We start from the raw sequence: 288,358 nt of genomic DNA on the forward strand, positions 1-288,358 counted from the left end.
GTTACACTATGCCTGATCTGTGGAATTATAATTCTGACAGCTTGACAAAGAACTCTAGGAATCTTTGGATATCTTCCGATTCTACAAGGTAAGGAGGAAGTGAGATTGCAAGACTTCACTGGTTAGGTTGAACCACCATGAACCCCTGAGGACAGAGTTTTTGTCTTGTTCTCTGCATGTCTGGGATCTAACCTGGCCCACAGTAGGTATGCAGTGTTTGCCATGTATATCTTCATCTAAGACCCATCTGGTTTAGTTGGACAAATGAAGGCTCAGAAACCCAAATTACATATGACTGTGTACTTACTGTACTTCCAATTGCTATGGGGCTTTTGAAAATCTTCAAGAACGGAGTTCTTGCCCTCAAGAGACTTAAAATCTAGTTAAGAGGGAAAAGAATAAGTGCATGATGCTATAGTCAACAATAAAGGTTTAGATAAAATTTTGCATCACAGTCCAGGCACGGTGGCTCACACTTGTGATCCCAGCAATTTGAGAAGCCAAGATGGTAGGATTGCTTGAGCCCAGGAGTTGGAGACCAGCTTGGGCCACGAAGTGATATTCCATCTCTACAAAAAATAAAAAAGAACTGGGTGTGGTGGCATGCACCTCTAGTCCCAGCTACTTGGGAGGCTGAGGCAGGAGGATCCCTTAAGCCCAGGAGTTTGAGGCTGCAGTGAGCTCTGATCATGTCACTGCACTCCAACCTGGGTGACAGAATGAGACTCCTATCTCTTAAAAAAAAAAATGTTGTGCATCACAAAATAGTGTGTGACTAATTGTGCAATAAATGAAGCAGTTAAATGCAATCACCAAAGATCTCATCACCTTGTCTCTATTCTACTGGTTTGAAGCAGGTCACAATTTGTGTCCTCAAAGAGAAGAGATTATACAAGAATATGACTCAGGGGTGTGAGAAGTCACTTTAAGGTGTGTCCACCACAGGCGTCAACAAACAGTATGAAGGCCTACCTGCTTAGAATACACACGAACCATAAGCAACCACCCACCTGGACCCAAGGCGTTCAGGTGGAATATGAGAGTGAATACAGATAATAAATTCATATGAGGAACAGTTATGTCAGATCAGGAGAAGCACCCTTTTAACCATTTTGGAGAGAATGGCCTGGTTTCTTTTCATTGCTGTTTTACCATTAAATCATTGTTTTGTGTTTGTGGAGAAGTACAGAAAAGAACTAAATTTTTTCAAACCTGCAAGTCAGAAACTAATTAAAGCAGAGACTAATCCTAATATCCCAGTGCATTTCATCTTGGAACTAAAGTGCTCTCTATAAATTGCCGAGAGCCAACCATGTACCCATTAGCAAGGCAAGTACGCTTATTTTCTCTGTGTCTCAGAGAGTAAATTGAGGGCTGAGAAGAATTGGAGGCATAGTAATGTGTCACTTTCATTGATCTCCTGTCCTTGCAATTGGCTTCTGTACCCGCCTCCCACACAGGACAACACTTTCCAAACCGGGGTCTAATTGGCACAAATGATTTTTTTTTTCCTGACAAATTGGTAGCAAAGCTGAGAGGGAAGGCCTTGGACAAACCTTACCCTCTTGGCCTCTGTTCCGGGCAGCCTCTTGCGAAATGTGAGTTTCTCCGACTCCTGCCTTTAGCCAGACAGCAAACCAAAGCAACACAGGGAAAAGAGGCTGGCAGTCATGGAAAGGCTACCCCAGAATCTCCAGCACCTGCTGGAATATCTCTGTGGGCCCCAAAGAGCATGCTCCTGCACACACCTCTGAGTGTCTACCCTGGAAATCCACACAAAGAGAGAAAATCCAGCTAAGTTTTCTTCCTCTTCCAAGAAACAATTGTTACCGAAGGAGAAACAAGTCTAGATCTGTGTGCCTTACCTCACACCATCCATCACCCACAGAAATGATGCAGGGCCCTGATGAGTACCTCCAGTTTTGGAGCTAAGAGATTTGAGGTGGTGCTGCCAGCCCATCAGTTCTTCCATCTCCCTGTTTGCTTTCAAGGGTGGTGTGGGCTGCAGAGCCTATGGAAGTAGGGTTGGGACCTCAGAGGAAGTGACACTCTTGATGCTTGTCCCAGGCCCCGGCTTAACTCTCTGCTCACCCTAGTGTAACTCTCTCCTCATCTCCTGCTTTTGTTTCTCTTAAACTGTCAAAGAATTCTGGACACATTGTCACTTACAAATATTTTTATTTCTGGTTTACATCATTTTCCTGCCTCTTTGGATTATAGCATCTTGGCTTATAAATCATATGGAAATCCAAATACACTTTTTGCTTGAGTCTTTCCCATTAATTTTGACTACCTACTATGTGAACAGTGCTGTATACAAAGGTCTTAAGAAAGATACAAAAGCATTCAAGAATCTTTTAAAATAGCGCTTTCTTGCCAGTTTGCATAGGGTGGGAATTCACAGGGCGTGTGAATGAATGTAACCTGAATAAATAATATGACCCATGTGATCCAGTCTCTCCACAGTGTAACACTTAATGAAACGGCCTCCAAACCAAATAGTCATACCATTAATTCTGATCTTTACGGTGCCCCTGAAAGAAGAGGAAAGGCTGTTCATAACCATCCAAACGCTGCCTCTGAAATCAAGTCTCCCACAAGCCTCTCGCTCTTTCACTGCCCACTTCAGTGCCGATCTCTTTCTCCACTCTTCCACAAAGCTCACCTTTACATCACCATTTCATCCACTGGCCTGTTCTCTTCCACATTTATCCACATCAGTTTTCCTGGGCAGACAATAGAGAGAAAGGAGTTCCAAATGTTCCAACATTCATGTATTTTATTCTTGCTATTATGAATTCAATAGGTTTTAATATTCTTCTGCTCTGCTTCTCTCTTTCTGCGCCATGTGACCTGCAGTGGTTTTGAAATATACTTGCAAATTATTTGGTGCCCCTCCCTTCAAGAGGTGGAGCCTGGTTTCCCTCCCCTGGAGTGTGAGCTTTGCTTAGGGACTTGCTTCTAAGGAGTAGAATGTGGCAAAAGTGTTGGCGTATGACGTCCCAGAATAGGTCTTGGACTGCTCACTCGGAGGGAAGCCAGCCACTATGCTGTGAACATACTCAAGCAGCCTGTTGAGAGGCCCACGTGGGAGGCATTGAGTTCTTCTGCCAACAGTCTGCACCATGGGAGTGAACCGACTTGGAGGTGGATCTGTCGGCCCCAGTCAAGCCTTCATATGATTGCAGACCTGGTCAATGTCTTGACTCCAACTTCCTGAGAAACCTGGATTCCTGATCCATAGAAACTATGTGAGATGCTAAGCGCTTATTTTAAGATGCTGTGTTTTGGAGTAATTTGTTTTGCAGTAATGAGTAACTAACACACCACCATTATTAGCTTATAGGAATGAGGTTGCTGCCAAATGGGTCTATTAATTTGAGAAGGAACCAACACATCCACATACCACACTATATGTCACCACACACACACACACACACACACACACACACACACACACACAGTTTAAGAGAGAGATGTCATTTCCACAACACACATACTGTTTAAGGGAGAGAAGTCATTTTCACAAATAATTTGTGGACCCAGGTGAGTAAACAGTTGTATTGAAATTAAAAAGAGGAAATGATCCATTTAGCTAAAAAGTCAAGGGAGATTTCTTGAAGGCATTTCAGCAGAGTCTTGACTGGGAATTGAATGTTGAAGAGGAATGCAGTCACTTAACTTCCTTAACCATGGCCAAGAAGACTTCTTAGTGACAATAAAGTCTCCTAGGCTGCGTTTGGTGGGTTGTGGCTGACCCCGAGGAAGATGACGATGCTCTGAAGACTATCCATGATATCTCAGAGACATCTCTGTCACCTCCTGGGGTTTGGGATGGCCCTGTCACAAGCCCCAATTCTCTGTCACAAGCCCCAATACTGCAGCCCTTAGGAAGTAGGGAACATGCCAGAATAGTGCCCTTTATGACTGATAAGGGTTACATTGGAGGCCACAGCTTGTTATCTGCATGTAGATGGGTTTCCTTACACTGACCTCTGAAACACACATTTTGACATACCTGGTCACATCTTTGTAGTGTGGAGGAGCGGATGAACATTTGTGCTTGACAGGCAGACCAGAGGGAGAGGGTGAGATTGGTTTTAGCGCGTTCAGTTGCTGGTCCTAATTCACCTCGTTGCACCTATTGCATCTCGTTGGTGCTGGAGAGTGATGCCCGCAGACTTGTGCCAGGAGTACTGTGCTCCTGGGCTCCCTCCATGGGGAAGGAAGCATGAGGAGTAGGAATCAAGCCTTTTCTCTAATGTCAACTACTCAGGACAAGGCAATGCTTCTTATCCTTGAGTGGATCTGGGGAGCTCGGGCTCCCTGGTGCCCAACTCTGTTTGCAAGTTATGCACACAGACCAGGAGAATATATTTTTAACCACTTAGAAAAGATGTTTCTGGTATGAAACAGACCAGAGAAAGGAAATTTGGCAACACAAGGGAGGATCTTTCTGCAGTGCAGGTGATGAGAAAGGACTTGATGTCATTCAGCAAAGCTCTGCTCTCTGTACACTTCCTTTTAGGTTTTTTATTTGCTATTTTATCAGTTTTTCACATTGAATAGCACAAACTATAGTGAAATATAATGTCATTCCAGGGTCCTGAAAAAGGAAGCAGGTCAACTTTACATTTCTTTCATTAACATAGAAAGTCAGGAGAATTTTCTGGTATTTCATATTTTCAGCAAAGTGGAGTATCTGCTCTACTTACTAAAAATGACACTCCACCCCCCATTTCCATCTGCATTTACGTTCTGCACATACTGCTGAAGTAGCTTTTTCTTCCTTATGTTTACTGCCAATGCATTTGCATTTTCTGTCGCAATAAATAACCTAGTAAAACCCTCCAATGGTAGGTTCTAGCCTGGCTCTTTCTAAGCATGGAATCATAGACAATGATTTATAGTCATGCTGGCCCAGAGAATGGAAAAAATGGACATTTGTAAAGGAAAAATAAGTGATTTCAAACAAATGCTAGCTGAGCTATTAGAAAATTAAAGATGTGAAATTAACATGAAATTTTCTATGACCATCAAAGTCATGGATTAGGGTGAGAGGCAAGGCAGGAGGAAGCTCTCATTCCAGAGGCTGTGTCTGTGGGGGTCACCACTCTTTTCCCAGCACACCTAGCCCCAAAGTGTGCCTCAATTAATATTTTCTAAAAGGATGCTGATTAAATGATTGGTTGACATTTGCAGAGTGCCAGGCACCAGGCAGAGTGTTACATACATTAACTGATTTATTCTCACGACTCTTCACAAAACAGCCACTGTCATATCCCCATTTTACAGATGTGGAAACGGAGGCACAAAGAGGTTGAGAGCTTCCCCGGGTCACACAGCTGAAGAGTGGCAAAGCCAGGAAAACAGGGCCCAGAGTGGTTAGGCAACTCCCTCAAGTTTGCACAGCCAATAAGACCTGAAACGGAGAAAACAATGATCATATCTAATTCCGTAGCCCTAGCCCAGTGCCAGGTGCTATTCTAAAGGCTTTATAGCTATAATCTCAGTTGGTCCCCACAAATTCTGTGAGGCAGGTCCAATCATTATCCCCATTTTACAACTGAATCAACAGAGGCACAGAGAAGTTAAGGAACTTGTCTGGAGTCACACAGCCAGCAAGAAGAGGAGCTTGGGTTTAAACCCAGGACACTCTGGCACCAGAGGGTGTACCCTTATCCATTGGGCTACTCTCCATTTTTAATCCATAAATATGCAAAAAGCCTCAGCGTTGTAAGTGCCAAGTGCTGATCTAGATATGTTTGACTCCAGAGCCCATGTTTTGTTCTGTAATCCCATTCTAAGGCAAGCATGTAGATGTGGCAGTAGGGTGAGGGGGTCTATTTGGCTGCGTGGGTCGTATGAGAAGCTGGATAGACCATTCTTCACGAAGACCATTCTTCCCAGCCTTTGCTTTTTCTTTTCATTTCTTTCTTTTTTCTTTCTTTTTTATTTTTTTAATTTTTTCGCGACAGAGTTTCGCTCTTGTTGCCCAGGCTGGAGTGCAATGGCACGATCTTGGTTCACTGCAATCTCTGCCTCCTGAGTTCAAGCGATTCTCCTGCCTCAGCCTCCCTAGTAGCTGGGACTACAGGTGCCCGCCACCACACCCAGCTTTTTTTTTTTTTTTTTTTCCAGTAGAGATAGGGTTTCACTATGTTGGCCAGACTGGTCTCAAACTCCTGACCTCAGGGAATCCACCCGCCTCAGCCCCCCAAAGTGCTGGGTTTATGGGTGTGAGCCACTGCGCCCGGCTCTAAGCCCAGCCTTTTCTGCTGACCACCCAGTCACCCATGAGTAGCCAGTAGTCACTGATGTGGAGCCCTCTTGTGTGCCACCAGCCAGCCACTCTCTCTGGAGCTTAGAACATGGTGGGAGCGGCAGGGGAGAGGGCAGGCCTGAGTCTGGGAATAGTTCAGGGGGCCTGAAATCCTTTGGAGCCTCTCCCTCCAACCCCCTTGTGTTCTAGGTAGGAAGCGGAGGCCCAGAGATGATGTGTCTTGCCTAAGGGAGGGAGAGCTAGCACTTTCCTGTGTGTGCTTTATTTTCCCAGTGGAAGATGATGAACATGGTACCACCTTGGAATCTGCAGCTTGAACCATCTGAGTCTCAAGTGATCAAGATGGTAAAAGCCCATGACCTTGGGATTTACAGAAGCACAGCTAGGAGACCTGTGAGGCTGTGGCTTCTTGAACGGGGATGGGCTAGCCCATTTCAACACCTCCATCTCCCCTTGGAGCTCTTGTTTTCTACACAGTAGAAATGGTAAAGTGAGAGCTGTGCACCTTGTGAAGGTGACACAAAGGTTGAGTTTATGGCAGACTCTGTATTCATTGCTATACCTGCACTTTCCTGCACTTACATCTGTAATCCCAGTACTTTGGGAGGCCAAGGCAGGCGGATCACGAGGTCAAGAGATAGAGACTATCCTGGTCAACGTGGTGAAACCCCATCTCTACTAAAAATACAAAAATTAGCTGGGCGTGGTGGTGCAAAGCTATATGTTATGCACTGAGACAAGCAGTGAGAATTCAGTGTTTAACAAAAAAGACACAGTTCCTGCTCGTGTGAAGCTATTTACCATGATACTCAGACACTAAGTGGTTCCTCAAAGCCTTTGGTCATATCTAAATGTGACTGGCCTACACAGCGATTTGTAAGTTTTTAGAGGGTCAACTTTTGATAAGCCAAACAAAGTCATGAACTTTCTCAGCAGAAAAAAATTAAAATTGTATTTGCATTTAAAAATATATCCAGAGTCTGACCACATCCACTCTGACCCAAGTCACCATGCTTTCCCATCTTGATTATTGTTGTGGCCGCCACATTAGGCCCCCTGTTGCCTCCCTGACTCCTCCTTGTCTGTTTTCCACTTAGTGGCTCTAGGGATCCTGCTAAAGTGTAAGTCAGATCAGGTGGTTCAAGAAAAGTCAGGGCTTCCCATCATTCACAGAGCAAGAGCCAAATTTCTACAATAGCTTACAAGAACCTAAACTCCTCTTTCTGTCTTTGTTTCTCTGACACACACACACACACACACACACATCCTCTCTGACCTCACCTCCTAAACGACTTCCTTTGCTTGCTTGGCTCTAGCCACTCCAGCCTTGTCCTTGCTGTAGCCACTCCAGCCTTGTCCTTGCTATTCCTTGAATGTTCCTTAGGCATAGAAGAGCAAAAGATGGAAAGAACCTGGATCCTGAATGACCACATGGAGCAGAGCTGCCCCACCAATCCGGATGGTCACCTCTAGACTGTCAACAGGGGAGAGAAATAAATTTCTGTCTCTCTTTTTGAGATGGAGTCTCGCTCTGTCGCCCAGGCTGGAGTGCAGTGGTGCGATATCTTGGCTCACTGCAACCTCCGCCTCCTGGGTTCAAGGGATTCTCCTGCCTCAGCTTCCTGAATAGCTGGGACTACAGGCATGTGCCACCACGCCCAGCTAATTTTTTTATTTTTAGTAGAGATGGAGTTTCACCATGTTGACCAGGATGGTCTCCATCTCTTGACCTCATGATCCGTCTGACTTGGCCTCCCAAAGTGCTGGGATTATAGGCGTAAGTCACTGCACCCGACCACTTCTGTCTTATTTAAGGCAATATATTTTGGGATCTCTTTGTCATTGTGTAGTTTATATTCAACCCAAAGGATAGCGAACAAAGTCTCTTGAGCCAAATCTGTCTCTCCATATGCCTTTGTAAATAAAGTTTTATTGGAATTCAGTCTTGAACATCCACTTATCTATCGTCTGTGGCTGCTTTTGTGCTTCAGTGGCAGAGTTGAGCAGGTACAATAGAGATTGTAAGACTCCAAGGCCTAAAATATTTATTCTCTAACTTTTCATAGAAAATATTTGCTGGCTTCTCTTCTAAACAATATAAATCTGTTATTATTATTTTTCATGTGAAGAAAATGAAGCCCTCAAAGTAAGCAAGAGTCAAATAGCAAGTGAGTAGCTCAGCTGGGTTCAAACCCAGAACTGTCGGACTTTCCTATTCAGAGCAAATAGTGTCTTAGATATACCAGACTAGGAAATGAAGTCAAACCATAAATTTACTCAAACTCCACTAGAACATGCAAAAAATTGAACTTCTGTAATTTTTTGTCTAATTGACCTAATTTTTTTCTGGACCCCCAGCACTGGATAGTAGGTAAACCATGCACAGACCAACCCAGTAATGTCAGTCAAATCTAACAATTTCAGTAGTCCTGTTAGACCATTCAGGCTGTTAAGAGTTAAATGGTCAGTTTTTCAGATTTCCACCCTCTTTAGCTTCTCTTGCAAGAGAACTTTTAGGGTTCTGGTGGCAGTGGGGATGAGGTGGGATGGCGAAGGGTTTTCATGTGCATATAGTATCTTCTGGACACACTCCATCTTCTGCCCTGTTCTGGTTTGGTCTTTGACCTCAGGACCACTGAGGTCTGTTTGATCCTATCTAATCTTGCTGAGAAATTTTGGCCAGGAACTTCTCATCTGAAAAGTGGGGATCATAATAGTGCCTACCTCCCAAGGCTAATTCAAAGATTAAATATAAGATAATAAATGGAAAGCACTTAGACAAGCCTGACATTTAATAAGTGTTCAATACGGGTCAATATCATTGTTGTTGGCCAGGACCCATCACTGGATCTTGGCCATTTGCTCTCGTCGTAGGAAATGACTGGCAGTGGACTCTGTCCCCTGGCAGGACCCTCTGCCGGCCCTTTCAGCCCCTCCAGGTCTCCTCAGCGGGGCGTGTAAATGAGATCCTATGTGGCCAAAAGTGCTGTGTCTGCCATAGCCGTTGCCCCTACATTGTGTCATGTTAAAAGGGGCTGCTTGGTGGGCTTCTCCTGGACATTCTGCACATCCATCTGGGACTCACAGGGAAGCATGTCTCTGGCTGTACAGAGTTTCTGGCCCTCCCCTTCCCTCTGGAGCACATCCCCCACATCCAGAGCCTTGGCCATTCTTTCTCTGCTTTCTCGGCCTGGCTCCTCTTCCTCTCACAATCTCTGGGACTGGAAGGAATAGACTCCTCATTTCCTTGTCATCATACCATGGCTTCTTTCTTCTCTGTCTCATAGTAAAACTCTATGATCTAGGTAGCCAGGCTTTAATGAAGTAATGAGAGGAAGGGAGTTTAGAAAATCGTCTATTGACAGTGCCCAGCTATCAAGACCATTGTCTTGTTAAAGAGGTCAAGGAAGGCAGCCTAGAGACTCCAGGTGGTTAATGGCCTCTTTCTTCTGGATAGAACTTTCCCTTTCCTTCCCTGGGGCAACTGGGAATGATTATCCCCACTGGAGAAGCACTCTGGCAGATCCACTAGGTGGGGATGTTGTAGAAGGGAACTGAGTAGCAGATGTCTGGCCTAAATGTCCTCCAAGGTCCTTCCTAGCTGAGGGCACATGAGTCAGTGTCATGACTTATGGAGAGCCAAGGGTGCTTCTGGCTTTCCAGCCTGGGGACAGGACTCTGAACTCTGGTTTTTCTATTACTCCCAGGAATAATATAGGTCCAGTCTAGGGGCTTCTAAGTGCAGGTACAGCCCTGAGAAGTGGCTGAATGCCCCTGTTTCAGGGCCTACTTCACAAGGTGCTGAGATACATACTTCCAGTTGGCTAGTCATGCTTATGCTTTCCCAGGTTGGAATCTGGAACCAGCCAGCAGGTGCAAAGGTGGGGTGAAGAAAAACCTATACCAAATAAATAATTGTTTTTATCTATTAAGGCATCATGTAAAAATGCCCAAATGAACGGTCATCAAACGTGGAGGGAATGTTAGAAAAAGCCTGTTTTATACTCTGTGCTGGTATTGTGCACTTTGGGGGCTCCTCAAAGGGACAGGCAGAGGCAGACATCCTTCAGAGAGGTTCTGAAGCCCATGTGAAGACCAGTTGGAGGAAACATGCCAAGTTGACTAAGCTGATGTAGATGTAGAAAGCCAGCTGCAGTTTCAAATATGAGCTACAAATTAAAATTCAATTATGCAGGTGTCACAGGCTGTATTTTCCAAATTTGGCCCCAGCAACACCTCCCATCCCAGTGCTTAAATCTGAGTGGGCTTGTGGTTCATTTGTAACCAATAAGATGCAACAAAAGTGGCGTTGTGACTTCCTAAGCTGGGTTATTACAGATGAATTAGGTCTTTTTGTGGCATGACAAATGACCACAAACTTAGTGGCTCACCACAACATTAGTATATCACACTCTCTGTGGGTCAGAAGTTTGGGTATAGCTTAGCTGCATTCTCTGCTCAGGATCTCCCAAGGACAGAATCCAGGTGTGGTCTGGGCTGTGTTCTTATCTGAAGGCTCAACTAGGGAAGAAGCCATTTTCATGTTCCCTCAGGTTTTGGCCAGAATTTATTTCCTTATGACTGTAAAATTTGTGGCAGCTGATTTCTTCAAGACAAGTGTATTATTTTTCTAGGGCTGCCATAACAAAATATCACAGTTTTGGGATGGCTTAAACAACAGACATTTATTTTCTCACAGTTCCAGAGGCTGTTTGGCAGATTCGGTTCCTTTGTAAGCCCGTCTCCCTAGCTTACAGATGGGTGTTTTCTTGCTGTGTCCTCACAAGGTCTTTCCTCTGTGTGCACACATCCCTGGTGTCTCTCCCTCCTCTTTGTTATAAGGACACCAGTCAGATTGGATTAAGGTCCACTCTGACAGTCTCCTTTTAACATAATGACAACTTTTAAAGTCTGTCTCCAAATACAGTCATATTCTGAGGTACTGGAGGTTATGGCTTCAACATACGAATTTGGTGGTGTGGGGGGAGCAATCCAGCCCATAATAGCAAGCAATGGAGAGAGAGAGGGGACGAGAGAGAGAGAGAGAGAGAGAGAGAGAGAATTTCTGCTGCTTGGATTCTTTCACTACAGGGAAGATCTAGGTCTTCTTTTTGAAAGCCATACAATTAGCTCAGGCCCATTCAGGATTATCTCCCTTTTGATTAACTCACATTCAACTGATTAGGGGCCTTAATTACCCCTGAGATCCCCTGACACCACTGCCATATCACATAACATAATTACAAGTGTGACATCCCATTCCCTTGCCATATATGATTGGTTAGAATCCAGTCACAGTTCCTGCCAACCTCAAGGTGAGGCAGTTATATAGAGTGCAGATACTAAGGGGGAGAAATCATGGGGGCCTCTCTGGGGTGTGTCTACCACAAAAGATGTTGCAGCCTCAGTTTGGTTTCCTGGAGCACTTGCCTGGAGTTCTGTGCTACCCATGTCAGTGGTCTTACTGTCCTGAGGCCTCCATGATGTGAGGAAGCCCAAGCTAGCCCATACAGAGACCTCAAGGAGGGGCCCTGAGACTAAATGAAGAGAGAGGGAGATTCCTGGGCAGCCTCTACTGCTCCAGCTACGGTCTGACCACAGTGCCTGAGAGACTTGAAGCCAACCTGCCCAAGCTCTTCCCAAATTCCTGGCCAATAGAAACAATGGGAGCTAATGAAATAACTATGGTTTTAAGCCACTGCAATTTGGGGGTCATTCTTTATGCAGCAATAGTAACCAGAACAGCAGGCATTCCAAATGAGACATCACTCCTCATATTGATAACTCTATGGGATGAGCATCATAGGGAATTTATTGAGCAGCCTCTCCTGCTTCTTACCACCCATATTCCCTGACCCCTTACTTGTTTATTTTTCTCCATTGCTCTTACCACTCTCTGGCATACTATATGTTTAGTTGCTTGTTTGCTTACTGTCTGTTCCCCACCCCCACCAGCTCCCAAAATGTAAACTCTACAATGGACAATTCTGCCTCTTTTTTCATTGCCTGGCAGGTATGGATCCTCAATAAAACTTTAGTATTTCAGCTGTTGATGGCTGGGCTAACAGCTGGAGGGAGGCCAGAACAAGATAACAAGTGTCCTGCAAAGGTCAGAAGATCAGAAAATCATATGGAAATCAATCTGGAAAGGTCCTTAGCATACAGTTCAATGCCACACCACCCTTGAGAAAATGGATGCCCAGAAAAAAAGGACTCAAATGATACAGGAGGGTAATGGTAGAGCTGGTTACTCCAACCAGGTCCTCTGACCCTCCTTCCAGGGTTCCTGCCACGAAGTCACTTTCATAGGGATTCCATGCAAGGGGCTCAGTGTCTTTGCTCCCTTGGTTTTCTGGTAGCGTTCTGCTGGGACATTTTAATTATTTTTAAGATTATTTCCTTTTTATTTCTCTATCAAAATTCAGTTATGGCATTACATTGTGTGGAGGTAGGTTATGTTATATTGTAAATGTATTTCATTTCAGAAGATTAGCGGATCATCTTAGCCTGGGATCCCTGGAAAGCAGGGCCTTACGCAAAGGCTTTGTTGCATGGGGTTGACTATTGGAGAGGAGGATCCAGGGGAGCTGGAGTGAGAACCAGGAAGAGGAACAAGTTGGCCTGTGCTACAGGGGCTGCTGCCTGTGCATCCCACTGGGACCTTCTCAGTGGCTGTATTTGATGTATTTCAGAGCTGCATGGCAAGGGGATGAAAAGGGAAGCATTTATCCATCAGTGTTCATCCCCCATTGGCCAGGGGTGGCCTTGCAGGCATTTACTCTCCCCCTCTTCTGGGTTAGGCAGGCTCTAGGGGTGCCCCATATGACAGCATCAGGATGCATGTTCACCCAAGACAGGAGGACAGAGGTGCGTGGTGAATCCCAGTAAATATGTCCAGTTGCACCTGCACAAAGCTGGTCAAAGTCAGCCTGGAACTGGTCACTGCAGTAGTGGCTGGAATAAGAGATGGGGCCCAGAAGATTTTAAGGAGTATTCAGGAAAGGTCTGTCTAATCCCCAAACCTCACAGTGCAGACAAGTGTCAGTGCTTTAGAAGGAAGCGTCTGGGAGTTTCTGCTACGAGCCTGTGGCATTTCTGGCTAATCACATGGATTTCTCATCTTAGAATCCTCTAGGAAATTCCAACTGCAGCATCAAAGTCACAGGGGAAGTTCAAGTGCCTTTATATTTGGAAAGAACTGAAACAAAATCTCACTTCTGGGAATTCCTGGCTCCTTAAGGTCTCCCACTTTTGATGCTGCGGCGGGTGTCCAACTTGTCCTCACATGGGCCCTGAGTACACAGAGGTTAGTAAGAGGGGTGCAGGGAACTTAGCCTGCCAGGGAGGATGCTGTGAGAAAATTAGCTGTGCTGACAGGGAACAGCCATCATTCACCGAGGACATACTAGTTCCAGACACTTGGCAAAGCACATAAAAGACATTTTCTCATTTACTTCTCACTGCAAATATTTGTGGTAAATAGTATTCTCAATTTACAGAGAAGCAAGACTGGCTACATAACTTACATGTCCCAGGACAAAATGAAAATGCAGGGTCCCTTGTTAAAAATTATCACACATTTTAAGATGGCAACAGCAAAGCATGAAACTAAGTAGGGAACCTTTCCAAGTGGAGGAGACCCTAAGTGTCTGCACAGTTCACAGACTCTTGAAACTAACCTTGGAGAGGAGGAAACCAAAGCTCAGAGATGTTAAGTGACCTCCCTAAGATCACACACAGCAGTTATGTTATATTGTAAACGTATGTTATATTGTAAACGTAAGTGTTGGTGCCATGATTTGAATCTGGGTAGTCTCACTTCTACATAAACATTCTCGGGCTGAAGCAGAGGGGTGTGCTGGGAAGTACACTCCATCCATAGGCAGATGACTGGTATTCCAGCAACTCCTCACTCATTACATTTCCCTACCCAGGTGTGGTCTACCCAGATTCCTCGCAAGCAGCTTGAATTCAAAAAGTGATTGTCAATACACTCTGTAAGCCCGGCACTGCAGCAGCCTCCAGAGACAGAGGAGAGTTGGGATAATAAGCGTTGTCTTGCATTTTGACAATGGCACAGATTACAATGCCCTTGCAATGTAAGGAAGTGCCTGATCGCAGAGCAGTGTTTCCTGCTGAGAAGTTAAGGATTCCTGTGTCTTTTCCTGGGGAATAGGATTTTAATAAGAGACTATTGAGGAGCAGAACCTTAACTAACTCCCAGCTGCAGCCATCAGTGCTCTAGGTTGCAGGCGATTGATGCTGGCTTGGGCTGGCTAAGCAGACAAGGAGTTTATTAAAAGGCTATTGGGGCTAAACAGTAGATCCTCTTCTCCAGTTTCTCGGAATCAAACACTGACTGGCAGAGCCTCATGCCATGAGGGACTTGCCCATTGGTGGTTTCTGAGTTCTGCCAAGTGCAGTCCCAACTCTTAATGTCAGAATTTCCCCAAACTTAGCAAAGATGCTCAAATGCTTGAGACAGACTGAAAAGCAAAAACATCCAGTGCATTGACTTCAGAATGAAACAAATGAAACCATAATGATCAGTGAGGCTCATTTTCAACTCTTGTGACAGAAACCCGACTACTGTGGCCTAACCAAACAAGGTGTTTTTTCTGCTCACATAATGAAGAGTCCTGGATGGGCAGTGCTGGGCCTGTGACGCTGCTTACGGAACTAGTCTCCTCCCTCCTTTCACCATTCCTATAATGTGACTGTCAACCTCTTGGTCCCAAAGAGGCTGCTCTACCTTCAGGCATTGTGTCTGCATGCCAGGCAGCAAAAGGAGGGGAGGGCAAAGGGCAAAAGGCACATGTCAGCCAAGTCTTCTTTTTGTCATGTTAACAACAGCTTCCCCAGATGGCCCACCCAGTTGACTTCCATTTATGCTTTTTGACAAAAACTAGGTTACATGGGATCTAAGGAGAAGCGTATTTGAACACAAGGCCATCACAAATACAATCAGGATTTTGCTAGTATAGAAGAAACAGAAATGAATATTGGTGGGCTGTGTCCCCCACAGCCACTCTGACACCATTTTGGCTCAAAAGCCCTCGCCAGCATCCCACTGTCCATTCCAGCACTGCCTAATAAAAATAGAACACAAACCACAAATGCAAGCTCCGGCTGTCCTTTAACATTCTCTAGTAGCCACATCAAAAAAGCAACAAGAGGCAGGGCGCAGTGGTTCACGCCTGTAATCCCTGCACTTTGGAGGCCGAGGCAGGTGGATCACCTGAGGTCAGGAGTTCACGACCAGCCTGGCCAACATGGTGAAACCCCATCCCTACAAAAATACAAAAATTAGCTGGGCATGATGGCGGGTGCCTGTAGTCCCAGCTACTTGGGAGGCTGAGGCAGAAGAATTGCTTGAACCTGGGAGGTGGAGGTTACAGTGAGCCGAGATCACACCATTGCACTTCAGCCTGGGTGGCAGAGTGAGACTCTGTCTCAAAAGGAAAAAAAAAAAAAGCAACAAGAATCAGGTGAAATGAATTTAAATATCTCATTTACTATAATCTATCCAAACTATTAACATCTCATCATGTAATCAATCTTTTAAAATATTAATATGATTTTTTAATACCAAATCTTCAAAATCCAATGTTTGTTTTTTCCACTTCCAGCACACTCCAATTCAGACTAACTTCATTGCAAGCCATTCATAGCCACCTGTGGCCAGTAGCTTCCATATTGGAGAGTACATATCTATACTTAGGCAATTGGTTCTCAGCTGGGTGTTTTTAAAAGCGCAGCGGAGTTGGGCTGTCTTTTGTCAGCAGCGATGATGAGGGTCCTGAGAGATCTTTGGTAATCACACAAGGCTTAGGACAGTCCCATTGACAATGAAGAATTGTCCTGCCCAAATGTTGATAATGCTTCTATTGAAAACTACTGCTTTCATACATGCAAAGAGCTTAGAACAGTGCCTGGCTCATGATAAGCACTGAATGCAAGTTTACTATTATTATAATTACTATGCAGTCAAGTCCAGACTTCATCTTCTAGCATATAAACCCTCCATAATCTCACCCCAATGCTTTTACCAAGAAACTACACACACACACACACACATACACACATACCCCATAATAATACATATCGGTACTTTCTATGTCTTCTATGCATATTGTTTGTACATGTGTGTGTGCAGTGCCTGAGTGTGTGTGTGTGTGTGAGTGTATATATATATATCTATATATATAGATATATATCTCAGGGTCTTCATATATCTCATTTCATTGCTCTGCAAATCTACCTTGAGAATAGGAGAGTGTATTAGTCTGATTTTATGCTGCTGACAACGACATACCCAAGACTGGTCAATTTACAAAAAAAGAGGTTTAATGGACTCACAGTTCCATGTGGCTGAGGAGGCCTCACAATCATGGTGGGAGGTGAAAGTCACGTCTCACATGGCAGCAGACAAGAGAACTTGCACAGGGAAACTTCCCTTTATAAAACCATTAGATCTTGTGAGACCTGTTCACTATCATGAGAACAGCACAGGAAAGACCTGCTCCCATGATTCAATTACCTCCCACCAGGTCCCTCCCACAACACGTGGGAATCGTAGGAGCTACAATTCAAGATGAGATCTGAGTGGGGACACAGCCAAACCGTATCAGAAAGTAACTATAATTAGTTCTGTTGTACAGATAAGAAAACTAAGGCCAGAGAAGTTAAGCTGCTTGCTGAAGTTCACACAGCAACTGAGGAAGAGCCACAACCTCAGCCTTCTTTGCTAGAGATTAGAGGTTACTATCCATACATCTGGAAGCCCTAGCAATACCAAGGTTATAGGTATCAAGACTGAAGCGAGCCCATCTTCCACTGCCAAAGACCTGCCAAGCCCTTCCTTGGGCGACACACCAGAAGAACAATTCTCCCTGTGCCTGGGCCTGAGGCTCACCATACGGTTTCACTCCTGTCCTAGAAACGAGCTTGGAGCTGGTGACAAAGAGAAACATCCCAGTGCAATTTCAGTCTCAACAATGACAACTGATGATGCACAATAGCGGGATCTGTCCTGTAATCAGTTTCAAGCTATACTTAGCCATTTAAGCGTCCATTCTGCTCATTCCAGAGAGTGTGCAGGAGAGTCACACACTCCTCAGCTTCAGCTTCTGGCTCATCACCACAGAGCACCATGCGGAAAAAGGACCCCTTTGTGACAGCACCGTAAATTACAGCCCAGGCAATCTGGAGTCTCAGCTAGAGTGGATTCTTCTGTCTCCTAAAAGAAAAATCTGTTTTAGGCTTAATTACAGTCTGTCATTACCCGCAATCTTATAATGATCCAAAGTCCCTGGAAAATGATAATAATAATAAAAAAAGAGAGAGAGAGAGAATTGATTCAAATATGAATGGAAAAAGCCAGACAAACGCAGGGCAGGGAAGTGCTGGTAGCATTCTTCAGAAACAATTGTGCCACGAGGATGAGAGCTTTACAATGGTAAATACTTATTCTGGCTCAGTTGTCAATTTACCAGGCCCAAGGGCTCAGTGTTAACTTTACTCACTTTCTGAATCTTTAATCTCGTTGCTCCAGAATTCACCTTATAAAATGCAGGAGCAGCTCCCAAGATAAATTGATGCTGAAAATCAGACGACTGAGATTTAATAGGACAATGCTACTCAGATCCCGCGAGGACGCATTGAACAGACAAAACGTGTTCAGTGATTGCTCTTAGTATGTTAGCAAGGAGATGCTGAGGTTTATCAGGAGACGCCTTTTAAATCAAGTTTTCTTTGTCAGTTTTCACGTACAGGACTTTCAGGTACAGCCGACCATTGGGAGCTCCCTCTTGTGGCCACATCAGGAATGGAAATGTATCTCTTCCCACCACCCCGTTTACCTGCAAAAGCAAAACAGACCAACTGACCCAATGGTGAATCCGCGATTGCCTACCAGACAGGGGGGCCGTAGGGAGTCTCAAATGCTACATTGGAATTTTCCTGGGGTCCAGATGTCCTTCTGAATCCACGAAACCTTGTGAAGCGATGTGAACGTCAGGAAAAAAGCCTTTCTTTTCCTGTTTAACTTGCTCGTTATTTATGGACACAATTACTTTATATTATGTACAGATTATATAAAATAACTCCTTGATCATTTTTAATTTATTGCTTGTGAGAATTCCTTGTGCATCAAAGAAGCCTCTTAAGCCCATTTTGCTTCCACAACAAGATTCTCGGATGAATTCAGTTTACCAGAATTAACATCAATGCAATTGATGTGACATTCAGTTGGGAACATGGAGCTGACTGTGTTTAGAGAGAGCTGAGCAAGTTCCCTGGGCAGGTTCCTTTTACGGTAATGGTCCCTGGGTCACAATGAGAACTTGGCTACCATCCATGCAACTCCTCCTTTTCTTTCCCTTGCACTCTGGTTTCAGGAAGGAAATGATGACATGACTTACCCATCAGCCCTGTTTCCTGATTTTGAAACCACAGGGGATCTACTCAATTGTAGGAACCAGGTTAGGAAAAGACTGAGTTAGGAATCATTACATTGAGAATAACAGAAAACTCAAACCAGTTTAAATAGCATATGGAATTTATAGGTGCAGGTAAATGACAAATCTAGACATAGGTTTCCGGTAAGGCTTGGTCCAGTAGATCAAGACTATCGCCAAGGACCCCACTTCTCTCTATGTCTTCTGTCTTTCTTCTAAGGTACAGCAGACACTGTCTGACCATTTCCCCGCAGCCTATCCTGAAGATCACTTGCAGACATTTCCTGTATGCTTCAAAGTTTGCCCGTATCTTTCTGTCTGAGGGCATTCTCTGTTCCTGGTGGTGGACACCCAAGCTGGAAATACCAGAAAGTTAACACCCCAAGACTGACCCTCAATACTAAGGAATAAAAGTTAGTTAATAAATATCCCAGGTTCCTTATCCAGGGACAATAAGGAGATATGCTCCACAGTATTTCTCAAGGTATTTCCCAAGACACTGAATCCATGTCCCCCATGGTGGCCTCATTAATTCACCCTTTATTGGCTTCCATTTGTTCCCTGTCTCACTTCCCTACTCCCTCAAAGTGTTCCCTGCAATTCCTCTCCCCCCAAACCATTTGCACGCAGTCCTTCTCAGGGTCTCCTTTTAGGGGTAATTCAGGCTAAGAACAAAGTGCACCGCCTGCAGAAAGGAGCCATGAGTGTTGGACAACCAGTCACAGAAGTCATCCTATTGAGAAATCCTAAAGACACGCCCAAGTCAGAGAAGCCAGTGGACTTCCCTTCTGGATATGGGGCATTTTACCAAAGGAAACCAGCGAGTCCATGCAGATCTGAATCAGTGGCAAAATTGCCAGCATTTCAGCTGTGAAAAGCGCACAGGATGCTAAAACCATTTCATTGTCTGGTGGGTGGTGGGTGTGAACGGTGGGAGGAATGATGGGGAAAGGGAAGACAGTTCATTTTATTCACAGGGAAAATTAGAGACAACAACCACAGGAGAATGGGTTCCAAATGTCATCCTACCCCCATCCTTGTCTTTTCATCTGAGGTTTTTCTGATTTTTCTGACTACTCCAGAACTCACTGACCTCCCACGCCAACAACGAACCATCCCTCACAATTTAGACTAGTGGTGCCAACAGAAATAGAATGTGAGCCACATATGCAAGCCACTACGTGCAACTTACAATTTCCCAGTGCTACATTAAACGAGGGGAAAGAAACAGGTGAGATTAATTGTAACAATGTACTTTATTTAACTCAGTAGATCACAAATATCCTTTCAACATGGAAAAAAAGATAAAAGGTATTAATATGATATTTAAGTTATTAAAAAGATACCAAGTCTGTGAAAGCTGCTGTGTGTTTTACACTTACAGCACATTTCAGCTCAGACTAGCCACATTTTACATGCTCAGTAACAGCAGGTAGTTAGTGGCTACTGTGTTGAACAGCACAGATTTATGTATGTATGTATGTATGTATTTATTTTTGAGACAGGGTCTTGCCCAGTCACCGAGGCTGGAGTCAATGGTGCAATCATAGGTCAGTGCAGCCCCAAAGTCTTGGGCTCAAGCAATCCTCCTGCCTCGGCTTCCTAAGTAGCTGGGACTACAGGTGTGCACCACCAAACCCAGTTAATTTTTTACTTTGTGTAGAGATGGGATTGTGGTTATGTTGCCCAGGCTGGAATTGAACTCCTGACCTCAAGCAATCCTCCCACCTCAGCCTAATAACCTGCTGGGATTATAGGCAAGAGCCATTGTGCCCAGCCAGGTAACACAGATTTATAGAATATCTTGTTACTATGTTCGCATTGAGCTTTTGAATTTCAAAATGCTTTCACATGCACATTATCATCTGGTCAATATTCCTAAGAGGCAGACCTATGTGGTATTATCATCCCTGTATTGGTAATGCCTTAGGGGAGGTTAAGCTATTTTATCCTCCTTAGGGGTAGCAGGGCTGAGACTAGAGCCGGACTCCAGTGCTGGGTGCCTTCTACCACGCCTTAGGTATTTCATTTGGGTCCACAACATCATCTTTTTTATCTTCTTCAACATCTGGCATTAGCTAGACAGGCTTGTTGATTCACAGATAACATTAGTCAGGATTTGTTTGGCCACAAATGACAGAGACTTGATTCAAACTGGCTTAACCATAATAACAGAGGAGTGGGGGAGTGAAATGTTGGTTTGTAAAATGAGTGCACGTGGTTTCAGGAATGGCTGGATCCAGGGAGAAATGGATGTGTCCTGACTCACGGCTCTGCTTTTGTCTGTGCTTGGTAGATCTTAGGCAGGGTCTCCACGCAAGATGGCTAAGAAGAGCTCCAACCTGCCAGCTTGGCGTCCTCAATGGAAAAAGAATACCTCTTTCCCAAAGCTCCAGCAAATGTCCTGGGAAAGGAGCTCATTGATGGGGCTTGGGTCCATGCCCATCCTTGAACCAGTCACTGCGCATCATCACTAAATCCCGTGTCCACCCCTGCAACCATGAAAGCAACACAGCGTCAAGGGTGGTCCCCCAAAGAAAGGGGAAATAATGGACTCCGGGCAAGCAGAAACCACACATGTCTTCCCTGCCGATCCTGCATGCCTGTCTTTGGATTTTGTAATTAGAAATGAGGTTGGTTTGTTTGTTTCCTGATCAGGTCCATCCTTTAATCAAGCCTGGACAGGTGTCTCGGGAAGCACAGAGCCTGTGTTCTGGTGTGGTCCATGCGCACTCCTCTAGCAGCCAGATGTTCTCCACAATCACACATAACTTCCAAATCCCCGCTTGGCTCCAGAGCCGGTGTCCATTGCACTCACCTGACAACACTTCTGGGAACATCCTTCAGAAACGACACCATACCAGCGCAGGCCAGGTGATGGCACACTTTTTGTTTTTTGTTTTTTTGAGAGGGAGTCAGTCTCGCTCTGTTGCCCAGATGGCTGGAGTGCAGTGGCGCAATCTCGGCTCACTGCAGCCTCTGCCTCCTGGGTTCAAGCGATTCTCCTGCCTCAGCCTCCTGAGTAGCTGGGACTACAGGTATGCACCACCATGCCCAGCTAATTTTTGTATTTTTGGTAGAGACGGGGTGTCATCATGTTGGCCAGGCCAGGCTGGTCTCGATCTCCTGACCTCAGGCGATTCGCCAGCCTTAGCCTCCCAAAGTACTGGGATTACAGACATGAGCCACCGCACCCGGCCTGATGACACACTTTGGATAAATGTCCTGGTGATACCTCTACACCCACCTCTGCCTTCTCTAGCCCTTCACCCTGACACAGGTCTGGTTCCAGGGCCACACAGTGCCCAAGCAAGGAGAATACCTGCAGACAGCCTCAAGTGGGGGACTCTGCCTGTGCTCCATGTTGCTTTCCTTGACAAATGGGCCCTGGAATTACTCTACAGGGCCCAGATAGATTAGTAAAGATCCCTTCGAGCTCCAAGTACTCTTAAAAAATAATTAAACTCATTTAAGGAAAAAGGTAATTATTTGGCTCAAATAACTGAAAAATCTAAAGTAGGCACAGCTAAACACGGGGCTCAAATGATTGCCACCAGATCTTTCCTCTCTTCTCCACTTCCCTCCCTTCCCCCTCCCTCTCCTTCCCTCCCTTCCCCTCTTTTCCCTCTCCCTTCTCCTTCTTTTTCCTGTCCCCTGTCCTCCTCTACCCTCCTTTTCTCTTCTTTTCACTTCCTTGTATGCATGGACCACACTGGAACACAGACTCTGCCCTTCTCAGGACCTAAATGATGGACATGATCAGAAAAAAACTCATTTCTAATTACAAAATTCAAAGACAGGCATGCAGGATCAGCAGGGAAGACATCTGTGGTTTCTGCTTGCCTGGGACCCATTACTTCCCCTTTCTTTGGGGGACCACCCTTGACACTGTGTTGCTTTCATGGTTGCAGGGGTGGACGCGGGACTTAGTGATGGTGCGCGGTGACTGGTTCAGGAATGGGCATGGACCCAAGCCCCATCAATGAGCTCCTTCCCCAGGACATTTTCTTCCTTTCTCCTCCCCTTCCCTCTCCTCCCTTCTCCTCCCCTCCCCTCTCCTCCCTTCTCCTCCCCTCTCCTCTCCTTGTATCTTTTCTCTCCTCCCCTTCCCTGTCCTACTTTTCCTTCCTTTCCCTCTCCTGTCTCCTCCCCACTTCCTTCTCCTCCCCTCCCCTCCCTCTCCTATCCCCTCTCCTCCCCCTTCCTTCTCCTCCCCTCCCCTCTTATATTCTCTCCCCTCCCCTCAAGTTCCCTTCCTCTTTTCTGCCTTTTCCTCCCCTCCCCTCCCTCTCCTTCCCCCTTCTCCTTTTGTCTCGCCTCCCTTCTTTTCCCCTTCTCTCCTATCTTCTGTTTTATCTTCCCCCTTTCCCTTCCTGCTTTAGTCTATTTTGTGCTGCTTTAACAGAATAGTTATCATAGAATACCTGAGAGTGGGTAATTCATAAAGAACAGAAATTTATTTCTCATAGCTATGGAGGCTGGAAAGTCCAAGAGCAAGGTGCTGTCATCTCATGAGGGGCTTCTTGCTGCAACCTCACAGGGCATAAGGCAAGAGAGCAAGGTAGTGCAATGCTGCACAAAGCCTATTTCATAAGAGCCTTAATCCCATGAACAAGGAGGGAGCCCTCACGGCCTCATCACCTTTTTACAGGCCCTACCTCTTCATACTATCACATTGGCAACATCTGAATTTTGGAGGGGACACATTCAAACTATAGCATTTCCCTTCCCTCCCCTTCCTTCCCCCAACCCCTCTTTTAACCCCTCTTTCCCTCCCTCTCCTGGTTCTACTCTTTCCTGCTCACCTCTTTCCCAGTCCAGAAAAAGCACCAGGATGGGGTGGCTGAAATGGAGATCTTCAGAATCAGGGATACCCTGAGCGCCACAGAATTGGATCACCCAAGGCCATGCAGTTGAATGGGAAGATGTGATTAAGCAGACATTTATTGAGCACTTACTGAATGCAGACTGGTGTGGAGGATGTAGAGATGGATAGGACATGGCTTCCCTTTGAGAAGCTCAAAGTCTAGTGAGAAGAAGAAAAGAAAGTCACATTAGTTGAGAAATTCGTACGTGCTAGGGAATTACATTGTGAAATCTTCATGACAGAGTCACCCAGAATGGGTGACTTCTGGGAGCAGAAAGGTCTGGTGGCTTCTGGGAGCTGCAGCAAAGCTGGGAGTTCACATCAGGGCTGCTTGGCTGCAAGGTGGTTACTCTGTCCTCTAGAGCCACACATTTGCCACTTGAAAAACAACATCTCCTGGAATTGCCGAAAAAGCAAAGAAGTGTGAGTTTCCCCTGCAGAATTCAGGGATTTCACCCCTCTAGGGTTCTGGCTCGGGGCGGGGGCAAATTCATGTGGGAGTGCGGGGTGCAGAGCTGATGCCTCCCGAATCTCTCCTAGGCCTGTGAGTCTCAAACCACAGATGGCTGATTGGTGGGAAAAGCAGCCGGCACCTGCGGGTCACCTTCCACCCTGGGGAGCAAACTGTCAAAAGGAGTTGTGCCCGAGGCTGACCTAGTTAGACAGTGGGCCACACACAGGCGCTCTCCTTTGCAGGATTTGTTCCAGGCATTTGTTTATTTGCACACCACTTTATTTGCCACTAAAAATACTCCTCCGAAGCAGAGGCGCAGTTGACCGTGACTCTTGCGAAACAGCCGAGTGCACAAACACTGAAGGGCTCCCTCTCAGGCTTCCCGGGCTCGGGGACTGCAAGGGGGACAGAGCAAGGCCTACTTGCCTTAAGGCAGGCAGCTCTATTCACTTCCATAACTCCAAACCCAATCCCTCCGTGAAGCACTTGCTGATTAAGAAGCACCTTCAGCCTGCCTGGTGGACTGTGGATGATGCTGCACAGAACTCTTCAGTTGTAACAAACAAAACTCAGTTCAAACTGGGTTAATCATATACACACACAGGTGTATTGTCTCAATGAGCAAAAATTCCAGTGACAATTGTAGGCACAGCTGGATCCAGTACCAATGGATGGCTGGAATCAGGTCTTCCTCTGGCCTTTTTCAGTTCTTGTTTTCCTCTGGGTTGGCCTCACTCTCAAGCATGTTTTCTCCGCACAATGTCAAGATAGCTGCCAGTAGCCTCAGACACGCTTACTCACAGCTCCAAGTGCAAACAAAAGGGGACTTCTTTTTCTCAAGACTTTTTTTAACTCACTTTTTTGAGGTACAATTGATATACAGTAAACTCCATATACTTAAAGTGTACAATTTGATAAGTTTTGACATATGTGTGCACCCATGGGACCATCAGCATGTGGAGACAAAGAGTCAGACTCCATAACATTTTAAAAGAGGTTTATTCTGAGCCAAATATGAGTGACCAAGGCCTGAGGCACAGTCCCAAGAGGTGCTGAGAACATGTGCCCAAGGTGGTTGGGTTACAGCCTGGTTTTTACGTGTGTGAGGGAGACATAAGACATCAGTCAATACATGTGAGGTATATGTTGGTTTGGTCTGAAGAGGTAGGACAACTTGAATGGGAGGGTTACAGGTCACAGGTGGATTCCAAGATTTTCTGATTGGCAATTGGTTAAAAGAGTTAAGTTATTATCTAAAGAGCTGGAATCAATAGAAGAGAGGGTCTAGGTCAAGATAAGGGGTTGTGGAAACCAAGGTTCTTGTTACATAGATGAAGCTTCATGGGTGCCCACCCTTACAGGCCAAAGATGGCAAATGTTTCCTATTCAAACCCTTAAAAAGGGTTTGCTAGACCCTCAGTTAATCTCTTCAGGATTGGGAGGGCCTGGAAGGGGAAAGATCTAGTTAACAGATTCCTTACAGATGTAATTCCACCACAAAAATCACGTTGCAGGCTATTTCAAAGTACGGCAAATAAACATACTTTGGGGTAAAATGTTTTGATTTCCTTCTTTATCTACCATGTGATGTTATGCCAGGGTCAGATTGGAAAGTCAGTCACTTAGACAGGATTAAATAAACCTCTCTGATGAGATTTTACGGTTTGTAGTGTGTGATTCCCCAGGCTTCTTAGGAATTTGGGCAAGAGAGGAAAAAAGGCTGGGTGTGGTGGCTCCTGCCTGTAATCTTAGCAATTTGGGAGGCAGAGGGGAGTGGCTTGCTTTAGCTCTGGGGTTTGAGACCAGCCAGGGCAACATGGATAAACCCCATCTCTACAAAAAATACAAAAATTTTCTGGGCGTGGTGGTGCGTGCCTGTAGTCCCAGCTACTTGGGAGGCTGAGGCAGGAGGATGGCTTGAGCAAAGGAGGTTGAGGCTCCAGTGAGTTGAGATGGCATCACTGCATTCTAACCTGGGTGACAGAGAGAACTTGCCTCAGAAAAGAAAAGAAAAGAAAAGAAAAGAAAAGAAAAGAAAAGAAAAGAAAAAGGTCAGAATTTAGTCCTCAACCACAATCAACACAGCAAACAGGTTCATGACAGCCAGGGTTTTCCTGTGTCCCTTTGTCATCCTTCCCTCTGTCTGTGAAAATAGTCAAACTCTGTGAAATGTTTGAAGAGATTTATTCTGAGTGAAAGATGAGTGACCTGTCCTCCACAGATTCTGAGAATATGCCCAAGGTGGTTGGGCCACAACTTGGTTTTATATATTTTAGGGAGACATAAGGGACCAATTGATATGTGTAAGATGTACATTGGTTTGTTCTGGAAAGGTGGGAAAACTGGAAGTGAGAGCTTCCAGGTCATAAGAAGATTTAAAGATTTTTTGATCAGCAACTGGTTGACTTATTTTCAGTAGAAAGGAATGTCTGGATTGTGATAAGGGGTTGTGGAGAGCATGGTTTGATTATGCAGATGAAGCCTCTGGGTAGTAGGTTACAAAGAGAATAGATTGTAAATGTTTCTTATCAGACTTAAAGAGTCTGTTGTATCAGTGATTCTAAAAGAGAGGAGGATATAATGAGGCACATCCGGCTCCCCCTTCCCATCATGGGCTGAACTAGTTTGTTTTTCTGGTTAACTTTAGAACGTCCTTACCAAGAGGAAGGGAGTTGGTGGGCGAGTGGTGGATAGCTGGAAAAACATTCAAGGAATCATGCACAGTTTCTACACGGCTATACTCTCTCTCTGGGCACAAGTGAGCCGTATATACAGCATTAGCAGGGTAATTATACCTTCTATACCTTGGCTCGGAGCCAAGCACAAGCTCACATGGGTGATCACCTAATGCATCTCTTGTGGCATGGTTACATAATGTGCAGGGTTGTGCACCTGCACTCCAAACCTGCTGAATCATGCTGCACTGGAAGGCCACTTTGGCCTACTCCTGACTAAATTACAGCCATCTCCCTTATACTCCACCTCCCAGGGCAGAGGGTGTCCCCCGGGCAGGGACACATGTCCATAGGGTGGAGCCCTGAATTCATAAGCCACAACAACAATACAGAGAGCAACAGCTCACTACTAGGATCCCAGCTATGCTACTTATGACTATTAGGGCCCAGCATAGGCCAGAGTCTAGGGATGCCCATCATCTCTGTAGGGGGTCATCAGTAAGATTCCTGACCACCTTAATCTCCCATGATACCCCTTGCAGGGCTGCTGTTATGTTCTGCCAATTGTCAGGGATAAAGATACAACATTGTATTCCTAAAAGGGCACAGGTGCCTCCTTGGGCAGCAGTTATTATGTCTAAGGCCATTCAGTTTTGCAACACCACCTTTCTCATCCGATCAACCTCCTCTGTAACAGGAGGAGGGCCACTTGGGTGTAATTCAGAGCCCCGGTGGTGTGCTCTTCAAATGCAGTAACTTGTGCTTCTACAGTTATGACACCCGCTCCAGGGATAGTCATTGCCAAGGGGTAGAACCACCAAGGGGCGCATCGCACTCATAAAAACCAAGAGTGTAGTGCCTCCTGGTTATGTGGGAATCTGGACAACATGGAGAGAACAGTGCCAGGTACATGAGGCCACCCCCAGGTACAATGTCCAGTTCAGTCCACTGGTAGGTAAGGCCACTCTGTGTCACCCAGGACCCGTAAACTCCCGGGGGCACAAAATGCACTGGGGCCTGACATTGGTGGGGCTGCTTGTTCCACCACCTTGTCACTATACCTTTGGTGTAGTGACATATGTTATGTTTACACAGGCCGTGATGGGTACCCACCCCACAGTGGTGTCACCCCAGTGTTGCTCAGTGTACCGTAATGCCTGGACTGGGGGTGCTACATGTTCTCCCACCAGCCAGCCCCACTCATAAACACTACAGGCCAGCCAGGGCGTGGGTGCGCCGTGGATCTTGTGGCATCCTTTGTCCAAAGCTTGCCACATTGCGTTCCAGGCATCAGCCATGGGAGTCCAAGTCTCCAGCCATGTGCAGTTCTCTGCAGGTGCTGAATGTATGTGCCAAGGCAAGCCATCCACAGCTGTTGCTGGAAGGGTGGTGCAGATGCAACAGCTGGAAACATTGGTCATCTCAGCGTAGGTGTGGACTCAGTCCACAATGCAGTTGGAGCATGTTAACCTATGGTGGAAATGACTGAGTAGGCACAGGTACTAATGGAGGTAAAGCACGTCCCTCAGGCAAAATACAGGCTACACTTTCATCTCTGGATAACAATGCAGCCACCAAGGACTTTTGCCACGGGCAATGGTACCACACCTTCTCAGCTCCCCATAGTTCCTTTGAGTCCTATATCTGTGCCAAAGTCATGGGGGAGCTCATAATAGGCGGCATAGACAGTACATATATCCCCTAGAGGAGGGTTCTTTCCCTGACCGTTCCCCTATGAACAGTCAACTGCAGGGGCCATGTATTGAACACCCAAGGAGTGAAATGCAAGTCATACTGTAGGCCCTCCCCCCAGGGAGCTACAATGGCCAACCACTGGCTGTGGGGGCTTGGAGGGTACATGGCCACAGCCAGGTTTTCTGTTCCCTGCCTTCAGGGGAGCTGTGGCAGGCAACAGCAGGTTACCATTCGTCCACATACCTGGTCGACGGAGGTCATCCTTGGTCAGATAAATCCAGAATGTATCTGCAATTGAGTGGGGCAGCGGCCTGGTGTAACAAAGCCACCACTGGGGCCTGGCTGCCTTTCTGTGGCCATTCATTCCAGGTTAGGAGCACCAGGTCCAGCTTGGAACTCCAGCCCTGCAAAGACAGGGGTGTGACATGCAAGCGTAACCCATTCTTCACGAATTTGTTACATCGCTCTATCATACTTGTAGGTTGTAGGGCACATGGAATCCTGCTTTATGTCCATTTGTTGAGCCCATTATTGTACCTGTTTTCCAGTGAAATGTGTTCCCCTATCACTGTCAATGGCCAGAGGGCAACCACACAGGGCACATAAATGTTGCAGGGCCCAGATGGTGTTCTGTTGGTTGGCCACCCTGCAAGTGTAGGTGAACAACAGGCCTGTGTCCACAGCTGTTAGTGCATGCATATACCCTTGTGACTTCGGCATTGGCCTGAGGTAGTCTACTTACCACCTGGTCAAGGGCACTCGCCCTATCATTACTTGTAACACTGGGCAGCTGCCTCTGTTTAAGGTATGCCTGAGCACATGCCAGGTATTTCTAACAAGCCTCCCAAATGTCTTGCATGGGCAGGGACAGACTCCAATGCTTATTGATCTGTTGCATCAGTTTGCCCCTTGCATGTCCCAGGTCCCAGTATAGCCACAAGGCCACATCTCATGTAGGTGCTGACTCTATCAGAACTTTGGCGAGGCATCTACCTCATCATTGCCAGAGGTAGCCAAAGGCATATGGCCTGACACATGATAATAGTTATCTCTTTCTGATGACCCATTTCCCAGAGGTTGTACCACATGGGTTGCCCCCAGATGGGTCGGTGGCCAACTAGCCACTTCTGTATTTTCCAGGTAGTTAACCACAAGGTTAAGCCTCAATAGACCACCCAGCTATCAGTACAGATTACCATTATCATAGGTATCACCTCCTTGGTGATCACCATCCATACTGACCAATGGGCTACTTTGTCCACACCCAGTTTCAAGCCATATGGTGTCAGTACTAGGCTGGACTGCAACAGCAGTCCCGGCAGCAGTAACGCCTTGGCTAGACCCATCTTTGTACCATGACCCACTGCGAATGAGGGGACTCCATTCCTTAAATGATGAAGGCTCAGGGTCTAGGGGTGCCTCGGGCCCCATGGCCTTATCTTGCATTAGGACTACAGGTCCCAAGACCTCTTACAAGTCTGTTGCTAAGGGACTTGTACTCAGGGTACTCTGCTGCTCCAAGTAAGCACCCCACTTTGCCAAAATAGATGTCTGCAACATCCCAATCCAGGGGTTTGTTACCCATGAATGCACCCATCCTGCTATTGGGTAAGTCATCCGCGCAATGACTGCAGCCCATCCTGTCACACTTTCACAAGCCTCAAGGGTGGCATATACAGGTGCTAACTGTTTCTCTTTTAAGGAATACTGGAGCTCAGCTCCCTTCCATAGTTGGGACCAAAAGCCTCCTAGCATTCTCAAGCACTCCGTGTGCTGCCACAGACCTCATCCGAAACCATCTGTGGTCACATGCACATCCAGCTCAAATGAGAGCCCCCGGTCAATGACCTGTAGGGCTCATGCCTGCTGAATAGCCTGCTTGGCTGCCAGGAAGGCAGTCTCAGCTGCATCATCGCAATCCCAGATAACTCCCTTCTTTGTTAACCAATGCAATGGTTTTATCATCTGGGCTAAATGGGGCACAAATGCCCATCAATAACCCAGGAGGCCCACAAAAGTTTGCAGCTGCTTCACCATGGTGGGTCGGGGATATGCCTGAATCTTATCAGTGATAGCCTCTGGGATGGCCTTTGTCTTACCCAGCCAGATAACTCCCAATAATTTGGCAGATAATCCATGCCCTTGGACCTTGGATTCATTGGCAGCCCAACCACATGCTGCCAAATGTTGCTGCAAGAGGGGCGCCACTGCTTCTAAATCTGCAAGAGAATCAGAGGTTAACATAATATCATCAATATAATGGAATAGGTAGACCCCTTCTGGACATTGCCAGGTGGCTAAATCTGTGGCAAATAGACCATGACATATGGTGGGGCTATGCACATAGCCCTGTGGCAACACTGTAAAAGTCCATTGTCCCCCATCCCACATGAAGGTGAACTGTTCCTGGATCTCTGGACTGATGTCTGTGGAGAAAAATACATTGGCCAAGTCCACTATATAGTGGTTCTGTCCCAGTTCTGTCATCAAACAGTCCATCAAATCCATGATTGATGGTACAGCTGCACGCAAAGGGGGTGTTACTTTATTCAGTTCCTGACAGTCCACCGTCATCTGCCAAGTTCCATCAGGCTTTCTAACTGCCCACACCAGAGAATTGTAGGGGCTGTGGGTGCCACACATTTTCTGCACCTCCTCCAGCTTTTTAATTATCTCGGTTATCTCTGTATACCCACCCAGCAAATGGTATTGATGGGTGGAAGTAACCCATCAGGGTTGTGGCAGGACCTGAGGCTGGTGATGCATATGTCCGTCACATGCACTCAGTCTGAATTCCCTGGCCATGGCTTGTAATGCCAGGCCATGCAAAATATCCACCTCCAGAATGTATTTCGGTATGGGAGAGACATATATAGTATATAAATGGGGAGCCAAACAGCCAATGTCAAGGTGCTGTGATACAGGTTTCACTTTCACTGACTGACCTCCATAACTGTCAATGAAAGCAGGTTTGCCGGGAAACTTATCTGGGTTCCCATAAATGAGGCTGCAATCTGTGCCAGTATCCACCAGCACCAGCACCCACCGTACATTGGTGGGGGACCAGTAGATTGCTAATTCCACATGTGGCCTCCAGTCATCCAGTGTTTCCCCCAAGTCAGGCACTTTGGTCAGCTCCCTAATCAAACAGAAAAGGCTCTACATTTCCACCTGGCTGCAGCAAGGAGTCTTTGAACGGAAGCGTCTGGGCAGGACCAGGTCACACAGCAATGTCCTTCTCCCCCTTGGGCATTTTCTGAAATTGCTGCTCCAGAGACAACTGTCTCCACAAATTTAAGAGTACTTCATTGGGCTGCTCATCGATTTGCTCTTGGTCAACCCTGACAAAAATCAAATCTATTCACATCTGTGAGTGTGTCACTCGTTGGGGCCTCTTTTCTCCTGTCAGGGGCCACTGTGGGTGGAGCATCTTCCCCTTCTTTACAGCACAGACCCCTCAGTCCCACTGACGGCCTTCTGCTTGCCCAAGAGCCATCATAGCGGTGGTCACTTCATGTATGTGGTGCCCTATATACAGGATAAGGACAACAGCTAGGGAGCCAAAGGCACTCAGGGACACAGAACCCCACATGAGATCCCTCCTGTGGGAGGTGACATGTTCATCATGTGGCCCCCAGGTATTCAGGTCAAACATAGCCTGCCACATACCCATTTCCTGGGTGACTTGCACCAAATTGGCATATGACTGCCATTTACTCACAGTTTTGGGTATTTCACCAGTGTCGTTCCACACAGTCCACATAGCTGCCCATAGCCACTCAACCAGGGTATGGTCACATTGACCTTGTGCTAACCACGTGCTCACCTGCAACCGCTCGGGATCCTGTTTGTGATGCTGATTGTCAGGTTCCAACTGAGGTCTGAGGGGAGTTGGTGGACAAGTGGTGGGTAGCTGGAAAAACACTTGAGGAATCATAGACAGTTTTGACATGGCTTTACTCTCTCTTTGGGCGCCATTGAGTAGTATGTACAGTATTAGCAGGGTAATTATGTATTTATAGACAAGAGTGGCTCCAAGCCAAGCATGAGCTCACGTGGGTGATCACCTAATGCACCCCACATGGCATGGTTACATAATGTGTGGGGTTGTGGGCCTGCGCTCCAAACCTGCTGAGTCATGCTGTGACAGAAGGCCGCCTCAGCCTACTCCTGACTAAAGCGCAACCATTTCCCTACAGGGAGGTAGTCCTGGATTACTTTGAGTTAATTGGCCTTTGTTTTTCAAGGTAGAAGCTGAAGTCACTGATTTGAGATCTTCTTTCTCCTTGTCTAATGTAACTAGTGTTACAAATTTTTCCCTAAGTATTGCTTTGGGAATATCTCAAATTCTGATATGTTCTGTTTTCAGTTACATTCAGTTCAAAATACTTTCTAATTTAATTGTTAATTTTGATCCATGTTATTTAAAAATGTGTTATTTACAAATGTGTTATTTAGTTTCAAACATTGGGGAGTTTTCCAGAGATTTTTCTGTTGTTAATTTCAAATTTAATTCCACTGTGGTCAGAGAACATATTTGGTATGACTTGAATCTTTTTATAGATTTTTAGTAGTTGTTCTAGGTATTACAATATACACATGCAGCTTATGACAGTCTGCTGCTATAGGTGTTTTCCCATTTGAGAGTAGAAAATTTTCTTACATTTAGGTCCCTTTATCCTCTCCACTTAAAAATATATAATTATGCTATGTATTTCTCTACATATGCTAATTAACACATAAAATGTTATAATTTTTGCTTCAACCATCAAATATAATTTAAGAAATTCATAAGAAGTAGTCTATTGCTTCTAATAGAGTAGCATGTTTTATTTACCCCCAATATTACCCATTCCGATGTTTTTTCCCTTCTGAAGTTCCAAACTGTCTTCTATTATCATTTTCTTTCTGCTTAGAGAACTTCCTTTTACCATTTTTTAAGGATAGTCAGGAACAAATTCTTTTATCTGAAAATGTTTTCATTTTTCCTTTATTCCTCAAGGATTTTTTCATCAGACAGTCATTTTTTCCAGACTTGAAGAAAGTACAGTTCTTTCTGACTTCCATGATTTCAGATGAGAAACCTGCTGTTTTTGAATTGGTGTTCTATTAGTATTGTGCCGTTTATCTTTAGCTGTCTTCAAGATTTTAAAATTTGTCTTTGGTTTTCCGAAGAATAATTATGATGTGTTTTGGCATGAATTTCTTTGGGTTTATTGTATTTGGGATTCCCTTAGCTTCATGAATCTGTAAGTTCATGTCTTTTGCTAAATTTGGGGAGTTTTCAGCCATTAGTATTTCAAACACTTTTTCAATTCCACTTTCACTATTCTCTCCTTCTGGGTCTCTTGGTGATACAAATAACAGTTCTTTTGTTATTGTCCCACAGGTCAATATTGCTTTAGAGGTATCTCAAATTCTGATAAGTTGTGTTTTCAGTTTCATTCAGTTCAAAATATTTTCTAACTTAATTGACCCATGTTATTTTGAAGTAGGTTATTTAGTTTCAAATATTGAGAAATTTTCTACAGATTTTTCTGTCATTGGTTTCAAATTTAATTCTACAGTAGCCAGAGAACACACTTGGTTCTGTTCATTTTTGTCAGTTTATTTATTGTCCATTGTTTGGACTGGGTAAATTCTGTTCTCGGGTTCATTGATTCTATCCTGTCATCTCCACATCTCCATTCTACTACTGAGGCCATATGGTGGACTTTTTATTTTGGTTATTGTATTTCTTAATTCTATAATTTCCATTTGGCTCTTTTTGCTTGTTTTTTTTGTTTTTTTTTTTTTTTTTTTTTTTTTTTTTGAGATAGGGTCTCACTCTATTGCCCAGGCTAAAGTACAGTAGTGTGATCACTTCTCAAGCCAGCCTCGACCTCCTGGGCTCAAGTGATCCTCCTATCTCACTTCTAAGTAGCTGGAACTACAGACGTATGCCACCACAACTAGCTGATTTTAAAAATTTTTTGTAGAGATGGAATCTCACTATATTTCGAAGGCTGGCCTTGAACTCCTAGGCTCAAGCCATCCTCCTGCCTTGGCCTCCCAAAGTGCTGAGGATCTTCCTACCTTGGCCTCCCAAAGTGCTAGGATTATAGGCATGAGCCACTGTGCCTGGCTTGGCTCTATTTTATAACTCATTTCTTTGCTGAAATGTTATATTCTTTACTTATTTCAAGATAAACTGTAATTGCTTGTTAAAGCATTTTCATGATGAATGCCTTAAAATCTTTGCCAGATAACTCCAACATCTCATTCATTTCAGTGCTGGTATCTGTCGTCTTTTTCTCATTCATGTCATGATTGTCTTGGTTCTTGGTATAAGCAGTGATTCTTGATTATCTCTTGGACATTTTGGATATTATGAGACTCTCCATCCTATTTTATTGTTTTTTTAAAGCAGGCAGTCCTCTTGTTGAGATATAAATTGATGACTAGGTAGGTATGCATGCAGCTCCCTGCTGGACACCACTAACACCTTCCCAGAAAAAGTGAGACGTTGACTTGTATCACCTTGTTGCCATTGAGTGAGTGGGAATATAAACTCAGTTCCCCAATGGGTCCAGGGGAGAGAGGAAGTAGAATGTCAACTACTTTGCTTTGCATCACCTTGTTTGTGTTGGGTGAGAGTGGAGGCTCACCTCCCTGTGTGGTTCTGCTGACACTGAGTGTGTGTGTGAAGCCTAGCAGCGACTACCCAAACTGCCCTGTTAAGTTTCGTTGCTGCTGGATGGATGTGGAGGCTCTGTTCACCCACAAATGCCACTGCCACTACCCTGGTTTTGGTGATTGAAAAACGACCTACTTTGGTCAGGTGGGGAATGGAAGATCAACTCTCTGTTCAGTCTTGCTGACCCTCCCTTGGCAGGGAAATTGGTGTTCCTACTCCCACTAGGCAGAAGATGGTAAATTAGATCCACACTTCACCTTGTTACCACCACCCAGCAGAAGAATTAAAAAGTGCTTCCTGCTTCTCTGGGGTGGAAGATCAACTCCCTGCTTGATTGTGGGTGTTTTTCTATTGATGTTTGGCTAGAGTAATGAGAGTATTGCCACAAAGTTTTCAGGTGTTAGTGCACCTCTTTCTCAATTTTTTGGCTAAGGAGAGCATGCTTTTCTTAAAGGTTATGTTTTTGTTTTATTTAATTTTTTTTTGTCAGTGTCTGTTTGTGGTTCTGGTTGGAGGCATCTGGAGCACCCTGTTTGGAATATATGGAGGAAACTCACCACCACCATGTCATTCCTCAAGTCCTGTGATCCTACGCTATCCACCTTCTTCTTTCTGTCCTTCAGCATCTTCCAATGAACTGGAATCCTTTTAAATTTATTAAAATTTGTTTTCAAGGCCTCAAGTATGGTCTATTGTGGTCCATGTTCTGCATGCAATTGAGAAGAGTGTGTATTCTGTTGCTGTTCTTATCCATGTAGGGTGACCAACTATTCTACTTTGCCTAGGATTCTTTTGGTTTTAGCACTGAAAAGTCCACCTTCTGGGAAACTCTCTTGTCTCATGCAGACTTGGATAACTGGTAATTCTAGTCTAAAAATTTCAATTTGGTCAAATTGGTTTTAGTGCTGTTCAAACCATTGCATCCCTGCTGATTTTCTATTTATTCTACCAGTTACTGAGTGAGGAATATTGATATTTCCAGCTATAATTTTGTATTTGTCTATTTCTCCTTGTAATCCCATCAGTTTTTGTTTTATGTATTTTTAAGCTCTGTTATTTGAGTCTTAAACATTTAGGATTTTTATATCCTTTTGGTTAATTAACACTTTTTCATAATGAAATAGCCGTTTTATCCCTGCTAATATTCTTTGCTCTAAAATATATTTTAGGTGATATTCGTGTAGTCACTCTAGCTTTAAAAAATTATTGTTAACATGGCATACATTTTTCATCCCCTTACTTTTATTCTGTTTGTGTCTATATTAAATGTATGTCTTTTGTAGGCAGAATATAATTGTATCTTGTTTTTTTTTTTTTTTTTTGAGACGGAGTCTTGCTCTGTCACCCAGGCTGGAGTGCAGTGGCGTGATCTCCGCTCACTGCAAGCTCTGCCACCTCCCGGGTTAACGCCATTCTCCTGCCTCAGCCTCCCTACAAGCTGGGACTACAGGCGCCGCCACCATGCCCGGCTAATTTTTTTGTATTTTCAGTAGAGACGGGGTTTCACCATGTTCACTAAGATGGTCTCGATCTCCTGACCTCGTGATCCGCCCGCCTCGGCCTCCCAAAGTGCTGGAATTACAGGTGTGAGCCACCGCGCCTGGCCTGTATCTTGGTTTTTAATCCAATCCAACAATCTGATTTTATTTGGGATATATAGAACATTTGCATTTAATGTGTTTATTGATATGTTATTTATTTCTGCCTTCTTTGGGACTCAGTATTTTCTATGATTTCAATAGAACTGTATTTTCTATAACCCAATAGAACTTCTAAAACAGCAAAACAAAGAATTATAGCTAATAATTAACAATTGTTAAATAACAATATAAGAAAGAATTACATTACCTTTGTTGTTTTAGGAGTTCTATTAGGGTTATAGTATATATCTTTGATTTACACAATCTATCTTCAACTGGCATTATTTCACCTTATGCATAGTAAGAGAAAATCTTCACAGTAGTATGCTTCCCTTCCTGGCTTACATGCTATTGTATATATCTTACTTCTGCATATGTTATAAACTCCACAATTCATTGTGATTATTTTGTTTGAAATATTACCTATTAAAAGACATAAAGAGGAAAATAATATATTTACCCATGTAGTTAATGTTTCTGATGCTCCTCATTCCTTTGTGTAGACCCATATTTCCATCTGGTATCATTTTCCTTCTGCCTGAAGGACTTCCTTTAATATTTGTTGTAGTGCAGGTCTACTGGTGGTAAATTCTTTTAGTTTCTGTATGTCTGAAAACACCTTTACTTTGCATTTGTTTTTAAATGGTATTTTTGCTTGGGATAGAATTCTAGACTGATAGGCTTCTTCTTCCAGTTCTTTAAAGATGTCCCATTGTCTTCTCACTTGCATTTTTTTCTGATGAAAAAGCTGTTTTCATCTCTATCTTTATTCCTCTGTCCATAAAATGTATAAAAAAGTCTATTTCTCTGGCTGCTTTTAGGATTTTCTCTTTAACTCTGATTTTGATCAATTTGATTATGCTATGCCTTGGTATGGGTTTCTTCATGTTTCTTGTGCTTCTTAATGTTTTTGGGTCTGCAGGTTTATAATTTTTGTCAAATTTGGGCACATTTTTGCCAACATTTATTCAATTTTCTTTTCTGTGCTGCTTCCTCCTCTCCTTTGGAAACTCCAACTAGGTTGGTATCCAATCAAAGGTTACCAAGCATGCCAAGTAACAGGGAAACAGCACAACTCATAACAAGGAAAATAATCAATCAATAGAAACCAACCCAGAACTGGGTTAGATGTTAGGATTAGCAGATAAACACAGTTGTTCCACAGGTCACTGATGTTCTTTACATTAAAAAAAAATTTTTTTTTGAGACAGAGTCTCACTCTGTTGCCCAGGCTGAAGTGCAGTGGCATGATCTTGGCTCACTGCAACCTCTGCATCCTGGGTTCAAGTGATTCTCGTGCCTCAGCCTCATGAGTAGCTGAGATTACAGGTGTACGCCACCACGCCTGGCTATATTTTTAGTAGAGAGAGGTTTTTGCCATGTTGGCCAGGCAGGTCTCAAACTCCCGGCCTCAACGGATCTGCCTGCCTCAGTCTCCCAAAGTGCTGAGACTACAGGCTAGAGCCACCACACCTGGCTTTCTTTTTCTTCTCTATGTTTTTCATTTTGGATAATTCCTATAGCTATGCCTTGATCTTCACTAATTCTGCAATATCTAATCTGCCATGAATTGCATATAGTGCATTTTTTACCTCTAGTATTACAGTTTTAATCTCTGGAAGTTAGAGTTGAGTCTTTTCAGATATCTTACAACATACGAAAATGATTACAATGACTGTTTTAATGTCCTTGTCAACTGTCAGATCTGGACGGTGGAATAGTTGATAGAATTAGTGGATCTCAAGGTCACGTGTCCATCTCTTTTGTTGTAAAGTGGGTCTTTGGTCTGAAGAAATGTAATGTAGGATCCCAATGGTAGTAATCAGACACTTTGTGAACTTTAGATAGTGGTTCTGTCTGAGGCACTGCAGGCAGAAAGCAAACCATCTAGAAGAAATAATCCTGATCAGGATAAAGCACCACTCTTTCCAAAAGGAAGGCATCTGGTATAATCAATTTACTTCAATGTGGCTAGTTGGACTCCTCAAGGAATGCTACCTTATGCAGGGCTAAGTATTGGTCTCTACTGTTGGCAAATCACATATTCAGCAGCATTAGTAGGTCAATGAGCCCTGGTAAGAAAGAACCTATATCTGCCACTGTGACTACTTCATTCATGAACCTATGGCATAAAAACTGGGATGACCAAGGACAGACATTTCCTGATGTCTACTGGCTGAGGGATCAGCCCCTTTGGTTGTTTAATGTCTCTTTTGCACCAGATACTCTCTGGTGAACTTGGGTGTACTACTTGAATATATTATATTTGATGTCTGCTCTCAAGAGTCCACCCACATCCTTCCCAGACCTTTCCATTCCCAATCTTCCAATCTTGCTCCTTCCCATTCCCTTATTAACTATGTAAGTCAGGAGTCAGCAAACTTTTTCTGTAAAGGACCAGATAGTAAATATTTTCGCTTTTGTAAGCAATCCAGTTTCTGTTGCAACTCTGCCATTCTTGCAAATGGAGCCACAAACAATATGAAAATGAATGGACATGGCTATGTTCTCATAAAACTTTATTTATAAAAATAGGCATTGGGCTGGATTTTGCCTGTGGACTAGAGTTTGCTAAACCGTGATGTAAGCATTGCTCGTTGCTTATGAATACATGTATTCCCTTAACTTAAATTTCTTACTGCTCCATGGAAAATAGATGACCCGGTGCACTGGCCCCAGTCTTTTAGGGCTGTCCCTGAATGGGATTGTACTATGGTGGTGGTCCATTTTAGGTCAACACTTTCGTATCAAGTCAATAAATCAGTGGGCTGAGTTTGGGCTTAATCCTCCTCCTTCAGCTAGTTGTAGAGAACCTCTCATAAAGTTATACATGTGAGCTGAAAGAAGAGAGTCAATGAAACACTGGTAGATTACGTGAGGATCTGTGCTACCGGTTTGGGGAGATGACTTATGCCCTCTAACCCCATAGGTACCATTTCTATCTAACAATGGAAGGTCCCTGGATGTGCCTGATTTTGTTGCTTAGTGGATTCAACAGTTCCCAGGTTATAAAAGACAGCTCTGGCCACATAGTCACTTGATATTTCATGGTCAGATGGCTTCTACCAGAGCCCAGTTACATGCCAGGAGCTGTGTTTTGAATAGAGTTCTCTGCCATAGATTTCATGGCTTTGTTCCATAATTCTAGGGATTTGAGCTCTAATGTTGGAGCCAGAGATTCCACACAATATCTTTTTGTGATGTGTTTAGTACCGTGGGACTTCTTGGTCACATAGCTCTAATAGCAGGGATGCTTATACTATAGCCTAGGCGTAGTACAGAGCTCTTTCATGCTCTGGGCCCCATTCAAAGCTAGAAGCCTTCCAGGTCAGCTGATAAATTAGACTGTATACGCTTTCTCAAGTGTGAAGTATGCTGCTTCCAGAACCCAAAGGGACCTGCCAAGTTTCTGCTTCCTTCTTAGTGGTAGGCGATTCAAAATACAATAAATTTATTTATTTATTTGCTTTAGATGGAAGGTCATGACCTGCCTCAGGCCACTGAACACCTATACATTTAATCAATATGGCAGACCCCGATCCTTTGTAGGGTTTATTTCTCATCTCCTAGAGTGTCCTACTATGGCATCCATAGTACTTCTCACTCACTGGGCCCAATTGCTATGATATCATTGATATAATAGGCATGGAGTGCCCCAGGTAAGGTATGCGTGTGGGTGCATGCTGGGGAGAGCTGAGGTAATGGATCACTAAAGTAATTTATATTAATAGCCCAAAGTTACCTAGGTCTGGTTTAGCTCTCCCAGGAATGGCAATATAGTAATTCAGAAGTTCAGGCTGGAGAACAGAGTCAGAAGGTTGTCAGCAGCCTTTCAATGAACAAGACAGCTTTAGAAGTCACTTTGAAAGTCTTTACATATGTTAATAGAGAGTCACTGAGTGGGTGAGTTGGAACTATCAGGCCTGGGGCTAGTTCAGAGAAATTCTTGTTATGGGGTCAGGTTGTGTTAACTAGGTTTGCTGTCGTCTCACAAGAACTTTGTCTTCTAAGGCAGCAGAAGGAGAAATGACTCAGCATACACCCAGTTAATTTGGGAGATGATACATGAAAACCTTGAGGCCTATATTTTTGCCTCTCAGTAGTCTAACAATTGGGCTACAATTATTTCAGAACCACTGCTAGAGTCTAATATATGCATTAAGCTTTCTGCCATCTCCTTGGATGAAGATTCAAGCAAAGATTGTGTTCCTCTATTTGGGGTAGTAGGAGGGGTGTGAATAAAGTGTTATTCGACTGAAGTTCCTATAAGAATTTTCTTCAAACTTTTTATTGTGGTAAAACACACAACATAAACTTTACTATGTAACCTTAAGAGTACAGTTCAGGGGCATTAAATACATTCATAGTGTTTTGTAATACCATTGCCACCATCCATGTCCATCACTCTTTTCAACTTGAAAACTGAAACTCTATTCCCATTGAACAGCAAATTTCCATGTCTCCCTCCCCTGGATTCTGGCAACCACCCTTCTACTTTCTGTCTCTATAATTTTGGCTACTCTAAGTATCTCATATAAGTAGAATCATACAATATTTGTTTTTTTGTGTGTGACTGTCTTATTTTACTTAACATAATATCCTTAAGTTTCATCCATGTTGTAGTATGTGTCAGTATTTCTTTCTTTATTAAGACTGAATAATATTTCATTGTATGTACATATCACATTTTTCTTACTCATTCATTTGTTGATGGATACTTGGGTTATTTCCACATTGGTATGGTTTGAACGTGTCCTCTCCAAAATTCAAGTGTTGTCAATGTGATACTATTAAGAGTTAGGGTCTATAAGAAGTGACTAGGACTTGAGGGTTCCTTCCTCTTTAATGGAACTAAGGTTCTATGAAAGAGGCTACTCAAATGCAGCATTTGACTAGTCTGCCCTTTTTGCCCTTCTGCCTTCTGCCATGTGAGGAGAGAAGGTTCCATCCCTCAGGAAGGATGCAGCAAGAAGGCCCTCACCAGACATCAAATGCTAGTGCCTTGATCCTGGACCTCCCAGTCTCCAGAACCATGAGAAAAATAAACTTTTCTTCTTTATAAATCACCAAGTGTCAGATATTCTGTTACAGAAACACAAATGGAGTAAGACAAAAGTTGGTACCAGAAATGGAATGTTGCTATAACAAATCCAGCAGCAAAGCATTTGAGATACTGTGTGTCTTAGCTACTTATAATAAAATGCAAGTAGAGAAATTATTTAATTTACAATTAAAAGGGAAGCAGAATGCAGAAATTTAAAAAATTCTCAGTTTAACCACGTAAAGAATTAAAAAGCATGTTTAGGGGAGAAAACCAAGAGCGTGACCAAGCAACCATTTGGTAAGATCAGTATGAATAGAAAGCACCTAGGTGCTATTCATCAAGACAGTGGGAGAATGACCCTGAAAGCATTTTGGAGCTCTTCAGGGCTGCCGTGCTCATCACAAGTCCAGAGTGATAGGACCTTGGGGACAGAACAATTTCTAGGGAGGGGGCCTCAGGATTCACTGCTCAGGGCCGTCTTGGATCTCTGCTCCCTGCATTCCAATGCAGTGTTCCTTGCATTAGAAGAAATCCAGCTGTGGCTCAAGTGGGCCTAGGTGCAGCTCAAGCCACCATTCAGGAAAGCACAAGTGGTGAACTTTGGTGGCATCCACATGGTGCTAATGCTGCAGGCATGCACAGTGAACAAGCTGTGGAGTTATGGCTACCTCCACATGGATTTAAAAGGATATCTTGGATAGCCTCGGAGCCCAGACAGAGGCCTACGACAGAGGCAGAGCTCACAGAGAGCCCTTACTAGCACAAAGCATAGTGGAGCCTTGGGGCAGGGCCATCCCTGAGACCTCAGAACTGTAGAACCACCAGCATGCAGCACCTGCCTGGAAAATCTGCAAACATGTGACTTCAATGCATGAAGCCTGAGCTGTACCCAGCAAAGTCATAGAGGGAGGGCTGTCTTGAGGCTGCCTATGGGTCTTTTCTGAGTTTATCCTACTTGGAGCTTGTTGAGCTTCTTGGATGTTTATATTAACGTCTTTCATAAAATTTGGGAAGTTTTCAGTCATTATTTCTTCATATATTCTTTTGGTCCCTTTCTCTCTCTCTTCTCCTTGTGAGACCTCCACAATGTGTCCTATAAGCTTTGTTCACTTTTTTGTATCATCTTTTTTCTTTCTGTTCCTCAGACTAATAATTTTAATCGTCCTATATTGAAGTTCACTGATTCTTTCTTCTGCCTGCTCAAATCTCTCTTTGAATCTTTCTAGTGAGCTTTTCATTTCAGTTATTATACTCTTCAGCACCAGAATTTCTTTTTGGTTTCTTTTTAGCTTTTCTCTCTTCTTGATATTTTGCTTTTGTTCAGACATCATTTTCTTAACTTTCTCCACATCTTGCTTTAGTTCTCTGAGAATCTTTAAGGCAGTTATTTTAAAGTCTTTGGCAAGTAGAGCTGGTATCAAGCCTTTTTCAGGGACAGTTTCTGCTGATTATTATTTTTTCCTTTGAATAGGCCATACTTTGTATGCTTTGAAGTATTTTTGTTGAAAACTAGACATTTGTATATAATGTTCTGGTACCTAGTAGTACCACATGAAGTCCCCAACAATTTCTCGAAATTAGATCATCCTCCTTCCCTAGAGTTTTCTGTTTGCCAAGGATCAGGTTGAGGTATAAACTTGAGGTCTTTTTGAGTCTTTTCTGAGGTGTGCCTTTTCCTGGGTATGCGCAGTCACTTGCTAATTTTCCTAGTACAGGCAGTTGTTTTTGAATGTCTTTGTCTTTAATATTTGGGTCTCAAAAGGCAGAAAAGACAAAAATGAAGCGGGGGGCGCCCTTTTAATCTCCTGGAAGTCATTTCAGCTGGAGAGGGAGGGACTTGTAACAATGCACATGCTCCTGGAGGAAGCTGCACACAGCTTGCAAGAGCCAAAGTGGGCAAAAAGGGCCCCATCCTCCAAAATCAGGAATCTGTGTTCTGATCACTGATTGCTATTCCAGTGGAGCCCCCAGCCAGATGCTAGAGAAGTGGCATCTCTTCAATTCTCAGATGTCATCCATTTGCCAGTCTTCTCTGGACCCAATAGACAGTGGACAACAATTGGAGGGGAGCAAGTTCTGTTACTGGGGGAATGAGCACTTTATTGGAGGGTCAGGCGGCTCTCACAGGGCAGCCCAGTATTATCAGTGACATTCTACTGACATCACAATCACCTTCTAACGGATGTTCTCAAACCTAGCCTTCTCATAAAAAAATTTCCTCCTAAAAGACAGATACTCTATGATTCCACTTACATGAGGTGTCTGAAGTAGCCAAATTTATAGAAACAGAAAGTAGATGGTGGTTGCCAGGGGATGGGGAAGAGTGGGGGAAAGGTGAGTTATTTAAGGGGTACAGAGTTTCAGTTTTGCAAGATTAAAAGAGTTCTGATGACAGATGCTGTTAGTGGTTGCACAACAATATGAATGTACTTAATACCACTGAATTGTACACTTAAAAATGGTTAAGATGGTACATTTTTTGTTATGTGTCTTTTACCACTATATATACATACATATATATGGTTTTTTTGTTTGTTTTTGTTTTTTGTTTTTTGTTTTTTTTTTTGAGATGGAGTTTTGCTCTTTCGCCCAGACTGGAGTGCAATGGTATGATATTGGCTCACTGCAACCTCCGTCCAGCCTCCTGGTTCAAGCAATTCTCCTGCCTCAGCCTCCTGAATAGCTGGGATTACAGGCATCTGCAACCTTGCCTGGCTAATCGTTGTATTTTTAGTAGAGATGGGGTTTCACCATGTTGGCCAGACTGGTCTTGAACTCCTGACCTCAAGTGATCCTCCTGCCTTGGCCTCCCAAAGTGCTGGGATTACAGGGATAAGCCACCTTGCCCAGCCAAAAAATATGTTTTAAAAAGTAATTTAAACTTCACCTACTTCAGAACCAAAGTGGCTCCAAACCATTAATAATAGAATACACATACGTATAAACAAAGCCGAAGGTTTGAGGGGTGCACGTTAGCACACACTGTACACGGTGGTGTACACGTAAGCTTCACCATGCTTCCAGAGGAGTGGTGGTGTGAGTGTCCTAAAGCCTAGCTGAGAGAAACTGTTGGGGACTTCATGTGAAATGACAAGAAAGAAGATGATCTGAGAAGGGAATATTTTAATTTAACTGAAGCAAAGGCAATGAGCACCCAACAAAAAAAGGACTCTCCTTTCAAAATTGAGAAAGGAAAAATGTCTCGTCCTTCACAGAAACTCCTTTTCTTTCAAGACCGAAGGTGCCACATTAATATACAGCACTTACCTCTGCGGAGTTTCAGAGGGTGCATCTGCAGTGTGGGCTTTAGTCAAGACTTGGATTATTAACATGCAAATTAATAATCATAATGCCTGCCCTTCGAATTGCACTTCTTTCTGAAAGGCCTCAAAGAGCTTTACTGTTTACCATTCCACACAAAATGCTGCTTTCTCTAATAACACTGAGGTATAAATGGCCACAAAACAGATATAAAAAGAAAACAATTTAAATACAGTCACTACCACAGGTGCATTTGGGATGGGAAATGTATTTGGTCGGATAAATTGTTATCACCCAGCCTTTCCCTTCTTTTCTGCTTTTTTAAAGCCACTAGAAAAACCCAGAGTAAGTTACCATGAAAAGCTATAATAATGCCAATTTTGTTCCCATTTCCTGGCTTTTTCCACTAGACTCGAGGCTCTTTAATATGACTTTAAAATTATTTTTCCCCATTAGTAATAGCCTTTCTTTTGCGCTCTGCTCTTTTGAAGTTGTATTATTATTTTCCTCTATGACTGACTGTGGCATATTTGCTATTTATAATCGACTCCTAATGCATGAAAGCACATTCCCAAGGGCCACGCTGTCCACCCTGAAGTTGAAAAGCTTCCAAAAACGAGAGAGGGATGCATCATTCTGAATGGAAGCACATGGGGCAGCTTGCCCTGAAACCTCCTTGGGTGCAGGCAGATCTGGACTGTGGAGTGAATTTAAATGTGGAGGCATGCATGGGATCTGTCACTTGCCGTCTGCAGTCCCGGTCACAGCCTGGGCACCCACAGAACCCACACATGTGGCGATCACCCGCTACAGGTAGCGATTTCCTGTGTATCGCTGCCCGTGGCCCCCTTCCCCACTCCCCTAGCTCGATGACACCTGCTTTTAAACCCAAAGGGGTCCCCGAAGATACAGAGAGGCTGAGCTATGATGTTGAGGGAATCTGTGTCCCAAATGCTAGATTTGAGGAACACAGGGAGCAGCCAGTCAAGACGTGAGAATTAAGTCAACTTCCTGTGGCAACGTTGGCGGGGTCCTGTTTGTTAGAGGCTCTGAATGGTGGCTACACGTGCCCCAGACCCCTGAATTGGGAAACAAGTTTGTTTCCTTGGTAAACATAGCTTGCATGGTGGGGAAGAATGTATTTATTGAATACGTGAATGAATGAGTAAATGAAAAATAAAGTAACTTGTCATTACCCCCCACTACCACCCTAAGGGGTAAGTACTATAATATCCCCATTTTATAGATGAGAACACTAAGGATTGGAGAAGATCTGAGTGCTTGCCAAGATTATGGAGCTGGCTCATGGCAGGGTTTAGATTTAAATCTTTGTCTTACTCCAAAGGCTGGGATTCTCCACTCCCCTTCCAATGTTGTGCTCATTCCCATCAGCCAAATTCCCACCCCTGAGTCCACTTGATTTGGGGTCCATACTGAAATGAAAATAGTAAAGTGATGTTGAGTAATAACAACTAACATTTGCATTGCACTTACTCTGTGTCAGGCACTGTGCTAAGTGCTTTGCAGATACTAATTAAATACATTTTCACAACCCTCCTATGAGGTTGGATTAGAATCACCCTTCACAGATGAGAAGGCTGAAAACAAAAATAGTATTATTTGGCAGCAAGTGACAAAGACTGGATTCAGCCCTGGGCAGTTTGGTTCCAGAGTTCATGCTCACAGCCTTTGCATTCTCACTGTTATAGAGACAGGGGCTCTGGCATACTCTCTCTGCCACCTCATGAGGCTGAGGAACGTCAGAGCTGTCCTTACCAGTTTCTACCAGGACAACAATTTCTCTCTTGAGTTCCCAGGTTGGAGGTGACCCCTGCAGAGATGGCTGTTACACACAGATGGTTTCAGCCATGTGCCTCTGGCATGAGCCCAGTTCTCTGATCCTTGGCACAACCCATCACCTCTGTCGCCATCCTTCTCTTCACGGCCACCTCTGCTGTCCCCTCTGTGCACCTGCAGGTTACTAAAGCAACCACCCACCTTAGTCACAGGACCCGGGGAGTCCACACCTGAATCCCTGACAACATCTTGGTGAAAGATCCCATTGGTCTTATTCTTCTGCCTGCCACTTCTTTCCCGCACAGGGAATTAGATCCTAACTCCACAATGTGCTGCTCTTGCTGTTTTCTCTCAGGTTGACAGAGCCCGAGTCCTGCTTTCCTGGCCTCAGTGCTGCTGCAGATGAGAAGTATCTCAGGGCCCTTTCTTTCTGGCTCTGAGGTTTTCGTAGTTGGCTTGTGTGTTTGCAAATGTGTGTAAGCCCCCTGAGACCAGGAATTCTATCTTATTTACCCCTTAACCTCAGAACCTAGCACAGGATCTGGCTCAGTATAGGTGCTCCACTGTTATTAGCTGAATGAGTGAATAAACAAATATAGGAGCTCAATATATTTGGATAATGACAGATGAGGGATCCCCCACCACCTCTCTACAGCTGACAATTTGGAAGGAATCTCAGAAGCTGGAAGTGTCTTTCTGCACAGGATCAGGTCCCCGTAAGTGCATGAGGGTGGGGCATAATGTGTGCAGGGAAGCCCCAGCTACACTCAGGGCAGCGCCTCTCTGGTCTGTTTTACCTAAGAAGTCTCCAAGTGCACCTGTTCCAGCAGGAAAGAGATGCCACATTTCTGTGGGGTCTTTGAGGACAGTTTAATGAAGAGGTTATTTCCAACAGAATGGACAGGGTTCCGGGAAACCCCAAAGGCATGATGAAGCCCTGAAGGCTAACAACAGCAGTTGCTAACCTTGTCTGAATAGGCAGGGTTAGGGGATTCTATTAGTCTGTTTTCATGATGCTGATAAAGACATACCAGAGACTGGGTAATTTATAAAAGAAACAGGTTTAGTTGACTCACAGTTTCACATGGCTGGGGAGGCCTCACAATCATGGCGGAAGACAAATGAAAATAAAAGGTACATCTTACACGGCAGATGACAAAGAGAGAGCTTGTGCAGGGAAATTCCCCTTTATAAAAACATCAAATCTCGTGAGATTTATTCACTATCACAAGAACAGCACAAGAAAGATCTGCCTTCATGATTCAATTACCTCCCACCAGGTCCCTCCCATAATATGTGGGAATTATGGGGACACAGCCAAACCATATCAGGGATGATTCTGGAACTCAGAGAGAGGAAGAGAGAGGTATGGTGGAAGGAGGACACTGGGCAGGAGCACTGCCACTGTCAACCAGTGGCCTGGCAGGGAGGGAGTTGTAGGTGTCAACATCCCGACCTCTATCTTATTTCATCCTCCAGTCTTCTATGGGCACCTCCTGCTGGCTGAACCTGAGTGGAAGCTAGCAGGCAAGGGAGTTTAATGATGCAGTCCTCAGCATTGTGGACCAAGAGCAGGGTGAGAATGCCGGAGCATGGGTCTGCAGAGGCAAAGTGAAAATCCAGCAGAGTAGGATGAATCCATGAGCAAAAAGCCTCCTACTATGAAAAAGACAAAGACAACACAACACTGTGAAAACCATTATTCTGCTTCAACCCTTCTATTTCACAAGGGAGGAGACTGAGGTAGAAAACAAGGACTCGAGTTGATCCATTTGCAAACCTAGAACCCTTGTCACCAGATGGCAAATCCCTAATTTGTCCTCAAGAACATCCTTTGAACTTTCTGTCTTGGACATACTTCAGAGTCACATGCTTCTCTAAGGACTGCTGTTTGCAACCACTTGCTGATTTTTCATGACAGGTTTCTTAAATCACCTGCCGTAGCCCACTGCCTGCCACTCCTATGCCTGTGAATTTACAGTTCCAGTTAAAGTCACGTCCATGAATGGGGAGGGAACGAAGGCTCTCCCTATCCCTTCAAGCCCCCAAATTGATTTGGCACTCGAAGTCACTGTTATATTTTATACTGAGTCTTCTGAATCAGTTCATTGAATTTTAGCTGTAGCTATATACAATCCTCTCCAGTGAAATTATTTGGCCATATTGCGGATGGCTCTGCCATGATCCATCAATGCCACTAACTATCAGCAATAAAAAAAAAAAAAAATCCTCCTTCTCTTTTCATTGTAATGAATTTTCTAAACTCAGATTGAACCTTGGAAGGTACTTTACTGGCTTTTTAATTTTTAAAACATAGCATTTTGTACTTTTTATATGAAGCCCATAAGATGGGTGGTGGCAAATTTTGAATATTTTGTATTCCGAGAAAGTTGTTGAGGATGAGGTGATTCGGGCAACCCTGGCTTGGATTTCATGGAAGAGGAGGATAGACATGGGGAGGACTTCATGGGTGTCCAGTTTGACATAGACATCTGTGACTTTTTGTAGGTTAGGACGGAGGAGTTCTCTAAGTGTATTAGTCCGTTCTCATGCTGCTAATAAAGACATACCTGAGACTGGGTAATTTATAAAGAAAAGAGATTTAATTGACTCACAGTTCAGCATGGCTGGGAAGGCCTCAGGAAACTTACAATCATGGCAGAAGGGGAAGCAAACATGTCCTTCCTCACATGGTGGCAGCAAGCAAAAAGAGGAAAAGTCCCTTATAAAACCATCCGATCTCATGAGAACTCACTCACTATCATGAGAACAGCATGAGGGTAACCGCCCCCATGACTAAATTACCTCCCACCCCATCCCTCCCATGACATGTGGGGATTATGAGAACAATTCGAGATGAGATTTGGGTGGGGACATAGCCAAACCACATCACTAAGCAAAAAGCAAGGATGAAAATTCAGCTGAGATTCTTTCAATGCATTAGTAAATTAATAAAGGGGGAAAATTAACATAATTTATCCAATGATTGCAAAAATATTGTTATTGTCCTGCACAGGAACCTGATTTCCTGGGCAGAGAGGAAGCTATTGAAATCGACTTTAGGAAAGCATTGTAAAGTGGCTTGGGTGGAGGAAGCAGATGGCATTACAAAGAGGAAATAATTCACAGTTCGGAGAGGAAAATCTATAAGTACATATGAATATGTGGACACCACAAGTAATTGTGTATTAAAAACCTAAGTCTTAAACTCTGAAAGTGCATGTGTAGTTAACATAAATAAAATTTTTCAGACAAATCTTTAGATCAATCACAAAGCGGCCTTAATATTAACTTGCCCACTAGGAAGGCAGAGATGAAGCTCCTACCCACGCTAGGATAAAGTGGCCACATATTCACTGTGGTCTCCTTAGACTGCCATTTAACATATATTCCTTTCTCAAAGGAACATCCTTTAGTTAGTCAACATTTTACTTTCTCGCTAGCTATGCAATGGTGTTTTAACCAATGGAAAGTCAATCAAAAAGATTAAAAAATATATCTTTAGCAAGTACCCGCCCTTTGTTGCAATGTTTGCATTACTTTTGTAATTAGGAAAAAAACCAAGATGTTTTAATTGAAAAGTGTTATGTTTGAATCATAGAAAAATCGAAGTAAATAAGTTCTCATTCCTCTTTAACTGAGCTAAGTACAGACCACTTCAATGACAAATGTGAAGACAAGAGATTTGCAAGCAACAGAAATGGACTCACTAATTTTATAAAAAGGGATTTATTGGAAGGATACTGGGGACTCACAAAATCTCAAGGAGCCTGGAGAACTGGCCTGAAAGTGGACAGGATTCAGGCTAGGCCATTGAACCATGACACCTGTCCACAGTGATGCCTGGTCACAGCACTGGGAAGAAGAAATGCTGTATGTTTGAGTCTGCGTCTCTTGCTAACAACCTAAAGTCCCAGAAGAGAGAGTGATTAGTCAAGCAAGTGTCGTGTGTCTATCTCTGACTGTAAAGTATGTTTTTCAAGAATACTTATCACCCAAATTCTTCCATTTTTGCCTATGGAGAGGTACTTGGCCTTCTTTCCTCTTTTCCTTTTCCTTTTTTCCTAGAACAATGGTTCTCAAGTTGTGATGCCCAGACCAAGAGCATCAGCATCACTTGATATATTAGTTTGTTAGGGCTGCCAGGCATGGTGGCTCATACCTGTAATCCTGGCATTTTGGAGGCCCAGGTGGGCGGATCACTTGAGGTCAGGAATTCAAGACCAGCCTGGCCAACATGGTGAAACCCCCGTCTCTACTAAAAATACAAAAATTAGCCAGGCGCGGTGGCAGACCCCTGTAATCCCAGCTACTTGGGAGGCTGAGGCAGGAGAATTGCTTGAACCTGGGAGGCAGAGGTTGCAGTGAGCCAAGATCACACCACTGAACTCCAGCCTGGCTGACAAGACTTCATCTCAAAAAAAGAAAGTTTTGGCATATAACAAATTATCATAAACAGAGTGGCTTAAAACAACAGACATTGGCCAGGCGTGGTGGCTCACACCTGTAATCCCAGCACTTTGGGAGGCCGAGGTGGGCGGATCACAAGGTCAGGAGATCGAGACCATCCTGGCTAACACGTTGAAACCGCATCTCTATTAAAAATACAAAAAAAAAATTAGCCAGGTGTGGTGGTGGGCCCCTGTAGTCCCAGCTACTCCGGAGGCTGAGGCAGGAGAATAGCGTGAACCCGGGAGGCGGAGCTTGCAGTGAGCAGAGATTGCACCAATGCACTCCAGCCTGGGCGACAGAGCAATGCAGGTAGTTTTCCATGTAAGGACAAAGGAGGGTTTGACGGGAGAGGGAATGTGGGAGTAGGGGCTGGACTCTGAAGCAGAAATGAACCTGCACCTGAGCTCTGATGACCTTACCAGTGGTCGTGAGCTTCCTTACACTTACAGTTGCCAAAAACAACTACCATCATCACTATCCTTTCAAATCATACATGGCAGAAAACAAGTCATTGTATAAAAGCTCTCAAAATTTATTTTATTTTACTTTAAGTTGTGGGATACATGTGCTGAATGTACAGGTTTGTTATGCAGGTATACATGTGCCATGGTGGTTTGCTGCACCAGTCAACCCATCATCTAGGTTTTAAGCTCTGCATGCATTAGGTATTTGTCCTAATGCTCTCCCTCCCCTTGCCCCCCACTCCCGCTTCAGAATTTATTTATTGGAGTCAAATGATGATACGTCTACCTTACCAATAGATTTAATTACTTTAAACTATTTTTTTTTTCAGTTCTTAATGCTGTTTTTTTTTTTTTTTTTTTTTCCTCCCCAGGGAAATTTAAGGCTTTTCTTATTAGCCAAAGGAACAAAAACTATTCCTCTTCTAGGATTTCTAACCTCAGACTCCTTCTGATCAGGGCTTTCTGTCATTTCTCTTTAATGCCCATAATTGATGCATGATGCAGATTCACTCTTAGGGTCTGGCTGAAATGAATTTACACTATTTGGAGATCTTGATTCTGTGAACTATGGTGATTTCACCCTGATTAAACTTTACTCCATCCATCAACAAAGAAGAAATTTCAAGCATATGCTCTGTGCTCCAACACCATGTTAAGTATTTTTAGAGAGGAATAGGAAGGCACATACAGAAATATCAAATACCCCCCTATACAACCATTCCACCCCCTGCCCCCCCCCCCGCCACGCGCCAACCACCAACATATCTGTAAGGGGCAGCACAGCATTTAGGAAAGAGTGTGAATTTCGTGTCAGAAGAACTCAGATGTATTGCCAACCTCCCTCTTCAGTTCTAGAACAGCAGGGACATTTACTCCTCACCAACTTCCATGTGCTCTTCTGTATGTCTCTGGACCCCTTACAGTTAGGAGGAGTCACGCGGCTAATTCTGGCCAATAGGTGTGAATAGAAGTGTACGTCGTCTTAGAAGATGTACATCACTTACAAGTCAGAGCATTAAAGGGCCAGGGTGTAACTCTCCAGCTTTTCTCCTCCTCTTCCTCAGCAAGCTTTGAAGCCATCAAGTGTGGCAGTACAACCAGTATGATCTTTAACAGCCTGAATCTCTGAGTGACCACATGGCACAGAGCCTCCTGCTTAACTACAAAGATTGAGCAAAAAGCAAATCTTTTTTGGCTAGGCCTTTGAGATACGGGTTTTTAACATGTCACTGCACCATAAACTATGTGTTAAGTCACTGAAATGTGACTTTTTAATATGCTATTGCAGCATAGCCTAGTCTATCATGACTAATACAGATGCTGATCTAGAAATGGTCAACAGGTTATTCTCCCAAGACTGGGAGTCTTGAGTGAGCACCTCAATTCATGAATAAATGCTTGGAGGACATTCATCAGGACCAGTTTGCTCACCAGACTATTTATGCTACAAAACGAATACCACTGCACCTCCTTCCACCCCTCCTGAGTTCCATTTATTCCTGTCTCTTTCCCAGCCAAGTTCTCCAGATTTTTGTCAGTTCTGTGGTTTTCTTGATAACCTTCTAATAAATTCACCTTTGCTTAATTTAGGCCAAGGCCTGCTTCTGTTGGCCTTGGTAGGACTCTCTTCTCCTTGGCCTTGGCACCACCAATAACGGGATGTAAAAGAGGTCCACCTGTGCCCCTGAAGAGATTTACCATTCTTCTGCCATGGGCACTGCCCACTGCACCACCAAAAATTACCTCAGAAACCAGGCCCCAAAGGGAGTCTGTAATTAAAACTGATTTTCCCTCTCCCTTAAGAGACCTTCAGGACTGATCTCACTACCTCCAACCTAACAGAATCATGCCAGCCTCCCAGGCCATTCCTTGTTGACTCGATTCCCATGCAGCTCTGGGCATCTCCTAATGCAAGTCAAGCCGCCAACCTTTCCCACTCTCAGGTTCTTCCAGTGAGCCTCTAAAACCCGTTCCACCAGTGGTGTCATCCCCATTGCCCTAATGGGGGACTGTGGAGGTTGATCAATGGGAACAAAGAGTTAGACAGGAAGGACACATTTTGGTGTCCTATTATATTCTAGGGTGACTATAGAAAATAACAATATATTTACTATATGTTATAACAATAACAATATACTATATATTTCAAGAAAGCGGAAAGAGGAGATTTTGAATGTTGTTACCACAAAGAAATTATAAATGTTTAAAGTGATAGATAGGGTAATGAGCTTGATTTGATCATGACACTATATATACATGCATTGAAACATTACATTATATCCCATAAATATGGACAATTATGTCAGTTATACATTTGAAAAATAAATTTAAAATATTTAAAGAAGATAAAGCCTGGTTTTCCCTAGAACATATATTTGATGATATATATATGTAAATATATATGTATATATATATAAATATATACATATATAATGATTGATATATTTCAATCATTGTAAAAATATGCGGTAATATTGCCCATCTTAAAAAAAAACCTCAAAAAGCAAAGCTGAAAACCTCCCTTATCCATACCCCCCACTGACCCTACTGACCCATGTCTCCCCCGCCACTTTAAGCGAAAGTCTTGGAAAGAGTTGTATATATCAGCTGCCTCTACTTTCTCATCAGTTCTTTTTTCCCTACTACTCCACTGAACTTGCTCTTCTCAAGGTTGCCCAAGACTTCTGCACCAATGAGCACTTCTCATCTGTGTTAACTAACATCAGCAACTTGGGTGAGCATTGCCTCTTTCTTGACACATTCACTTTCCATGGCCTCCTGGACATCATTCTCTTTCTCGTTTATTCTGCTTACTCACTGACCACCTCTTTTCTGTCTCTTTTGCTGGTCTCTCCTGTCCCCGACCTCTAAAAATTGAGAGCTCTAGGTTCCATTCAGTTTCATGGTTTTAAATACCAGCTATATATGGATGACTCCCAAATATATAACTTTGGTTCTCCCTCTCCCCTAAACTTTAGACTCATATATTCATTGTGTCTAGTCTTTTCTGGCTGCTATAACAAAATACCATTTACTGAGTGGTTTATAAGCAACAGAAATGTATTTCTCACAGTTCTGGGGACTGGAAATTCACAGGCAATGCCCTGCAGATTTGGAGTCTGGTAAGGGCTTGCTCTCTAGTTCATAGATGGTGCCTTCATACTGGGTCCTCACATGACCTTCATACTGGGTCCTCACACGATGGAAGGGGCAAGGGAGCTTTCTGGGGTCTTTTATAAGGGCACTAATCCCACTAATGAGGGTTCTGCTGTCATGACCTAATAATGTCCCAAAGTCCCCACCTCTTTATACCTTCATATTGGGGGTTAGGTTTTAACATAAATTTAAGGGAGAAACACGCATTCAGGTCACAGTATACTGCCTAACTAAAATCTCTATTTTGATTTCTAATAGTCCCCTTGAATTATTTAAAATATAAATCTTTACTTTTACTACCCTTTACCCCAAATTTGCTCTTCTTGTCTTTTCCATTCCAGAAAATGGTACCATGATTAACATGGTTGTCTAGTCCTAAAATCTTGAAGTAAGTTTGAATTACGTGCTTTTTTTCACTTCTACATCCAATCTATCAGCAAGCCTTGCTGGGTCTAACTTAAAAATACTTCCAGGATCTGGTAAATTCTTGCATCTCTGTTGTTACTGCTCTGGTGTAAGCCACCATCATCTCTCATCAGGATGACTGATGGAGCCTGCTATCTGGTCTCCCTCATCCCACCTATCCTTCTTTCCTCTAATCCATTTTCTACATGGAAGGCAGTGGGATCCTTCGGATATATAAGCCATTTCATGTTACTCTTCTATGAGAGGTTCTCATCACATTTGTAATAAAATATAAAGATCTAATCATGACCTTCAAGTCTTGTGATAATCTGACTACCTCTCTGTCTCCATCAACCACTTACTTATTGTATTCTCAATCGACTTTATTCAGCCATATCCCATATCTTTGCTCTCTTTGACCTTCTTATTAATCCTCAAAGACACTAAGTGTTTATCTCAAGGCCTTTGTCCTCATGTTTCCCTCTGTCTAGAGTGTGCATCTAGACCATCTTTGCTGTGGCTCAACCACCCATTTCATTTAGGTCCCTGTTCAAATGTCATTTCCTGAGATTACAATATCTAACAGGGTCCACTACTCCCAGTCACTCTTTGTAGTAGATAACTAATTCTGCCATTAGAAGGTGGAGTCCATATCTTCACCCTTGAGTCTGGGCCAGTTTTGTGGCCTGCTTTGACCAAGAGAATGCAGAATAGGTAGCAGTGTGCCAATCTGTATTAGTCTGTTCTCATGTTGCTAATACATACCTAAGACTGAGTAATTTATAAAGAAAAAGAGGTTTAATTGACTTACAGTTCCACATGCCTGAAGAGGCCTCACAATAATGGTGGAAAGCAAAGGAGGAGCAAAGGCATCTCACATGGCAACAGGCAAGAGAGAGAAGGAGAGCCAAGCAAAAGGGGAAATGCTTTATAAAATTATCACATTTCATGAGACATATTCACTACCATGAGAACAGTATGGGGGAAACCACCCCCATGGTTCAATTACCTCCTACTGGGTCTCTCTCACAACATGTGGGAATTACAGGAGCTACAATTCAAGATGAGGTTTGGTTGGGGACACAGCCAAACAATATAACAGTCCTAGGATTAGCTTTTAAGAGGCTTGGCACCCTCCATTTTGGTCTTCTTTGGAGAGGCCAGCTGTCATGCTGTGAAGAAGATCAGGCTAGACTACTGAATGGTGAGAATGACACCATGGAGGGTGACAGAGTACACATGAAGGAGTGCTGAGGCATCAAACATATTAATAACTAATTGGACCTTTCAGCATTGTCCAGTGGCAACAGAATGCCAACAAGTGGTTGACTCCAACTGGTGTCACATGGAGCAGAAGAACCATCCAGCTGAGCCCTCCCCAAATGTCTAACCCACAATCATGAAAAATTAATGTCATTCTTAAAAGCCATTACATTTTGGGATAGTTTATTACATGCCAATTGATGACTGAAATAGTCTCTAACTCTTCATTCTGTTTATTTTTCTTTATAGCACTTATCTCAATAAGAAATCACACAATTATTCGTTTATTTGTCTACAGCTTATTTTCTGTCTCTCCCTCAAGAATATGAACTCCAGGAGGAAAAGGACTTTGTCTTGTTCACCACAGTATTCCCAGTGCTTGGAACAATGCCTGGCCTATTTCAGGACTTAATAAATATTTGTTGAATAAACTAAATACTAAGAACCCTAACATAAGCCTTAATTTTCCACAAAAAATTATACCCATCTTCACAGACACATTTTTTTCTTTAATCTCAACATCCAATTACTTTTGCTTTTTAAATCAAAGTTCTCTATCAGTTTGCTAGAAAAACTTACCAGGCATTTGTTTTTATAAATCCAGAAAATACTTTGGTTCAAGATCTGCAGTGCATTTTAAGATGACTTGGGCATTATTACCATTCACTGAATATTCCTGTGGGTAGGTTAATGACAAAGTACCACTTAGTATCCTATCTTCCCAGGATAGATTTCTAGTGCCACCCAGCCCCTCCCACTTAAGTACATACAAGTCCTCACTTTTAGGATAGCACATCCAAGCTGGGGCTGATAGTTCCTTATTAATTCCTGAGATCCCACCAATTTTTCCATCAGGGCAACACAAGAACAGCCCCCTCTTTGTTAGTCATAGAAGAAGATCATTTTCTGGTATTTTTCCTCCCTGACTCACTGGCCCTTACCATGCATAAGACATTGGATGCTGCCACATTGGGAATGCCTTTCTGTGAAATAGGTTTGCTGTGATTTCTTTCATGCCTGGTTGGAACACAGAGTCATAATTAGAACAAGGCTCCTCTCCCAGATCATTGCTCTGATGGCTCTAAATTGGTTCGCACAGTTCCATTTTCTTTCTAAACGAACAAGACCTTTGCTTTTCTGATTGTGGAGATGTGAGATTGATCACCAGGTCCCTGACACTTCCCTCTGACTAACGTTTTCCCTGGTGTTTTCAGGTATTCTGCCCTATTCATTTCACTTTGGAAGCCAGTGCTGGGTTGCAATTTAATTTTTCTAAATTTAGTCTGTAGAAGGCTCATGGCCAATGGGAGGGGATTACAGCTTACCAGGAATCCACATTCAAAGCAAAGGAAAGTCGTCTTTGGGGATCTGGATTTATTTATAGAGTTTGAGGACTCAAAAGAAGACCAAATAGACTTAGCAGCCACACTTCCCCACTTCAATTTAACAGTCTCTTAAGCACAAAATCAAACACAATATAAATAAAGTGGCCTGACTCCTTCCTGAGTGTCTTACCTTAACTTCTCCTGTCTTCTGTCTTGCTGTCCCCTAGGTGTCCCCAAAGACCCCATTCTATCTTCTGTGAAGACCTCTAGCTTTTAACAGAGAAACAATCACATCTCCTAAAGTGATTCCTGGTACAGCTGGAGCAATCTGGCAGTGCTGAAACTTAAATTACTAAAAGATCAGATCTGTTGAAGATCTTCATTAGAAAAGGTACTAATTGTATGCAGTGTCTTTCAGAAAACCTGTTAAGTGCCTAAAACTGTACTTGGCATTATGACAAATACAGAAACAAATCAATTTTATATTTTAGTCTTTGCTAATAAGGAAGTTTAAAAGAGAAGCCACAATATAATAGTTTAGAGCAAGCACTGTGGAACTAAACTGGCTGTGCTAGAATCCTGTTAGAACACTTAGCCTTTCTGTGCCTCAGTTTTCTCATCTGTAAGTTGGACACAAAAAGTGTAGCTACTTCATAGGGTTACTATGAGGATTTAAATGAGTTAATAAATATAAACAGAAGAGTGTCTGACATAGTAAGTGATTTTTATTTTATATAGACATGATATGGATTATGCATACTTCTATATATATGCATACTTCTCTCCATACAATATAAGGGAGGAACATATTACAGTGCTGCCAGAATTCAGAGGCAGGAGACATTGTTTGTAGCCAGAGGAAACCAGGAAGGCTTTCTGGAAGATGCATAAGTGGCAAAGACAATAATGCTCACAAAATACGCACTGCATAACCTCCACCTGCTTGCTCCCCAGTGCTTTTGCAATTAGGGTCATGTGACTGGTTCTAGCCAATTCGATGTGTATAAAAGTGCTGACTAATTTGGCCTCTCTTCTCTCCTGCTTCAGTGAATGAGAAGGACACTAACCCCAGGTGTTGCAGCTAAAGATGGTAGAAAGTCCATCAGCCTGGGTACCTGAGTGGTGGTGTAGAGCAAAGACACATCCCCCCACCCAAACACACACACCTCACAATGGATATGTAATAGGAGCAAAATATAAATGTATCATGTGCTAAGGCACTGAGAGTTTAGGCTTAATTTTGCACTGTGGCATAGCCTTGCCTGTACTGATATGTGTATATATATGTATATACACACATATATAAATACACACACATATACACAGACACATATGCATATTATACAATATATACAAATATTTTATAATACATTATATATGTGTATGTGTGTGTATATATATGATGATCATGGTGGAACAGCCCAAAAAAATAGAAATGGGACAAAGTACAACATATTGAACACATATTTGATTAGAAAGAAAAGCTGGGGTTACATCACTGAAGCCCTTAAATTCCTGACAAAAGAGTTTAGACTTTATTCCACAAGGCAGCAGGAAATCATTAAGTATGAGTTTCCTAGAATAATTACACCAAGCAGGTAGTACCAGTGAGAGCCCTTTGAAGAGCAAGAGCCTTCCATAATTTTAGGTATGAGCTTGTGCCAGAGGATCCCTCCCTCCTCTAGCTCAGAACACTAGAAGTTTGTTTTATAAGTTAACATTAAAAAAAGTTAAATTTTATGATCCCTAAAACAAAAATTTTTTATCATGATTTCTAACTTATCTCTATAAACTCTCCCTGTTTAGAGTAGCAGGAACCCTCTTGCTTGCTGTTGAAACCGGAATAATGTCTCAGTATGACAACTTCTAGGAAGAACAACCAAACCCTTTTCTGCTTCCCCTCATTGAGGGACAGGGAGTTGGGGAGTGGCTGAGTGAGAACATTTCTGGAAATGGGAGTGGTCTTTAAATACCTCTACAACAAAAATTAAAATTTTAAAGTGGACATATTTGTGCCCAAAGTAGAAAAAAATCATTTGCCTAAGAAAACCAAGAATCATAGTTTTTGTACTTTTTCAGCGATAGTAAAGCCTGTTTATTACAATGGTTAATGTAATCCTAGCTGCTGTAATCATTCTGTTTATGTAATCACATAAACCCAAAATTGCGCAATGACCGAAACATGGGACACACCTTTTTTTTACACAGAATCCCAAAATGGTGCTACTGAATGGTAGGTGGCTTCCCTCCATGTGATGACTCAGGGATGCAAGCTCCTTCCGTCTAGTGGCTTTGCCACCTCCTAGCTGTGGTTTCCAAGGTCACCATGCTTATCTGCACCAAGCTGGTAGAGGGGAAAGGAAATGGAAGGTCATGCATGGAGATTTAATGCGGGTCTAAAAGTGATACACATCATTTCTGTTCACTTTCCACTCTCCCGGTTACAGGGTCTCCTCCAGCTGAAAAACAGGCAAGTAAATGTCATTTGTCTGTATGTCCAGGAAAAAGAGGAAAGGTGTAAAGGTGTTTGGAGAATCATAGCAGGCTCTGATAAACACTTTTCTCGCCAACACGTGTCAATTAAAAGAATAATAGTAAACTTCTAGTTTCTTGTTCTGTCAATAGACATTTGTTGAGCACCTGCATTCAAAGTGCATGCTTGTTGGTTGATGGGGGGAGAGGCAGAGAGTCAGAGAGATGGTCTAAAGTTCATAATCAGGTGGGGAAAAATATGGATATAAGCAATAAAATATAAAGCAGAAAATGACAAGAACTCCAAAAAAGGCTCAGATAAGACTTTTTGGAAGTTCGGAAGCAGGGCTAGCTGGAAGATTCTGTGACGTGAGTGGGTGTTCTAGGCAAAACATAAGCAGAGGCACAGAGGGAGGAAATTAGGAAGTCTTTATGATAGAAAGTCAGAGATTCACTTGGACTGCGGTGAAGGGTGTAAGAAGAGGAGAGACAGAGTTTACGTTGGAAAAGGGTGTTGGGGTCTGATCTTTCAAACTCTCCCTAATCACACAGGATGTGCATTTCTGAGAGAGGCTATTCAATCACCTATCTCCACAGTTTCAAATTTTTCCCATCTATTTTTCATTAAGCAGGTACTCTGCTCCGTTTTCATTTCAAATAATTATAAAGATGATTATGGAAATGATAGCGGTGGTGGCGCTAATGATTAGGAGGGAGAAGAGATTTTGTAAAATTTCCTCATCTACCCAGAAATCTTTCTGCCTCGCTCTGAGAAGAATCCTTGAGACCATGATTCATGAGCCACTGAGAGCCGGTTCCCACTCCCTGGGAGCCCACATGAGAAAAAGTGCTGCAGACGATGGGCTGTTTTTGAGAATCAGCAGGGCAGGGCTGCTTGGCAATCAGTTTAGGAAACGCAGAAGTCATAAACCAGCACATTGAGGCCAGCTAGGAATGGGACCAGGCACCTTCACCAGACCACGGGACGGCAAACCCCAGAGGTAGAGGCTGGATTCCCATACCTCAGCCTTTCATAAAAGAACCAGTGGATAAAAGCTCTCTGCAAAAAGGGCACTGATTCTTTGTTTAAATTAGGCGGACACAGAGCTCAATGCATGACACTGTAGCAACCTGGCAGATGAAATTTAGCAATAATGCAAGATCATTTCAGTTGACCATAAATGTCACCTGAAAATGGGAAGTGTGCTGCCCTGCCTGTCACATGAAGTTCACCCCATTCCTCTTGTTCTTTGCCTTCCTGACCTTCTGGACTCATTTCAGTTTTTGGACACATTAGGGAGTGACAGGAAGACACCTCTGCCCTGTGAAGACCATGACAGCACCTGTATCAGTTTCCTAGGGTTGCTGTAACAAATTACCATGAACCTAGTGGCTGAAAACAACAGAAATTTATTCTGTCACAGTTCTGGAAGAGCATTCCAAGCAGGGGATCCCTGAGAGGGGAGAGGGCCAGGCGAGTGTGATTGGAGCAAAGAAAGCAAGCAAAAGAGTAGTAGGAGTTGAGAGGGCAGTCTTGGATCACCCAGTCATAGTTAGGCTCATATATTGACAATGAGAAGGAATCAGTGAGTTCATGAAGAAAATGAGAAATACTGGTCATCCATGTTAAGCCTTCGACTTTTATACATACCATCCATTCTGTTGGAATTCCTAGGCATCCTTCAGGACAAGCTTGTGCCCACTTTCCCTCACAATGCCTTACCCTTTCCTCCCCTTCACCATCTTCTCCTTCCTGGGCACCTGCACCATCTACACATAGTATTAATCTTAACCTCTTTTGTGCTACCACAGTCCAATGTACGTGTCTCTAGAAAAATACCTAGCATGTTGCTTTGCACACAGTAATCCCCGAATAGTGTTTTCCTTCTTTATCTCTTAAGATCCTTACCACAACGTCAAGAATTTTCACTGCAAATCAAATTTGAACTGAGTTTTTAGAGAAGTCCAAGTTTATGTGCAAAGACATAAAGATGTAATAGAATCCTTTCAAAGAGCTCTCTTGCTAATGCTCAATCACAGGGAGCAATGCATTGCCTGACATTTTCAGATTCCCAGACCAGACATAGAACATGATAGAGGGAGGGAAAGGGGTGAGACATTTTGTAGAGGTCTTTTTGGTCCTATCCTTCTTCTAGACTCTATCTTTATTCATGGGGCAAAAGGAAGAAATTCACTTAGATTTCATGGATGTGCACAGGTATAAGTACCCTGACTTTTTTTTCAAGCCAAGCATACATGTATACATCCCCTGTAAAAGATCTAATAAGGAACTCTAAAGGACTGCAGGGTGATACAGGAGAGAGAGAGAGAGAGAGAGAGAGAGAGCGAGAGAGAGTGTGCTTGAGTGTAGAGAGAGCCAGAGTTGGTGTATGTTGGAGATGGGGGAGGAGGTGGCAGATCAAGTTAATATAAGGAAGTTTATTTAATAGACATTTGACTGCTTAGCCAAATATATGAGTAGTTCCTAGAAAACTACATCATTATACGGGAAGGGGGTTGTTTGTAAGTGGAATACTTCAGGCTATGAGGTTTCAGCACCTGCTTTAATCAACGTTACAACTATTTTTGTGAAGATTTACATTTACAGAAGTTTGAGTCGTTTTCTTGAGTTCCTTCCCTTTGCTTATAGTTTGGATTTTTTCCATGTTTTTGGACGCAAATAAATGCAGCTGTTTGCTCTGCAAGAGCTATGGAAAACATATATTTATGCTGCATTTGTAATACAGAGAATGTTCAATTGAGACTGAATTTGGCTTCTTGCCTTATATTTCAACTTTTCTTTTTAATAACATGAGATCTTTCATTCATGCAAATGATGCTATTGACTCATCAGCATGGTATAGTGAAAGAACAGGGGTCTGGCCATAAACACAACTGAGTTTCAGTTCTGCTTCGTCAGTAATGACCTTCCTGGATGTGGGAAATTATATTTTCAAAAGATGGCTGCAAGAACCTCACATCTCATGTACTCCTTTACAATGTGACCTTGATATTCTCTAATTAAGAGAAGTCTATGTCCTCTTCTCTCAAATCCAAATGAGCTTGGGACTTCCTTGTAACCTATGGGATATAGCAGAAGTGACCATGTGTGACTTCTGAGGCCGGGGGTCTTAAGGGCAATGCCACTTCTGCTTTGTCTACTGCAACACTCGCACTAGGAGCCGTGCTGCCTCTAAGGAGTGTGACTGTCCTGAGGCTGCCATGCTGCGAGGAAGCTAAGTGGTACGGAGTGGCCCCATGTAGGTGTCCCAGTTAACAGTCCTCGTCTCAGGTTCTCCCAGCCCAGGTGCCAGACATGTGACTGAAGAAACCTTCAGACGATCCACAGTCCCAAGCAGGGAATCACTCCCAACCTTCAAGCGTTTCCAGCTGAGACCCTAAACAGGGCACAGACAAGCTTTCCCTGTTATGCCATTTCTGAATTCCTGACCGACATAATCTGTGAGAATAATAAAATGATTATTCTGTGTTACCAAGTTGGAAGCAATAGGAACAGAATCAGCAGCAGTAGAAACAGAAACATTGAAATAGAAATTTGGAACCTGGAAGTGGGAGACAATTGTAGCAAAAAATGGAAACATGTAGTATTAGCACTGGGACACCCCGCAGTGGGTTCTGGAAGCCCCTGAGGGAAGGTAGGACAAGCTAGAAGGGCCTCAAGGGGAGCGTTGATGAGGGTTCAAAGGAAACTGAGAAATATGTTATCTGGAAACCCAGGAAAGGGAGATCCTTGTTATGCAGTGGAAGAAAGTTCAGCAAAACTGTTCCCTGTGATAATGCATAAAATGGAAAGCATATTTATTAAACTCAATTTCCAGGCAAAGCATTGAGGGTGCTGACTAACTTCTTTCAGTTCCCTATAACAAAATGGGAGGTGTGAGAGAAGCTCAAGAATGAATTCCTTTTTTTCTTTTTTTTTTTTTTGAGACTGAATTTCACTCCTGTTGCCCAGGCTGGAGTGCAAAGGCACAATCTCGGGTCACTGCAACCTCCACCTCCCAGGTTCAAGCAATTCTCCTGCCACAGCCTCTCGAGTAGCTGGGATTACAGGCACACACCACTATGCTTGGCTAATTTTTTTTTTTTTTTTTTTTGGTAGAGATAGGGTTTCACCATGGCCAGGCTGGTCTTGAACTCCTGACCTCAGGTGATCTGCCTGCCTCAGCTTCCCAAAGTGCTGGGATTACAGGTGTGAGCCACTGCGCCTGGCCAAGAATGAATTCTTAAGTCTTCAAGCCTAATTGAAAGGATAGATAAGGTCTCAGAATAGTCATCTTAGTCAGGAAAGTGCCCCAAATTAAGAAACAGGCTCTGGGAAAATATAAATTCAGAATGGGACTGTAAGATCCCTTGTTTAAGTCTCAGAAATATCTTACATGCTACTTCAGAGAAGCTTCCAGGAAGATAAAAGTCCTTCTCTAAGAATCTATAGTGTTTGTCCTGTAGACCTTCTTCATCAAACAATATGACTTCAAAGAATCTTGAAGACACTGTCCCACAACAGTGGCACAGACACTCAAGATAGAGAAGGACCTGACTCAAAGAGATTTGTAAGTGTGATTTTTGTCTATAAAGTTGATTGTATATCTATATATATAGATAGATAAAAAATAAAACAAAACAAAACACTGCAAAGTTTTTTTTAAAACGTTAGCTTTGATGGACAGGAACAGAAACAGTATCAGATGAAAAGAATCCTTTTGACCCTACCCCACCCCCAGTCTTTTAAAGGCAAGAAGCAGGCTAAAAGGGCTATTCAATTGCATACTGAAGTATTTCTTATGGAAAATGAAGGATAACTCAGAGGGCTGAACCAAGAGCCATGAAGAAAATCTCCCAGAGAGTATGACTGAGTCCTAAGCTGTCCCCACATTTCAGAATTGCTATGGACCAGTGACCACCAATGCCTTTCATTTTCTCTGCTTTTGAACAGGAATGTCTACAGCAGTTATCCAATGCCTGTTCTACTGTGGCATGCTGCTAGTATAAGGGACAGAGAACTCATCTCTTTAGTTCATAGATCTTCAGAACAAGAGGATGATTGACCCAAAAAACTGTACCTGAGGAGCCTCAACCACACTTGGACAAGATGTAGTTGAGATTCTGGACTTATAACTGATGTAGTAACAGGAAGAAACTTTGGGTGTCTCAGGAGAGAGGTTATTCATTTTGTACATGTGATGGGTATTGTAGCCAGTGGATGTGGCCACTGTGGTAGATAGCATTTTCCAAAGGTGACTGCAACAATTTCTTCCATCCCACAAGCTTCTTTAAAATGAAACTGACACTCATCCATACTCAAGAGGTGGCATCTGGACAAGTTTTTGACTCACTCATAACCAAAAAATAATGTGGTGGAAATGATGTTGAATGACTTCCGAGAATAGATGATGAAAGGCAGTATAGTTTCCACTTTGTTAATTAGAATAGTCATTCTTGCAACTCCATGGCACCATCAGAAAAATTCACTACTCTGAAGCAGCTGTGCTGTGAGGAAGAAACACCACATGGAGAGACCACATTTAAGGCATTTTAGCTGACAGTCTTAGTCTTTGGGTCCTCCCAAAGTAGGTGTCAGGCATGCAAAAGAATGAGTCTTCAGATAACTCCAGCCTCCAGCCACTGAGTCACCCTCTGTCTTTGAATCTTCTCAGCTGAGGCCTCATGCTTCATGGAGCAGAGCCAGCTGACCCTACTGTGGCTTTTCTGCATTCTTGTACATGGAATCCATGAACATAACGAGATGTTTCACACCACTAAACTTGGGATGGTTTGTTATGCAGCAATAGTATCTAAAGTCATGGACCTCATTTGGTTTTCACATGTGTAAGATGAAGAGTTTGGATTAACTGACTTCCAAGATCCTATTTTTTTTAAGCTATAAAGACTTGAATATCTGATATCATCACTTTATGACTTAAGATCTTTTGGGTCAGAGTGGTGCTACTCCCCGTATCCCAAATCCATTTTCATCTTTCTCGGCAAATGGCCACCCAGCTAGAGTACATTTCCCTGCTTCCTTTGCAGTGGCATGTAGCCATATGTCTGTTCTTACTAATGGAATATGAGTGGAAGCGACATATGCTACTTCCCTGTCACTTGCTTAGAAGGATATTGCCTGGACCTCTTCCCTTCCCACATGCTGAAACACACTTGAGCTGCAACCCAGCTTCAAACCCACATCTGAGGGCAGTATCCGAGGTGAAGACAGAATCACAGTTTGTAAGGAATCTAGGGCTCAGAGTGGCCTTGGGGAGCAGGGCTGCCCTGGCAACCTGTCTTGTGAAGGAGAAATCAAATTCTTTCTTAGTCAAGCCACTGTATATTTGGGTGTCTTTGTTACTGAAGCTTAGCTTTAATCCTAATACATACTTCAAAGGTTCCCAGGGCTTGTGTGATAAATTCCAACTTCCTTAACACATGACTAAGGCTCCGCTCCTCACTCTTGTCTGATCTCCTGTCACTCTCTTCCCTCCTCTCTATTCTCTGGTCACACTAATCTTCACTCAAGTTCTTTTGTTTTCACCTGTTCTCTCTGCCCATGTGCTACTCCTTCTCAGCCCATCTTCTTGCCTACCTAACTTTTATACATCCTTCAGGTCTTGCTTTCAATGACTCTTCACTTAGATTCCCTATTAGATCTCTCAAAGAAAACCTTTTTTTTTTTCTTTCACAGCATTTATCACCTTGGTGATTAAATAATTTTTGCATAATCATTTGATATCTGCTTCCCCACTATACTATAGACAACATGTGGCTAAAGTTTATGTCCTTCTTGCCTCTCCTACTAGTCCCAGTACTTAAACAATGCCTGGCATAGCAGGAACTCAACATAGTAGGAACTCAAGAAGTATTTGTTGAATGTTATTTAATGAACTTGCAAGATAGCTGACCAAGGTTTGCAGTTTAGGCTTGTGGCCACAGAAGTAAGCAAATATTAAACTGTCCCTGGGATTATCAGCCTGTGTGACCTTATCCCCATAGTTATTATGCTCACAAATCAGCTGAGCTCACCCCACCAGGCTGTAACCCTCCTGAGCTTGTTCCCTATAGACCATCTTGAGTGTCATCAGGGACGCTTCTGATAATAGACTCTCTCTCTTTAAAAAATTGGTTTATGGATGAAAAAGTCCCAAGTATATAGGATGCTGAGTTGAGCAGAATCTGTATGTAAATTGGTATTTCGCTGGTGATCAATCTTGTGCTAAAAATGGAAAATCAATAAAAAAAAAAATCTAAGGGGAAAAATAAGTTGTAGACATTTTTGGTCCAATGATTTTCCAAGTCCGAGGACACTGCATCTGAGACCAAGATTACTGTGTGTTTCAAAGGAGTATGCAAGAAAACCAGACAACCATCTCACACACTCAGAATATAGCAGAAGCCCCCAGCAAGAGAAAAGTTCCAAAGGTAATACCTTCCTATAGCACTCACTGGGGAAAGCCTTTGTAGTATCTCCTTGAACTAAGAAGGGATTCATCATTTGAGAATAGCAGTTCCAGAATCTCGCCAGCTGCAGAGTTCACTAAACTGCTGAAGGGACAGGAGCTGACTCACACACCAGCCCCTGATTGTATGAACATCAGTGAGCTTCAGGACGTTGGAGAAACATGAAAAAGAATAAAAATGAATCCAAAATGCCCCATCCCGCAGCCTTCAACTAGGTATCAAAATGATTTGGCACAATAGAAAGATGTGGATTGCATGGAGGAAGGGCAAATATTACTGAATGAGTGCCAATTCAAACCGCTTTGACTGAAGTTGGTGGGGCGGGGGTAAGTATTGGAATGGTGAAGCATTCACTGGGACCTAGTGGACCTACGCCAAGTGAACATTCTCTAGATGACTTATGTAAATGCCTAATTAACTTTGTTATAACAGGAGGGATGTCTCATTGAAAAGAAAGTCGCTATAACGGCTGGATTGTGCCCTCCTCCTCCCAAATTCATATGCTGAAATAGGGTCATTGCAGATGTAATTAGTTAAGATGAAATACTGGAGTTGAGTGGGTCTCTTATCCAATATGATGGGTGTCCTTATAAAAAGGGGAAATTTAGACACAGAGACAGATACACATAAAGGAAAGATGTTATGAAGAGACACACACCGAAAGTACCTGGAACAGATGAAGGATCTCAAAGTCTCAAAGCCCTTGGAAGAGACCAACCCTGCCGACACCTTGACTGCAGATTTCTAGTCTCCAGAACTTTGAGACAATAAAGTTCTGCTGTTTAAACACCCCCATCTGTGGTCCTTTGTCAGCCCCAGCAAACTGACACTGCAGCACAGCACAAGAGCGGGGAATAGGGAGTGTGGATTTTGGAGGCAGTGTAGCCCTGGACCCACCCCTTACTAGCTATGTGACTTTCATCAAATCTTTTAAAAAAAACTGTGTAAAGTCCCCAGCTTCCTTTTCCTTCACATATGTGGGTAATTAGGATTCCAAATATTCAACAGCCCACGAAGTGCAGGCCAGAGGCTGCCATTCCCACATGTGGGCGCTGGGGGGTGACAGCAGGTACATTGTTCTGAAAGACCCTGTCTAGTCTTGCTTAGATGGCTAGATGGGCACCAAACATTTACATGCTGAGGTACCAGCACCACCTGCACCAGGGCTTTGCCTACCTCCTTAAAGTCTTGTCAACTTGATCCAGAAATGGGAGCCATTGTAGGAGAACCATAGAGAGCTCTCAGTCATGAGGGAGGCTCCTGGGCCGTGCCCACTGGGTCTCTCCTGGACTGGGGTGTTGAATCAGGGAAAGAAGTACATATAGGGTTCATTCAAAGGACACAGAATAGCCGTAATTTACCAATCTGTATGGAAGTATTTTGATATTTAAGTGACCAATAGGGCCTTCCTCGTTTTCACCTCCTGAGTATCAGGCCTGGGATCATCACATAATTATATGGTGTTGTAAAGATTTGATGCAGTGACATGTCACATGCTTAGAAAAGTGTCTGGTGCATGAAGAGTCCTTATTAAATGCTGTTTATAGTATTGATGAGGAGACTAGTACCGAAATTGAGCTCAACAAACATTTATTAAGCACCTACTATGTGCCAGGCACTGTAGGTGCAATCCCTGCTCTCAAAGAGTCTATTTTTAGCAAAGCTGAGACACTCTTTTCTACTCCCCTGTTTTTCCTGATGAAGGGAAACTGAGGCTCTTCCAGGGTCTCAGCACCTGTTGCTGACAGTCCCACCCACTTTTCCATGCTAGATGTTCTCATACATTCCTCAATAACAATTTCCTTAGGAACTCACCTATGCCATGGTTTGGCTTAAGTGACCCCTGAACTGGTAGGTTCTAAAAAAATATATAGCTATTGAGGCCTGAATTTAATTGATTTTGTTTCCATTAAGATAAACAATGCAGGCTTGGTTAATACTTGTCTAATATGTATTTTTTCCAAACAGGACATGGAAGAATAATTTGTGGTAGAAATCAGAATTGCTGCTATGGTAGCTTGTTTCCAAAGATGGAGGTCATCAAATCCTTCCCTTCCGGTACAGACATGGCTCCATTCTATGACCATCTAGAGGTGGAATCTATTCATCCACCCTTCTGCATCTGGGCTGATCTGGTTTTGAATGCTTTCACCAATAGGATGTGGTAGAAGTGACTCTATACCAGTTCCAGGGCTAGACTTTAAGAGAACTGGTAACTTCCATTTCCTCTCCCTTAGAACATTAGCTCTTGGGAAGCTCCTACTGGGAACCCAGTTGCCATGTTGTGAGAGGCTCCCTTGGTAAGCTGCCATGTTGTGGGGAGCCCAGCATGAAAAAACATGAGTGGGGGCTTCAGTTGACAGCCTCAGCTAAGCTCCCAGCCAATGGTCAGCCAAGTGAGTGGGCCATCTTGGATGTCCAGTGTAGTTGAGCCTTCAGATAACCACAACTGTGGCCATCATTTACATTCACCCAGGAAACTCCACATGAAAACCACCCAGCAGAGCCCAGTCACAAAGCCAGAAGAGATGGTAATAAATCCATGTTTAAGCCACAAGGTTTTGGGTGGCTTGTTGTATAGCAATAGACAACCAGAATTCTGCTCTTCATGAACTTCAAATACCTTCAACTCCTAAGCATTGTGGGGGAGCCAGGGCATCGAAAGTTCCAGGTTGTAGCCACAGGCTTGTCCTTAAGATACTTTATGACCATGGGCACATTGTTTTATCTCTCTGGGCCTCTATTTCTTCTCTTGTATAGCAAGGGATCCAGAGCTTTATGATTCTTAATATTTCTATGTTCTAGGTTACTATAATCTTTCTTGGATAGTAGTAACAGTACCTTCACTAACCTTTTATACAGAGTCCCCACCCAAATGTAAAATTAATTTCATAGAGTCACAGGCCTTCAAGATCATCTGGCCCAATCCGCCCATGGTGGAGGTAACAACACTAATTCATGGAAAGGTAAAGGTGTTATGCTTGCTGTTCCAACCCACTGTTCCCTTTTTAAATGTTTTGTCCAATTACTACGTCCTTCGCCTTGGAGAGGGTCATTCCTCTTTGTTTTCAAATATTCTGAGATATGGTGAGTATAATCACCCATTCATGCTTTCCACATCTTGGTAGTCTTCAATCCTGCCTCTCTCAGAGCTTTCCAAATAGACCTGGTTTTCCTTTCCATTTCCACCCCCCACCTGCAAAGGTTGTTATTGTTGTTTACCAGTAAAATATACATAACATAAAATTTACCATTTTAACCATTTTTATGTGTATCCAATGGACCTGGTTTTATGGTTCATTTCCAATTACTGAAAGGGCTTTTTGTGTCTCACATCACAGCTAGAGTTCAATTCTGGGGTGCCTCTCTGTGTTTCTGCAATATTAAGCTTCTTGGGAACATGGCTATCATACTCCAAAAGCCTTGAGGACAGATGTATGGGTCCTGGTTGTCATCCTCACAGCCTAGTTCAGCATATAAGAGAAGCTCAAGAAAGGCTTATTGAGTTAATGACCCATTATGTTAAAGGAGACCCTGCTAAGCCTCTCTTATAGCACCTTAAGATTGTTATTCCTGTATCATGGAAACAAATGGGGCTAGTAAGTTAGTAAGTGGCAACCAATGTGTCATATGTGGATATAGAAGGGGCATCCATGTACCTGTTTCCCAAAGGTAAGCTGCTCAGTGCAATAGCAGGGGACATGATATATTGGCAAACACCCTTGTTGACAGTGTCTATCTAGAAATCACGTTTACTTGACATTTTGAGTTTCTATTAGAGAACAAAGAGAAATTTGACTGAATGAGGACAAAGCAATGTAATGAATGTCACCAACGGCTGGCAATTTCTGCCCTACAGATATAATAAAAGTGATGAGATCACTCCCACTTTGAAACAGTTGCCCCAATACACTGACACACCGTGGCTGAGAGCTGCAGATCAACTCCTCTTTTCTACCCTCAGACCAAGGAAGCCCCAGCAACTCAGGAACCCAGAAAGTTTTGGACAGAGAAAGGAATCACAGCTTTGGCCAAAGGCAGGAACCAGTGCTGATAATATCTGTCTCTAATAGGAATGGAGGAACAGTAAAACTCTTTGGTCTGGCTTTGCACCGTAGAGTCATGAATCTCCTGTTTCAATGCAATTGTAAGATGCAGAGCAAGGCCCAGTGAGGCAATTCTCCTACTGTGAAAGGTTTGATGTGCTGTCTTGGTCACAGCCAGGCTAGAGAGGTTGCTACCAACTGGGAGAGGCACGTCATTAGATAAATGCCATGACCTGGTGTGGGGGTGAAGTTGGATAAAAACCAACATCCGACGTTCTGAAGGACAGCCTAATGGACAATAAATATTTCACCAGCACTGGTCATTTATATGAAAGGCCACCTTTTCACCTTCTCCATCAAATTGTTTTCTTTGTTTTTTTTCCCCTTCCCCAAGCCCCGTATTCTACAGTACAGAAGAAAAATCATTTTTGTCACTTCACTAGCGATTTCTGTGTACACAGTAGGTCCTTGATCATTTTTATTGTCTTCTTTTTTCTCCCTTAAAGATTGTCCCCCACCCTAAGACAAAAATTAGGAGGGCAATGTAGGTGATCCTATTTTAGACATTCATCAGGTTTTTTTTTTTTTTCATAAGGCTTCCAGAGCGACAGGGTCAGTCCCTCTTCTGGCCTGCAGGAGAGGCCAGTGGCCCCCAAGGCAGACATTTCTATTTTCAGCTCCCCAAGTCCAGAGTGCAGTAACCTCCACCTCGCCCAGGGCCACACTGCTAACCCGCCAGCAGCACGGGGCCTGCTGCCTCTCTGCGTTTCCATTTCCATAAATTTACATCAAATTTGTGCTGAATCATATCCCCCCCACGCAGAAGAAATGAAATACATTATCAATAAGTACAACAAATTTGAATAATCTGAGAACAGATGACTTTTCCTGTCTCTTTTCCATTTAACTCCTTCCGTGGGCTGCATCTCCATCCACTTCCCCCTCCAGCCTGGGGTTGGGTTTCTCCCCACCCCACCCCACCGGCGCCGGTGGTTTTCTGATCTCCTCCCGTGGTTCTTTATCTTTGGGCGTCTCCTCCAGCGCCCCAGGCCCTGTCTCTCTCTGTCTCTCAACTCCTTTCTGGTCATCCTCCTTTCCTCCTGACATCTTAGTCCCCCTTCTGGGAACCCCTCCAACAGCCAAGGAGTGGCCTTTCCGCCTCTGCTCCTCCCCACCCCTTGTCTCCCGCAACGCCCAAGCCAATCATGCCCAAGCCTGTGCCCCCTTAGGGTGACAACTACGGGTCCCCGGCCTGCCAGGCCGTCATCAGCCCCACTCAGTCATTTTGAGTGCTGCGGTTCAGCAGGGAGTACAACTTCCTTCCATCCCCTGCTGCCTGGCTGATTGGCAGCCAGCGGGGCTGAAGGGGAGCAGCTCGCGCTGATTGTTTGCCGCTGGGCAGGGAGGGCTTGGCAGGGGTGGCCGTGAGAGGACCTGGGAGCTCAGGGGTCTAAGACACACAGAGGATTCCCTGAGACAGGAACCCGGCCAGAATCCCCCATCTGCCCCTTTGGTGTCTGGCTGCTGGCCTCTGTAGGGAAATGATGGATGAGGTCCCTCCCAGAGAACCTCTAGGTAGGGGGAGGAGAGAGAGGCTTATCTTCTACAGAATTGAGGCCAGTGTTTCAGGGGCCCTCAGGTCTCAGGCCTCTGCAGGAGGCCTGGCTGTGGCACTCACCAGGACCTGCAGTCTCCTGACCCTGGTTAAAACCAAGAGGAAATGAAGTAGTTTAGCAGCCAGGCTATAGGGGCTCCTGGCAGGACCTGTCAAAATGGCCCGCCTGGCTCATATAGAGCTAATTAATATATGTATGTACACACATACACACACACACCCCCACACCCCATTATAAACAACAGTCATTATGAATTGTTTTCTGCCCAGATTGAGTTTCTTAACTGAGGCTGGAGAAAAGTCACTGGGGAAAAAAGTGGCCATGAATATTGCCCCAACTATACAGTTCAGAGAGAAGCCCGGCCAAAATCTCTACTGGAGATTTGCTTAGTTTCTTTTAATGAGAACTCCAACAGCCAGAATTTTGCTTGGGCAGCCAGAATTTGAACTGAAATACTGTCTGGAGAAGTCACATCAAAAGCTTTAGGGCTTTCCCGCGTGTCTGGAGCTGCTGAGACCTGGCCAGAGTCTTTGTGCAAGTCAGTATAGAACCCATAATGAAAGCTTAGGTTGCTAACAATAAGTTCAAATCATCATTTCTTTCCCAATATTTCCAGAGATTTTTGTTGTTGTTTTCATCAGTCTGTGCTGGCTCAAGTGTTTAGATTAAGTTATTTTGGAGTTTCCACATCTAAAATCCTCTCAAACTTTTAAAAGTGAAAAGCATTACTCAAAGTCATCTAAGTACTTTCTTCTAACACTATAGGTGCACATAAATAAATCAATAAAACTGGTCCTGGGGCTATGAATATATATGGAAAAATTAGGTCCCTAGAGATGAGTTTTCAGAAAGCTAAGGGGATGTGAAAATAGAGGCTAAAGCAAACGTTTCAATACTTTGTAACAGGGTGGCACATTTAAGACAAGGGCACCAGGTTTTAAAGTGGTCCTGTGCAAATGGACCGTCGGATGGGACATTTAATGTAATGCTTTTATCAGGGATAAAGATAGTTGGTGTATAGGTTTATTTTTTCTTTGAAAAAAGCTAACCACAATATAATTAGCTCTCTTTTTTGTCAGTCTGGGCTGCTGTTGATGAGGTATCTAGAGGCCTTCTGGTATAGGTGCCTAAAACGTTAAACTGCATTTAATTATTATTATTACTCAATGTCAGGCTACATAAATGAAAAGAGATAAAAAAGAATCGCTTGCAGCTACATTGCCTTGGTTTGTGATTTCATCGCATCTCACAAGCGAAGCAGGTTTGAGCTGGCACTTGGGGCATGAAACCTCCAAGGAAAACCCAGGCAGCTAGAGATGCTGTTTCAACTGAGTTGAAATCTCTTCACATTCTGGGGAGGGTAGAGGCTTGTCACGCTTTGATTTTCCTCCCCAACTTTATTTTTAAGTACCGTAATAACTGTCTGACTTATTTCAGAGAAGGAAAGCAAATAGGGGAAATGGAGTCACAGGGACAGTGGTCTTAAAGGCACATAGTCTGGAATGCGAAGATTTCTTGGCTCCCAACGCTCATTGATTGTCTGTCTTGCTGCCTGAAATACCAGTGAGGGCGCCAAAGGAGCAGTGGTATATCATGAAGGGCTCAGCTAACTGTGGAAACTGGAATGGGCTTTCCCACCTGAATGCAGGCAGAGAGCAAAGTGCAGACAAGGAGGCTCAAAAGGCAGATGGACCAAGTTCTGCCCACTTTTCCTACAGTCTATTTCATCCACAGGTCAGGATGAAAACAGATGGTTTGCCAGAGGGCAATATATTGGCGAAGAGTACCTTGCTTTTTAGGCATGAGACATCAAGCTTAGGAACAAGTGCTTGGCACTGAGTTAATTAACTCTAGACATTCAGCTCAAGGATGACCTTCTTTCTACCTCCTTAGATTAAAAAGATAATGAGTTAGGCAGCCCAGAATGGTCAGAAGACCAGAAGAAACTTCAGTTGCATTCTAGCTCCCACTTTTTTTCTGTTGTTCTCTAGCACATTAGTTTGCAAGCCCCCTAGGACAGGGACCATGGTGTGCAATGTTATTGAACTTCCCCAGGATGACTGCTGCAGTTGTATACAACAGGCAGAAAACCAATGTGCTGACTAATATGCTGGTTCCTTTTCTTAGCTCCTGGCCAGTCAGTCTGTTTAGATGATGCCAGCCAGTTCTTTAGATTATGATGCCAGAGACTGTTGCTTTTTGAAGGGCTGCCAGGGAGAGTTCGAGCCATTCAGGCCCTTCATCAGTTGTGTCACAACCCATTTCAGTTACCTGTTGATACCTAGCAAATAGCCCTAAAACTTAGTGGCTTAAACTCAACTATTTATTTAGTATGTGATGCTGTGAGTCAGCTGGTTGAACAAGGCTCAGCTGGGTGATTCTTCTGCTGGTCTCAGCTGGGCTCACTCATGTGCTTGTCATCAGCTGGGGTGGCGGAGGGGAGGTAGTCAGTGGCCTCACTCACACATCTGGTGATGGTTGGCTGTTGGTTGGGAATCCTATCTTAACCAGCAAGCTATTCTGAGCTTATTTACAAGGTGGTGATCACAGGTTTCCAAGAGCAGAAGCAAGAGTAAGTCCCGATGCACAATTGATTTAAAAGCCTTTATTTATTTATTTATTTATTTTTGTTCCAGTAACACATGTACAAATGTTGCTTTGGCCAAAGCAAGTTACATGACTGAGCACAGAGTGAAAGTGAGAGACTGTGGCAGGGCAAGGGACAAAGAAGGGGAATGATTGCAGCCATTTTGCAATCTACTATGTGCAAAACAAGGCCAAGAACAAACTTTCAAGGTGATACTTCATTCCTAGATTTTCAAGATGCTGGAGCGAGAAGTCCTAGTTGAGTCCCTGTTTCTCTACGTTTCAGGCCTCAGTTTCCCCATCTGACAGATGGGGATAACATCCATTTCACAGGATTGATCCAGGATCAACAGGGGCTAAAAAATTATAAATAAATGTTGGCGATGATGCTTCCACAACTGCACAATGGGTTCACAACTTCTCAACCTACTTGCTCATCTCCACACACAGCGTTTCTGCGAATACAGAGGGCTCACTATTGATGCTGGTCCAAGAGGGGATTTTAGGTGTCATAAGAACACCACACTGAATACAATTGACTTATGTGTGAGATACACCTTCCCTCTGTCATTCTGTTTCAGTCCTTCCTCTTAGGAGAAATCTCAGCTTCATGCCAATGTCTTCCCTTTTTGCTAATTATTTTATTGTTTTAAAGAGGGGGTGTCTTGCTTTGTTGCCCAGGTGGTCTTGAACTCCTGCCCTCAAGGGATCCTCCTGCTTCAACCTCCCAAGGTGCTGGGATTAAGGCACGAGCCATAGAATGCCACCAGTGCCAATTTGTCTTTGACTCCTCTCCCAACCCATGCTAACCATCTCCCTCAGAGTTTTTGGCCCTATTCACAATTGAACAATGCTTTATTTTCAATTTTTACATTTGCTTTCTATTTATGACAGCTGAACCGTTAAAAAAGTAAATATAAGCAAACATTAATAGTTTAAAAAACAATGCTAAGTATATAATAAAACGTGGTTCATTCATTCTCGCATTCAACAAACATTCGTTCAACAAATATTTGTAGAGCATCTCCTATGGGCCAGGATTGCCAAAGGCGCATCTACGAACCCAGAAAACCCCTGCCCTCCGGGAGCTTTCATTCTACGGGTGGGAGTCGTGATGGTGGTCGGAGGAGGACTGGATTTGGGGATTTGTTTCTTGCGGGGGACACAGGACTGCCCGTGGGGCCCGCCTTCCGCGCAGAGCGCTGACGGGTCCGATGTGACCTGTAGGCTGACACCCCGGCTTCCCCTTGCCTAGAGGCCGGGCAGGGGGCGCGGAGCCCGGGGTCGCGGGGCTGAGGGAGCGGGGCTCGTGGGCGGAGGACGCAGGGCGGGCCCGGCGGGGCTCAGCTGCGGCCCGAGCTGTGTCTGCTGCCCCAGCGGCCGCGCCCCTCCTCCCTTTCCTCCCGCGGAGGCTGACGTGGAGTCAACAGCGCGGGCGGCCGCGGGAGGCGGCGGCGCAGCGGCTCGGAGGCGCCGGGCCCTCTCGGGGCCGCGCGGGGCCCGGGCAGCGGAGGCGGCGGCGGTGACGCCGCGAGGAGGCGGAGGAGGAGGAGAAGGAGGAGGAGGCGGGGGTCCAGGAGGCCGGCCCGCGCATGGAGGAGGAGACCATGAACGGCGACCGGACCGAGAGCGACTGGCAGGGGCTGGTGAGCGAGGTGAGGCCTCGGCGCCGGCCAGGCGGGATGGGCCGGGCCGAGCGGCCGCCGTTCCGGGCCAGCGCCCCCAGAGAGACAGAGAGGGGAGGGACTAGCGGGGGGCGCGCACCCCAAGCGGCCGCGGCTGCCGCCCCCGCGCGACCCCGCCAGGTGCGCCGCTCCTCCCGCACTTTCGGGTCTGCGCGGGCGCCACTTTCTTCCGCGCCATCTGGTGTCAGCCTTTGGGGAGGGGCCTTCCCCCCAGGCAGGGGTTGGCCCTGGATTGGAGGCTGAAGCCCTGGGATCCGGGAGGAGAAGGTGCCAAGCCCCACCTGCCTGCCTGCTCGCGACTGTTGTGGAGCCAAACCATTGGACGCCTGGGACTGAAACGGGAAGGTGGTGCCTTGGGGTAGAATCCGAGCCCTGGGGTGGCACCTGGGCCAGGTGGAATTCGGTGGTTCGAGTTGGGGGAGTTCGGGGGTCCGTCGCAGCCGTTCACTCATTCACTTGCTCAATTCAGTCAACACGTGTTTACTGCAGGCCTACCATGTGTAAGGTGGGGAGGGGCATTTATCAAAAAAGTGAAACACAGGTGCAGAAGTGATTCGATTTGTGGAAGCAGAGAACAACGTGTCCCCCTGCCCTGAGACTCTTTTGTCATAAACATACCCTGGGGGTCCGCTTTCAGCCTCCTGTGCTATTTGCTCTTCAGTCCCCGCTAAGAGAAGCTGCTGGTCTCTCCAGGTGAGAGGGAACGCGGATGTCTTCCTCTCGCAGGTAAGTTGCCCTGATTTGCCACCATTTGTGGGGGCAGTTCCTGGTGTTACTTACCCATGCCAGGGAATTTCTCCCTTCTGAAAACCAAGCTCCAGCCCAAGGCCAACTTGGGGCTTCCTTTTCTTTAATCCTGTGCACACAATGCGGAGTGTATCAGTTTGCTCTTATCTTTCCCTTGTAGGGTATGGGAAGGGAAACCCTCTACTGTCTCACTCCTTTCATCGTTTTCTGGGTCTCCAGGTCAGTCTGATAATAGTGCTTCATGCCCAGTGTGTGCAGAGCGTTGTGTTTCTGAAGAGGAATGACATGCGGTAGCTTCTGCCCTAGTTTAGTTTGCTCGGCGTTGGTCTAGTAGTTGAAAGCTCTCCTGTCTGGTGTTATGATCCATTGTATTGCAGCCTGGCTCCATCTTCTCAAACTGACAGGCTTTATGTCAAGGGACAGATCCTCTGGGGACCTTGTTTCTGGTCCCATCAAGAATCATACTTAGTAGTCAAGGAGCTGGAGGTAGTTCTTCTTAGAAGTCCGGTGTTAGGCCCTTAAATAGCAGCAGAATCTTCACTACTGCAACAATTGCATATCAGGTGCCTGTTAGGCGTCAGGTACATTGTGAGGTGCTTGGGATTCAGTGGTGGATAAGACAACTCCCCTACCCTCAAAGAACTCCTGGGGATTTCATGATATAGTCTGTGAGGAAGGTCACACCATAGACAGTAAGAGTGAACTAAAGGATGGAATGACTTCAAGTGCTAAATGGCAGGGGTGCCCCTCAGTGGGTTGGGCTTACCTCCACCTTGCACTGACTGCATTGTTGTAACAATAATGGGTTTCCTCACTAGACTGTGTGCTTTGTTTGGCTCTTTATTTCCAGGGCCTATGCACTGAGCTCTGTATGCATCAGGTGCTCAAAAAATGCTTGTTGAATAAGTCAGTGAATCCTGAAGTAGGTCCTTCAGGAGTTTGCCTGCGCATCCCAGCAGAGTTTCTCCAGAGTAACGCCTCCTTAACTTCACAAACATGAGGTGAACACATAGCCAGGGGCCATGGGGGAGGTGAAAATGGGTCTTACTTCCCACCTTAATAATAACTAATGACTATTTCTTGAGTGCATCCTTCATATTAAGCATTTTACATGGCCTCATACTCATAATGACATAAGGTAGGAATTCTTTCTTATTTTACAGATAAGGAAACAGTGGCTCAGACAGGCTAAGGAACTTGCTCAGAGCCTCACCTCTGGTAAGTGGAAGAGGCAGGATTTGAATCCTGGTCTGTTGGACTCCTTGCTTGAGCCTTGGCTTGTCTGAGCCTCGCTAGGCCACACTTTCTATTTTAATCATTACTCATCTGTCTGTATCTTCTGCTAGATGGTAGGCTTCTCAAGGAAGGAGACCATGTCTGATTCAACTTTGAGTCCCCAGCAACTGGATCGCTGTTTCTTAGAGTATGGCCTACAGATCAGCTGCATCAGAGTCATTTTGGGTGCCTGTGAAAAATTCAAGTTTATGGGTCTCTCCCAAATTTATTGTAGTGAATTGAATTATGTACCCCGCCTGCCCCCCACCCCCTGCCTGCCATAGATGCATCTGGGAACTAACCCCAGTAGGTGCGAATGTGACTTTATTTGGAAATAGGGAAGATATGATCAAGTTAAGGATCTTTGGATGAGATCACCCTGGATTTAGGGTAGGTCCTAAATCTAATGACTGGTATGTTAGAAGAGAAAGGACAGAGATTTAAGCTGCAGACACACAAGGGAGCAGGCTATGGGAAGATGGAGATACATGAAAGGAAGACCATATGAAGACAGAGATAGAGATTGGAGTGATGCAGCCACATGGCAAGGCATGCCAAAGATCGCTGGCAGCCCCCAGAAGCTGGAAGAGGCAGATTATCCCTCAAAGTCCCCAGAAAAAGACAACAGCTGACACCTTGATTTTGGATTTCTGGTCTCTGTAACTGTGAGTGACTATGCTTCTGTTGTTTTAAGCCACCCCATTTGTGATCATTTGTTACAGCAATGTATTAGTCCGTTTTCATGCTGCTTATAAAGACATACCCGAGACTGGGTGATTTACAAAAGAAAGAGAGGTTTCATGGGCTTACCGTTCCAGATGGCTGGGGAGGCCCCAGAATCATGCTGGAAGGCAAGGAGGAGCAAGTCACATCTTACATGGATGGCAGCAGGCAAAGAGAGAGAGCTTGCGCAGGAGAACTCCTCTTTATAAAACCATCAGATCTCATGAGACTTATTCACTATCAGGAGAACATTATGGAGGAAACTAGCCCCATGATTCAATTATCTCCCACCAGGTCCCTCCCACAACACGTGGGAGTTATGGGAATACAATTCAAGATGAGATTTGGGTGGGGACACAGAGCCAAACCATATCAAGCAGCCACAGGAAACTAATACACCTACTGCTCAAAAGTGCCTGGGGGAAGAGCCCCCGATCTGCCTTTCTTACAAGCTGAGCTGCCCAGGTGATTCCCCTGCCCAGTCAGGTTTGGCTGGCAGGGGTTCCATGGGTGTGACTGGGTCTGGTACCAGCCAGGTGAGATTCAGGGAAGAGTGTGCTCAGCAGCTGTGGTGTTACAAAGTGATTTGGGGACCTGGCAGAAGGACCTAAGGAAGACATCACTGCACAACTAATCTACACTACATGGGATTTTCGTGGACTTGCATTTATTTCTGCAGAAGTCCTGGGTGCTGCCTCCCACCCTGGATCCTCTCTCCATCACCTCTGTTTCACCTCATCATCACCTGCCCAGAGCCCTGTCCTCTCTTTCAATCAGTTTGCTTCCTCCACTTGCCTCGAGGAAGCAGTTTTCATTTAAAACGATCCTACAGAGATCAGTTTTATTTTCGTATATTTGGTATAATAAGCTGAAATTACAGCCTTTTCTCAGGCCCTGAAGTAAACCCACCCATGAATGTGAAAGAAGCATGGCCGGGTTCTGTTTTGGAAATTAAATGTCTGGGGAGGGGCAGATATTCTTATTGCCACCTGAGGTAAGCTTTCAAAATTGGAGACATCTTGAAGTACAGCTGTGCAGGCAATCAATAACTTTTTATTTCCAAGATAAAAATCCTGGTCATTGCTCAGCCCACCACTCTATGATAAACTATACATAATTCCATTTCACTGTTTGAATTTTGGTTAGATAGCAATCAATCTCCTATTCCTTGAGCATGTTGTGTACAGGAGCCAGGAGGCAGAAGACAGTTAACCGTGGGCCTCCACCCAAAGTAGAGACTGATTTTTGGTTTTTGTTGTTGTTGCTTCAGAGATGAGGTCTCACTCTGTTGCCCAGGCTGGAGTGCAGTGGCGCGATCATGGCTCACTTCAGCTCCATCTCCTGGGCCCGAGGGATTCTCCTGCTTCAGCCTTCTGAGTAGCTGGGGTTACAGGCATGTGCCACCAAGCCCAGCCAATTTTTTTTTTTTTTTTTTATAGAGATAGGGTCTCACTATGTTGCCCAGGCTGATCAGGAGCTCCTGGCTTCAAGGAATCCTCCTGCCTCAGCCTCCCAAAGTGCAGGGATTATAGGCATGAGCCACTGTGCCTGGCCTAGCCACTGATATTAGGAAAGGAGAGGTTGAATAGGTATAGAGACCAGCTCTGTGGTTAATTAAGGTAAAGATCCAGCTTTGGGTTTCAGTTGTTGACTTTGACTCTGAGGATAATAAGAGACCTGGGGGTAAGTCCTGGCCCTGCCTTTTTCTTGGTATGAAAGATCAAAAACCCAAACCAAAGTGGATAAGCTTAGAGGCAATTTATTGGCTGATATTGTAGGTTGTATTGTGTCCCCAAAACAATGTGTTCAAGTCCTAACACCCTCCCCTCAACTGCCACTACACAAACACCTGTGAATATGACCTTATTTGGAAGTAGGGTCTTTGCAGATGTAATCAAGTTATGATGAGGTCATCTTGGGTGGGCTCTAATCCAATGACCTGGTGTTCTTATCAGAAGAGGCAAATTTGGCCACAGAGATGCACAAAGAGAAGAAAATGTGAAGACACAGACGGAAGAAGGCATGTGACAACAGAGGCAGAAACTGGAGTCATGCAGCTGCAAGCCAAGGAAAGCCAAAGATTGCTGGCGACCACCAGAAACTAGGACGAGGCAAGGAAGAATCCTCCCCGAGAGCCTCACTGGGGAACACGGTCCTGCCAACACCTTCATTTTGGACTCTAACCCCCAGGACTGTGCAACAGTTGAATTCTGTTGTTTTAAGTCCCCCGGTTTGTGATAATTTGTTATGGCAGCCCTTGGAAGTGAATATAACTAATATGACTAATAATTCCATGCTAGGGATGGCTTTCGGCTGATTCAACACTAAGACAGTTTCTCTCCATCTTTGAGTCTGCTTGCTGCCTGGCTTTAGTCTCAGCCTCCCTTCCTCTCAAGTTCAAGTCCAGAGGGGAAGACGAGACCCTTCTCCAGCAGATCCTGTGAAACCCTGGGATGCTCCATTTAAACCCACTTAGATCACTCACCTATCCTGCAAGAAATCGCGCAGGTGGTTAGTGATCTGATTGTTTTAGGCCCGGAATTGTGTTTGGAGCCCTGCCCCAGGATACATGGACTGTGAGTGGAGCTAGGGTAGATCCCCAAGTAAAATTGGGGGGCTTCTTTCCAGAAGAGGGAGAATGAGTGTTGAGGGAATGACTGCACCATGTAACTTCTCTGAGCCTCATTTTTCTTGTCTTTAAATAGGGTTAAAAAAGTACCTACCTCATAGGTGATCCTAATTGTGAGGATCAAATGAAATAATGCTTGTGAGTACATAGGCCTCTGCCAGGCAAGGCAGTGGTAGAATAGTGAGCGTGAACCTCACGACAGAAACTCTGGTTTGTAAAAACTATAATTTGCTATAATGCCTTAATTTTGATTACAAGTTTTTGTTGTTTGAGTAGTGAAAATGTAATCTGCATATGAAGCCACACCACTCCCTTTCCCTGAATTTGTATTTTAATTCTAGGGGACTTATGAAATACTAAGACTAAGGCTAAGTCATTGGCTGAGGTGCTGGGGTGGGCTGTTTTTATCTATCCACAGGCTCCTAATTTAGTCTAGTATCTTGCCCTTGGTCACTCTAGGTCACTGTCGTGTCATCTCTCATACCCCTTCAGATGTCCTCTGGTCTTCTGGCTGTCTGCACCACGTCCATGCTACTTTTGGGTGAATGAAGAACAATGATGAACTGCTTTTTAATGTTCTGGGCATGGTGAACTTTGCTGTCTTGCCCAACTTTGCTGTCCCAAGGTGGGGCAAGTTTTATTCATTTTTAAAATTTGGCTGGGCACGGTGGCTCATGCCTGTAATCCCAGCACTTTGGGAGGTTGAGGCAGGCGTATCACCTGAGATCAGGAGTTCAAGACCAGCCCGGCCAAAACCCCCGTCTCTACTAAAAATGCAAAAATTAGCTGAGTGTAGTGGCACGTGCTTGTAATCCCAGATACTTGGGAGGGTGAGACAGGAGAATTGCTTGAACCCAGGAAGCAGAGGTTGCAGTAAGCCAAGATTGTGCCACTGCACTCCTGCCTGAGCGACAAGGGTGAAACTCTGTCATAAAATAAAATAAAATAAAATAAGATAAAATAAAATAAAAACTTTGTTCTGCTGCCCCTGAGTTACTGTAGGGCTAAATTATTATGCTGCCCTCAAATCACCCTGGGGCTATGGGAAACTTTGGGAAACTGTTGTGCACACAGCATGTCACAACACCAAGGCTGAGTCCAGGGAATTGGGGATTAGTTTTCACTTCCTAAGAAATAAGGGTGTATTTGTTAGGGTAAAGTCTAAGCCACTGTAAGAAATATGCCTGCCTCCAAAATAGAGTGGTTTAAATAAGGTAGGACATTTGTGTCTCTTTCATGTGAGTGTGGTGGTTCAGGCATGGAGGGCGGCCCTGCTCCGTGAGTCATCTAAGAATTCAGATTTATCTTGTTGCTCCATGATTAGGATATGGTCCTCATCTGTGTGGCTGAAGCTTGTTGCTGCCACATTTGTGTCCCAGCCCATGGGAAAAGAGAGAAGGGGGAACTCCAGGGCAAGGGGCTTTTCTTTAATTAGGGATGAGTGGAGAATTGTACATATCACATCTGCTCACATCCCATTGGTCTGAGCATAGTCATACGGCCACTCCTAGCTGTAAGAGAGGCTGTAAATGTAGTCTTCAGCAGAATGTGCCCATGTTAACTTTGGGAGGGTCCTATTAAGAAATAAGAGTAGGCTAGGCACCGTGGCTCACACCTGTAATGCCAGCACTTTGGGAGGCCAAGGCAGGTGGATCACCTAAGGTCAGGAGCCTGGCCAACATGGCAAAACCCCGTCTCTACTAAAAATACAAAAATTAGCTGGCCGTGGTGGCGCGCGCCTATAGTCCCAGCTACCCAGGAGGCTGAGGCAGGAGAATCACTTGAACCCGGGAGGTGGAGGTTTCAATGAGCAGAGATTGTGCCACTGCGCTCCAGCCTGGGCAACAAAAGCAAAACTTTATCTCACAGAAGAAAGAAAAAAAAAAAGAAACAAAGAAGAATATATAGGACATGGAAAAGATAAGTTATCAAAAAAAAAATGAGTAGGTTGACATATCAAAGTTAAAAAGTTATTCTCTTTGGAGGACTCTGTTAAAACAATAAAGAGTCACAGACTGGGAGAAAATATGTGCAGAACACACATCTTGTATCCAGAATATAAAAGGAACTCTCACTAAATAAGAAGAAAGGCCGGGCACGGTGGCTCACTCCTGTAATCCCAGCAGTTTGGGAGGCCGAGGCGGGTGGATCATGAGGTCAGGAGTTCGAGACCAGTCTGACCAACATGATGAAACCCTGTCTCTACTAAAAATACAAAAATTAGCCAGGCGTGGTGGCATGCACCTGTAATCCCAGCTGTTCGGGAGACTGAGGCAGGAGAATCGCTTGAACCTCAGAGGCGGAGGTTGCAGTGAGCTGAGATCACACCTGTGCACTCCAGCCTGGGCAACAGAGTAAGACTCCATTTCAAAACAAACAAACAAACAAACAAATGAATGGAAACAAAGAAACAATCTGAATTTTTTAATGAACAAAAGAATTAAGTAAACCCTGCACCGAAGAAGAGGGATGGCAAATAAGCAATGAGTAGAGGCTCAGCATCCTTAGTCATTAGGGAAATGTAAATGGAAACCACAGTGAGATACCACAACATACCTATTAGAATGGAAAAGCAACAAATTACAAAACTCATCATCTAAGGGCTGACAGGGGCGCAGAGCAACTAGAAGTCTCATATATTGCTGGAGGAAATGTAAAATAGTAAAGTCACTTCTGAAAAGGTTTGCAGTTTCTTTTAAAGTCAAACATACACTTAACCAAACAACCCAGCAATCCTTCTCCTAGTTAGGGTCGAAGAGAAATGAGGACACATGTCCACACCTGTCTGCACATCTATGTATGTAACTCAAACAGTATACAACCAAAAAACTTTGTTTTAAAAAATAATTATTCTAGCAGCAGAGGTACTGCTCCTTGTGGAGCAGGGCTACCCCATAGGCAGTGTGCCCAGAGCAGCCACAACCAAATAACTCATTTGGGGGAAGTGGGTTACAGGGTACATGGTACAGGGTAAAAGCTGATAGTTTTAACATCTGTGATGAGTGACTATATTGTACTTATAAATTAATGCTGTCTTATATCTTTCTAAAAACACCGTTATTAAGGTATAATTAATATATTAAAATGTGCACATATTTAAGGTGTACAATTTCATGAGTTTGGATGTGTGCATACACTGGTGTAACCATCACCACAATCAAGGTATACATGAAATTTTTGAAAAGTAAAAATTAAGGCCAGGCACTGTGGCTCACGCTTGTAATCCCAGGACTTTGGGAGGCTGAGGCGGGCGGATCATCCGAGGTCAGAAGTTTGAGACCAGCCTGGCCAACGTGGTGAAACCCCGTCTCTACTAAAAATACAAAATTAGCCAGGTGTGGAGGCATGTGCGTGTAATCTCAGCTACCCAGGAGGCTGAGGCAGGAGAATCGCTTGAACCTAGGAGGCGGAGGTTGCAGTGAGCCCAGACCGTGCCACTGCACCCCAGCCTGGGCAACAAGAGTGAAACTCCATCTCAAAAAAAAAAAAAAAAACAACCAAAAAACAAAACAAACAAACAAAAAAAACCTAAAAAATTAAAAAGACAGAAAACTGATCAGTGATTGCCAGAGCCTGAAGGTACAGTGAGGAAATTGGCTGCAGAGAAACATGAGGGAATCTTTTGGATTTATGGATGTATTCTGTCTCGATTGTGATGACGGTTATATGACTGTGTAAGCTTGTTGAAGTTCATGGAACCTTACACCTAGAAGGGATGAAATTTTCTCCAAATTATACCTCAGTAAACTCAATATTTTTCGAAAGGAGGTGAATGGATATTTTAAACAGCCATTGCTACAGAGAGCTTTAGTCCTTATCTCTCCAATTCCAGAGCTCATCAGGTTTCCATCAAAACTAGCTGTGCCCCCCAAATTTCAGCCCCGAGTCCTTGCTCTGCCCTCTCGACCCCAGGCTGATTGGGCCAAGCCCAGTGTTCCTCCTTGGAGACTGATAACCAGGCTCTCCTTTGTACTCAGATTCTGCCCTTTTCTCGACTTGGAAGATCCTTTCTAGTCTTTTGAGGAGTTATGGTTGAGGGCACCACTGGAGAGACTCAACTGTACCCTCGTATCTTCAGGAGCAGGCCCTCAACATGGAAAAGCCAGTCAGTTGTTACCTGTGTTCTGCTGGGCTGTGCCTTTCTTAGATGTAAAGACGGAATGTCTGGCTTCTTAAAAAGGGAGAGAGAGATGTGGGGGAGAATTAGGGTAAGGGTTGCAGGAAATGGAAGCAAGGTGGGAAGATAGGCTGTCAGTTAATATTTTAAAATGCTCTTTTTTTTTTTTTTTTTTTTTTGAGATAGAGTCTCACTCTGTCGCCTAGGCTGGAGTGCAATGGCACAGTCTCGGCCCACTGCAACCTCTGCTTCCCAGGCTCAAGTGATTCTCCAGTCTCAGCCTCCTGAGTAGCTAAGACTACGGGCATGAGCCACCAATTCCTGGCTAATTTTTCTATTTTTTGGAGAGACAGGGCTTCACCTTGTCGTCCAGGCCGGTCTCATATTCCTGAGCTCAAGGCAATCCATCGGTCTCAGCCTCCAACTGCTGGGATTACAGGTGTGAGCCACTGCGCCTGGCTTAAAATACTTGTTCTTATTAGCTGTTATTATTAGATAAAAACACCATGCACAATAGTGAGCAATAGATCTGAGACACTAATGTAGGCAGTTGGCGAGGCTTCATGGAGTGGGGAAAAGCTTCTTAGAAGTTGAGCTTTAACTGAGTCCCTTCCCTTTGGTTGAAGAGGGCAAGGGAGATCATGAGCAGGCATGAGCACTGGGCTGAGTTGGTGGCCTTTGCAGAGATGCTCCAGATAAAGGCAGAAATCTCTGGGTTGAGGTACAGCAGAAAATGAGATTGGATAACCAGAGAGGACCAGATGGTGAATGACTTCAAAAGCCAGGCTGCAGGATGTGCCCTGATATAGCTGGTAATGGGGAGGCACTGAACGCTTTTGTTAACTGGAGTACAAATTGATGAAAATACTTGGGATAGGTTGGTTTCCACTGAATTCAGTTACTGAGGCTGTACTGTCTGCAAGGTACTATGTCAGGCTGTGATGATATAAAAACTAATTTGCTGACCCTGCCAGGAATCAGGGAAGGACAATTTAGGAAGAGATACCAGTAATCTAGCCTTTTCTGTCACCATCAACGTTCTAAATTATTTCCATTGCACCTAAGTCCTACCACTTATCATGTAGTTTTCAACCTAACCCTTGACTTATCTGTCTCTCCTCTGAACCCAAAAGATCTTGAAATCTTTGAGAGTAGGGACCATATGTAACTTTAGCACTTAGCACTGTACTTTGCCCATTGCAGGTACTCCATACACGTGGAATGTATGAATGCTTGGATGTTTGAATGAATGAGGTGTTAAGGGGTTACAGCATTGGTGGGGATAGAGAAAAAGGGATGGCTATGGGAAACATTCTAAAGGAAGACCCCTACAGCAAATCATGGCTAGCAGAATTGGAGAGATGGAATAGAATGAGTCCAAGATGGCCCTTGCTGCATGGCTGGAGGGTGGTGGTACTGGAAGTCACAGGAGGTTAGGGGATATGAGTCTGGTGAGAAGAGCATGGGTTCTCTTCAGAACTGTGCATCATTCAGAGTTTCCTGGGAGTACTTGAGCTCTTGAGAAGCAAGATTAGTGCTTACTGGGAACATTTTCGATGAGCAGCTATCTTCATAGTGGCAGGCTAATTTCAGAGTAAGTTTATTAAAATTAGTGTGTGGGGGAAAGTGAGCTCAACTGCTATTTTTAACTGATGGGATTCATGTTCTCTCCTGTGCAGGGAAATTCGCATATGTGCTCCTAAAATTGACAATTTCCACTCTTATTATGTTAAAAAAAATTAATATAGTGAGTTTCACATTGAATAAAATACATTGGCTGAAGATGAGAAGAGGACTTTGGCCAGTCCCTGAATGAAAATGACCAGAATGAATGACATTTATTACTCACTGCCTGGTTTTCCACCCATAAAACCATACTGGGGCTTTGGTACCTCCTGGCAGAGAAGTTGCTTAAGTTTGAGAGTCTGCACCTGTCTCTGGCCCATCAGGCAGAATGGTGCCAGTGGTAGGGGAGACCTGGTTCCCAGAGAACACAAACCTTTGGTTGATTTTTACTTTGAAGTCTTTCCACTTTCACCTCTATCTGGTCCACTCTCTTCATTATCTGAAGCTATTTTATTGCAACAAGCACCCTAATACTGTTCAGGGTATCAGATTTTCTTCAAGTCTGCTTATCCTCTGTACAGCTAGCCAATTAAACCACCTTTAAGAAAAAACATTTTTCGCAACGTCCTCTTACTCAGAAAGCTTCAGCGGTAGTTCCCCATCACCTGGTGTTCGAGGCTCTTCATGCTGGCCTTGACCTATCTTTCTGCCTCTGTCTCATTGCTCCCCACATAAGCTGGCTGCTTCAGTCAAAATAATCTGCCATGTATTCTGGCTCCCCCACCTTTGTCTCACACCCTGACCTCTTCCAGGTGGGCCTCCCACTTCTTCTCTGACCACAGCCTTCACCAGTTCTTTAAGGTGGGGTGGAAACCCACATCCCTCCTAAAATCCTCCATGATGCCAATCTTGAAGTGAGCTCTTTGTCCTGTTGCCTTATGTGGCTTGGCTTAAACTGATCCTTTCACACTCACTCGCTACCTAAGAAAGAGAGAAGCCTTGTCTCTGTGTAGATATTAACTCCTGTATAAGTTGACAAGCTCCTTAGAGGAAGGACTGCGGTCATCTATGTTGGGGCAGGAGACAGGAATTCTGGAATGATGATGTATCATGCAGTGGCTCAGGTGTGCAGGTCCTGAGGCAGGGCACTGATACAGAATACAGAACCAACCTGGTTCTGGCCCATTTGCAGAGCCTCTACTTTGATCTCACATCCTCATTTAGGGAAAGTAGCTCATGCATGTGCCTGCCCACCTATAGCTCTGTTAATGGCAGGCACAAAGGTAGAGGTCAGCGATGTCAGGAGAGAGCCACCATTGTAGTGAGTTGGCTGGTTGATGTGAAGGAGGAGTGAAGGACAGCCCTCATATGTCAGTGGGACAGGATGTCTAGCAGAGGAAAAGGTCAGCATTCAATGTGCTGGTTATATAGTGAGCATTACTATGGGCAGAGCCTTCTGCATATGACAGTTGCCTTCAAGGAGTTTACTGTCCAGTGGTGATAGAGAATGGGGATGAGGTCACTACGCTGTGATGTACATTGTGATAAGCATTCTTCAGGTTAAGGGGAGGCTAATTTAGATTGGAGGATTGAGGAGGGTTCTTAATGGAGGTGGCACCTTGGCCAGGAAGGTTGGGCAGAATTTCAGCAAATGGAGATGTAAAGGAAGGGTGTTCTAGACAGAAGGAATGGAGATGGCAATGGTGCAGATGTAGCAAAATGCAAGACTTATTGGGGGAAATCCCAGATCATCTGGTCTCTGGTGGGGACACATAGTGGGGCATCGGGTGTTTGTTAGGCAGGCCTCAAATGCCCTGTTAACTGTATAGAGGGCGCGAGGGTCCTGAGTATGGCATTCATTCTGGAGGTGAACAATGGCACAATAGTCTCCTTTGAGTAGAAGAAGTTGCCTGGATGCATTGGGGAGGGAACTGATCTGCCAGGAGTGTATGTGAGGGACTGGACAGGGATGGGGCTTGGGGAGAGCACAGGAGCCTGTGTCTGTCTGTCCCTTTGCCCTTATCCACTTTCAGCTCACTTAGGTCTCCCGTTCACAGCTTCATTGTCCCTGATAATGCTCTTGCCAGGGTTGCCTAAGACCAGCCTCCTAACTACCACACCCAGTGGTCTTTCTTTAGGACTCCATTGCTGGCTGTGCAGCCTCTGACTCCAGGCAGCCTCCTCTTCTTTTCTTACACGCTGGGCTTCTGCATCCCTCCATGTGGCTACGGCCATGTCCCCAGGAACTAAACACCTTACTCAGTGTGCCCTCAGTGGAACTCCTGCTCCTTCTATATTACACCTTTCCTGTCTCTCTTTCCTCTTTCTATCCCGCCTCAATGGTATCGCTGTGAAGTCTACCTTGATTCTTCTTCCCAACTTACACCTCCCAACCCGATTCTAATTCTTATTCATTAAGATCCATCTTTCTGGCTTTTGAACAAGTCCTTAAATAGGGCATCCATGTCGCCATTCCCACTCTTTCACTGTGGCCAGATTCTCAACCCCTCTCCCTGGAATATCTTCTAGGACCATCTTTCCTCCATGCAGTTACTAGAGTCATCATCTAAGCATAGAAATGATTTTACCGCTCTACTGCTGAGAGCTCTCTGATGGCTTTCTAGGGACTACAGAGTGAAGGCCGTATCCCTCAGTTGGCCTCCAAGGGCCTTTCCCACTCCCCATCTCTGGTAACTCCTGTATCCCTTATTTCCACCACCTCCCCTACCCTTCATAGTACTCCTGACTCTGGCCAGATCATTCCATGCCCTATAGCATCTCTAAGGCTTGCTTATGTCCAAAGGTGACATCCTACTCATATATTAAAGCCCAGCTCAAATGTCACAGACTCCCTTTGTGTCTCCCACTTCCCTTGGGCCGCAAGAGGTTAGGCAATGAATGGTACGTGACATGTGGGAAGATGGTATGGGGGATTGTTGGCAGAGTAACTGGGTTCCTGAGGATGGGAGCTCTCAGAGTGGTGGGTGGTCACCAATGTCTAGCACAATACTAGGCACAGGATAGACACTTAGCAGTAGCTTGTAGAAGGGAGGGAATAAGAAGGAAAGGCAGTTAACCTTGTCATTTCCAGGGTTCTCTTTGAAGCCAACCTTGCTGGTGTGCCCCACTTCCAGTCTCTCCCCCAGACCAGTCATGGCCCTAAGGGAGCTGGGAGTGTCTGAAGTGCCCCAGAGCATGCCCAATGTCCTGGCCAGCTTCCAGGCTCAAGTTGCAATGGGTTTTGTACGTCACCAAGCTCCACCAGTAAGTAGCTACCTGGTTTTGAGCAAATCTCCTGACTTCTCCAAAAACTCATTTTCTCTGGACTTCATACAGTGAGGATGTCTCTTGGTTAAGATGATGATAAAGTGAGATGCTATATGTGAAAGTGTGTTTTAAAGCCCCCAGCCCTCTCCAGATGAGGCGATGCTCCTATCCTTGCCTGGGCTTTGGGAAAACCCTTCCCCAGGGCTTCAGAGATGCTCCTGCAGAGAGAGGTGATGTGTCAGCTGCTGGCTGTCAACATGATGCCGTGGAAAAATCATATTGATGGGGCGCAGATTGCTGTGCCTGCTTGCTCTGCCATCTGCAGACCCCATGACCAAGGCAGTATTGGAGATGGCAGGGATGGGACTCTCTCTCACTAGCCAGTTCCAATTTGCTTTTTAATTTGCTCCAACCTGGTGAGTGCTACTGGGGTCAATCTGTAACCTCTTCTTCCTTCCCAAGAGTCTCTGGCTTTGCCAGACTTTGCAGCGTGCATGCAGGCTGCTCAGTCAAGCCTGGGCAGCTGCCATTTCCACGGCCTCTTCTGAGAACCTCCTAGTTACCTTCTGACTTCATATGCCTCTTATTGTGTCCAAGTCCAAACTCATGCCCAAATTGTTCTTCCCTCTTCATTCATACCCCTCTCTGGCCTTCAGAGCATCTGTTGGCCACTCTCCTTTGCTGATGTGCTGGAGTTTGAATAAGCCTTTTATTAAGCTGATTTCAGTGCTTAGGAAAGAAGACTGCAATTGCTCACAAAGAACTCATAGCAACCTCTCTCTGGGATTTTTTCAGGCCTCCCCAGCAGCCTCCCTACCTCCTGTGTCTCCTTGTACCTTTCCATTGCATTAATTACTGCCTGATCAAGTCCCTGGAAGCAAAACTCTAACCATGACCCTTCCTCACTCACAGACCTCCATAGCTCTCGTCAGCTCTCATGTTGGCCCAAACTCTGCTGTCATTTAAGGCCTTTCTTACTTTCGTCCAAACCAAACTTTCCAGCCTTATTTTTACTTTCTCCTTCTCACACATCCTGCACTCTTGGAAAACAACCACTTCCATTTCTGTCTGAAGCCCATGCTTCCACACACCCAGCCTTTGAGCAGGCCGTGCCCTCTGCCTGGAGCTCTTGTTCTCTTCCTTTTTCTTACTTCTCTGTCAAGCTTCAGTCACAACTCTCTTGCCCCCAGACTGAAAGCCCTCCTCCCCTTCTGTGATCTTACAACATCTAGCCATGCCTCTCTGACCGCATGTCTCCCGGGCCGCCGTGGGTTGGAATTACATGTGTTTGTGCCTTGCCTCCAGCTTGGAGTTACTCCAGTGCAGGAACTGACCAATTCATCTTTGAATCTCCCACTGTGACCGGCACAATGTCCTGCATATAGTGGAAAAACCTAAAAGAGATGACAAACCTCACGGTTTCTCAGTTAATACTTAAATTGAAAAACTACTGAATTAACACAAGGATGTTCATTTTTTTTTTGTCCGAACAACATTATCATCTGTTTCTTTCCCCAAAGTCCTTTTGTATTCATTTTTATCCCACAGACATGACTTTCAAAATATAGATTGTGATCTTTTCAAGGTAGTAAGTCAAATCACCTTTTAATAAGCTCTAAGGGATTTATGAACTTATTATAAGTCAACTCCTTCCTCCCTCCTTTCTTTACCTTCCTTCCTTCCAAACTGGAATTTTATTATCTCAGATATATTGCTTGAAAAAAATCTAGGCAGAGGCTGTGGGTGGGAAATCATTTGTTGTAAAGAGCTACTTTCTATAATGGGATCTGACCTGTATTATAGCGTGTCTGAACGTCCACCAGGCTTTAACTCTCTCCTGCTCTAGTATTCAAGCTTGCTCCAACGGTTATTTACCACCTACGGTTGACTCTCATGCAAAGAAGTCACGTAATTTCTTTGGTCCCTATGGTCTTCTTATTAAGAAAAATAATGATAAAAATAATTCTTTACATTTGTCTTTCTTTGACTGGTATTTACAAGGATTTACTGTGTCTCAGGCACTCTGCCAAAAGTTGGGGTACACAGTCCACCAAGATGTCATCACCTTCCTCCCCATTTCCTTGTGGAACCCTCATAACAAGCTTGTGGGTTAGACTGAGCAGGTGGTAGTGACCTCATTATGTAAATAAAGACATGGTAATTCAGAGTGTTCGTGAAATGCTCAGAAATTCAGCGTCCTTCTTTGTGGTCACTCAGCAAGAAGCAAGCAAGAGGAGCTCAGTTTTAACTTCCTGTCAGATGTTTTCCCTGCTGAACCCCGGGTTTGTGCTGGGAACCCTGGATTCAGGCCCCCAGCACACTCACTTCCAGATGAGAGGCGGCAGCCCTTGCATGCTGCAAGACTGCTTTCCTCATCTCTGCTTCTGCTCACCTGATCTAAACCCAATGTGAGCTGAAAAGGAGACTTTTGGGGTCTGGTTCTAGATTCCTGCCCAGACTTCAGTATAGGCTGGAAACTGAGCAACAGTGGGCTGAGGAGTCCGCAAGAGTGTGGTCAGGTCATCCTGAAGGGACGGTCTCGTAGCCCCTCTGCTGTGGGAGCCTGAAGGTGGGTGTACCAGGTGACCCAGTCCCGTCTGAGCAGAGGCTCCAAGAAAGTGAGATAATCTAGTAATACCTCGGACTCACCTCCCCAACCCCATGCCTGCTTCATCCCCATTATAGAGAATTTCCTCAGGTAGCCATGAGGGGCCTGCTGCAGACTGCCTGAACCTGTGAATGAGGACACGTTTGAGAAGAAAGTGAATGAGTGAAGGTGTTATCTAGAGATGAGAAATGCCTTAGGTAACTGGATTTTAACTTTAAACACCGAGCAATGTCAATTCACTGCACCCTCCAAATTTAGAAAATATAGATACATATAAAAGAAAAAAAAGCCACCTACAATTTGACTACCCAGAGCTGACTGCTGTAATATTCCATGTTTCCATGCCCTAATTTCTAAAAATGAGTTTATAGTATAGACTGTTTTACGACTTCATTTGTATCGAGGCTAACATGTAGACAGCAGATGCGCACATTTTAAGTGGACAGCTCAGTGCATTTTTACATGTGCACACACCTGCGTTAACCACCACCCAGAGCAAGTTCTAGAGCATTCCCAGCGCCCCAGAAGGCTTCCTATGCTCTTCTGAGCCAAGATGTTGCTCCTACCTCATCCAGAAGCAACCATTATTCAGACTTCCAGTGCCATATGCTGTTTTTATAACTTCTTATTCCTAATCAGCGATAAGTAGTGAATAGTTTCCATGTCATTAACTCACCATCATCACCATCATTGTCGTCGTCATCATCATCATCATCATCATCATCGCCAGAGCGGCAGCTTGGGATTTCATGATATTGACAAACTATGCCTGCACTGGACTTTAAGCCTATGTTTTAGAAATGCCTACTCTATTTTTTCCCACTATCAGAAAGCCTAAATGACTGGCATGAGGGGTTCTATTTGGTTCTAGCACAGGCTGCAGGGGTGTCAGCGACTTTGACATTTTTTTTTTTCTTCAAGGCCTACTTGTGCCTTCTGTGGCTTGCTTAGTTTTATTGAATATACGTGTGTTATGCTAAACATTCTAATAACCATTGCTGTGTATGTTCGAAAGAGCATTTCACATCCTAACATGCGTTGTGAGATGCCCTTTCAAACATACATTTGCTCTGGTGTTTACAGGAGAACAAATACGAAGGTGCTTGTTTCTCCCATTCCTCAACTTCTTAAAGAAGAGAGAAAGTCACTGGACAATTTAAGCACCTGGGTTTAGAGAGAGGTTCTTTTAAGATGGCATTGGTGAGGAAGGAAAATGACTATTTTGATTACTGGAATTTGTGAAGACACCAACAAGGAGGCGAAAAGCTCCACACATCTCCCAGAAATACCCTCCCACTCAGTGCTGAACAGCTGAGTCTTGATTATGTAGGCATTAACTGTGCACACTTGGAAACCTGCCTCTCTTCAACCTCTCTCAGTTTAGGTTTTGATTATTTTACTACCACTATCACTACAACCACTATGCTGATTGCTACCACTACTATTATTATTACTAATGGCAATAAAATTATATTCAGTTTCCATTTGCGGTGTGCCAGGCACCACATGAAGATTTTTTAATGTAATTTTCAATTCAGGAACTTATATGAAGAAAAAAGGAAACATTCATTGAGCACTTTTTAATGCTTAAGTCCTGTGCTGGATGCTTGACATACGACTTTCAGTGCAGCTAAAAGATGATAAGTAAACATCAGGGAATATGCAAGGAAAGCCAGAGCTGGGATATGAACTCCAGGTTTCTCTGATTCTGAAGTCTGTATTGTTCCTACTCTAACACGGTGTCACCAAATGAATGAATGAAGGAATGAAGGAATGAATGAGTGAATGAGTGGACCAACCAACCTGGTACACTGAAGCCCTCATTTTTAAGAAGTCTGTATTTTAGCGTTGGTGTGGTGGCTCACACCTGTAATCTCAGCCCTTTGGGAGGTTGAGGTGGGCAGAGCACCTGAGGTCAGCAGTTTGAGACCAGCCTGGCCAAATGTCTTTACTAAAAATACAAAAATTAGCTGGGCGTGGTGGTGGGTGCCTGTAATCCCAGCTACTAAGGGAGGCTGAGGCAGGGGAATCACTTGGACCCAGGAGGCAGAGGTTGCAGTGAGTTGAGATTGCCCCATTCCCCGCCAGCCTGATCGGCAGAGTGAGACTTCATCTCAAAAAAAAAAAAAAAAAAAAAAAAAAAAAGTCTGTATTTTAGATTGTGCTAGAAGGGAAACATTCTCTTATTTAAAACCTTGACTACATAATGCCCTGATGTAGTACTTACATACTTTTGTGTCTCATATAATCAGTGTCATCTGTCAGTGGTGACACAGAGTTCTGATTGTGAAGTGGATTACAAATCTTACAATGTTGGGTGCCCAGTTTCCTCATACCAGTTATTTGGGTATGTTGGTATTTTATTTAGGATTAATTTTAATGAAATGCCAGATATAATAATGGCTTAAATAATATTGAACTTAATTTTTTTCTGAAGTGCAGTAAATGTGGAGGTGGGCAGTTTAGGGCTGGCATGCAGGCTTACGATCTGTGAAGGACCCAGCCACCTTTCATTTTTCTGGTTCATCATTCCATGCGTGAAGCTTTCCACTTTGCAGACCACTATGTGGCAGGAAGGAGGAAGACATAGGCAAGAGTGAACCTGCTCTGGTTTGAATGTCCCCTTCACAACTTACACGGAAACTTAATTGCCATTGTGATCGTGTTACTAAATGGCACATTCAAGAGGTCATTAGGTCAGGAAGGCTCTGCCCTCATGAATGGATTTAATGTCATTATCATGGGAGTAGGTTTGTTATTGAGGGCGATTAGCCCTCTTTTCTCTCTGTCTTGAGTTCTTGCTCACCATGGGATGCCTTCCCTCATTTGTGTTATGATGTAGCAAGAAAGTCATTGGCAGATGCTGGTGTCATGCTCCTGGACTTCCCAGTCTACAGAACTGCGAGAAATAAATTTATTTTCTTAATAAATTACCCAGTCTCTGGTATTCTGTAATAGCAACGAAAAAATGGACAAAGACAGTGCCCCTCCCTTAAAGGAAATGTTTCAGAAGTCTAAAACATTGGAAAGGAAATGTTTCAGACACTGTTGCTTCCATCTCACTGGACGGTATTTTATATAGGGGATCCTCATAGTACCTACCTCAGAGGGCCTCCTTGTGAGGATCAAATGGGCTAATGTGAAAAACTGCCCAGAACAGTGCCTGCCATCAGTGTTTTGGCTGATGCTTCTATGGTCATACCTGGGATCTGAGCCCATCAGGCTTGGTAGGTCTTTCCCAAGGACTTGTTTTAACTGCTATAGTCTTTGTACCCTTCCACGTAAGTGGTCAGCAAGCAGTGCTGATGTTAACCAGGAAGATGATGATTATGGATGATGATGATGAGTATAAGCTCTTAAGTAAATGGCAGCTGCGTGCCAGTTACTGGGCTAAAAGCCTTCTTTTCGTTGTCTCATTTACTCCTTTGGCAAACCCATAGTACCATGAAGTAGGTGCTATCATAGTCCTTATTTTGCAGATAAAAGATCTTAGGCTCAGCAAGCAATGGATTTCCTTGCCCAAGATCATTCAGCTAGAAGTGATAGGGCGGGAGTTGGAATCCAGTGGGAAGTCTGACTCACACCCCGGGTCTTACTTGGGAGTATCCACTGCCTTCTATCTTTTAAGTCTCTCTGCCTCTGAATTTCATCTCCTTTTGGAATGGTCAGCCTGGACATATATTTAACAATCCATTTTGATGCAACTCTTTATGATGATCCTGATGACTACTGAATTTTCTTTTGACCTTTTTATCTTTTTTGAGACAGGTTCTCACTCTCTCCCCCAGGCTGGAATCCAGTGGCATGATCATGGCTCATTGCAACCTCAACTTCCTGGGCTCAAGGGATCCTCCTGCCTCAGCCTCCCAAGTAGCTGGGACTACAGGTGTGTGCCACCACACCCAGCTAATTTAAAAAAAAAAAAAAATTTCCTAGAGAAGGGGTTTCACTATGCTGCCCGAGCTGGTCTCAAACTCCTGGGCTCAAGCACTCCTCCCACCTTGGCCTCCGAAAGTGCTGGGATTATAGGCATAAGCCACTGTGCCTGGCAAATTTTCTGTATTGAAAGTGAGATTCCCAAACCTTGAGCTTATCTGAATTAGTGATGTCTACATGCACTTCTCCAAAGGAATTTTTTATTTAATATTAGATCTTGTAGATGCACATGCAAGGGAGTAAACGTTCAAACAACCCATTTTTGTTGTCATTTAAATGTCCTCTTGATCAATAGTGATGACAGAGGTGATGATGGTGGTGTTCAAATGGACTGTTAAGAAAAGCAGGTCAAATCATGCCCATCACTGGCTTGCAGTCCACTGGTGATCTGCAGCCAGTGAAGATTTCGCTATTTTCCCAGAAAGCCATAATTAATTTGGGTCACCCATGGGAGCCTTTTGCTAACATAATCAGCCCATCACAGTTATCAGCCAGAGAAACAGACCTGGATGGAGTCCCCACCTTGAGCAATGTTTCCAATTTAGTTTGTCCTCTGAAAACTTCAGTGATTTGAATCACCAGGATTGTACACCCATCCATGTCCCAGAATAAATTTCTGCCCGACTTTTTGCTGGGGGGCTGAGTTCTGAACTGACAGTTCTTGTTGAGGAGAGTTTCTCACTAATCAGTAGTGTCTGGAGTTGATGGAAAGAAAACAAAAACGATGAAGATGAAGTGCAGGAGCAAGTTAACGGCACTCAGGAAAATATGAGCAAGGTGCAGTGAGAGGGAGAAAACAGCTCCCAGCCACAGGGCTCGGCTGGGGAGGCCTGCATGCTGCAGGCAGAAATTCAGGGCCCAAGTGGCCCTTTAGCGATGACTCTGAGGTTCTCATCCAGAAAGACTGTGTTGATCATGATTGGTTGAAATCTCAGCAGATGGTGGTAAGAGCTCTATTTACTTGGATAATTAAAGTAGTGATGGATTTGCACGGCTGATTTCAAGATCTCAAGTCTGCAGATGACTGCCTTTTGGGGCAGACTGGGATGGAACACCTCCTTGCTTTAGAGTATGTGCACCTGACTCGAGTATCAGCGAGCTGGGAGTGAGGGACTGTTCTCAGACATGGTCCATCTTGGGTTGAAGCTTCATCTTGAACACACTGGCCCTCTTATGGGACTGTTCATCCCAGCAGGGGACTCATATTTTTCAGAAGACAAGATATGTCGACACATTTAGGAATGGAGATTGTTTTCCGTCTTCAAATGGGACAGACTCAGTTCTTTTGATTACTGTGATAAGAAGATTGGTGTCTTTAGAGTTTATTGAGTGCTTTTTCTCATGTGAGTAATTTTATAGAATCCTTCCAACTCTCCTGTGAGTGAATGGGGTGCTGTGGCAGAAAGGGCATGGGACAGTCCTGGGTTCAAATCCCGCCTTTGCCTCTTACAAGCTTCATAATTTTTTTTCCCCTAAAAAACTCTTAGAGCCTTAGTTTCCTCACCTGTAAAGGGGGGTAATGGTGTTTACATTTTGGGGTGGCGATGAGGATTAGTGATTAATGTATATGAAATGCTGAATCATCTGTTAGGACTGAGTAGGCTTCCAAATGCTGCTGGCTGTTTGTATCATTATAGAAAAGAAAACTGAAGCACAGAGTGGGGGAGCGGCTTCTTGTGGTCCTCGTGGTAGGAGATAGTGGCAAAACCCACATCATTTCATTGTAAAGTCCAGGTGCCACATTGCTTCTATTAATGATGCCTTCCTGTCTGTATCTCCTAAGTTTCCCTTTTGTTAAAGGACAGTCAAGGAATCAGTTTAGTTCTGCAGATGCCATCCTGTAACCCTCTCAGTACCTCATCTATAAAGTGGAAGCACGATTACAGGTCCCCTTGGCCTGCCAGGGTTCGGGAACAGGTCTAAGAAGTTAAGAGCTGATAATAAGCAAAAGTGCACTGGGCTTCATCAATAGTAGGGTGTTAGGGTTTTTTTTTAGAATTTCTCTTGAGATAGATAAAAGGAACCACAGCAGTTTTACAGCTTTTAAAGTCAGTCGGACCAAAATATTGTACATGCTTTGCTGACTTTCTACTGCTACAAAGCCCACAAGGAAAGCCCTCTGCAACTGAATTGAATTACTATTCTATAATGAAGTAACCAGTGAATCTATCGTTACATTCCATATGTGACAGTTATATGTCATAATGTGTAATTGCAGTATGTGAGGGCGGGTGATGCAAGCCGCCTGTCACCCGTATCCAGCAGATCTCAGGCCCCTGGCAACCTGGATGGCAAAGAGAGGGTTTCAGATGCATGGATAATTTTAGTGCTTCATCCTGAATACATACATGATCTCTGAAACAAACCAGAGCTGCAAGGTGCACTGGCAGCATCTCGGCCTGAGGCAAGGTCGGATCAGCCTAGCACTGGGGACAGAGCAAATTCACTCTAGGCAAGCAGTGATTTTTAGAAACAGATGCTATCTTCAGCAAGTGAGTTTCCTAGTCCGTTTATGGCCAACGAGAAAAAATCTTTTTTCCATGTGTTTCCTTCTCATCTTTATAGGCTTGCCAAGGACAGGTGTATAGTCAGTGGAGAATGCAGAGACTGAGAAGATGGTGAGAGGGAGGAAAGGAGAAGTAAGAGAAGTGAAAGAATTGAAATAGATATTCAGGCAAACCTTCGTTATTCAAAACTTCGGTTAGCCAAGACTGTCAGTGAATTTCACATACCCCCCAGCTACCATAGTTCACATCATAAACTCTTTCAATTACCTGAAATCTCACTTAAATTTCAGCACATCCCCTGGGGCATTCAAATAATCAAAGTTTGCCTGTCAAAAGTAATACCGGAGAGGCGAATGGTGAGTCTGAGAAAGATAGATCATAAAAAAAAAAAAGAAGTCTTCCTTCTTAGAGAATGGCATTAGAATCATTAAGCTATGGACTTGAAATTGCTGAAATGTTATCTAAAAATTACAGAGGTGAATACAGATTTAGAAAAGGCTGTGGAAATGCCCAGGGAGTCTTACAATTGGAGGACAGAGTATCGGCGTGGGCAGGAAAGGCTCACACCCAAGATGTGAGCGTGTTAATGTTGCAGGGCTTAGGGATTGCCGCAGGCTGGAGGACTTCAGCAAAATGAACATCAGCATGTGACTAGCCCCACAGAGCATTGTACTCCATAGATACCCAAATCCGTGTCTGGAGAGGTTAAATGTACGTGTATCTCCAAGTGGCGGTTCTGAATGCCTATCTGGGGTTGGTGAATCTGCAGGACTTTTAAGAACGAAGGTGCTGAATGGAGTGTATACCCCTGTAATGGCAGGGAAGTGGTCCTTTTAAGCAATAAAAACGAGGTCAACATACAAATGTCGTTTTGATGATTCTATAGGAACTGTCCTGCATCCTCTCCATACACACTCAGTTTGTGTAACTGGATATTCTTTTTTCCCCAAAGCATGATGCTAAATGAGATTTAGACATTTAGGCATCATAATAAATTGATGGCTATCTGACTAAAATATGTAAAATCTATCTATCTTTATATGTATGTATATATTCAGCTTGGTGGGAACTGAAATTTATTTCTCAAATATGTATTCAGCACACATTGCGGGCCAGGAGCTGTACCTGGCTCTGGAGGTGCAAAGATGAATAAGATGGGCCCTGGCTGCAAAGAGGCCTCAGTCAGACAAGTGGGCAGGTGGGCAGGTGCTGCGATACAGGGTGTGTGAGTGCTACTCTAAGTATACTCACAATGCCGCATGGCTCTCACTCTGCCTGGGGGCATGGCAGAAGCTTCCCAGACAGGGACTCGGGAACAGGGTGCAGGACAGCGTAGAAAAAGAGAGAGGTGAAGAAGCTTGAGAGTGGGGGCAGCCGTAGGTGGGCTGAACGGGAACGTGGAGGGCAGGAATAGAAGAGCTGATGATGAAGTCGGAGAGGTGCGTTGCAGCCAGACACTGAAAGGCTCCTGTTTGCGAATCTCCTTAACATCAGAGTTTTTTTTTTTTTTTTTTTTTTTTTTTTTAAAGAAGAGTGGCAAGCCCTAATTTACATCCTCCAAAGGACTGGTACCCGGACTAGACAAGTAGGGAAACCAGAAGGCTGTTGTGATGATCCCTGCCAGAGATCACAGGGCAGAGCAAATCAGAGGTTCCAGGCTGGAGGGGTGGCTTGTCAGAGGCTGGGAAAGGAGGTTGATTGTCGAATGCTGTTCACCTGGAGCTGTTTGTTGGGTGGGAAGTGAGGTATTGCTGGATGGGGGATGGAGAAGAGGGGAAGGCGAGTGCAGTTATGAGTAGAGGGTGATCGGGGTGGAGGTACCTCTGCAGAAAGAATGAGTCTGCAGTTGAGAAGTTTCTAAATTATTCCTGAACATGAACCCTTTGGCCGTTGTCTGTTTATCATCTGCTGAGAAGCCTGTCTGGATTCGCAGGCATGCCCTTGCAGTGGCTAATGAGAGCTAGCCTGATCCCATTAGTAAAAATCTCGAAGGAACAGGAGTCTTTGTTTGGTGAGAGGTGACTCCACCCCATCCCCACCCTCTACCCTCCCCCGCCCCCCCGCACTACACCCCAGCTACCTTCATCTCTCATTTATCTGACTATAAAGCACCCAAATAGTAATGTAGTATGTCAGATAGCCATTTAATTATTATGATCTTTTGATCTTTGTTGTAGCAATTATGATTTGCTTTAATGCAGATAACAGTAAACGGGTAGATAAAAGCCCCTCAATGGCCAATGGTTTGGGCTCTTAGGATGATGAGCACAGGGCTACCTTCATGGTGTTTGTGTGTGGGCGTGAATTAACATCGACAAATGAGTTGTGAGCTCTTCTTTAAAAATGTAATGGAAATGCAATTCCAGAGAAATTTATTTTTGAGAGAATAATAAAAATATTTTATGATATCTAGTATTCACACTCAAAACTGGGCATATTTTACTGAGCTTATTCCATTCGCGTGTCACTGATTACCTAGTATATTTGGCGTTAGTATATACCAGGTGGTTTCTTCCTTACTCCAGCTGGTAGGTGTGTACCCAAGGGCAGCCACATGAGCCTTGCCCTGAGTGTTCCTGCAGCTCCTATGCACTCCTGTGTTTCTGTGTATGATTAATAGAGACTTAGAGGTTAATTAAAGTAAAAGGATTATTATTACATGATCACCATTTCTTTTTCAATCTTTATTCAAAAACCACAAGAAGGGGAGCCTTAGCAAGGTTGAGAAGTAAACTCAGTAGCATGGATTCTCCCCAGGTTGGTGCGGTGCACATTTGTTGTTTTCTCACTTCCCAGAATTCATTGCTTTTTCTCAATAGCACTTCCATGTGGAGGGTATTACCATTGGATACAGTCTGTGTACATTAACAACTGTGGACAGGTGCCTAGGCAAAGGCTCCCCATAATCTGCTTTAGGCTATTGGAGACATCCTTGAACAGAGAGACAGAGAGATTGAAATGTAACAGAGTCCAGTTCATCCCATTTGGCAACCTCTGATTCAACCTTTCCTGCAACAAGACCTGGTGGTTGGTGGTTCCTGGTTCCCGTCTCCATTGCCCAGATTTGCCTTGCTGCCCACCTGTGTCTAAGTCTAGTTCTGCATTCTCTTGCCAAGTCTATAAGGGCCAGTATCCTTCCAATATATTCCTTTGTTAGAGTGTCAGTTACTGTTGCTTACACCAAAGAATCCTAATTGATATACCCAGGTAACAGTCTGGCTCTTCCACTTACTACCTTTGTGATGAAGGATAAATTTACCTGTTTGAGGTTCTGTGTCCTTCTCTGTAAAATGGGACTAATCTTACAACCTATTTCATAGTGGCCATGTAGATTAAATACGATGTTTCAAGTAGAACATTTAGCAGTTTGGAAAACAGTAATGCTCACTGGATAGTGGCTGCTACTGTTACTGTTATAATCAAATGAAGGTCTTCTTCTTACTCCTAAGAGTGCATGGCACATAGTAGATATTCAAAAAAATACTAATTTCATTTCTCTGTCCCCTCTTCTGAAAACAAACTGAAACCTTCCTGAGCTGGGAAGGAGAGAGAATGTCGGTGGTCCCTACTCTACACATGAACTTGACCAGCAGAGTTTCGTCTTGACTGAAGAGGGAAAGTGGAGGCATTAGGAGAATAAAGTGTGTGTCTCTTGGCCCCTCCTAGTGACCAGAAAGTGGGGTATTTCCCTGTTTTTCCCTGCTCAAGTTGGCCCTTTGGAGTGTGTTTGGGCAACCATGTGACCCACTCACCCACTGATGTGATTCTGGCACCAGCTGTCACAGCGGAGGCTGAAACCATGCATGAGTCTGGTTGCCTGGGTAGCACCCTGTGTAACAATACTGCATTAGACACCATGATCACAGACTGCATTAAGAAACAGCAAAGCCAGTGTGTTCTCTGTAGGACTGACAGCTCAGATCAAACTGCAGGATCCAAAGGTGTATCTGTAGAGTGGGTCCTGACCCACAATCACTTTCTCTTCTCTTCTCAAGCTTGGCAACACATTCCACCCACACTGTACTGTCCAATATAATTTACACCACAGGATGAAAGTTTCTTCCTGAGATGATTCTTAATGACACTCCCCCATTCAGAGCCCCTCGGGGCTCCTGATTGCTGGAAGAATACAATCTGAACTCCTCAGCACCACATCCAGGCCCTTTCTGACCTGGCCACCCATCTGTCTTTCTGACTTTATCTCTCACACTTCTACTCCCACCCTCCACCCCAGCTAGCCCGGGGTGTGGCTCACTGTTCTGACCACACATCTTCTGGCCTCTCACCTTTGTGCTTTGCTGTGGCTGTTTCCCAGCCAGGAGTAACATTTTCCCTGTCACTGCCACTTGTCACAACTCCATCTATCCTCAGCCAAGATGTATCCCTCTACCTCTCCCTCCTGATCCATTTCAAATACCACGTTGTCCTCCAACTCCTTGAGCACCTTCTTTGCTAAGCTATGATCACTCTCTCCTCCGTGATAACAATAGTAGTAATGATCATTAACACGCATACAACACACTGTTTTAAATGTTTGACATATACTAACTCTTAATTCTCATACCAACCCTCTGAAGATGCTATATCTTCATTTAAAAATGGAAAAACCAAGGCACAGAGAGGCTAGGTAATTGGTCATGTCGCTAGTAAGTGACAAAAACCAAGATTTGAACTCAGGCATTTTCGGCTCCTTCTGCCATGTTCCCAACCATTAGTCTAAACTACTTTTCTCTCTTTTCTGGGAGTTTTGTGTCTCTTTTATAGCGTTTAGTGTACTGTAGTTAGCCACTATTAGTGAATGATAATCAGCTACTTATTACCATCTATTATTATCTGTGCCCATGCATTGCTTAATGACAGGGATATGTCCGAGAAATGCTTTGTTATGTCGTTTCATCATTGTGCGACCATCCTAGAGTGTACTGACACAAACCTAGATGGTATAGTCCGCTACACCCCCGGGCTACATGGTATGTCTTGTTACTTCTGGGCTACAAACCTGTACAGCATGTGCCTGTACTGAATACTCTAGGCAATTGTAACACAGTGGTAAGTGTTTGTGTATTTAAAGATATCTAAATATAGAAAAGGTGCAGTAAAAATATGGCCGCATAATCTTACGGGACCACTGTTGTACATGCAGTTTGTTGTTGACACTGTTAAATCTATAGGTGGCCTCTCGGACCTCAGCCATTCCCTGTGGAATTCGACTTAGGGCCCCAGGAGAGCTGCCTCTCGCCCAAACAGGACCTGGAAATGAGTTACAATGTATTCCTCTGAGCTGTGCAGTTACCTCTATGGAGTGACTTGTTGAAAATACTGTTTTGCTCAACACAGGTAATGTGTTGAACCACTTATAACTAATCTGGTGCCAATACAGAATAGTAAAAAGAACCTGGAATGTGTAATGGAAAGTTCTGGTTTCAGCTGACAGTTGTTAGTTACTTATCTCTAGGAAAGCTGCTAACCTCTCTGAATCTCAGCTATTTTGCCCATAAAATGGGGAAAGCAGTTCTTGTCCCACCTGTCATGGAGTGTTGACTGACAAATGGGAGCGTGTCTGCGAAAGTGTTCTGGATGCTTTAAATGCTCTAAAAGTCATGTGTTCAATCTTTTTTGAGTTTACAAAGCCTTTAGCATAGCACATTTCCTTTCAAGTTCACAATAACCTCAACGTAGGGGGCAGCAGGTGGTGGGCAGAGCAGGGATTAAATCCCCAGAGCTGTGACTCAATCCCAGAGAATAAGTGAATGATTTCTGTGACAGAATGGTCTCTATTGAGGTGCCTTTTACACCTACTCACCTCTCAAAATTCACATCGAACATCATCTCTCAAGCTTTCCTCCCTGCCCCACCCCCACCCACCTGTGCCTCTCTTCGTTCCTTTCACCAGTTATTTGTTGAGTGAATGGATAAGTGTCCAGAGTGGCTTATTAGAGAACAGTGGTTTTCAGACTTTTAAAATGTCAGCTCATAAGAAATATATGAAAATAGGCATATGTGTATGTTTATTCCTATAGACTTTTCAAATAGAAAAGCTTCAGGAAACAATAATTACCCTTACTACAGGGCATACACCCTGATATTTTCTGCTCTGTTCTGTATCTTTTTTTTTTTTTTTTTTTAAAGAAAACAAGGATTGCAACTAATGTATCATGACCCACAATTTGGAAAACACTGTCATGGAATATGCTGGAAGTTAGAAGCCTTGTTCTTTACAACTGGGCAAGTCACTTGGGTTATCCATGAGGTTTATCCCAGCTCCAGCATTCAGTGCTGACTCTAAAGGATAAGGAAGTTAGGAGGCTGGGGGAACAGGCACGTAAGCATATGGAAGCTTGAAGATTTACTGCATTTAATGCACTTACAGTTTTTCTTGGCCTATGTGAGGAAGTAGAAATCTAATGAATACTTAGCTATTTGGGCAATTACTGTTGGAGAAAGATTTGATTTTATTCACACATTCATCATCGAGACTAGAGATTTGTAAGGGTGACTTTCCAATAAAAGATTCCATATCTGAAGTCCCTGGAGCCCAGATGTGTTTCTCATGCAGGAGTTTTGGGAATCTGAAACGAAATGCAGTACACACACTGTGTATTATATGTCATCCCCAGCAGAGTCTCAGGCAGCAGCCAGGGATCAAACACATTGATTTTTCTTCAGCAAATACATGAATATTCACACTCCGTGGGATAAAGGCCACAGACACCCTCACGTCAGCTTAGGTCACTAACAAGATAGAAACACATTTTCAGTTTTCAGAACCTTCAGGATTCCAGATAGCAGGAAATAATGTTTTGTTATCCAGGTATCATGCCTTCCCTCATCAAAATCCAATGATATCATTTATCTCATGAGGGTCCCAATACTTAGCTCAGTGCCCAGCACATAGAAGGCACCCAGAAAATATTTGACTGAATAATGAGGCCAGCTATAGCTTACAGAAAACTCCTGTTGCAATCAAACTGCTTTTGAGAAGAGAACCTTCTAGTTCCTTTCTGAGGCCCTTTAGTTTGTCCCATTTCTTAGAAGTGAATGGAAACCTTACTGTTTCCACTTGGCTCCCTCATGAAAAGGAGAGAATAGTGAGGCTTGTGGATTTTTAAACATTTTTTTTTTCCATCTTCCTTCAGGCTTTGCATCTGAGGAAATAAGTGGCAGACCCACTAGTTTTAGAAAAAGTTGTTTGAATCAATAAAACCTTTATTACTATTTGTTCTAGGTCCAGAAAAGTAGCCAAATTCAAAATGTCTCTTTCTTTGTTTCCTTGTACTAGGAATACCAACTAGATGTGGTAACCAACTCCATGAATATTCTGATTTTTGGGGGTGGGACACAGAATGTCTAGTGTGTCAGGAGCTGGGGTTCCACAGGCTTAGCTCTAAACGAGCTGGGTTCCAATTCTGGCTTCGCAATCCCGTGGCACATTATGCAAACACTTTCATTTAAGCCTCACTTCCTCATTTATAAAATGCAGATGTTAGCACAGTAACTTCATTGCATTGTCCTGAGGATTAAAGGAGATTATGCAGGTAAAGCGTGTGTTACAAAACCTTGCTTTTTGTCATCAATAGCACTACTAATAGTGATCACATGAACCCTCGTCCTCAGTGTGGCGACTCAGTGGACACACAGCCCAGGGGCAAGTATAACCTCTCTCCACCCCAGACAGTCCCGTTCTTTGATATAGACACTGTGAGTCAGGATGAGTTAAGTTATGCTTCAGTAACAAACCCTCAAATCTCAGTACTTTGACACATCAATCATTTTTTTCTGGATCACACAAAGTTCCCTGTGGACCCAAATGGCTCTCCAGGCAGTTGTCTGCTGTGCTTGCCCCTCCAAGCTCTGTTATCCTGTGGCAGCCCCATAGCGACCTGTGCTTCCACCATTGTTGCTGCAGGGGAGGAGAAAACCCAGCAATTCTCACCTCCTCTCTCAAGTGCCTTCCTCCTGAAGCAACTCACATCCCTTCCAATCCCATTTTATCAGGCAAAGCAGGTTCTGTGTTTCTGCTTTACCCAAAAGCAGTGGGGATGGACAGTCCTGCCACATGCCTGGAAGGAAAGTAGAACTAGAAATAATAGCAAGAGCCATGAATATTGACTCAATAGATGTTTGGCGTTTTCTCACTCGATTATAAATTGCTGCTGCAAATGCAGTTTCAGTCCCAGCACCCTGTCCCACCAAGTGACTGTCCAGAGATTCTGGAAATACTCTGGCCGCAGATGGTCTTTGGAAATCATTGAGCCAGCTCTGTCTTAGACAAGGCAGAGAAAGCAAGTTCTGGGTGCTTAAAGTGAGTTGTACCTTCTGGACTGGAGCCCTTACCTTGTGCTTTCCCCTGCACTCTTCACATCCAGTGATATTCAACAGTGGTGTTGAAATCGTGGGTTCCTCAAGGTGGAGAGTGCCCTGGGAACCCCCTCATCTTTCAAGTGTGGAAATGAGGCCCGGGGAGTGTGCGTTCTTTTGGTCCTTGTGTTTTATGTCTTTCCCAAGGTACCTGCAGTTCATGATGAGCCCATTGCTGGATCTGCTATCTATAGTTACTGATCCTCCTCTGGGAGCCTAAACAACCCAAGCACAGTGACTTAGCTTGTCTGGTTTTCCATTCTAATTTGGGTTCCTTCTAATGCCCCAGCCTTATATTTGGTGGTTGTTCAAAGCTGCCCACTAAGAAGGATCTTCATGACCTTTTTCTCTCCAGTTTTTTTGGTGTTTGTTTCCAATCACAGGGATAAGAAATGGGACATTTTAACAGCTGTCATTACAGGGAATACGCTTTTACTTTTTTAGAATGAGGCCAAGAAATTTCATCTCATTCTCCAACACTCCCTTATCCCCACTTCCCAGAGTTTTCATGACATATACAATCATGCGTCTCTTAATGACAGGGATGCCTTCTGAGAAGTGTGCCGCTAGGCGATTTCATCATTGTGTGAGCATCATAGAGTGTACTTACACAAACCTAGATGGCACAGCCGACTACACGCCTAGCCTGTGTGGTACAGCCTGTTGCTCCCAGCCTGCAAACGTATATAGCACGTTCCTGTACTGAATACAATGCACTTGTAACACAATGATATGTATTTGTGTATCTAAATGTATCTAAACATAGAAAAGGTACCGCCACCTTTCTATGGTAGGACCACTATCATATATGCAGTGTGCCATTGACTAAAGTGTTGTTATGTGCTACATGACTGCATAAGATTTTTGGCTAGAGGCAGTAAAATGCAGTCCATGTTTGTACTTGTCTAGAATCCCAAAAGCTACAAAAGGTGGCACAGACTCTCATCGGAATGGCTCTGAGAGTGTTCCTCACCCCTGAACTCGTGAGCTAACTGTGGCCCCTCAGTCCCTCCAGACCATTGTAGTTGGTTCTAACTTTTGAGATACTGTGCAGCTTGAGGCTTCCAGAGCCTGAGTTTTTAAAGTATGGACTGGATGAGAATCATCTGAACCATGGGCTAAGAATGCAGATTCCTGAGCCAGGCACCAGAGATTCTGATTTAGTGGGCCTGGGCTGGAGCCCAGGAATCTGCATTTTAACAAGCATCCCAGGTGATAGAGAGCAGTGTTTTCTTTTTCTTTTTCTTTTTTTTTCTTTTTTCTTTTTCTTTTTCTTTTTTTTTTTTTTTTTTTTTTGAGATGGAGTCTCATGCTATCACCCAGGCTGCAGTGCAGTGGCATGATCTTGGCTCACTGCAACCTCCATCTCCCGAGTTCAAGTGATTATCCTGCTTCAGCCTCCCAAGTAGCCAGGATTACAGGCACCTGCCACCATGCCCAGCTAATTTTTTTTTTTTTTTTTTTTTTGAGACAGAGTTTCACTCTTTTTGCCCAGCTGGAGTGCAATGGTGTGATCTCGGCTCACTGCGACCTCTGTCTCCCGGGTTCAAGTGATTCTCCTGCCTCAGCCTCCTGAATAGCCTGGGACTACAGGCACCCGCCACCACACTCAGCTAATTTTGTATTTTCAGTAGAGAGGGGGTTTCGCCGTCTTGGCCAGGCTGGTCTTGAGCTCCTGCCCTCAGGTATTCTGTCCACCTCGGCCTCCTAAAGTGCTGCGATTACAGGTGTGAGCCACCGTGCCTGGCAAGGAGTCTAGGATTCCTTATAGATGCCAAAGACTGTCGTGCCAGGGTGCGGCAGAACTACAGGGGAGGTGTCTCACCTTCAGCCAGAGCTCTGCTTCGAGCCTCTTTACAAATGAGGCTTCAGCCTCAGGTTTGTCCTGCTGATAAAAATAAATAACATGGAGTAAAATTGTTGGGACCTATAGAACTTTTGCTCTTCAAATCCCAGGCCAGTGGGTCTCAGCAGAGGCCTCTGTGCCTGTTTTCTACCAGGCACTTCAGACCCAGAAGCAAGGGAGGCATTTTACTGCCCTTCTCGGCTTTCATGGCCTTATCTGGACCGTGCTTTGTGAGTGAAATAGCTTTTCTCTTAGACCCCAACAGGGACTGTTCAAGGTCAAGGAACTTGAATTTCCACTTTGACAGTCAGCAGTGGCCCTTACCTGTTACCCTTCAATAGGCGGGGTGTTCCCGCGGAGCTTACCTACTGCAGCTTCCAGTGTCTCCGTGCGTGAGGATTTTTGTCCCCTAAATTGGAAGGCAAGAGTGTCTCTGGGGCCTCAGGTTTGAATCTGATAAATTGAAGGGATAAAGGTGACTGTCTCTGGGTCACCGATACTCGCAGTGCTGACAACCAAGGGTGCTGATTACGGGAAAAGAACTGGAGGAACAAGGGCAGATGTGTTACATTGTGTGTAAATGGTGTTTTTCCTGTGAAATCTCAATACATCCCTGAGGACACTGCAGTTTGGGTTTCTGAGCCACTCTCCTCTGATATTTACTCATTGGGGATTTTACTCTTGAGAAATCACTGTGACAACAGAACCATTTTGCCTCCATGAAGACGATGTCAACGTCTCAAAATCCAGGACATTTTAAGGCAGGATTCCAACCTCATTACTGCCAGAAATAAAATTCATCCAAGGTGGAAGTGTCCTTTTTTAGAACTCAAATCCGTCTCAGAATTGCCTTTTCTTTCCCCTTTGTTTTTGAAGCTAAGCAATTACTCTTTTTTTTTTTTAAGGAAAAAAAAATTGTGCAAATGTACAAAACTCTCTTTTTCCCTCTTTCATTTATTTGAAATTGAACTTAACAAAGTCAGTTCCGAGCAAGCACTATATATGAGTAATGCTTTTTGTCCATAAAAGAGCATTGACTCTAGTGGAATGGGAGTGCTGATTCTCGCTCCGCTTTGTGTGAGCGTCCATAATGACAAAGTACTCATGTCAGAGTGTATAATGAAACTATAAATTGTTTTCATGAATGCTCTGAATTTGGTCTTTTACGGGGCAAATTCAAAAGGTATTTAGTGCCACATTTCACATATGTGAATAATACCAGATGGTGCAATATATCCAATAAAAAGTGAAGTGTCCTATTCAGGCCCACGCTGGCCAGTATGGTGGGTCAGACTTAGGTGAGGGTGGCTTGCGGTGCAGGAGAGTGAGCAGAAGGAAGGATGCCACATCACTCTGAGGCAAGAGTTCCAACCAGGTGTACTCAACTGTTTTGGGGGAATTCAAAATGTAGCTAAAATGCTTAGCTCCTAAGATTGGTCTCTGGATGGGGAGTGCCTGCATTTGAATCACAGGAAAAGTTAAACACATCAGGGCCACGTTAGTGGACAAATTTGCAAGTGAGAAAATAGCTGATGGGTTTGGTGGGCAGTTGCAATCTATTGCAATGATTTATGGTTCAATTCAATTATTTTTACTAACTTTTTTGGGCTTTTTTTTTTTTTTTTTACAAGAAAAACTATATGGACCAGGCGTGGTGGCTCACGCCTGTAATCCCAGTATTTTGTAAGGCCAAGGTGGGCAGATCATCTGAGGTTAGGAATTCAAGACCAGCCTGGCCAACAGAGCCTGGCTGTCTCTACTAAAAATACAAAAATTAGCCGGGCATGGTGGGTACGCATCTGTGGTCCCAGCTACTTGGGAGGCTGAGGTGGGAGAATTGCTTGAACCCAGGAGGTGGAGGTTGCAGTGAGCCGAGATCATGTCACTGCACTCCAGCCTGGATGACAGAGCAAGACTCCCATCTCAAAAAACAAACAAACAAGCAAACAAACAAAAAACCATATAGGTTTACTCTGGAAACTTAGAAAACACAGAAAAGCATCAAGAAAAGTTTTAAAACCTGGGTAAATAATTTGACTACCAAGAGATTATCGTTAGTAACATTTTAATAAAAGTTGTATTAAATATCTTAATAAAATTGTACATAATCTTACCTGGATATATAAATCCTTTATAAACAAAATTGGGGTCCAGTTGTCTACCTGTTTACCCGTTTATGGAACTTTTTGAAACGTTCTGGTTTTTGACTTACTGTCCAAGGTTTAGGTTCTGTCGTGAGGGCACTGTATGTTAGCACTGTCGAAGCCTTTACGTACATGTCATTTGCTGAAAAATATCTCTCTGGGCATATGAGCTCTAAAAATGAGAATGGCAAAAATTCTCCACAGGGTGTGTGAGGTACGTTGTGTGTTAAATGGAGGCCCATGGATGTTTTTAACCTGTTGCCTGGATTTTTTGCTTTGTAGTACCTGGTGTGTAAGAGGAAGCTGGAGAGCAAGAAGGAAGCCCTGCTGATCCTCTCCAAGGAGCTGGACACCTGTCAACAGGAAAGAGACCAGTACAAACTCATGGCCAATCAGCTCCGGGAGCGCCACCAGTCACTGAAGAAGAAGTACCGAGAGATGATCGTAAGTGTTAGGCTGCCCTGTTCAGCCACTTTCCTATTCCCTGAATTAAGATATAAAGAGATTTTCACATGCTGTTTCTTTAGAAATGGTTAAATGTAAACAGTTCAAAGTGGAAGAATTTAGAAGTAAAAGTCACCACCTCTATTTCCTCCACAACCCAGTCCCACTCGCAAGTTAATCTCTCTCTCTCTCTCTCTCTCTCTGTGTGTGTGTGTGTATGTGTGTATGTATATGCTTCTTGCTCTGGCATCTGTGAACATATACGTGTGTGTTTGCAGTAGGCTCCCCAACTTATCCAAGGGAGGCATGTTTCAAGACCCTCAGTGGATGCCTGAAACCACAGATAGTATGAAACCCTATATATGCTGTTGTTTTTTTAATCTGATAGCCAAATCAGCTCCTAAGTGACTAGCGAGTGGGCCACATAGACATCGTGGATACCCTGGATGAAGGGGTGATTCACATCCTAGGTGGGATGGAGGGGAATGGTGCAAGATTTCACCACACGACTCAGAACAGCATGCAATTTAAAATTTATAAATTATTTATTTTTGAAGTTTTCCATTTAACATGTTTGGACCATGGTTGACCTCAGGTACCTGAAACTGAGGAGAAGTGGGGACTACTGTATGTGTGGCTGTTTATTTGTTAATTTGATTATATAGAGTTCTTCAAAAAGAGGATTCATAAGTCTACAGTAATACAGAGGCCACTAGCTACAGGTGGCTACTTAGTTTTAAATTAATTAGAATTAAATAAAATAAGAGACTCCATTCCTCAGTCTCAATGTCACATTTCATGGGCTCAGGTGACTGATGGCTGCTGTATTGGGCAGTGTATATAGAGAGCATTGCCATCCTTCCAGAGAGTTATATTAGGCCAGATGCAGTGACACACCTGTAATCCCAACTACTTTGAGAGGCTGAGATGAGAGGATTGCTTGAGCCCAGGAGTTTGAGGCCAAGCTGAGCAACATAGTGAGAACTGTTCTCAAAAAAAAAAAAAAAAAAAAAAAATTCATGGAGAAATAAAATAAATTCCAAATTTATTTTTAAAAATAATAAAACATGCTGTTTTCCCTCAGCACTTTATTTTGGACATCTTTCTAGGCCTACAGATCTAACTCATCCAGATTTGAATCATCCAGATTTCTAGGCATACAGATTTAACTCAGTCTTTTTTTTTTGAGACGGAATCTCGCTCTGTCACCCAGGCTGGGGTGGAGTGGTGCGATGTCCGCTCACTGCAAGCTCCGCCTTCCGGGTTCATGCTGTTCTTTTGTCTCAGCCTCCCGAGTAGCTGGGACTACAGGCGCCTGCCACCACGCTCGGCTAATTTTTTGTATTTTTAGTAGAGACAGAGTTTCACCGTGTTAGCCAGGATGGTCTGGATCTCCTGACCTCGTGATCTGCCCGCCTCACCCTCCCAAAGTGCTGGGATTACAGGCGTGAGCCACTGCGCCTGGCCTTTAACTCAGTCTTTTAAACACTTGCATGGTAATACACAGTATGGACATAGCCATACTTTTTGTAACTTTTCTCGTATCCTGGGCTTTTTTATTTTCTCTAGGTTTTTATATGGCAAAACTTTTAAGGTGCAAATGATACTGAAATGGAGAATGCCAGCTGCATAATACTAGTTTTCATTCTTGCTGCTTTTGAGGCAATCTCTTTTTTAAGTGGGACACTATTACTGACATTTAACTATCTGCGCTGGCATTATTAAACAGCGCTGGAGTAGAAATAGAATAGAATAGATTCCTCAGGTTAAAATCATGTTGACTTATATGTGGACAGCATCAGATATTAGAGTGCTCATTTAAGGAGCATTCGCTTATTCACCTGAGATATTCGTCTTCCCTGATAAGGCACAAAAGGGAGAGGAATTGAATCCTTTTTTTTTTTTTTTTTCAGAGACAGAGTCTCACTCTGTTGCCCAGGCTAGAGTGCAGTGGTGTAATCTCTGCTCGCTGCAACCTCTGCCTCCTGGGTTCAAGCAATTCTCCTGCCTCAACCTCCCTAGTAGCTGGGATTACAGGCACCCGCCACCATGTCTGGCTAATTTTTGTATTTATTTTTTAGTAGAGACATGTTTCAGCATGTTAGCCCAGCTGGTCTCGAACTCCTGACCTCAGGTGATCTGCCCACCTTGGCCCCCCAAAGTGCTGAGATTACAGGTGTGAGCCACCACACCCGGCCTGAATCCTTTTAAGGCCAAAAAAAAAAAAAAAAAAAAAAAAATCTAATAGGACTAGAAGTTCTCAATGTCTTCTTAACTTTGAGCAAGTACTGTCCCTCCCAACATTGATCGTTCTGCCCATAGAGAAAACTCTCTCTCTTTCTCTCTCTTTTCCTCTCTCTCTATGTGTGTATGTGCGTCCCCATCACTGTTCTTTGGTTCTAACTATTTAAAAGAGGAACTCAAACCAAATGAAATACTATTTCAGTTTAGGCTCTGATCAAAAATAATTTTGACAAATCCAGTTTTTTTATTCAAATAATTTTAGAAAATATATAGATTTGGTCCTAATGGGATTGATTCTCTAGAGGTTTTTCCAAAATAACTCTGGTTCAGTTTGTAGTTATTTTTTTAAAGTATATTTGAGCTTGCTTCAGCACATTACTGGCTGCAGGGTGGGGAGGGTGGGGAGAATCTACATTTAGGTTCATCATTTAGTTCAACTTCTTGTTTCTAAGTACATCTATATTTTTTTACAGAGTAAAATGTAGCATGTGTTTCTTTGTAGGATGGAGATCCATCACTTCCTCCTGAAAAAAGGAAACAGGTAAGACTTATTTCTGATCTCAGATTGTTTTACTGATAACTTGCAGCAATTGGGAGGATCAGGGAATGTCATAATGTAAAGAACTTCCTTTAATTTCCTGGAATTCTTTCTGTTATTGGGAGGAGTGGGTAGAGATTCCAACTGCAAAGAGAAATTGGGAGTGGAGTGAAGGAAACCCAGTGAAGTCTGGATGGGGGAGGTACACCAGTTGACTGCATTCCCCTTCTTGTTGGGAATCCTGATGGGAAATAGAGTTGAGGGCACATGGTTACAGGACTTGAGCTACCTACTGTTCAGTGGGTACATGCGGGCATATACCATTTGGTGGGTGCATACTGTTCAGTGGATACACACTGTTCAGTGGGTGCATACCATTCAGTGGACACGTACCACTTGGTAGGTACATATCATTGTGTGGCTGTATACTCTTCTATGGGTACATACCATTTGCTGGGTGCATACTGTTCAGTGGGTACATACTGTTCAGTGGGTGCATACCATTCAGTGGACACATACAACTTGGTAGGTGCATATCATTCTGTGGCTATATACTCTTCTATGGGTGCATACCATTTGGTGGGTGCATAGTGTTCTGTGGCTGCATACCATTCTGTGGGTACAGACCGTTCTGTGGATGTATACTGTTGAGTGGACACATACCATTCGGTGGGTACATCCCATTCTGTGGGTGCAAGCTGTTCTGTGGGTGCAGACAATTTGGTGGGTGCATGCTGTTCTGTGGGTGATTACCATTTGGTGGGTGCCTGCTGTTCAGTGGGTGCATACCATTTGGTGGACACATACCACTTGGTAGGTGCATATCATTCTGTGGCTATATACTCTTCTATGGGTACATACCATTTGGTGAGTGCATACTGTTGTGTGGGTGCATACCATTCTGTGGGTGCATACCATTCTGTGGGTTCCTGCTGTTCTGTGGGTACATACCATTTGGTGGGTATGTGCTGTTTTGTGGGTACATACCATTTTGTGGGTGTGTGCTATTTTGTGGGTACATACCATTTGGTGGATGCATACTGTTCAGTGGGTGCATACCATTCTGAGGGTGCATACCATTCAGTGGGTGCATACTGTTCAGTGGGTACATACCATTCTGCAGGTGCATACCATTCAGTGGGTGCATACCATTCTGTGGATGCATACTGTTCTGTGGGTCTATACTGTTCAGTAGATGCATATGGTCCAGTAGGTGCATACCATTCAGTGGGTGCATACCATTCTGCAGGTGCATACCGTTCAGTGGGTGCATATCATTCTGTGGGTGCATACTGTTCAGTGGATGCATATGGTCCAGTAGGTGCATACCATTCAGTGGGTGCATGTCATTCTGTGGGTACATGCTCTTCTGTGGGTGCATACCATTTGGTAGTTGCATACCGTTCTGTGGGTGCATAACATTCAGTGGGTGATACCATTTGGTGGGTAAATGCCATTCTGTGGGCACATAATGTTTAGCGGGTGTATACCATTTGGTAGATACATAATATTTGGTGGGTGCATGCCATTCTGTGGGTGCATACTGTTCTGTTTAGGTTCTGCCACTTCACACTCTTAAAAGCCGTCTTCCATTAAAATTCACATGCCTTTACTTTCTTTTCTCCTGCACCGTGGCCAACACTGTTTATTGACCAAACCAATGGTTTTAGATGCACATTTTTATCATCAAATCCTTATATATATGTGGATCTTCTTCTTAACTCTATGTTCTGTTCCTTTGATCTCCCTGAAAAGTCCTGTGGTTCTACCACATTATTCTTATTGTTTTGCTTTATAATACTTCTGATATCTTTTTGGGCTAACCTTCTTCGCTTTGCTCTTCCTTTTTAAAGGTTTCTTATTTGTTACTTTTCTCAGATAAAACCTAGAAACATTTTATCAAGTTCTCCTCTGATCCTTCCCACACAAATCCTACTGGTATTTTGATAGGGGTTTTGTTAAATTTATAGATTAACTTGGTCTCTCTCTCTCATAGATAGATATGTTCTGTGGCTTTATAATTCAAAAATTTACATTGACTAAGGAGAATCTGATGAATTCCAGTAAGTCTGTTAAGCTGCATTCTTACAACTCTAAAAACGCAAGTTCAATGACCTACACATTGGCTTTGTAGCATTTCAAATTGCATTAAGTTTCTATCCCTTTAGGATTGAGAGTGTGGTGGTGGGAGCTTGGCCTCTGCAGGCTTTCTGCCTGGGTTGGAACCACTGAGTCACTCTTTCTTATACATGTATTTATGAGAAAGAGAGAGAGAGAATGAGAGAGCAAGCTATTTTCATATATACTTTTGTTAGAACTTTCCTTAACTTTATAGTTGTTCTGTACCGACATACCCTAAATGGCAACTTTTTATGGACTTGAAGAGAGTCCAGATCATGGTGATGTTAATGCTGTGTGTTTCCCATTATAGGGAAGCCTCTGTGCCTGAGCAGGACTTTGAAATGGGTGGATGCGGATAGCAACCCAGGAATGATTTGCTCTCTTCCCAGCTGTCACGACTAACCCAGCATCCTGCTTCTGCTCATTGATGGTGTACCAGCACCACATGTATATTCCTTAATTCTGTGGAGTCATTACCTTGAAACTTTTTTGTGCTGGTGAACAGTATGTCCAACACACACACATTTAGCCTCAGAGATCAGCTCAGTTCTACGGTTACCCATTCATTCGTTCATTCAGTGTGCTTATACACTCCCTCTCTATCTTATGGATTATTTTATAATGCTCCAGGTTTGATCTAAAGTCACATTTTTCTGTGATGCTCATTGACTTTTTTTTCTAAACAAAATGTAGAAATTTATCTTTAATGTTTAAAAATTGGAGTTCTTAATCCTAAATTGCCAGGTGTTTTGGGTTTTAAGGTTTCGGTGGTTATAAGCAGCACCTTTGCTGCTATTTTAGAGTTTGTTAGTATTCATGAAGGAGTTTTATAGTTTTAGGGGAATTCATATTCCATAACTTTATAATAAAAAATTTATATCACCTGAAGAGAATCTGATGAATCCCAGTAAGTCTGTTAAGCTGCATTCTTACAGCTCTAAAAATATAAGTTCAACATCCTAAACGTTGGCTTTGTAGCTTTTCATATGGCATTAAGTTTCTGTCCCTTTAGGACTGAGTGTGGTGGTGGGAGCTTGGGCTCTACCACCTTCCTGCGTGGGTTGGAACCAGTGACTGCTGCATGAGATAGGATGCTTTGGGGTGCAAGTGACAGAAATTCTAAACTGCTTGAACAATAAACGAATTAATTACCTTACCTAGCCAGAAGTTCAGCGGTAGTGTGGGCTTTAAGTACTTGATGGTTTATGGCTTCATGAAGTTGTCATGTACTCATTCTCTCCACTGTGCCAAATTTAGCAAGTAAAAATACAGGGCACCCGGTACATTTGAATTTCAGATAGGAATGTAGAAAATTGTACTCTTTTTAAGTACAAAAGTATGTTCTGTGTGATTTTGGGGATAGGCTTATATTAAATTATTATTCATTGTTTATCTAAAATTCAAATTTAGCTGGACATTCTGTATTTTAACTGACAACTCTACCATTTTGCCGATTTTAACTCGTCAGCTTCCTCTTACATTTAGTATCAGCTTCCTTCTGTGTCTGGTTCCCCTCAGGAGAAGCAGAAAATGCAGCCATGGAAAATAAGTCCTCCTCTGCAGTCTGGCTGGGCCAGTGTAGGACTTGCTCCCATTCCTGGTCTAGTAACACGCACCAGGGGGCTGCTGTTCACTCATCGGCTTTGATTCGTCACTTGGGATGGAAGGGCTATTAGAAGTTAGCAATGATGCCCACTAAACTAATTGTGAGACTTTGGGAAGGCTCCTTTGAGTGTCTTGAGTCTCAACTTTCTCATCCATAAAATGGGGATAAATATGGTACCCAATGCATAGTGTGGCTGTCAGGATCAAATGAGACAGTGCAAGTAGAGGCCTCAACACAGTGCCTGGCACGAGGTCAGCATCCATCAATGTTTCTCACCTGCTGCTCCTCCTTGTCATCTCTTTTTTAAACAATTGTATGTTAGCAGGTTGATTCTGTCCAGCACAGCTCCTGGCTGTCAACAGGACACACTGCCCTTGTTGGGACTCTTTTGGTTGCAGTTGCCGCTCAAAGTAGCTTGCTCCAAAGACAGGTTCCGGCTCATAGATTATGGGAAGAGTTGGTTAAGCATTCCCCGTGGGAGACAGAAGTGCCACTGGGCCCCAGGAATAGCCACAGCAGGACCCAGGAGCCCAGGCCTCTCGTCAGCTCTCATCTCCTTTTCTGCTTCCTCCTCAGAAGCGGAGGTGAGATAGAAAACAATATCACATTCTTAGTCTTTGAAACACTTCATATTTTTCAGAGACATGTATATATGCATGCCTGCATGCAGTCTCCCAGCATTCTTCTGAGGTCACACTGGGAGGTATGTCTTTCATAAAGGCACAAGGCAGCATCGCAGTTAGCAATAAATAAAAAGAGTTTAGATTCTGGCATTTAATTGCATGGATTCAAGTTTAACCTTTCCACTTGCTGACTGGGCAAACTATGTCACCTTTCAAAGACTCAGTTTCCTCCTGTTCATAATGGACATGATATTGAGATGTGTTTGTAAAGCTCTTATGAGGAATTGATGTGACAGTGTTTGTGCTGTGCATTGCCTGTTAGTTGGAGAGTGCTCAATGAGTATTGGATATTTTAAATTTTTCCTGTGACTTATCCAAGGGCACATAGCAGGTTAATGGAGAAGGCCTAGAATCCAGACCCCTCTAGCTTGTAGTTTGGTGGTCTAGTTCAGGCTTTTTCTTCTATATTCGATTCCTAGACTGTTTGAGCTGGGGAAAACCATAGTCAACATTCAGTCCAGCCCATTTTGGAAGTCTAAAGATTAAGTGTCTTATTCAAAGCCTTCTGCCTAGGAGTGGTAGAGAACCAGAAATTGAGCTAGAAATTTTTACCTGCTAAGCCAGGCTTCTTTCCCGTAGCAACCAATATATATGTGTATATGTGTGTGTGTGTGTGTGTGTATGTGTGTGTGTATATATATTTGTTTTTTGCTTTTTGGGTCTTCACATTAAAGGATAGATGAGAACTTTTACATTTGTAGTTCTAGAAATATAGTTGTTGAGGCTTTCTTTTGGAACTCAGAATCCTTTTTAAAACAACCAGTTTCCAATGGCAAATCATCCGTTAAAGAAGCTGTGGAGAAATTGAGACAACAGTGATTGCACTAATAGCTTCTCGTGGGATATTGAAATGGAAATTTCTTCTTGTGACTTCAGGCAGAAGTGTACACAGAGTGCCCCTTTGCACTGCAGTGAGAGATCACCAAAAGATCTCCAACGACCCTTTAAATATTTTTCTTTTGCTAAACAAGCAGTTCCTGCAAAGCAGACAAAGGGGAATTTAAATTATCTTGGGTTAATTTTCTTATAAGATGGGATTCTTCGGGGTTACAGAGGTACATTTTCCCCACGAAAACTCCTTGAATAAACAGTCAAACACATCTTTAAGATCTTTGTCTTTTCCTTTTTTGATTTCAAACAGACATACCACGAAAGGTATCTCTCTTGGTCCAGGAGGGAGCTGTTGCTTTCTCGCCTCTAAAACGTGATGGCTTGTTTAGACAGTGACATGTGCCAAGGTGACAACCCTGGAAAAATCAGAGCATAGGGTGGTCCTTTGTGGGATGGGAAGGAGCCTTTCATTTCCATAGAAAAGTCTCCTTGGTCAAGCTTATTTTAGTCTCCTGTGACTGCACATCACAGTGACTTTGTATATATGTCCTGGTTTGTTGCTCAGAACCTAAAACTTCCTTCAAAGATCTCAAGTGCTTTGAGATGTTTCTTTTTATATCACTTTGAATGGTATGACTTTTTCATTACACCAGAGAAACTAGGAAGAAATCCCAGGTCCTGTCCTTAGGAGCACTCCCAAATCATAACAACAGCAACTTTATTGTGAGGACTAATGCACCTTGCCATAAGCCCTCTCAATCCTTGAAACCATTTTGTAAGGAAGGTGGAAGCACCCCCCCCCCCAATTTATAGATGAGGAAATTTAGGCTCAGTGAGTCTAAAGAACTTGGGAGCTATTAATGGAGCCACTAAGTGGCAGATGCAGAATCATAATGGCCAAGATTAAAGCAAACATTTATTTAAATAGCAACCTCCCAAGCCTATTCAAAAGCATTTGCCTGTGGGGCCTGGAAATGCATTCATTCACAAGTGTGTGTTTTGAGATTACGAGGTGGCAGTAGGCTGCTAAGGTCTCCTTGCATAGCCAAAAAATATGTACGAATAAGCTCTCGGCTGGTCGTTCTTTTTGTAAATAAGACAGCTGTCGCTGTAGCAAAGGTCATCACTTGGCAGTTGCGGTGAACAGGGGCCCCTTGCTAAGCAAAGCAAGTTTCACTCTATTACTATTAACACAGGAGTCACCATCAGACTAAAGCAGCAGAGTAGAAATTGCAATTAAGTTTGCCATCAATCACATCTCTCAAGAATGCTTGATGTGTCATCAGACTTTTTTTTAAATGTATTCTTGCTTAATCTAGTACTTTCCCATATTGAAGGGATGGACGAGGGTCCTAGAGTATCAAACTTTTTAATACCATGCAAAAATCTGGTCTCTTTTTCTCATTCTCTTTTTCCTTACTTTTCTTGAGAAAGTGCCTAGGTCAAGGGCTTGCTTGTCTGTCTCTCTCTCTCATTTTCCTCTCATTTTTGAGTTCCACTTCTGATATATGTCTTTCAGATTGAGAGGTATGTTACCCAGACTTTCTGGAATACCTCATTTTTATATTATCGTATAGAATAACTTTTCCATGGCTAGGTTACATGTACAGTCATTCCTCAGTATACAAAGGGAATTGGTTCCAGGACCCCCGTGTATACCAAAATTCTCACATACTCGAGTTCCCCAGTCAGCCCTGCAGAACCTGTGGATACAAGAAGTTGGCCCTCCATATCCATGGGTTTTACATCCTGTGAATACTATATTTTTGATCTGCATTGGGTTGAAAAAAATTCACATATAAATGGATCTGTGTGGTTCAAGCGTGTGTTGTTCAAGGATCAACTATATTTAATAAATTCTGAAGAATTTAGGATGATTTTGTGGCTGCCCGATAGGTTCATTTTGCCCACTGCCTAGATAGAGCCAATTTATCAAGACAAGGAAATTGCAATAGAGAAAGAGTTTAATTCAAGCAGGGCCAGCTGAATGGGAGACTAGAGTTTTTTTTTTTTTAATCACTCAAATCAGTCTCCTTGAAAATTTGAAGACTAGGGGTTTTCAAGGATAATTTGGCAGGTAGGGGGCCAGGGAATAGGGAGTGCTGTCAGATCTGAGATGAAATCACAGGGAGTTGAAGCTGTCTTCTTGGGCCGAGTTGGTTCCTGGGTGAGTGTCACGGGACCGGTTGGCTAGTCACAGTAAGGTTATCCAGTTGTCAGAAATGCAAAAACCTAAAAAGACATCTCAAAAGGCCAATCTTAGGTTCTACAATAGTGGCACTGTTAGCAGGAATAATTAGGGAAACTGCAAATGTTGTGATCTCTGGAATAATGGCTGGTGATTATTTGATGATACCTACCTTTCAGTAGAATTCAGGCCTTCTAACTTGCTGGCTTTTCATTAGTTTTACAAGAGCAGTTTAGTTTTTGAGAAGGGCTATTATTTAAACTATAAACTAAATTTCTCGCAAAGTTAGCCTGGCCCATGCCAGGTGTTAGAAATACCAAAATTGTTAGAAATAGATAATCGGCCCCATGAAGAAAAGTCAGCATGGAGACAAAAGATCTCTCAGCAAGGCAATCTTTACTTTCTGCAGAAAGGGTGCTCAATAGCAGATGGAACAATGGCGAGAGCACACCTGAACAAAGAAAAAGCAGACATATTTATCCCTTACGATTTAGGTCATCCTTACTGCTGTGTCCTGCATCCATTGGCTGGAGCTGAACCTCACAATCTTAAACTGATACCTGATTTGCTAATAGCCTAAAACTTTCTTAAATAGGTAAGTGCAGGGAAGAAGAAAGAAGGAGAAGAAGTTGCTTATGAAAGGTATAAGGAAGCAATAACATTTCTAAATAAGGAAGGGGCATAAGCTATGAGCTAAGACTAGCCTGGGCCTGTCCAGACATGCCTGGGCTAAAGTGTAAGAACTAATAGTTGATAGGAGGCTTTAGAGTAAGGAACTATTATTCCTAGTGTCTACTATTTTATTTTTAAACCAAGACGAGCTTTGAAGAGGAACTTTTCTACTTTCTACACTGGAGAATAAGTGAAGACAGCCAGCCTGTGAGGTTAGAAGCCATGTCAGATTTCTCTTACTGTCGTAATTTTGCAAAGGCACTTTCAACTTGCCTTACTGTTCCTGGAATATTGGTCTTTTCCTCTCTTGGCTACTGGTCTGAAATATTTAAGGACCAGGTAAAAACATGTGGCCTACCCCTTTGATTCCTATTTCCAGTGTCTGGAATAACACAAGGTTAAAAGTTTTTTCTTAAGGTTTTTTGTTTTTGTTTTGTTTTGTTTTGTTTTTTGAGATGAAGTCTCGCTCTGTCACCCAGGCTGGAGTGCAGTGGTGTGATCTTGGCTCACGCAACCTCCACCTCTGGGTTCAAGCAATTCTCCTGCCTCAGCCTCCCGAGTAGCTGGGACTACTGGGACTACAGTTGCGTATTACCACGCCTCGCTAATTTTTGTATTTTTAATAGAAATGGGATTTTGCCCTTTTGGTCAGGCTGGTCTCGAACTTCTGACCTCAGGCGATCCTCCTGCCTCAGCCTCCCAAAGTGCTGGGATTACAGGCCTGAGCCACTGCCCCCAGCCTCTCTTAAACTTTTATCACTTTGTTTTTTGTTTTGTCTGTGGGAGAAATAAAAGTTTTCCTTTCTCCTCTTAGGTTCAGTGACTGGGGCCTGCAAACTTAAATGACAGAAGACAAATTAACAGGAGAAAAACAGCATACAATTTTATTAACATTTTACATGCAATGGAAATTCACAGAAAAAAATAAAACTCAGGAAGCAGTTAGGCTCCGGGGCTTATGTGCCGTTTTAACAAAGGAAAGGGAATTTGGGCTTTGAGTGATGACGAATTGTGGGAAAGCAACCAGGAAATATATGGGAGAAATTAATGGAAGATAAGGGTTATTTTAGTAAGATTTGTTTATGAAGAATATTGTATCAGGTTTGAATCAGCCTAGTTATGTTAACTCCAGCAGGGGCCAAGAGGTTTCACAATGAATCAGTGGCCAACTAAATGTTTTCAAATTCACGATTTGTGTTGTGAGGCTTTCACACACTAGCAATCACGTAAGTATATTCAGTGCATAGGCAGTGATGAGAGAGAGGGGGACAAACCACAGCGAGTAGCTGGGCAGAACCGCACATCCACAGACAAACTAGAGAGGGCTGGAATCTTCTAAAATTGCTGACCAGCAGGGGGTGACTGCTCTTTTTGGGCAGAACTTCTGGTGGCCACTCCTGGTGTCCAGAGGCGGCCTCAGAGTTATCACAGACAGAAGTTCTACAGATGCTTCTCCATGGTCAGTTGCTTTGCTGTTTTCACGGCCCTCCACAGAGTGTACACACTCACTATCTCAGCTGCCACGTGACTTCAGTTTCTCGTCAGGTCTCAGGGTGCCTAGCCGCAGCAGGAATCATCACCTCAGTCCATTATACATATGTTTATCACTTTGAGGGGTCAACAGTTTCACTGTCACTTGTCATCAGTGACTTCATTTTGAGACAATTAGCATCACAAAACACTATTATCTATCAAGATTCATCTTGGTTCTGACTGTCTCTGGTGATAGGAGTCTCTCTTTTCTTCCTGGTACTGGAGTGGGGAACACCTTCTCAAAGGGAAATGTATGCCTGCTTTTAGGCAGAGAAGGGAGTGTAGAGAACTCTTCCTGCATTTGTTGATTCTCAGTTGCCTTTAGCTCAAAAGACTTATGCCAAAGTGGCATCATTCAGGGTGGTGTATCGTGATTCCCTTCATGTCCATCTTCTCATTTCTGATAGCAGGGAGAGAAATGGTACAGAATGGAAGCTTTTCTCCCAAATCTGAAAGATTTAGGGCTGTCAAATTTGACCACTGTCAAATATTTGATCATTGAAAATAGGTTCCTTTAACATCATGGTCATTGCCAAATGTGATCCATGATTACACAGATGCTCCTCAGCTTACAAGGGGGTTACTTTTTTTTTTTTTTTAATTTCAGTATTTTGGGGGGAACAAGTTGTGTTTGGTTACATGAGTAAGTTCTTCAGTGGTGATTTCTGAGAGTTTGGTGCACCCATCACCTGAGCAGTGTGCACTGTACTCAATATGTAGTCTTTTATTCTTCTCCCCTATCCTGCCCTTCCCTTCGAGTCCTCAGAGTCCATTGTATCATTCGTATGCCTTTGTTTCCTCATAGCTTAACTCCTACGTATCAGTGAGAACTTAAAATATTTGGTTTTTCATTCCTGAGTTACTTCACTTAGAATAATGGTCTCCAGCTCCATCCAGATTGCTGAAATTGCCATTATTTTGTTCCTTTTTATGGCTGAGTAGTATTCATAAAAACATAAAAACAACAAAGCAACTGACCATGGAGAGAAGCATCTGTAGAACTTCTGTCTGTGATAACTTTGAGGATGCCTCTGGCTTAGAGAGTTTTCCCTCTCTAGTTTGTGGGTGTGAGTGTGTGTGTGTGTGTATACACCACATTTTCTTTATTTGCTCGTTGATTGATGGGCATTTGGGTTAGTTCCATATTTTTGCAATTGTGAATTGTGCTGCTACAAACATGCATGTGCAAGTGTGTTTTTCATATAATGACTTTCTTTTCCTCTAAGTAGATACCCAGTAGTGGGATTGCTGGATCAAATGTTAGATGTACTTTTAGACCTTTAAGGAATCTCCGTACTGTTTTTCCATAGTGGTTGTACTAGTTTACATTCCCACTAGCAGTGTAAAAGTGTTCCCTTTTTACCACATCCATGCCAACATCTATTATTTTTTGATTTAAGTTATTATCGCATTGTGATTTTGATTTGCATTTTCCTGATAATTAGTGATGTTGAGCATTTTTTCATACGTTTGTTGGCCATTTGTATATCTTCTTTTGAGAATTGTCTATTCATGTCCTTAGCTCACTCTTTGATGGGAATATTTGTCTTTTTCTTGCAGATTTGTTTGAGTTCCTTGTAGATTCTGGATATTAGTCCTTTGTCAGATGCATAGTTAGCACAGATTTTTCTCCCACTCTGTGGGTTGTCTGTTTACTCTGCTGATAATTTCTTTTGCTATGCAGAAGCTTTTTAGTTTAATTAAGTCCCATCTATTTATCTTTGTTTTTGTCACATATGCTTTTGTATTCCTGGTCATGATGTCTTCGCCTAAGCCAGTGTCTAGAAGGGTTTTTCTGATATCTTCTAGAATTTTTTATGGTTTCAGGTCTTAGATTTAAGTCCCTCATCCATCTTGAGTTGATTTTTGTATAAGGTGAGAGATGAGGATCCAATTTCATTCCTCTGCATGTGCCTTTCCAATTATCACAGCATCATTTGTTGAATAGGGTGTCCTTTCCCTACCTTATGTTTTTGTTTGCTTTGTCGAAGGTCAGTTAGCTGTAAGTATTTGACTTTATTTCTGGCTTCTCTATTCTTCTCCATTGATCTATGTGCCTATTTTTATATCAGTACCATGTTGTTTTGGTGACTATGGCCTAATGGTATAGTTTGAAGTCGGGTAGTGTGATGCCTCCAGAGTTGTTCTTTTTGCTTAGTTTTGCTTAGGCTATGCGGGCTCTTTTTTTTTTTTTGGTTCCATATGAATGTTAGGATTGTCTTTTCTAGTTCTGTGAAGAATGATGAGGGTACTTGATGGGAATTGTGTTGAATTTATAGATTGCTTTTGGCAGTATCTTCATTTTCACAAGATTGATTCTACCTGTCTAAAAGCATGGGATGTGTTTCTATTTGGTTGTGTTGTCTTTGATTTCTTTCAGTGGTACTTTGTAGTTTTCCTTGTAGAGGTCTTTCATCTCCTTGGTTAGGCATATTTCAAAGTACTTTATTTTTTTGCAGCTTTTGTAAAACGATTGAGTTCTTGATTTGATTCTCAGCTTGACCTCTGTTGGTGTATAGCTGGGCTACTGATTTGTGTACATTGATTTTGTATCGATCTGGGAGCTTTTTGGAGGAGTCGTCAGGGCTTTCTAGGTATATGATCATGTCATCGGCAAACAGCAACAGTTTGACTTCCTCCTTACCGATTTGGATGCCCTGTATTTCTTTCTCTTGTCTGATTGCTCTGGCTAGGACTTCCAGTACTATGTTAAATAGAAGTGGTGAAAGTGAGCATCTTTGTCTTGTTTCAATTCTCAGGGGAAATGCTTTCAACTTTTCCCTGTTCAGCATAATGTTGGCTGTAGGTTTGTCATAGATAGCTTTTATTACCTTAAGGTATATCCCTTCTATGCAGATTTTGCTGAGGGTTTTAATAGTAAAGGGATGCTCAAGGGGGTTACATTCTGATAAACCCATTGTAAATTGAAAACATTAGAAGTTGAAAATGGTTTAATACACCCAACCTACTGAACATCATAGCTTAGCTCAGCCTAGCCTACCTCAAACATGCTCAGAACACTTACATTAGTGTACAGTTGGGCAAAATCATCTAACATAAGACCTATTTTATAAAGTATAATTTATTCCATACTATACTGAAACTGAAAAACAGAATGGCTATATGGATACTCAAACTACAGTTTCTACTGTATGCATAGCTCTTTCACACCATTGTAAAGTTGTCAGAGCTTCATTAAATCAGGGACTGTCTGTATTTTAAAATCTCCCATTGGTTCTTGTAAGTTTAGAAAACATGTTGCATCTGTAGTGTAAACCCTTCTGACATACTTTGCGGCATTTATAGGGGAATTGGAATGGTGATAGAGGCAAGAGCTAGAGTTCAGGGTGCAGTAGGGCTTAAAGAAAGGCTGCAAGATAGCTCCCCTCTCCCACGTGGCTAACCTCCCTCCGTAAGGATTCCTGCAAACAGTTGGGAAGAGGTTGGGGTGAGGTTCGACGGCTCTGTCAATTCCCTGGTCTTTGCCTTCACAACAACTGTCAGTATTTGTAGTCATCATCCCTGTCCAGAGAGAATTTCCAGGGCCTCCCAGTTCCCACACCAGGGGCTGACTTTGGTGAATTGTTTCTGCAGGCATCATTTGTAATTGGGGATTGAGTTGTTCCTTGACAAAGGAAGGTATTTCAGAATGGAGAGCTGTCATATCCTTTTGGCCTTGAATCTCACAGCTATGTTTTCATCAAATCTCTTTTCCCTCCCTTTCCCATCACAATTTTAATGAACTCCTATCTAGAAAGAGTGACTTAAATATATGGATTCTACCACATATCCCACTATATTCAACATTCCACTATTATCAGAGCAAAAATGTCAACCTTTAATGTCGGCTCTCACTTGATCTGAATATTTAAAAGAGGCTTCTTTTTAAACCTCTTTATGTTTTGCTATTTATGCTGCCTCCTGCCCCCAAAAATTTAGAGAAAAGAATCTCTTGGTTTTGTTTTCCTTCCCTGTGAAACCCAGTCTTAGGCAGGCTGCCACTTTTCCCTGACATTTCCTTTACATAGTGCTGTTATTCTAAACTGATGGTCACAGAGTCCTTCTCAGTAACAGGGAGACAAAGCACTCTGCATAACTGATAAATTATAAGCAGGCACCGTGTGTTAGCTTGATGGATTGTTATAGTGAATGTGTGTGAGTCATGGGTGTTATTTTTGGTCAAAAGAATCGTGTGAACTTTTCTCCTCTATTTTGAGCACTTTGAAATGTACTCCTTTCTTTTTTTTTTTGTTGTTCTTTAAGGTGTATGTCAAGGAATTAGGCACCATTATCAGAATAGTCATTTTCTAGTTTTCAAAGTTATTGTTTTGGAGTTGAGGAGGTGGAGGGACTGAATACAAAAGATTGTGTGTTGACAAGGAATCTAGCCTGTTAAATGTAAAAGAAAATTACAGTCACCTGCTTTGAAGCAGCGGCGCCGCCCCCACCCCACCGTACTCCAGGGGTCAAGTTTGAAGCTGGGGTACATTTACAGTGAACTCACTTGGAGGCATGGCGATTTTAATAAACCATTGTTTTGCAGCTAATGTAGAAACGCCTGGCTCTTCGTAGATTTCTTTTCAGCCAGGCTGCAGAGTAAATCATGTTCAATAATCACATCACTGGGTCTCTAAATAACTGTTTCCTAAAGCAGCCCCGCCCTCTGTCCTGGTCATCGCTGGAATTATCGACTGATTTTTATACCAAGTGTCTTCCTAGTTTCCACATCCCTGGGAAAACCATGTGAGCTCAATGCTTTTTAAAGTGAGGCCCAAGGACCAGGGCCAGGCTGCAACCTAATTGTTTCTGATCCATGACAAGATACATACAGAAATTGAGAGTGTTCAGAAACTTTCATAGCAATTTGACAGCATGGTTTTATGTCTGTTGAATCTAATGATACACATTTGGGGTTTTATCTTCTTGTCTTCTTATTTGCCTAGTAATTCATTTTTATTAGATTTTACAAAAGTATTGATCTGTTGTGGATTGGAAAAAGAGAACTGGTCTTTCCCCACCAATAGATTGAGTTGTACTGGTCTACCAATACAGTAGCTACCAATGTAGCCACTGCAGTTACATTGGTCAGTGAATGTCAGGATCTTCCCACCCACCAGAGACTAAGGAAATATTGATTTAAAAAGGGAAGGTTAGGGAGGTTGGAGATTTTTTTTTCCCTTGTCTTTTGTTACATTTTCATTGTTGCCCTTACAGACATTTCTTTGGGCCTCTCTTCTGCTAAATGAAGGTTTAGGTGGATTTTGCTGCATTTCCTCCAGATGGGGATGCTGAGATTCACCTGAATGTGCAGTTGGCAGCCAGCTCCCAGACCGAGCAAGCACTGGGCTGCTCCTCCTGCCTCTCCCCAGGGATAGTCACTGCTGCCCAGTGGCCTGGCCCTCCATCTGGTAGAGAGGGATTATGTTTGCTGCCAGGGGAAAGGATCAATGAGCTAATGTCTGGGGAATGTTCTGGAGTTCTGTGGAGGAAAGGCAGAGTCCACCCACATGTGACACCTTGAGCTAAGGAAGGAGAGCTGTGGATGGAGAGGGGGAACCAGGAAAAGAAAATCAGGAATTGAGTCATCTCTTGACTTCACTGCAGTCCCTGTGGTCAGCCTGCTCTTGTGGCCTTGAGCTGTGCTTCCAAATGGAAGTTTTGAGATGTGATGGGGAGAGGGAGAGAGGGAAGCCTGTTTGCCTTTTCCTCTGTCTGGGACTTTTTCTCCAAGATATCTACAAGGCTCCCTCTCTCCTTTTTCAAGTCTTGACTTAAATGTGACCTTCTCAGTGAAACCTTCTGTGGTCCTTTCTTCCAGCACATTCTGTTCCCTTTGCCTGCTTTATTTTTCTCTGCAGCATGTTATCCTCTAACACATGGATTCATTGTATATTCTATTGTAATATAATGCAGTTAATGTAATGTCACCCATTCAAGGTCAGTTTCCAAGGGTAAGGGTTTTGTCTGTATTGTTTGCTGCTGTATCTCCAGGTCTAAAACAGTGCCAAGCAGATGCCAGGTGTCCAATAAATATTTGTCAGATGAATGAATGAATGAACAATCAACAGTGAAGGGGCAGGATTGCAAAGGAGTCAGCTGTGTCCAAGGAAGCCTTCACTGCATCTACACAGCTCTGTTCACTGAGTGTTAGAGTAGGAGTCACGGGGTGGGCACAGTTGAGGGAGGTATCCCACCTTTAATGAGTGCACACTGGATGCTGGGCACTGTGGTAGGCATTCTGTGTTCATTATTTAAAGATCAAATCACTATGTGTTGCTAGCTCCACCTTACAGATGAGAGACCTAAGAGATTAAGAAACTCCTGCGAGGTCATCCAGCCCAGGAAGTGGCATGATCAGAATGCAGCCTCGTCTCTCTGATTCTTCCCATTCAGGGAAATTTCCAAAGGCAGTCATTTGTTCACAGTGTCTCTTGTTTCTTTGCTTTCCTACCTACAAAATAGGTTTTGATTTTCCTCATCCATCACTAAATTTTTGTCTTGGGAGAACAGAAATCTGGGAAAATTAGAACTCAAATATTACAAGATGGGAGCTTTGCAAATAGGGGACTGAAAAATTGGATGGAGTTACTGAGTAATATTCTCAAATAAGTGAGTGGAGATCAGGGCTTGATTACATCCAGCCAATGGGGATGAATGTCTTTCTTTCTTTTGTTTTGTTTTCTTTTCTTTTTTCTCTTTTCTCTCTTTTCTTGTCTTTTCTTTTCTTTTCCTTTCTTTTCCTTTTCTTTTCTTTCTTTCTTTCTTTTTCTTTCCTGCCTTCCTTCTCTCCTTCTCCCTTCCTCCCTCCGTTCCTCCTTCCCTCCCTCCCTCCCTCCCTCCCTCCCTCCCTCTCTCTCTCTCTCTCTCTCTCTTCCTTCCTTTCTTTCTTTCTTTCTTTCTTTCTTTCTTTCTTTCTTTCTTTCTTTCTTTCTTTCTTTCTTTCTTTCTCTCTCTCTCTCTCTCTCTCTCTCTCCCCCCACCTTCCTTCCTTCCTTCCCTCCTTCTCTCTCTGTCTCTTTCTTTCTTTTTCTTTCTTTCTCTTTCTTTCTTTCTTTGACAGAGTCTCTCTCTGTTGCCCAGGCTGGAGTTCAGTGGCACAATCTCAGCTCACTGCAACCTCCACCATCCGGATTGAAGGGATTCTCCCTCCTCAGCCTCCACTGTAGGTGGGACTACTGGCATGTGCCACTACGCCTGGCTAATTTTTGTATTTTTTAGTAGAGACAGGGTTTCACCATGTTGGCTAGGCTGGTCTTGAAATACTGACCTCAGGTGATCCACCCGCTTTGGCCTCCCGAAGGGCTGAGATTACAGGCGTGAGCCTCAGCAGCCAGCCAGGAATGAATGATTTTCTATGCAAGTCTCCATGCCAGGCACTGGTTTCAGTCTTGGTGCCCGCTCTTATTATTCCTGATCTCTCCTGGTGAGAGCGCAACCTCCACACGCAGCTTATTGCCTCTTATTTTAAAAATAGTTATGGAGCATCTACTACGTGCTTGGGAGAGGTCAGTAAAGACAACGAAGTTCCTTGCCCTTCATGGAACTTACGTTTTAGTAAGGAGAGGGAGACAAGGAGGCAACAATGAGCAATGAACCATGAAGTAAATGATATGGTATATTAACAGATGGCAAGTGCTCCAGAAAAAAAGATAAGGTAGCACAGGGGAAGGTTTCAGTATTAAATCAACCAGTCAAGATGGACCCTGTTGAGATGGTGACCTTTGAGCAAAGACTGAAGGAGGTGAGGAAGTGAACCAAGAGGCTCTCTGGAGGGAGAGCATTCCAAGCATAGAGAGCAGGGCCCTGTCACTGAGATAGGATCATGCCTGGTCTGTGTGGGGGACCACAGGGAGGTGAGCATGAGTTGGGGAGACCTGGTAGGTAAGACAACAGGATAAATGGGATAAGGCAGGTCAGCCAACATATAGTCGTTATCTTTTCCCTTTAATTCTCTTTCTAGTACCCACCATAGGTGCATATTCCCCAAAGTATTAGCATTGAAGTATTTGGAAATGTCACCATTCCAGTCTGGCTAGTTCCCTAACCTCTCCGGATTTGGGTTTCTTCAGCTGTAGCAGGAAAGGATTCTTTCATATTAAGATCATCTCTAATATCCCTTGTTTGACTCTCCTTGAATGATTTCCCCTTCCAAGAGGACTGTTCGGATTGCTTACTTGCTTCCTTCCCTCCTTTCTTCCTTCATTTATTCATCATGAGCTTTTAAAACACTCGTTGGTACCTGAGCACTGTCTGGAACAACACACATGGAAGGGGAGGAAGCAGAAAGCAGAATCTCTGCCTTTCAGTAGCTTGCAGTCTCTCCCTGCTAAGTTTCAATAAGAATGTGGTAAGTCAGGTGAGAATTAGGGCAAGTCCATTAGCTAAATAAGAATAGTACAGGAGAACAAGAAGCCATGTGCGCGAGGAGGAATATGAGTAAAAGGCTGGAGTAGGTAGTTAGATGGGCACCCAGGAATCCCAGGTTCAGGAAATGTGGGAAAGGGGTGAGGATATGGCAAAAGGTGTCTGCATGCTCTGGGAAAAGGAATGATGAGGCTGTGAGATGGAGCCACACCGAAAGGGGAGGCTGGCTGATGGACCGGCCGTGGAGATCGGGGGGACCTGGATCCCAACAGGAGGCAAATCTTAAGGAAAGGATGATGTCATGAAGATGGGAATGAAAGGCGACTATCCTGGCTATTTAGTACTTCTCCCGGATGTGAGGTAAAATAAGGAAATAAAGAGGGGGAAAACCAGCCCAGGAAACTGTTGCATTTCTTCTGGATCCTGATTTCAGAAATTGTTGCTCGTCACTGACCTCTTTTCTGGCCGCCCACTGGAATTGTAATAAAAATTCTAGGCATTGAGGTCACACACAAAAACTCATGAGACAAAACACATATATTTGAAGAAAAACAAAAGCTATCTAAACAAGAAAATGAAGCTTTTTCTATATTGTTGGCCTGGCCCAAATTTTACAATTGAACGCTATGTCCATTTTCAAGATTTTTAGTGATAAACTCTCTCTCTCTCTTTTTTTTTTTTTTTTTTTTTTTTGAGATGGAGTCTTGCTCTGTCTGGAGTGCAGTGGCACAATCTCAGCTCACTGCAACCTCTGCCTTCCGAGTTCAAGCAAGTCTCCTGCCTCAGCCTCACAGTTTTTTGTTTTTTTTTTTTTAACTCAAATAAGACTGACTCTTCCATTGCTTGTCCTAGTGCCCTCTGTGAGCCATTCTGGAAACAAAAGAATATCCCCAAATTGAGGTTCATGGCCAACTTCATTTTCCTGCGTGCCATTGTAGTGGCGTGATTCACACACTGGCTGCATTCATATATGTGTTTACTATAACAGGCTTTGTGGGGTTCAGCTGGGGTTGGACGCCAGCATCCACAAGCCCGATAGAGCCCTGCATTTATCTACTCCTCCATTTCTCATTCTGTTTCATAATGTGTTGATATTTGTAGGCGAATCTTGCACAACTATTGAGAGATTCTCAGGACCGAAATAAACATCTGGGAGAAGAAATTAAAGAACTTCAGCAAAGGCTTGGAGAAGTCCAGGGTGACAACAAGGTACTGTGAGTATTTACAGGGAGAAAGCTCTACTGCAAAACTGTGCATTTGAGGTTTATATATTGCACATTGGAAAAATGTAATGCAGCATTTGTTGAAAAGTTTGTTATAGATTTTTAAATTTATAATGAAAATTCGCAGTTTAGCGTATCTTGCCTTTTTATATTCCCTTTATGTGTGTGCATGCATGTATATGTGTGTTTCTCAGTGGCTCTAAAATATTTCCACAACCCATTGTGGAAGTTTCATTCTGTTCAGCTTGGTGGTGAATAACACTGTGGTTGAGGGCAAAATAAAACCCAAATGTTATACTTTCCCCCTTATATACACATAATGGATTTGTGGCTCAGATGATTTGGAATTATTCACATTCGGTTTTGAATTTTAAATAGTCATCCTACTAATTATGTTCGCATAACCAATTTATTTTATTGCTAAATTTGGCAATTTGTATGGAACATTGCTCAAAATCCACTGCTTGGCATTAATCAAACTCCCCTGTTGGCAACGTTAATTATAAAATATGAACTCATAAACTCCCAACTAAACGTGTGCACTCTCTCTCCCAGCTGAAGCTACGAACAAAAGTACAATTGAGAAAGGAAGGAAAAACTACCCAAGTTTAATTCTGCCCCCCAAAATCATTTCCCGTTTTGCCAAGATTGATTCATTTCCAACTCCTTGCCCGAGGCGGCTTTTGCAACAGAGATGGCTTTGAAAGTGGACTCAAGAAAACTATTGTGTGTGTGTGTGTGTGTGTGTGTGTGTGTGTGTGTGTGTGTGCGCGCGCGCGCGCAGTGTGTTGGAGGGGAGCAGTTCTTAGGGAACTGTTTTTAGATGTTACCAAATTGCTTGACAAATGATGGTGACTTTCATCATTGCTGGGAGTTGTTGGTTATTAGAAGGAGCCATTTTGAAAAATGCCCACTCTTTAAAAAATGCATAGAATTGCCTGGGTCATCCAGAGAGCTCTTCCATAACAAGACATCAGAGAGGGTGCTGCATACTGCTGGCTTGAGAGTCCTGACTTGAGGGCATATATACATCTAGTAACCCTTCTTTACACAGCTTCTTCTCCACTTAACTGGCCTTACATTTTTTTAACCTCTTGGATTTAACATAAATTTGAAAACTTAGGCTTTACTATTCCTGGTCATGAAATAAAGGGTGGGAAAGAATGTGCAGGAAAGGCTCTAATTAACACTGGACAAGCTAATCCGGCCCCTTGTGTGGTTTTATGCATCATTAAAAGGATTTAAGCTCTGTAACCTAGGTGTTTGGTCAATAATTAAAGGACAGACCTTCTTACTCACTTCCTCAAGTGATAGCAGCAGGGCAAGATTTGCTGGAGAATAAAACAAAATGTATGCAATAGTTTTCTTTAAGCCCATGAGAATACTAGAGGAGTTTATAAACCCGTGAAATACTGAAACATATTTAAGATGTGACTTCTGGAGCCGTGACTCTTCTTGACTGACTAATAACATATTTTTTCTATTTCATTTTTTTTTCCTGAGCTGCTCCTCCCCTCAGCTTTCCTAAATGTGCTCCTGTCTCATCTATTGATCACTTTCAATTCTTTTGCCTTTTAGGCATGAGAATTTTAGGAATTGACGTTTGCAACTGACAGTTCATGGAAACAGAGAGCAGCCAGGCGTGGTGGCGCACTTGTAGCCACAGATAGTCAGGAGGCTGAGGCCGGAGGATTGTTTGAGCCCAGGAGGTTGAGGCTGCAGAGAACCATGATCATGCCAATGACCTCTAGCATGGATGACACAATGAGACCCTATCTCTTTCAAAAAGAAAGAAAAGAAAGGGAGGGCATGTGTGTGAGTGTGTTAGTGTGTGTGAGAGAGCATGTTTGTGTGTTTAACCGAGCACAGGTTGTCACAGTCTGAACTTTGTGATCTGCATGCTCTCTGGGTCTTTATTCCTGTACCTGGGCGCATTTATCAAACTTTGTCTTCTCACCTTAGGTTTAGAATTTAGTGACTCCTATTCATGGCCTGTGAAGAAGTTTGCCTGCCAAAAGGGAAGTGAGAAGATGTTCTATTGTTCAGCAAACCTCCCCATTTCAGTATCTGGCCTCTTTCCCTCAAAAAAAAAAAAAAAAAAAAAAAAAAGTCTAACTGCAGTGAGCCCTAGAGATTCCATTTATTCTCATTTGCCTCTAAAGTTACAGGGCTGGTTTATTTTCAGGCTCGTGTGAGTCACGATCATCATTCCCCCATCCCCCACCTAGAGGCCAGATTACTCCTTCCATAATGACACCAGACTTTCTTGAGAACCTTGGAAGCCCCTGTTCCCAGGTTCCTGTGGCTGTGTGGTACAGAATGAGTTAAACCTTCAGTTTTGTTTGTTTTTTTTTTAATTAAGGCACTTTCTACTCCAACTCTTCCATCACTTTCTGCATTCAGTTCTACCTCCTGGTGCGCTAGGCCTCCATGATCATGGTGTGCTAGGCCCCCATGGTCTGACCCCTACTGATTTCTACGGCCACATCCTTGCTCCTGGTCACTTCATACTTGAGCCCTAGAGCACTACTATCAGCCCCTTTGCTGTGCTGCACTGCCTGTGGCCACAGGACCTTTGCACCTGCTGTTTGCTCAATCTGGAATACTCTTCCCCTTTACTTCCCCTGCAAGCTTCTGTTCCTCTCCCAGGTCGTAGATCAAATGCAGCCTTCTCCAGCTCTTAGGCGTCAGTCCCGTGCAGCCTGCAATGTCTTGCTCTGCCCCTCTGCTCACACTTGCGTGGCACCGCCAGCCCCAAAGGGAAGCTCTTTGAAGGCCGAATTTCCATCTGTATCCTATAAATTAGCATTCTTAGTTCCTGATAGGGAGGTATTTTATAATCTCTATTGAAGGAGTGGAATGGAATAAACGAATGAATGAATAAAGGGAACGAAAAGAAGAGCAAAAGGATTCAAGGAAGAGGAAGAGAAAAAGAAAAAAAGCATGCAAGAAATAAACAGACCAACTGCCATCTGGTTGTCATCAGTACTTTGTGGAGTAAGAAGTAGTTTAGAAATTTGGAGAAAGGAACCTTCCTTGAAAGTGACAGTTCTTAAAGATTAACAAGGTTAGAGGAGCCCTCCGGGAAAAGGAGGGCTCACGAAGCCACACATTACCCTGAAAAGGCTTTGCAGAAAAGCAAACTGTCCCAACAGAGGGGGAACTAACCCCAGATACGTGTCTTTGAGGAGCTTCTGTGGAGAGAGCAGAGGGTCAGTTGCTGAGCCTTGGGGGACAAAGGATAAGTGTCCTGCTCATTGGCTGGTTCAAGTCTGTTAAATCAAGAATACTTAATAATTGTTGTTTTTGGACTCCTAACTCTGAGGCCAAACAGCAGGGCTGATGGCGTCATTTTATGAGTGACTGTTAAAGTGGAAGATTTTTATCTCTGAGTTGCCATTTTAACTGATGACCCTTATCCATATTTGAGAAGCCGAGATTCTAGATGTTAAGTACATTTGAAAAACAAGGTGATAGGAAATTACTTGCCTTGGATATTTTAGGGTGGACTAATTTTTCCATTTGTTCAGCTAGAACCTTGTAACCCTGTGGGCCATAAAGCATTTCCAAACAGCCTCCCGAAAGATTTGTTGCCACCCTGGCTCCCAAGCAGCTTAGCTCTCCCATGGGGCAGGGGGCGGCGTTCTTGTGCCAACATGGGCATCCTGTGATGGGGGACCTGTGTGATCGGTTACCTCCTGCGATCTCTGTCCAGTGCCCAAGAATTTCTCAGGCTCCCAAACTAACCCAAACTTCCAAGCCAAACCAGATGAGAGATGTGAAAAGGGAAACCTACTGGATACCCTCCCCTTCCTTAAAAATTACAGTTCTTAAAGATTAACAAGGTTAGAGGAGACCTCTGGGAAAAGGAGGGCTCATGAAGCCACGCATTACCCTGGAAGAGCTTTGCACGTTGCCCAGGGCTCTCAGTGTATCAGTCTATAAGGAACGAGGAAAGACTCAGGCAGTGCTGGGGCCACAGAGACAGCTGCAGCTCCCCTTGGCCTGCCCCAGAGGTTGGCCTGTTCCTCTTCTGGGCATTAAGAAAAGAATAGATTTAGGGAAAGGGGATCAGGAGGAAGAAAGGGGTCTCAGAGAATTGAAGGATTAGTAGGTCAAACAGCAGAACTAGCAGAGGACATTGGAATCACAAAGACGGCAGTCCTTCCTTATCTGGGGGAGACTTCCCAAGACCCCCAGTGGATGCTGAAACCTGGGTTAGTGCAGAACTTGGTTGCCATCAATCAGAGCCCGTTTGTCTTCATGTCTTCTACCTACAAATGTAATGCCATTTCCATCTTCACCGATCATTTATGCACGGTGGCCGTAGCTTTTGTAGTTTTGAGGTGCAGCAGCGAAACTAGCACAGATTTCTTTTTCCTTCTTTACAATTTCATGGATAGAAGATTGGTTCTTATTGTAGATCTTAGCAACCTCAGTATATGATTTTTTTTTCCCTCAAGTTGAGAACTTTCACCTTTTCACTTAAAAGAAGCAGTATGTGGCTTCTCTTTGGCATGGCCAAGTTGCCAGCATCACTGCTCTTGTGTTTGGGGTCATTATATTTTTATTGTATGTATGTATGTATGTATTTATTTATCTATGATGGAGTCTCACTCTATTGCCAGGCTGGAGTGCAGTGGTGCAATCTGTGTTTGGTGTCATTCTTTTTTATTTTATTTATTTATTTTTTGAGATAGAGTCTCACTCTGTCGCCAGGCTGGAGTGCAGTGGTACAATCTCAGCTCACTGCAACTTCTACGTCCTGGGTTCAAGTGATTCTCCTGCCTCAGCCTCCTGAGTAGCTGGGACTACAGGCACGTGCCACCATGCCTAGCTAATTTTTGTATTTTTAGTAGAGACAGGGTTTCATCATGTTAGCCAGGATGGTCTCAATCTCTTAACCTCATGATCCACCCACCTCAGCCTCCCAAAGTGCTGGGATTACAGGCATGAGCCACCATGCCTGGCCAGGGCATTATTAAGTAAAATAAGGGTTCCTTAAACACAGGCACTGCAATACCATGACAGTTGATCTGATACCTGAGATGGCTACTCAGTGACTAAGGGGTGGGTAGTGTAGACAGCGTGGACCCTGGACAAAGGAAGGATTTGCATTTCTCCAGCAGGGCCAGGTGGGATGGACCAGGACACGAGATTGCATCATGCTACTCAGAACGGCATATGATATAAATTGTATGAATTTTTTATTTCTGGGATTTTCCATTGAATATTTCCAGACCACGGTTGACCGCAGGTAGCTGATACCAAGAATTAGGGGGACTACCACTCCCTGAAGTGTGCTCCTGAACCAGTTCTCTGAAAGAAGAAGCCTGACTTGTAACATTTTGCCTTTGCCACTGTCTGTGTGATAGATACTGGTGCCATGACAAATGTCAGGTTACCAAAGTGAAGTCACTGAACTTGGAAATATTTGGACTCCAGGAAAAGATAGCTCCAGCCTGCCTCTGCGAAGTGGAGCAGTGCGATGCAGCCCAAGAGGTCCACCTTTTAAAATTGTCAGACCCAGGTTTATGTTCTCGTTCTGCCAATTATTGTCTGTGGCATTCGGCAAGTCAGTTTTCTCTCCAGGCCTCAGTTTCCTCATCTGTAAAGTGGCAATAATAATACTTCTCGTAGAATTGTTTAATCATTTATTCACATCATTTATTCTGCACATAATTGTGGACTTCCTACATGCTAATTAACATTCTAGCAGCTGAGGACACATCAAAGAATAAGAAAGACAGGGTACTAGCTCCCATGGCACTGATGTTCTAGTTGGGGAGTAGATAATAAGAAAATAAAATACATAAGTAATTTCATCAGACAGTGCTTAGTCTGAGAAGAAAAGAGAATGGACAATGAGATTTAATGATTTAGGGATGGACTTGCATGCAATATCATTTGTAGAGGGTGTTGCATGGTTCATAACACCTAGCAAGCACTTACCAGAGGGTAAGTGTTGCTGTTATCTTTAGCACAACATGCACCCGTATTGACTGAGAATCCACTTGTGCAAGAATTCCACCAGAAATCTTAAGATCTTCCTCTCTATTTCTAAGCTATTTCCAGTGAACTAGATATGTCCCCCCGCCCCAGTAGAGACAATGATCCTGGTGAGACACCTGGCATGTGGCAGATGGATCCCCAAAAGTCAGCCGTCCTAATCACCAGCCTCGACTTCGCCAGCATCAAGCATTATTGCTTTGGTGCCGAGCTCCTGGGAACTTTCTTGCATTTTGTGTGCCCCTTGTGGAATAAGCATCTAATAGGATACGTCAGAAGCAGCAACTCATGTTCCCATTGGGACAGATGGCAGTTGGTCTTCTTGTCTGTTTGCTTTAAAGATTATGGCACTTTCGTGCAGAAGGCCAATAATACAGTGCGATGTGTTCAAAGGCAAGGAAGTTTTCGGTAGGTGAATGCTCCTACCAATGTCATACATTTATACTTCCTGGGCCCCTGCTGGCAAATTTAAATTTAGCTGTTGTGATATTGCATAAACACAGGGTTTTGCCCTTAATAATGAGTTTTATGTTACACCAGCTGAAGGTCTTTAGGTACCTCTGTTTTATCTGGCGTTGGTGCCATAAAATGATAGAGACCTTCTGTGAACATACCTCTATTGACATGGGACTTTTGGATGAATTTGGTGAGCAAACCAATTAAGATACAGCTACAAGCCAATAAAGACAGAGCAATGAGTGTGCAGGTGACTAATTAAAGTACACTTTGCTGAAAAGGAGTGCTCAGCTGTGGATGTTCGTAATGGTCCAGGATGAGGGATCAGAGAGCTCTTCGGAAGCTGTTTCACTTTATGCTTCAAAGGGAGCAGAGAGATGTCCTAACCTGCAAGAAACCGAAGTAAAGATGGCACTCTAATGAAAAGCTCGGGCCTTGGGGCACTATAGAAATTAATTATGAAGAATTACAATGAGTGAGAAGGGGCCTTCACCGCACCCCGCCTCCCCACCCTATCATGTCTTGTTCTACGTGGGATCTTGATTATGAACTATAGGCAATGCTCAGTGAGTCCAGCAAGCAGCCAGTCTAGTTCAGCAGTCTCTCATGTTTTATTTGTAAGTGAATTGGATACACTTGGTCTTCAGATACCTTATTTGAGCCTGCCATGGTTTACATGACCTCATAGTCTGGGTAGACCATGTGACCAAAACGGCATGATTTTCAGATATTCATCCCATAGACTGTGAACACAATTACACTTCCTAGTGGAGAACTGAAAGATATCTCTGCCCAAGACTTGTTTTATCATACACCATGTCCAAATTACACACTAAAGTGAAAGTAAATCAGAGCTTCTTTAAAACTGCTTGATGCAACACTAAAGATTTTGGCTCTGGGAGCAACATGTGCTGAACTATATGACAGTAATTCAGGGGCTTCTTAGCTGTGTGATCTTCGGACAATTCCTTGACTTCTTTGTGCCTTAGTTGTTCTCATCTGTACAATGGGGATAGCAGTAGTACTTGCCTCATGGAGGTTGGTTCAGTGCAATTTGTTTCAACACGTATTTGTTGAGGATGGACTGTCTGGTCTAGGGCTAACAGCAAACAATATCAGTGAGTCCCTGCTCCCACTGGGGCTTCGTTCTAGTGGGGGCAGATGGACAGTAAGCAAATAAATCATATTTCACAGATTCCGAGATGCACAGTTTTTCCCATTTGGACATCTCTGATGCAGTCGGTGTATTGTGTAGTTATGATTGGCATAACTACCTCTTTTTAGAGGTGCACAGTGGTGGCTCTTAAAGTTGATGGAGTCTTATATTTGATGAACTGTGGTATAATATGTCAGGAAGTGATAAGTGCTAAGTAAAAAACTAAAGCAGGATAAGGGTCTAGAGAATACAGCTCAGGTGGGGCAGGGATGCCGTTTATATCAGGTGGTCGGGGAAGGCCCTCTGCTCATGTGGGTGACACAGAACACTGAAGGAAGTATGGTGGGAGGGGTCAGATATAGGGACGAGGGATGTGAAATCCAAAGACCCCGTGAGGGGAGCGAGCTTAGGGAGTCAGGGGCTTGGTACGGAAGGCATGCAGTTTGCCTTTTGTGAGGATTAAATAAAAAAAGTTCTATAAAGCACTGGACATAGAGCACGTTCTCCAGGGGAGCTGCTGTGTATGAATTGTTGCCACAGTTGTGAAGAGAGGCAGCACAGCATAGACTTCAGAGCCCTGAACTGCCAGGGCTCAATTCCTGACTGCCATTTATAAGATGTGTGACATAAGCGAGTTCCTCCACCTCTCTCTGTCTCAGCTTCTCGTGCAAATAAGGATAGCAACAATACCTGCCAGGGTGCTTGGTGGACTTAAATGGGTGAATGGGGATCAGCACCTAGGACAGTGCATGGCATGGCACATTAGTGCTAAGTGTTACCTGGCCAAAAGCTTCAGGCCCAGGCACTGTGGCCGACTGATTTTTATTTTTATTTTTATTTGAGATGGAGTCTCGCTCTGTCACCCAGGCTGGAGTGCAGTGCGTGATCTCGGCTCACTGCAACCTCCGCCTGCAGGTTCAAGCAATTCAACTGCCTCAGCCTCCTGAGTAGCTGGGACTACAGGTGCGCACCACCCATGCCCAGCTAGTTTTTGTATTTTTAGTTGAGATGGAGTTTCACCATGTTGGCCAGGCTGTCCTGAAACTCCTGACCTCAAGTGATACGCCTGCCTCAACCCCACAAAGTGCTGGGATTACAGGTGTTAGCCACCACACCTGGCCTGGCCCACTGATTTGTACATGGTTCCCAGTGGGTCACAGTGCCCTCGCCCTGAAGCTTTTGGCCAGTTAACACTGGCCTCAGAGCCCTGTGCCAGCTTCTCAGGGGGTTCTCTCCACTGTAAAGAGGAGATGACAGTGTCTGCCTCTGAGAGTTGTGGGGAGCACAGAATGCGGACTTTCTATTTAATAGATCTAAGAAGCATTTGAGGACAGGCTATGGTTAGCCAGACACGGTTGTGGAGACCAAGGTGTTTCAGTGCATTTGACAAGCAAGGTTCATGCCTGATGGAGCTGACAGTGGGGTGGACACAAGCAGATGAATGTGATTGTTTCTGGTAAGTATGATGAAGACAGGGAGGCAGGGCAGTGTGGGTTGAGAGTGGCTTAGGGGTGAATGCCTCTGGTGATAATGTGCAGAGAAGACTTCTCAGACAGTAGAGATCTGATCTGACCTGTATGAGACAAAAGAAGTGGGTTCTGGACAGACCTGTGAGTGGGCTCTTCCAAAGGCAGAGGAAGTGCAAAGGCCCGGGACAGACATGAGAGTGGCATGTTTAGGACAAGGGAGGGAAGCCGGCATGGCTGGAGCATAGACATAGGGGGATGGTTAGAAATGGGGTCAGGAGGCAGGTGGGAGCAGGTAATGTTGTGCCTCTTCAGCCCTAGTAGAGGCTCTGTGCGGATCTCAGTGCTGTGAAGAGCCACTGGGGGTATCTATCAGTGGTTAAGAAAAGCTGCTAGCACATTGCTTGCTTGGACTACACTGGGAGCTTGTTAACTGGGCGACATCCGTATACACACTAATGAGTGCGTGCGTGATGATCTCCAGGGTAGGAGACAGAGGATGAAAACTACTGTTTTGATTTGTTTTAAGTGACAAATTATTTTGTTTGAAACTAAAACTGGAATGTCATATAAATATAGGAATTTGGACTCTGGTGTACACAATAGGTGGCCCACTTGGAGCCTTTTTAATCTCTCACGTCCAGTTTTATTGAAGGTATTTCCAGAAGGTAAGGGGGCATTTGGAGAGGATGTGGAGGAAACTAACAGGTAAAGTAAAGAAATAATAGGCAGGGTCTTGTTTTTGAGTTGCCCAGCGCAGTGCCACTCCAAATGAATGTTTAATAAATGCCTTTTGGTGCTGACCTCTCCCCAGGTGAGCTATCTACAGCAGTACATGAGGACTGGGGGCAAGGAAGGGCTAGCCTCCACTTCCTGTTAATGATTCTTTCATTTGACCCTCTCAATAGCTCTGGCAAATTGACAGCCACTGTATAAGAACTGTACCTATACCAGCTGTAACTGGGGATGGCAGTTTGAAAGCTCATGAAGTTACATGGACAGTGATCATTGCATTGTATCTTCCCATTGTGGTAATGTGATCTCCACAGATGGAGTTGTGCAGTGCACAGCCTGGGCAGCCATACATGGCTGTCCTGCCTACAAGATAGATTTTATCCTTTTTTTAAAAAAAAAAAAAGCAAAACAAGTCACATGTAGCCCCCCAGCGTTAGAGAGCTTGCCAAGGGCACATAGCTAGGATTAGTAGAAGCTGGATCTGAATGTAGATAATACCCAGAGAATAGCTGCTCCTGCACCTGGCTGCCTCTCACTTTTGGGTAAAACAGATTCAGGTAAATGAAAATAGGATGAGGTAGAGAATGTTGAGGACTGTGGGAGACGAAGGCTGAGAAGAGATCGAGGAAAGAGCAAGTCATTCCGACTTGGAAGGCCTGGGCAGGCTTCATGGAGGACAGATTGAGCAGGCTCTTGGCAGAGTTGGGGGCAGGGCACCCAGAAGCCATTTTACCACATTGTTTTGCGGCCATGTCCCTCAGCCACTTCCCAGCTGCAGCTGCGCCTCATCCGCAAGCTGACGACTCACACCCATAATTCATTCATAAACATTTATTTCTATCTAAATCAGCAACTGAATGCGTCTATTGGCGGCGGCGCGGGTGCTGTGCAAGGCACTGATCCACTTTGTGGCTTGGCACAGGGAGGCTGGCTGTGCAGCTTTGATGGCGCTGTTTGAGGAAATTAAGTGCCCTGAGCAGTTGCTTCATAGCCATTTTCCAAGGTGGAAAATCAACATCATTTGCCTGCACTACACAGATAAGGTTGGCTCGGGAGCTCTGCTTTCTCCAGCTTAGAGGAAAGGTCGGACTTCCCTAGTGGGCTTCTGTGTGGGGAAACATACATGGAGGAGGATGATGATGATAATTACAATAATCATAAGAGCCCCTAACATTTATTATTTATTAAACACAGTATATACTCCAGGGCCTGTGCTAAGTATTGAAGAGAAGTCCCGTCTTTTCTTACTTAGGGTTAGGTTCTGAAGTCAGCACGTAAGAGGCAGAAACTTGTATGTAGCCAAAATTCCCCCGATTGTCCTTTGAAATTGTCCAAAACTTTCATGGTGTATGTATGCTTCGGAATAGTGGTATTATGTAAAAATAGAACAGTGTGACTTTGCATAAATATATTATCAGTCACCCTCTCCCCCTCACTCTCCAGCAGGGATATTGAGCATAGGAATTGGGAGAATCACCCAATGTTTTGGTTTATTTCTCTCTCATCCTCTCTTCCCTCTTCTATTTAATCCCCAAACTCGTATATATGAGTATTTGAACTTCCCTGAGTTCAGTGTTCATTTAACTCAACCCTGCTCTCTCACTTCATGCCTACAGCACTTCTCTGAGGCTACACTTTTACTGCTGTGTTTTTACAGAGGAGGATACTGACACTCCAAGAAATTCAGACAAGGTCCTGAGGTTGCACAGCTCACAGACTGTGGGACCAGGATGCAGGCCCTAGGTGGGCCAACTCCAGCACACACCAGCTGTCAGCTGGGAAGGCAGGAGCCTTCTCCCTGGGGCTCTGCTGTCTCCCCTGCAGTGACTTCTTAGACCCCCTCGGCTGACTGCACTTGAGCTTCAGACCCAACTAATGATCCAGCTATTACCAACTTGGGCCTCACTTTTAAAAATAAGTGTTTCAACCAGTCCAGCCCTGAGATTTAACAGCCGATATTGTATGCACATTAAACACCAAATGATTGTTAACGTATTTATTGAAGCTTAACAGGCATCCAATATATAAACGATGACTCTCTTATATGGCTGTCAGACCTCAATAAACATGTTTAATAATTAATTGGCATTAAGCAAACATAATTGTGCAATTCTAAATTAAGTGCTCAGTGAAGCATATTGGGAATAGAAAACCACAGTGTTTTATTACTTAAAGTTCAGGCTGTCAGTATGGCTTTTCATAGACCAAGAAAAATACCCTGCTTTCAAAGACACGACCTGAGCCTCCTGTTGGCCTTGTACTGAAAGCCAGGAGTTGTCTTGTTTCTAGACCCTCAGATCTGATAGACCTTTTTTTTATTTGTCTTGCTGTTTGCCTTTCTGTGTATCCACTTTTGGGATTCTGATGTCCCAAGCCAAGAGTTGTGTGATGTAATAGAGTTTTTGTATATCAGCTTTCAGTGGAATTACCAGTTTTGCTACAAATTTGTTCTGTGAAGTCACTGCCAACTACTGGATTAGTGAATACCGAACCACTGCTCCTAGGAGAAATGCAAGGTTAGGTTCCTGTAAGCCTCCGATCACAACATTTTTGTCAACTGATCAGTCATAACCTTGTTTTATGTGTGTCTGTGTTTAACATCACCTTATTTGACATATACAGTTAATTCATGAACACTGAACTGAGTTCAACAGCACTGTCACTCAGACCTGGAGGAAGCTTCTGTAACACACATATTGTCTCCATCAGGCGCTTCACAGCCTTCTTGCACTGATAACACTTAAGGGCAAGCACGTCCAGCCCTTCAGCACTATGTGTGGGAGCCACTTGAAACAGCAAAGTCACCAATGGAAAGCACAAAAATGTGACAAATGTGGTGGCACTCACTAGATCATGAAAAGGACGTTTGTCTACAGTCCAAGGGCTGAAACAAGAAGGCAGAATGTGGCCTTGTTTGACCTCCATGGGAACGTGTGTGTCGGGCGACTGTAATTTTTTGCCACTATCTGCGTGTCTGACAGTGACCATGAAAGCACTGCAAATATTGATTTTGGGGTTAAAAATAAATTTCAGCAAGTAGGCAGATTCACAAATACAGAATCCATGGATAATGAGGATCGCTTGTAACCAGATTCCAGGAAGTGCAGCCATCTGCACATCTAAGCGTCCTGCATCTTCTGCCTGCCTTTGCACGGTCTGTTCCACCTGCCTGGGACACTGTCCACCCGGTCCCGATGGTGCTTTTGCTCTTGGTAGGGACACAGCAAATATTTGTTGAGTTCAACTGAGTAGTTTTCAAATAGGGACCCAAAGTAAGTGTCATTTGAAAATGTACTTTACTTTTCTTTAGTCATCATTTCTTTCAGAGTTCCTTGCTATTATTTATTATTTCAATTTAGTTAATATTCTTCCTTGGCTTAAATTAACTTCCTATCTCTCACCTGCCCATAAATCCTTCAGAGACTCTGAAAATTAAACCATTTTCTCGACTGGCAATGAATCCCTTAAGATTCATGCAGGAACAAGGAAAAGCATGCCCCCCGCGGGCACTCCTGCCTGGGTCGGATCGGTGTGACAGTGAAAAACTGTCCTCAGGCTTCCGTTCATATATGAAACCCATCCACATCTGCCCTATGGGGAGGCGTGGAATCAGATTAAAACCTTCATAAAAGAAACATTGGAAAGCGCTGCCATAACTTTTGAAAGTCACTCTTCAGTGGCGATCCTTGGAGTTGTGATGGGCAGGTAGGGGATGCTCTGAGACCATTGGGGTCTTCTTGGGCCTCTCACACAGTTTCCATTGCAGCCCCACCTAGAAGGTTTGGAGCTGCAGGTGGATCTTGGCTCTGGAGTCCAGGAAAGCTATGGGTTCTGCAGGGATCTTTTGGAAAATTATGTTTTGGAAGACTGCAATTTTATTCCTGAGGATTTTAAAACATAAATAAAGGCATATTATGAAATTCATGCAGTGAATGAATATTTTAAAAGTTAGAAAGTAAAAAGCAGATAGCAGCAGTCTCACCATCACCAAAATATATACATTTTTTTTTTTTTTGAGACGGAGTCTCGCTCTGTCGCCCAGGCTGGAGTGCAGTGGCCGGATCTCAGCTCACTGCAAGCTCTGCCTCCCGGGTTTACGCCATTCTCCTGCCTCAGCCTCCCGAGTAGCTGGGACTACAGGCGCCTGCCACCTCGCCTGGCTAGTTTTTTGTATTTTTTAGTAGAGACGGGATTTCACCGGGTTAGCCAGGATGGTCTCAATCTCCTGACCTCCTGATCCGCCCGTCTCGGCCTCTGAAAGTGCTGGGATTACAGGCTTGAGCCACCGCGCCCGGCCAAATATATACATTTTTAATATTTGGATGTATTTGGTCATTCTCTGTGTGTGTGTGTGTGTGTGTGTGTGTGTGTGTGAGAGAGAGAGAGAGAGAGTTCTTAGTATAATTTTAGTCATACTGCATAGAAGCATTAGTATTCTTTTTTTCCCCCACTTAACGTGGCATCATAGACATGTTCTCTGGTGTTACCTAGTTCACATAAGCCTCATTTCAGACAGCTGCAAATTAGCCACTTGGTTGGTTGCACTGTAGTTTGCTAAACATTCCACTATTGTTAGACATTGTTTCTAGTTTTTTTGTGTGGTTTTTTTTTTAACTCTTTAAATAACAGTGCAATCTACTTTTTCATTTTTTCCTAAAGTTAGCAGCCTGGAATTATTCTTGGCCCAGATTTTCAAAAGTAGAGTTACTGGATCATTGGGTAGGGACACTTTTAAGGCTCTTGATAATGTCACCTCATTGTTATGAGTGTGGGAGTGTGCCCATCTCAGCAGAATCTACCAGCATTGGGTTATCATTTTTGAATCTTTGCTAAATTTTAATGGGAACCAGAGTTTGTTTCCTCCCAGTAGCAGTGCTCCACCAGACATCCAGCTTAGAGTGTCCAGGCCTTAAGCAGTGTATACATGTGTACACTACCATCTATATTTTTAATTTTTAAAAACATTGATGATACTGGCAAGTAATTTCTTTGTTTTGTGCTTTCTCCAGTATTTCTTGAAAGTATCTTATCTTCCAAAAGTTTCTTAGTGTCCTTTGGTTTTTATTTGGATCTGTTTACTCTCTGTCCCTTTTTCTTTTCTACCAATGGAAAATGCAGCTGTTGAGGATGACGATTGCCAAACAACGGCTCGGAGACGAAGAAATCGGCGTGCGACACTTTGCAGCCCATGAACGTGAAGACTTGGTGCAGCAGCTGGAGAGAGCGAAGGAACAGGTTCTCACTAACATCTATTTGGAGTCGGGGATGCGTTTACACGGCTGGACACAACACAAACAAGAGTGGGCCGTGTCCCCCGTTTCTCAGAGGGTGGGGTGGCTGGGATGCACGTTGAATGCTGTTACTTCCTTGGCACTGCACTAGGGTCCCAAGCTGACTCTTGGGTTTCTGGCCTCCAGCAGGCAGATCTGCTCCATTGAGTACCATTGTTCTGAACACAACAAGAAACTTTCCTCCTACCCAGGACGGACAGGGAGAGAACAGCACATGACAAACTTGGTCTTACTTTGCAAGTTTCTGCTAAAATGCTGAGCGATGCCTCTTAGGCAAAATCTCAACAAGTGCAAAATCTCAACCCTCGTTAGGTAACATCTAAGAGAACCTAAAGTTCATTTTCTTCCTCTTACTAACTGAAGAGCAGAACAAGATTTCTGGGTCTAGAGTGGATTTGAAAAAGTATGGATTTGTAAGACACTGGCAGCTGCAGGGCATCCTGAAGTAGTCGAGGGTTCAGTTCTGGTTTTCCAAGCTGCTGCATCTCTCCTATCTTAGATATAATAAGTGTCTGACAGGAAGTCATGCCTCACTTTTAGCTGTTATTGTATTTCAGTGTGTGGCGCTTATGGTTTTAGGGCAAGCGGGTAGTGTTAATAAACTCTCTAAAAATCAGTCAACCAAGTGGAAGGCTCCATCTCTGGCCATAAATTCGGTGCCTGAGGAACATCTTGGGTAAGGGTGCTCCCTGTGGTTTTAGATTGAGTCTCTGGAGCATGACCTGCAGGCTTCTGTGGACGAGCTTCAGGACGTTAAAGAAGAACGGTCTTCCTACCAGGACAAAGTGGAGAGGCTCAACCAGGAGCTGAACCATATCCTGAGCGGGCATGAGAACCGCATCATTGACGTGGATGCCCTGTGTATGGAGAACAGGCAAGTGGCCAGGCCCAGGCCTGTGTGTGGGAGGAAGGCTGGCTCTGTACAGGCCTGCAGGCTGGGAGTTATTTGCAGCCCTATTTACTTTGGAAAAAATTGCCTTACAAGTGAAAAGAAACTTACTCCCCCAAAATGATGACATCAATGCCACGTATTAGTTGGAAAAGTGAAAAAGGAAAACAGCCCACACCTGCACAGCTGCACACATCTCCCTTCTCATTCCCTACACCTTCCTTGGTAGGTTGAGAAGGGCGAGGAACCCATAAGAGTTGCTTGTTATTGCCATCAAGGAGAAAGAAAAGAATAAGAAAATAAATTGAGAAATTCCCTTAGCTATTTCTTTTCCCTGAGGCAAATTTCAGTATGTGTGTGTCTAACTTAATGTTATGTCTGGTGTCGCCTCTTCCTGCCTCTCTTCCCAGTGGAATCGTCTTAATGAGAATTATGTGAAAACTGTGTTGATATCCCTTAGGGGATCTCTGTGAGGGCTGTTTTAAAGTGGAGTGTGTGTGATTTGGGCATGTTTGACCTTGATTGCATTCATTTAAGAAAAGGTCACAAACATGCACGTGTTTCTCCTTTCTGGTGAGCAGGCAAGGTGTTATGTGTAAAAGATAGCTCTTCTGGCAAGTGATTTTTGTTTTTTCCTCTTATACTTCAGTGTGTGTTTTTTATTTAGCCCTTAAACACTTCCTAGTTTTATATATTCTTTTCCAGGTACCTTCAAGAGAGATTAAAGCAACTCCATGAAGAGGTCAACCTCTTGAAATCAAACATTGCCAAATACAAGGTAGCAAAATCATGATGACAATGATGGTGATTCACTATTGTGCATCTAAATGTCATTCTATTTTAATTCCCTTTTATGTGCCAAAGATATTTTAGTACTTGCCTGCCATCCCAGATAGAGTCTAATAAGAGCTTTAACTGGGTAACCAGTAAAAACTAAGACTCCAAAACAAAAAACCAAAGCAGCTTTTCACAAGAGCTCTTTCTGCGGCTGTTATCTGAGCAAGGCATGCCCACCCAGGATGTGTTTTAGTGCCTGGTGTAGCCTCTCCACTAGAATCTGGACTTGTGTATTACACAGCCTTGGTCTATTTGCAATTAGGTTTCTTACCCGTTTTCTCTATAACATGTTCACTCATCAGATGCCATTTCTCTCATAATCACCCATAAGAAAATGGTTTCCGAGTGATGAAGAAACAAAGATTGGGAAGGCACAGTCTAAACCATAATGTTCACGTCACACTGCAAGGACAGAATGTTTAAATTCTCCCCACTGTTGTTTAGTCTAATTCCAGCACCATTAGTTTGATAATATCTATTTCTGCAGATGTTAGTTGTAAGTGTTATAATTAGAAAAATCTCCTGGGTTTCTCTGCTTGGAAAATAGATTGATTTCTCTTCCTGAGGGTGAAGTTTTACAGCCATCTAGATACTTGGAAGAACCTTATTTTCCTGGCTTTTGACATTAGCATTTGTTCTCACAAGTCTCCATGCTGTTCTTCCTTTCCATTTTGTGGGGGCCACACATTATACCAGTCTATCTATATGCATTCAGCCAAAGAAGGATATAACTTTTAAAGTTGTATAATTAATCCATAATTTTTAAAAATGTGTGGATGCATTCATTTAACAACATTTATTCAGTTCTATGTGCCAAGCACTGACTAGATGCTACATATCAATTTTAATGTAAGTCTGTTCTAGGAATGACATGTAGGTGGCACATATGTACTTCCTTAATCTGTATCCACGGCAGACATCACTAATTGATCATGGCTCTCTTTCCTTCCAGAAATCACCATTGGTGCATGAAAATAAACCTAGTCACCATCTCATGTCTATTCAGAAGGAATTTTCATTACTAGTGACTTCACATGTTAGGCTGCATTCTTGCTTCAGATTTGATTTAATTTAACATGTATTAAGTGCTTTTTGTATACAGGGGACTGTAATTGCTATCATTCTGCCATGCACCACCTTTGTTGGGAAAAAAAAAGTCTTCTTACCAGGCTGTAAAAATTATAACTCTTGGGCATAGACTTGGAATTCTAAATATTAGGCTAGCACTTGGAGTTTGCAAGGGGTTCTTGTGTGCCGATGAGAGGAGACATCTGCTAGGTACTTTTCCATTGTTGACTTTTCTGACGGGTTTTTATTCTCTCCCAATCCTGTTTTAGAATGCTCTGGAGAGACGGAAAAACTCGAAGGGTCAGGGTAAATCCAGCAGCAGTGCTCTGACAGGAGTCCTGTCTGCAAAGCAAGGTAGGATATCATGCTCCAGGAAAGACCACTCATGAGCATAAAATACTACAACTGCAAGGCCACATCCCATCCAGGATGCTGCTTTTGTGGTCTGGGAACCAAGGCGATCCATAGAACAGTGGCTCCCTGACTTCCACGTGCATCAGAGTTGCCGGGAGGGACTGTTAAAACACAGATTACTGGTTCCACCCCAGAGTTTCTGATTCAATAGGTCTGGGGTGTGACCTGAGAATTATGTATTTCTAAAAAGTTCCCAGGTGATGCTGATGCTGGTTCAGGGACCCCACTTTGGGAACCACTGCATTCGAGGTTTTTCTAATGACTAGACCCCATTTGGGCATATTCCCCTAGATTGTGTTCGCCTTTCCAGAATGTTCTCTCTTTCCTAATCACCAATTCAGCATCTCCAAGGATGCATTTCGACCTCCTTGAATTTCCCCTTTTCCTGGCCTCTAGGATCAGAAAAGTCTCCTAGCTGCTGAAATCATTTTCTCACATGACATGTGCCTTTTTCGAAGAAGCTTTTATTGATTGCAATTTTGTTCCTCCTTCTTGTCGATTCCAATGAAAAATAATGATCTTCCAGGAACAGTCCAGGGGAATAAATAGCAGCACACTGGCTTCTGACACTTAATATTCAGAATTCAATGCTAAACATAAGTCTCAAGTTGAACATGCTCAGCTGGCCCACTTTTTGGTTGTTGATAGTGCAGACCAGCAACTATCATATGGCAGTCTTAATCAGCACTACAGTGGCTTAAAAAAAAAGTGCTGAGTCTCCAGCCTACATAACAACCAAGGCTCTTTTCCAAGCAACTTCTTTTTTCCACTCAACCAGAAAAGAACACCCTAGAATTGTTTTTCAAAAGAAAACTACAATACTCTATAAAAATGTGAAGTAGCCCATCTAAGTTTAGCTCTGGATACCATATATAGCAAGCCGTCTTTGAATGTTGATACCCAGTGTTATCATTGATGTGGAGAATGCCAGCCACACTCAAACACTGTGGCAGAACCGTCAATCTGGCACAGCCTTTCTAGAAAACCTATGATGAAAAGCATTCTATCAAGAATCTATTGGTATTGGTAAACGAAATCTATGACTCTATGGCAGCGTGCTATGGAAAGCCTTAAACTGGCCCCCTTTGAACCAACAAAAAACAATTACCGATAAATGCAGACATTTTGCTACAAGACAGTTCTTCATACATTGCTTATAATAAAAAATATTGAAAACACAATAAATGTCCAGCAGTAGTTAAATAACTCTGTATCTTTTTTTTTGAGACAGTCTCCCTCTGTTGCCCAGGCTGGAGTGCAATGGCGCGATCTTGGTTCACTGCAACCCCTGCCTCCCAGGTTCAAGTGATTCTTCTGCCTCAGCTTCCTGAGTGGCTGGGACTACAGGCGTGTGCTACCACACCCAGCTAATTTTTGTGCTGTTAGTAGAGATGGGGTTCCACTATGTTGGCCAGGCTGATCTTGAACTCCTGACCTCAAGTAATCTGCCTGCCTCGACCTCCCAGAGTGCTAGGATTATAGGCGTGAGCCACCACACCCGGCCAAATAATTCTGTATCTATACACGGACTACAAAGCAGCCATCCAATTTTATGTTTTAAGGGAAATTAATAATGAATAATACTGTTAAGTGAAAAAAGCAGGGTTTTTTTTTTTCATTTTTGAAAATAAAATTTGTGAGATTTTTATTATTATTATTTTTTAATGTCTGGTAGGAATATCAGTGGTTGTTGTCCTTTTGTTTAACTCTTAGTTTGTCTCCCTTTGAAGAGTGCTTTTGAAATACCCAAAGCAGACTTGAAGAACAGCCATTCAGAGTCAGGAAGGACACATACGCAGGACACCTGAGTGACCATAGGGTAGAAAAGAACGGTGGGAGAAGAAGCAGAAGTTGCAGATGTAGATTGGGGCCATGCTATGGATGGGGCTGGTGGTTTCTGAGAGCAATTTAAGCCATTTCAAGCCCAGCCAAGCATAAATGGGGAAACATAGTTGTAACAGCATCACGTGTGAAAGAGTCACAGATGTTCTAGTAGATAGTATTGTCATATTATTCATTAATAGTGTTTTATTGCCAAAGAAGCTAAGGAAATCTTACGTTCTATTCAGAGAAGTAGGAAATTTGGGATAAAGGAGGTGACAGTCCTATTATGTGCTAAACTAGTATATCACACTGTAATATCCCTTTATGTATTTGTAAGTGGCATGCAAACAAATTAGGAATTTTTTTAAAGTATACACTTTAGAAACTAGACAAAAAAATAATTTTCTATCGGAGCCATCCCTAGATGACTGGAGACTTGTTAGCAGACTCATCCAGGGCAGGATATGCACAAGGGGTGGGTCTCTCATGTGGGTCTCAATCCTTCAATTACATGGAACTGTGTATGTTGTTTGGCTTTCATTTTGAACTTGGCCGTGAATGGGATTTGGCAGTTTGTGGAGTAACAAACATCCAAGAACAGCTAGATTTTGCATAATGTACTCTTTCCCAATATTTAGATATTTGCTATTTGCAGTCTGTTATATATCTTTTTGCCATATCTTTGTGCCACCTTGCTATTGTTTGCTTAATGTTTTTCTTTAAGTCGATTTTAAAGTGACTCATTTTACTTGGCCTTATCCTAAGTAGTAGCACCTGTGAAATCACTGGTTTATTATGCCATATATAACCTTTTCTATAATACCTTCAAACAAATGCATAGCTACTAAAATACAAAACATATTTTGAACTTTAAATAATCTCCTAAATTATCTTATCACCTGCTAGGGGTATCACATGGTGGGAAACTGACACAAAGCAAGGTGCTTGGAGCTAGGAGTCATTGTCATTTGCATGGCTGTGTGACCTTCAGCCAATGTTCTTAACCCATCTGCACCTTGTTTTGTCCATGAAATGGAAAAAATCAATATTCCGTAGGGTATCTTTTCCCCAAATTTTAAGACTTTATGTGTTAGTCATTATGAAAGTGTTTAAAATACTAGACAAATGCAAATATTATTATCCTCTTAAAAATTGCTGATAAAAGTCCTGAGAACTTCCTCCTTTCTGTTTAGTCCTCACACTGGATTTTACTTTGTTGTGTTGACACTTGAGGTGGACTCTCAATACAACACAGTCGCATTTTGAAGCTGGGGACATATCATTATCCAGGAAGGATTGACATTGGTTTGCATTCCAGTGTTTCAGAAGAATGACAACTGAGTTATATATTTTGTATCCTATCTAGTTCAGGATCTGCTATCTGAGGATCATGGATGCAGCCTCCCAGCTACTCCGCAGTCCATTTCTGACCTGAAATCTCTGGCAACAGCCCTGTTGGAAACAATCCACGAGAAAAACATGGTCATTCAGCACCAGAGGCAAACCAACAAGTAGGTGGCCTAACTCTTGGGTTGGGGTGTGGGCGCGAAGGAAGTGGGACGAGGCTACCAGAAGTGAATGTCAACCAGGTGGAACCACGGACCTGTAGGGAAGGTGAGATCCCTCAAATCAAGAAGGAAACTCACTAAACTAGAATGGTGCTTCTGCTTTATATCAGCATCTTGGCTCTCAGCTGGAGCCAAGCAAGGAAAGAGTACCAGCCACATTGAATGCTTACTCTGAGCTACGCCCTGAATAGTATGTATTTCCTGGGTGAGTTCCATAAAATAATTGCCTGGGTGACTTGACCCACCTCTCCTCCAGCTCTTCTTTTAGGGGAGAAACTGTCTCAGTGCCATTTGAAACTCCCAGCATGACTTTGAGGGTCTTTGAATGGCAGAAACCGCCCAAGCATCAATTTCCGTAGGCTGCTGGACCTAGAAAAGAATCTCATGTCACTCTTCCAGATCAGCAAAAAAGATGGTGAAAAGGCAGGGTAATTAAAATGGAATGTCTTATTTGGTTTTTATAGCATGTTGACTATATTATGTAAAACCAGGCAGGTTAAAGTAGCCATTAGAGATGACAGAGGCAATATCGAGAGTGTTCAGAGAATGGTGAATAAACAATAAATTAAAGTAGCAAATACTACACATGGTGTTGGCTTCGTGGGCATGCAACCTGTGCTCAGAAGGACCCCACGTTAGGTCTCATCCTCCACTGTCACCATCTTGGAATTCTTAGTCATTTTTTTTAAACAAGAGGGCCCCACATTTTTATTTTGCACTGGACCCTGCAAATTATGTAGCTGGTCCTGCTTGCAAGACAGACGTACACCCGGAACCAAAATGCAAGTGTGAGAGAACTGAGTGGGTCCTGGAAGGCTAGGCTTCAAGTTTCAAGTGACAAAGGGAGGGACCAGAGAATCCGGGGCCTGACAAACGCAGGGGCATGGGAGAGAGGCAAGTGGAAAATGATTGAACGTATTATAAAAACAAAATAGAAAAAGAGAAGCTGGAGTGAAGGGAAGATCGCACCAGAGATGAAGATGTATGTGGAAGAAAGCAGAGAGCAGCAAAGGGAAGCAGGGCAATCTCGAAGGGATGACAAGGGTAATTTATTGACAGGAGAAGGTTTAAATGTTCTTGAAAAATGAAATCTTAACCAAGGAATGAAAAGCCAGATGCTGAAATGCAGATGCTTCTCAGGGGAGGAAGAAGGAATGGGCATCCCCCGCAGCACGAAATGTCCTCCGTGAGCTGGCTTCGTCGTTCCCTCTCTACAGAATACCTCATCTTTCAAGCCTTCTCAGGTCTTCTAAACCCTGGTCCATTCTCAACAGGTGACCTCAGTTCCTTATTCACTGAGAAAACGGGGCTTCTCACCCTGAGCCCCTCAGCTTGCAGCTGCCCCAAAACCAGTGTCTCCCCATGTTCTGCTCACTCCTGTCTCCAGGAAGTACACCAGCCGCCATCTTGTTGGTCCCTGGGATCGTTTCTCTTCTGGGCCTCTGCTCCTCTGGGACCTCCTCTCTCACCCTCTTCAACCTCTTCCCTTCCTCTGGCTTTTGCCTCTTTGCCCCGAGCCCCCAAAGCCTTTCCTCAACCCTGCTGCCTTCTCAAAAATACCACCAGCCTGGAATGTTTGTGAAGAAGGCCTCCTCTCCTTCCTCAACAGCCACCCTGTCTAAATGTGTTCTGGAAGGTCACTTATGTTGGAATTGCTAGGGTGCAGCAGCTGGGGGGTGGGGACACTTTTTTATAAATGCAGAATTGAGGATTTGTGGGAGGGAAGGTTAGAATTCTGGATTTTAGTAAGTCCCAAATGAGTCCATGCACAGGAAAGAAAGATAACCTTGGCTTTAATGCCTCCCAAGACCTCTTCCTACATTTCCCACGGCATTCTTTCTTTGCAGGTCACCAGTATCCCCAAACTCCACCTTTGAGTCTCTTTCTTCTTTAATTTCTTCACATTGAGATTTTCATCTTGAAATCCAAGTAAGATGGATTTCAATGGGGAAACTCCAGCCTTCTCCATTGTCCCATTTCCTTTTCCCACCTCTTCCCCTGACCCCTCACCCCAGACCTACTCCATCTTTTTTCTTTGTCTTGGGTGCTTTTTCCCCCACCTGGGAGACCTCATTCCCTGTCTCTGTCTTTGCCTCTCATTCTCTGCAGACTCTTCTCAAATCTCTTATCCCCACCACCCCGTCAAGAGCAAGACCAAGACCCACATTTCCAACTTCTGGTTGATGGTTTCTCCGGATATTCTTTCAGCTCCTCAAATTCCGTCAGTCAACATCCATCCTAGTATGTTTCACAAATGGTTATGCCCTTTGACCATCACTTCTTCCTTGGGGAGACCCTCCCACAGCTCCATCCTCAGACCCCAGCCCTACCTCCCCCCGCCTAACCCACCTTCCTGCTACAGTTCTGAGCATGCCACTAGCCTTCCCTGCAAAGCAGGCTGAGTCCCCATTACCTGCCAAAGGTAGCATCCACAGCTGTCGGCCTGACATGCCTCTGCAGAGGATTCCAGCCTCCTCTGACAGATTGGTTCCCTAATGTGTTCCTAACCATACCCACTGCAAACATGCCCATTCCCCAGGTTCATAGCACTCTCTCGCTCCATTGAGAAAGACTGACATTTTCATTTGACCATGTTTATTTTTGTTTCCATGTACTTTTTCATGTTTATTTTAAAAATAATTTTTGAACCCTCCTCTGAGTTTGTTTGTTTGTTTGTTTATTTATGACAGGGTCTTGCTCTGTTGCCCAGGCTGGAGTGCAGTGGCACAATCTTGGCTCACTGCAACCTCCACCTCCTGGGTTCAAGCGATTCTTGTGCTTCAGCCACGCCTGACTAATTTTTTGTATTTTTTTAGTAGAGATAGGGTTTCACTGTGTTGCCCAGGCTAGTCTCAAACTCTTGACCTGAAGTGGGCCGCCCGCCTCAGCCTCCCAAAGTGCTAGGATTACAGGCATGAGCCAGCATGCCTTGCCTCTGTGGTTTTAATTTAATATTAATTTAAGGTTAAACAACAATGTATTTCCAAACTACTCCCAGCTACCTTAATCCCCTTCCTGGAAGAAACGTCCATTCCTCATTTGTTATGTAGCCTTCCAAAGGATGCATAGACAGTATAAGCAAATGCACAATACATTTATGTATATACACATACTCATATATTTACATAGATATACTGTCTTTTTTTTTTTTTTTTTTTACAAATGGTAACTGGTATTCATTTTTTAAAAAGCTTTCTTTTCTCATTGTTCTGCACCTTGATTTTTTTTTTCCCCTGTAATAATGGATCTTGGAGATTGCTTTATATCAGTACATAAGTTGCCTAATGTGCCGTCTTTAATACTTAGAAGGTCCTCTGTTTCATACTTTTAATAAATGTTTTATTTGGGGGCGTGTAAAGAAACTAATTATACTACACATGGAATGAGGGCTGAGAATAGAATGTGACTTTGGTCTCTGTGTGTTCTCCCGCTTGATTTAGCCTTGTGTAACTGAAATAATAAAATAGCTTTTGGAATACACTGGAAACTACCTTGGTCTCTGTGTGCATGCCCCAATTGCAGTCTTAGAAAAAAATAATTAATTAATTTTAAAAAGAAAAGAAATGGCTTTATTTTGCTGCAGCATTATACATAGCAGTAAAGGTGTTCCTTCCTGGCAGCGTGTGCTCCCCTACTGGTTTTCCACTGCCCAACAGTTACCACCCTCGAGAGGCTCCAACTGGAGCCATCTCGAAGAATTGATGAAGAAACCTAGGACTTTACATCTTGAGCGACGTTCAATTAATAGGCAATTTGCTTGAGCTACTTCTTGCCAGCAAGTTGGCAGTTACCTGGTGATCGAGAAAGAACGGATGTGAGGTTCATTTGTCTTTCAAACCGGGTGGCAAAGCATTTGTGGATGAGGCGGTTGTTCAAGGGCTGTTTCACTGTGCACCACATTTAGTTCTCCAGGGTGGGGAGGTGGTGGTGAATATATGAGGACATATTGGCCTTTTGCTATCCTTCCTGCTATGCCTGAAACCGTTTCCTCTTCTCTTTCCCTGGCCAATGGTGAATGAGCTTGGAAGTTCAGCATCTTGGGGAGCAGCAGCAAGAGGGTGTCATGGATCAGAGGAGAGATGCCAAAGGAGGCCACTTGGGGTGGGAGGAGGCAGGGGCATCTCCAGGTGTGTAGAGACACAGTTACCTGCTTCCCCTTTAGAGCCAATCTTTCCTTAAAGACCCTCACTCAGGTATTCCTGCTGTCTGTGTTGTCCAGAGAGCAAGCACAGTAGTGCAGTTCCTATGTGAGTTCTGTCTTCACAAACTCCTTGTCCTACCTTCAATGATGTCATTACTATCTAAAACCACTGCAGGGAAGCCATCTGGAGTCCTGGCGTCCTGAGAGATGTCCCTAGACTACTAGGTAGATATATGCTGAAATCTACCCCAAAACAACCCATAACTAAATAAAAACTTTAAAATCTCCCTCATCCTGCAAGAAAAACGAAAAACAAAAAAACCCCAAACCTCTCTCAAGTTTGAGTTTGCCTCGAGCTACTGCCGTTTGTCTCCTGCTTTTCCCTGCTAAGCTACTTGAAGAGTCGGCTATATTCACTTTTCCCAGAGTCTGCTTCTGTCTCAGCCCAGTCCCTTGGACTGTGGATTTCATCCCCTCTACTGTCCTGAAACATTCCTCCTTCAAGTGTCAGGCACATCTTCTAAGCCGCCTCTTCTCAACTCCCATCCGGTGTGACCACTTTCTAGAATAAGACAATATTGACCACGCTTCTCATCTGCACCCCTCTCAACTTGGCTTCCAAGGTGGCACATTGTCCTGGCTCTCCTCTGCCCCCTCCACTGTTCCTTCTGACTTCACACCTTCTGGTGGTGAGCTACTGACTCCGCTCCCCCAGCCTGCACTCTCAGATCTTTGCCTTTCTTCCTGTGTCCAGTGTGTCTGCACAGATCTCCCACAAGCATCTCAAGCTCATCTACCTCCTTGTTATTGCCCCATTCCTGTAGCACCCCTGCATCCCCACTGGCTTGATTTGGACCATATCGATCCCACCTGGACAATGCCCTTCTAACTGATCTTTCTGCTTCTACTCACACTCCTTCCACTCCATTCTCAACTAGGCATCAAGAATACTTTGCCTAAACTTCCTCATGCTGCTTCCTTGCTTAAAACTCTTCACTGAGCTGGGCACAGTGGCTCACACCTGTAATCCTAGCACTTTGGGATGCCGAGGCAGGCAGATTGCCTGAGCTCAGGAATTAGAAACCAGCCTGGGCAACATGGTGAAACCCCGTCTCTACTAAAATACAAAAAAAATTAGCCGTGCGTGGCAGCGTATACCTGTAGTCCCAGCTACTTGGGAGGCTGAGGCAGGAGAATTGCTTGAACTCAGGAGGCAGAGGTTGCAGTCAGCTGATACCACGCCACTGCACTCCAGCTTGGGCAACAGAGTGAGACTCCGTATCTTAAAAAACAAAACAAAATGAAACAAAACAACAACAAAAAAACCTCTTCGCTCTCTCCCCATTGCCAATATAGAAAAGTCTGAATGCTGTCAATATGGCAGATAGGTCATTCATTGTCTGGGTTCCTACTGGTCTCTCTCAATTCATCTTCCACGTAGCTCTTCATTTCTGCTCTACAGTTTTAATAAGCATGTGTGTATTTTCAAGCCCATGTTTTTGCCTGGCCCCTCTGCTCACTAGCTGTGTAAGCCTGGGTGAATTAAGTGACCTTTCTGAATCTCAGTTTTCCTATCTACAAAATAAGGCTAACAAGAGCTGACGCATCAGTTGTTGCAGGACACCAAGGGAGTGTGTGTGCATACCTGGTATACAGCAAGTGATTAACAAATACCAGCTGTTATTAAAGCCTTCCACTGCACCGTCCATGTATGTTTTTGTGTGTATGCATCAGTCAGTCTCCCACGAGACGCTTAGTCTCTCAAATGCAGGGACAGGGTCTCCTTCTCCTCATTATCCCCTACAGCCTGTAGCACAGTGCTTTACAGAGCTGGATCTCAGGAAATGTTTGTTGAATTGGTCAAACTGAATTTAATGGACTCGGCTCCTGCTGTTCTCTCCACCTATCCATGCTGCCGGCTACTAAGACGTAAATAGCCCCTCTTCTCTCCCTGGGCTGTGTCACACCAGGTTCAGTGGGCTCCCTGCCACGTTCTTTCAGTGTGAAGCTAACAGAGATCCTCTTTGCCATTTGAAGCATTGTGGCTTGTATTTTGCAAGGCAGCTGCGGCCACATCCATGTTTCAACATGAACCGTTTTTAAGGAGCACTTCATGCAGACATGAGAAAGAATGTGTCAAGGTTGGTTTTAAAGTGCCATTATGGGGCATTGGTTAAGAGCATGTGCTTCAGAGGCAAGTCCAGGCTTACATTCCAATACAGTCTCACCACCAGCTGAGTCTTACTTATGGTTTTGGTCAAGTTAACTAACTTCTGTTCCTCACCTTCCTAGTGGGAAGAGGGGAGTATGGTGGATGAGATTGCTGGGGGCTGGGGAAGGAGAACTTTGAGATAAACTGTGCATCCTTGGGCAAGTTGCCTAACCTCTGTGTTCCTTAGGGTCCACGTGTAAAAGGAGTACAACAATACCATGCATACCACAGGGTTTTTGTCAGGTTACATGAGGTAACACAGATGAGGTGAGTGTTCAGCATGGCCTCTGATGTGTGTCAAGGACTCAGGAAAGATTAGTTGTTTGTGTTAACAGTAACGCAGTTGCTATTGTTGTCAGTGGTACTATTGTTATTATTTCTACTGTCGTAACTTCTACTGAGTCCATTTTACTACCTCCAGCCCTGCATCAGACGCTGATAAGAGTCAGGTCAAAGAAGAAAGCACTGACAAACTTAGGCAGGGGCCCTGAAAGTAGATTGCTGGGGACACCAGGAAATTCACTTCATTCTATTTCTGAGAGAAATGGCTGTGTTATCCCGAAACATCAGAAAAAATATAACCCAGTATCTCATCACCACACCTTCAAATGCCGCTCAGACGGCATCCCTCCACCTCCACGGAAGAGTTAAGCCTTATCTTTTGTTTCCAAGAAGCAGCCACCTGCAGATGATCTGATCTCGTTAAGAAACAGGCATCAACTTGAACACTGTTGTGATTGCATCTCAAACTCATCAGCTGGTAAAAAGGGAGCTTGGATCAGAAGGTCTGAGCAAAATATGGAAAGCGAGATTACAAAAGGATAGCGCCTGTTGAAGGGTCAGGGACATGAAAGCAAAAGAGACCCAACAAATGGAATGAAAGTGGAAAGTAATTGATAAAGACTATGCATAATTTTAAGACTTAGGGAAAAGAAGAAAAGCTCTAAGTACCTAGATGGAAGAAAACCACGTAGAGTAATTCCTGAGTTTTCTGTGAACTCAAAGGGAATATTAATTAAGATGATACAAGTCAATTCAGGTAAAACAAGGATGAATCCACAGCCATATGTATGTGCAGATATATACATATTCATGCCTCTGTGTGTATGTGGGTGTGTGTAGCTATCTCTGGAATATAAAGAGAGATAGGAGAATAATTCTAGTGTTCTGATTTATCTTGCTGAAAGGAATTGAAACTTTGCTATTAAGGTGATTTCCACATTATTTTAGCACAGCAGTGCCAAGAAAATCCCCCAAATAAAATAAAGGCTGGTTTTTCAATTTCCAGCCCAATGGGAAGTGATTCAAGTTTTAGAGGACTATTAAATCATTTCCCAACTATATTTAATTTTTTATAGAGTGATGTGGGAGTCTGTATGCCCACATGTCTGTCCATGCATGTAGTGAGAGTTTGGCTTCCAAGTAAACATTATGGTCTTTTCAAATACACACATTCTAGAATTTATATATCTTAGTGACTCAGAATGGTCACCTTGGAAAACAATGTAATTATTCAAATGATTCTGCAATTACTGAAAACTCTTTTGAAATATCTCTTTTCATTCTTCCCATAGCTAATTATGAGTCATGAAAAAAGAAAGGCATTTATTTAATCAAATATATTTATCAAATACTTCCCATGTATCAGGCATTGTGCTAAATATCAAGAATGTGGACATCAGTAAGACATGGGTCTAAGAAGGCTGATGGTATTATCTATTGACTCAAAACAACATTACCAAGCGTGTCCATCCATCTTATTTTTCAGACCTGATTGTTTCCAAAAATCAGATTCACCCTCAAAGAATCAAGGTGTGATACTATTAAGGGTATTCAAAATTTATTGTCTTCTCTGCAATGAGCATTTCTTAAATAGAGATTCCATCAAATGATTTGGGCAGCGGTGGAGTCATCGTTTAGCTTCCCAGGAAAACTACCTTTTGGGAGAGGGCTCACTTTCACGGTATTTTAGTATTGTTTTTAATCATTCATGTACTTTCTATTTGCATATGCACTTGCAATAGAGCACATATTATTTACACACACATACATACAAATGCTCCATTTTTAGCGTATATCATAAATCTCAAAACTTTTCTACTAGGGCACCAGTGGGATTTCCAGGGCTGCGGGCTGACAGGAGGCTCAATAATCGACTGTCATCTTCTCCCCTTTTTTCAGAATCCTAGGGAATCGGGTGGCTGAGCTGGAAAAAAAGTTAAGAACTCTGGAAGTTTCTGGTTTGTGGAGTCTTCCAGGTAAACAGAACTTCATGAAAACTATTTTCCTTTTTTAAGAAATGAAGCTCCCACATAATTTACAAGAATCTTCTACCTTTTTAAAGTCCTTTTATTCTACCTTATTTAAAGTAGATCATTGCTGAAAAAATCTACAAGTGTTCTAAATTTAGAAACTACGTGGCAGGCTGGGGGTAGAATCAGAAAAATGCAATAAATATTCAGGGTCTCATCTGTGGAACTATGAAGTTTAGCAAGCCTGAATTCTGAAATTGTCACTGTGTCTATATATTTTTTTTAACTTTTGTGAATGTAGTGAATTGTTTCTTTTCTTTTAATCTGTAGATATCCTATAAAGATTTATTCAATTTGTTTAATTTAATTATCAGCCCTAAAAGTTAATACAAGAACTTAATAAAGATTTGTGTGATTTAATCACCAGTCCTAAAATTGAATCTAAGAACATACAAAGATTTGTCCAATTTAATCACCAGTACTAAAAATGAATATAAAAACCGACAATTTTTCTAACCCAAAATGTACTCCACCACCTCCTTCTCTTCCCTTCCTCCATCCCGTTTTTACTTAGTCTGAAAATCTGAATTTCCTGTGTTTTTTTTTTCCAGTTGTACACTGTATTTGGAAGCTCTGGTGTTCTACTTTAATAAGCTGTATTTATCCCACTTGTCTTGGTAAAATACTCCTTTTGTGAGACCCCAGTCAGCCATTCCCCATTGACTTTTTACTCTTCAGAAACTTGTATTTACCATTTCCACCATCTCCCCTTTCCCTGGAAACCGTGTTGTACCTATAGTTTTAGTTAGTTCACCTTCCGCACAAACCAGTCTCCTTCATCCTTGAATCATATGGGTGCTTCCCTGGAATGGACGATAAGTAAAAGTCAGCACAGGGAGGCAGGTGGCCAACGACACATTTTCTGAAATGTAAACCTGAATTGCTGCGTTAGGTTGCCTGGATGTGTGTTTCAAGAATTGGAATTTTTAGCCGTGATTCCTTAAATTTGATGTCAAAACACCTAACAGAACTAATTACTGCCAGGTACAGTCCTGGGGATTTGAATGATCCATTTCTGCACAAGAATCTTTTGACACTGTTAAAGCCTCATCTTCTAGGAAGGCCTTTCTTTTATTGCATTGAATTTCAACACAGTTGGGCAAATTGATCATGTATTTGTACATTGAGATTGCCATGTCTGTGCGTGTATGGGGGGTTTGATTTTTTTTTCTCAAAATGACTTGGTGAAATTTCTCACTGTTTCGCTTCTACAATTTATATTAAAAGATGGAAGTTACTTGAGTGAACAAATGCCGAGAATTTTCTGTGGTTTTGTTTGGTCTGGGTACAACTTCAAATGGCTATTATGCAATAACAACTATTTCCTTTTTTCCTTTTGCTGCCTGAAGGCCTGAGCTACAATGTTTCAGTAGGATTTGGGAGTATGTTCTGTTTAAAATATCTTGTTTTTGTGGCTAACGTCAGCAGTGCATTATGTCATCCCTGCATGTAAATAAGTAGAAATGCATTATCTACCTTTCCTTGAACTTTTCTGATTAGAATAGTCAATTGAAATAGAGAATTCAATTAGTACAAAACAAATATTAAAGGATGAAATTAGCTTTGGGGACTTGGCTGAATGAATTTTATGCTGTGGCCCTGTTTGTTCTAATCTCTGGTCTCCACATAGATACAAAATGGGAGGACAGGAAAGAGTGGCAGCTCCCCAGATCTGATACAGTTTATGTCATGGCAATAGCATTGACCTTCTGCAGTGGTGAAGGGTGTTATGATGAAGAAACATGTTATGATATTTTCAAACCATGTTGAAAGTAAAGGGAAAAAGAGCCTCTTCTAGTATAAATAAGATCAGTCTGTTCTGTCTGCTCATTGTTTTTTTTGTGTCTCCATTTAAACTACTGAATGGTGGAATAAGACACAATACAATTTTTTTCTCCTCCTCCTCTTCCTCTTCCTCTTCCTCTTTTTTCTTTCCCAAAGTAGGAGTCAAATCATAGTGTTTAGCCAACTGGAGAGCAGAGTTCCAATGACATCAAAAAATTGCCAACTCTCTCTCATTTACCAACACCTGGGAAGAATCGGTGTCTCTTCCAGTAATAGCCCACCAATGTGTTGTTACCCTTTTGAGCATTGACTTTGTGAATTCAGTTCTGTACCAGGCATTCTAGACATGCTTATTGCCCCCTTCAAGAACCCGTGGTCCACTTAGGGAAGCAAGATGAATATACATCAAGCAGTGAGAGGAAAGTAGGAAATGGCCTATAATTCAATACTAAATTAATGATAAGGATTGTGTGTGTGTGTATGTGTGTGCAAGGGCTAGGGCTAGGATGGTGCAATAGTGTAAAGAAGTATGGAGGATGTCAGCAGTCGTAGCAGGCTTCCCTTCAATGGTAGTGTCTGTGGGCAGCCAGCCCTGAGCCAGTTAAGTGTGTGGGCCTAAATGTAACCCAGCTCCACTGATGATATAAGACATCCATTTTCCCCTTTTCCGCAACAGGGGGAAAGGACACCATACTGTTCAGCGACCCCACTCTTCCTAGTGGACAGAGGTCGAGATCCCCACTGCTGAAGTTTGTCGAGCAGCCCACTGAGAACAAAGCAGATCCCAAGGATGGTAAGTGCACCTCAATTTCTCCATCTTTACCTGGACTGTGCCTGCCACAGAGGAGTGGCTTAATGAACATCGGTCTCTTCCGCTTCCCTTTCCTGCTGCTGCTTTGGCATCATTGGGACATTCCTCAGATTTCCTCTTGTTGCTTCTGTGGGTTCATGTTGTTGGGAGGTTTCAACTGCAGCATGCAGGCCCCTGCTCTCTAGGCATGTTGGCAGAGAGGTTAAGAATGAGGACCCTGCGCCAGGTGCAGTGGCTCACACCTGTAATTCCAGCACTTTGGGACTGGAGGTGGGTGTTTCACCTGAGCTCAGGAGTTCAGGACCAGCCTGGCCAACATGGTGAAACCCCGTCTCTACTAAAAATACAAAAATTAGCCGGGTGTGGTGGGGCATGCCTGTAGTCCCAGGTACTCAGGAGGCTGAGACAGGAGAATCACTTGAACCCAGGAGGCAGAGGTTGCTGTGAGCCAAGATTGTGCCACAGCACTCCAGCCTGGGAAATAGAGCAAGACTCCATCTCAAAAAATAAATAGTGAGGACCCTGGAGCTGAACAACCTGGGTTCATGGCCAGTTCCATATCACATTGGCTATGAGAACTTGGGCTGGAGACTTCAGCCTCAGTTTTCTTCCCTTTAAAACAGTGACACGATCATGTCAACCTCAGGGAAATCTTGGCACGTTGCCTGGTACATGGGAAGTCTGCAAAGCAGTAGAATAGAGAGAAAAGCTCCTCCTCTACCAGATAGACTGTTCTGGAGGCAGGGTGTTCTGGAAGGGATCAAAGACCTATATAGAGACCCGGATGAGCCAACAGGTTTGAGAGTCTGATCTCTACTCGTGTGGGAGTCTTGTCTTCCCAACAAACTTCATATCTGTTGAAGTTTTGCTTGTCTTGTTCTGCCACCCCAGTGTGGCAGCCAGCTTCCAAGAATGCACCAAATGTTCCCTATCCCTTGGTATTCATGCCCCTGTGTAACCGTCTTCCGTGTCGTATCAGGATCAGTCTGTCTGATTAATAGAATACAGAAGTGAGGGTATGTGACTTCTACATCCAGGTCATAAAAGACATGAGACTTGTCCCTTACGCTCTCTCTTGGGTCATTTACTCTGGAGGAGGCTGGCAGCCATGTCATGAGAACACTCAAGCAGCTGTCCACACTGTTCACGTGGTGTGGAGCTGAGGCCTCCAGCCATCAGCCACTTGGGTGAGACATCCTGGAAGGAGATTCTCCCGCCCTAGTCAAGCCTTCAGATGCCAACGGCCCTGGTCAGCATTTCATGGGTGCCTCGTGAGAGACCATTAGCCAGAACCACCCAGCTCAACTGTTTTCAGACTTCTGAGTCTTAAGCTGCTAGGTTTGATGTAATTCATCACACAGCAATAGATAAACAATAGACATCCACATTTCCATCTTCTCTTGCTCAGACTCATGCCTTTAATCATTACCTCCATAAAATACTCTCAAAGTATTTTCCCCTGCAGGGTTCCATCTGCAGAGTTACACCCCACATTTCCCAGAGCCCCAGCTTCCCTTGCCGTGAATACTCTGTGGACTTCTCAAGCATGGCATTGCCAACTCTTCCTGCTTTCTTCCTTCTTTTTTTGTCACCCTCTCAGCTTTTCAGGCTTAAAACCTTGGAGCTGTCAACCACTGTCAACCTTCTGTCTCCATCTACATGTGGTCTTTCACTCAACTCTTTCTGCAGAGTTTTTACACCTCGGGAGCTACCGCCTCTGGCATGGTTCAGGCCCTCATTTTCTTGTCAGGAGGGCTCCTCTCCTGGTTTTCCATCCTCCCTGACTGTCTTTCCTTTATTCTCATCTTCATCCTGCTACTATAGAATAAAGCTTTTGGAGTACTGTTTCATCACATTTGTGCCGTGCTCAAAAATCCCAAGTGGCTCTCCACTGTCTTCCACTTAACATCTCTGCAGCCTGGCCTAGCCTGCCTTTCTAACCTCATGATTGTCTGCCCTAAAAACTGTGCTTTCAGCTAAATGGACTAACCAGCTGTGTCAGTTAGCTATTATTGGGTAACAAACCAACTCAAAATGTGGAACTTAAAGCAACAACTATGTATTGTTTTTCATGAGTCTTTGGGTCAGATGGGTAGTTCTGCTAATCTAAGCTAGGCTCTGCAAGCTTTCTCTTGCGTAGGGATGAGGGAGCCTTGCCGAGCTGAGCTTAGATTAGCAGAACCGGAACCACCCATCTGACCCAAAGGCTCGTGGAAAATAATGCATAGTCATTGCTTTAAATCACTCATAATAGCACATGGAGTGGTAAGAAGACCACTTCTTATCGCTGAGTAAGAAGACCCAGATAAGCCAACAGGGTTGAGAGCCTGATCATAAGACCATAATAGTTCATGGAGTGGTAGAAGCCAGGACATATCTGGGATTTGAGCAGAAAGGTTACCCCTCAAGTACATGTGGGGAGAATTTCTAGAGCGAGACCCTGACTTTAATTGGTTCCACACTGGCCAGAAAGCCTCATATGGCTGCTTATAAGGCTGGCCTGGATCACCGTGGCCCCCTGTGTGATTTGGAGCATGTCTTGGATGGTGGTTATGCCATGCCGGCATCCAACGTCCACGTGGAGATCCAAAGCTTTCTGTCTGTTCTGGGCTTGCTGAGCCTCAGGGTGGACCTGGGCCTGCTAACCTGAAATGGAGCATGAGCCTGGCTTGATTTTCACAAGGGCGGTGTAAGTCACGGACTGATTCAAAATGATAACTTCCAGAGTTGCATCATTAGCTCTCATTGTTCCTATCCCATCCTCCGACAGCGCTGGGTGGGAACAAGGAAGCATTTACGCCGTGGCTGTCAGCGTCCGGGATGGCCTCATCACTGTCGCATCTGTGATCAATTCCAACTGAAAGCAGCGCACACTTGGGAGGACAAAGCCTATCAGAGAGCAGCTAACAAAGGAAGATGAATCGCCCCTTCGGGCCAGTGGCAGTGGGGAGTGGGGGACACACTTTTGGGTGATTAGCAATCTTTTAAGCAAAGAGATACTGTTGCTTTATCTTTTAGAGGAAATATTTTTTCTTTCCACATTATTTGTGTCATAATGCGTTTGTAGCTGTTCACTGCCTCCTCATCATTGATATGTGTATCATTATTAATAATAAGTGTTAATGATTCTGTTTGCTAAAACACCAAATAATTACGATTATTTGTAATATTTTCCTATTCTTGGCTGGTTCAGAAATATTTTATAGAAATAGCAATGCTATGTGTCTGTCCTTACAAATAAAACGCCCACAGCTTAAGAGTTAAGATTCTAGAATCTTCAAAGGAGGATTTTGCTCCCACATCAAGTAACCAGAGGTCCCAGTGATAGCTCAACGCTCGTGACATTTTTAATAACTTTTTTTGGTCTCCGGATAATGACTTGAGTATAATTTTAGGTATCTTTTGGATTAAAAAAAAGATAGTCTAAGGGTGGTTCATACTTGTCATCCCAGCACTGTGGGAGGCTGAGGTGAGAGGATCACTTGAGGCCAGGAATTTGAGACCAGCCTGGGCAACATAGTGAGACTCCATTTCTAAAAAAGAAAATGAAAACATTAGCTGCAAGTGGTGGCACATGCCTGTAGTCCCAGGTACTCGGGAGGCTGAAGCAGAAGGATCCCTTGTGCCTGCAGTGAGCTGTGATCGTGGCATGGTACTCCAGCCTGGAACAATGTGAGATCCTGTCTCAAAGAAAAAAAAAATTAAATTAAAAATTAAAATTTAGATTTGAAAAGAATGGGGGAGTGGGTTGGTAAATCCTGCTGTTGACTTACAATCCAGTCCTAGATCCTGGCTCCTGTAGCTCTGTGGTCCTAAGGCTCTGAAAATCTAGCCTTTCTCAGAAAAAGTAAACAGAGTAGGATTACAGCCTGAGTACATTCCTCTTATTGTGGCTGTGTTTTAACCCCTAATGAGGACAGCGGTGTTGGCGCCACACACAACCCCCCGCACCCGCTGCTTAAAAAGTTCTCCCTGCTAATCTCAGAGGTTTACCATATTAAAAGAGACTCATACCTTTGGACATGAGCAGAATGTCATCTAACGAAATGGCACAAGGCAAAATACCAGCAACTGAAAGTCCCCTGTGTAATTTAGACCACCCTCACTTAGATGTAAATTAAGGTAGAGAAGATTAAGCTGACCTCCAGTAAAAACACACCACAGATGGTTTAGGGGTTAGGTTGTTACCAGTAAGGTTAATTAATTTTTCAGGGGCACTAGAATATACTATTAAGTGTCCTGGAAGAAGTAATTTCATAAGAGTAATTTCCAGAAGGAGTTTATTCGTCTCACGTTGGTGGAAAATTTAGCTGCTGCAAGTACCGTAATTTACTCCTTTTAAATAAAGCCTCCCCACCATGCTGGAAACCTGCTCATTTTGACCCGCTGTTTCTCATGTCCCCTGTATGACCACTATAAAAATTTTCATCTGTGAGTATGAAAATTATGTGATTGCTTCCCTGAGCTACCTTAGATGTAGATAAATGTTTGTGCAAGTCAGAAATCTTTTTCTTTTTCAAAAGTAGCATTTTAAGAACTTTTAGAGTAGCAACCTGAATACAACCTTAAATGAATACCGTAAATTCGAGGATTGCTCTCATATATTAATGAGTGGTATTTAAAGAGATGTACTCATATATTCATGGATTCACGCATTCATGTATATTGTTCATATATTCAAACATTTAATAAGCTATTTATTATTGAGTCCCCACTATGGAACAAGGTTAAAAAATTAATCAGGCAAGTTTCTATATTTAAGGTAGGAGTATTACTTCTGGCCAGATTTAATCAAATAGGCATCATGGAAGATGTGGAGGTGGAGGTGACTCTTGAAGTTCATCCCTGGGACATACAAGAGAGAATGATAGTCATGGAGGAATCAACTTTCTAAGTTATAGGTGCTGGGGACAGGGGTGGGCGACATGAAGGGCCAGTGTGGCTGGAGTAGAGGGAAAAAGAAGAGTTGGTTTGCCAGGTAGAAATGTAGATGGATGTTAGTCGTGGAAGGCCTTGAATGTCAGGTTATGAGCTTAGGCTTTGTTCCTGAGACACTGGCAGCCTTTAAATGATGTATAGCTGGGCAAAGACATGGTGAGATTTGTGCTTCAAGCTTGCAGTGCTGCTCAAACTGAAGTGCGCACCCACATGACCCAGGATCTTATTAAAGTGAAGGTTCAGAACCAGTCATTCTGGAGCAGAGCCTGAGACCCTGCATGTTTGATAAGCCCCCGGGTGATGCTGCCACTACTGGTCCATGAACCACACTTTAGGTAGCAAAGCTTTAGGGAAGGTTCCTGTCTCGCAACAGGTTGGATTAGTGCAGGAGGAGACTAGAATCAAACGAACCTGTTAGAAACCAACATACCTCATCCTTGCTAAACAGATCTGAATAGTTGTTTTTTCAAAATCCAGGCTTGATTTATTCACACATCTATACATCTATACATTGCGCATCAGGAATAACATACCTTATCCTGGCTGAACAGATCTGAATAGCTATTTAAAAAAAAAAAAATCAAGGCTTGCTTTATTACATTCATGTATTTCATTGTAAGTACAAGTAATGGTCTCCTTTGCAGATATAATGCTTACTGAGGTCAGTGAATTCTTAGGAGAGTGAACATAGTTGTCTGTGACTAAATGCAGCCTTCAGAAAGCATAAAGTAGATTTGGTCAAAATTCTGTCCCTGGGGTTTGTCTGTGGTCATCCCAAAGGCTAAAGGAAATGGAAACTTATTTTGAATATGAAAAGCAAATGTATATCAGGAGAATTAGAGCTATAGGGTGTGGTGACAGCAGCCAAGATCCACCTTACTTAGCTGAAACCCACAGTCCCTTTCTCTGTTGATACTGATGTTTGTTATCACATTGCTGCTTCTGTCTGTGATCATTTTCTCTTCCTTGTGCTGCACCCTTCATCTTGGTAGTTTCATTTTAGTCCTAAAGTCCCTCTGATTTCACTCTTTCATTTCTTCTAGAGCTTCTCAGAATTTTTACCAAGGTTCAGTCTTTAAAAACTTTTAAACATTTGATTAAATAAATAAATGCTCGAAAGTGTATTCAATTATGTAATTAAGAAATGCTCACCACATACCATGCATATCAATAAATACTTTTATGTCATATCAATACTTTTATGTTGTATTAAAATTAGAGTGGATCACAGATGTAATAACGTTATTACATGTTGCAGAAATTCTAAGCTCCATTTTAATTCAAACTTGTTAGATTATATTTCTTTTTTAGGTTTTATTTATTTATTTATTTATTTTGAGACGAAGTCTAGCTCTGTCACCAAGGCTGGTGTACAGTGGCTCGATCTTGGCTCACTGCAACCTCCACCTCCTGGGTTCAAGCGATTCTTCTGCCTCAGCCTCCTGAGTAGCTGGGACTACAGGCACACGCCACCAAACCCAGCTAATTTTTTATATTTTTTTAATAGAGACAGGGTTTCACCATGTGAACCAGGCTGGTCTTGAACTCCTGACCTCGTGATCTGCCTCTTTAGCCTCCCAAAGTGCTGGGATTATAGGCGTGAACCACCGTGCCCAGCCCTTTTTAGGTTATATTTAACCTAAAGTATCTAACCACATGCTTAGTCTCATGTGTTTTTAAATATACATTTTTTCTAAATTATGAAATAATCTTTGTAAATTCATCTTATAAATTGTCACCACATACCTGTCACCTGCCAGGGTCTGAGTTCCGGAAATATTGGGCATTGTTTGCACTTGCCTTCTGAATGCTTACCTGTTCATTGGCTGGGGGGATGGTCTAAAAGTCACATCCAGCTGAACCATGGGGAAATATGCCTCAGCAATTTATCTAGAAACCTTAGAAATCCAAGCAATGTTTGGTGTTGGGCAAAGAGAAGAGTGGGCAGATGCAAGGAACATTTCTGAGTGTCTTAGTCAGTTCAGGCTGCTATAACAGACTACCATAGACAGAGTGTTTTCAACAATAAGCAGACATTTGTTTCTCATAGTTCCAGAGGCTGGGAAGTTCAAGATCAAGGTGCTAAGAGATTCTGTGACTCAGGAGGGCCTTCTTCCTGTTTTGCAGATGGCAGCCTTCTTGCTGTATCCTCAAACAGCAGAGAGAGAGGGGGTTCTGGCCCCTTCCTCTTCATATAAGGGTACAAATCCCATTATGAGGGACCTGTTTCATGACTCTTCTCACCCTGAGTACCTCCCAAAGGCCTCACCTCCAAATACCATCACACTGGGGATTAGAGCCTTAATATGAATGTTGGGAGGACACAAGAATACAGTCTCTAGCACTGAGGCTGATATGGTTTGTCTGTGTCCTCACCCACCTCTCACCTTGAATGGTAATCATCTCCACATGTCAAGGGTGGGGCCAGGTGGAGATAATTGAATCATGGGGGTGGTTTCCCCCATACTGTTCTCTTGGTAGCAAATAAGTCTCATAAGATCTGATGGTTTCATTAAATGAGAGTTCCTCTGCACACGTTCTCTTGCCTGCCGCCATGTAAGATGTCCCTTTGCTCTTTTTTCATCTTCCGCCATGATTGTGAGGCCTCCCCACCCATGTGGAACTGAGTCCATTTAACCTCTTTCCTTTATAAATTACCCAGTCTTGGGTGTGTCTTTATTAGCAGCATGAAAACAGACTATACAGAGGGACAAAGACAGGACTTAGCGTTGACTGGTCTTCAAGGTCTTAAGCCCATGTGACTATGAAGCATTACTGAAACTGCAAACAAGAGGTTACTCTATGGGGGAAAACTATCTTCTGGAAAGTGCCAGCAGATTTTCCAGGTAGAGGATCCTATTTGCAGCCAGAAACGTGGGTCTGTCTCTTCTACAAGAAGCTAGCAGAGCCATCAATATAGATCTGGGAGCTGTACTCAGAGGCAGGAATTAAGGTCATATGATAGCCAAAGAGTGAGAATGAATGAAGAGAAACAGATGGCAGATCACTGGGGAAAGTGCCCTCAGAGGGGCCAGAAGAAAATATCAGAATCAACAAAGGAAACTGGGAAGGCATGTGTAGGAGGTTGAATACTGACCCTCAAAGAGTTCAGGTCCAATTCCCTGAAACCTGTAAGTGTTACCTTATATGGCGAAATGACTTTGCTGATATGATTGATTTATGGATCTTGAGATTAGGAGATTATCCTGGATTATTTGGGTGGGCCAAAAATGCAATATCATGTATCCTTTCAAGAGGGAGGCAAGAGAGAGATTGTGCACACACAGATGAAAAGGCAGTGTGACCATGGCAGCAGAGATAGCAAGGATGCAGCCACAAGCCAAGGAATCCTGGCAGCTGTCAGAAAGTCGGAGAGGCAGGAAATGGATTCTGCCCCAGAGCTGCCAAGGGAGCACAACCTTGGTTTTGGCCCAGTGAAATTTTTTTTTTTTTTTTTTTTTTTTTTGAGTCAGAGTCTCGCTCCGTCACCCAGGCTGGAGTGCTTTGACACAATGTCGGCTCACTGCAACCTCTGCCTACCGGGTTCAATTGATTCTCCAGCCTCAGCTTCCTGAGTAGCTGGCATTACAGGCAGGCGCCACCACACTTGGCTAATTTTTGTATTTTCAGTAGAGACAGGTTTCTCCGTGTTGGCCAGGATGGTCTTGAACTCCTGACCTCAGGTGATCCGCCCGCCTCAGCCTCCCAAAGTGCTGGGATTACAGGCGTGAACCACTGTGCCCAGCCCCAGTGAAATTTTTTTGGACTTCTGATTCCAGAGTTATAAGGGAATAAATGTGTTTTAAGCCACTACATCTGTGGTTATTTGTTGCAGCAGCTATAGGGAACTAATACATCATGCTCACAGAACTAGATTGAAGGAGAGATTACAGGGAGAAACAGCTTGTGAGGAGCATGTGGCCAATGGGAAAGTATGCTACAGGGTGGGGAGGGAGATGTAGGAGGCCTCACAGGCAGGGGGGACGCAGGATAGACTGAAGGATTGAAGGTGTGAATCAGCACTGGGAAGTGGAAGCAGTGGATATGGGTTCCTAGCTTTACAGATCAGTGTAGCAAAGGAAAGATGAAGTGATAATGGATGGTAGAATCTTGGAGGTTGCATATCTTGTTTTATAAAATAGGAATACAGCACATGTTAAAAAATATAAATAGCACAGAAAGATGGAAAATTAAACTTAAAGTCTTCCTCCACCCTTGCTTCTTGCTGTGGTCCTCAGTCTGCTTTCCAAAGACAACCTACAATTTTTAGTGCATATTATCAGAAAGAATCTCGCAACTTGGCAAGTAAATCTGTATACATAATCCCCTGTTGATGAGCACTTGGATTTTTCCAGACTTCTGTTTTTAAAAACAGTGTTGTAGTGAGTATCTAAGAACAATATGTCTTGAAATATCTGGCCTATAAAAGAGTCTTACTAAGTTTTATTTTCTTCATTGACATATGATTGTACCTGTTTCCCTGCATCCTTCGCCACACTGAGCTTTGTCAAACCTTTTCATTTTTGCCATTCTGGTAGAGGAAAAACTACATTTTGCTAGGACTTAGATTTCTGCAATTTTGAGTGATGGTGTGAATCGTTTAATATGTCTGCTCTCCATTTCTATATCTTTTTCTGTTTCCGGCTTACCCATTTTCATTCAACATTTCCATACCTGTTGGAGATTGTGGTACATTCAAATGAACAAATTCTGTACTCATAAACATGGGTAAATCTCACAAACATCATGTGAAGTGAAAGGACCCAGCACAGTAAGATTCCTGAATATAAAGTTCCAGGACCAGGCAGTTCTCATTTCGGAATTTTAAATAGGCTAATGGTTATCCTTGGCAGAAGAAAAGGGACTGGAAAGGGAGTCCAGGAGTCCTGGACTCTAAAGTGTTTGCAGGAGTTGGTAATATTTTGTTTCTTATCCTGGTTATATGGGTGAGTTTGCTTTGCGAAAATTCATTGAGCTGGATACGTGAGTTCTGTGCACTTCTCTTCATGTGTATTATACTTCCATTTATAAAAGAAAGGGAACTATTTTTTAAATATTGTTGAATGCTTAGAATGTGTCAGACACTGGATGAGTCAGATGAGGCTCCTGCTCTCATGGACTTAAATTTAGAATGAGATAAACACGTCAAATGTTTAGCGCAGTGCGTAGCATGGAAAAGCACCCAATAAGCATTAGCTGGGAGGATTTATTTAAGACGGGGGGGAAACTGATCAGTGTGTGTGGAGACCTAATGGGCGCATGGCATGGCTGGGAGGACATGTGTGATGGAATTGTGGGAAATGAAGCTGCAGAGTGAAACAGGAGCGCATCAGCAGGACAGGGCCTAAGTGAAAAGAAATTTATTCTGAAAGTGACAAGGCTCCAGTAAAAGGTTTTAAGCAGGAAAATGGCATGGCCAGATGATGCTCAACATCCTTTCTAACCTGCTGCAGTTCTCCAGCTCCCCAAATTCCAACTTACAGCCTGAAAACATACCTGCACATATCTGATAGCAAGCCCCACTGCAGTAGGGTTCTGCTGTGGTTCCATTCAGGGGTACTAGGAAGTGTTCCTGGGGTCCCCTTATTCCTAGTCTAGGACCTGCACCCAGGCTAAACCCAGTCCCACTGTGGCTCTATCATACCTTTCTTCACTGTTTAGCCTGAGGGCTGAGAAGAGATTGGCTTCTGGGGAAACTCAGTGTCTGTTGTTGAATGCACATGCCCGGATACTAAGAGCTGGCTCCACCATGCTGCTCCCCAGTCATGCAGAGCAGCCATTGCTGGTTAGGTTCAGAAGGAGCATCAGAGTCCTGTCCTGATCACAAAGCAAGTGAGTAGGAAAATGAGGGCTGGATGTCAGCACTTCAGGGCTCACCCTTCTCTCCCATGTCCTTCCTGTTGCAGTGCTAGAATTTCCATCCTATGGCAAAGGGGTTTAGGGACAACAACTCAACAGGGGAGGAAGCTTGAAGCTGTATTTGCATATGATTTATTTTATATTGAGGAACACCAGGTGTCTGCATTAAGGAATGAGATGCTGATGGAGAATTGTGGAGAAGGGGTGGCACTAAATCCTTCCCGAACTATCCTTCTGCTTCCCACCCTCAATGCAGCCGGAACCTTTTTTCATTACTCACAAGACCCAGTTCTGAGCTGCAGAACCAACAAAACCTTTGTCCTCAATATAAATATTTAATGGGCACAAGAAGCGGCCATTAGAGAATGGAACAGAAGCTAACCAGGTGCCTGGAAAGGATGGATTATGACATGGCCCAAGTGCTCTCTTGCCCTCTGTTAATAATGCAGGAATCACTAGAATGCATGTTCACTGGTTTCACCTGGGTCCTGTGTTCCCCTTCGTCTCCAGTTCCCTGCACAGGGAGCCAAAAAAAGTCTTGATCCTTTTTCAGAGGCCCTGTGCTGGTAGGCTGGGCGGGAGGTTGGCAGAAGAGGGGCGGTGAGGGTTGACTTGCTGCCAGAGGTTTAATGCTGTCCTCGTTCTGTTTTCAGGGGAGGCTCAGAAGCAAGAAGGAGATGAAAGTTGTGCCGCTGCTGAGGCGTTGACAGCGCCTGAGGATGCTGGGAGGCCCGCTGTCAACTCCCCAGCAAATCAGAGCCACGGGAACCAATGCAAGCTCTTTCATCCTTCATTACCCCAGTTACCTTCTGAGGAAGAAGTAAACAGCCTTGGAAGGGAAATAATTAAACTGACAAAGGAACAGGCAGCTGCAGAACTGGAAGAGGTCAGAAGAGAGAGTCCCATGGAGGGTCAGAGGAGTGAGACGGGGCCAGCCCCACCAGGCCTGGCCATCCAGGGGGAGCTCCCCAGATCTCACCTGGACTCCATCGAGGCCAGCCAGCCAGCAGCCGAAGCTTCCACACCGGAAGACGGCAAAGGGATCCCAGAGGGCAGAGGCACGAGGAGCACCGTGAAAACCTGAAGGGGAGAGGGATCTGACACAATGACACATTGAAAGCCCAGAGAGGGTCAAGAATGAAGCATCAGAACGGCGCGCCCACGTCGCCTTCTCCTGAAACACCTCCGAGTCTGCAAGTGAGAAAATGCTCTGATCCTGTTGCAAACTGTGAATATTCTGATGATGCCAGTTCAGTTTGATTTATTAAACGTAGGTCCTCAAGCTTCTCAGTGTCATCTCTTTCTGCCAGAGAGTGCTACTGTGAACAGGGCCAGGCCCAGGAATTGTGTCCACCATATGGCTGGTTGTCAGAATCCGTCTTTCTGTCAGCTTTTGTTTTATCAGAGATAAGATGTTTTCGTATTAGCATTTAATGTTGTCAATCAAAATTACGGGAAGAGCTAGAAACTGATGGGGTTTTTAATCAGGCCCCCATCTTGGTCAAGGTTAGGCAGCTGGAGAGGAAGGTGTAATTGAGCAGAACATGTCCAGAGGGCCCATGGCTGCACCCCATCAAGTCAGGACCCGCCCGGTAGGACTGCCTGGCATAGGTGTGCTTGGCATGGAGCCCACAGCACTGCTGTTGTGCAGACTGGCAGGTGGAAGGGGCCTTCAGCAGGCTGAGAAGCTTGGGCTTCTGGGTTGAAATCCACAGCCCCTGTTGAGGCCTGTGTGCTGAGTGCCAGAGCTGAGTTTTCTGGCTCGTAAATCTGAAGAATTAACTGATCTGAAGTGATTGGGAGGGGTGAGCTTTTGTAAAAGCCGGGGAACAGGACTCCCAGTGGTGGTCTGGTTTTTTGTGAGATGAGATGAGAGCTACAGCCTGGAAATGCTCCTTCTCTGCATTCAACCTGTCTCACATACAGGATCGTATGGCCATTTCAGGTTTGGGAAAGATTTACCTGCTGGGAGCCAGTCTAGTTCCCCGCACCACCTGGAACTTCCAAACCCTTCACTCCTTCAACAGAATGTGGAGGCTGCCTCATTTGTGCCATCAAGTATTAGAATTTCAAAGACCAGACACAGAGCTCATAACCTTATATGGGAAAGAGAGAGGAAAACAAAAATGTTTCACCACAGCATGGCAAGGGGGGATGTGGAACCAAGAACATGATCCAGGGGTGGGAAAGGGGGGCGTGCTCAATCCCAGCTGGTGCTTTCCTTGCAGATAAAGATTAGCTTTTCTAGGTGGCATCCGGCACCGCAGAAAATTAAAAGGTCATCCAGCCATAGCTTTTTCCTTCCCTGGAAAGCCTGAGACTAGATCCCAAAGCTCAGAATGCCTCTGAGAACCAGAGTCACTCCTTTGAGAGGCGCTCCTTGCAGGAAAAAGAGGCTCCCAGAGTGGTAGGCTCTCTTAGTGAAAATGCATCCTAAAAATTCAATGTGTGTCCCAGGCTCATGACACTAAGATGTGACATCTGGACACGAGGGGCCAGCCACACAGATACATCCCTCCCAGATTGCATCTCCAGGAATCAGTCTGCTAGCAGAATGGGCTCCCCATCCCTTCCTGTGCTGCTCCTCTGAAGTAGGCCAAAGTGCAGCCCAGAAGCACCCATTCCTTTGTCTGACGCACACTGGTTGGGCCTCCTGTTACTGGAGTTGAAATGGGAGCATGCTGGAGTCAGCGTTCTCTTGCTCCTGGTGAGAAGGACATCCCATTGACCCCTGGCCACTGGGTCCAATGTTCCATCCTTCTTTCTGTCCCAGCCTATCCCTCTCCCCACCAGGCCCACCCCACAACCTCTCCTCAAGGGCGGTTGCTCCCACAGCTGGAGGGCTTGCACAGACCAGCAGTCAGTCACGGAAATCATTCTTCCTGCTGGACTGGGCCTTAACTGCCTGCAAATGTCCAGCACTACTGCGTAGGATGCCAGAGCCACCGAAGGAAAACACAGCCACGTTTAATATAATAATAATAAAAGGAAAAAGCTCAGCCTGCAGAACTCTGGTTTTGACCCACCGTCGGCCAGATGCACATCTTCAGGGCCTGTTCAGCACCTTCGGAAAAGCAGGGCTCGTAATAGACTCCAGCACATTCCATCAGAGTCAGGAAAACTGCGGTGAGTCCCAGAGAATCTAGGGTGCAGGGCAGGGAGCAGGAGTCATAGGGAGTGATAACCTGAACTGTGTATGGTCAGCTGGGAGGGTCTTATGTTATTAAGTGAAACGAGAGCCAGTTAGTTGATCTTGTCACAGATGTAACCATGATAACACCCCATAGATATGTGACACGTGTGTCCTGCCCCTGCTTTCCCCATCCAACATGGTTCTTCTGTTCCACAGGCATTAAAGGGAGTTTCTGCAATTACTTACAGCTGTCTTTTGTCTTTTTTAGGATCATTGTTTGAGGGTGTGGCATTCTCTCCCCTACTTCACTAGATAACCCTGCATCAGGCATGGTCCTCTCAGCTTCAAGCCACACTTAACAGAAACTTAAACAGTAGGGATGTGAATTCTGTTCTATAACAAGAACTTTGGAAGTAGGGCATTCCAGGGCTATACATTCAAGAAAGTCATCAAGGTGTTCTAGGTTTCCATCTTCCTTCTCTTCCTGCTGTGTCAGCTGCTTCCTCATAACAAGGTGACTGCAATAGCTCCAGATAACATCTGTTCAAAGGCAGAAGGAAGTTTCTTTCTCCCCACAGACATGTGTGTGTGTTTCAAGAGCGAGAAACCCAGTTCCTATCACATTTTATTGGTCAGAATGATCACCTGGGGCTTGTGGTCGCATGCGACGTTGTCACATAATGATGTCACATGACAATGTCTTAACCATTCCTTAGCAAGGGAGATGGTATTACCATGATCCGTTTAGGTTCACCAAGATTCACCCTTAAGAACTGAAGAAGGGCCCTGTCCCTAGACATTCAGACTCTAAAACACCAAAACAGGATCATATCTTGGGATGTGTAAGAGAGTTGGGAATAGACAACCAATAGTGTTGTCTCTGAACACCATGTCTTTTTGTTACTGCATAAAAAGCCAGAAAATCATGTTTCTGATGACTCTGGAGTTAGGGGGAGGGGCTATGGTTGTTTGCTCAGAAAAATGCCATCTCATCCCCCTTCCCTGGCATCTTTCTGATCTGTCCTGTTTTGTAGGTGGAATGTTCCCACCTTCGTTTGCCTGTTCAGACGTGTTTGTCCTTCCATTATTTTTCCAGCTGGGTTGCCAGCAGAATGCAGAGCAGTCTAGAGAAATGAAACAGAGCTGACAGGTCTCTTAATGAAAGCTTGTTTGCACACCTTGCCTTTCCTGTGATCGCTCTGTGCCTGAGAGCCTCTGGGTGTGGATTTTTACATGAGCGTTTGTCTTTCTTTTAATTAAGGCCTGTAGAAATGGATTGGTTTTTATAAACCAGGCATTTCTCATCCCCTCACTCTTGCTCTTCCTCTTTCCACACCTTCTCTGCCCATCTTCCTCTCCCCTCCCCCTTCCTTCTCTTGCTCCCGCAGCTATTCCCAAAGCCTCTCTAGCTGGGAGGCTCCTGATGGCCTCAGCTCAATGCCAGCTGGACCCTCCCCGTTTTTGGCAATCTTAAGCAAGCTAAATTAGTTTGCCCATTGTTGCCCTCTTCTGTGACCTCCCTCCCAAACATGCACCACCATCACGACGCAAAGTTCTAGAAAAGGGCTCTGCTATCAGTTATTCACATGTTGGAGTAAATATTTTGGTGTATTATTCCTACTGGGAGCCTTTGCATCCCAGTTCACCACATGACATGAAAAGTTCTGTCTCTTCTTTAAGAAATGGCAAAGACCAGCTACTTACTTACAGAAGTGATCTTCCCTGTCTCTTTAAAATTACAACATGCCTTTGCCCCTATTGGTCTTCACTCCAAAAAAATGGGGTGGCCTCCTGGCTTTGTTGGTTTCCCACAGCCCTATGGATGACTTGGTACCCTACTTTTTTTTTGTTTTTTTTTGAGAGTCCCACTCTGTCGGCCAGGCTGGAGTACAGTGGCATGATCTCAGCTCACTGCAACCTCTACTTCCCGAGTTCAAGTGATTCTCTTCCCTCAGCCTCCCGAGTAACTGGGACTATAGGCATGCACCACCATGCCTGGCTAATTTTTGTATTTTTAGTAGAGACGGGGTTTCAGTATGTTGGCCAGGCTGGTCTCAAACTCCCGACCTCGTGATATGCCTTCTTTGGCCTCCCAAAGTGCTAGGATTACAGGCGTGAGCCACTGCCCCGGCCTGTACCCTACTTCTTTTTGAAAAAGCACCTTCTTCCTCTACTTTTGTTCTGAAACCTCCATTTAAAACACTTCTCCTCCTTAGCAATAGTGAGAATCCCTTCAGACTAGATAGGGTGTCAAAAGGCCAAAGCATTGCCCCCAACACAGTCCTTTAATGTATTCCCTTCTTTCCAGGTGTCTTCCTGAACAGAGAAAAATGTATAGATCAGAGAGATGCAATTGGGAGCTCCGTAGTGAATCTAGTTAGAAATGAGAAGCAGAAAAAATAGGAAAGACCCGTCTCTCAATATTATGGTTGCTTCCCAAAACAAAACAAAACAAGTTGATACGGCATGAAGGCAATTTAAAATGATAGATATGGACATGCTGCCTTACATTTCATATCACCTCTTTACTAAATGAGAGTTTTTTTGGATGCAGAGAGAAAGTTTGCATACTATTGAAAAGTTTGACTTTCTGGAATCTATGTGAGCTTCAGGAATAGATTTGGGGATCTTAGCAGAGGCCGGTGGTAGCCTATTAAATGTAAAACAATTGGCTTTGTTTTTAAAACCAGCTGCCATTTTGTAGTTTCATTTAAAGAAAAAGTACCTTCTATTCATTTGCAGAACTTGCTTTATTGGATTCTATGGTCACTGTGTATCATAACTCTATCTTTTTTTGTTACCTGAAATAAAAATGTGGCAATTTTCCTGATAGAGATGATTAATTATCTTTATTGTTTACTTCCTATTCCACCCTCACCACAGGGCAAGTGGAGGCTGAGCATGACTTGTGGCATACTACAGCAACTTATCAGTTGCAATCTGTCACCTAAAACTATTTGATCATATGGTAGTCATGAAAAATATGGAGAATGTAAAGATTTTATGCATTCAGTCAAAAAAAAAAAGGCAGATCTAAAATCAGTTGGTTTATTTCCTGCAGTCTTTCAAGTTGACCAAAGCGCTCACTGATTTGCTCTATTTTCTTACATTTTTAGTATTTCTGTATATATGCACTAAAAAGCCCCACTCGGAAAAAAAAAAAATCAGTGCAATTCTGAGAAAAAGCTTATCCTAAACATCTAAAGATAGCATTTCTAATTATTGTCTACATTGTGTTTAAACTGTGCAAACTTGAGCATTATTCTCACTTTACCAGCTGTGTCTAGGTAGAGTCATTACATCAAACGCTTCTAATTTTACAAAAAGAAATCAAAACAAGCGTGTGTTTCAGTCCCAGTGACAAATGCAAACCCTGTGAGTCAAACAGGCAAACTGATTAGCAAGCTGGCTGGGAAGTCAAAACAGCAAATATAAGGAGATTAACAAAATAGATCTGTAAGATGAGAGGATAAAAATAGACTCCAGGGGCCAAGTGGGGTCCGGTGGGTGGCTTTGGTGGCACACATATGGTTCTGTGCCAGGAACCAGATGTCTGCCTTTATGGCCCACAATCTTCCCTTCATCCTAGGCCCCCTCCCCGCAAGACATGGGATCGCAGAGTTCATGTCATCTAGTCTCTCAATGGATGCAGAAATCCTTCTCGGGAACCTCAGAGGTAGCAACTGTCCTTCATTTGAATCCTGGTTGCATGATGCTCGCTGCCTTACAAGGCAGTCCCATCTATTTATTAGTAGGTAGCTATTTTTTGGATCTTAGCCGTTGTTATTAATTAGATACTTATTAGGTCATTATTTGTTGTGCATGCAATGCTATGCACCTCTCATGAATAACCCTTGATTTAATCTTCAAAACAATCTGGTATGATGATCTTATTTTACCCATGCTCAGAGAGGTTAAGTGACTTGTTCAGGTCACACAGTTTGTGAGTGTGGCAGAGCTGAGGTTCAAATGGGCCTTTCTACCTGAGTCTGACATGTTAACCATCATGCTAGACGCCTATCTTTGCCCTGACAATGAACTGTAATTTGTCCTCCTATTATTTCCTCTGTGTGTGTGTGTGTATGTGTGTGTGTGTGTGTGTGTGTGTGTGTGTGTGTTTTTCTTGTTTGTTTTTTGCTTTTTTTTGTTTTGGGGATTTTTGTTTTGTTTTATTTTGGTTTTTTGGCTCTGGAGGCCCACAGGATAATTTATCCATCCCATTCCTGGAACAGAAATGGAGTGAGTCTGCTAGGGTGCCTCTTCAGACTCCATCTACAGGGTCAAGGGTTGTGAAGAGAGAAACTAAGAACAGAATGCAATTGACAAGAAGTGTCAGCCTCCTTCTGGAAAAAAAAAAAAAAGGTCCACACCTCCCTTGATGGTCGTGAATTTACCATAATCGAGACAGCAGAGTAGATGATGGGTGTTTGACATTTTAATCCTCTCCATCCTCTGTCCCCATGTAATAGCTGCCTCGTCGCAACTTGTAATTGGGGGGATATTTGAGATCAGGATTGGGAGGTTTAGAGACACTGTTTGCTCATCCCCTTTCAGTGCTGATGAGTACAGTTCAAGTTAGTATTCAAACCAGTAGGAACCAGTTGGTGGAAAAAAGTCACCAGGCAATAGCCTTTCGCTCCAGTTATCACTTGGGTTCAAGGAAAGATTTTAAAATAACAAGTTAGTGCTAGTTAGAGGTAAAAATAACCCCTGGGGACGGGTTTCTGGCTGTGGTTCAGTTGGTCGCACTGCCTTAGGAGTCTGGGAGAAATGGAAGCTGCCTCCCAGTAACCAGGATGGAAAAGTCACAGCTAGGAAGTGAGGCTACCCTGAGAGGCTAAAAAGTTATTGCAAGTAAGTTTATTCTGTGAATGAAGGTGTATGCACAAGACTGTTCTAGCATGGGTATAGATTGTAAGTTTCAAAAGAAAGCTAAACTCCCAACAAGCCTTCATCGAAATCAACCACCTTTCCATCCCAGTGCCTCTGTTTTCCTCTGGTTTTGGTCCTGCCAAATGCTAACAATGTCACATTCCAACCCTACTCTTCTGTGCTTAGGCAAGATGCAGTCACCTGGTTTCCCTGGCACTGTCTCTGATATCTGGGAAAATGGACCTAAGGCTGTACTCAGAGGCAGATGTGACAAGCTACCAGCCCAGGTGAGATTGAAGGTTTCTTCCCCTCTCAGGCCAGAGGTTCCAGTGTCAGAATCATCCTGAGGCTTGTTGCAAATAAACTTTCTCTTCTCCCTTTGGATTCCACAGCTCTGGGATGTAGCCCAGGAAGCTGTATTTTTTTTTTTTTTTTTAACTGCCCTGAGTGATTCTGGTGATGTTCCTCTTGGAGCCACACGGAAGGGCAAGACAAGCAGTGGCTGAACGTTGTTGCCAGCAGGGTTAGTGGGGTGGGGGCAGAGGATAAGGAGAAGTCCTGCAGGGATTTGGAAAGTATGTTTGCCACTTCCAAAAAAAAAAAAAAAAAGGAAAAACAAAACAAAAAGCTCAGCTTGGGAGAGAAGCCTAAAACAAATAAAGAAAAAAAGTAACCAAGGCCCCGACGCAGTACTGAATTGCTGAATTTTTAATGTGCAACACAAAGATTGCCAAACTTTCCCCCCAAAGGAGCAGGTCTCAGTGGGGCGGCGGTGGATGAGAAACAGCTGAAGACGCGGGGCATTTGGCCTGGCTTCCGCTGCACGGGCTGGCTGGCCGCGAGAGCGGTGGTGGGTGGGGAGGGGTGGGGGTAGGGGGACTCGAGACAACCCTCTAGAGCGGGCCTCTGAGCTCCTAGGAGGAACCTGAAGGCGGGAAGGGGGAAGATCGTCAGGTCAAAGGCGGTAGTCTCAGGGCTTATGGGGTGGAGAAGGAGGGTCCGGATGGAAAGGTACCTCAGGGAGCCTAGGAGGCCGTCAGCGTGGGTGGGGTGTTTCGGTACAAATGGAGGCCTTCAGACCTACTGAGTGGGGGGCTCCCAGGGTTGGGGCGGTCCTCAGGATGGAAGGTTGGTGGGTCTCGGTATAGGGGAGACCTCTGGGTGGAGAGGGCTGCGGGGAGACTTCAACAAAGGCGAAGGTGAGACCTCAGGGTGGAGGGTGTCTGTTGGAGCAGAGGAGAAGCTCAAAGGCAGACGGGGACCTCGGGAGTCCCTGGCCGCCGCCGGGTGGGGGCTCCGCTCAGGCGGCCTTGCACTCGCTTTCGCGCCGCCGCTTCTTGCGCTCTGAGTGCTCCCGCGCCTGGCGCTCCCAGAGCCCGGGCCCGCACACGCCCACCACGCAGCAGGCCAGCCGCCGGCCCGCGTTCCCGTTCTCCACGCTGGCCTGGTTGCCGCCGCGGCCCAGGTCGTCCTCGCCAGCGTGGACGACCACGGCCCGGCCCACGATTGAGTGCGGGCCCGCGAGTGAGGCGGCCAGGCTGGCGCGGTACTTCCAGAGGCTGCCGTCGCGCACCGCGAAGTTGCCGAAGTCGCCCGGGTGCCGCGGGTGCGGCACGGCCAGCGGGTTGTAGTGGGGCCCGGTGGACTCGCAGCCCTGGCTCAGGTCCCCGAACTGGTGCACGTGGATGGCGCGGCTGGAGTTGTTCGGCTCAGTCGGGAAGCCCTCCAGGGCGAAGAAGGCCTCGAGCTTGGCGCGGGGCGCGAGCTGCCGGAAGAGGACGACTCCGGTCACCCGGGACTGCGCGGCGTCCAGCGTGGCCGACGGCTGCACCTGGCAGGCGGCGTGGAGTGCGCCGTCGCCGTCCCGCCGCTGCGTGAGCTCCTGCCAGATCTCCGTGATCTTGGCGTGCATGTCTCGCATCGACTCTGCCAAGTCAGAGTTGGGCTCCGCTGAGTCCTCGCCCGTCCAGGCGTCCGAGGCACCGGCTGCCAGAAGCAGGCAGGAACACAGCAGCGCCAGCATGGCTGGAGTCGCGCACCTGCGGGACGCCCCCGCGGAGATGGGGGCAGAGTGAGGCTTAGTTACTTGAAACATGGACTCTCAGGGACCCCACTGTCGCAGACCCAACCGCCCAGTCCCCAGTGGGCTTCCTGGCCCAGTGGGCATTCCTTCGTGTGGCAAACGTTTGTCCACGGTCTGCTGTGTGCCGGGCACTGTGTTAGGTGTTGTGGCTGTAAAGATGGCTGCGACCCAATCTGAAGAAACCCACAGGGATCTGAGTCGCAAATGATCATGGTCCTCTCCAGTCCCATCTCCATAGCGTGGAGGGGGTCTCAGGGAGCATGAGGGGTGTCTCATGGCCTTCTCTCATCTCCCCACCTGGTCTCCTGTTACCCTCTTCCTCCATCCTCCCCCACAGACAACCCTGTCCCTGCCTTCTGTGGCTTTGCATGTGCTATGCCTTCTCCCTGAAGTGCCTTCTCCATGTTCTCTGCTACACTCAGTAGACTTGGAGCTTCTTGAAGACAGAAACTCAGTTTTATTCATCGGTATCCCCAGCACCTGGGCCCACACCTGGCCACAGGAAACATATAATATGTGATTTTGCATAAGGAGTTAAGTGAGGGACAGACTTGGCATCCAATCATTCCAGCACAATCCTACGGTTGAAGACGGGCCTGTGCTGGAGAAGGACTGAGGAGGCAGTACCCATCTCCCTAGGAGCCTCCGGGAAGGCTTCTCAGAGGTGGTGACTTTTGAACTGGGTTCCACAAGATGGGTAGGAGTTTTCCAGCCAAGTTGAGTAAGAAGGCCATCTCAGCAGGTAGTGCAGTGGAAGTTTTTAAGAAGAAAAGTGGGTGATGAGGTGGTCTTTCATTCCTTAAGTCCTACAGGTAAAAGGATATGGGTTGGACTTTGGGATGAAGAGGAAAGGGGAGAAAGAATGGGAGTAGCCTAGGAAGAGACAGAGAAGCAGATATAGAGACAGTGAGATGAGTTAGGGGGCATTGTAGTAACCCAAGCAGGAAATGAAGGCTTTTACCAAAGTGGAGGCAGTGCACACAGAGGAGGCATGGGTTTAAGAGACACACCAGGCAGCACTGGCAGGCTGGTAGATGAAGGCACAGTGCAAATGACCAAGGTTCCCAGCAGGAGAGACTGGGTGGAGGGAGGGTGGGACCTGTTCTGGAGAAGCAGGGAGAGAGGATGAGTTCAGCTGGAGTCTCCTGAGGGTGAGATGCTGGCGGGTGCCCAGGTGGGGAGACAGGTGGGCAGACAGTTGGAAACTTGGGTTTGGCACTTGGAAGAGGAGATGAAGCTGGCAGGGGTTCTCAGTGTTGACTGCACATCAGATTCTGATTTTTAAAAATCAGATGCCCAGGCGCCACCCCAAGAGATTCTGATTCTGTGAGAAAGAAAGGAGAAAGAAAGAAAGAGAAGGAAGAAAGGAAGGAAGGAAGGAAGGAAGGAAGGAAGGAAGGAAGGAAGGAAGGAAGGAAGGAAGGAAGGAAGGAAGGAAGGAAGGAAGGAAGGAAGGAGGGAGGGAGGGAGGGAGGGAGGGAGGGAGGGAGGGAGGGAGGGAGGGAGGGAGGGAGGGAGGGAAAGAAAGAGGAAAGAAAGAAAAGAAAAGAAAAGAAAGAAGAAACCTCCATCAAAGATTCTGGAGCCCAGCCAGGAATTATAAAGTCAGGTACATATTTGAATCCCAATTCCAACCTATACTAACTGTAACTGTGACTTCATGGGATTACTGATGCTTAGCTTCAGGTTCCTTACCTGTAGCATAAGGCCAGCCATACCACCAAGATATGTCCAGAGGGATCGGTGCTGCCTCCAAAGAACTGCTTTAAAGGTCAACTGCATTTCCAACACCAAACTAGCTGCCATTTAAGAAACTCCAAGATTGAGTAGATATGCTTTATATAACCATTTCAGAAAGCCAATTTAGTATGGTGATTAAAGGGATGGATTCTAGAGCTACCTCATGAATCTAAAGCCTGACTCTGCCACTTACTCTAAGGGTTAGCAGTTATTATTTTTATTGCTGAGTAGCAGAGTAAATGCTGGACTGCAGACTGTGCACTGCCTCATCCCCTGTGAACCTCAGTTTTCTCATCTGCAAATAGGGGTACTAATACAGACTTACCTTAGAGGCTTGCTGCGAGGCTTAAAAGAGATGATTAGAATTGCTAAAACTTATTGAACAGAGGTGCCAGACGCTATTATAAGTACTGTGCGTGGGTTAATTCCCTGCATCCTCACAAGAACATTATTCAGTAACTGTTATCCCCATTCTAAAGTGTGGGAAACTGAGGCACAGAGAGGCATGTGTCCTGCCCAAGGTGACATGTTCAATAAGGAGCCGAAGGCAGGATTTGAAAGTGTGTGTCTGCTCCAAGCCCAAGGTTTAGGCACCACACTGCACATCTCTCATCTAAGGCACTTAGCACAGAGCCCAGTACCTAGAAAGTTCTCAGGAAATGGCAGCTCTTAGCTATCAGAGAGAAGCTGCTGGTAGAGATTTTAGGACCATTAGCTAAGAGACGCTGTGGTCACTGTGAGAGGAGGTGCCCTTGAAAGGCTCCAGGAAGAAGTATCCAGAAAGAGGGAGAAGCAGAGAAAGTGATGTTCAAGGACTCACCTAAATGACATGGCCCAATGTGGTACTACTACCCCAAAGCCCCAGGGAGTAGGCAGGAAAGTGGGGTAACTCTCCTGCCAGACCTGGACATGAAGTTCCCCATCATCAAAGACATCTTCCTCCTAAGACAGCCCTGCCACTCAGAAGGGCTCTGCTGCTTAGAAAGTTCTCCATAAAAGCACAGAGCAAAACCAGATTGTTTTGGGTGTGTCAGTGAGCTTTCTTTTTCAAGAATCCTTGGGAAATAAATATTTTAAGGAGATGTTTTTCTCTTAAACCAAAAGAAGAGCCGGGCATGGTGGCTTCTGCTGTAATCCCACCCCTTTGGGAGGCGGAGACAGGAGTATCATTTGAGTCCAGGAGTGTGAGACCAACCTGGGCAACACAGAGAGAACCCCATCTCTAGCAAAAATAAAAAAATAGCTGGGTGTGGTGGCATGTGCCTATAGTCCCAGTTACTCAGGAGGCTGAGGTAGGAGGATCGCTTGAGCCCAGGAGGTGGAGGCTGCAATGAGCCATGATGGTGATCATGCCACTACATTCCAGCCTGGGTGCTAGGCGACAGAATGGGTGACAGAATGAGACCGTGTCTCAAAAAAAAAAAAAAAAAAAGAAAAGAAAAAGAAGAGGAAGAGGAGGAGGAAGGGGGGAAAGAAAAATTCTCCCTTAAACCCAGGTAAACTCTGACTTCTTGTTTCTTAAGCCTTTGACACCTCTTCCCCTTGGGACCAACTTCATTTTTCTCCCACAGCCTCCTGCTCAGTTTGAGCTGTGAAATGACCAAGTGCCTTTTTAAGGGCCTCCTTTGTACATGGATCTGGAGGGGAGGACAGTGTTATCAAAGAAAGAGGACAGGGGCCTGTATCCTGAACCAAATGGAGGCACCAAGCCTTTATCTCCTTCCTGGGTCTATATCTGGGAAGAACCTGCCCCTCTTGAGCCTTGGGTATATTTCATCCCTCAGCTCGCTCCTAGAAGGAGCTCTTTTTCCTAACACTAAGATCCTCTTGGACTGGTCTTTGCAGATCCACAGGAGGAACGGTTTCTTCCTCCCCTCATTGCCTTCCTCTCCCTTCACTCCACCTCCCTACTAACCTCTCAGAGCAGCCAGAGAAAGTCCATTTCCCTCCCAAGAAGATGCAATTTGTTCCCAAGAAGAGGCCTGTTGCCCCAACCCAACTTCAAACTCAATAAACACACTCCAAGAAGAACAAAATGAACCTCAACTTAGCACCCACCTTTCCAGCTCCTCCAAGAGAGCTTTCTCTCCTGAAAAGAGTGCTGCACCCAGCCGGCCCAGGAATGCTGGCTGTCCCTGGAGCCTGGGCTGTTAGCCCAGCAGGAGGCCAGCCCAGAGGAGTGGTCAGCGTGAGGGAGGCAGGCCATTGGGCTGGTTTACGGAGGAAAAGCAGGCCAGACAGCCCCGGCTTGTAGAATTGGTTCGCCTCCACCTCCTCCCGCTCTGTCCCCACCTCCCCTGCCCCTCCCATTTCTGGGGTTTTGGGCCAAAGATTTCATTCCGTGACTTCACCGGCTTGTAGCCAGTGACCTTCAGTACACAGCAGGGGAATAAAAATGAGAAAGAAAATCGCCTGTTTGGAGAGATGTACAATGACCTCTTTATTGAGAGGCCCTTTGCTTTTCTCTAAGTCAGTAACTTATTGACTTATTTTTGCTGCATGGAAATGGGCACCTCGCAAATGTGCACGGTGTTTGCTGCGGAGCTGTGCTGTCATACCTGAGAGCAGAGCAGCGGGTGGGCCGTGATGACACAGGCTGCAGAGTCCCAGCCTTGTCACTTCCTATCTGTGTACGCCTGGAGCAGCTGCACCGCTCCCTGTGCCTCCTTTTCATCATCTGTAAAATGGGGATGTGATGCTGTCCACCCCACACGCCCACCGTGAAGATCCAATGAGATCATCACTCGCCCAGTGAGAACACAGTGGCTGGCACTAGCCGCACTCATAAATAATCATCATTGTCATTGTCGTTACTGTTATTATTAAAGAGATGAAGGAGTCTTTTTAAAAAATGTGTTGTCTGGGAGAACTCGGAGTGTTTCCCTCCTGATGTCCGTCCTTTTTTTGCTACCATGAACTTTTCTCAATCATAGCAGCCCTTTCCAAAAATAGAAGCTCTTCTTTCCCAGAAAAGCCCATGTGGGAACAACCAGGCAGCCTGCTTGCTGGCCTGCCCCTCCTCCCGCATTCCTTCAACAAATGTTTATTGGGTGCTCATCCATTCCAGGCACTATGCTGTGTGCCGGGCACCCAAAGCTGCATGAGTCACCTTGGAGGTTCATACTCTGGGGACGGAGACAGCAGCATCAATAGATGCATCCAGTACAGAGTGGGGAGCGCAGCAACGGAGGAATGAACAGGGCCTCGTGAGGTCCCAAACACCCGTTTTGGTGGCAGGAAAGCTTATAAAAAATCTAAGTCTCTGAACTCCACCCCAGGCTGGGTGAATTAGTTACCAGCAGGAGCTTCCTAGAATCATCTTGGAAAAACTCAAACTAATGATCTTTATCCAAGGGCAGGCATTCTGTGAGATAAGAGGGAGACTTTCCCAGAACTCAGAGACTCCAGCCCTTCCACCCTACCGTCCTTCCTTCCGGCCCGCTGAGAACCCAGGCACCAGTAGCTCAATCTTGCAGCTCTGCGTTCTGTAGGTAGGTGTAGTTGTCCTCGACTAATGAGTTTTCAGAGTTCCACATGCCACCCACCACCCCACCCCCACCCTGCAACAGTCTAGTTGCTTATTGTCAATCGTTCATCCCATTTTAAAAACATTTATATTTTCATTCAGTTCTTGAAATCATAATTATATACATTCATAGCTACTATTTTTATTATTTTTTAGTTTATTTTATGTTATATTAAAATGAAAGCCAGTTTATTAAGAAAGTAAAGGAATAAAAGTGTGGCTACTGCATAGGCAGAGCTGAACATTCCTGAAAGCAAGAGGAAGAATGCATCCAACTTAGGTACAATATTTCTTTATTTATAAGATAACAAAACAAAAAATCATAGGGGAGATGTGTTCTACTACAAGGGCTTGTAACAAAGGATTGTTAATCTTTGTGTAACTACCGTCTTCCACAAGAATCTATATTATGATTTTTAAAGTGAAGCTTTAAGAATGCTTTCGTTCTTAAGATAGCTACTATTTTAAATGACACTTTCTTCACTTGACCGAATTTTATTTCTTTTCGGGTCCAAGAAAGCATGTGTCCATTCTGGTATTCTAGGACTGGTGCTAAAGCCTAGACTTACTTTCATTTTGATGGCATTCTAAAGGAAGTCTGCCTTTTTCTCGTCCCCTACCATGGCAACATTCATTTCCTCTTCCTTTGGTAACAGCATCCCAATTTCCTTTCTGAGAAGCCACTATACTTTCAGTCCAGCAGGTGGTGTTGACTTCATCTCCTGCTCCGGAGGTAGCTTGTGGCTTCGATATGATAAATCATACTGTTGCATTGGTTCAGGGATGATCCACCTTCACAGCCAATGAGACGCAATGCCACTTTCACTGGTACTGTTGAAAGAGATGCATTCTCTCTTTCTTGCTGGACTTGAAACTGGAGAAAAAAGGCTGGAGTTATTACAGCCATCATGCTCCACTAAGGGAGAAGCTGTCTGAGGATAAAGCCAATGCAGAAGGCAGAGAAATAAAAGTAGAGTGAGAGTTCGGTGCAGTGATAGGTGCATGTGTAGTCCCAGCTACTAGGGAGGCTGAGGCAGGAAGGTTGCTTGAGCCCAGGAATTCAAGGCTATAGTGTGCTATGATCACTTCTGTGAACAGCCACTGCACACCAGCCTGGGCAATGTAGCAAGACCCTGCCTCTAAAAATAAATAAATACATAAATAAAGGGTAGAGTGAAATCTGAACCCACTGGCATGGGTTCAGATGCTCTATTTTCATTATATGAGTCGATACATTCTTATTTTGCTTAAGGTGTTTGGGTTGAGTTTTCTGAAGTTGCAACTGAACACTTTATGAAGCACTTTCTCATATAGTATCATATTTCATGCTGCCAATACTTTTTGTGGGGTGGATATTAATTTGGCAACTTTATTTATAAGAAAATAAGGTCCAGTAAGAAAAGGTAATGGACCCCAGGTTGGAGAGGTAGAAAACGGCAAAGTCAAGATTCAACCCTAGGACTTTGATTCCTAAGCTTGGATTCTTAATCATATGCTTTACTGCCACCTAACCTAATGAGAAGATGAAAGCAAAGTTAGAAACAAGTAACAGAGGAGTCAGAGGAGTTCACATTTCACAGTGATCTCTGTAACATCAGTGACTGCCACGCAAGCGAGACACTAAACCATTGACCTCTTATCCTTTTCACATTTGTTAATGTATAATACACTGGAAAGTCAAATGAGCATTGTCGAGCACCAGTTTTAGGAAATGCATTGAAAAGCACTCTTCCTACCCACGTGGAAGAGCTCTCTGCTACAGAACTTTGTACATTTTGTACAGGAATGCCAGTTGTAAATAGTTTCCTCTTCATGTGTTCAGAAAACTGATAGACTTAAATTCCGCCAGGAAATAGAGTGGTTAGCCTGAAGAGAAAATTTCTGAAAACAATTAAGGTTTCAGGTTAAGCTCCCTAGAAAGCCAGGTTTTGTGTGATCACTGTTTACCCAACCAGATTACTTCAAACATGCCTGAAAAAACTTACAGCATGTTTTGCCTGCCCGGGGTTCTCCCAGAAGCCCCCTGGGGAGTTAAAGTAAAACCAGGGAACTGCACAGTACAATCTTGAATCTTATCATTTTATCTAGAAACATCTGGGTAACAGGAAAAAGTGGATCCTCACTCGGAGTGTGAGCAGGAAGACAAGAAACATCATTCTTATTATGAATAGAAATAAACTAATGGGCCAGACACGGTGACTCACACCTGCAATTGCAGCAATTTGGGAGGCTGAGGAAGGAAGATTACTTGAGACAAGACCAGCCTCGACACCACACGAGATCCCCATCTCTACAAAACATTTTTAAAAATTAGCTGGGTGTGGTGGCACATGCCTGTGGTCCAAACTACTTAGGAGGCTGAGGTGGGAAGATAGCTTGATCTCAGGAGATTGAGGCTGCCGTAAGCTATGATTATGCCACTGCACTCCAGCCTGGGTGATAGAGCAAGACCTATCTCAAATAAAGGAAAGAAAACAATCACGTCTAACATTTATTAAGTGCCTCTTCTGTGCCAGGAACATGCACCCTTCATGTGCACCTCTTCTTTTGTATTATTAGTGCTGTTCCTCAGTGAAGAGGAGAAATTGCATGCTGTCCTGTGCCCCATTCTGGCACGTTTGCTTTCACTGTCAACATGTCAACCCTGCCCTTTAAATGTTGGAACAACGTGTATGAAGGAGAAGGTAATGAAAACCTGTCAGAACCAGTAATTTCTCAACTAATTACACATGAGGCCACATGAAGAGAATGACCAATGGCAGAATACAGAAGAAATGCCTTTTCTGATCCAAAGGTGAGTGTGTGTAAAATATTCCCTTAGGAAAACATCAGAGTTAAATCCCTCCACACTGAGTTCTTCATGAACTCTGACTCTCCCTCCAGTTCTACTCCCTGCCCCATGCCTATGAGAAGACTTGGGCCAATTCTGGTTTGCCATAGGGAAACAAGATAGCATGGCTCGGGAATGTCAATAATAATAATAAAAGAGTTGTGTCACATCTTAAAAGCAAATCCAATTTAGTGCTTATTTCCTCAAAATAACGTCATAGTACACTCTACTTGGGGAAAAAAATAAGACTTTTCCAGCTTATTTTCTAATTATATTTATTTAGCAAACATTCAGTGGGCTCAACAACCATATTTGCCCCAATTCTTACTCTCTCCTTCCCAAGAAGCTGAAAAGCTAGACATTTGCTTTCCCAGAATCCCTTTCATCTGACATTGGTCATGTGACTCAGCACATAGTCCATGAGACATAACCTGATGTGCATTTGGAAAAGCTTTTTCTTTCTTTATAAAAGGCAGAAACGGCTGGTGTTTTCCCCCTTCCTTCTGCCTAAAATGTGGGTGTGATGCCTGGTAACATGGTAGCTACTTTGGGTCCATGCGATGACAAGAATGAGAACATAAGGCCAACATGTCCAGGATGGTAAAAGGGAAAGACGGAAAGAACCTCGGTCCTCAAAGACCTCACTGAACACCTTAACCAACACCTGCACAGCTCTAATCTTCTTGTAATAGAAGAAAATCAGCCTCAACACATTCTACTATTGTGGGTTTCTGTTACTAGCAGCCAAATGTATGACCAGCTGATGCAATCATGTGTCAGACCCTATACTGGGCACCATGACTATGAAGATGTGGAAATCACAACCTCAATTCAAGGGACTCATAGTCTATTTGGAGAGACATATGTGCAAGGGACCATAGAATCCTCCCAGTGTCATACTCTTATTTTACACGTGGAAACCAAAATCTAATTGATTATTCCAGTGTCATCCCCATTAGATGCAGAGGAGGCACTTGAAGCCTTCAGGCTGCTGACCTTCAATCTCACCAGTTCCAAGGCTCCATTGACCATATTGACCATCTCTTCACCTGTCTCCCTGCTCATCCCATCACACACACACCCCGCAATTTCACCATGAGGAAGAAGTACTCTCCCCACTCTGAAAGCCAGCTTGGCCCAGGCCCTTTCCTCCACACTCCTAGAATGAATGAAGTAATAGAAAAGATGGGCAGAAGATCTCCAAGGAGCTGTGTAAAATGCACAAACATTGCCAAATGTAGAAAATAGAATCTGAGGACAGAGGTGAGACAAACTACTCTTGGAATTTTAGAAAATTGATGTTAGAAGCAAATGTAGAGGATAGAGAGATCCTCTTGACTCAGAGTTTATTTTAGAGAAATAATTAGGAATTCTAAATGCTGACAGGATTCAAAACGAAGCCTCAGATCCAAGGCCTAGGGAAGAAAATAGGGCAGCAGCCATGTGTCTCACTCAGAAATGAATCCAGGATGGTTCTGGCCAATCTTCAGGGATGATTTTAAATGAAGTGGGTCATAGCTTCCATCACAGTCCCCAAATCACCCTCACCCACCAGGGTTACCTAAAGAGGAGCAGCTACAGCAGAACTAGCATCTGGAAGATTAGAAGATTCTGTGTTATAGCTAGCTCTGGTAGTATATATGGAATTTCACTTCACAGAATATTGGAGCAAATCATACAAAGCAGCCCACCTCCTCGTAGTGTTCCTGGGCCATGGTCCAGCTGTGCAGACTCCATCATGCCCTTCTAGAGAAAACAGAGGGAATGTGGTTGAGTTATAAGACATCCTCTGCACACTGGGGATATACTGCAGGTTTAGCATCCTTCATCCTAAAAGCTCCTAAATCTAAAATTTTTTGAGCACCAACATGAGACAATGACACCTTTGTTTCTGGTGGTTGAATGTATATGAACTTTGTTTCATGCACAAAATTATTTTTTAAATTGTATAAAATTAGCTTCATGCTATGTGTTTTAGGTATACATAAAACACAAATAAATTTCACATTTAGACTTGTGTTCCATTCCCAAGATGTCTCATTATGCATGTGCAAATATCCCCAAATCTGAAAAAATCCAAAATCTGAAACAATTCTGGGCCCAAGCATTTTGAGTAAGGGATACACCACCTGTACGAGCTGTTGGCAGCCTTAGCCTGGGACAAAGGCATGAACTTTTAGAATATCTCTCCCAACTTCTGTCCACTTTAGCAGAAGAAACTTATCATACTGGCCATTCTCCCCCAAACTGTTACACCAAAGCAGGAATTTATCACTCATTGGCCAAGCCATTGCAGAAAAGATGGACTCTAACTACTGGCTCAACTAGTTGATTTCACTTAGGAAGATGAGATTTAATAGATCAAAACATTCCTCTGGTTGGGCACTAGTGACCAAAATGAAGTTATCTTTTCACTCATGAATATATTCATTATTTAAACACAAGTATAGATTTGCAACCTCTTTAAAAATGTATTTTCAGAGAGAGAACAACTACTTCTATAAGAAAATGCCAATGCATAGGCTGAAACTATCATCTCCTTTTTATATTATTTCCCTCAAAGCTAGAAAATCTCAAATTTACTACCACAGGAATTTAAAACTCAGTGCCTTTGGGGGCCATACAGGTCACATAAGGAGTAAAGTTGGCTGGATATAGACCTCTTATTTGTTGATGTGATTTGGATATTTGTTCCCTCCAAATTTCATGTTGCAATCTCATCCCCGGTGTTGGAGGTGGGTCTGGTGGGAGGTGTTTGGATAATGAGGTTGAATCCCTCATGAATGGCTTAGCACAATTCCCTGGGTGATGAGTGAGCTCATGCAAGATCTGGTTATTTAAAAGTGTGTGACTCCTCACCTATCTCTCTCTTCCTCTTGTCATGTGACATGTTGCTCCTACTTTCACTTCTGCCATAAGTTCCCTGAGACCTCACCAGAAGTCAAGCAGATGCCAGCACCATGCTTCCTGTACAGCCTGCAAAAAGATGAACCAATTAAACCTATTTTCTTTATTAATTACCCAGCCTCAAGTATTTCTTTATAGCAATGCAAAAATGGCCTAATACATTTGCCCTTACACTCACAAACTGCATATCTACATTTTGTCTTTCTATCTTAGTGGAGATACTAACCTAAAAAATATTTCTCTTCCATGAGAAGTAGAACAGCAGCTCATTGAAAAATGGCAATTCAGCCATTCTCAGATTGGATAAAAAAACAAAACCCAACTATTTGCTGCCTCTATGAGATGCATGTCAAATATAAAGACACAGACAGACTGGCAGTAAACGCATGAAAAGAGGATTTACCATGGAAACAGTAAGCAGAAGGACATAGTTACATTAACATCATTCAAAAATTGACATCAAAACAAAGGCTACTGCTGTAGATAGTCATAGCAACTGGACAGTTCACAATGATAAAAGGCACATTTATCAAGAAAACATAATAATCCTAAATTTTATATATCCAACAACAAAACTTCAGAATAAATGAAACAAAAATTTTAAAAACTAAAGACAGAAATAAACAAATTCACAGTCATAACTGGACACTTTTAACATGCCTTCTCATTAATTGGTAGAAGAAATAGACAAGACAATCAGTGATTATTTGAACAACATTATCAACTGACATGACTGAACTTGTGTTTTCCCAGTAGTTCCATAATAAATATTCTTTTCAAATTTACATGGAATGTTTACCAAGATAGATAATCTCTTAGGCCAAAAATAAGTTTTTATTAAATTTAAAGAGGTTAAAACTTTTCATCAGAGTATGTTATATGAGTACAATGAAGCTAAAATACAAATCCAGGAGATATGCAGAAAATCCTCAAATATTTAAAAATTAAATAATGTACTTCTCAATAACTTATGAGCCAAAGAATAAACCACAGGGAGATCAGAAAATATTTCACATGAATTATAATGAAAACAACATATCAAGCCATAGAGGATGGAGCCAAAGCAGTTCTCAGAGGAAAACACATAACTTTCAATGCATATATTAGAAAAGTAAAAAGGTTTAAACACTAAGAAGCTAAAGAAAGGAGCAAATTAACCCAATGTAAGTAAAAGGAAATAAGTAATAAAGAACATAAAATAATAAAACAGCAAACAGATAAACAATAGAGAAAAAATTTAAAAACAAAAAGTGGATTATTTTTAAAGATTAATAAAATTGATAAATTTCTAGCAAGACTAATAAAAAAGAAAGAAATCAAAATTACTAATATGATAAATAAAAGAGGGCACATTATTTCATATCCTATAGCTATCAAAAAGATAAATAAGTCTTGTGAACACATTTATGCTAATAAGGTCAATAACTGAGATGCAATGGGAAAATCTTTGAAAAACGCAACTTACGGAATTTACACAAGAAAAACAGTGTGCATTGCCCTGTGTATATTTAAAAATTTTATTTTGTTATTTAAAACATCCTTCTCACAAAGGAAAGTCTAGGCCAGATGGGTTTGCTGGTGAATTCTATAAAATGCTTATGAAATGTTTAAGAAATAAGTAATACCAAATTTACACAAACTCTTTCAGAAAATAGAGAGGAGTAACGTAGTAACGTTCTTCTCAATTTCTCTTCTGAGACTAACATAACCATGAAATTAAAAGCCTGACAGATAAGTACATCTAATGAACATAAATAAAAATTCCTGAACAAAATTTTAACAAAACAAATTCAGAAAATACACAATATGGAAAATATATTGTGACCGATTACAGTTTACCCCAGAAATGCAAGCTTGGTTTAACATTTGAAAGTTAGTTTATATAATTAACCACATTAACAGAATGCAGTGAAAAAAATCACATGATCATCTGGATTGATGAAGGAAGAGTAGTTCACAAAATCTAACCTCATTCATGATAAAAAGAAAAAAATTCTTAGCAAACTAATAATAAAAGACAACTTCCTCAGTTTGATTAAAGGCAGTTATGAAAAACCTACAAGTAGCAGCTGACTTAATGGAGAAATATTGAATGTTTTCCATCTAAGATTGAGAGTGAGGAAATATCTGCTCTCCCCATCTCTAGTCAATATTGTACTGGAATTCCTAGACAGTGCAATAGGACAAGAAAAAATAACAATAAAAAGCCTGGAGGCCAGGCACGGTGGCTCACACCTGTAATCCCAGCACTTTGGGAGGCTGAGGTGGGTGAATCACCTGAGGCAGGAGTTTGAGACTAGCCTGGCCAACATGGTGAAACCCCATCTTTACTAAAAATACCAAAAAAATTAGTCAAGCGTGGTGGCGCATGCCTGTAATCCCAGCTACTTGGGAGGCCGAGACAAGATAATTGCTTAAACTCAAGAAGCAGAGGTTGCAGTGAGCCAAGATCAAGCCACTGCACTCCAGCCTTAGCAACACAGAAGGACTCCATCTCCAAATAAATAAATAAATAAATAAATAAATAGCATGGATATTGAGGGGCATATTTACACTTTATGCAAACATGAATACCTACACAGAAAAGTCTAGGCCAAGTGCAATGGTTCACGCCTATAATCTCAACACTTTGGGAGGCTGAGGTGGGCAGATCGCTTGAGCTCAGGAGTTTGAGAGCAGCCTGGGGAACAATGGCAAAACACTGTCGCTACAAAAAATTAAAAAATTAGCCAGGCATGATGTGCACCTGTAGTCTCAGGTATTCTGGAGGCTGAGGTAGGTGGATCGCTTGAGCCTGAGGGGAGTCAAGGCTGTGGTAAGCTGTGATCGTGTCACTGCATTCCAGCCTGGGTGACAGAGTGAGACCCCAAGAAAGAAAGAAAGGGGAGAGAGAGAGAGAGAGAGAGAAAGAGAGAAACAGAGAGAGAGACGAAGAAAGAGAAAGAAAGAAAGAAAGAAAGAAAGAAAGAAAGAAAGAAAGAAAGAAAGAAAGAAAGAAAGAAAGAAAGAAAGAAAGAAAGAAAGAAAGGAGAAAGAAAGAAAGAAAGAGAAAGAAAGAAAGACAAAGAAAGAAAGAGAGACAAAGAAAGAAAAAGAGAGAGACATAAAAAGAAAGAAAGGGAAAGAAAGAAAGAAAACAGAAAGAAAAGAAAAGAAAGAGAGAGAAAGAAAGAAAGAAAAAAAAGAGAAAAGCAAATTCTAAGGGTATTTTTTAAACACTACTGAAAATAATCAGGGAATTTACCAGAGTCACAATATACAAAGTCAGTAAATAAAACTAAATTGGGTTTCTAGATACTAGCAACAAACAATTTGAAAATGAAATAATTACCATTCATAAGAAGACCAAAAGGAATGAAATATTTAGTAATAAATTCAGAAAAAAGTTTTAAAACTCTACACTTAAAATGTGCAAGATATACAAAAACATGAAATGTTTCTGAGAGATATTAAAGTAGATCTAAACAATTCGAAAGATGTGTCATATTTGTGGATTAGAAGATTCAGTATTAAGATGTCAGTTATCTCAAATTTAATACAATGCCAATCATAATCCCAGTAGGCTTATGTGTAGAAATTGAAAAGATTATTCTGCAGTGTACGTGGAAAAGTAAAGGACTTAGAATTGCTAAAACAATTTTGAAATACATACATACAGTTGGAAGACTGACACTAACTGACTTTAAGACCTATTATAAAAATTTAATAATCAAGTCAGTGTGGTATTGATATGAGGACAGACATATCGATCAATGGAACAAAATAGAAAATTCAAAAATAGACCTATACATATATGGTCAATTGACTTTTGCCAACAGTGCCAAGGTAATTTAATGGGGCAAAGGGTAGACTGTTCAACAAATGGTACTGGAACAACTGTATATCAATATGGAAGTAAAACAAACTTCTGCCTTTATCTTAAACACATAAAAAAGCTTTTTCAAAATGGAGCACAGACCTAAGTGTAAAAGTGAAGCTGTAAAACTTCTGGGATGTAAATATTGCTTACTGGAACACCAAAAGCATAAACCATACAAGAAAAAATTGACAAAGTGGACTTCATCACATGTAACAATGTTTGCTCTTGGGCCTATCATGGGGAGGGGGGAGAGGGGAGGGATTGCATTGGGAGTTATACCTGATGTAAATGACGAGTTGATGGGTGCTGACGAGTTGATGGGTGCAGCACACCAGCATGGCACAAGTATACATATGTAACAAACCTGCACGTTATGCACATGTACCCTAGAACTTAAAGTATAATAATAATATAAAAAATTTAAAAATAAGATTTATCAAGTATTTTACTTCCCCATATACAATACTTTAGAGAAATTTTGATGGATAAAATTACCCTTTTTATAAAACACAATGAGTGATGGGATTATAGGTGATTAAAAAAAATCTTTATTATACATTCCTGTAATGGAACAATAAAAAACATGTGTTCCACATTAAAAAAAAAAAAAGAAACCTTTAAGAAACTGAAAAGACAAATCACAGATTGGGAGAAAATATTCTTAATACACGTATCTTTAAAAGGACTTGTATCTACACTAGAATTCTTATAACTCAATAAGAAGAAAGACAATCCAACTGAAAAACTGGAGGAACGTATTTAACCAATGCTTCACAGAAGAAGATCTACAAACAACCAATAAGCATATTCATTGATTGTCAGGAAAATGCAAAACACAATCACAGTTTAACATCACTCTATGTCAATTTGTTTGACTGAAAATAAAAACACTGACAATGGCAATGTTAGCAAGGATATGGAGTAACTAGAACTTTCATACATTAATAGTGGGAGTGTGAAATGCTACAACTACTTGGAAAAACTCTGTAGAAGTTTTTTATAGGTTTAAACATGCCTTTAACATATGATTCAATATTTTCTTTCCTAGAAAAATGAAAATGCAAGTCCACAGATTTATACATAAAAATACACAAGAGCATTATTCATAATGGGTCCACTGGGAACATCGCAAATATCCATCAGCAGGTGAACAGATATATTATTTGCGTTATATTTCCACAATGGAACACTATTCAGAAAAAAGACGGAATAAACTACTGGTACATAGAGTAACATGAAGGAATCTCAGAAATATTAGTCTAAGTGAAAGCAGCAAGATGCAGATTGGTATATGCTGTGTGATTCCATTCATATGAAGTGCTAGAATAGGTAACCTAATCCTATTGTCGTGGAAATTGGAACAATGGCTTCCTGGGATGGAGGCAGAGGAACATTGAGAGAGGCAGAGAAAGAGAAAAAGAGAGAGAGAGTGTGTGTGTGTGTGTGTGTGTGTGTTTGTGTGTGTGTGCGTGTGTGTGCGTGCGTGTGTATGTTGAAATTAGCTGCAAAGGGGCATGAGAAATTTCTCTGGAGCGATGAAAGTGTCCTATATCTTGAATGTGGGATGCTTACATGAGTGTTTACATGTCAAAGAGCATGCATTTTATTGCTTATAAATTATCTCTTAATAAATTTGAAAAGCACAGGCATCTTGTAAGCATTAGCAAAGTAAGAAGGTTGGCAACTCTTGGGCTGACCTATTGGCATGAGGATGACCTCAAGTTCAAATCCTTTCAAGGCAAAGTCATCCAAATAAAATGTTGTATTATGTTGTTGGTCCTTCAGATTTAGTCTTGCAAAGTTTGAAGTCAGAACTCTAATGAGTAAGCCCTGGAGAGTAAAAAGAGAAAGCTTTCTTATTCATTGGTGGGACAGTTGTCCTGTTGAGACCCTCCTCTGAGGTCTCCTGGGAGAGCATGCTCCTGACCTCAGGCTAACTAAATTGACAGTTCCCACACAGCACTGATCCACTCCAAGCCTCACTGTCCCCACCTGTAAAAACAAGGTAGGATTTTGTGAGGATTTTTTTTTTTAGGATTAAATGAGATAATTATGTAAGGAAACCAACTAAGTGCTTGGCATGTAGCAATCATTGAATTCTGTAATTTTATTACCTGTTTTTTGAGGATTAAACCTTTTGAAGTTTTTTTGAGGTTCTTCATTTTATAAATTGAACTGGAGAACACAAAGGTATCAGGGTGGAAGTAGAAAGACTTGTGAATGTAGAATCAATTTCTTTATATTGTCATGGATTTCTGTTTCTTCTTTTTAGGACTCAAGACACTGGTTCCTTTTGTTTCTGTGTTAGCTAGATTTCCTTAAGCTGCAAGTGACAGAAATGCAATTCATGCCAATTTCAGTGAGAAGGAATTTTACTGGCTCATATAAACTGAAAAATCCAGGATCTTCTATTTTCATAGCTCTAAAACTTCTAATAGTTCCAACAAAATTGCCCGATGAGTCCTGTTTCCATATCTGAACCAATCACTGTGTTGCTGAGGATGGAATACAGTATTTCATCATAGGCTTACTCTGTTAGCCAGAAGTAGGATCAGCACCACCGGAACCGCATGGGGAGAAAGGAAAAGACACTGTTTCACAAAGAAAAATACAGGTGCTGCTCTGTTTTGTCCTAGTTTTGTATGTCTGACAAGTGGTTTCTCTGGCACTACAGATTGTTCTTCCTGTGCCTGTGTTTGCAATACAATGGTGGATTACGCACAAGCAGCTTAGTGTTCTGGGGGGGAGATTCACTCCTGCGAAGCTGCCTACGCATTGCATGATCCTGCTACGCAGTTTTCACATCTATTCCCAGTGAGGCACCGGTTCTAAAGAAAGAACATTAGCTCCATCCACAAAGGCGGGGAAAGAAACTATTCCTACTAAGAATCTATGACTTGTTGTTAAACAGACTTTGGAATCTCTTTTTTTCCATTTATACAGAGTTTGAGTTCATTTTGGCACCACCCTTTTGTATACTGAAGGTGCCTTAGTTGGGAGGGCGAGAAGGATGAAATTGTTTGTTTTTTCAAGTATTCAGTTTTTACAAGCAGGCTAGTTGGTCACTTGGAACACTTTAATTGCTTCCTGTTATGAAACCAGTCAAATTGGATGAATGAATTAGACCATTCATTTAGAAGCCATAAATGCCAACTGAATGGAAAGAAACTAAACTCCCCTTTTCCAAATGGCAGCCAGAAAGTGTCCAAACCAATGCTGATGGTAGGCTGGCATCATCCTCACCATCATTTTGTGTTTTGAGACTTCGCACATTTTGCAAAGTATTTATATAACATGTGGGTAGTAGACACTGATGGTTTCCTGTGACTGTTGATCCCTGCTTTTCTTTTCTATCAGGGATCTGTTTTGTTCAGGTATAGAAATCTGCAAAAAATGCAGGGGGTCGCCAAGAAAGTTCCTGATTAATCTTGTTCAATCAGCACATGGTATTCCCTGAGGATGGCCAAGCAGTGAGATGGAATGATCTGGGTCCTTGAGGCCCTGATGGCTCTGCATCTGCCTCTTTTTTAACCTCTGGACTTCCCACTCTGGGAGTCTGTTGTGTAAGTTAGTGTAAGCCAAGACTTTCTTTTCTTACAGCCCAAACTAATACAGTGTGCCCATCATCATCATCCATCCATTCATTTATTCATTCAATCTAACATTTCTAAATCCAGTTGAAGAACAGTCTTGTCAACAATACTTCTGGCACTTTAGCTTTGCTAGTGCCAAGACTACAGAGCAGGTCTATGTAAATGTTCCTGTAAATACTCTGTGAGAAACTGGCCTTTAGTCAGGTAATGTGCAATAAAGAAGGCATATTCCTTCCACCTTCCAGACACTGGAACCAAAACAGTAGTTCTCAATTGGATCAACCCAAGAGTATCTGCCAGGAATGCTTTTGGCTACAAATAAGGAAAGTATGACGAAAACTTGCTGGAACACTTAGGCATTTGTGGCACGGAACAAAAAGTCCAGAGCTGGTAGGGTGGCTCCATGATACCTACAGGGCTTGTAATTTTCCCATCTTTGCTTCCCATCATTGTCAGTGTGCGGGCTTCTGACCCATGAATGTTGCCTGAAGGCTGCAAGGTGGCTTATACACCTCCAGATATGGCACCTTCCTTCAGGCGGGAAGAAGGAAAAGGGAAGTAGCAACACCCTATTTCCCAGACAATTTCAATTTATGTCTCACAGTCAGAAATGTGGCACAGGGCATCCCTAGGGGCACAGGAGTCTGGCAGAGTAAATAGTCTTTCATTGAACATATTGCTACCCTAGCAAAATCAAATTTTCCTTACTATGAAGGAAGAAAGGATTTTATTGGCTAGGCAACCAGCAATACTCGCCACACTGGTTCAGATATTTACCTTTAGTTCTTAAGGAACTACGGACATTCTTTAATTTGAGATTTTATAAAGAAAGCAAGAAAATTAGTTGGAAAGGACCAAACTCATTTCATGGAATTAACTGCTTACAGTTAACTTGAGCATGAATAAAGAGGCTCCAAACTACAAGCAATGACAACAATAAGGTCTCATATAATCCTTACCTGGAGGGAGTGATGTAACTCTTAACTGGGTTCAGCACAGGGAAATTTTTCTGCCTGGATATTCATCTCTCATCATCTTGGTTCTGAGCCATTCACAGGTCTTCAGGTCCCACAGTGATACCCAGTGGTTTCCCTCTAGCAGAGCTGGTGGATAAATTATACTCTCTCTGCCCATCATCATCATCCATCCATCCTTTTATTGATTCAATCCAACATTTCTAAATTCAGTCAAAGTACAGTCTTGTCAACAATACTTCTAGCACTTTAACTTTGCTGTGCCAAGGCTATAGAGCAGGTCTATGTAAACGTTCCTTCAATGTGGTCTCAAAATGCTTTGTTTTTCTTTCTCTCCTTCAGGGCTGCACAGATACTTTATGTCACTCTCTGTTATGAGCAAGCTGTGACCTTCACTACAAAAGTTGAAGTAGTTTTGTTATCTACCCCGATTTTTGACAGAAATGCAAAGCTTTTTGCTTGAAAAAGAAATCCCCTTTTCAGAGCCATCACTGACTCTCTAAAACTTAGGGAGATGCTCAGTGCAGCATGATCAAGCAATGTCTCTCGTCCTTCCCCCAACCAGCGCCACTAGCCCACAAGCACAGGGTTTTGCTGTTTAACTCCATGGTGGAGAATAGGTGGAGTTCCTATTTTTATACAGAGAGAAAACAAGAGCAAGAAAGTAATGGAAAAAATTAATATTTTTCTTTTGGCTTGCACAGGGAAGTCAGGAGTCTCATCTCTAAGCATCATAGTGAATATGAAATTTTTCTAAGAAACAGAGGGAGACTTTCTTCCATGAATACGCATGAACACACATGGATGATTTTCCTAAGAGTGCTGGGAGATATCTTGGAAATACACAGATAGATGGTTTCTTAGTCAGCTTGGGCTGCTGTAACAAAATGCCACTGGGTGACGTAGACCAGAGACATTTGATTCTCACAATTCTGGAGGAAATCCAAGATCAAGGTGTCCACAGATTTGGTTCCTGGTGAGGGCTCTCTTCCTGGCTTGCAGACAGCTGCCTTCTTGCTATGTTCATATATGGTGAAGAGAGCGAGCTCTGGTTTCTCTTCCTCTTCTTGTAAGGACATTTGTCCCATCATGGGGACCCTCACCTTCATGACCTCATCTAAACCTAATTACCTTCCAAAGGCCCCAACCCAAAATACCATCCACTGGGGTTTAGAGCTTCAACATATGAATTTTGGGGAGACACAAACCTTCAGTTCATAACCAGTGGTCAAGGGTGGGTGAAAGGGGCATCCTAACAGGGATAATGCAAAGAGGCATTTTGGTTATTTATTGTTTTGCAACATCCACCCCAAATTTAGTGGCTTAAAACAACAATCATTTTATCATATCTCATGATTCTGTGGGTTATCTAGGGATGGGATGGCAGTTCCTCTACAGGCCTCGCTTAAGTTCTTTCTTGCAGTTGTAGCCATTTGGCAGCTGGGGCTGCCACCAGGCTGAATGTCTAGGCCTCAGGTGCTTAGAGGCCATGTGGCCTGTCTCCAGGCCATGGCTCATCCTCCAAGGCCTCTCCCTGTGGCCTGGCTCTACAGCAGGGGAAATTGGACTTCCTCCATGGTGGCTCCAGGCATGGCCAAAGATTTCAGGTCTTTGCAATGCCTGGGCTCAGAAACCCAGAAACATCACTTTCTCCAAATTCTATGGGTCAAAGTAGTCACAGGTCAAACCCAGATGAGGCAGCAGTGAATGTATAAACATGTCAGAGGAGTTTTAATGTTTACAGTGCGAAAAAGAAGAGAAGAAAAGGCACCAGACCAAACTTGGCTATTTCGCAGCTTGATGTGTAGCCAGCACCAATGCCCCACAGCACATCATTTGTGAGACAATCCTGATGTTGAGTGTCTGGATTGAGAAATGGGGTTGTGTGAGATTTTGGAGTCAGGCTCAGAGCCAGAGAGACTCTAACTAATACGCTCATTTCCTCTCTGCAGCTCCACATATGTTTTTAATAATCCTTTCCTTGGAATGAAGATAAGACCTACTTTAAAGCATCTGAAAAAAATGTGGAAAAATGGCCTCATTCTGCTATGAAGGAAGCCTTCGTGACCACCTGTAACAGCGCCTTATTTAAACAAAATGTGTGGATTATTTTTAGCATAATTTAAGCCCCAGGAGACTAATGAGGTGTTAACAGTGTGTGTTAATTATGTGGTTTTTGTTGTCTTCATTAAAGTTAAGATTCTCAATCCTATTTGCCACCTGAAGTCCCAGTGGAGCCACATTTTACTCTTCTGACCCTGGCATCTTTTAGTTTCCTGCAGTTCACACAATCACGTAAACATATTCTGCTTCCCCTGCAGAGAACCAGATGAGCACGACTCACACACTTAGAGGACCTTGGATTCCCCCTTTTTAGTTCTTATCCATTTTTAATCTCCATTATTAGTTGTTAGATCTTACCGTAAGTTCATGGTGTGGGAAGCTAGCAACATGAGCTCATATTTCATCATTTAGACCTGACTGTCCTTCACTCAACAGAAAACTGCCAGAGAAGCTGAAAACCAGGAAGAAGAAACACAAAAATCAGCTTTCATTGCTTTTTGCAAGCATTTTAATTAACCAAGGAATTGTGTTGCATACACACGACTCTGATTATTTTAAACTTCTGCAATATATGCTGTACTTACATATTGTCCCGAGTGACAATACATCCCACCCAGCATAACCTTTCCTTAGAAAGAGATAATCACCTATCCCACACTCATTTGAAGTTGCAATCAACATCCCTCTCATGACTTTGTCTGCATCGCTGATGTTCTGGAGTAACTTTATTTGGCAATGGTGTTAGGGGCCTTATTGCAAGTCCAGGAGGTAATGGAGTTCAGGATTTCAGCCAAGGATGTCTTAATAATGGCCTCATCAGGGTGTATGAAGTTGTAATGAAAATAGCAGGTGAATCTGACTGGCAAATAGCACATTATGAGTCTTTCTAGTAATTAGTGTTGTCTAAAAATGGAATGGGCTGTCACATGAGGTGATGAGCTTTCCATCAAAGAGTCAGGATGTTGAAGTAGAGCTTTCTTATGAGGTGAGGGTTAGACTCAATAATTTTTTGGGCCCCTTCCACCTTTCATCTAGATTCTACGATTGTTTTAGGTCCACACAGTCCACTAGTCTTGACTTTGGCAATTTGCAAGCCGGGTTCCATGATGGAATATGATAGAGTGGAAAGCCAGGCAGTCCTGGGTTCAATTCGCTGCTCTAGCACAAAGTAATGGTGAGCAGGTTCCTTAAGCTCTCTCTGTCCCTATAAATGATGATTGAAATATATTGCTTCTAGTGTTGTTCTAAGTGTTAGAAATAATGCATTTAAAATATGAGGCCCAAGGTAAGCACTCAATAAATCACAGCTCTAATTACCCTTAAGAATCTAATTCTCTTACTTTTTTATTGACTCTCCACTTCAATGATACAGTCTTGGTTTATAAAACAGAAGAAATGAAGGGCTTGTAAAGACACAGGAACAAGGTTATGCTGATGCTGGGCCAGTTGAACAAAGCAGGCTGAGGAAATCTTCAGGAGTCATCAGGGAGAATCTCCTGAGCAGGCAGAATCCCCCTTCCCAGGAAAGGATATCAGCATTGCTCAGTGCCTACAGTGTGTTGGGCACACGCATGTGTTATCTTAATTCTCCATACCATTGTCATACCATTTCGGAGAGGTGGACCTGATCATCTCCGTTTTACAGAGGAGAAAACTCGTGTTCAGACAGGTTATGTGCCTAACCCAAGGCCATATGGCTGTTCCCAGATCCACCTCACCCACTCTATGACTAAGTACCCCCAGCATTACTCTGCATCCTGCATTCGCAGGGCAGAGTAAATACAGGTGTCCAAGTGCTGCCTGGGAGAGATACTCCCACCTGATGGGATATGGTGATGGAAAACCAACCAATGAGAGTCTCTGGAAAGCTAGTGCTTTCAGTTTGTAAATTCTAAATTAATTGTGATTTGCCATTAATTCATTTTTTATCCATTTACCTTGGGCTTTACAGAGGGGATGTACACCTTCCTATCCCCTCTTGTCCATATGGTTCAAACAATAAGGCATACAATGAAATTACTCCCACACCCTGTCTCCCAGCTACCCAGTTCTCCTCTTTAGAGACAGCTTACCAGTTTCTATGTACAGCCTGCCAGAGATTTATGTTTTTGTTTTCTTTCTTTCTTTCTGTTTTCTTTTCTTTCTTTCTTTTTTTTTTTTTTTGAGATGGTGTCTCGGTTAGAGTGTGGTGGTACAGTCTCAGCTCACTGCAACCTCCACCTTCCAAGCTTAAGCGATCCTCCCACCTTAGCATCCCGAGTAGCTGGGAACGCAGGTGCACACCACCATGTCCAGCTAATTTTTTGTATTTTTGGTAGAGATGGGGTTTCACCATGTTGCCCAGGCTGGTCTCGAACTCCTGTGCTCAAGCGATCTGCCTTCCTGTCCTTCCAAAGTTTGGGATTGTAGGCGTGAGCCACCACACCTGGCCTGTTTTTGTTTTCTTAATTGAAGCAAAATTTATACAACACACAATTAGCCATTTTAAAGTGTACAATTCAGTGGCGTGTAATGTATGCATAATGGTGTGCAACCACCACCACTCTTTAGTTTCAAAACTCTTTCGTCATTCCAGAAACACACACACAAAAATTACCCATTAAATAATCATTCCTCATTCCCTTTCCTCCATCTCCTGTTAACCACTAATCTGTTTCTGTCTCTATGTATTTGACTATTCTGCCTATATCATTTAAAAGGAATCATACAATATGTGACCTTTTGTGTCTGGCTTCTTTCACTTAGCATAATGTTTTTGAGGTTCATCCAAATTGTAGCATTCATCAATACTTCGTTGCTTTTCATGGCTGAATATTATTCTAGTGTATGTCCATACCACCGTGAATGTATTCATTCATCCGCTGATGGACAGTTAGGTTGTTTTTACCTATTGGTTCATATAAATAATGCTGCTACAAACATTTGTTTTCATGTTTCTGTGTGGACATATGTTTCCACTTCTCTTGGGAATATATACAGTAATTCTATGTTTAAGTTTTAAAGAATCTAGAGGTTTTTTAACGCACAATAATTTCCCCTATTTTTACCCAGTTGCTCACATACTATGCAGATTGCGCAACACCTTGCTTTATTCACGTTAAAGTGGGTCTTAGAGATCTTTTCCGTGGCGTGCTAGTAAATATTTAACAACTGGCTCTTATGGGGTGAGCTATGCTCTGATTCATACCATTTATAGATTTTCATAGTGTAACTCCCACCATGGCAAATTTCAAGTTGTCGCTGACTGCAAAATTAAGAAGAGACGCTAACAACCTGCCCTCGTGAACTGGTCCAAACTGGCTGTAGCACTGTACCGGATCATCCTATATCAGAGCATGAAGAACTGCCTCATTCTCCTTTATGTGTGCATAGCACACCATTTTTGGAAGTGCTATAATTTTTTAACTTGTCCCTGATGGCAGACACTTAGGTTGTTTCCAGTCTTTTACTTCCACAAACCAGGCTTTAATGGATAACCTTGTGTGCATGTCACTTTGCTCATGTGCAAATATAGAAGTAGGCATGGTTCCATGACTTCATAAGAATCACCATGGGAGGAAGATCTTAAAAGGCAATTTATTACTTCATTGGACAGTTATGACTGATAGGAAGAATTCCATGCAAAGAAATAATCATTTTTGCCCCAGCTTCCTTGCAAATAAAATGGATGCAAACTAGCCACTTGCCAACGTCAAAACGTTGTCATAAAACTTTGAAATGAAATTGAAAAGCATGCTTTTCTTTGAAAGATAGAAATTTCTGTAAATACAAAGTAGCATGGTTCACAGTTAGTAATCTAAAGAACTTTCATAAGTAGGTTGGTGGGGGAAAAGTACCTGTTCCTAGGACTTTGTGATTCTGCTCTAGAGTCTCATAAAGGTAAGATTCACAGCAAAGGAATTCAACAGCTGATTAGGAAATAGGATAGTTGAAGAGCTTTAGCTCAGTTCTTATTTAGATTTTTTTAAACCAAGGAACTCTAAGACAATGTTTCTCAACTGTGCTTTTACAGATGCTCCTCAACTTATGAGGGGTTATGTCCCAGTAAACACAATATAAATTGAAAATATAGTAGGTCAAAATGCATCAGGTTACATTCTTATAAACCCATGGTAAAGTCAAAATACTGTAAGTTGAACCATTGTAACTCAGATGGTCCTCAATTTACAATGGAATGACAGCTCAATAAACCCATCGTAAAATCAAAAAACTGTAAGTCAAAACAACATAAGTTTGAGGTCATCTGTACTTTAGAATCATCTGGGAAGCTTTTAAAATCTTAGTACCTAGGCCACAGTCCAGATTAATCAAACTGGACTGTCTGAAGATGGAGACTCAGGCATCTGGGGTTTTTTTGGTCTTTTTTTGTTTGTTAGTTTTCTGAGATGGAGTTTTGCTCTTGTTGCCCAGGCTGGAGGGCAATGGCACAATCTCGGCTCACCGCAACCTCCACCTCCCAGGTTCAAGAGATTCCCCTGCCTCAGCCTCCCAAGTAGCTGGGATTACAGGCATGCACCACCATGCTCAGCTAATTTTGTATTTTTAGTAGAGACATGGTTTCTCCATATTGGTCAACCTGGTCTCAAACTCCCGACCTCAGGTGATCTGCCTGCCTCGGCCTCCCAAAGTGCTGGGATTACAGGTGTGAGCCACTGTGCCCAGCTGTATCTGTATTTTTTAAAGCTACCCAGGTGATTCCACTGTTCAACCAAGGTTGGGAAGAGAATGTAAGAAAGGAATCAAATTAGGGAAGTACGGAAACACATTTGTCAGGATTCTCTGGAGAAATAGAACCAGTAGAATGTGTGTGTGTGTTTGTGTGTGTGTATATATATATACACACACATAAACAATTGTATACACACATATACAATTTACATGTGTATATATGTGTACATACATATATTACAATTTACATACACACATACATATGTAAATTGTATATGGTACATATAATTGTAATTGGCTTACATGATTATGGAGGCTGGAAAGTCCAAACTCTGCAGGGTGGGCTAGGAGGCAGGAGACCTGGAGGCAGGAAGAATTAATACTACAGTTCAAGTCCTGAGGCCATCAGGTGGGGACCCAGGGAAGAGCTGATATTGCACTTCCATCTTAAAGACTGCTGCTGCTGAATTCTCTCTTGTTCAGGGAAGTCAGTTCTATTTGGACCTTCAACTGATTAGATAAAGCCCACCCATTTTATGGACGGAAACCTGCTTTACTCAAAGTCTCCTGATTTCAATGTTAATCTCATAGAAAAACACTCTCACAGAAATACCCAGAATAATGTTTTGTTTCTTTGTGTGTTTGTTTTAAAAAGACATTTATTCGGCATCATGATCAGACTGTTACATTTAGGAACTAACAGCATGCATGCAAGAAAAAAAGTCTACATTTAATGCTTTTTGTGGGAATGCTTTATGCTTTCCACAGAACAGAAACTAAAATAACCTATTATGCAATTAATTACAAATACAGTCCTTGAGTTTTTTGCCCATACACATGAGTATTGTCTAACACATGTCTTCTTTGTGGCAGCTAGGCCCTGCCACCACTGTGCTTGGCTGAGTTCACAAATCTGTTGCAGCCTGTAGCTTCCCTGTCACTTCTCTGGCTCGCTCTCCTGCCGAGCTTTGTTTCCTGGCAGTAATTAAAATCTTCCCCCACTGCCATAGCTACTGCTGCTACTGAAACCTTGGTTTCATGGTTTGGCAAAGTATTGGCCTCCACCACCACAGGGGCCACAGCTTCTGCCTCCAAAGTTTCCTCCCTTCATGGATTCAAAATGTGAAGACCGATTGTTTTAACTGCCAAAATCATTGTAGTTTCCACTGCCTCCAAAATTGCTTTCATCATTACCAAATTCCTTAGAGCCATCGCCACTGCCACCACATCCACCACCACCGTGGGTGCCACCAAAGCCACCACAACCACTGAAGTTTCCTTTATGACTGAAGTTGTCATTCTCACCAAAACCACCTCTATGACCACCACCAAAGTTTCCAGAACAATTTTGGCCTCTTTGGCTAGATGAAGCACTAGCCATCTCTTGTGTGACAGGGCTTTCCTAACTTCACAGTTGTAGCCATTCACAGGATGGCATTTCCAAATGACAGTCTTATTCTTGGAGTCATGGTCTTCAAAACTTACAAAAGCAAAGCCCCTTTTCTTGCTACTGCCTCATTCAGTTATGATTTCAATCACTTCAGTTTTCCCAAACTGTCTGAAATCATCTCTTTGGTGATGTTCTTCAGTGTCTTCTTTCATGCCACCAACAAACACCTTTTTCACAGTTAAGTGGACACCTGCTCTTTGAGAATCTTCTCTTGAGACAGCTCTCTTTGATTTCACAGCTCTTCCATTCACCTTGTGTGGCCTTGCATTCAGGGCTGCCTCCACCTCCTCCACAGTGGCATTGGTGACGAACCCAAAGCCCCTGCAGCTCTCGGTATCTGGATCTGTCAGACCACACAGTCTGTGAGAGTGAGCCTTCCCCACTGCTCAAAATGGCTCGTCAGACTCTCATCAGTTGTTTCAAAGCTCAAGCCCCTGATATAGAGCTTCTGCACCTGTTCAGGCCCTTTAGGAGACTGGCTTACACACGATGCCCGTGGGAAGAGAGACTTTGATGATGCTTCCTCAGCAGCATCCCCAGGCAGAAAGCCAGAATAATGTTTGACCGCATACCGAGCACCATGGCCCCACCAAGTCGGCACATAAAATTAACTATCACAATTTAAATTGTTTGGAAACACTCAAAAACCTCATGTTTAGCGAGTGAAGACAGAAGTTTGGTGGTTATTTGAAGTTGTGCTTCTCTTGTTTGGTTACAAACAGATTCTCTCTGAAATTCTCCTGCGGCTTCCCCAAGAAGAAGCTTTCACCTGTCATTTGTAAGCTCTGTTCCCAGAGCCCATAGATTTTATTAAAATTAAGGATTATGAGAAGATACAGTGTTTTTTTTCCAGTTTTCATTATCTCTGAATTGGATGTTTTTATTAGAAGATTATCAACTTTTTTGTCAGTGGTAGCGAGTGTTGTAAAATGTGCAAAGAGATTCATTTTAAGTCATGAATATATCCTCTTAAGAAAATCTGATTCTTTCTGTCCTCTTGAAAGAACCTCAGTGTCCAAACCCAGAACTCACAAAGATTGGTGGCAAGAGTTCTGTTGACCTCAATAGGAAGGAATCCATGATTTATTGGGAAAATCCTGGACAACCAAATTATCCCTTCTCTCCTTTATAAAAGAGCTTTGGAGACTTTCCAGGTCACCAGCAATAGGATTTGCTTTCTTCTATAAATGATTGGAAAGTGTATTTAGAATTGCTTTTTATAAGCAGCTGGCCATCAGGTTGTCTGGATTTCCTGAGGTGTTTCATCTCAGGTAACAGGTGAGAACTTGGAGGCCTTTGGCTAAGCAACAATCTCAGTACTGCACGTCCAGCTGGCCTTGCATCCTCTACCCTTGTTCAGGCTCCAGGTTCAGAGTGCACACGTGAAATATTCAGTCCAGTGAGAAGGCCCAGGCCATGTGGAAACAGCAGGGGGTTGGAGGACTCATGCTAAGCCTCTTGCAGTGGCCACATGCAGCACTCTGGTTCCCAGGGATCTTGGGTTCTGCCTGGAGCCACTTTTAACCTGGGGAACCAGCTGACTGGTAAAGCTGGGACTGCCGTGAGTCAGCAGGAAATTGAGTCAGCCTCATTGATTTGGAATAGGAGGGTGTGGGCTGAGTTTGTGGGGACCCTGAATGGGTTTTTGTGGTCATGGAAATAGCTTCATTTTGCCAGCTATGAATTGACTAGCATTCATGCAGGCCCAGAAGCAGAAGAGTTCGTTAAAGGTAAGTCAACCTTTTGGCAGATCGCAGCCCTAAAAGAGGAGCTATGACATGTGGATCTGCCTTGTTTTAGAGACTTAAGAGCAAGGGGGCATAACATGGGGTCTCTCCCACATGGCTTCTCTGCTTACACAAGGGGTACGTGAGAAGAGCTATCCAACCATTAGAGACAGCCTGAACCAGCGCAGTGTTGTGCTCCTATCCTGTTCCCTGCTAAAGTTCAGCAGAGTCTCAGTTTTCTATGTAAAACCTCTCAGGAATGACACGGGTGTGAGAACAATTCTGCTGTGTGTGGTCCTGGTTGTGTAGGCAGGACCGGTGTGCACCAGTCCCAGATGCTCCGGTTGTTAAAACATTGGAATATTTTCATACAACCTGGTAAATAGACATTGACTGAAGCTCTCTGTTTGCTTCCCCACTGTCAGCTATCCAGCCCCTCTTCTGGAACCTCATAAACTTCTCCAGGATCCAGAAACTAAAGGGTTAATTCCTGGCACAGTGGGACATCCAGAAAATCTGATTCACTCTTTTTTGAAAACAAAAATAAAACAAAACAAACAAACCAATGAAAAAACCAGTAACAAAACCCAGAATTCAGTAAGATTGGTGGCAAAAGTTCTATCAGTCTCAATAGATAGAAATTATAGTTTGTTGGGAAAATGATGGAAAACCCAAATACCCCTTCTCTCCTTTATAAAGGGACTTTGGAGATCTTCCATGTCCCCAGCAATAGGATTTGCTTTCTTCCATAAATGATTGTAAGCTTCAGCACCAGGACCAGCTACATCCTTTTGGAGTGGTCTTTGACGACACAGTGGTGGTTAAATACAGTGTGACCATCCCCACTGACTGTGTGTTCTGTTAAATGAAGGTTTTGGGCTAGTAACCCAAGGACTACATCTATGGTCCTGCCCACATAGTTAGCAGAAAATATCCCATCATTGCATCCAGGGAATTGCAGCTATTTCAGGGTTTTGGGCATCTCTCTCAGGTACTCAGGCAGACTCTTGTGTTCTGTCACTTGGGTCTCTTCACCATACCACCATGTGGTGCCTCTGCCACCAATGATCCTCTTCTGGTGGCCTCACTGCTACCTCCAGCCTGACCTCAGGAAGGGATTGCTACCTCCTTGTGTCCACTTCATCTCACACATGGGCAGGGCCACCTGCTTGTTTGCCATAGCAAATCAGAGGCCAGGGCGTCATTCTTATTGAGAACTAGCCTAGGTATAGGAATAATGGCAGGAAAGTAAAAGTTAGATAAAAACTCACAGATCTGATGGACCCAGGCCTATCCCCACATTTTTACAGGTCAGTTTCCTAGATTGCATCCTGATGGCCACTTTGGGTCTGGGCTGGGCTTCCCTGAGCAACTGTCAGAAGCACCGCAGATGTCTCCACACCTTAGAGTCCCGGCCAAGCTCCAAAAAGAGGAAGTGTTTTTCTCACCTACATCTAGGCCCAAGACCAAGAGCTTGATCAAAGTAAAGTAACACCAAACTCATCAGTCTCTCTTCAAGAGTTCAGACATTTTGCAAAAGAGTCAGACCTGGAGTCAACCAGGTATAGAATGATCTTCAACTCCCATTTACCGCAAGGATGTGATATTATTATTTCCATTTTGTGGAAGAGAAACAGAAGCCCAGAAACGTTTAATAACTCAACTAAACTCACACAGCCTGTAAAGCTTCTCAGGCCTTGTACCTGGATGATCACTCCAAAATCCACGCTTTTAACCACTACAAAAAGCACTTTTCTCATGGGGATGAGGAGAGTTCTTTAAAGTCTTTAATCATCAACAAGTTGCAAAAGTATGAAAGGCATACAGAGCGTTTGAGTTAGGCATGAAGGCAAGCTTGAAGAGCTTTACTGGATTTCATTTGAAACGGAAGCCAATAACGAAAAGCTTAGAAGAGGATACATCAGTGGAACGCTTTTGAAATTTCCCAGTTAACTTTTTCACCATCTTACCTGTGATGCCAGGACAGGTGGCTTCAATCACAGCACTAACGTTCTCGAGTTCCTCAATTGCTCTGTTCCTGCTAACATTATCCACACACAGCTGTTTAAGATCAGCAAACACAGGTGCAGTGGCTACAACCAGCTCTGTGTTTTCACAACACCTTGATCTGCCACGTTCTGTTGTTTCTTTTCTATCAGGCATCGTTCCATTGTGATAAAGCTCCATTTGGGATGCGTATGATTGTCCCAGCTGATCTTCTCCAATCAAATTTGTCATTGCTATATTTCTTCCTTCTGTCCTTAAAATCTACACATCAGCTGAATCAGTACATCAGTCTTCTGATTTACTTGCTAGCACTACAAAATGCCCTTATGTATTCTAGGTAATCTCTTTGGTTTCCCATGTAGGTGAGAAAATATCCCCAGATTGAATCTTTTGAGGACAGGGGCCATGTCTTAAGCATCTTTGTCTTTTTCTCAGCCCCTGGCACTGCACCTGATGTAGACACATTGGAATTTCCTTACCACCCACTTCAAGTCCATCCTATGGCAACTCTAAACCATTTCCGTGTATCTCTGCTGTGCAGAGAAGGTAAGAAGCAAACCATTCTCATCCCCACACAGCCTTTTATTTTCTTAAATTTCAGTTAAATTTCTTCTCAATATTTCTCTCATTAGGCCAAGTGACAAATGTGATTTTCCAAAAATTTTTTCTTGCTACTCATGGAAACTAATTTTACATGGTAGCATATGCACTGGGCCAAACACCTTTAAGGCAGCTTATTCACAGGTGCAGGGAATTCCTATGTGGACCTCTTTGGGAGGCCATCATGCAGCCTACCACAGGCAGAAAAGGTACTAAATGACACAGATCATCTTATTGTGCTAGAAAGTAAAGAAATGCTCAATAAATGATCAGGGCATGCCGAAAGGATACCACGAATCAGCTTGAAGGACTTTGTATTAGTTTTCTAGGGCTGCCATAACAAAGTACCACAGTCTCAGTGACTTAAACAACAGAAACGTGTTTGAGCACCGTTGAGAGAGCTGGAAGTCCAAGGTTAAAGTGTTGGCAGGATTGACCACTCCTGCAGCCTCTCTCTGCAGCCTGCAGAGGGCTGCCTTCTCTCTGTAACTTCACATGGCCTCCAATGTGCATGCACTGAGAGAAAGAGGAGAGACATTTGGTGTCTGTCTTCTTAAAAGGACACCAATCCTGTTAGATTAGGGCCTCACCCTTATGACCATATTTAACCATAATTACCTCTTTAAAGGTCTTATTTTCGAAGGCAGTTACACTGGGGCTTCAGGTTTCAAGATACACATTTTAGGGGAACATAATTCAGTCCATAACAGGCCTCTGGATCTGTACTGGGATCCAGGTCCTGCTGTGTGAGCAAAACCAGGTTAAGAAAGTTCTCTGGACATCAGCAGGTGGAGAGAAGTCTGGGTGTGTAGTGTAGAGCGTCTAGTAATAACACATGGCTTTTAATTCCACATTGCTTGAGTGACTGAATGCAAAAACATTCTGTTTGGACAGATCTGTACCACTTTTCAGTTTCAACATTTGACCTCTGTCTCGTTACTTTTTTCATGGGGTAAACATAGTTTGATGGCCATGAAATGTGTGAACCTACTTGGGTGTCTTGATCCTGCACATAAGAGATAACACTTTTGGGCTTCTTCCTGGCCCTAATTAGTCCTTGAAGTGTCACATAATAGCCCTGTGCATTACCACTCAATCCGTCTTCACCACAGCCAGGGCTACCTTCGTATGCAACTGGTCACGTTCTCAATGCTCCCTCTCACCCTCAAACCCAACTTAAAGTGATTCTCATCGTTATCCCAAAGATAAACTATAAGATAAATGGAGCAGAGGTTATAAAGAAAAAGCATCGAATCACTTAGAAATATGTTTTCTTTTCTTTCATTCATTCTTTCTTTCCTACTACAAAATAAATGGGAAAAATTATCTACAGTAATGAAAAAAATGCAATATTTTTTGCATTTCTTTCCAATGTTTTCCATATGTCCATTCCTGGATACTGCTTTCAATCCCAGGGCATACACAATTATATATTCTGCTTTTTATCCCTAACCTTAGAGAATTTAGTATGTTGCATGGCAGTTTTAAAACACACCTGCAAATTGTTTGTCACTCATCTCATGGAAGGGTGGTATCTATGTCCCCTACCCATGAATCTGGGATGACTTAGCAAGCACCTTATAACCAATAGAATGCAGCAGATGTGACACTGTTTTTAACTTTCAAAACTGGGTCAGAAAAGACCATACAACTTCTGCTTGGTCCTTTTGGGATGTTAGCTCCAGGGGAAACCAGCACCATGGAAGAAGGCCAAGTATCCTGAGAGCACTGTGCTGGAAAGCCCACATGTAGACACCGAAGATAGCCTAGCTGAGCTCACAGCTGACAGCAGCGCCGGCTCTTAACCGTACACGTGAGCCATCTTGGACATCCAGGCTGGTCAAGTCATCAGATGTTTGCAGCCCCAGCTGACATCTTACTGCAACTGCATGAGTAACCTCAAATGAGAACTGCTCAGCTGAGCCCTTTTCAAATTTCTGATGCACAAAATTATGAGCAAAATGAAATAGCTGTTGTAGGCCACTACATTTAAAGACAAATTTTCACACAGTTAATAGTAACCAGAATGAACTGTGGTATCTGGAAATGAGGGTCTGCAACAATAGAAATCTAAACCACATGCCATTGGTTTTGAGGCTAGGCAGCAGGCAAGGGCTAGAATGTAAACTGAAACCTGATGGGCCTTGAGAAATGCAATGTGTCAGGGAGGGCTTAAAAGAAGGTGAGGGAGATTTACAAGAAGCTGAAGGAGAGGAGACCGTGGTTATGTAGTGGTGGAAAGTTTGCAAAACTATCACCTGCAGTAATGTGGAAAATAGAAAATGTACTAAAGGAACGCAATGATCTAGCTAAGAAAATTCCCAGGCAGAGTGTTTAAGATGCCATCTGGCTTATTCTAATTGCCTATGATAAAATGAAAGTAGAGAGAATAAACAAATAAAATTTAAAAACTATTTTATTTTCAAGGGAAATTTGAAAGAAATACAAAGGGCTCAAGAGAATATTTTCAGTCAGCAAAGGATTCTTAAAGTAAGAAAAGACCTTAGGGAAAAGATCAAACTCAGGGCTCTTTCAGGAAAACACCATCAAAAGGTAAAAATAAAGCCAGAGGGGCAACTTCAAAACACTTTTTTTTATGATTTCAGAAAGATTTAAAGCGGTATCTCCTAGACCCGGTCTGCTAGATAAAATGTCTAAGGATCTTAAGATCATGCTTTGTAGTAATCATCCCTCTTAAGTCATAGATCTTCTAGGCCCTGAAGGACGTTGCAGCCTTATAGAGAATTAAAGATAGAGAACAGTCTGTCCCAAAGACCCTTTATGGTCTTTGTCCAATGAAGGGACTCTAGTAAGATTCATAAAAGCTGACAAATATTTCAAGAGAATTATATTGGCAGAAGCAATACCATCTTGGTCGGAAAGAGACAGAAGCAGCACAAAATGAAAGTGGTTCTGATCCACAACCTTCTGTGGGAAGGCAGCCAAATCAGACAGCCACCCAGCTGCACTCACAGGCTGTTTTTCATGAAAAGGGAAGGACGACTTAGAGGGAAAAACCAAGAGCCCAGGTGGAGGAGCCGAGAACCTAAGAGGAATTCCCTAGTACAATCAGTACAAATCAGTACTAATGAACAGTCCCCTAGTATAATTAGTACAAATCAGTACTAGGGAATCAGTACTGATGTACTTAGTACTTAGTACATCAGTACAATCCACAGTACTGGATGACATGAACCAAGAACTGGTGACAGGTACCCAGTTGAATTTCAAGTTTCTCTGGACTAGTGACTGCTCTGTGCTTGCCATCCCTTCCTTTTTGAATAGGAGTGTCTATTTTATTTATGCCAACCCTTGATCTCTTTAGTCCTGAGGTCTTCAGAAACTTGAGCAGGTGCATTTACACCTGGATGTGACTGAGATGATGAGATCCTGAACGTCCAGCCTGAGCCTGATGCTGTCACAGTTGAGCCTTCGGGAGGTCTTGATAAGGGAGAGGGTATGTTGCACGTGGAAGGAATGCAAGTAAGACTGTAGCAATTTTAAAACATGTCTGTAATTCCTCTGACATTCCTCCCATTGATGGGTGGAGCGTGTATCCCCTCCCCTTGAGTTTGGGCCAGCATTAATGACTCACTCTTAACCAGAAGAATACAGGAGACATGACGCAGCATAACTTTCAAGATCAGATCAGAAAAAGCTAGGAAGCTTCCACCTGGTGTTCTTGGGACTTTACCTCTGGGAGAAACAAAAACCCTGTAAAGAAATCTAATTATCCTGAGACTGCTATGCTGGAGAGGCAGGGTGTAGGTGCTCTGGATGACAGCCCAGCTAAACTTTCAGCTGAAACCAACTGCCTGTCGTGTGAGTGATCCATCTCAGATGACAAGCCTAGTCATGCCATTGGAGAACTACAGCCCCAACAGAGATCTGAATGCAGTCCACGGCAGACTCCAAGTAAGAACTTCCCAACCTTTTTGAATTTCTGACTCATAAAACTGTGAGCAAATGAACATGACTGGTTTAAAAAAAAAAAAAAACTGATTTTTTAAAATTGTTTTTGTTTTGAGACACAGTCTTATCCTGTTAGCCAGGCTGGAGTATAGTGGTGCAATCATGGCTCACTGCAGCCTCATCCTCCCCAAGCTCAGGTGATCCTCCCACCTCAACCTCCCAAGTAGCTGGGACTACAAGCACACACCACCATGCCTGGCTAATTTTTGTATTTTTTTTGTGAAGAGGGGGTTTTGCCATGTTGCCTAGGGTAGTCTCCAAACTCCTGGGCTAAAGTGATCTTCCCATCTTGGCTGCCCAAAGTGCTGGGATTACAAGCATGATCCACATCACCCGGCCTAAACTGCTATGTTTTCAAGTAATTTTAATATGCCCCAATTATAACTAGATTATATTGTTACATAAATATCATTTGAATTATATAGCTGCTTTCTGTGTTTTTCTTCTTCTCCAATATAGGTAATGAAAACAATCATCTCCCTTGTTTTCCTTCTTGTGGATTATTTCCTTAGAATAACTTTCCAAATGAAGAACAATCAAGTGACAGAGTATGAATATTTTCATAATTTCTAATTCATACTGCCAAATTACTTTCCTAAAAGTACCAATTTGCCACCAGCAGGTTATGATATAGAATTTTTATTGCAACTTCACCAGTTTGGGTGTTGTCATCTTAAAGCATATTTAAAAGTATCACAAATTCAAAAGCTGTTCTGGTGAACCTGTCGTAAAATTTCAGTACTCTAATCTTAGGAGGGAATTTACACTCGTCGTAGCCATAGAATCTTCCCCTGCTCAGTCTAACTCAGCCCTTTACTATCTAGTTAGTGCTTTTTTTTTTCTTGATAAAATTCTTCTGCTGTGTTCTCAGGCTCCTTCTGGAAAGTTGGCCCAGGAGAACATTCGTAGCTTGGGCTAGATCTTCTCCTCAGAATTGCTTACATGTATCTCAAAAAGAGCCCTGAACTATGCTGACATCCTGGTCTATGTCCAGCCTGATACCAAGTTACCATTGATTGAGAGTTAACCATGAGTCATGCATACATTCATTTCATTCATTCTCTCAAGCAACTTGCAAGGTAGACTTTATCCGCCCTTTTAAGATGAAGATACTAGGTATCAAAGACATTCAATAACTTGCCAAGGTCACACAATTTGTAACCGATGGAAACAGGATTTGAACCCATGCTTTTGGCCACTACATTTCACTGCCTCACCTAGTCTGCTGCTTTCCCAGACTTCCTGGGAGGAACCTAGAAGGCAGTGGAAAATCACCCTTGGCTCCCTTAAAATACTATCTACTCCCTCTAAACACTGTCTTGATCCATATTTTTGAACCACCCCAATTTAAAAGTCCATATTCATGTCATGCCTCTGTCTATATCCCCATATGGCAAGAACATTATAATGTGTCTTGATGTATATTTTGTTAGAAATTATTTGGAGGAAGTATAAATGAATATGCCTGTATAAATATATGAACATCTTTTCAAAAAATTTATTTACAAGTCTAAGAAATGTTCAGACTTCTTAAATAAAATGGAAGAAAAAAGTACTTTGAGTTATTCTACTTTTCTCTAGTCCTTTATCTTTCTCCTTCCTCAGGATAAGCTGTGATATGAAAAATTGAAGCCAAAAAAAGAATCCTCTGAGAGATTGAAGAGTGCACTATGAACATGATTTTGCTTCTCAGGAATGGGAATTCCATGAAAGCAAGGACTTTGTCTTGTTCACTGCAGTGTCCCAGCACTTTAACAGCACCTGGGACAGAGTAGGTGCTCTGCTCATATCTGCAGAGTCAATGAGTGAGCTACCTCGTTCCCTGCCCAACAATGTCTGGTCTCTACAGCTGCAATAATTTGTTATGCAACTACAAGCCCTGCATCTGCCACTGAAACCAACCCTAGACCCTTGATGCTCAAAGCCTGGTCCCTGGGCCAGTATCTGGATGCTTGCTGAGGAGTGCAGAATCTCAGGCCCCACCCCAGACCCACTGAATCAGAATCTGCATTTTAACAAGATCTCCAGCTGATTTGCGCCTACATTAAAGTTTGCAAATTGACTGTCTAAGCCAATCTCAAGATGTGGTCTCTGGCCTAGCAGCATCAATATTACCTGGGGACCTGTTAGAACTCCTATGAAATCAGAGACTCTGGGACCAGGGCCCAGCTCTATGTACTTGTAACCTTTAGGAGATTCTGATGCGTGCTGCTGTTTGTAAACCATGTTCCCAAGCTCAGCTTCACCAATTTTGCTCCTAATTCCGCTTGGACCTTAAATCTTAGTTGTAGTCACTGGGCTATTTTCTTCCATCCTATAACCAAAACTTTGCTTAAACTTTTAATTATGGGGAATAACTTCCTCCTAATACGCTTTGCATTTCAAATTTGGATAGTTTTGAAAGTTCTTCTTTGCCATTTGTGTGGAGTTTGATATATTCCATTCCATTCCAAACAAAATGAATAATCTCATCCCTGTGACCCAAACCTTAGAGTCTAGATAGAAAATTCCAAACATGAGTTTCAGAAAATATGAATAGATGATGTGGAGACTATTCATATCCATAGGTACAGCTATTCCCTGCATGAAGGTGCTCAGCAGATGGCCATGTATGAAAGCCGAAATCCAGCCTATATTTTATTCCCCAAGCAATTTACCTACAGAACTACATCCGCCCAGTGTGTGCCTTTTTCTGATTGACCCAAAGTTATTGGACAAGCTAGCTGTCGTCCTGAGTCTTATGCCTGTGACTGGGGACCATGATTTAAATGGCTGTATACAGTATAGTACTACTGTCCAAGATCAATGTAGTGCACACCATTCTAACAGCATTTTCTATGCTATGCCCATCCACCTTGATTACAGTGATTGATTATTCTCCTCTACTCCTTCTAACGGACAGTCATAGAGCTGTTTGCTCTTCTTCTAATTCCCACTCTTTCCTCCAGGTTCACTGTTAGTCTCTCACTTGTCAACTATTTGATCTTTCTTCTAAGGCTTTATTTGTGTATCTTGTTTCATTTGTCAGAGCTCCTATACGTGGTTCTGCAAATTTTTACAAAACTCCTAAAATAAATAAATGTTAAAAATATACATAGTCATCTTATAAATAGGGTTTGCATTATATCAATTTCAAAATAGAAAATGCATATTTGTTACTACAGATTACAACTTGTGAAAGAATCACTGCATTTAATTTTTAAAACAGTAGGCGAACAAAACCTTAACCAAACACACAATTCTTACAGCTTTCACCTGCCTGTCACTCATCAGTGTCAGTATTTATAAATTAACAGTGTTAGTCCTCACAATTATACATACTTTAACTAAAATTACAAAATGAAAGCCCACTTCTACGTGACCTTATAGAAAACATATTTAAGTATTTTATATAGAGTCATATGAAATTAAAATGTATCTACTTGTAGCGTCTGCCTGTTGATCCTAGATCTGTCACTGGAGATAGAGAGAACAAATGCTATACTTCTTCCACATCTCATTTCTGCAGATTTTGAAAATAGCTATGTTACTTCCCATTCTCTATTATTTCTACCCCCTTGTTTTGTACTCTGCAAATTAAATGCTCTTTCCAGTGTTCATTAAATGGTGGCCAAAGTCAATTCACCACCTTGATTGTTGTCCTCTAAATGTGTTCTTGATAGTCTCTAGCACATAAAATGTGTGATATCTCCAATGAAGATATAACTTTGAGTACTCCAAGCAGGATGAAACAGAGCAGGACTACCAACTTCCCTGTTTAATATAATATACCTCTATTAATGCTGTTTAATAACACAGATTGCTTTTTTATCAGCCACATTCTGCTGCTGGCCCACATCAAACAAAACCCAAAATTGTTTTATACCTGATGTTGATAAGCAAACCATTGCTACCCACTACTCCTTTGAATGGTTCTTTCAACGATGGCCTTCTTCTCCCTGCAACTTCCTGCCCCTCCAGAAAAGACTACCAGTAGCCAGTTCTCACTATGCCATGTTCTTAGGACCAGTCCAGATCCCATGTCATACAGGCCAGGACAGGCTTTATAACTACTGCCGGCTGTTTATTTACCAGCAGACTTGAAAACTTGATTTTTAACAAGAGCAACAACAACAAAAAAGTGTGCTATCAATGAGGAAATCTGGTGACAATGATTTGTTATTATTACTGCTATTCCCAGCCCAGATGGTTCTCCAGATGAAATGGATAAAAATTGGATTCTCTTTGTGACTGGTGACAGGTGCAGACTTGGCCCCTCCAGTGGGATTTCATCAGGCACACAATATACCGTCGGCATAGGAGCATCCCACAGGCACGCGTGTGTTGTAGCAATCCCAAAAACTGTCAAGTGAATAATTGGCCTCTTATCTGGAGTCTTTAGAAGATTCCCTTCTGCACATCCTTTGAAAAGCTGTATCAGTCAGATTCTTTGTTTGCCAGCAACAGAAACAGGCTCTGGCTAACTTGAGAAGGAAAAGTATTTATTGGACAGACATCGGGGTCCTTCTAGAATTGATGAAAGGTCACAGAACCAGGCTTTGTACATGATAAGAACCAGAGGAGCCCTAGAAGTAGAGGTAGCATGAGATAATTTAGAATCCAGTCAGGGTGCTGCTAAAATGAATGAAGTATAACACTTTATTTTCAGTTTTTATATCACTCCTATTTGAAAATTTGGGACGAGAGTGTTTGATGGCTCAGCTATGTCTTAGGTGTATTTCCTGGTGAAAAAAAAAAAAAAGGGTGGGGTCTCTGGTTGGCAATCCTAGCAAAGCAGCACACAATAAAGCAATAACAACAAAATTACATTGAAGAGGTGAAACTTTGAGAAAGGTAGAGAAAGAAACTCAGCAAATTCTTCACCAAAGAAACAACCGAACAAAATTGTCAAAAAACAACTTTGAGAAACTGAAAATTGACCAAAGTCATGCAAAAAATTGAGAAGAGTTTTTTCAAATAAACCTACTGACACTGGGCTGAGGACACTGGAAAGCTGATATTTTAACCTGGGGCTGCACCCATCATTCCCCTCAATTCCATCAGTGTAGTAGATCTACCAGGTCAGGGCACACTGCAAAACCCAATAGCTCTTCAGAGCCAGAGAATACTGACTTGATTTGAAATGAATATGGAAAATATCCCATGCCCCCAGACATCATGGAAAAGAGTAGTTGATTCACAATAGTGATTTCATTAGCAAACAAATGGGGAAGGCCAAGGTTGCAGCTAGTCTGTGGTTATAATATTGGTTAGGATAAGCAACAGATCAGAAGCATAGCCAGAAATTTGACAGGGAGCTCTAAGTAACTAGACAGCCATAGTGAGCCTTGTTAAGCTCCAAAATATCCCTAACGGTCTGAAAGGCTGTGGTTATGTGCAAGGCTGACTGCATGTGCAAAAAAGACTGAAGAGGACATTAGTTATGTACATATGCCTGGCTGAATGTGAGATCTTGCGTACATGCAAATAAGGCACAAAATCTCCATAGAAGGTAAGAGCAGGGACAGAACTGTAAACTGCCTGAACTTTAAATGTGTTCTGCAATCCATATAGTGATCCATCAGCAAAGGGTAGAAGCCTTACTGACTTGATGTGTTTGAGCACAACCTCTGATCAATTAGTAAGCTATGCTGAACCAAGGACTAACAATAGGAATTAAAATTTACAGAAAAAGTAAGAACAAAAAAGAAACTTGAGCAGAGATATCACAGCCACACATTATAGTAGAGAGACTTTACAGAATAAGTCCAGGAAAGTCAATACACAATCAAAATCAGCAGTAACAACTCCTGAAGAGAGGGTGAGAATTTACAGTTGCTAAAATATATTATTTAAAATTTCTAATTTCCAAAAAATGTTGTAAGACATCAAAAGAAACAGGAAAGTGGAAAAAGCTCAGGGGAAAAGTCAATAGAAATTGTCTCTTGGAGGTCTTCTAAGATGTCAGAATTTGCAGAAAAGATTTCAAAGCAGCTAGTAAAATTATGTTCAAAAACTAAAGGAAATTATATTTTATAAGTTAAGGGAAATTATAATGACAATGACTCATCAAATAGAGAATATCAACACACGGATAGGGATTTTATTTTAAAAAGAACCAAATGGAAGACTAGAGTTGAAAAATAAAGTAAGTAAAATGGAAAGTACACTAAAGGGGCTCAACACCAGATCTGAGATGCCATAATAAAAAATCGGTGAACTTGAAGATAAATCAATAAAAATTACCCAATCTGAAAAAATTTTTAAAAATGAAGAAAATTGAACAGATTCTCAAACAGCTGTGGAACTCCATCAAGGATAACAGCATTCATGTAATGGGAATCCTGGAACAAGAGAAGTGGGAAAAGGGGCATAAAAATATTTGAAGAAATAATTGCCAAAAACTCCAAATCTGATAAGAGACATTAATCTACACATTTAAGAAGTTCCATGAACTCCAAGTATGATAAGTATAAATAGATCTACATCTAGATACACAATATATCAACGGGTGAAAGCTAAAGACAAGCTTGAAAACAGCAAGGGAAAAATAACGCATCATGTATAGCGGGGCAACAACACAATTAACAGCTGACTCCTTATCAGAAACAATGGAGGCCAGAAGACAGTGGGAGGACATATTGCAGGTGCTGGGGAAGAAACATCTGACCACAAGAAATTAAATTAGATGTCCTCAACAGAGAAAACTGGGAAATTCACAAATATTTGAAAATTAACAATCCACTTCAAAATAACCAATGAGTCGAAGAAAAAAGTCACAAAGGAAGTTGAAAAATGTTTTTAAGTAAATGAAAATGAAAACACAACATATCAAAAATTTATTAAGTACAGCTAAAGCAGTACCAAAAGGAAAATGTATAGCTTTAAATGCTTACGTTAGTAAAAAAGAAAGATCTTAAATCAATATTTAAGCTTTTGTCTTAAGAAACAAGAATGAAGGAGGAAAGTAAACCCAAAGCATGCAAAGAAAGGAAATAATAAAAAATTACAGTGAAAATCATTGAAATAGAAACAAAATAATTCTAAAAATCAATGAAACGAAAAATTTGCTCCATGGAAAAAATCAGTAGAATTGGCAAATTGTTGACTAGACTGACTAGGGGATAAAAGAGACAGACACAAAAGACAAAAATCAGGACTGAAAGAGGTGAATATTACTACATATCCTACAGAAATTAAAATAATTACAAGGGATTTGTGTAAACAATGTTATGGAAACAAGTTAGGTAACTTAAATGTAACTTAAATGAAACTAAAGGATGCACATTATCAAATGAACTCAAGAAGAAATAAAAACGTGAATAGACCTATAACAAGAAAAGAAATTGAATTTAAAATCTCTTAACAAAGAAAACCCCAGAGACAGATAGCTTTATTGGTGAATTCTATCAAATGTTTAAATAATAAAAATACTAATCCTTCCAAAATCCTTCCAGAAAATGTAGAGTGGAAACACTTTCCAAAGCATTCTATGAAGCAAGCATTATCCTGATGCTAGTCAAACATATTACAGGGAATTAAAACTACAGACGAATAGTCACATGAATATAGATACAAAACTCCTTAACAAAATATTAGTAAAATGAATCCAGAAACATATAAAAATAATTAAATACCATGACTGAGTGGGTTTATCTCAGTATTGCAAGATTGATTTAATATCTGAACATTAATTCGTGTAATACACTATATTAATAGAATAAAAGACAAAAGCCACACAATTATCTCAACACATACAGGAAAAACATTTAACAAAATCCAGCACTCATTCAAGTAAAACATTTTCAACAAACTAGGAATAGAAAGGAACTTTTCAACCTGATAAAGGGCATCTATAAAAATCTTACAGCTAATGTCATACTTAATAGTGAAAGATTTAGTGCTCTCCCCTCCAGATCAGGAACAAAGCAAGATGTCTCCCGCCACTCTCTACTTAACATTGTGGCCAGAGGTTCTAGCTAGTGAAGGAAGAAAAATATTTTTCATTGAAATGGTTCAGATTAGAAATGAAGAATAAAATGGCTGAATTTTGGTGACGGTTCCAAGACTCTAACATTTACAAAAATCATTGAATCGTACATTTAAAACAGGTGAAGTTTCTGGCATATAAATTTTACCTCATGAAGTGGTGTAAGCATTATAGTTGAGTGATGATTCCAAAAGAAAGAGGCCTGGTGGCTCACACCTATAATCCTAGCCCTTTGGGAGGCCAAGGCAGGCAGATCATTTGAGGTCAGGAGTTCTAGACCAGCCTGGCCAACATGATGAAACCCTGTCTCCACTAAAAAACACAAAAATTAGCCATGTATGGTGGTGTATATCTATAATCCCAGCTACTAGGCAGGCTGAGGCAGGAGAATTGCTTGAACCTAGGAAGCAGATGTTGCAGTCATCCATGATTGTGCCACTGCACTCCAGCCTGGGCATCAGAGCAAGACTCTGTCTCAAAAAAGAAAGAAAGAAAGAAAGAAAAGGAAGGAAGGAAGGAAGGAAGGAAGGAAGGAAGGAAGGAAGGAAGGAAGGAAGGAAGGAAGGAAGGAAGGAAGGAAGGAAGGAGGGAGGGAGGGAGGGAGGGAGGGAGGGAGGGAGGGAGGGAAGGAAGGAAGGAAGGAAGGAAGGAAGGAAGGAAGGAAGGAAGGAAGGAAGGAAGGAAGGAAGGAAAGAGAGAAAGAAAGAAAGAGAAAGAAAGAAAGAAAGAAAGGAAAGAAAGAAAGAAAGAAAGAAAGAAAGAAAGAAAGAAAGAAAGAAAGAAAGAAAGAAAGAGGAAGGAAGGAAGGAAGAAAAAAAGGAAAAAGAGGAATTAATACTGGGTATCAAAACACAGTAAATGCCCAAAGCAATTTGTGCCTCAAGCTGTCATTGATTCCTGCTGTCATTGTTGGAAGTTAAGTGTGTATAGAGTCATGTATGACTTCTATAGAGCTACGGTGCTATCTTTCTCATTGTTCATCAATGTAAGTTTCAGTTCTCTGCCTTCTGAGCACATAGTGTGATTGTACTTTCTGGGTCCCAGTGGTTGATGCAACCATGTGACGGCCCAGTTGTGGGTCAGTTCTGGGATCAGACTTGCCAGTGGAAGGAGCTCCAGGGTATTCCTTTTGACTTTCATGGTGACTGGCAATGTTCCACCTGACTGAGACTCTGACAACCCCTAATCAACCTGTGATGGACAAGTAATGCAGGTAAAATAAATTATTTGCTGTGTTATGCCCCCTGAGACTTGGAGGATATTTGTCATCAGAGAATAATTTAGTCTCCTGACTGATACAAGGCAGCCTTATTGGAACCCAGTATTTTTTGGTCTGAATCTTAGTCATATCAATTGTCACTAATCGTTGTAGCACCACTTACAGATCAACTGCTATGTGCCGTATGCTCTGCAAGGTACCTGACCTATCCCTAATTCTCATAGCATCACTTCTGAGTAGAAATTACTTTTTCATTTTACAGATAAAGAAACTGAGCCTCAGGAAGTCTCAGTAATCTGAATAAGGAGATATAAGCCTGTCAGTTGCTAATACGAAATGGGCTTATTTATTCAACAAATATTTGCTGTTACTTATTACCTACTGATCATATATGCTGGGCACCAGCACTATAATGGTGAGCAAGACAATCACAATTCCTCCTCTGCAGGGTTCAGGTGCCACAGCCCTCCCCTAGAGATTCATTCCGTTGTTTGAGGAGCAGACTCTGGCACCAATGCTTTTCAAAAGCTTCCAGGTAATTCCACTGAGCATCAAGGGTATAACTCACTGGTTTGGAGTCCAGCAGGCCCAGTTCTTTTGACTCCAAACCCAAAATGTCCAGTCTCGTCGCAAAACCTCTCACTTCTATAGATCCCGTGCCAGGTTTGACTGGGCCAAAGCCATCAGCTCCTCATGTCCTCTCCTCGTGTCCTCTCATAGACTTCGTCATAATCACCTTTGTACCCTCAGCTGTCTCCCTCTCTTTCTCTGCTGGAGGTATCTGTGTTACAACATAATGTTTGAGCTGGATAATACCCTAGTTACAAAGATCAGTGGTTTTCTAATGTTTTTAAGCGGTTAATGCCTCTTTTTTCCAAAACAAATTCTTATAAAAGCACAATATATGATGCAGATATTAAAAGAGACCTGAATAGAATTAGGAGTGGGATCCAAAAGTTGCTTTTGCCCCCTTTTCCCTTCTCACCTGGGCAGCTTTCTCCAGAATTCCTAGAGCTCTGAAGAACATAGTTTGAAAACTACCAACATAGCCCTATGACCCCATGGAAGCCACTGGCATAGCCCTACTCCTTCATGAAAACCACTGGTGTAGCCCTATGCCCTCATGAGAACCAGTGGCATAGCTCTACTCACCCATGAAAACTACTGGCACAGCCCTACTCCCCCATGGAAACCACTGGCATAGCCCTGCTCCCCCATGGACACCACTGGCATAGCCCTACTCCCTCATGAAAACCACTGGTGTATCCCTACTCCCCCCATGAAAACTACTGACGTAGCCCTACTACCCAATGAAAATCACTGGTGTAGCCCTACTCCCTCATGAGAATGACTGGCATAGCCCTACTCCCTCATCCTGTGGGCAGAGCAACTGAGCCCAAGAGAAAAAAGGACTTCCCCAGGACTCCACTACTTCATCAGTGTCAGACACTGGAGCATCTTCTCACTCCCTATTTAGTGCTGGTGCAACTACAACATGGAGCCTCCCACGCCATATTCCCCTTAGCACCAATGTTCTTCTAGAATCTGAAAATATCCAACCAAGCAATAGCAGGACCAATCAGAAAAGGCCCTTTGGAGGAAGGAGTGGCTGAGCTGAGGCCTGGAGAATGAGTTGGTGTTAGGCAGGCCAAGGGAGGCAGCTTGTATTCTAGCTCAAGGAAGCTGTCTGTGCAAAGGCCCTGAGGCGAGACAGACAGTGGTAACTTCAGCAGCTGACAACTCTAACCAAGTCATAAGAGATGAGGTTGAAGGGCCGGGCGCGGTGGTTCACACCTGTAATCCCGCACTTTGGGAGGCCGAGGTGGGTGGATCATGAGGTCAGGAGATCAAGACCATCCTGGCTAACACGGTGAAAACCCGTCTCTACTAAAAATACAAAAAATTAGCCGGGCGTGTTGGCGGGCGCCTGTAGTCCCAGCTACTTGGGAGGCTGAGGCAGGAGAATGGTATGAACTTAGGAGGCGGAGCTTGCAGTGAGCCAAGATCACACCACTGCACTCCAGCCTGGGTGACAGAACGAGACTCTGTCTCAACAAACAAAAAGAGAGAGATGAGGCTGAAACTGCTACCAGGGACCAGATCATGAATGACATCATGCTAAGGAGTTTGAACTTGGCCTTTGTCCTAAAGGCAATGAGAATAACCTGGAGAAATTATATATTACAGAGTCTTACCCTGGCTGTAGTGAGGAGGATGGTTTAAGCTGACAAAGACTTGACACAGACAGCACAGTTCGGCTGCTGTGATAACACATAAGGGGAAACAGGAAAGCTTAGTACCAGGGCAGTGAAGGCATGGGCAGACTAAATAGGGAGGCAATATTGGCGGGGCCTGATGAATGATCAAGTCGGGAGGATGACAGAAAGGAAAGCACCAAGGATGGAAGCTGGGTTTATCTCGTGGGTATTTGGGTTAACGGTGATGCCATTCACTGTGACAAGGAACAGAGGAGCAGGGAGCCTGGAGTAAAGAAGGTATGAGAGCCATCCATCAATCAGATGCACTTGTCTCTAAAAATCAGGAAACTCAATCCCAAACGGTTGAGACAATAAGGGTTTGTACGATCTCGTATTACAAGAAGTTTAGAGGCAGGGGAATTTCCAAGCTGGTTAATCCAGGAGCTCAACAAATGTATCAAACACCCAGGTTCTCCTGACTGTGCTGTCACTCTCAGTGTATCTGTGGGCACACCTCATGGTAGCAGGATGGCACAGTAGCCCAAGGAGTGGCACTGTCACACACTGAATCAATTTCCTAGGGCTGCCCTAACAAAGTGCCACAAACTGGGAACTTAAGACAATAGAAATGCATTGTCTCACAGTTCTGGAAGCCAGAAATCCAAAATCAAGGTGTTGGCAGAGTTGATTTCTTCTAAAGGTTCTGAGGGAGGATCTGCTCCACGCCTTTCCCTTAGCATCCAGTGTAGTGTAACATTTGGTGTTCCTTGGCTTACAGCTGCAGAATTCCAATCTCTTCTTCCATCATCAAATGACATTCTCTCTGTGTCTGTATCTTATAAGGGCACCAGTCATATTTGATTAAGGGCTCACTCTACACCAGTACGACCTCATCTTAACTAATTACATCTACAATGAAGTCATTCCCAAACAAGGGCACATTCTGAGGCACCAGGGTTAGAATCTCAATATATCTTTTTGGGGGGACATGATTCAATCCACAAGCCACACCAAGTTAAAACGGGGATATGATGGTTCATTTTCTGTGTCAACTTGACTGGGCCACAGGGTGATATTTGGTCAAACGTTATTCTGGGTGTTTCTGTGCAGGTATTTTTGGATGAGATTAACATATGAATCAGTAGACTGAGTAAAGCACATTGCCCTTCCTAATGTGGGTGGGCCTCAGCCAATCAGTTGAAGGTCAGAATAGAGCAAAAAGGATGCCCCTCCATCGAGTAAGAGAGCATTCTTCCTGCCAGACTGCCTTCCAACTGGAACACTGGCTTTTGTCCTGCCTTCAGGAAACACGAACTCTTCCTGGGTCTACAGCCTATCAACCTTTCAACTGGAATTTACACTGTCAGTTGTCCTCATTCTCAGATCTTTGCATTTAGGCTGGAATTAAATCATTGGCTCTCCTGTGTCTCCAGCTCACAGATCTTTGGACTTGTGAGACTGCCTAATACATAATAGCATGAGCCAATTCCTTATGATAACTTTCTCTCCCCCTCTCTCTCTCTCTCTCTACACACACACACACACACACACACACACACACACACTGTGATGGTTAATATTGAGTATGAACTTGATTGGATTAAAGGATGCAAAGTGTTAATCCTGAATGTGTCCATGAGGATGTTGCCAAAGAACATTAACATTTGAGTCAGTGGGCTGGGGAAGGAAGACCCACCCTTAATCTGGATGGGCACCACCTAATCAGCTGCCAGCAAATATAAAGCAGGCAGAAAAACATGAAAAGATTAGACTGGCCTAGCCTCCCAGCCTACATCTTTCTCCTGTGCTGGATGCTTCCTGCTCTCGAACATCAGACTCCAGGTTCTTCAGTTTTGAGACTCGAACTGGCTTTCCTTGTTCCTCAGACTGCAGATGGCATATTTGTGGGACCTTGTGATCGTGTGAGTTAATATTTAATAAACTCTCCTTTATATATATATCTATATATCTATTTCATTAATTCTGTTCCTCTAGAGAGCCTTAATACACACACACACACACACACACACACACACACACACACACATCTTATTGGTTTTATTTCTCTGGAGAACCCTGACTGATACAGGGATAGTAGCTCTTCTTCTTATCACTTTTACCCCCTTTTTTTTTAGAGCTAAGAAGCCTTACTCAGAAGCTCTATTCTCATTGGCCAAATTTGGCGAATGAGGCTCCAATGATTGCCTTAGACCAATCTGAATTAATCCAAGCGACCCAGGGGAGATGTGGCTACTGGAACAAGATTAAGACTCCAGCATGGAAGAATGAGGAAAGGCCTGCCAGTGCTGGATGCAGCAGAGGGCAGAGAAGTTCAGGGCCAAGCACACCTTGGTCAGGACCCAAGCAGACAGGCACAGCAGATAGGAGTCCGCCAGAGACCAACAAACTCAAGTCGAGGCTCTAGTCCAGCGAAACATTTCCTGGTGTATCTTTCTCAAGGCCAGGGCTCATCCCAGCCAATGAGTCTGCTGGAATCTCTAAGTGTGTGGAAATGGGGAGGTGCTGAAGGCAGGCCCTGTCATCCAATCTTAACAGGAAGAAAGATTTCCCCGGCTAGGGAAATGTAGAGATGTCGAGATTTTGCTCACATGTGTCCTATGACTCATTCTTACCCTTCAGATGAACCTGAAGATGCTGCTGCCCTTCAGCAAATCCTCAGTGGCTGGTACATCATTTGTCCCTGAGAGGCAGGCTGAGAACATCCATTATCACAGAAAGCAAGTCCATCTCCAAGCACTGGGTGTGGCAAAGAACCGCAAACGTGCGGTCCCTTCTCTTCGGGCACTTATACTCTACTCCAGATCCCAAAACATAACGCTATAATTAGCATCACTCCTCTCTATAAGGAATACTTTCTAAATGCTGATGACCTGACATGTCCATCGCCATTTCTCTCTCACAACAACATAGCGGGTTACCTTTATAGTTATTCCCATTTTGCAGGTGAGGAAGTGGAAGCTCAGAAACATTCTCTCCCTGTTCAATTTACACGAGTGGCAGAGTTGGGACTCACACTCAGCTGTGACACCAAAGCCTGTGTTCCCACCCACAGTATCTATGGGGACAAATAATGCCTATTGGAGTTTCAGAAAGAGAGAAATGCTTGCAGATGGGATAGGGGTAAAGAGCACAGATTTCCTGAAAGGACAGTAGTTTAATGAAGCTCACCTAGAATGATGAATTGAATTTATTCTACACTTTCTTTCCCTTCTCAGTGTGAGCTAGTGAGACACAGTAGGAGCAATGAATCTCCCAAGGTCATGCCACAAGTCACTGGCCAAGCCTGGCCTGTCACTCAAAGCTCTGAATTCCCAGCTCACTGAACTCAGCGGATGAAACCACTGTGGTGGGTCTGCGTCAAAATAAGTCTGGAATAAAACACCCACCTACAATGTTTCCCCTTCTTCGACTTTTCCCCACTGTGTCCCCTGTCTTCTCCACAAACAACCTTCTTATGACCCCCTCCCACCAATCCATAAACTGTCCCAGGAAATGCCAGGATCTGAACATCGTATTGGCCACGAGGGACTCGGTCAACTTCTTTGCCTTCTGGCTGTTCTAAATAAACAAAGGGCAGTTCACAAGTTATTAGTAAATACCAAGGCTTAGTTTATTGTATAAAACTTCAATCCAACAAATAAATGAGCCATCAAGTTTGAATTTATGTAGCATTCAAAACACATTAAAGCCATTTGACCATGACAAAGGCCTTTCCTGCTTTGAATGATGAAGCCAGCACTGCAAATACCCTTTGGATGAGACATTAAGCGAGGTCCTTTCAGTTTGTCTCTGGGGACTGCCAAGGTGGAAAGTAAAGATTCTGAAACTGTTGCTAAAGAATTCTTTGGGGAAAATCCCATCCTGGCTGATACCACCTTTCTCAAAAAAAAAAAGAAAAAAAAAAACTAATTTAAAAAAGAGTTTGTAAACCTATAACAGTCAGAAGAATTAGTCACTCATCTAGCTGACCACTCTTATGCCCTTATTTCCCTTAAGATATCCTGGAGAGACACCAGGGAACACATGGGTTCTCACTAAGGGATGCTGGTAGCTTATTCTTTGGGGCTCCAGCTGCTATTGTGGCCTGTCTCTGAGCAGTCTCTCCATCTGCAAATTGGCTGTAATACCTCAAAGTGCATGATGAGCAATGAATGAAATAATACAGGAAAAAGCATGTTTTAAATTCCAAAGTGCTGTTCAAATAAAAGCTGTCATTATTAATAATATGTAAAGATAAGGCCAGGCCCGGTGGCTCAAGTCTGTAATTCCAGCACTTTGTGAGGCTGAGGCAGGCGGATCACAAGGTCAGAAGTTCGAGACCAGCCTGGTCAACATGACGAAACCCCGTCTCTACTAAAAATACAAAAATTAGCCGGGCTTGGTGGCGGGTACCTGTAATCTCAGCTACTTGGGAGTTTGAGGCAGGAGAATCGCTTGAACCCGGGAGGCGGAGGTTGCAGTGAGCCGAGACAGTGCCATTGCATTCCAGCCTAGGCAACAAGAGCAAGATTCCGTCTCAAAAAAAAAAAAAAAAAAAAAAGTAAGGATAATAGTTCAGCCTTCATTTTAGTTTGCTTTCTTTTGCTATAGGCAATAAAAAGTTTCTCATTTCTGTGGCTGTTTCTACTTTTGCAAGGAGCTCTTGGAGCTTGCAGCTGCTATTAATGATTATGGGAGTCTTGGGATTTGACACATTGGAGTTGAGCTCCCTCTACAAGGCCCGAGCCTCTGCATAAGCAGGCAAGTTTTAGGCAGGCATCCCCTAGGGATATAGAGAGCCTAGAGGAATTCTATTTGTGTGACCTCCTTCCCAATGCACCCCCCAAGCCCCACCCAAGTGAAGATCAAAGACCACATTGAAAGTATCCCCTCCAAAAAAACACCAAAAAAGTAGAAATCCAATGAGTCTTAGTAGGAGGGGTTGAGAAGGGAATATTTATTCAACAAACAGGAATTGGGCACCCACCATGCAACAGCACTGTGTTGCCTTGTGAGTTACAAAGATGAGTAAGACGCAGGCCCTGTCCCCCAGGGGAGTCAGACATAACTAAATATACTCTGTAAGTACTCTGGCCAAACACCATGAGCGACCAGCTGTGTCTTCCTAGAGTCCAGTTCCGCTCCCTTTGCTTCAGGGCCTTTGGGGTTAAGACTCAAATGTGTGTGTAAGTTTCTGGTCCATTTCAGCACCTCTTTCTTCCACTTGCAGGGCTCTCAGTCATCACTCCTCAGTCTCAGCTTGGGGTGACCAATCTCAGTGGATGCACCATAAAGATGCCCAATACAAATTTCCTCCTTGAAGGAACTCTGGGTGACACAGCGAAGGGTTTCAAGAGGACAAAGAAGACACAGAAGTCAAAGAGAGTAAATCTGGTTCTTGGTCTCCAGGTTTCTGAACTTTTTTGTATAAAAGCTGGAAATAGTTACTAATATTTACTAAATTCTTTTTGTGCTGTGCACTCAATCTTATTTAATCATCACAACAACCCTGGGAAACAAATATTCACATCCTCATTCTACAACTTAAGAAATGAGGGCCTGGAGCAAATGTCTTCTCCAAGATCTATAGCTGGTAAAGTCAGGATTCAAACTCAGCTCCAACTGATTTCAAATATGGACCCTAAAATGTACACTGCACTGTCCCCAGCCCAAGATTTTGTCTTGGACTCCTTGTTAAAGGCTTGATCTTTTGAAAAACATGCTTTGAGGCTGAGCACGGTGGCTCATGCCTGTAATCCCAACACTTTGGGAGGCCAAGGTGGGTGGATAACCTGAGGTCAGGAGTTTGAGACCAGCTTGGCCAACATGGTGAAACCCTGTATCTACTAAAAAATACAAGTATTAGCTGGACATGGTGGCATGCACCTGTAATCCCAGCTACTAGGGAGGATGAGGCAGGACAACTGCTTGAACCCAGGAGGCAGAGGTTGCAGTGAGCCAAGATCATGCCACTGCACTCCAGCCTGGGTGGCAGAGTGAGACTTCATCTCAAAAAAAAAAAAAAAAGAAAGAAAAGAAAAGAAAAACAAAAAGTTGCTTTGAAGGTTAATGTTCAAGTGAGATGATGAGGGTAAAGCCTCCAGTATAACATCTGGAAACTACTAAATATTTGCTACAGACTGAATATTTGTGTCCCATCCAAAATTCATATGTCAAAACTTAACCCCCAATGTGATCGTATTAGGATGTAGGGCCTCTGGGAATGATAAGGTCATGGGGTGACTAAGCCCCTGAATGGGATTAATACCTGTATTAGTCCATTTTCACACTGTTGATGAAGACATATCCAAGACTGGGCAATTTACAAAAGAAAGAGGTTTAATGGACTCACAGTTTCACATGGCTAGGAGGCCTCACAATCATGGCAGAAGGTGAAAGACACATCTCACATGGTGGCAGACAAGAGTACTTGCTCAGGGAAACTCCCCTTTACAAAGCTATCAGATCTCATGAGACTTATTGACTATCACAAGAATAGCATGGGAAAGACCCAGCTCCCCATGATTCAATTACCTCCCACTCCATCTCTCCCACAACATGTGGGAATTGTGGGAGCTACAATTCAAGATGAGATTTGGATGGGGACACAGCCAAACCATATTAGTACCTTATAAAAGGGACCCCAGAGAGGTCCCTCACTTTTCTCACCATGGGAGGACACAGGGAGAAGGTAGCCACCTATGAACCTCCTTCAAAAGGAAGCCAGCCCTCATCAGACACCGAATCTGCTGGCACCTTGATCTTGGACTTTGCAGCCTCCAGAAATGTGAGAAACAATTTCTGGTGTTTATAAGCCACCTAGTCAATGGTATTCTGTTGTAGCAACCCCAAGAGACTGAGACAGAGTTGAATATATGATAGCTATTTCTCCTACTACTATTATTATGCCATGGTGGGATCTCAGAGAACAGAATCCAGCTCTGGCAGAAGGCACTGAGGAAAGCCATGGAGATTATCAATATATTCAGGACACGTCCCACGTCCTAATGGAAAGACACAGCTAAGCAAGTTCCTGAGGCTGCCTATGAAAATAAAGGCAGATCTTTCAGCTAAACCACGAGATTCCTGAGTGTGTGTGTCCATCCAATCAACAACATATTTTTAAGCACATCACGTGTACCTGGCACTGAGTATAAAGTGGTGAACAGATGTAGCTCTGCCCCTGTGAAGCTATAGGTGAGGAGGATGGAAAAAGCTAACACATAAGTAAATAAATAGGTCATCACAAATTGAGAAAATCTTGATGAGTATAATTTATAGAGTGCTGTGCTAGAGGATAATCTAGGAGGTAACCTATTTAGAATAGATGATCAAGGAAGACCTGTCTGAGGAGGTGACATTTAAAACAGACTTGAAGGATAAGAAGCCAGTCAGCAGAAAGGATTGGGGCAAAGTGACTTGAGACTTGCCCAGGAGGCTTCTTAATAGCAAATCTGGTTGGAAAAATGGCCCAACTGCAATGTTTCAACCAATGTTGCACCAAAAGCTGGTGACGGACCCCTCCTCATCATTGGTGCAGAGACGGGATCATCTGGCTTTGAAGGTGATCCTAGAGAGATCCCACCACAGGGAGCTGGGATATACTAAACAAAGACACCCGTAGGGGCTGATGAGTTGCGGTTCAAATTGTCTCCCAATTCTTCATAAGATGCATTGAATGAAGGGGTTGGAAGTGAATCAGAGGAAAGTGGAGACTGGTCATCCAGTGACCTCGGGTCAGTCTATTTTCCCAAGCCCTGAAAGGAGCACTATTGCTATTTATATTTCAATGTAAATCAAGCCAACTTCAACCAGCAAGGCTGTGTAAACGTGTGTTTAATGTCAGGTTTATATTAATATTTGCATTAACAAGATTGATCGTTTACATAACAATGCATACGTAAAGTCTGGGCTAGGTTTGGGTTTACACACATTTACATAATGTTTACAGATTGATTGATTAGACAGACTGTGCATAAATCCAAGTAAACTGCTAGTTGTTTGTTTATTTTTTCTATTGGGGCTTGGTAGCCTATATCTTAATAAATGGCTAAACTGAACCTAAGTCCTCTATTATAACCTTCACAGAAGATTTAATAGTCCTGCAAAGTAATTTTCACTGAAAAACAGTGAGATGAAATCACTGGGGCTATTTTTTCCCTTAATCTCCAGCATTGAGTGGTTAAAAAGGAGGACACTGGCTTAAACTGTGCTCTAATAGAGGTAAAACCAGGCCGGAGGGGGAATATCTGGATTCAAGACTCCTACCTGAGACATTGCTGAGAGTTTCTTAGAGAGGCTCAGGTTTGGCAGGGACCTTTCTGGGCCCTGGGAACCTCCACTACCGGCTGGTCAGAGGAGTGAGGTGGAGTGTGGCTTCCTTCCTTTCATGCCCTGAGTGCTCTGCCGGGGGAGTAACGATCTGGATACTTAGTCCCCAAGCAGAGGGAAGCTTGAAAAAGGGCAGGAGGAGTAGAAGAGATTTCAGAAGAGAAAAACATCATGCAAAAAGAAATAAAAACAAGCTATTTTTTTTTTTTTTTTTTTTTTTTTTTGAGATGGAGTTTTGCTCTTGTTGCCCAGGCTGGAATGCAGTGGCGCCATCTCAGCTCACTGCAACCTCCGCCTCCCAGATTCAAGCAATTCTCTTGCCTCAGCCTCCCAAGTAGCTGGGATTACAGACACGCAACACCACGCCCGGCTAATTTTTTTTTTTTTTTTTTTGTATTTAGTAGAGACGGGGTTTCACCATGTTGGTCAGGCTGGTTGCGAACTCCTGACCTCAGATGATCCACCTGCCTCCGCCTCCCAAAGTGCTGGGATTACACTTGAGCCATCGCGCCCGGCCCAAAAACGAACTAATTTTTAAAATGTTTGTCTGTATTTTGTGTGGACCTCCAACAGTTTGGTGAATCACTTCCTCTGCTCATGGCACATGGTCTACAGGTTCGTGCAAGGCCCTGAGCTCCATTCTCCAATCCAGTTCATTCCCACCCCTCAAAAGGCACCACTCATGTGCCCTGCAAGTCTCTTTGGAGACTGTAGGAATAAACAAAGACCTACCAAATGAGAACAGGCAAGGGCTCTTTACTCAGAGCTTGTTGTATAGCAACAGACAGCCAATGCCACTTAGGTTTGGCAGAGACTCAAAGGCAGGCAGAGGAATGGGGAAGCTTTATGGGGGAAAGGGAAAGCTTTGGGTGTGCCCTGATGGGAGGCTGTTGGCCTGAAGAAGCTGGAGGAGACTAAAAGTGGGGCATCTTATGTGATTGGTTGGGGGTGTATATTTGACTTTCGTTAATTGACCTCGAGTTGGAAGTGGGAACAAAAATTATGGAAATTGTCCGTTGTTAATCAAGTCCTGGCTATTTGAGATCAGTTGTTACAAAAGTTACTGCTTAGCTTCTTGAATTGTTACTAGAGATGGCATCTGACTTTCTAGATGTCTGACTTACAGCAGGCTGGCTTCCTGGGCTGGCTATTGTAGATAAAGGTTTGATTTCCTGGGCAGGTTGCTGCAGGTTGTGAGTCCTAGTTCTATTTTCAAATATGGTCCTACCACTGTTCATGTGTACATTCAGTCTCTCAAGATACAGATATCTTACAAAATATGTAGTGTCGTTTTCTGTGGGTATGTTATTAAATAGTATTGTGCTAAAGATCTCTTGATTTTCTTAACCTTTTTTCTTACTCCATAGTATAAGTTAAGGATATATCTGGGTTGCTGTCCATACATAGTTCCTTGGACCTTATGGTTGCAGGTGCTACATACTGTGCCCCCACCAGGACACGCTTTCCACATTTTATAAAAAGTTGCCTCTGGTATCCACCATCACTAACAGCACTGAGATTAATATCTTCATATTTGTTCAATTAAAGGATGGTTTGCCAGAGTTCCCTGTTTATATACCCAGGATAGGAGGGTTGAGTCATAATGTATGTGTTTCTTAGTGTCAGTATATACCACCAGATTGTTCTCAGAATGGTTATAAATGTTTATATTCTACCAACAGTGCATGAGAGTTCTCATTTTCCCACATCCTTGCCAATGCTTGGTAGTAGCAGTCTCTCTTCCTTCCTTCCCTCCCTCCCTCCCTCCCTCCCTCCCTCCCTCCCTTTCCTTCCTTCCTTCCTTCCTTCCTTCCTTCCTTCCTTCCTTCCTTCCTTCCTTCCTTCCTTCCTTCCTTCCTTCCTTCCTTCCTTCCTTCTTTCTTTCTTTCGTTCTTTCTTTCGTTCGTTCTTTCATTCTTTCTTTCTTTCTTTTGTTATACCCAGTCCGTTTATTCCCCAAAGAAGACCACCAGAGACTGCAGTCAAAGCCAAGCGGCAAGGATCTTTATTGCAGGTTCAAACCTGGACCCCCGACCAAGTGTCGAGCGAGAGCCCTGAGGAGGGGTAGGAACTGTCTTTTATAGTCAGCAGTAAACAAGTACAGAGTCATAGGGGTCTTTTGAACAACGCAAGCTTGGGATTGGTTGATATTTGAACAGTGCGAGTTGGCTGTTCTTGATTGGTTCCCGCCATCTCCCGCCATCCGAGCTATTTCAGTTACTCTTCTTGACATGTTTATGACCTCTGGCAGGGACTTTCCTAACCGGTTTGTCCCGGCTTCAGTTCCGGGAGCCAACTGTACTGTTCCTCCCACTCTTTCTTTCTTTCTTTCTTTCTTTCTTTCTTTCTTTCTTTCTTTCTTTCTTTCTTTCTTTCTTTCTTTCTTTCTTTCTTCCTTTCTTCCTTTCTTCCTTTCCTTTCCTTTCCTTTCCTTTCCTTTCCTTTCTTTTTCCTTTCTTTTTCCTTTCTTTTTCCTTTCTTTTTCCTTTCTTTTTCCTTTCTTTTTCCTTTCTTTTTCCTTTCTTTTTCCTTTCTTTCTCCTTTCTTTCTCCTTTCTTTCTCCTTTCTTTCCTTCCTTCCTTCCTTCCTTCCTTCCTTCCTTCCTTCCCTCCTTCCTTTCTTTCTTTCTTTCTTTCTTTCTTTCTTTCTTTCTTTCTTTCTTTCTTTCTTTCTTTCTTTCTTTCTTTCTTTTCTTTTCTTTTCTTTTCTTTTCTTTTCTTTTCTTTGATAGGGTCTCCCTTTGTCACCCAGCCTGGAGTGCAATGGCACAATCTTAGCTCATTGCAGTTTCAACTTCCCGGCTCAAGCGATCCTTCCACCTCAGTTTTCTAAGTAGCTGGGACTACAGGCACACGCCACCATGTCCAGCTAATTTTTTGTATTTTCATAGATACGGGGTTTTGCCATGTTGTGCAGGCTAGTCTCAAACTTCCTGAACTCAGGCAGTCTGCCTGCCTTGGCCTCCCAAAGTGCTGGGATTACAGCCACCACACCCAACCAGTGGTAACAGGCTTTCTATTTATGGAAAATAGGATGGTATTCAGTATCTACTTCATTGATGTTTTAATTTTCCACTCATTTATTACAAGTGAGTGAACATCTCATCACATAGCTATTACACATACAAGATTTTCATTTCCGTGAAGTGTCTATTCATACATTTTTACTTGGTTTTCTTGTCCTTTTCCTTGTAGACTTGCAGAAACTCCTCATTTATTCTAGATGTCAATCTTTTGTTGGTTTTGAAGGTTGCAAATGTTTTCTCCTAGTCTGTCATCTTATTAAACAAAATTTCTGAATTTTAAAGGAAACAAATCCATCAATTCTTTGTGCATTTTGGGGCCACTATCTTGGAAGTTCTTCCCTAGCTTTAAGGACTCAAAAATAATCTCTTCTACTGCTATCAGCTTTATTGAAGGGGTTTTTAACCAGATTGGCATTAACCTGGAATTCAAGATGTCAGTGAACTTGGATGGGGAAAAAAAATACATTTTTATTTTCAGTAACCTCTAATGGACATTTAGTATTTCTTCTGATTATGAATGTGGGCAACAAGCCACAGTGATAGTAGTAGGCTTTCAATTTTGTCTCCAAAAAAAGTATATTTTTAGCTTACATTACCATTGTTGTATATATTTCAAAATTGTTTTTGAGTGCCACATTTCAAAATTGCTATAGTTGTTAGATTTGCTGCCAGATCTGAGTAATGCTTGTATTATTCCATTTTCACGAATATTAGTCCATTTTCATGCTTCCCAAGACTGGGAAGAAAAAGAGGTTTAATTGGATCTACAGTTCCATGGCTGGGGGTCCTCAGAATCACAGCGGAAGGCAAAAGGCACTTCTTACATGGCAGTGGGAAGAGAAAATGAGAAGGATGCAAAGCAGAAGGATAAAACCACCAGATCTCGTGAGACTTATTCACTACCATGAGAACAATATGGGAGAAACCACCCCCATGATTCAAATTCTCTCCCACCAGGTCCCTCCCACAACATTTGGGAATTAAGGGAGTGCAATTCAAGATGAGATTTGGGTGGGGACACAGAGCCAAACCATATCAATGCTTTAATACAGAAGCATGTATTTTTCTTCACAAGTTTTAAAATTTGTACATAATTGTTTCTTTTGATAATCCTATTTTATTTTATGCATTTAAAAATGTTATTCTGAGGAGTCTATAGTTTTCTCAGATTACCAAAAAGCTATATATTAACAGCACTGTTTTATAGCTATACCTTTCACAATTAGGTCTTAATCTGAAGTTCATCTTTGTATATGGTTTGAGTCAAATTCCTGATTCACACCGTATGCCAATACCATATGCAGAGTAATCCTTTCCTTCCCCATGGACTGATTTCTGGTGCCATCTTTATTATGACAAACTTTCCATTCATACCCAAGTCATCCCCTGAGTTTCTGTTCTATTCTATCAATCATCGCCTGATCCAAACTTTTAAGATGTAGACCAGGAGGGATGGAGAGTGGAATTGGGCACACCCATGATGTCTGCATTTGGAGGTTTATTTTATTTTGGTTTTATTATTACATGTTAATTTTTTCTATATTTGTTTTTAATACAAAAATTAAAGAGAGACTTTTTAAAGTCTCTTTTTTTTTTGTTGGATTTTGGATAAGATTACTTAGTTCTCTGACACTCTACATCAGGAAATCACAAACTTTTTTTTTTGTAAAGGGCCAGACCGTAAGTATCTTAGGGTTTACAAACCCGAGCTTCTCAATTCTGCCCTTGCAGCATGAAAGCAGTCACAGACAATGTGGGAGCAAATGAACTTAGCTGTTGCAATAAAACTTTATTTACAAAAACCTGCTGGCTGGATTTGGCTTACAGGCTATAGTTTTCCAACCCCTATCCTGTATCACTTGAAGTATTTTCTTCCCCATATAAGGTAGCAATGTTCTTTACTGTGAAACTCATCAAAGAAATTATTATCTTTGATTAAAGACCCGTATCTGTGGAGCTGGGCATTAGATGTCCACATTTGCTATCCCAGCACTATTTATAACAGATAACGTAATAGAAAATTACATCATAAAAGATAACCCAAATAGCCAGAAGTAAGAAAACTATTAAGACAATTATGATAAATCCAAATAATAGAATATTACGTAGACATTTAAAATGTTTATGGAATTTTTAAATAAGATGCACATGCTTATAATATGCCAACTTTTAAATGAGAATAAAAATAATACATATAAAATATAAACTATGTTTTAAAATTCATAGAGGAAAGCCTAAAAGGAAAAACATTAGTGACAGATCTGGGTACAGATCTGAGTGAAATTATGAATGATTTTTATTATCTTCTGAATATGTGTCTGTATTTTCTATTTCTACAGCAGACCTGTATTAATATTAAAATAAAATGCTGTATTGTTTTAGTGTAAAGGAAGTTTAAAGGATGGCACCCACAAAAAATCTGCATAAATCCACTTAACATCAAGGAACATTGAGCAGATGGACAATGGAAATGCTCATTTAGTAACAGCCCAATAATTCAGAATATCAAGTCAAACCAAAGCCATTTGTAACTTTAATCTGGGTATTGAAAAAAAAAGTAATAGCAAACAATATTTCAGAAAATATTTACTAACACTGGGGACTCTTATCAGAGTCACACATAGTATGCTAAGAGTTTCTCAGGGATTGTCTTGATTAATCTTTCCAAAAGCTGTCTAAGATAGGTACTGCTAATATCATCATCATCATCATCATCCCCATTTTATAGAGGAGAAAACTGAGGCTTATGCCCTTAAGAACTTGGTTCAAGCTCTATGTACCTAGAAAGTAATGGAGATTGGGTGCAAATCCAGGGAGATATGATGCCCAACCAAGCACTGAAGAAATTGAACTCTTATAGAACTTCAGAAATAACTAATAGAAGCATGGCATTTCAGGCCAGGCACAGTGACTCAGGCTTGTAATCCCAGCACTTTCGGAGGCCGAGGCAGGCAGATCACCTGAGGTCAGGAGTTCGAGACCAGCCCAACCAACATGGAGAAACCCCATCTCTATTAAAAATACAAAATTAGCTAGGCGTGGTGGTGTGTGCCTTTGATCCCAGCTATGTGGGAGGCTGAGGAAGGAAAGTCACTTGAACCCAGGAGGCAGAGGTTGCAGTGAGCTGAGATTGTGCCATTTCACTCCAGCCTGGGCAACAAGAGCAAAACTCCAGAAAGAAAGAAAGAAAGGAAAGAAAGAAAGAAAGAAAGAAAGAAAGAAAGAAAGAAAGAAAGAAAGAAAGAAAGAAAGAAAGAAAGAAAGAAAGAAAGAAAGAAAGGAAGGAAGGAAGGAAGGAAGGAAGGAAGGAAGGAAGGAAGGAAGGAAGGAAGGAAGGAAGGAAGGAAGGAAGGAAAAGAAAAGAGAGAGAGAGAGAGAGGGAGGGAGGGAGGGAGGGAGGGAGGGAGGGAGGGAGGGAGGGAAGGAAGGAAGGAAGGAAGGAATTTCCATCAGGTGAGGTGGTAGTTTCAAGTGGAGTTATTAATTATTCACAGCAACAGTTCCCAACAGGATCTCTGTTTGCCAAAATTTGATCTAGATGTCTTTATGTTCAGATCTCTGGAAAAGCTGCATTTCTTTAAAAATGCTCTCCAGTCAGACCTTTCACTGGTTCAGACACTGGTGCAGACAGGAAGTCACCATGCCTTCCTTCCAGCTCACCCCTTTGCATCCCTTCTGCTTCAGAATTACAGAGCTTGTACTTTCCAGCAATGCACTGCAGTGGTTACAGTGGGAGGGCTTTGACTTTGGATGGCTTCCTCAGGAAGGCACACACTAGGCCTTATGTGCCATACTCCTTATATTAGTCCATACTCACACTACTATAAATAATAACCCGAGACTGTGTAATTTATGAAGAAAAGAGATTTAATTGACTCACAGTCTCACAGGCTGTACAGGAAGCATGGCTGGGAGGCCTCAAGAGACTTGCAATCATGGCAGAAGGGTGAATGGGAAGCAAGGACATCCTCACGTGGTGGCAGGAGAGAGAGAACAAAGTGGGAAGTGCTATACACTTTTAAACAATGAGATCTCATGAGAACTCACTATTGTGAGAATAGAAAGGGGGAAATCCACCCCCATGATCCAATCACCTTCCACTACGTCCCTCCCTCAACACTGGGGGTTACAATTCACAATGTGATTTGGGTAGGGGCAAAGAGTCAAACCATATCATTCCAATCATTCCACCCTGACCCTTTCCAAATCTCGTGTCCTTCTGACATTTCAAAATGTGGCCCTCTTTTCACAGCATCACTAGGCAATACCCTAGTGAGGACTCTGTGCAGAGGCTCCAACCCCACATTTCCCCTATGCCTGCCTGAGTAGATGTTCTCCATGAGGGCTCTGCCTCTACAGCAGACTTCTGCCTGGACATCCAGGCATTTCCATACATCCTCTGAAATCTAGGTGGAGGCTTCCAAATCTCAACTGCCTTCTGCGCACCTGCAGGCCCAACACCGCATGGAAGCCACTGAGCCTTGGGGCTTGTGCCCTCTGAAACAATAGCCCAAGCTGTACCTTGGCCCCTTTCAACCATGACTGGAGCTGGAGTAGGTGGGATGCGGGGCACCATGTCCTGAGCATGTTGTACAGAGCAGTGAGTCCCTGGCCCTGGCCCACCAAACCACTTTTCCCTCCTAGGTCTCCAGGCCTGTGATAGGAGGGACTGCCATAAAGGTCTCTGAAATGCCCTGGAGTCGTTTTCCCCATTTTCTCGGATATTAACCTTCAGCTCTTCTTTACTTATGCAAATTTCTACAGCCTTAAATTCCTCCGTAGAAAGTGAGTTTTTCTTTTCTACCACATGGTTGGGCTGTGAATTTTCCAACTTTTATGTTCTGCTTCCCTTTTAAATACAAGTTCTAGTTTCAGGTCATTTCTTTGTTTATGCAAATGAGCATAGACTTTTAGAAGCAGCCAGGCCACATCTTGAATGTTTGCTGCTTAGAAATTTTTTCTGTGAGATACCCTAAATCATCTCCCTCAACTTCAAAGTTCCACAGATCTCTAGAGCAGGGGCACAATGCTGCCAGTCTCTTTGCTAATGCATAGCAAGAGTGAACTTTACTCCATTTCTCAGTGAGTTCCTTATCTCCACCTGAGACCACCTCAGCCTGGACTTCCCTGTCCATATCACCATCAGCATTTTGGTCACAACCATTCAACAAGTCTAGGAAGTTCAAAATATTCCCTCATCTTCCTATCTTATTTTGAGCCTTCCAAACTGTTCCAACCTCTGCCCATTACCCAGTTCCAATGTCACTTCCACATTTTCACATATCTTTATAGCAATACCCCACTTCTTTGGTACCAATTCTCTGTATTAGTCCATTCTTGCACTGCTATAAAGAAGTACCTGAAACTGTGTAATTTGTAGATAAAAGAGGTTTAATTGACTCACAATTTCACAGGCCATACAGAAGCCATGGCTAGGGAGGCCTCAGAAAACTTACAATCATGGAAGACAGTGAAGAGGAAGCCAGCACGTCCTACATGACTGGAGCAGGAGGAACAGAAAGTGAAGAGGGAAGTCCCACACACTTTTAAACAATCAGATCTCATGAGAACTCACTATCTCAAGAACAGCAAGGTGAAATCTGCCCCATGATCCAATTACCTCCCACCAGCCCCTCCCCCAACACTGGGGATTACAATTCAACGTGAGATTTGGGTGGGGACACAGAGCCAAACCATATCACTCCTCACGTGTACTTGTCACGCTGACTTCTCTCGCCTTGCTCCAACAGGCCCTGCTGCCTCCTACCGGAGGCATTTGCATTTGCTGTTCCTTCTGCCTATCATAGCTGTTCCCAAAATCGTCTAATGGCTGACTCTTCATCATTCGGGTCTCAGCTCTAACGTTACCATCCAGAGCCCTCCATTCTATCTGTATCTAATATCACCACCAATCCTCTGCCCAGCATGAGCAATTCTATTCCTGTTATTTGATGCATTTTGTTTCTTCATAGCACTGCACCTGTTTGTAACCATCTCGTTAATTTTTAAATGCGTGTTGTTTATGCCCTCCATTAGAATATTAGTTCTTTGTGGACAAAAACCCAATATGCAGTTTTTGCTACAGTCCCTGTTCCTGGCACCTAGGAGGGTCTCAGTAAAGATTGACTGAGTAAGGCCAGGCTTGGTAGCTCATGCCTATAATCCTAGCACTTTGGGAGGCTGAGGTGGGCAGATCACTTGAGGTAAGGAGTTCGAAAACAGCCTGGCCAACATAGTGAAACCCCATCTCTACCAAAAGTACAAAAATTAGCCAGGTATGGTGGTGTGTGCCTGTAATCCCAGCTACTCGGGAGGCTGAGGCAGGAGAATCGCTTGAACTCAGGAGGCGGAGGTTGCAGTGAGGTGAGATCACACCACTGTACTCCAGCCTGGGCAACAAAAGCAAATCTCCATCTCAAACAAACAAACAAACAAACAAAAGATTAACTGAGTAAATGATCTCATTTAATTTTCCCAAAAAACTCATAAAGCAGATGCTGCTCTACAGTTGAGGGAACTCAGAGAAGTTATTTCCCAGGTCACACAGCTAAAAACTGGGGAGGACAGGGGTTTGAAGACAGGGTTTGTCTACCTCTCATTATTTCAATCACCTCCTATTCAGCCCACTGATGACAAGCAGATTCTCTCCCTAGGGCTACAGGAATAGCTGAACATGAGACACCTAACACTGGACAGCTAAGATCAGCAGCAGTTTACTAGTGACGTATGCTCACACTCAAAGAGAAGAATTGCTGCACCATGCAGGGCCACACAGGAGGTGCAGTCGAGCACAGAGTGAACCACAAGAGGTTGTGGAAGGCAGGCTGTGTAGTATTAAGAGGGTGGAGTCCCCCTTGGTTCCCATGAGAGGATAGATTGGCTTGTTTAGATAATTCTGCAGACCAGCAGAGAACTGAAACTTGCTACTCAGGGATAAGCAAGAGCTACACCTGGCTCATTTAACAAGAAGGTTCCTTTGGTCACTGGACTTTATCTGTGGGACTCTAGAGTGGGAAGGGGAACTTGTGATTAGGCATTTGAGACCCTCCCAATATTATCAGATGTCAAGGAACAGATAATATTGGACCTTAATTTTAAGCCTTACACCAACCCCATATTAGAAACCACATGAATATTAAAAGAGAAAACAGGAGGACTGGTAGTAAGGAGATGAGGTAGAAGTGGCCTTTGAAAAAGGCAGCCTAAAAATAGAGTCAGTCAGCGCCCCCTCAAGAAAATGCATGGTTCTTTCCAAATGCCTTACAATCTTCCAGAAATTCTTTCTTATTTCAACAATACTGCAAAATTGGCAAGGCTGGTCTCTCTGGGAAGAACCTCAAGGGCAATATTTTAGGGCATTTGAGCTCATGAGCATGATAGATGATGGCTGACTTGCATCCTGGAACCAGTTCAACACCTACCCATAATACCAATGGGTTCTGCTAGTATGGTTTTAAACAACCATAAAAATCAAGCTTTATTGATGGGGAAAACATAATATCTTCTTGGAAGTGGGCCCTGCTTTGTGCAAAGAGAGTATACACAATGTTCCAACTATAGATAACTGACCCAGGAGTCCTCTGGGGCTATTGTGGCCTCAAACATAAACACAGCGGAAGAACTCATTCAAAGCAGCGTGATTGGCAACTAAGTCATGTCACTCTTGCCTGCATTTTAGATACTTAGTTGTGTCAAATATCAAATTATTTTCATCTGTGTGGGATGAAGAGCTGTTTGAAGCTCTTGCTCATTTTGCTTTGGGCATGTGTGTGTTGTTGTCATTGTGATGTTCTTATCTTCATCTCTGAGATTAAATTACTTCTGCACTTTTACACACCCATGCAAAAGAGAGGAGGTGAGCATTGAGGCCAACAGTCCTCTAACTGGCTGGGGAGATATGCAACCTTTTTAAATGCATTGCTTGGAGATGTATCTCCTATGCGCCTTCCCTCCGCACTTAAGTGTGCACATGTGCACACATCACACACACACCAAACACACACACAGCTGTGCACTAATGCCACAGACAGTCTGGGTCGAGCCTACCTTTGCCATTTGCCACCTCCCTCTTTCACCCCTGCTGTAGAGAATATTTGCAGACATTTCAGTGTCTTCACCTCCTGACAGTCCTGCTGTTTGGAATGCTTTTCCCCACCACTCTCCTCTCTCCTGCACCTGCCACCTCACCCTGTTTCACTGGTTGACTCACACTCACCCTTCAGAGCTCACTTCTGCACAGAGGTACACGCTTTAATTAGAACCCTGCATTTCCCCTTTGTCATTCTCTGTGTTTGGAGGCTGCCCTGGGGTTGCACACAGCAGGCCCTTCAGCTACAATATGGAACGTGGTCAGACGACACGGGCAAGACCACAGCACCAGCCAGAGGGTTGCACCTGTTCATTTCCTTCTTTTTTTTTTTTTTTTTTTTTTTTTTGAGACAGCATCTTGCTCTGTTGCCCAGGCTGGAGTGCAGTGGCATGATCTCGGCTACTGCAACCTCCACCTCCCAGGTTCAAGCAATTCTCTGCCTCAGCCTCTTGAGTAGCTGGGATTACAGGTGCCCACCACCATGCCTGGCTAATTTTTTGTATTTTTAGTACAGACACGGTTTCACCATCTTGGCCAGGCTGGTCTTGAACTCCTGACCTCGTGATCCACCCACCTTGGCCTCCCAAAGTGCTGGGACCACAGGCGTGAGCCACCGTGCCTGGCCACACCTGTCCATTTATTTCCCTGAATTGTTCTCAAATTGGTCTTCTTCCTTTCGACCCTGTTTCCTGCCCGTTTCAGACCACCACTGATATCCTATAAAATACGTTAGCAGCCTTTTAACTGGCCCTGCCTCAAGGGTTGTCCTGCCCAATCTGATGAGGCAAGAGGCACAATCTTTTGCCTTGGGCTTCATTCCTGGATTCTGTAATATAGAGGGCCCAGCTCTGGCTCTCAGCGCTCTTGGGTCTCAGCTGCACCCCTCCCTATGGAACAAGGAGTCTGCAGGCTAAAGGAATGTTCCCAACAAAGCGCTATCTCATCCTCCACCCCCAGAGGATTCCAGATTAGAATGCAGATACCCAGGATGCTGCATTCCTGATATGCCAGCCCTGAGCCAATTCTGGGCTTGCACAGCACTCCTCCCCTGAAGGTGGAGCCACTGCTAGTGTCCACACTACCAGGCCTTGAAGCGTGGTCAAGGGGTAGCAGTTTCCCTGGGAGTGGGCTGTGGAGGGAGACTGGACATAGGACGGTAAAAACACACACCCGCCCAAGTCGGGAGAATCTGGGGAGGGAAAAGACAAGAAGCAGGCAGCAGGCTGTAGGCGCTGCAGATGTGAGGACAGGCTGAGGTTGCTCCCTGTCTTGAATCCTCAAGGACTCCCTACTTCTTTCAGGAAATAATGCAAACCGCTTAGCATCGAAATAAGGCCCCAAGAGAGCGTTCCCCTTCTGTACTTCTCCAACTTCGACCATGTCTCACAGTTTTTCTTTCAAATTCTCATTCCAGACCCACTAAACAATTTGCATGCCCTTAGCGAATAATTGATCCTATTTTATCATGACTCCTTTACTTTCTGGCCCACTTTTCCCCACTAGACTGTGTGCTTCTTGTCATGTCTTATCCTCTGTGGACGTCTCCCCAGCATCCAGGATCGGGCTTGGCACACAGTAGAGTTCTGCGAAATACGGTATGTTGGGGGAGGAGAGAAAGCAGGAAGGGGCCACAAGAGCTGTGTTTCTGCCTGTAGGATTTGTACCCCTGAACCTCTGAGAGCAACGCCAGACCACATGGCAACACTCTGGGATGCTTAGACTTTAGTAGAGTTCAGGAATAGGGGAAACAGTGAGTGGGAAGAAGATAGAATAAGTAACGAGAAATATTTGTATGCAGATAATGATGAGAAACAAGCCTTCATTAGAAATTCTTCCAGAATCAGAAGCTGCAGTTCCCACCCTGGCTCTGCCAGGAGCTTGATGTGTGGACTCTGGTTCAGGGCATTGCCTGGGAGCCCAAGTTCTGAACTATCTTAACCTCTGGATGTGGGACACTGCTGTGCACACTATGATAAGAGATGAAGAAATATGTTTTAGGTAGATTAAAAACATTCAAAAACAACTTCAGAATTATTTTGCTGTCTGCTGCCACCATTGCTTTTTTCATTTAGAGAAGGCATATTCCTGATGTAACCCTGGACTGAGGCATCCGTAGACAGGTGCATTATTTCAGTCCTGGTTCTACCACATATCATCTATGTCAGAGGTCAGTAAACATTTTCTATAAAGAGATAGATAGGAAATACGTCAAGTTTTGTGAGCCTATACTTCTCAACTGTGCCTTTGCAGTGCAAAAGTGGCCACAGAAAATGCAGAATGGAATGGACATGATTGTGTTCCAATAAAACTTTATTTACACAAACAGACAGTAGGCCGGATTTGGTCCACTGGCCTTAGTATGCAAACCCCTAATCTCTATGATCTCCAGCATCTCAAACATTATCTGAAAAAAAAAAATGGGATATGATATCTGCCTCTATAGAAGATGAAGAAATGATATATGAAATTATTTTGAAAACTAGAATGAACTAAAGCACTAGCAAAATGTACATCCGTGGTAGTAGCAATAGTGTTATTATGCTGTAGTTAGTCTCATTAATAAATCACGTTTGTTAAGTACCACTATATACTAGCTGCATTGTATTGATGATATTACTCAATCTTCACAAAGATCTTGCAAAAGAAAATGGTTACAAACATACAGATGAGGAAACTGAGGCTCAGAGGCTGTGACTCAAGGGTTACATAGGAAGTCAGAAGTAGGACTGAATTCTAACAGCAGTTCCTGGAACCAAAACAAACAATGACCTCAAAAAAATATATAATGTGTTAAGCATGTAAATAACAGATATATATAGATGAGTACATGGCTACCAACAGATGGGCCGCTGCTGCATTTAGTCAGCAGGACAGGATCAGGTAACATTCCTGTTGCTATCAAATGACAGAAACCCCATGCTTGCCATGGCATTTGGGTGCTGGACACTCTTCCCTGGAGGAAAAAGGCCTTTTGTGGCAGGGTCCCAGATTTAAATCCTAAACGAGGTGAGCTACCCGTGATGGGCTCTGCCAGTGGTGCAGGGCTGACCATCTCTGCAAAGGATTGTCTGAGTCACAAGGCAGCCCTCCAGAACTTTCTGGGCCTGCCTGAAGCCAGGCCTGCATCAGCCCCGCAGGGAGGCGTGAGCAGCCGGCACCACTTGAACGCCGAGTCTCCTGCTTGGAGGAGGCCAGATTTAGCAATCTGTCACACACAGCCCGCCTCATTGTGACACTGGGCTCCAAGAGGCTGGCAGCGCGGGCAAGCAGAAAAGCATCTGTCGGCATGCCACGCAGACAGGGATTAGAGAGGATGGGGGAGGATAATTATGGCATTTGCTTTCCTATAAAGTGCATGTCAGGAGGAAAGGATTAAGCTAATTGAAGAAATCTCCAGCACTTACGTCAAAGGTGGCTGAAAAGCGATTGCTTTATCTTGCATCTCACCTGCTTCTGACAGCCCGGCTCAAGGAGGCCTACCCACATCTCCACTTTGTCCCCAGCAACTCTTTGCAGAAATAGTTTGAGTTGGCGTTAGCCATTCTGCAAAGGAGAGAGGAGCTAAAAATAAGAGCATGTGAAGGATGCTCCCCACTTTTTTTTTTTTTTAATTTCCAAAGCTCACATCAAGTTTCTCAGAGAAAGATGGAAAGCTGATTTTCCTGAGGTTTACACATTTGTGTACGTGTGACAGGTGAAATAAATGGCACCTGTAGTGCACGTACTACACGGGGACAGGTGGCGGCCGCCCTCAAACTCTATCTCTTTTTCATCTCTCTGGAACATTAGCTTATGCTCCTGAGGGCCAGGCTGCATGCAAAGAGAAAGCTTGGGCTTCAGGATCATTTATCATCACTCTCCCCCATGCAAAACCCAAACATCTCCAAACCCAAAACCAATGGAAAAAGACAGGAATAGTCTTTTGTCTTCTGTCATCCAGATGGAACTTGGTTTTTGAGTTCCAGGTGACAGGTATTGGAGTTGTTGTGATAATGAATTTGGAAAGGAAGCAAATAGAAAGATTTCCTCTTTCTTTTAATTCCAAATATTATACTACATCTACACAAATATGACTTGCCCAATGGACTATCATTTTTCAAAGAATAAGATATCACATCTGGAAAACATAGTTAGCTTCCTAATTTTTGCCGTAAAGCATCCTTAGACAGCTTAGATAATGAATTGCCAGAGGAATCTTAGAAATATTTGTTCCAGTGGTTAGGACCAGAAAGCTGGCTCTATTCTCTGTCGCTTTCTAGCTCTCTGACTTTGGGTAAGTTATTTCAACTCATTTTCATTTCTTCATTTGTGATAGCTCAAGAAAAGTATCTGGCATATAGTAGGGACTAAAAACTGGGCACTGTCATTGTCATTATCACCATCATCTTCATCTACCAGAAAGGCATAAGGTATTGTATTAGTCAGAGGTCGCCAGAGAAACCGAACCAATAGGGTGTGTGCATATATCCTATTATACACGATAGAGATAGAGACTGAGACATAGAAAGAGATTTATTTTTAAGGAATTGGCTCACACGATTATGAGGGCTGGCAAGTCTGAGATATGTAAGGCTGGCCAGCAGGCTGGAAATTCTGCCAGGATTTGATGTTGCAGGTTTGAGTGCAAAGGCAGTGTGGAGGCAGAATTCCTTCTTCTTTGGAGGATCTCAGTCTTTTTTCTTAAGGCCTTCAACTGATTGGATGAGGCCCACCCCCATTATGAAGCATCACCTGCTTTACTCAGAGTCTACTGATTTAAATGTTAATAATTTCTTAAAAAAAAATCTTCCCAGCCACATCTAGACTGGTGTTTGACCAAGCAATTGGGCACTATAGCCTAGTCAAATTGACACATAAAATTCACCATCACCAGTATGTTATTTCAGGTTTTCATCTTATACAGGTTTTCAGGGAAAATCTATGCAGTAAACATTGAATAAGCCAGATGTGGTGGCTCATGCCTGTAATCCCAGCACTTTGGGAGGCCGAGGTGAGTGGATCACTTGAGGTCAGGAGTTCGAGACCAGCCTGGCCAAAATGGTAAAACCCCAACTCTACTAAAGATACAAAAATCAGCCAGGCATGGTGGCAGGCACCTGTAATCCCAGCTACTTGGGAGGGCAAGGCAGGACAACTGGTTGAACCTGGGAGGTGGAGGCTACAGCGAGCCAAGATCACTGCACTCCAGACTGGGTGACAGAGTGAGCCTCTGTCTCAAAAAGCAAAACAAAACAAAATGAATATATCTTAGACTTACAACATGCTATCTTAAAAGGAACAACGACAACAACAACACAAAAGGTACAACAATCACCTGCTTAGCCCCCTTGGAACCTACCAGAAATCATAGCTGGCATCCCAGTTTCCAGCCCCCTCTGCCTTTGAGTTAGTATGTGGTTTTAGGCAGGTTCCTGAGAATCTCTAAACTTCCGCAGCTGCAACTCATACTGAACGTATCTGCCCTGCCTTCATAGGGGAAAGGTGAGGATAAAATTAAGCAACTCTTGGGAAGGGCTTTGTAAATAAACTTTAAAATGTCTCAACATAAGACATTATCCTACGAGAAGTGTAGTGCTCTGGACAGGCTGAGTCCAATTATTTGTACTAAAGCCAATAAAAGGCAACTCTAACATGTCATAAGTTTGACCTAACTCTAATATGTTAGCTAACAAAATCATTAATGTTTTCAATTAGAATTAATTTCCTTGCCTTCTTGTTAATCACATCCAATTCACATCCAAACGCCGTTCTTGGGATTTAGAATGGCTTTTGGATATGAATTAGATGACCAAGTTGTCTGAACACTAGCCTTTCCCCCGCTTCCCTCAATAAATTTTCACATGGAAAACATGTCGTTGCCTTTGAGCAGGGCTCAAAGCAGCAGGTCCAACAAATGTTTGTTGTAGGATAATTCATTCATTACAGAGATATTTATGGAGCCCTCGCCTTGCACCATGCAGCTTGCGGGGATCTGGACGAAGAGGGTGGTGACTTTAAGTGCTGAGAGTTCAGTCATGGGATAGCATAAGAATTTGATAGATGTCACTATTTATTATTGGTTCATATATTATTATGTGACCATTTTTATAAAAGTAAGACAGGATTAATGATTTAAAATAAAGGCATGGCTGAGCCCAACATTCTTTCTAACATCGGCAGCTTTTTCAAAGTTCCCAGGCTTGCGCTCAGCATCAGTATAACATCACAGCAAAGCCAAGGCACCAACAGACCAGAAGAGTGAGGCAATTGTTCTTTGGAAAACTTCACCATCAAAGGAAATTGTCTTGTGTTGTCTCTCAGAACACTTCACACTTCATTGGGAAGCTATAAAAACAATTACCAGGTCATTAGTAAAGGTTATTATTTCTTTTTAAGATTCAAACACCCACTCTCAGAATGACCTTAGCTTGCATTTCAGTGGGAGGCAGTTGCTGTAGTGGAAAGAGTGGAAGCTTGGGAGTGGAAGCCAAACAGCCCTGCAGCAGGTGTTTAGTCTTTCCCGGGCCTCAGTTTCCTCAGCCCTACACTGAAGAAGCTAGGAGTCCCTGCCTATCTCACTGACTGTAAAGAGGTTGAAATAAAATGGCTTGGAACTGGATGCAGAGGTACAAGGCAAGCCTGGGCAACATAGCAAGACCCTGTCTCTTAAAAAAAAAATGGCTTGCGAATGACTGCCACCACCAGCCTGGCACTTGGAAAGTGTTCTGAAAATGCAATCCTTTCCATTCCCAGGCTCCAAGTTACCTGTGTTTGGGGCTAACGATATGAATCAATAAAGCAGGAAAGATGGAACTGAGCTCTGGATTCACTGGAATAGGCTAGGTTGTGCTACAGTAACAACCTGAAAACCTCAGCAGCTGAAAACAACCAAGTTCATTTCTCACCACAGCCCACATCCATCCATCACGGGTTGACAAGCGAGCTATACCTGCCTTAGCCACTCAGAAACCCAGGCTGGCAGAAGCTCCATCTGGACTCATGACTCCAAGATCAGGAGGAAGAAAGAAGGAGTATAGCAAACAATACACTAGCTCTCAAAGTTTCTGCCTGGACGTGATACACATTACTTGCACTCACATTTCATAGACTGAAGCAAGTCATATTGCTGCACTGAGTAAATGGCATGGGGATGTATCATCTTACCACAGCCATAAAGACTGGAGGTGTAGGAAGGGACTATGGTACAGGAACTTGGCTCAAGGCAATTTCCATATGTAATAAAAAAGTACATGGAATTCTAGCAAACGTTTAGGCTTTGAATCCTGTCACAGCAATTAAAATTATTTTCTATACGGGCTGGGTGTAGTGGCTCACACTTGTAATCTCAGCACTTTGGGAGGCTGAGGCAGGTGAAACATTTGAGGCCAGGAGTTCAAGACCAGCTTGGTCAACATGAGAAGACCTGATCTCTACAAGATTTAAAAAATTAGCCAGGTGTGGTGGTGTGCACCTGTGGTCCCAGCTACTCAGGAGGCTGAGGTGGGAGGATCACTTAAGCCTGGGAGGTCGAGGCTGCAGTGAGCCATGATCATGTCACTGCACTCCAGCCTGAGCAACAGAGCAAGACCCTATCTCAAAAACAATTTTTCCTATAACCCATAGTTTGTTTAAACATTTAGACCTGTGTTTATTCAATAATTTGGTTATGTTATCCTCAATGCTCCAGGCACTGTTCTACGCTCAGTGAACATGATCTAGTCCTGCCATTATGAAGCTTACCTTCTAGAAGGAAGGCAGATGACAAACAAGTAGAACATATATACTTACATTTCAAGGCTTATGTGCTAAAAAAAAAAAATAATAAAGTGGGTAAGGGTACTAAGGATGACTAAACTGAAGTGAGGGACTCAAGAGGATGTTGAATGAGTTGAATGCTATTCCCTTCAAATTTTATTTTATCACCTCCTCAGTTCTCTAAAGCTTTCTGGAAGGCAATGTGACTGCCTCAAAATAACAACAGCAATAACAATTTTCACAAACACAAGCGCTAACACCTTTCTCCCACCACCACCGCCTTGATCCAACTCCTTCCTCACAATGTGAACCTCAGATACTGGGCAGTGCTCCCAGGCTCGTGCTGCACCATTGCCCCACGGGACACAGAGTGTGGCAGGTTAGCCCAAGGCAGGACAAGAGTGGCCTTCACCAGGGCCTGGGGTTACCATGTAACCACTGTTGAGGCCTCAACTTCCCTGTGCATCTGTACTGATGGAACTATTCCATGTATTCACCCACACCTGTGCATGGATGTTCAGGTCACCTGTTAGGAGCCAACACAGAACTGAGACAGAGGGAGGAGGACCATAGGAGGGAGGGATAGCCCATTTCCCGAACACCCCACTGGGCCAGTTGCTGTCCACACACACCTTTTCTTATCTAACCTTCTCAATATCCTCATGAGGTGAACATTATGATCTCTAGTTTGAAGATAAGGACATTTAGGCTCAGAGAAAGGAGGTCATTTGTTCTAGGTCACAGAGGAGTAAGTGCCAAAGGCGTGCTCTTTTCTTCTGTGCTAACTTCCACCTCTTGACCCTCACCTGTGTTTTCTTCCTATCTTTGCCTCAGGTCCCTCCATTGGCATCAATAGTTTAGCCCTGCAGGTGATTCTCAAGGTCATTGGTTATGACCTTGAGATGCTAATGACTATGCTAGTGCATTAGACATGATAAAATCATTTTGTATTCAGTGAATTACTATACACCACATTAAACCTATGAGATGAATCCTTATGATCCCATCTTTTGCATTAGAAAACAGAGGCTCTCAGAGGCAATGTCAAACTCTGAAAGCTACACTTGCACCTACGGTGCCACGTTGCCTCCATTAACCCAAATTTCTTTTCCGATAAGGCTACAAGCTACTGTAACTCTCTCACACAACAGCCCATCAGGTAGACTTTCCACAAGGGAACTTTTTCTTTCTGTCTCAAACTTTTTTGAGGATCCGATGAAGGGTATAAAACCCTTCTCCAGAAAAATGCTCATTAAAAACACAAGAGGGAAAAATTAGTACACTAGAAATGGATTTACTTTATAAATGTTCAGCCTTATGGTTTAATATATCATGTCTCTCACTTTTATTCAATGATGCAGCAATTAATGGTTCATTCCAGAAAGAAAAAAATGCACAATAAAAGTTTATCCTAGGCCAGGTGCAGTGGCTCACGCCTGTAATCCCAGCACTTTGGGAGGCCAAGGCGGGTGGACCACCCGAGGTCAGGAGTTCGAGACCAGCCTGGCCAACATGGTGAAACCCCCCTCTCTACTAAAAATACAAAAATTAGCCAGGCGTGATGGCTGATGCCTGTAATCCCAGCTACTCAGGAGGCTGAAGTAGGAGAATGGCTTGAACCTGGGAGATGGAGGTTGCAGTGAGCCACGTTCATGCCATTGTACTCTAGCCTGGGTGACAAGAGTGAAACTCTGTCTCAAAAAAAAAAAAAAAAAAAGAAAAGAAAAGAAAAAGAAAAGAAAGTCCATCTTAAATATGCTAAAAAAAATCAATTTTTAAAACATGACGGTGCTTGCTTTGAAATAGAAGTTGAAATGGTAATATGCAGCTTGACATGGTCCATGCATATCATCTTTGATATCCTTTCAGTCTGACTTTTCCTTTTGAAGATATTAAATGCTGACTCACAAAAGAATCAGTGCTCCCAAAGTCTCTGCTGAGAGACTTGTGCCAAAGAGCACCAGCATTGTCCAAAAGAGGATGAAAAATCAAGGATTCTATCCACGTTTTTTAAACCGTGATGGAGAAAAAGCAACAAAATATGTAACTAAATTGATTTAAACCCTAAGAATGTATTTTTTTCCCAGGTAATAAGTCTGAAAATCGCACTATTAATTCAGCAGGTCAGCAGCATCAAAGTTCTGGGTAAGCGTCTCTGTAATTCTCTTCATGTCCCCTTCACGGTCACAAGATAGCTGCAGCAACTCCAAGCAACACATCTTCATAGGCTATCACATTAAAAGAAATGGTGATAATTCCAGATGGCTGGTTCCATCTGACAGAACTGTTGCTTCCATTTTCTTTATCTACCTCAAGTCCCAAATAAGCTACGTCAGCTCCACAGAACAAGGATTTCCCCAAATCTCTTCAACTGTATATGGCTGATTTTATTTGAAGGGTAAATAAATAACTGTGTAAGATGTTTCAACCAAAGGATTTTGTGTTGAGACAAATACAAGTTTAAATATAGGTCCAGCCTTTTAAAATTAAGCTTTCTCATGAAAAAATGTCTGCATTGTCCAATGTCACGATGGACAAACATTAACTTTGCCACACAAGAAGCACCGGGGTTCGGAGAGGTAGGGAATCCTTATCATGTTCAGTCATATAAATGGAAACAATGGATATATGTAAATTTGGACCTCATCTCTTTTCATTGATATTTTTCCACTCAAGCTAGACCTGATGTGCACAAAGGCAGGAGTGCCCATTCACAATGATAGGGTGTGTTGTCATGCATTCCTATCAATAGGAATCTCCTCTCATCAATGGGATGTCAGGGTAATTACTATTATATCTGTTACTAACCACATACAGAAACATCTTTTCCATCCTACATTCATTGCAGTGAAACTATCACATCAACAATATTTTTACATTTAAAAAGCACATTGCTTTCACAAAGATAATTTAGCACAAAAAAGAAATTAAAGAAAATACCTATCTTCCCACCAGGAGGCTATTTATGGACTGCAGGCTAAGAAACTGTTTGCAAACAATTCTTCTCTTGTCCTGGTGTGACAGAATGGTAGATGATACTTTTCACGTGATCTCGGAGTTCTGCCTCTAAGAACACCACCCACGCCAGACATGCTAAAAGGACAGGATGCAACTGGTTGGCAACCTTTCACACATCACTTGCTCAGGGGTCGATACAGCAGGTGAGGGAGAAAGGTGAGAGAGTGAGGGTGTCTCTTTGGAGGCACCTGGTAGAGAGGGGGAAGTACGGCCTGCTGAGTGAGACAGATATGGGTTTAAATGCTGGCTTTCCCACTTCTTGGACCTTTGTTAAGTCAATTACTGTCTCTCAACTTTCATTTTCTTGCCTGAAAAAATGAGGCTAATCATTACCTCCAATGGGAGTGAACTTTTTTTTTTTTTTTGAGATGGAGTCTCGCTGTGTCGCCCAGGCTGGAGTGCGGTGGCACGATCTTGGCTCACTGTAACCTCCGCCTCCCGGGTTCAAGCGATTCTCCTGCCTGCTGAGTAGCTGGGACTACAGGTGCCTGCCACCTTGCCTGGCTAGCTTTTGTATTTTTAGCAGAAACGGGATTTTGCTATGTTGGCCAGGCTGGTCTTGAACTCCTGACGTGAGGTGATCTGCCTCAGCCTCTCAAAGTGCTGGGATTACAGATATGAGCCACTGTGGCTGGCCAGGAGTTAACATTTTTAAATTACCCAAGTTGATCTGTGTCTGTGACTAAAGGTGACCAAAGAAAGTTTTACTGTCTAAGAGCTAATGGGACCAGCCTGCGTTTCTACTAGGAGGGTGAGAGAAAGACAAGGTTGGTTGCATAATTCTACCCCCATCACATAAATATAAATACACGTGAGAGGTCACTGGAGTCCACCCGCCATCCTGCATGCTCTACCCCTCTTTGGAGGCAGCAGGGTAAGGGAGAGTAGTCAAGGCTTACATTTGTAGGCCATTCACACCCAGCCTCCAAACCCACCAGGAGGAGACATTCTGCCACCCTGTGGTCCAGGGACGCTTCAACAAGTAGGATGGGCAAGGCAATGTGGGAGGCACCAACTTTTGATTTCTTTACCTTGGTCTTGATCAGGCTAGAAGGAGAAACAGTAGCCATGTAAATCCAAGCTCATACCTATATGTCTTGGGTTAGTCGCTCAACCACTTGTTCTCTCTCATTCTTTCCATTTACTTTATTTGCACATGTTTTTGCTCATTATAATGTCAGTAGCATGACGTACTATTGGGGAGCCAAGAGGGCTGAGACCACTAGCCTACAAGATCACAGTCTTCATCTGTGTCCTTAACTCACTTCATTCAGTGGGTCGCCAGATTGTAAAGTCTTACGTTTTTACTACATCATTCATATATCTTACTAACCAAACATATTCATCTAAATCCACATATTGTATATACTCATTTCCACATTCATAAGCACATGATTCTTTGCATGTAGAAATGAATGTTGTATGTGTGCCATCTCATGCATACCAAACACACTTTAAAAATGCATTACTTAACCTAATAAATTGTCCTTCTTACTGTTCAAAAGATTAAATTCTTGACCACTCCCCATCAATCTCTCTGTTATACTAAGGGTCCTGACAAATGTGTATCTTTATATAAAAGAAATCCATTTCTGCCCTTTTCTATATTCTGAGCAAGACTTCACATCTCTCAAAATGTTAAAGAAATTGGATCACGTTTCCTACATTTCCAAGAACTGATGGAAGTCAAAAGGTGAGGAGGATTCTGTGAATTCCTATGTGACTACAGGCTCTTGAGGTTACCTGCAGAGTCCATGTTTTCTCATGCTGCCTCAGATCTGCTGCTTGCTGTGAAACTCAGGTCCTTCCTCCGATTCTCCCTCTACAGTCAGTCACTCACATCAAATATAACCAGAAAATATTATCCAAAAATGCCAATTCACAGCTCTTCTACCACCCCCTCATCCTGAGTTAAAGGGAAAATTTGGATGTGATATACTCTGCATTTTTCTTTCTTATTCCTCTCTCACCCCACTGTGGGCTCTTATTATGCAAATGTGGGTACTACAGAGTTGGAGAATCAAAGGTTGGGGACTGCATTGGAAAATGCAGAGATTCCAAAGAGAGAGTAAAAGAAAAGAGTAGAAAACTGATGAGAGAGAGAGAGGAAAACTAGAAATGGTCTTTTAGGTCAAGTGTTAGGAAAATATATCTTAAGATGTATTATTTATTTAGCAACGATTTGTGTAGCTCTTCTTATGTGCCTAGTACTATCTTGAGGGTACAACAATTATTAATGCAATTACCTGTCATCACTACCCTATGAAGTAGGTACTATTATCATCCTCATTTTACAGATGAGAAAACCAAAGTATAGAGAGGTTAAGCGACATGCCCAAGATCCCACAGCTTGTAAGCAAGAGAGCCAAAACTCAAACTTAGACTGCCTGGCCCAGATTCCATACTTGAGAATCCTTGCTCTATCCTCCTTCCCATGTGATTTGTGATCTGCATTTCCTTTTATGATATTACAGATATTCAAGTAAACTTTGGAGTGAGCATTGGATGACATTATTTTGCCCATGACATCCACTTGAGACTAACCCATGAGGCCCCAAAATGTATTTGGCTTTTGTAAGAGCATCTGATTTGATAGGTTTTGCTGAGAATGGAAGGTGTAGCTCACAGAGAGGAATCATAACATAATGTTACAGACTTCTGCCTCCCTGGCATCCTCCTCCTTCTTTTCTCCTCCTAGTCTTCTTATCTCTTTCCTCTGGGATTGCCTTGGGAGCTCCAAATTCTTCTCTCTTTATTATATAGTTTTTATCAAGCTGCTTCTTTCAAATATGCATGCCCTGACCCATCACTGGACCACTCTCCTTCAGACAGCTTTAAAAGTTTGCCTTTGGTTGAATTCCTTTGTTTGTGTAGTTTCTGAAAAGATGAATTAAAACTCAGTATTACTAGGGTGTTATCCATAGGGTGCTGATAAAGCATGAATACCCAGGATTATAAAGAAGAGACATTTAGAGCCACCCTCAAGAGTCTCCATGGAAAAATACTCTCATCTGTAGCATGCTTGGCTTTTCTACGTTATCCGGTTTACCTTCACTTCACTCTTCTGATAAGCAGAATCTAGAGGTTGGTGCTTCTTAGATATAATTGCTTATTGCTGAAGCTTTGAAAAGCCAAGGAAGAGATACTTTTCAAAAATCTGGTCATTTTGATATCAACAGTGACTTGAACCCAGTAGAGAATGTTACTTCCTGTTGCCAAATTGCAAAAACGCCCTCTTGAGTTTCCAAAAATACCTCTTTGCTGAAGAGTTCTTTGCCACAAAGAAGGGTGACGGGTCACAACAGCCACTGAGTAGAAGGCAGCAGGCATTAGTCACACAGGGGAGAAGTTGCAGATAAATTTTAAGAGCTGCCACAAACACGGGACCAAATGGTGTCCAGGGGCATTTTTGTTTTAGCAGATATATCTTGGGATCTTAGAAGGAATGGTTGCACTGCCAACTTGTCAATTAATCAAGCCTCCCAAGGTCACCTGGGATGTTCTGGATTGGGTTCGGGCAACAGGGGCCTGGAGGAACCGGCTTTAATTAAAGGATTTGTGCAGTAATGGAATCCTCAAATCCTTTGAGCAATGTTGCATGAACTGGGCCTTTCAATCCCTGTGTGCATTTTCCATGGCTGCAAAAAAGTGACAAATATCCTGACCAAGCACTTCTTCCGGAGGGTGTTATTGTTAAACCATTTAGAAACCCCACTGAAGGACACATGGTCGGGAAACAAGCCCAAGCAAATGAAAAAGAAAAAAGAAAACTGCACTCTGCAGCATTGGGAAGGATATTTATCCTCCAAACTCTTGTGATAAAGTCCTGACATAGTCATTACTACTTTAAGGAATAATTGTTTTGAGGAACCTTAAGTATTTTGACATTATCTGAAGTCCAAATTCTCAGCAGCCATCTTCGTTTTAATTATTACTTAGGATTTGGATAGGATAATTAATATCTGAGAGTTAATAGTCTTGCAGTTTGTGCGACCCATTGACGGGATCCTCTTGCAGAACTCTGCCCTTAGATGGCTTTTAACATGCACAATATTCTTGCAGGGCATCTTTTGACTTTTGAAAGATCAGCTACTCTCTTTTGACCAAGTATACACTCTCTGGGCCACTCCATACGCAGCCTCTGGCTCCTGAACATATTTTTGAGTTTGTGACTGATGTGATTTGGATCTGTGTCCCCACCCAAATCTCATGTTTAATTGTAATCCCCAATGTTGGAGGTGGGGCCTGGTGGGAAGTGATTGGATCATATGGTTGGATCCTTCATTAATAGTTTAACACTATCTTTTTGGTGCTGTTCTCATGATAGAGTTCTCACAAGATCTGGGTGTTTAAAAGTGTGTAGCACCTGCACCCATCTTGCTTCTGCTCCAGCCACGTAAGATGTGCCTGCTTCGCCTTCCCCTTCTACCATATTTGTAAGTTTCCTGAGGCCCCCCTAGAAGCTGAGCAGATGACAGCATCATGTTTCCTGTACACCCTGTGGAAGGATGAACCAATTAAACCTCTTTTCTTTATATATTACCCACTCTCAGGTATTTCTTTTTTTGTTTTTTTTGTTTTTTTTTTTTTTTTTGTTGTTGTTGTTGTTGTTGTTTAGACAGAGTCTCACTCTATTCCCCAGGCTGGAGGGCAAGATCTTGGCTCACTGCAACCTCCGCCTCCCAGGTTCAAGTGATTCTCCTGCCTCAGCCTCCCGAGTAGCTGGGATTATAGGCATGCACCACCAAGCCCGGCTAATTTTTGGATTTTTAGTAGAGACAGAGTTTCACCATGTTGGCCAGGCTGGTCTCAAACTCCTGACCTCATGATCCACCTGCCTCAGCCTCCCGAAGTGCTGGGATTACAGGCATGAGCCACTGTGCCCGGCCCCTCAGGTATTTCTTCATAGCAATGTGAGAATGGACTAATACAGTGACCCTGATCAGACACTTCTCCAAAGCCATGTTCATCCCCTTTCTGTCATTTGGCACTTGTGAAATTCACACATATGCCACCCTTGTACCCTCATGCTTGTCCCATATTATGGGTTATAGCACAGAAAATATGGGCTAGGAATAATGCCAATTCCCAGTAACTAACGGGAAGTCCACCTCACTGCTGATTGCCACACATCTTTTATCAAGTCCCATCACCAAAAAGCTCAGAGCCTGTGTGACACTACTCAGTTCTCTAAATCTTTTCAAAGAACTATGATTTAACTTTCAGGCACCCGCTTTTTATCAGGAACTGTTATAAGGTCATCTGTATGTGTTTTGAGAAACTGCTATCAAATTCTAATATATTGTTCAATGTCTCTTATCGAAGCAACCTGCAGGTTGGGTTACTTGCAGAGCTCAGAACTGGATAACAGTTTGCTTTCTTGATAACTGGAGATACACAGTACGCATGTCATCGTCTACTCAGGCTGCCATAATGAAATACCATAGAGTGGAGGTTGAAAAAACACATTTATTTTTTCATAGTTCTGAAGACTGGAAGTCTAAGATCAGGATGCCTGCATGGTCAGTTACTAGCAAGGGCTAACTGCCTGGTTTGCCAATGGCCTCCTTCTCTCTGTGTCCTCACATGGTGGACAGGGAAAGAGAGTGCTTTCTTATGTCTCTTCTTATAAGGATACTAATCCTCTAGGATCAAGGCCTTACCCTTGTGACTTCAATTAACCTTAATTACTTCTAAAAAGTCTCTATCTCTAAAGTCATTCACATTGGGGACTAATGTTTTCATGTGTAAATTTTGAGGGGACACAATTTGGTTTATAGCAATATAAGTTTCTGTCTGGTTTCTTTCTCCCTAGGAATATCACAGCAAATTTTGGACTCAATTCCATTTGCTTTTTAAATATAGGTTTTCATTTATAATATTTCCAGATCCCCTTAGTAGGCCCATCCCAGCACCAGGCCCCTATTGCCCCAGCAATAAGCCAGTGCCCATGGCCTCAGGGTCAGGGCTGGCCCCTACAGACCCAGGCTCCTGGTTGGACCTCCATAGCCCTAGGCTCCGAGCTCATCCCTGAAAACCCATGCTCCAGGCCCACTCCAGTACTAGGCTATCTTCCACCACCCTAGGCCAGCACTCATGGCCTCAGGCTCTAGGCTGGCCCCTGTAGACTGAGTACCAAGCTTTCGCAAGTACCAGGCTGGACCCATGGCCCGGGGCTCCAGGCTCAACCCATAGAGTCAAGCTCCAGGCCCACCCCAGTGCCAGGTCAAACCTTGAACCCCAGTCCTTGTAGACCTGGGCCCTAGGCCCACCCTTACAGGCTCAGTCTCGAGGCCCACTCCAGGATTGTGTTAATCCCCATGGACCCAAATTCCAGGGCAGCCTCATGGATCCAGGCTCTAGGCCCAACCACTGGACCCAGGTTCCATGCCTGGCTATGTGGATCCAAGCTCCAAGTTGACCCTTGTGAATCCAGGCATCAGGCCCATCCACTCAAGGGGTCCAGGCACCAGACCAACCAGCCCAAGCACTCTAGCAGCTAATTGGCCCATCCAGAATCTCTGGATGGGCTGACCGGTAAAGGGCTTTCCCTGCTGAAGCCAATCTGTAAAAGCTAAAAGAATTGCCTGCTTCTTCAAATACACAGATACCTATGCAAAGCCACAAAGATCTTGAAAAATAATAATAATAATTAATAATAATAAAATGATACCACAAAAGAAACAAAGCACCAGTAATCAACCCTGAGAAATGGAAATTTACAAACTGCCTTACCAAGAATTCGAAATAACTGTCTTCAAGTACAGTGAACAACAAAAGAATATAAATAGACAACTAAACAAAATCAGGAAAACAAAACATGAACAAAACGAGAAGTTTAACAAAAAGATAGAAAACATAAAAATGAACCAAGGAGGCTCAGTGCAGTGGGTCAAGCCTGCAATTCCAGCACTTTGGGAGGCTGAGACAGGTGGATCCTCACCTGAGGTCAGGAGTTCGAGACCAGCCTGGCCAACATGGTGAAATCCCATCTCTACTAAACACACAAAAAAATTAGCTGGACATGGTGGCAGGTGCCTGTAATCCCAGCTACTTCCAGGAGGCAGAGGCAGAAGGATCAGTTGAACCCAGGAGGTGGAGGTTGCAGTGAGCCGAGATTGCACCATTGCACTCCAGCCTGGGCAACAAGAGTGAAACTCCTTCTCAAAAAAAAATAATAATAATAATAAAATAAATAAATTAAAATTAAATTTTAAAAAATGAATGAAGGAAATTCTAGAGGTAAAGAACACAATTACTGAACTGAAAAATTCCATAGAGATCTTCAATAGCAGGCCTGATCAAGCAGGAGAAAAATCAGCAAGCTAAAAGATAGGTATTTGAAATTACCCATTCAAAGGAGCAAAAAGGAAAAAAAATTAAAAAGAGCAAAAAAGTCATATAGAACTTACAGGACACCATCAAGTGACCCACATATACATTATGGCAATTCCAGAGGAGCAGAAAAAGAGAAAGGGGAAGAAAACTTATTTAAAGAAATAATGACAGAAAACTTCTCAAGTCTGTAGAGGAAAATGAACATCTAGTTTCATAAATCCTAAAGAATCTCAAATAGATTAAACATGAAGAGATCTTCACCACGACACATTATAATTAAATTCCCAAGGGTCAAAATAAGAGAATTTTTAAAATAGTAAGAGAAAAAAAATTGTCATTTAAAAGGAACCATCATAAGATATCAGCAGATTTCTCAACAGAAACCTTGCAGGCCTGGAGAATTTGGGATGATATATTCAAAGTGCTAAAAGAAGAAGAAAAAAAAATCTTTCAACTGAGAATACTATAGCCAGAAAAGCTGTCCTTTAGAAATGAAAGAAATATAAAGATGTCCCCAAACAAATAAAAGCTGAAAGAGTTCATCACCACTAGGCCTACTTTACTAGAAATGGTAAAGGGAGTTCTCCAGGCTAAAGTAAAAGAATGCTAACAATATGGAAACATATGGAAGGATCAAACTCACTGAAAAGGTAAGAATACAGTCAAATGCAGAATACTATAGTACTATATTGACTGTGTGTAAATCTCATCTAATTCTTGTATTAAAGTTAAGAGACAAAATACTAAAAAAACTACAGCTATAATATTCTGTTAATAAATATACAACATAAAAGTGTAAACTGTGACATTCATAACATAAAATGTTGGGGAAAGGAAAGTTGAAGTGTAGAGTTTTTGTATACGGTAAAAGTTAAGTTGTTACCAGCTTAGAATAGACAGTCATAACCTTAAGATGTTTTAGATCAGCTTCATGATAACCACAGAGCAAAAACCTGTAATAGCTATACAAAGATAAAAAGAAAGAAATCAAAGCATGCCAATATTTTAAAAAATTATTCATATCAGAAAGAAAGACAGCAAGAGAGGAAGAAAGGAAGAAAGGAACTACAGAACAGTCAGAGACAATTAACAAAATGGCAATTCTAAGTTCTTACCTATCAATAAATAGTTTAAATGTAAATGGATTAAATTCCTCATTCAAAATGCATAGATTATCTGAATGGAATATGTTTAACAAATAGGATCTAATTGTATACTGCCTACAAGAAACTCATTTCAGTTTTAAGGACACACTTAGGCTAAAAGTGAAGAAATGGGTGAAAATATTCCAAGTAAATGGTAATCAGAAAAGAGGAGTAGTAGCTATACTCACAATAAACAAAATGGACTTTAAGCCAAAAACTGTCACAAGAGACCAAGAAGGTCATTAGATAATGATAAGGAACCAATTCATCAAGAGGATATAACAATTATAAATATATATGCAACCAACATTGGAGCATCTAAGTACATAAAGCAAATATTAACAAAGCTGAAGGGAAAAATAGATAATGCAATGATATGAGGGGACCTCAATATCCCACTTTTAATGATGAATAGATTATTAAGGTGGAAATTAATTAAGATTATTAAGACAGAAAATTGATAAGTAAACAGAGGACTTGAACAACATTATTGACCAAATGGACCTATATATAGAACATTCTATCCAACAGCATCAGAACACACGTTCTTCTCAATTGACCACAGAATATTCTCCAGGATATTAGGATATTCTCCAGGATATTAGGTCACAAAACAAATCTTAGTAAATTCAAGAAGATTGGGATTATATCAAGTATCCTAAACCCTAAAGACTCCACCAGAAAAAAAAAAAAAAAACCCTTAGAACTAATAAACTAATACAGGGGCATTGCAATAATAATAGAACTTATACTATAAGTTCCATTACATAAAAGCGCAGAATCATTTAGCCTTTTTTTAAAAAGCAAATCCCATCATTTGCAACAATGTGGATAAATCAGGAGGACATTATGCTAAGTGAAGTAAGCCAGACACAGAAAGACAAATATTGCACGATACCACTTGTATATGAAGTCTGAGTCAAACTCATAGAAGCAGAGAGTAGAACAGTGGTTTCCAGGGTCTGGAGATTGGGGAAAATGAGAAAATATTGGTCAAAGGGTACAAAGTTTCAGTTATTTGGGATAAACAAGCTCTAGAGATCTAATATACAGCATGGTAACTATAGTTAATAATACTGTATTGTATATTTTAAATTTGCTAAGAGAGTGTATCTTAAATGTCCTCAACACACACAAAAACACACACACACACAAAGGTAACTATGTGAGGTAATAAATGTGTTAATTAGCTTGATTATGGTAATCATTTCACAATTTATATCTGTATAAAAACATCACTTTGTACACCTTAAATATATACAATTTTTACTTGTCAATTTTGCCTCAGTAAAGCTGGAAAAAATATCAGGAAATTCTAGGGCTTGTCTGCTATCCTCTAATAAGTTGTGCTCTACTAAAACTACTGTGACTGGTTTTCTGTTACTAAGAACTCTATGTCAGACAGGATCTTAGTTTTAAACAACAGAAGCTGACTTTGATTGATTAAGTTGAAAGTAGTTGAGTTAAAGGATGATGAATTGCCTCCACTTTCAGTAAGATAGACATACTTTCCCCTATTCCTCCCATCAAGTATGACTAAAAACTCTGACCATTATATGAATAAACATAAGAAGTCTCCAAAAGGTGAAAAAAAGAAGGTAGACTGTCTAGGAAACCTGAGATCCAAGGAATGACACAGTGATAAGGGTTTTATTTTGACATGGGCTTTATTTTGCCTCATATACCCTAGATTGGATACTGGAGAAATTGGAAACCCAGAAATGTCAATGAGTATAGACAAAAACATCCCCAAGGAAACTTGCTTTCTTTTGCCAAATGACCAGAACAGGGAAAACCAAACATACCAGAAAATGTTAGACAATAACCACCCTAGTTAAACACCACATACACACACAACACACACACAGACAACACACACACACAAAACACACACACACACAACACACACACACAAAACACACACACACACACACACATGAAAAGCCCTGCAACCCCACACTTACCTTTCCTGCAAAAGCCTATAGCCTAGACTCTCACTCTTGCCAGACTGTAGTGAGGTACCCCAACTTCCTCCCTGGGGTAGTGTCAGAGAAAGCCAAGTACAGAGCCAAGATGTGTATCTCCCTCAGCATCAGGCAGTAATGACTCCTCTCCAGCAGTATTGGTGGAGGCCATTCAGGAGGCTGTATATTCACCCCCACCCAGCCATAATGAGGTACCCTTCCCCGTCCTTTCACCATCACCCAGTAGTAACAAGGTCACTCTCCCACAGTGTCCGCAAAAGTCACAATGTGCCCCTCCCCCTCCCAAGTATCAGGTGCCTAGTGAGGAGCCTAAAAGCCCCTTCCACCCGGCAGTACCACGGAGCCCCTCAGAGAAAAACCTGGACTCCCACCCCCAGGTGGCAATAATGAGGTCTGCTCCCGCTTCACTCACTCGGCAGAGCAATGTCAGAGGAGGCCTGCCAAATTCCAATATTTATTACACATAGATCCAGAGTTGTATCATATAAAAATAAAAATATTGAGACTGCAATAAAAAATCATTCTTCATACTGAAGATCAGGAAGAGCACAGAGTAAATTTAAAAAGGCAGTCAATAGACATCAACACCAAGATGGCATGTGTTAGAATTATTAGATAAGGAATTTAAAGTAAAAATGTTTCAACAAGCAATTGCGAGCATGCTTAAAATAATTTTTTAAGACTTGGCAAAAAAAAAAAAAAAAAAGAAAGTCTCAGAAATAGAAGACCCACAGAACTGAATAAAAATTTTATAACTAAAAAAGGCAGTGACTAAAATTTTAAAACTCAGCGGGTGGGCTCAACAACAGAATGGAGAGGACTGAGAAAAGAATCAGGGAACTTGAAGAAAGAACAATAGAAATTACCCAACCTGATATCAGAGAAGAAAATGACTAAATAATAAAAGAGCAAAGCCTCACTTTTCCACAGGACTATAACAAAAGATCTAATATTTGGGTCATCAGAGTTTCAGGAGGAGAAGAAAAAGAGTGCGGGGCTGAAAAAATATTTGAAAAAATAATGGCTTAAAATGTCCTCAATTTGGCAAAAGACATAAACTTATATTCAAGAGGGCAAGTGAACCACAACCAAAATTTAAAAGTTCACTGTAAGACACCCTAGAGTAAAGTTCTGAAAACTAAAGACAAAAAGCAATTTTGAAGGCAGTCAGAGAGAAATGACATTACCTACAGTAGAAAAACAATTCAAATGTCAATGGATTTCTCATCAGAAACCACACAGGCCAGAAGGAAGTAGCAAATTTTCCTTTTTAAAAAAATTATCGTCTTTTATTTTTATAGAGATGGGATCTCACTATGTTGTTCAGGCTGGTCTCGAACTCCTGGGCTCAAGCAATCCCCCCTGCCTTGATCTCCCAAATTCCTGGGATTACAGGTGTGAGCCACTTCATCTGCCCCACATTTTTCAAGTGTTGTTGAAAGAAAAGAACTGTCAACCCAGAATTCTACATTCAGGGAAAATATCTTTCAGGAATAAAGGGGAACTCAATACATTCCCAGATGAAATAAAACTGAGAATTGGCCATTAGCCAACCTACCCTAAAAAAGATGGCTAAAGGAAGTTCTGTAAACAGAAAAGAAATGACAATAGAAGGACTTTAGAACATTAGAGAGAAGAAAGAACACTGTAAGAGCAAAAATATGTGTGAATACAATAGACTTTCTTTAAGTTTTCTAAATTATGTTTGAAGTTTAATGCAAAAATTGTAACAGACTAGTGTGGTTCTCAATGTATGTAGAGGAAATATTTAAGAATTATTGGGCCGGGCGCGGTGGCTCACGCCTGTAATCCCAGCACTTTGGGAGGCCGAGGCGGGCGGATCACAAGGTCAGGAGATCGAGACCACGGTGAAACCCCGTTTCTACTAAAAATACAAAAAATTAGCCAGGCGCGGTGGCAGGCGCCTGTAGTCCCAGCTACTCAGGAGGCTGAGGCAGGAGAATGGCGTGAACCCGGGAGGCGGAGCTTGCAGTGAGCCGAGATTGCGCCACTGCACTCCAGCCTGGGCGACAGAGCGAGACTCTGTCTCAAAAAAAAAAAAAAAAAAAAAAAAAAAAAAAAAAGAATTATTGGTAATGGAGGAAAGTGAAGAGACATAAAAATAAGTAAGGATTTTATACTTCATGCAACTGGTAAAATATCAATACCAGTACATTTTGATAAGTTATGTTTATATAATGTAGACCCTAGAGCAACTTTTTAAAAGCTACACAAAACATATACCCAAAATATTATGGATAAATGAAAATAAAATTCTAAAATGTTTAAGTAATCCAAAGGAAGGCAAGAAAAATAAAATAGACAAACAAGAAAAAAACAGAAAACAAACAAATCAAAAGGCAGACTTAAGCCTTAAAATGTCAGTAATTACATTAAATGTAAGTGTTCTAAATATACCAATTAAAAGATGGAGAATGAAAGAGTGGATAAAAAAGTAAGAGAACTATATGCATACATTATATATACACACAAAAATTCCACTTCAACTATATTGATCTACATAAATTGGCAGTACAACATGGAAAAAGTGTTCCATGTGAGTATTAATCCAAAGAATGCAGGAGTGGTTATCAGATAAACTATACTTTAGGGCAAATAAATTTTCCAAGGACAGAGAAGGACATTACATAGTGATAAATACATAGCAATCCTAAATGTGTATGTACCAAACAATAAAGCTGCAAAGTATATGATACTGATATATTGAACTGGTAGCATTGAAAAGAGAAATGGACACATCCACAATTATAATTGAGGACTTCAACACATCTCTCTCAAAAATTAATTGGAATGAAACAGAAAATCAGCAAGATTGTAGAAGAACTCAATACCATCAAGCCATCAGGTCTAATGATTATTTATAGAACATTCAACTCAAAACAGCAAAATGTGTGTTATTTTCAAGTTTTCACAGAACATATCTCAAGGTAGACCATAACCTGAGCCATAAAAAAACCTCTCAACACGTTTAAAATAATTGACATCATTATGTTCTCTGACCACAATGAAATAAAACTAGAAATCAGTAACACAAAGATAAAAAGGAATTTTTTTTTTTTTTGAGACAGAGTTTAGCTCTGTCTCCCACGCTAGAGTACAGTGGTGCAATCTCAGCTCACTGCAACCTCCGCCTCCCGGGTTCCAGCAGTTCTCCTGCCTTAGCCTTCAGAGTAGCTGGGGTTACAGGTGAGCACCACTATGCCCAGCTAATTTTTGTGTTTTTAGTAGAGACAGGGTTTTACCATGTTGGCCAGGCTAGCCACAGTGGCTCATGCCTATAATCCCAGCACTTTGGGAGACCAAGGCAGGTGGATCACGAGAAAAAAGGAAATCTTAAAACATGGTTATATTAGTTTGCTAGGACTGTCATAGCAAAGTACCAGAAACTGGATGGTTTAAATAACAGAATTTATTTTCTCACCATTCTGGAGGCTAAAAGTCTGAAATCAAGGTGTTGGCATGGTCGATTTCTTTTGTAGCCAGTCTCTTTGGCTTATAGTTGGCCACCTTCTCCCTGTGCTTCACGTGGTCCTCCCTCCGTACTTATGTGTGTTCTAATATTCTCTTCGTATAAGTGCCTCAGTATTGGTTTGGGGCCCACACTAATAATTTTAATGTGACTTTATTTTCTCTTTAAAGACCTGATCTCCAAATATAGTCACAGTTTGAGGTACTAAGAGTTAGGACTTCAATGTACGAATTTTGTTCATATGTTGAACAAATTGTCTATGGAACATAGCTGAAGCAGTGCTGAGAAGGAAATTTATAACAGTAGATGCTTAGTGTTATACGAAGAAAAAGCCTCAAATCAATAACCTGAGCTCCCACTTCAAGAAACTAGAACAACGAATGAACAAAATAAACCAAAAGCAACTGAAATAAAGAAATAATGAAGAACAGAAATCAATGAAATTGAAAACAGAAAAACAATAGAGAAAATCAATGAAACAAATCTAACTGTTTGGAAAGATCAATATCACTAACAAATCTCAAGTAAGACTGCCAAAGAAAAAGAGAAGACACAAGTTAATAAAGTCAGAAATGAGGCCTGGTATATTACCACAGATCCTGCAGTCATGAAAAAGACAATGAGGCAATACTATGAACAATTCTACATATGTAAATTTGATTTTTGACAAAGATGCAAAAGCAATTTAATTGAGGCAGTATATAGTCTTTTCAACAAATGGTAGTAGGGCAATCGGATATTCACAGATTTAAAAAAAATTGCACTTTGGGAGGCTGAGGTGGGAGGATCACAAGGTCAAGAGATCAAGACCATCTTGGTCAACATGGTGAAATCCCATCTCTACTAAAAATACAAAAAATTAGCTGGGTGTGGTGGTGCGCACCTGTAGTCCCAGCTATTCAGGAGGCTGAGGCAGGAGAATCGCTTGAACCTGGTAGGCAGAGGTTGCAGTGAGCCAAGATCGCGCCACAGCCTGGCAACAGAGCGAGACTCTGTCTCAAAAATAAAAATAAAAAAACCAAGAACTTTGACTTAAACTTCACAACTTATACAAAGTTAACTCAATGAATTATACATTTATTTAAATGTAAAATGTGAAAATTTTATAGGAAATATTATAGGAAAATATTAGAAAATATTATAGGAAAAAACGTTTGATATCTAGGACTTTGTGGAGAGTTCTTAGCTATTATACCAAAAGAACAACCCATAAAATAAAAAATAAATTGAACTTCATCAAAATTTAGAGATTCTGCCTAAAACGACCTTATTAAGAGGTAAAAGACAAGTTACTGACTGGGAGAAAATATTGGCAAACCACATATCTGACAGAGATCTCATTTCTAGAATATACAAAGAACTTTCAATACTCGTCATTAAAAGAAAAACAATTCAATTAGACAATGGGCAACAGCCATGAAGACAATATATGGATGGCAAATAAGCACATGAAAAGATGTTCAACCTCACCAGCTGTTAGAGAAATACAAATGAAGACCACAGTGAGCTATCACTGTGCACCTATTACAAGAGATAAAATAAAAGACAGTGACAATACCAAATGCAGGGAAAGATGCAGAGAAATTGGATTTCTAATGCATTGCAGATGGGTATGTAAAATGGCACATCCACTCTAGAAAATAGTTCAGCAGTTTCAAAAAACAAAAAAATAGGAAAAACGAAGCCTATACTTACCGTGTGACCAGTAATTGCACAGTTGGACATTTACCCTGGAGTTATGAAAACCCATAACTACACAAAAGCCTGAACATGATTGTTCATAGCAGCACTATTTGCAATAGCCAAAAATGGGAGACAACAAAAGTATCCCTCAATAGGTAAATGGTTAAAGAAACTGTGGTACATCTACATCTATACAATGAAATGCTACTCAGTAATGAAAAGGAATAAAGTATTGTTACAGACAACACTTAGGATGGATCTTAAGAGCATTACTCAAAGTAAAAAGTAAAGTCGTTCTCCAAAGAACACATGCTGTATGATGGCAACTGAAAAAACATCCTCAAAATGATAAAATAGTAGAAATGGAAAACAGATTCGTGGTTGTAATGAGCTGGGAATGGAGGATTGGGGCCGGGAGAATGACCATTTAGGAGTGAGAAGCGCTCCAAAGAGTTAGGTGTCTTGATTGTGGTGGTGAATACATGAATTTACACATGCGATAAGATGACATAAAACTATGCACACATATTTACCAACATCCATTCTCTAGTTTTTACTACAGTCATCTGAAAAGTAGCCATTGGGGGAAACTGGGTGAGGAGTACATTGAACCTCCCTGTATTATCTTTATGACTTCCTATAAATGTATACAGAATTAAATTAAGTCTAAAACTAATATTATTGGGGAGGCGCAGTGGCTCAGGCCTGCTGTCCTGGCACATAAGTAGGTGAGGCTAGGTGCTCGAGACCAGCCTGGGCAACATAGCAAGCCCTCATCTTTAGAAATAAATAAATAAGATTATTGACCATTTCACAGTCGACACTGGAGTATTAGAGAATGAGCTTGAGGATAAGATTTGGTAAAGGATGACCAACTCCAGGGTGAAGGCCTGATCAGAAACAGAAGAAACAGCAGCCACCACCATATGCATGGATACTACAGCCTGCACTACTGCATTCTCAGTGTCTGCAGCCTCCACTGCGCAAAAGAGAGAGAAAGGGAAACACAGGGAGGAAGAGAGAGCTGGAGTGCAAGGGAAGGAGAGAAAGAGAAAGAGGAAGAGGGAGAAGGAGAGAGAGAGGGATAGGGAGGGATAGAGAGAAGAGGAAGGAGAAGAGGGAGGAGGAGGAAGTGGAGGGGAAGAGGTGGGGTAAGAGAAAGAAGAAGGGCAAAAGGAGAAGAAGAAGGAGGAGGAAGAGGAAGAGAAGGAAGAGGAAAGAGAAGAAGAGGAGAAGAGAGAGAGTAATTAAAACGTCACATAGGACCTTCTGATTGGCCAAGCTAAGGTTACATGGCTGTGTCCCAGCTATGAGGGAGGCTGAGAAAGTGAATGTTTATCTTTGCAGCTTCTAGCAGGGGAGGCCGTCTTTATCCCACATCAATACTCATGAAGTGAGAAATCCCCCCAAATAAACAAGAAGTGCATCCTGATGCCGGGTGGCTCAAACAAATAGCAGATGCTCGTCTCAAACCCTGATGGAGAAGGGCCTCTTCCTGGGTCTCCCTGCCTCCAGCCGCCCTTCATCCTCCACATGCAATCTTCACCAGATTATTTCACTTTCCTTCATGGACTCTTAACCTTCAGGGCCAAGAGCAAACACCTCAGCTGAGCACACAGGCATTTTATGATGTGGCCCCTGCTAACCTTCCTGCAGCTTCACTCCACTATCACCCGCTTCCTCGGCTTATTACACAGGCATCCTAGACTCCAGCTCAACAACCATGCTAAGTCCTTAGAGTTCCCGCACAGGGTCCTGTTGCCTTGACTCTTCCCGTAGGCTGCCACCCAGGCCTAGATGGCTCCCCATCAGCACCAGGTTACTCCTATTCCTACTCAAAACGCAGTTGGTCATATCGCTTCCAGAAGGAGAAGCGGAGAAGCCACTCATTTCCCAGTCCACTCCCTGTGAGCTCTAGCCAGGCTTTCTACCCATGGGTTCGAGCAAATCTCCCCCCTCCCCTTTTTAACAAAACTCCCTTCCAGTTTAAGCCTGTTTGAAGAGCTCTCCGATTCTCACATCCAACTGTATGCTGGCTCAGACAAAATTCAAGACACCTGGTACATGGCCCAAGCACATACTTCAGGCACTCCCCAAGCCTCTGACTCCGCCTTCCTTTCTCCAGGTAAACACCACTTCATCTGAGAGGGCTTCTCTATCCTGACGATCCGAATTATGCCCCTCGTATCCCCGTCTGGCACCTCCTTGGAATCCTAAGCCTGGTGTGTAATTGCACATTCACTTTTGACTGTCTTCACATTAGCTGCGGTTCTCTGGGAAGAGACAGCATGTTTTTGTTCAACTTCACGTACCCAGCAAGACACAAAACACAAGAAGCCTAGTAGGCGCTCAATAAATAGCACTTGAAGGAATGAGCTCCGCAACATCAATCATTCGCCGCATGCCTAACAGGCTTCTCAGGTGATAAGTGTAATGATGTGCAATGTGGAGGGTCAGCCTGTTATAATAATGTGTCTCCTTCTTCTCTCTCTCTTGCTGCTGCCAAGCCTGCTCTCCTCACTGGGCAAACTCCCAAAAAGGAGAGAGCTGATTGTGACCTCCTCTCTCCACTTATTCCGTCTTCCAGCTGTGAAGAGAGGAGACAGGAGAGGAAGAGAAAGGGCAAGGAGGAGGCAACGCCTACAAACCGGTCCGCCCCAGAGGAGGCACCTGGCTCACATTTGCGCTCAGTGACGTTTTGGCAGCTCCTGCAATCACGCCCAGGCCAGAATGGCAGACAATGAACTCTTGATGACCCACAGTCATAAACTTCACACCACTGTCAAAACAACCCTTTCTGTCCTCCAGAACTCAAAATATCAGAGGTTTTGTTGTTGTTGATTTCCATCATTTTAAATTGGTCACATAAGGAGTATGCTGTGGTGGCTGTTGCTTTTAAGTAGGTGGAAGGTGCTTTTGAGCTAAGACCTCTCCTTGGCCGGTTGCTGCCTGGAACAAATGTTACAATCAAATCATCATTCCCTGGAAATAGCAGCCTAAGTGGGAAATGCTGACAACTTCTAACCTGAGCAGTGCAAATGGCGTTGATGGACTACCTAAAATAAATGAATACAGCAAAAAGAAAAAAAAAAAAACTCCTGAGGTACGGATTTCCTTAACACAGCAGAACCATGTGGCTCCGAGCCTTCTGTGAACAGGCAAGGGAAAGGAAAGGAAAGAAGACACCCAGCATGCGGCAGGAACGCCTTTGCTGACCAGGCAAGGGAAAGGAAAGGAAAGAAGAGATACCCAGCATGTGCAGGAACGCCTTTGCCGACCTTTGCATAGTATTGTGTTCTGAAGGCATTGTTCTAAGGAGCAAAGCTGGCTCTGTAATGAGACCTGGTCATCAGAGAGGTGTCAGAAACCGCCCCTACCCGGCCCCCTGGCTCTCCTGCAGCATGGAGAATGCCAGCCACAAAGCACCGGACTGTGCCTCTCAGATCACGAGGACTGTGCCTCTCAGATCATGCTTATGTGCATGAGGTCTTGGATTTACATAGCTTTTTCCCTTTGTCACAGTTATTTTTAAAAGAGACAAGACAGGTATTTAACACTCCATTTTATAGGTAAGGACACTAGGAACAAGTACGTGGCTCACCAGGTCTAGAGCTCAACCTTTCATATGTATATATATTTGGAAGAGAAGAGACAAGGTCTTACTCTGTTGCCCAGGTTGGAGTCCAGTGGTGTGATCTCAGCTCACTGCAGCCTCGACCTTCTGGGCTAAAGCAATTCTCCCACTTCAGCCTCCCAAGTAGCTGGAACTACAGGCACAAACCATCACACCTGGCTAATTGTTTCATTTTATTTGTAGTGGTATGGTTCCACCATATTGCCCAGGGCTGGTCTCAAACTCCTGAGCTCAAGTGATCGACCGGCGTTGGCCTCCCAAAGTGCTGGGATTACAGGCGTGAGGCACCATGCCTGGCCAAGCTCAACCTTTCGGATTTCTAATTCAGTGCTCATTCCACCAAAATCATGTTTGGAAGTACATGGAAGTTTAAACAATAATGATGATGATCATCATAATAGCAATGATGGCTGGCTTTCATTAAGAGTTCACAATGTGACAGGTCTGCGGTATTTCAGTGCACATTATCCCATTCCATTGAGTAAGCACCGCCATTATCCACATTGTGTAGGTGAAGAAACTAAAGCTCAGAGAGGTTAAGTAACTTGTCCAAAGTCACACAGCTAGCAAGTAGCAGAACTGAGATTTAAATCAGGTCAGACTCCAGAGACAGAACTCTCAACTCCCAGATAGGAGGCCTTGCCAAGGGTTCAATGTTAGGGGAAAGAGTAATGTTATTTAACTCATATATTTTGTTTTATTTATTCATTTCCTTATTCTAAAAGTGATTTAGTTACACAGCTTAGAAATTAAGCTATGTTCACTTAATGGACTCTCCCAGCAAAATGTGGAAGATATAGAAAGGTGTGACTGATAAACATTTACATATAAAAAGCAGGATACAAATTTATGAATACACTAGAATTACAACTATGTAAATAAGTACAGGGGTAAAAATGTATAAAGAAACACATCAAGATAATCAGTAGTTGTGTGGTGGAATTATGTGAGATTGTCTGCGTGTTTCTTCAATATTCTCTATTTCTAAATTTTCTGGGTTTTGTTTTTCAGAAATCTTAAGAAAATATGAAAAACTTTCCAAAAATATAGCTTGACTTGTTGCTTTGAATCTCTGGCATTTGGGATCTGTAGTGAAAAAAACAATGTTACATGAAGCTAAAAAGGTAGAAACAGCTCATGTTTTAAATTTTCATTGTACCAAAACTTCAAGGAATTTGTCTCAATTACGCCAGGAAAAATTTGTCCCCACTGCCCGCCCCCCCCATTCCACCAAAAGAAAGAAAGAAGGAGGTAAATTTTGTTGCACAGCAAAACCATTAAATTTCATTGCTTTGTTTGGGAACTGCTTAACAAGTCCACAAACACCAATCTTGCTGGGTAATTAAAACAGTGTAAATGTCACTATTCCAATCTTTGACATTTGGTTTAGGTCCTGACAGGGCGCAATGAATTATAGAGAAGGAATCGTCCTGTTGCAAGCACGTGTGTTAGTAATCCTGGCACAAGGTTTTACTATTCCTCTGGATGTTTGAAACGATCTGTACAGCTAGATATATATGTTTCTTCTGCACTTCATCACACACTGCCTTGCGGCATCTCTTCTATGGCTTTTTCGTATTGCTCTGTGTTAGTCTTGAATCATTTGAATTTCCATGAGTGTGGGTCTGGACTTGCCATAGACATGGCATTTTCCCTGAGATAATTTATTGTGTTCTATTTCTTAGTAACACAATATCATATACACCAGAGAAGGTCAGCCACATTTAGATAGTAACAATATTAATAATAACAGCTACCATTAAT

At 43.1% G+C, this 288,358-nt stretch overlaps 2 protein-coding genes and 1 long non-coding RNA gene across 5 annotated transcripts; 1 reads left to right on the plus strand and 2 right to left on the minus strand.

Annotated features, from left to right (window-relative positions):
• Positions 1-77,511: 77,511 nt before the first annotated feature.
• LOC105487836 (coiled-coil domain containing 149) lies at positions 77,512-183,105 on the plus strand. 3 transcript variants are annotated; one of them, XM_011751461.2, is made up of 13 exons: positions 77,512-77,760; positions 113,796-113,957; positions 116,704-116,742; positions 135,839-135,946; positions 150,901-151,017; positions 151,775-151,947; positions 152,668-152,740; positions 154,137-154,221; positions 157,472-157,616; positions 166,208-166,284; positions 167,688-167,720; positions 168,800-168,916; positions 180,385-183,105. In XM_011751461.2, exons 1-13 carry the CDS (start codon positions 77,698-77,700, stop codon positions 180,813-180,815), a joined length of 1,623 nt encoding a protein of 540 aa, XP_011749763.2. In that variant the 5' UTR covers positions 77,512-77,697; the 3' UTR covers positions 180,816-183,105. The 3 variants fall into 3 exon arrangements, with proteins under 3 accessions (XP_011749763.2, XP_011749764.2, XP_011749765.2); XM_011751463.3 differs by lacking the exon at positions 77,512-77,760 and adding an exon at positions 78,086-78,516; XM_011751462.2 differs by lacking the exon at positions 167,688-167,720.
• A 5,324-nt stretch (positions 183,106-188,429) lies between these two features.
• On the minus strand, positions 188,430-193,746 carry LOC105487837 (superoxide dismutase 3). The gene is made up of 2 exons (XM_011751464.2): positions 193,618-193,746; positions 188,430-189,775 (listed from the first exon to the last, which is right to left on the minus strand). The coding sequence occupies exon 2, from the start codon at positions 189,757-189,759 to the stop codon at positions 189,037-189,039; it is 723 nt and encodes a 240-aa protein (XP_011749766.2). The 5' UTR covers positions 189,760-189,775; positions 193,618-193,746; the 3' UTR covers positions 188,430-189,036.
• Positions 193,747-195,822: 2,076 nt separating this feature from the next.
• Positions 195,823-211,761, minus strand: LOC139362223 (uncharacterized). The gene is made up of 4 exons (XR_011620645.1): positions 211,670-211,761; positions 200,775-200,891; positions 199,607-199,661; positions 195,823-195,959 (listed from the first exon to the last, which is right to left on the minus strand). It is a non-coding gene; the product is annotated as an uncharacterized lncRNA (long non-coding RNA).
• Positions 211,762-288,358: the final 76,597 nt, after the last annotated feature.

Source organism: Macaca nemestrina, chromosome 3, assembly GCF_043159975.1.
Source record: "Macaca nemestrina isolate mMacNem1 chromosome 3, mMacNem.hap1, whole genome shotgun sequence".
Lineage (NCBI taxonomy): Eukaryota > Metazoa > Chordata > Mammalia > Primates > Cercopithecidae > Macaca > Macaca nemestrina.

Bases quoted from the DNA above. Each gene is read 5' to 3' on its own strand.
- LOC105487836 (XM_011751461.2), top strand. From the start codon at position 77,698: ATGGAGGAGGAGACCATGAACGGCGACCGGACCGAGAGCGACTGGCAG. The intron at 77,761-113,795 runs GTGAGGCCTCGG...TTTGCTTTGTAG, and splicing joins GGCAGGGGCTGGTGAGCGAG to TACCTGGTGTGTAAGAGGAA. The intron at 166,285-167,687 runs GTAAACAGAACT...TGCTGCCTGAAG, and splicing joins TGGTTTGTGGAGTCTTCCAG to GCCTGAGCTACAATGTTTCA.
- LOC105487837 (XM_011751464.2), bottom strand. From the start codon at position 189,759: ATGCTGGCGCTGCTGTGTTCCTGCCTGCTTCTGGCAGCCGGTGCCTCG.